The 288,358-nt window shown below is 35.8% G+C and overlaps 7 protein-coding genes, 1 long non-coding RNA gene and 1 pseudogene across 16 annotated transcripts; 1 reads left to right on the top strand and 8 right to left on the bottom strand.

Annotated features, from left to right (window-relative positions):
- Positions 1–10,872: 10,872 nt before the first annotated feature.
- LOC123317867 lies at positions 10,873–12,666 on the bottom strand (annotated as a pseudogene).
- A 20,884-nt stretch (positions 12,667–33,550) lies between these two features.
- On the bottom strand, positions 33,551–40,613 carry LOC123317607. 2 transcript variants are annotated; one of them, XM_044904210.1, is made up of 7 exons: positions 40,501–40,613; positions 40,297–40,448; positions 38,349–38,399; positions 38,236–38,292; positions 37,808–37,864; positions 33,901–33,954; positions 33,551–33,804 (listed from the first exon to the last, which is right to left on the bottom strand). In XM_044904210.1, the coding sequence occupies exons 1-7, from the start codon at positions 40,587–40,589 to the stop codon at positions 33,623–33,625; spliced, it is 642 nt and encodes a 213-aa protein (XP_044760145.1). In that variant the 5' UTR covers positions 40,590–40,613; the 3' UTR covers positions 33,551–33,622. The 2 variants fall into 2 exon arrangements, with proteins under 2 accessions (XP_044760145.1, XP_044760146.1); XM_044904211.1 differs by lacking the exon at positions 37,808–37,864.
- Positions 40,614–76,101: 35,488 nt separating this feature from the next.
- On the bottom strand, positions 76,102–77,116 carry LOC123317551. The gene is made up of 2 exons (XM_044904135.1): positions 76,878–77,116; positions 76,102–76,593 (listed from the first exon to the last, which is right to left on the bottom strand). Exons 1-2 carry the CDS (start codon positions 76,900–76,902, stop codon positions 76,148–76,150), a joined length of 471 nt encoding a protein of 156 aa, XP_044760070.1. The 5' UTR covers positions 76,903–77,116; the 3' UTR covers positions 76,102–76,147.
- Positions 77,117–93,376: 16,260 nt separating this feature from the next.
- LOC123317956 lies at positions 93,377–95,135 on the bottom strand. The gene is made up of 6 exons (XR_006538226.1): positions 95,042–95,135; positions 94,653–94,715; positions 94,548–94,583; positions 93,819–94,087; positions 93,638–93,721; positions 93,377–93,563 (listed from the first exon to the last, which is right to left on the bottom strand). It is a non-coding gene; the product is annotated as an uncharacterized LOC123317956 (long non-coding RNA).
- Positions 95,136–98,063: 2,928 nt separating this feature from the next.
- Positions 98,064–98,852, bottom strand: LOC123317866 (MFS-type transporter clz9-like). Its single transcript, XM_044904476.1, has one exon. The coding sequence runs from the start codon at positions 98,850–98,852 to the stop codon at positions 98,064–98,066; it is 789 nt and encodes a 262-aa protein (XP_044760411.1).
- Positions 98,853–145,067: 46,215 nt separating this feature from the next.
- LOC123317863 lies at positions 145,068–251,665 on the top strand. Its single transcript, XM_044904474.1, has 6 exons — positions 145,068–145,213; positions 250,320–250,469; positions 250,556–250,636; positions 250,776–250,818; positions 251,230–251,340; positions 251,460–251,665. Exons 3-6 carry the CDS (start codon positions 250,607–250,609, stop codon positions 251,663–251,665), a joined length of 390 nt encoding a protein of 129 aa, XP_044760409.1. The 5' UTR covers positions 145,068–145,213; positions 250,320–250,469; positions 250,556–250,606.
- On the bottom strand, positions 147,125–151,817 carry LOC123316291. Of its 8 annotated transcripts, none has more exons than XM_044902293.1 (6): positions 150,391–151,148; positions 148,340–148,777; positions 148,084–148,227; positions 147,807–148,021; positions 147,592–147,751; positions 147,125–147,512 (listed from the first exon to the last, which is right to left on the bottom strand). In XM_044902293.1, the coding sequence occupies exons 2-6, from the start codon at positions 148,749–148,751 to the stop codon at positions 147,304–147,306; spliced, it is 1,140 nt and encodes a 379-aa protein (XP_044758228.1). In that variant the 5' UTR covers positions 148,752–148,777; positions 150,391–151,148; the 3' UTR covers positions 147,125–147,303. The 8 variants fall into 8 exon arrangements, with proteins under 8 accessions (XP_044758228.1, XP_044758227.1, XP_044758229.1 ...); XM_044902292.1 differs by having other exon boundaries at positions 147,125–147,350; positions 147,407–147,512; positions 148,340–151,144; XM_044902294.1 differs by having other exon boundaries at positions 151,006–151,140.
- Positions 152,230–153,367, bottom strand: LOC123316293. The gene is made up of 2 exons (XM_044902297.1): positions 152,778–153,367; positions 152,230–152,557 (listed from the first exon to the last, which is right to left on the bottom strand). Exons 1-2 carry the CDS (start codon positions 153,259–153,261, stop codon positions 152,328–152,330), a joined length of 714 nt encoding a protein of 237 aa, XP_044758232.1. The 5' UTR covers positions 153,262–153,367; the 3' UTR covers positions 152,230–152,327.
- LOC123317864 lies at positions 243,662–246,989 on the bottom strand. Its single transcript, XM_044904475.1, has 9 exons — positions 246,577–246,989; positions 245,824–245,948; positions 245,252–245,509; positions 244,994–245,139; positions 244,657–244,898; positions 244,373–244,563; positions 244,160–244,295; positions 243,933–244,060; positions 243,662–243,778 (listed from the first exon to the last, which is right to left on the bottom strand). Exons 1-9 carry the CDS (start codon positions 246,632–246,634, stop codon positions 243,662–243,664), a joined length of 1,401 nt encoding a protein of 466 aa, XP_044760410.1. The 5' UTR covers positions 246,635–246,989.
- Positions 251,666–288,358: the final 36,693 nt, after the last annotated feature.

Here is a 288,358-nt window from a genome sequence, read left to right as displayed (position 1 = left end):
GGTTGGATTCTCTGTTCATTTCGTTATTGTGGGGGTTTGTCGAATAAATCGCCCTCGGGACTTCTAGTTCCCTTCCATAATTTAAAAATGCCGGTGTAAATCCAGTAGACTCCTGTTTAGCGGTGTTGATGGCAAACGTTAACTCTCCTATCTTTTCATCCCAGGTTCGTTGATCGGCTTCACAAAACTGTGCTATCATGGTCTTCAGGGTACGGTTAGCTCTTTCTACAGGGTTACACTGAGGAGTATACGGTGGTGTGAAACGGTGAGCAATGTTCAGCTCTCGGAGACTGTTCTTGAATAGCCTGCTGTCGAATTGTACTCCATTGTCGGATATTACTAGTTTTGGGCAACCGTATTTCAGTATGACTTGTTCGTAGAGGGCCGAATAAACAGTTTTGGCGGTAGCTTTCCGCAACGGACGACACTCTACCCACTTTGTGAACCGGTCTTGCATTACCACGATGTAGGAGTTTCCCTTTTTTGACCGTGGCAATGGTCCAACTATGTCCGTGGATACCTCTTTGAACGGCGCATCCGCCATTCGGTGTGGTTGCATCTTACCAGGGGTTTTCTGTTGTGAAACTTTGTACTTTTGGCACGATGTGCAGTTCCTCACGTATTTCGCAATGTCTCTAAACATCCCTGGCCAGTAATAATTTCTGGCTATCCGTGCAATCGTCTTGGCAATCCCCATGTGACCTGCTAGTTCTGAGTCGTGGTTTTCCTGCAGTACTTCTGTTCGCTGTTCGGATGGTACACAGAGTTTCCAGGGTTGGCCGGTTCCATCTTCTGTGAAGTCGGATGAGTCCCAGAAATGTCGTAACAGTTTTCCATTTTCAACGGCGTAGTCCGGAAAATTTGCTGGGTCTTTTTCCACCTCCTGTAACTTCTTTTTGTACCATTTGCACTGGGTTGTTTCTATTTCAGCCAGGTATACGGAATCTACGGACGGTAACGATTTAGGTGATTGGTTGTCTGCAGGTGTATTCAAGGATTTTCTCCGGCCCTGCACTTCAACAGCTTCTTGAATTTTCGGTGTTGGTTTGGCAATCAGTCGACCTTCCAGGTAACAGTCCGCGGTACTGAGGTTAATGGAAAAATTGAACCTTCCTAATACGTCCATTCCTAGAATGAGGTCAACTGGTAAATCAGGCACCAACAGAAATTTTACGTCGGTCAAGGAATAATCAGCCAGGTGAACAGCGGTAGTGTAGAGTTTGGGTGTTGTCGTGGGTTGACCATTTGCAACCACCACGAAACCATTCTCAACATGTTGTCCGGTGATTCCCTTGCTTTCACATTGTTTTGCCACTTTCCGACTTACGAAACTCTTCGTGGCTCCAGTGTCAATTAATGCTTTGTAGTGCTTTCCGGCTATCTTAACTTCGACAAGCGGTCGGTTATCATTCCAGGCAGTCGATGTTATGGGAGTCAGTGTGTTGGGAGATATGGTCGACTCCTTCTCCATACCTCCGTCTAGTTTTCCGGACGGCAGGGACAATCTCGTGAGAGAATGTTCTCCCTCTGACATCGAGAACAGAAAATTTTCGGTGGCCTGCGACATTCTCGACGCATGTGGCCATATCCACCACATCGGAAACACTGTGTCTGGAAGGACACTCTCCTCCCTGATGATGATTGGGTCCGGTCAGCGTGGTTATTTTCGGCTCGACGACGGGGTGGCGGTGTTGAATTTCCGGATCTACCTTCGGACCTGTTTCCAGAAATTTGACGGTGTGATTCCTGTTGCTGGACTATTGATTCTCTGGATCTGGGTGGCTTTGGACGGCTTTCCCCCTGCGGAGAAAGTCGTGTTTGGTCGGCTGGTGTCGGCGGGATTGATTTCCTATGATCAGTTGTTTGTACCTGTTCTCCGGTATCCACAGAAAAACTCGCCTGATATCGGTTCAGTTGGCGGGGAGTGTACGTTAAGTGAGGTTCCTCCACGAAACCTGGTTTTGAGGGTGGCCGGGTGTACTGGCTCATCTGCCATTGGACCAGTTCAAAAACTTTTCCTTTACGGAGAAGTTCATCATACGTCTTGGTCTCCTGGAAGGCCAAGGCCTGCTGTAAGGGCGGAATCAACCTCTGTCGGATGAGTCGGATCTGCTCCACTTCGGATGGTTTTGTATAGGTGAGCTTCTGGAATAAGTTTTGCATCCGGGTGACATATAGGAGCAACTTTTCTTCAGGTCCTTGTGTTCGTCTTTTTATTTCCTCTAACAGATTCTCCTCATAGTTGACAGGCAGAAATGCTTCTTTCAGTTGGTTGCTGAAATCCTCCCAGTCCTCGAAAGTACCCCTCCTGGGAATAAACCAATCCCTTGCATCTTTTCGTAGTAATTCATAAACAGATTCAAAAACTTGTTCCAGGGACACTTTACGGGATTCAGCCAGCCTCTCCACTTCTTCAAGAAATCCGGTCACACTTCCAGTGCCATCAAATGAAATGTTCCATTTGTGTACAGGGACAGTCGGTATTGTTGATCGGGACTCCGGTTCTGATCTGGCAGGTGTTGTGATGACTGGTCGGTCAGGATTTATCCAAGGTGCAGGTAAGTGTGGAAAAGACACCCTTCGTGTAGAATCAATCCATCTACCCTGTGTCAGACCCTCAGGTGTTGTTGTTCTACAGTCCTGTGACTGCGTGAGAGGTATCGCTGGTAACTGTCGCAGTAATGCTCTACATGTCTGTCTTGTCTCATTCATGACCTCTTCTAATGTTGAATTCCTTACAGGTGTGCCAGTATGTGAGACATGGGCTACTACAGGAGGATCGACACCATCTCCCAAGTCGATAAGCGATGGCTCTCGGAGCCCTGAAATCCTCTCCGGTTGGATCGGTGACACTCCAGGTGAACTGGGCACCTCCACATCCAAGAGAGACCTCTGATGTCGGTTAGATGGTTGCGGCTGTTCACGATTACTCTTCTGACGCAGCTCCTCCAGCGTTTCCAACGCCTTAGCTGTAGTCGCCTTCATTTGTCCAACTAGTTGTAACTGTGTTGTGTCTGCAGTAACAATAAAGTCCAGCCTTCCTTGTATGTGTATCAATCGGGTGTAAATTCGCGAAAATTCGTTAGCTGCATTCTCATGATTGAAGTTCTGAAGGGATTCCACCAAATCGGTGAGTTTATTTTGGCAAATCTCAATCTCGGAGGCGGGATTCAATGATGTTGGGGGTAATAGAGGTTCATTGGACTGAAGTACTTGTCGTAGTAGACTCCGTTTAGTCATCACAGTGCCCGGTATCGATTGTCCTCTCAGTTGTAATTCGTATGTAAGTTCATCACTGAGTAACCGGTTTACATCCATGTTCGACATATTATTTTCAACTAAGTCCGATTCAGAACGTACCAACACTTCACACTCGGTATGTCTTTCACAATCTGTTTAAGTTCTAAGTCCAACCCGGTGAGTTAATCGTTGGCTAACTTACTCACTCAAGCTCGAAGTGGGTATCGGTGTAACCCCAAAAAAAAAAAACAAAGTCTAAGTCCCGGTGTATCAAAAAAAAAAAAAAGTTCAAGTCCCGGCGCACTAAAATAATTTAAGTCCCGATGTTTCACACTAAAAATTTTACAAGTCCAACGCTACTCGAAAAAAAAATTTCAATCAGTTCCACTAAAGTCCGAAAATATTCGCGAAATACCGCACACACTCGTCAGTCGTTTCGTATAGTCCGGAAAATTTCCCGAAATTCGAACCGCACCAGAACGCACAGGTTAACTTCCAAATAGTTTTTTTCAAGTTCAATATCCAGAAAATAAATCGCAATAATCGAATTTCAGTTTTCAGAAAAATCAGAAATAATTGGTAAGTTTCAACAGTACAGGTCAAAAGAAAATAACAGCAGGTAGACAAGTTAACAATAGGGTAATAGGTGATTCACTATTAAACTGATAGGTAAATAAAACCTATTAAATTTTACCAATTGTGACAATAAATTTTCAATGTTCGGAAATTCACTCACCTTCAATACGAAATTAAAACAGTTCAATTCAATAAATCAGAAATAATAAGAAATCGGAAATAATTTCCACTGATATTAAGGCGCAGCAACAGTTCAGTTTTCAATAACTCAATAAAGTAATCGGCAACAGGAATAATCACAAATTAATTAAATTATTTCCAATAGGTTTCAACAATAGGAAAATTTTCAGAATATAGTCCAATTCAATTCACAGTATAACAGTTCAATACAGAGTGGCAGGTAATAAAACACAGTTCAAGTTTATTTTTCACAGCTCTCGGTTCAAGAAATAGTTACTCACTGTTCTTAGGTTTTACTCACTGTTTCGGGAAATCACTCACTGTCCGGTTAATGTTTCTCACCTCTGTTGTTTCCTACTGGATTTTGCACGGTCCCTGCTCGGGCGCCATTTTTGTAACGTGCGTTTCTCGGAGAAGCCTTAATCTCGAGCGCCAGCTATTCTTTTCAATAGGAAGAATAGCAAACCTACCAGGGTAGCTGCTAGCCAGAGACAGAGCTCGGTGTTGTCTAGGGTAGTAGCGACAACGAAGAAGTCAAAATCGAACTATGTAAACGTTTATTCACAACTTCGGAAACTAATCACATGTCAAAGGGAGATATGTGTGATATAAAATATGAGTGATTCTATCAGTGAAAATACATTCGGGAAATCTTATCCGGTCACGAGCACTTTATGAAATTTATACCGGGTGTAGTGAAAAATTAACGGTTCAATAAAAATGCGCCAACCAGAACTGACGAATGCTAAGGACTTGCTATACGGTATCGGTGTGTAGTTGTATTTCTCCGGGAATGAAACACAATAAGGGCGGATCTGTTCGAGACTTTTATTCGCTGCCCCAAGGGTTAACACGCCATGACTGACAGCGAAGAAAATGTCTATTTTTAGCGCAATTACGGGATTTCACTGACTACTTGCGGTATCTCTTATTCTCTGCCCCAAGGGTTAACACGCCATGACTGACAGAAAAGAAGAGATTTCGGATTTAACACTTATGACGCGGACAGGGGGGTTGACGGAACTTTCCCTTCAGTACCCCAAGGGTTAACACGCCATGACTGATAGCGAAGGGAAAAGTCAGACTCGCGAAACAGGGTAAAGAACGATAAAATACAACAGGAAACGATACAGTACAGCAGTGTCAAAGTTAAAGCAGTAACGGCGTAGGTCTAACAAAGAAACTGGACGGTACAGACGGGGACCTACCTCCTTTGTTTCAAGCACTCGAAACTCAAAGGATTTAAAAAAGAAAAACTAAAAAAATTAATTCTAAGCACTGATGCAAATAACACAAAATGATTATTCTCAACGGCGAAAGTACTACGGAAAATCAACTGAATTTATACTAGAAGTTAGAAACCACGTTAGCACTGAAGTAAAATTCAAAAGTCAGCCGACGAACTGAAGTAACAGTCGAGAAGTCGAAAAGTGACCGTCGCGGGGGGAAAATTTGCTTTTATAGGTATATCCCCTCTCACGGTAAGAATCTGAAAATTCCAGAATGCGACAAGAATGAAAAACGTCGTCAGCTCCGGTTTATCGCATATCAACAGATGAAAAACGTTGAAATCTTCAGCGGCATGTAAGAAAAACGACGTAAAATACAGATAAGCGGTTTTTTACATTTACTCTGCCGGTCGGAATGAACGCACGGGATATTCGAGGATTAAAATATTTTCAAAGACGGAAATTTAAAACGAAAAAATGCACTAAGATGAACTCCAATTTTCCTCAGAAAACTGGGGTTCATTACACATCATTTGGAATGATATTTCATGAAGCAATTCGATTTTCTTGTAAGACATAAATATATCTTACATTTGGCACCCATGCTACGTGATCGCCCAGCACAATTTTCATTTATACACCTCGATGCGAAGCCCTTATCATCTACCTCAGGTAGGTGGTTCATTCCATCAAAACGAATATCGTTAAGGGGTCTTACTTCTGGTCTTGGTCTAGTTGAAGATCTAGGCGTTTGTGACTCGCCATCAGTTACAACAGATGTTCGCCCCCTTTTCTTTGGTCCTGATTTTGATAGTAATATCAATGCTCTCCCCACATAAGCTCCGAAGTGCAGTAAATCCAAAATTTGTTTTATCGGCACCCTGGATATCAATATCTTCGAGATCAGACAAATTATCCATGCATTCTAATAGTTCCTTTTCAGTGAGGGGCTTAAATTTTGACAAACTAATGCATGAAATAAATATAAAAACCTTATCTAAAAATTATATATTATACGTATTTTACAACACTTTACTACTGCAGTGCACAATTGTGTACACAATTTCAAAGTAAATTACGAACGAAAATATCAATCAAATTGTATTTGTTCCACTTTCAATGCAAAATAGGAACTTTCATGAACTATGAATGAAATTTACAACTACATAGGAGCTATCTCACATGCAAAGTAAATTGTCCGTAGTGATCTATGTAACATGCCCTAACCTTTAACCGAAGATGTCTGTGAAGATTCAAGTTCCGTTTATGAATGACCGGTTCAAATGGCCACTCTAGATTACCCCGTCATGCTGAATGCATACCCAAATGTGTACGTTGGGAGCAGATCGATTAAATCATTCTTGGTTAGCGTTACAGCAGGATTCAAAACGCTGTACACATTTGTGTACACAGGTAGCGAAAGGGTTAAGGTGTCTATCCACTACAATTCCCAAAAAAGTAACACTCTCTCTAACCATGACATCATTACCTGAAAAGTTTATTGACAAAGGAAAGTGCAATTTAGATCTTTCACTATAGAAAAATAAACACTGCGTTTTATCAACATTCAAAACAAGATTGTGAGCTCCCAATCAGTCACCCACTGACTTCAGTACACTTTTTGAGTCTTCTATAGCTGTTGCAACACAAGGGGATTCGAGAATGTAGTTGGTATCATCAGCAAACATATTTATATATATTGTGCTTGATTGGAATTCTGGCCTTAGGTAAACCATTAATGTAGATAATGAAAAGTGGAGGTCCTGGGATACTTCCCTGTGGAACGCCCATAGTGATTACTCTCTCGTTCGACTGCAATATTTCACCATCCACTTCCATAACAATTATCTGTCTCCTGGATGATAGGTAACTCTCCATTAGCTTTAACTGATTGTCTCTGATGCCGTAGTCCTCAAGAATTGATAACAATCGTTCATGATCCATACAATCAAAAGCCTTGGTAAGATCCAAGAATAGACCCAAGGGAACCTCACCTTGTTCGAGGGTAACTAAAACTTTCGTTATAAGTTCAAATGTGGCGGTTTCAATATTTATGTTCTTCACAAAGCCATGTTGATGTTTCGAGATAACATTAAATTTTTGAAAAACACTCAGAAGTCTGTTACATAGAATTTTCTCAAAGACCTTAGAAAATGAAGATAAGATGTTGATAGGTCTGTAACTATTTGGCTCTTCAATGGGACCCTTCTTATATATGGGCTTCACAATGGCAATCTTCAGACTATCCAGAAAAATGCCCTCTTTAAACGAACAATTGATTATAAAACATAGGGGTGAAAGAATAATTTCAATCGATACCTTGACAATTTTCATTGGAATTTCATCATAACCAACGGACTGTTTGTTCTTTCAAGATTTCACAGCTGATAGAAGCTCCCTGTGTGAAATCTCAAACATGAAAAAGGATTTGCCCAGTCTGTCATGATCAGTGTCAATATCTTTGTTCAAATTACTTGTGAGTACATGAGGAAAATCAATGAAAAAGTTGTTGAACTCATCTGGCAACAGAGAGCCATCACAATTGCCAGTAATAGTCGCTGAAATCTTGTTTTTAGTAAGGGAATTACTTTATTATTAATATTTTGGCTTTCTTTTATAGTTGAAATTTCTTTGTCGGATACTCGAGACAATTCAACCATTCCTTCAGTATGACTAGGCAAGGAAACTAGTGGTATATCACAATCATTGATATCTTCATTGGTATCAGTACTAGTAAGTGATTCAGCAGAAAATTCATGAGTATAATTATTTTGTTGTTCTTCTGTCTCAATATATTCAACACTATCTTTTTCATTTAGACGAATGACACGGACAGGAATATTATTTTTCCAGAACGATTGTAACTGCTTGATTACAGATAAACGTTGCAAATAGGTAGCATTACAACTTAGAGCGACTAAATCGGTTGAAACATTGGTTTCTTTAAGGATTCTTTTTCTTTTTTCTGCATATGAGACCACAGGCAGTTTTTTGGATATGTCTACGATAATACAGGCTGGACCAAAAGTCCGTTTACTTTTTAAACAATGATAAAAACAAAACTGGATAAATGCTGCAAAATCTGTTTATTTATTATTAAAAAAGACAAGTAGGGATTTTATTTTTTGAATATTACATCATGCATATGTGACCCTTGTCCCTCACGACACTCTTGCAACCTGGAGCGAAAATTTTCTATCACGGCCTTGCAGGTGTTTTCTGAAATGTTTTGGATTTCTTCGCTGATGCGTTCCTTCAATTCTTCAAGAGACGCTGGGTTGGTGTCAAAAACTTTATTTTTAAGGTATCCCCAAAGAAAAAAATCCATTGGGGATAAATCTGGACTACGAGGTGGCCAGTTAACGTCACCTCTTTTTGATATCACTTTTTGACCAAAAACTGCAATCAATTAGTCATTGGAGGTGTGACATGTGGCCCCATCTTGTTAAAACCATGAGCGTTGATTAAAACCATTAAAATTCTGTAGCGCTGGAGTAAAAAAGTTCCGTAGCATGGCTATATACCGCTCTGTGTTCACTGTAACAGCATGTCCTTTTTGATCTTCGTAAAAATATGGACCAATAATCCCTCTTGCTGACAAAGCTGCCCATACAGTAACTTTGGGCGAATGCAGGGGATTTTGATGCTTCAATTTAGGATTAGTGTCACTCCAGTACCTGCAATTTTGCCGTGTCCATTTAAGTGAAAGTGTGCTTCGTCTGAGAAAAAAATGTTGTTAAAGTTGGTGAACTTCTCTAGCATATCCGTAGCAAACTGGAGCCTATGAGCATGATCTTGTGGCTTTAATTCCTGTACCATTTGAATTTTATAAGGATGTAAATGTAAATCTTTGTGGAGAATACGAATTAAAGATGTTCTTGGCACATTTAAGACACTTGACCGCTTTCGAGTAGAGAGGGCAGGCTGTCCGCGAACGTATGTTACAGTCTCTACGTGTTCGGCATCCCTCGAAGTCCTAGATCGGCCGGATCGTGGTTTATCCATTGTCGAACATGTCTCCTCAAATTTGTGTACCCATTTTCTAATCAATTGAATTGATGGAGCTTCATTTTTATGCCGTAAGTTGTAGTGAGCGCAAAATTTTCGTTGCGCTATAGTCGGAGAATCGTTGTTTCGATAGTACTCGCGTACGCAGAACGCACGTTGTTCCCATAGGCTGCTCTCGAGGTACGTACCCCCTCCGCCCCACCCCGCCTTCGCTGCTCGACGTAAGTACTGATTTAAAAGTAAACGGACTTTTGGTCCACCCTGTATTATTTATCATTGTTTTCTCTTGTTGTTGAATCGATGCTTTCATTTTCGAAGTTTTTGAGTAATCTTTGTTTTTTTTGTTTTAAGATTTTGTCCATCGTGGATTTACAATATTGATATCGAACAAAGACAACAATAGTTCTTTTCGAAAAGCAAATATATGCCTGCATGGAAGTAACATACCTTCATAAAAATTACACGTACAAGAGTCCTTCGTTATCTTAAGTATTCCTTCACTTGATATTATTTGTCCTGAATCAGTTGCTACCTCCAGATTTTTAACTTTTTTACTGTATTCTATTTGATTTATTACCATCCTAGCTGGTTCATTTGTTAAAAAATCTATAAATTTTTGTTCGTCACTTGTACTCTCATACGAATTAACACTTCTTTTTTGGAATTGATAGATTGCTTTATAATCTCTTTTAATTTCAAGCGACTGGATAATTACGAAAAGGGACTCAACAAAATCCTCCAAACTACTATTTTTTCTAATGATCTGCTTCAACTTTGAGTTTAAGCTTTCTTATCTATTATTAGTAGTATTTAGGAAAGATCCCCTCAAATATTTCCCATTAATAGACCATTGATCTTTAATATGAAGCCAGTTTTCTCAAAGTAATCATAAACTTTTGTATAACCCGTATCTTTCAAAATTTGGCATAAGTTCTCATACTCGAATTCATTTTTTGAATAAAAAAGCTGTTGTAGGATTTCTAGACATTTTTTTCGCTGCAATAGAGTAATACCCATTTTCTCACATGTTATTTCTCGGCTAAATATTCTCATTACGTGGAAAATGCAGATTATCAAAATTGCATTTGGAAACATGCTACGGATGACATCGCGTTCTAGCAGACCTTATCTGTCATTATACATTTTGTATCAACCCAGGAACTGTTTCTCGATTTGAAAGTGCGGAGGAACCATTCGAAACTTTCCCTGTCTTCTGTCACCAACAAACATATTGCTACAATTTCACTCTGACAATTGCCATCTTCGATGATTATTAAGGGAGGAATTCCAATATTCAGCAGTTTATAAGTCGCATCAATAGCCAAAAATTCCGGAAACGCTTCCATGGTACTTTTCATCTGTGGGGTCTGCATGAATAAACCTTTGAAATTGTCATTACTATCTTTGAAGAAAGCTGTTTCGGCATTTTTTCCTGAAGGAAATCTATACATTTTTCTAAACTATTCCCCTTAACTGCGGTTCTTTGAAGATTTGATAAATCCTTTAGCGTTATATGTTTTCCTGTTATTTGCTGTAAATTTTGCCGCACTAATTTTCTATCTGCTCTGAGACTTAATACAGTAGAACTTCAATTATCCGAATTAATGGGGACCGGGACCCATTCGGATAATCCAATATTCGGATAATCGGATTTTTTTTTAAAAAATTGCCATTGGAGAGAATAAAAGCTACGTTTTGATATTGCACTATTTTTTTATTGAATTAAATGAAAGAAACATGAAATTTTCACATGTTTTAAATATAAATAAAATGTACTTATGTACAAGTTTAGAAATAAAAATCATTGTTTTTTAAACATCTCCGTCAATGTAAGCTGTTTTGCGGTCTTCAACCGTTTTCGGGCAGCCAGGTCACGCATTCGCTTGACGGTGAGCAGTTGCAAGTGGTCACACTCGGGCTGACGCTCCATCCACTTCAAAGCAGTCTCGAGGCCGGCAAATGCTTCACTAGCTGATGGTCCAGCGTCTACTTCAACATCAGCAGAAAGTTCTTCTTCCACTTCCACATCTTCTCTCACACTTACAACAATTTCATCGTCATTGAGAATTTGAAAACCAGGGTCAGACGTGTCACAAGCCATCCACTCTCCTACATCTTCAGCACTTACTTCTGTACAACCAGGAATTTTTACAATCATTTTTCTTATTTCCTCTAGTGACAACGCATCTTCATCATCATCATCCTCTCCATATTCTTGTTTCTCATTTTCTTCAGATTCTTTTTTTTTTGTTCTTCTCAGACGGTAGGCCTTTCAGTTTATTCCACGCACGTCTTAGCGTCACTGCCGTAACCAAACTCCAGGCTTCCGCTACCATGTAACAGCAGTCCTTTAAATTTATTTTGCTATGATTTTCCAAAACCAATTCTTCATCTTCAGCACCTTCGATCAGCAGTTTTCTCAGCAGTTGCCTTCTGTAATGGCGCTTCATTGTTTCAATAACAGACTGGTCCATGGGTTGCAGCAAACTTGTAACATTGGGAGGCAAAAACGTCGTTTTAAACTGCCCATTCTCTCTTTCCAACAGTTCTGCTGTAGGATGAGTGGGTGCGTTATCAACAATTAAAAGCACCTTACTGCCTTCTTTTCCCACCGATTTTTGGTGCTTTTTCACTTCAGGAATAAACACTTCATCATACCATTCGGTAAACAAAGCTGCAGTCATCCAGGCCTTGGGTTGACTTTTGTAGAAGAGTGGAAGTTTTTTTACGTTTTTAAATGCTCTTGGATTTCTTGATTTTCCTATCAAAAGAAGTGGCAGTTTATGATTTCCAGTGGAGTTGGCACAGTTAAGCACTGTAACACGTTCTTTACTGACCTTATGTCTAGGGGCACTAGATTCCCTTTTAGAAGCCAAAGTGGTTTTTGGTAATGCTTTCCAAACAAGGCCAGTTTCATCGGCATTATAAACAAACTCCGGATCATAGGATTCTGATGCAGTTTTAAATTTTTCAATAAAATTTTCAGCAGCTGCAGAGTCTGCTGAAAGCTTCTCACCAGCCAAATCTAACTCGCGTACACCATGCCTGAATTTAAAATTCCTTAGCCAGCCGTTACTAGCCTTAAAAGATGAATAACCAAGCTTTTCTGCTAAGATTTTGGCTTTTTCAGGATTGGACCTGAAATCGGATTTCCCATAGAACGTTGCTGCAAAAACCATTTAAACACGGCATCTTCCAAATTTTTGTTGGTTGCTGTCTTCATTGTTTTCCTGGAGGAACTTCCATCTTCATTTTCAAGCACCGAAACAAAGTTTAAAAGTGTTGACTTACTGTTTTTAATGTCAGAAATTGTTGCTTGTCCAACACCATAAATCTCAGACAACTTCCTACCCGTTACACCTTTATCGAGTTGCTCTATAATTTTCAGTTTGTCCGCTAACGATAGCACAACACGTTTTCTTTTCGAAGCCATGGTATAAAAACAATACAGTATTGTACACGCACAAACAGAAGTAAGCCGTAGCGAAAGAGTACATAGCGTCCTCGAGCAAGGTCAATAGCACACTGGCTAATCAAAACAAACAATGACAGGTGCGCCGTGACTGCAATGCGCCGGAACTTGTCTTAACTTGCCGTTGTGCTTACACACGCGGGGGGAAGTCAGTGTAGGCACAACGGCAAGTTAAGACAAGTCAAGTCAAGACTTGACGCGCATTTGTGATTCGGATAATCGGCGATTCGGATAGTCGGAGTTCGGATAATTGGAGTTCTACTGTAGTTGCTTAGCGGTTTCTTTTGCATCACCAGGCAACTGCCTCTGTTGGGGCAAAAATGAAAAAGTTTCTCTATTCCTCTCGTGATTATGTTTATCATTGAATTTTATTATTTCTAATGAGTCGCCTCTAATATCTGGACTGAATGAAATGAATGCCGGACACAGGTCTTCTTTTTTGAATGTTTTTGTATCTCTTAGCTTCTTACCTTTTGGTCGAAATTGCTGCCCTCCATGAATGCATGAATATTTAAGATAAGAGTATAACAGATCGCTTTTAATAGAACGTTTGGTGTAATTTGATGAAATAAGTTTAGCATCACGTTTCCAAAACTTTGTATATGTACTATTTTCATATTCTTGTATGAAATTTTTTACGTCATTATAAGAGCTGAATTTCTTGCCAATTTCCAACCTACAAATTCATAAGAAATAGCTCAGAGCGTGAATATAAAAGTACAGGCATACTTACGAATACATTTCCTTCCTGAAATTACCACTATTGATTCGAGTAACAATCAATTGTGTGAATATTATTCAGAACTACAAACTGCGTGTGATAAATATTATTCAATTTGCGAACATAACCTCAAAACACTTTTACTAGGTCGGGACTGGACAAGGATCCCGAGTATGGGCAAGACACTTGTTTTGTAATGACGTCATTCGATCTCTCCAGTCGGGACTGGACACGGGTCCCGAGTCGGGACTCTAGTCACAGCCTAAATGAATACATCATCTTCAATTATACCGTTCAAAAATGCGTTTTTGACATCTAACTGTATGAAATACAATTTCAGCTGATTTCCAATTATTAAAAGCAAATGAATGGTTGACATTTTTGCCACGGGTGCATAAACATTTTGATAATTCTCTTCTTGTAAAAAACCTCTCACTACCAGTCTTGCCTTGTATCAGTGTCAGTATCAAAATTTCGCGAGCAGCATAAATGTGAATTCTCACTTGTGTAAAATAATAATGTATTAGAAATTCTCCAAACATTACATAGCTCTCAATAAATTTTATAAAAATATTAGGTATATGATATCTGATATCAATGGAATATGGAACTTCTTTGAAATACGCTGTTTCATTTAAATCCCACATCTACTCGGTCCGTAGACAAAATACGCTCATTTCCAATCGAGCTATGAAGACAGTGCCGCAGATGCCTTCTCTAGCGACCGGGTGACCGACCGTTCGTTCTGTTCATTCAGGTACGGCAGACTACGGCATGCCGAATCTGAATTGTAAACATATCGAAGGAGCGCTAATATCAATGAGTCAAATTGCTTCAAACTTGATTAATTTTTGTTGGAATTTCATTCGGATAACAATTAAAATTAGATAAGCCTCTTATTCAATGTTTTTTCCGCCAATATTCGATAGCTTCAGTTTCACATAACAAATTACAAGAGATCGCTGTTATTTAAAACGAATTTTTATCGTATTTGTTAATTTTTATAAACGTGAGTGCTGAATATATAATACTAATGAAATTCCGACAATTTTTTAAGAACTTTTCAAAGAATAAAGACCAAAACTATGACGAAAGTTGATATTGTTGGCTCAATACTTCGCACGGTGTAGGACATATAGGTCCGGCAGGCAGCGACCCTGCCGACCCTAGAACGCCTCTCTTCGGTAACTCGAAGAATGAGCGTTCGGGATATCTCGATTCTATCGTTTGCGCTCGAGGTGAGTTAATTTCTCGCAATTCTCAATTTCGTTAGAATGCACTTTTGTTTGTTTTTCCAATTTTATTTTATGGATAAGCATTTTTAGAGTATTTTTATTTGTTATATATATTTTCGGTTCTTATTTTCATATTTGTTTCGAAAATATGTTTATTTTTCAAGTAGTATGCAGGGCTAAAATAGTTATTTCTCAATCATTTTTTATTTTCCGGATAATCTTCAGAGATTATTGAAACAGAAACAAAAATTTTGGCGAAACTCCACTATGAAAAACTGAAGCACCGAGTGCAGTACCCCATGGTGATGTGGAAAACTGCATAATACATAGGTATAGAAAATATAAAAATATATATATATATATATATATATATCTGCCGACCCACGATAAATATGCTCCAGCCGCCACTGCCTTGTATCTATTTTTCTTTTCCTTCTCTAAGCTTTTATAAGAAAACACCCACTTTGTGTCCAAAATCTACTCATCTTTAGGAATATCAACTTCTTCCCAGGTTTCATTTTCATATATTGAGTTTAATTCTTTATTCATCGCACCTATCCAAAAATTTTTATCAGGTCGACCTCTAATTTCAAAAATATTTTGTGGTACCTCATCTAAAAATTCTATTGCATTGAATGCCATGTAATGTTCGTAATCTTCATATTTTTTAGGAATTTTTGTTGTTCGCTTATTTGGTCTTTCATTATTATCATCATCGCTCATTTCCCCATTTGTAAAATCATGAAATTCATCTTTACCTTCATTTTGTTCTGTAATTTTTAATTTTTCATCTACATCCAAATCCGAATGCGAGTCCAAATGTACCCGAATATTTTTTTTCTTAAACCAATACTCATTTTCATTAAATTTAACATCCCTTGCTATTATGATTTTTTCTTTGTTTACATTCCAAAGCCTATATCCTGAAGGAGCATATCCTACCATTACACACTCCTCAGTAGTTGGATCAAATTTATCTCTAAATTGTTTTTGAATGTGACTATACGCGGTACATCCGAAAATTTTCAGGTTACTTACATCGGGTTTGTTACCATTCTATATTTCTGCAGGTGTAACATTTATGTTTGCCGCAATACCTCTGTTCATTACATATTTTACTGTTCTAAATGCCTCATGCCAGAATTCTTTAGGCATTCCTGATTCATCTAATATCGCTCTACTTCTTTCAACTAAACTACGAATTTTTCTTTCCGCTTTTCCATTCTGTTGTGGTGTATATGTTGTAGTGAAATCTATTATTATGCCCTTTTCTAAACACAACTTTTTAATATCATTCGAAACATATTCACCACCGTTATCACTTCTGAGTTTTGAAATTTTACATGTGAACTTTGATTCTACCATATTAATATATTCTGAAAATCTTTCAAAACCTTCTGATTTATTTTTCAACATGTACACTGCAGTAAAATTGGAAAAATCATCTATGAATGTTAGAAAATATTTACTGCCATCAATTGCCTGTGGTGTAATGGGGCCACATAAGTCTGTATGTAGGATCTCTAATAATCTCTTACTTTTAGTCCACAGACCGAATGGATAACGAGTCATTTTACCTTTTAAGCCCGTTTGCAACAGCTGAGAATTCTCTAGAAAATTCACTCGAGAATTCATGCGCCGTGAATTATGTACCGTTACACTTTCGGTAGAATTCTCTGTTCAGTTGCATACAAAATGATTTATTCAATGGTAACACTGATATCTTAGCAAATTGAGAAAAATTTCTTATTAAGAAATGAGAGTCATAACCGCTTAAATTGTTGAAGACAACTGGTATCATAAATGATTTTTTATATTGTAAATTACATATCTTATGAGCCTGTCCTCTTATTTCACCCGTGAAATGATCATGATCTATTACAGATTCATCTCCAGCAGTAAATGACCTCTCACATATATGGCACAAATCAGACATTCCATTTTTCGGATATGATTTCATAGGTTTTATGTTCTTTATTTCAATATTCAATTTATTTGCTATCATCTCTAATTCATCATTGAACCATTTCATACAATTTTCACCAGTATAACTGTTATAAAATGATTGAGATGAATCATGATTACATTTTAAGTAATAACCCACACTCATAGGTATATGCTCCTGATACTTAAATGACTTTGAAAATGTAGTTGAAGATGAATTATGTTTCTTCAAATATGATTCAAAATCCGCATAAATTATATATGGAACTTTTTGTTTGTATACATAATTTTTGAATTCAATATGTGAATCAATAGGAAATTTGATCAATGAGGGATCATGTTTCATGCAATATTTCTTATGCTCATTCAAATTGTTTTCAGTGAGGAAATAGTTTAAACACAGGTCACAAATATACTTTTTCTTCGTATTTTTCGAAAGTTTTGAGGAAACAAGGCGAGATAAATTTTTGATTAGCACATAATGATATTTAATGGGTGTATCATCATGATCGTCATAATCAATTTCGCTATTTTCAGGAACGTATTTATCCTGAATGAGAAGTAAGTTGAAATGTCTATCGAAATTTATTTGTGTGGATATACGTGTAGGCACAACCTCGAATTTATTCTTATTCAATTGTAGCGAAAAAATATTCACTGATAAATTATTAATTTTCTCGAATTTATGAATATCTCTAATGCTCATTGGAAATTTTATATCTTGACAACTCAGAACATTTTTGAAATATGGATAAGATTTCACACGATCACAATTTTTCTCTCCAGGATGAAGTCCAGCAACAATACTCCAAGCGAAACAAGCATTATCATAATTTTTGATATTAATACAAGCCTTTCGACGTTTGATCTCATCGGGCAACTCAATATATGAGCTACCATTCCCCATTTCAAATTTATTAATATTAACCTCAAGTGATATAATAGAATGAAGTGCGTAACCGCTGTCTTTTTCTTGAAATTCTTCTAATTTTTTTAAGATTTTATCTAATATGAGCTCTGATAAAAGTCGGTCAAGATCGCAACCAGAATCAACAATGAAATTTTCTGATTTGAAGTATTTGAAATCTAGTATTTCAGAATCTCCAGATTTTTTCATGAACTCACCACAAAAAGTTGTATTCATTTTAATCATATTCAGTTTTTTCAATAGATTTTTCAATCTTCTTTTAATGAGAACAATGGCATCTACGAAAAACTTATTTATTTCAATATGTTTCAGATTTATAATAACTCCAGTTCTGACTCTACCAGTAAAGGTTGATTGAACATCTTCCCACTTTACCCTACGAGAACGTCTATTCCGTAAATCACCCTCCTTTTTAGATGAAACCATTCGTTGTAAAATTGTTTTATATCGTTTCAAATGATTTATGTTAGTTTGAATTTTGAATTTATGACTATGAATATTTGTTTTTTTCATCATCTTGTTGTATAATTTTATGTGATTATTTATAAGAATAATCCATCTGAGCTTACATTTCAAAGATTTAATTTTTTCTAAATACCTGAATGCTCTATGAAAAACTGATATAGAATCATCATTTACCTCCATGGCGACGACTTCTAACAATTTTATTCTTCACTGAATTCGAAATTTGATACAGGATACTTCGTTCCAATATCCTTCACACCTGTGAATTTTAGAAAGATCTTCCCCTCATTCAATTGAGCCAGGCACTCCTTCACAGTATCGGTAGCTCGTTTCGGTAGGAAGACTTTATTTTTCTCCAGCTCTAAGAGTATGGTCTTCCCATAACGAGTTTTCAACAGGCTCGCCTTTAAAATACGAAATTTCTCTCCAAGTGGTAAGTCTCGGAGCTTGATTGTAGATTTCTCTGAATAAAAACATGCTGTATTTACTCTTTCGAAATCCATTTTTCTGGATATCTTGAATTGAGAAGAAAAAAAATTTGTAGAAAAACATTTTAGAATATTTTAAAATTTTACTCACCTAGATCACTATTGCACTAACTTGAGACGAATGATTGAAAACGTCGAATGTTATCTGTTTTTATACCTTCTTCATACCAGAGAAGGAAAAATATCTTCCATTTCCTTTATTTTTATTGTGGGAATAGGACAAATTACAATATGTCAGGTTTTCTTCATCCTGCATTGTAACAAGAAAATTCTTCGGTTGTAAAACGATGCCAGATTCCTGTTTAAATTCTGCCAATGTTTCACTCGGTGGTATGTGATTGTATCGTATATGCGGTGTAGTGTGTCGTAGAAACCAATATCTCCCATTATATCGATATAATCTTCCATTTTCTTGATTCAGAACCACATCCTCATAATCTTTTGGAACATCACAAACATCGGATATTATGACATTTACATTTTCGAAGCAGAAAAATATTTTTCAATTTCCCAATTCGGAACCGCATCCTCATATTCTTGTCGAAACACGAAAACAATTCAATCCACAATGATAACAGAACCGTGAGATTAACATTGATTATTTTTTTCTTTCAATATTCTTATTCAAATCGAACTGATGAAAAACTTAAAACTCATGGACTCAATTAACTGGGGGGCGATACTCTGGAGGCGACACTCTGGGGCCCCCAATATTTTTACATCATTCAGACCCCCCAGTGACATCTCAGGGTTCAGTGTACTCCCAGGCGGCACGTGTAGTCCATGATCGCGTCATCAACGTATCACCAACAATTCAATTTCCTTATCAGCGAGCTGGCGCGGCCGCGTTGATAAGGCGATCGCCTCGTAATTCGGATTATATAAAACTATCCTAGGTTCGAATCCCGTCGACTTCAAGATTCTTTTTTTCCACCCTTTTTTTTTATTACGGCCCCAAAATACAACTACATCTCTGAACCCCCACAATGGAACCCCCTTTCAGGAGACCCAGCGCTCTGCGCCCCACTACTCAGGGCCCCCATATTCATACGATTTCTAATATCTCAAGGTCAAATTTGAGCTTACATTGCTATACTACTTCTCTGCCGTTTTCTTACCAAAATTTGGAAGAGAATTCTCCAGAGAATCCTCGGCTGTTACAAACGGGCTTTACGCACGGTTCGCAAAAATCAACATCATGCAATTTTATACTACTATCAATTCCCTTGACCATGTAACATTTTATTAACTGTTTCAAACCACTAAAAACTACATAAGCATATTTATCTCCTATGCCATTTTAAATAATCAGAATCATATTCCATATATATATATATATATATATATATATATATATATATATATATATATTTATCCAGCATACTATGTTGCGTCCATACATTGTCTTTGGGCCATACACTATCGCGTCCTGAATAATACTGTGTCCGTATACCGGACGCAGCATTGTTTTTCAAAGTTTTCTCTGGTATTTGGAGGGATTCAACGACAGGGGTGGTCGCAAATCGTGAAGGACGTCGAGAGCTATCTTTGGAACAACTATAAATTTCATTCATCTTTGGATAGAAGAGTTATTCTATGTTGAAAAACATATCTCCAGACGCAGTAAAGTGCTTCTCATGAAACCTAAAGTATATTTTTAGTTCACGCAAATTCCGCTTCGGGGGCGCTTCAAATGATGAAAACTGATATACAGTCAATATACATCTTTCGCACGACGCATAATGTTGCGTCCTAAATCTGGCAACTGTGTATACAAGTAAACCAAGTTGTATTTGCACAAGTGAAATGATTTAGCTTCCTAGGCTCCAAGGTCATCCCAAAAGTCTGTTAGGTGAAGAATTGGATTCTGTCTCTAGAGCAATAGCAGGTCCGATTGAAGTGCCCTTATGGTGTTCTTTTAACTAATATTGTCATTATTATTTTTTCGAATGAAAAAAAATTATAACGTGAATTTTATTCCACTTCAATTAGAAATCAAACGATAACACTTTCCAGAGAATTATCGGATTTATAAATTGACATGAAAGGTATCGCTTTATCCGCTTACGCTTATGTCATCTCATTTCACTTGTGAATTAAAATTTTTTTATTCCACTGGATGAATAAACGTCAACTTCCCTTGTTGCTAGAAACAAGTGTATTTGCCTCTCCATTTCCTTTAGTTCCCGAGGAACCAGGAACCTAGCTATAGAGTCACTACGGTCATACAGAGCAGTTTTTGTTGATCGGTCGTCCTGTAGGCCATCTGGCTTTTGTGAATTGGTGTATTCTCCAGATTCTATGTTCTTATGTTGTTATCTACTACTTTCTTCATGGTCTTCAATAGAAACGATGTTGAATTATTTGTTCTTGAAGATTGTGGGTCCCCATTTTGGTGTGAAGGGAACTTTTGTCCTTCTCCATTTTCTGTGTATATGACTCATTCTAAGCAGCTTCTGGTTATGTTCAGAAGATGAAGACGAATCTCTTCTAGGATTTTTCTTTACACTTCTGGTGATCTATATAGATTGAAGGTGTTCATTGCCCACTCCAAACATCGTCTTTTAAATATCCCAATCTTCCTTCTTCTTGGTCTATATTGCTGTATCGATTCTAGTTATGGGTTTACTACCTGTGAAGGTTGTTTTGGGAAAACTGAAGGATCGTTCCTGTTCTCCTTCGGTGAATTATCTGTCTCGCTTATTGAGCGATATTGTGGGGTTGATTACTCCTTTTGCCATGACCTTTTGTATTCTGAGTGCTGTGGGATTAGAAGTGACATTACCACAAAAATTAAAAAGTTCTACAAATTATGTAAACTTTTGTATATATGTAGTGTACCTGTAATATATTAATTAATAAGGACTGTTTGTCAAAGTGTATATCACAGAGATGCGAGATCTGATTGAATTTAGAACAAATCATATTGTACACAGATGACTGAAACAATATATTTGTTCTGGGCGTAGTAAGGTTGAACAAGCGTACGGGTCTAGAACTTGGGCGCCCTATGAAATCCTACTCTAGCCAGTAGATGTGCTATTCAAGGGTCTATGAAGGAACATCAAACAAACAACGCCCTTTCTGACATCAAGCTTAACTGCACCGAATTTATTCAACAAAACAGCATGATCTTACTCGAAAAAACTTCTCTGAACAGCCTCCATTAGTCCGAGAGCTGGCAACGAAATTCGACAATAGTTTTGTACTGGCGCATAATTTAATATGATTTTAGTATTAAGGGTGTACATAAGTCAGCACCCACTCTCAAGGTCAGGTAGTGGAACACGTAGCGGCGACGCGCTTTGATGTAGGTATATGAAATTAAAACACACTCTACAAGTATTTTGTAATGATTGAAAATTGTCACTATTTCATAGAACAGAAAACTTGAAAAAGTGGTCAGATCTCATTTTAGTGAAAAGCGGTTTGTCAGTACACCACATAAGTTGCTGCCTTGACGATGTTGTTTCAAAGGAATTGTATTGGCTGAAAGTGCATTTACTGCTCAAATATCATATATTATTTGTGAATAAAATATTCAGACCACATATCAATAGAAGCAGTCAGCAGTCACCCCAAGGTAAGGATATTAATATTGTAATTTTATATAAATCAAAGAGCGTCGCCGTCAGATGTTCCACTTCCTGACCTTTTAGCGTGGGTGCTGATTCATATACACTATCAAAACTAACTCATATTTAATTATGATCCATTACAAATCTTTTGCCGATTTTCGTCGCCAGCTCTCGGAATATATGTCATTGTGATGTGTACGGCAATCGTATAATGGGTTCCAAGCAATGCATCCAAACTCTAGTTTGCTCGTCGTAAATGTATTGAACAGCAAAATCTTGGTTTCCGGATCAGAAAATATCTGCTATTACGCACGATGAATTCATACATTCTTGGCCTCGTACCAAGTAAATGATTAACATGAGGAGCAAATGTAAAACTTTCATCAAAACAACGTCAAGATCTTTTATCTCCGTTTTTTTGCTCAGGACGCTGCCATCAAGACTATAACTATACAGAAATAGTTCTTTTTCCTGGTGTACGTGGCGACATTGCACTCAAAAATGCTCAATGGTAGTTGATTTCTGCCACACCAAATCAAGAATGAGTCCACAAAGCACGCTGCAGGAAACGCAGTCTTCAATAGAGCCTATATCACCAAAGATTTTAAAATCGTCGGTATGAGCCCATGCACGAATAGGATTAATTAGATGTATCCTCACTTGTTCAAACTTCCGGGAGTGGATAACTGGAGTGGAAGGCCTCTAAAATTCCGTGATCGACTTTTTGTTCCAGATCGTAATGCGAGTGGTTTGGCCAATTAGTTTCGAACTGTTGTAAGTTTTGCTTCAGATGGATCTTAATGGTGGATCAGTTCCTCTTCTGTTATTTTATATTCGATTATCCTATGGTCAGAGATTGATGGTTTGGTCACCATTTCCCAAGCTTTAACACTTCTTCTGGAAGCTGTGTTGACCATTGTCACGTCCAGAACCCCTTTTCTTGCCCTAGTGACAGAACCAGGTGTTGTCCCCACGTTCTTGAAATAGTTCTTCATTCTGCCAGAGTTCTGCAGGCCAGAATAATCTTCAGTTCAGTAACGTTATTAGTTCTCAGATCTAAAAATTCTGCAATCAGAATTACCATTCAAACTTTATACCCTGGGTATGAAGCCCCCTGTTCGAACATTGATCCTTTGTATTTTTCACATTATTTTTGGCAGCGAAGGGAATACGACACAAGAAATTCTTCGAGCTCTTTTTCTGGCAGAACTTTATCCAGCTTTGTACAAATGAGAGCTTTGGTTATTTGTCTATGCCATAAACTTCTCTCAGATGGAAGTAAGGAATTCGCATTGTGTCTCTCTGTATACCCCGATAAAGTATGAATTCTGCAAGCGGACAAGATGTGCATAAGAGTTTTCGTCGATCACGGCTAGCCCTGCAAGATGTTGAGGTGAGCACTTGCATTATATTCTATTATTCTTCTTATACTACCTAGTATTCTAGTATCTAGTATCACTCCATCTTGATGAACAAATCCTTCGTTTCCGACATCAGCTCAGCCGACTCCAGAAAAGCAGCAAGTCATGGTCTTTCAATCTCTTGAAATATATAAAGTATATGTTTACTCATATGATATTCGAATGAAAACTTCAGTTTTGCTTGTCTAATCTGGCTTTCTAATATCTTTTGATCTGCTTGCGTGATAGATTTTTCTACTAGCTTAAGATCGATTCATAAGTCGGATATTAGCTTCTCCAAAGCACTCCAGCTCTTTGACTTTGATTTTATGATGAGCTACTTTTCCCTTGAGTGGGTCTTGACCTCTCAATAATCTTATTCTATTTCCAATATTTGTGTATAATGTTGGTATTGCAAACTTTGAAACCCCTGTCTTCCTGCATTCGAGGAAAGTATATCCTTTGTATCGAAGAGTTACAGTTACAGTGTGTTCGGCGCATCTGTCGAATCCCCCAGACCTGCTACCGCGACCAAAGCGGTCTATTGTGGCACACAAACAAGCTCAAAGAGCTAAACTTCTACCATCTTCCAAAGGGAAGAGGTGATAACAGAGGAGGAGTAGTTCATGAGTTCCCCTAGAACCAGCCTGACTCGAGAATTTCATTCGCCGTCCATTTAACTACCTTGAGAGAGTAGTTGACTCTCCAGACTGCCAAATTGTTCGTAGGATAAACTAACAACTGTGCCGTTAATGCATTCCTAATTTAAGTTATCTCCAGAGCACCACTCTCTCACATTCATTTGTTATTTAAAAAAAACAAAAAAGAAATATATAACGTTTTTAAAATTATTACATAATCACTAAAGCTCTTCTTGACAAAAAGACACTTAAAGAGTGTTTGAAACATTCTGAAATACGATTCCCCAAGTGAGCAGTCCATAAACTAAGGATGAGAACCATCATAAATATAGAGGTGTTTTGAAGGATGAAAGTTGTAATAACTGGAGCCAATGTTATAATACGATCACGTCATCGAGTTAGAATAATCCTACTGTACCAGATTCTAAAACATATGTGGCAACTACGCTGGACGCAACAACATGCTAATGGTGAAAGATTGAATAAAATTCGGACGCAGCATTGTGCTACATATGAAAAAAAAATATACGCCGGACGCACTAATGGTAGGACCATGAAAGGATGCAATAATGTGCGTATATCAACTTCTTTATTAATAAAGATATTTGAGATCTGAAACGACCAAACTACGTAATTTTTTGCGTAGATTAATATACTTCGATCAGATTCCACCTAGATAGCGTATTTCTGGGAGACGCAATAAGGTTGCTTTTTGAAAGGACGCAATAAAGTATGCCAGATGTAAATATATATATATATATATATATATATATATATATATATATATAGATTTGTTCGACCCCATATACAGACCCAAAACGGTATACTCGACCGACTTTTCAGTCCAAAAGTGACGTTGTCAGACCCGGCTCCGGGTCTGGTAACGTTCGACCATAGAATCGTTATAAGGGGGGTTAGGGGATGCTAGGGGTGAATTTTCAGGTGGGTCTGAAAAGTCGGTTATACTCCTTATTATATACAGAAAACTTCAGGGTTTGGCCAGTGCGAGGGCGCTTCGAGCGACATGAACTTGATGTATATAATCCGCATAGTTGACCGACGCATCTAGTCCGAAAATTTGGCAACGCTGCAGTTGAAGAGCTTGAGAATTTATTTTGTCATCTTTTCGATTTATACACCTCAAATGTACTATAAGAAAACTTATACGATCCCGGTATGATGAACAGTCGTCATGAGAAATATTCAATGACAATATTTTGAATTGAATTGAAGTGGTGTTATTGGATTCTTTTCGTATACGAACTATAATAGCACACGTATGGAAACTTATACAAGCCCGATTAAGTGAAGTGAGTCGACCTAATTTCAGGAGCACTGGCACGTTTATGATCCTATGCACAAAAATTGTATTTTCACCACACCCTACTTGACCCTCTGTCGTGTTTACGAATTTACGAATTTCCTGAACATCATTGTAGTTATATTTGGTTGACTTGACAGGAGCTCTTTTCCAGAAATTGTTCAGAAGATCAATATACAAAAGCAATGGAGATTTTTTACTCCTACCACAGTGATAAAAAGGTTTTTTTCAGTATGAAGTCCTTATATTCTTGAAAAACTATTCTTGAAAACTCTATCTCTGGTACAAGTATTCTTCAGCAACTTCATTTTTGTTTGAATCATAGAGATGAAATATTGGAAATTACTCGAGTATCCCGAACTAACAATTGGAAATTTTCAGTTCAGGAGGTGGAAGGGTATTCCTCAGTCAAACTTTCAATTTAATCATTTATAAAAATACACATAAAAATCATTATCAATTCAGAGGACTTTCAGTTACACGATTGGTTTTCGCTTATAGGTACAAGTTAATTTACAGAGTGATGTGATACCTAATATAAGTTTAATATAGATATTTGAATTAGCTTGAGCTGAAATGAACAGATGATATAATATACCAAAATAAATAAAAACACCTAAGAACTGTCTCTCACCAATTTATTCTACAAGAACTACCGGTTTCGGGATGACTAATCGCATCCCATCTTCAGGTTCCAACACCAGAAACGCTGTTATGTGCCTCTGGACTTTAAAAACCTACTGGGATGTCAATAATTCTGGAAAAGACCATAGTGATTTTTCAAATTTTGACATTTAAATTGACATTTTCTGGAACTCATCTATGTCTTGAAATTTTTACTTCTCGTAACTAGTTAATTATTTCGCAACTGTTGCGATAAACTGAAATTAAATACCTTCAGTGACGACTGAGACGATTTAAAAGGAATCTGCGAGGAACGTTTGACTATTGACGGCAGAGGGTAGAGTAGGTTAAAGTTAAAATTAATTTTTTTTTTGGCGAAGATCCTGACTTCATCGGACGTTTATAGTTTTGCAGACGTGTGATAATCTAGTTTGCATACGAAAAGAATTCAATAACACCACTCAGATTCTATTCAAAATATTGTGATAACTTTTTCTTTCAAGGTGTTCCAGACATAAAAATCCAAAAGCGTAAGGTCGGGGCTTCTTGTTGGCCATCTTACCGGACTGAACCATCCAATCCATTGCACCCCAAAATATTGATTTATTTAGTGCCGTACATTCCGGCTATTATGAGCTGGACAGCTATTTATTTGAAACCAGACATTTTCTCCAATATGTCTGTCAAGATGCTTTGGATCAATCGGATCGGGAAATATTACTCGTCCGAAAAGTTCACCTCTCATGACTGCCAACCACACGTTGACCCTCAACCCATGTATGGAAAAGAGAAAACTACCATGCGACCATGGTTTCTCATTTTCAACATGAGTTAAGGGTCAACGTAAGATGGCCACAAAGAGGCTCCGACCTTACGCCTTTGGATTTTTATGCCTGGAACACCTTGAAAGTGAGGATATCCTATAACCTTCGAGTTTATAGGCTTGTCCTCTACTGGAAACAATTATGTAATAAATAAATATAATGGAAGAAGACTAGCAGCAAGAATAAAAGCTTATATGTCATTCGGAAGCAATCTAAATGGGGTATTTTTTGTTGAAAAGAAAACATATCCATAATTAATGATTTTTCATTGATAAAACCATTGAAAAAATAGGCTTAATTTTGTTCACTTCAGAATCGTGATATTCATCCCATCCCCTTATCAAGCCCGCAATAAGAAATTTTTTCGTACACACGAATTCTCATCATGTATCAGATTTATTGCTGTTTCCAGATATGTGGTCAAATTTAATTAGGCTACGAGATAACTGTAGTGTGATTGATACCATTAGAAAAACTTGGAATATTTCGTGAAATCAACAAAAGGTTATATTAAAGAATAACCGATAACATTTCGATTATGTGTTATATGACATTTTTCGTTCCAAATCACTTGTATGATCTCATCATGAAGTTTGGCCCTTTTAAAAGTGGACACGCTGTATAAACCAATAATTAATTAGATTTCAACCTTGACAGTCGAAAATTAATTTTTCAACAGTATTCAATTGCAAAGCGCAGTATACAAGAGTTTCCTCTCCACATGCAGTATGTAGAATGTTTAGAACTTGGAGATAATATTCAACCTTGAATTTTTCAAATTGTATGGCCAATCACAAACCTTTTTTCTATATGAGAATCTGCAGTGATGATGATGCTCAGTTCACTGAATATCATGCGTTTAATACTCCAGAGATCGAATAGTATCATCGTGTGAAACCATAAGAAATACTACCGGGATATTCGAAAGAATACGAAGGACTACGAGACAGAGAGTTGATGCATATATTTTAGCGAGAGGTACTAATTCTGAACATTTATTATAGTTTTGCGTTAGTGTATCTGAAATAAAATGAAAAGTACTGTTGTCAATTATGCTTATTAATCGAAAGAAATTTTGATTTTTTAAATTAAAATATTACGGATATAATTTTCTTCCGGAAATTAGTAATTTAACCTTCACAAAGATTCATAGAACATCTTTATCTCCCGTCATAGACATACAATATCTCAGAATATTCATTCTATGGAACACTTTTACGACGAAATGGAATGAACAGTAATCAGAACTGATTGTAACTTTATATATCTTCCGAGAAAGTATCGACTGTATCGAAACTTTGCAGGCGATTTTTTTCTCCCGAATCGAATATAAATCCATAAGAGAATTTTGGTTTTTGAATATCTATCCCACGAAAACAATTTTTGAAGGAAAATCATAAAGGGTTGTTATGTTCGAGCCTTAATAATGAAGTTATGAGATCTAAAAAATTGTGTGAGTAATAATATATACTTAGTGCTTCATATTATGTATAGTTTATGACTCAGTGTTTTTTAGAACCCGTAAAAAAATCAAAAACTATAAACTCGGCATCGCCTTCCAAAGGCTGTATCTTTGATGGGAGGACCATTTCAAAAAAAATTTATAAGAACTACCCCTGCTTATTTTCATCGAGGAATTATCTCCCTTAGCCCTTCGCATTTGTATAATATTAACTTTCCACAAAATATTTCTCCTGGCATGCCACAGGGCATAAAAATTGGAGAAATACATTTTCAAAGTGAGGAATGGCCTGGACAATACCTATCCAACTTAATGAATTGGTCCAGGAGGCCCAACTGGGAACCATGACCTTATAGATTACCAGATCTGAACCTTCTATACAATTCTTTGTGGGTAAAATTGAAGGAAGTTTATGAGGAGGATATCCAGACGACGAGAAACAAATTGAATGCATTCAATTGAATGATGAATTTTTGTGATCTATTAAGAAACAATGGCAAAATGGATCGGAAGGCTTTATCTCATCGGAGAATTCAACGTGACAGATGTGTACAAACAAACGGTTCTCATTTCGCAAAACTTTCAAAATAATATTAACGGAATTTGAACGTCAGTAATCAATTTTCTCATTTTTATTTGTGTTATTTCATTTCAGTCTTTCGCATTAATAAATGATTGTGCCTATCGAGGAAAGCTATTACGATTATTCTGGTCGTTTTAAAGTTTGTTTTGGAATATTTCACATCTCATACTTATTCATTGACGCGATATTTATAGGAATGAATTAGATTTTTCTGTTTTTCATTTCAATTTTGAAAATACATTAAAGGAGGAATTCTGGGCTTGGCACGGACTTCTTGGAAAGTGAAACAATTATTTTCAATTCGACATACAGGATGATATGATGAAACTGAACACGTTGAATTAGGTGTGATGAGTCTGGCTCTGGAATATTAAAATAATTCATATTTCGCTCTCTAGATCTCTAGATCTCTAGATTTTTGTAAACAGTGTTTCAATAAATTTTGTTGATTTTTGTCTCATTTTTATGATAGTTGGAGTACTTGCACGAATTTCAGGAACCCCCTTGTAGATTTCAGAAGGAAGCTAAAAATTAATTTTTCATATTTTATTACAATCATTTTATGTATACAGCCTCTCAAGGTTATGTTATTAATGGATCAAAATTTGGAAAGAATCTGTTAAAAAGGAATTTGCTTCATGAGAATATTGAGACAATACTTCTTTCTCAACAAACTCACACATATATGAATTTCTACCATAACACCTACTTTTTCGCGTCATTTTATGCATCGAAATTGTCGGCTCCAGTCCCGTCAGACTGGCAACAGCGCCGGGATCGTGAACGTTGGCCATATTTACCGCTGGAGTATATGTGGGATTGTAAAGTTGGTGCAATGTCTCGGGTTTGGAAAATATTATCGATTATGCTACTTTTTTAAATGAAGGAATTCTTTTCCCCTCTAAGTGTGCCTAAGGAGTTATAATTCTCATTAACGTTATTTCATCATATATACTCGAAGAAAACATTCGGATCATGTGGGTCTCAGGTCGCCTTAGAAACGTATCGGGACTGGAAACGTCTATTGGACAAAATATATATATATATATATATATATATATATATATATATATATATATATATATATATATATATATATATATATATATATATATATATATATATATATATATATATATATATATATATATATATATATATATATATATATATATATATTGATAACTAGTACGAAGTGACCTCAAAATCGGAAACAAAAGTAACGCTTTGACTTCATATATAACGTTGTTACCTCCGATTCCGGAGGTCAAGGCAGTACAACATCAGGTACCGTGTGACCTCCAAAAATGGCAACATTGCATTCGAAAGGTCGGCTTCTATCAGAGGAAAGTGAAGTGGCTAACGAACAATAAAAACGTCCTTCTTTTGAATAAATTATCTTTTGTATCCAACTCTTTTTCACGTGACGCCAACAGTATATTTCCGATGGAATTCTCCACGGAGAACAGGGAAAGCATTTTCCCAATTTTTGTTTTCTTTCTTTCTATACAGGTAGTATTGCAACCAATGCAATGCAAATACTCAGTAATTTTCTCTAAATCATGTAATTAATTCTCAATCCAATTTCTTTCCGAAAAACGATTTTTCAGCCACAACTCCCTCGTCAATATTCGATAGTTTTTCCGTTAGCATATTTGGATCGCCCGCAAAAATTTGTATCATATATTGATGCTTCACTCATTAATTCCGCCCAATGTATATGTTTCAAAATCCAGTTACCTACCCGCTTACGTGAAACACACTAGGTACCAATTATGGCAGCTTTTCTCGGAGACATTCTACATGCTTTGTATACTTCTCATAATTTTCAGGTCATAGTTTTCGGAATTTTCTCGATTCAGATAGGAAACTTACAATAGCACTAGCTTAGTAGGTAGCTTTAAATAATTTATGTCGATTGAAAGAAGAAACTACCTATCATCATCATTATTAAATGAAACACTTCCGCTTTGCAAGGTATACAAGGTGTACACAAAAAGGCTGCTAACTTGACGAACTTAAAGTCAAGGCATATATTTTTTTCCATTGTTTCAATCATTAATCAATACACAATGTTTATAAAAGATGCATATTCCTAACTGAAAAAATGCATTTCAGTCCCGAATACGCATAATATTAATTTGCGAAAAAAGAAGTGAATTCATTAGTGATTGAAATGATAAACAAAAATATAGGCATTGCATTCGAAAAAACGAATTTAAATCCATTTAAAGTTGGCCATTTTGTAGACACCTTATATAGCGCCAGTATTTCATTTCAACTGATACTTTGGAGAAAGTAAAGGTTTGGATTTTTCTTTCAATCGAAATAAAATATTTACCGCTAACAAAATTTTACTTGAGAAATCATCTTATAATAGGAATTGAATTGATGTGGTCGATACTTGATGAAAATCAAATCCATAATTGAACTCAAAACAGATTTCAAGCGGGTGGAGCTGTACATAAGTTTAACTTCGCCAACCTGAAGATGCTATTATGATAGCGAAAATCGTATAAACTGTTTTAATATTATCCAATAACAAAGCCACTGCTAGTATAAATTTCGATTCGAAAACTGTTGAACGAAAAAGTATCTAGAAGTATACGAAAACAACCGAGATAGAGAGAATTAAAATTAGAAAAAATGCCAATTTTTGTAGTGCTTCAATTATTACATCAATACATATAAAAGAGAATCGATGTATATTATTTGAATGCATCACGTTTGAACGACTGCACCAAATTGGATAATTCTTTTTTTTTTTGTTGTATTCGTTATTGTCACAACAAGGTTCAGAATGTTCAGAAAAAGTCGAAGGAAAAGAAAAAAGGGCTTTCCTCTCTTCCTTCGACAGATCGAGCTATCATAGAATATATCCTAATTGTCAAATAACAATTTTTGACAATTTCGAGAACTAATTCTCGAACACAATATGTCTGTCCCAAAGTAATATCTTTGGTCTGTCCAGCGGTGGTACCACGGTCGATCGACAACTTATCAATGTTGGATGCGATAAGGCGTTATCGTCAATCTAATTACACCCGATAGTTTTCGTGTTAACAAGATGTTCATGCAGCGGAAAACGATCATCTGCGGTACAAATTTCCACCTACTCAACTTGACGATTGGGGTTTCAAATATAGATTGCAGCGACATGTTGATGACAGTTCGAACTGAAATGTTAATGGAGTCATTGTCATTTTTGAACGGGATTTTGAGATTTGCGTCAAATAAATCCTTTTTTCTCAGTTTATAGTTATTTTTTCTCAATTTAAAAGAATGGTTTTCCAAACTGGATTCGTGTGTTAATTATTATCAATTATAGGTCAATGAATGTATTAGTATTAATATTTATAGCCCGTTTGCCACAGCCGAGAATTCTCTAGAAAATTTACTAGAGAATTCTTTACCGTTACATACGCACTTTCTGTAGAATTCTCTGTTCAGTTGCATACAAAATAATCTCTGCCGTTTCCTTACCAAAATTTGGTAGAGAATTCTCCATAGAATTCTCGGCTGCTACAAACGAGATTATGAAGAAAATTCCGACCATGTTCTGAATCTAATAAAACAGAGTAATATTTTTTGTGTCCGAATTTCTAGGCTTTTTACACGATAATAATTGAAGGAAATTGATTATATGGAGTGCCACAACTACGCCTTCTTCATTATATACGATACCTAAAATTGCAACATTGATGTTAAGAAAACCTGTCCGAGTTAAACTGGAAATCAGAAATAATTTTCTTAATGAATTTTGTGTGAATTTTATCGAAATTAATATGTATATCAACTTCATAGATGGAGAAAGTCGTCTCTGGGGAAAACAGATCGGGTATGGGTTGTCAAATTTTTTTTCATTAGTTCCGCCACCCGTGAGAATCCAGGAAGGGAAGCTAGTATCTTATAAATGTGATGTATTGAAGATGAAACATAATGCTCAATTCCGATATTTGATTTACTTATATGTGTACTTAAGAACTTATCGTGTACATGTTTATTTTCGTGATTGTGAACTTCATTTCAGTAAACTCATGAATTAATTACCTATGAGGAAGGATAGCTTTCAATCACACATCAAGAGCATCAATCACTCACGAAGTAACCCCTAAATTCATACAAAAAAAAACAATATGAATTTAATTAGTAGAAATATTCTATTCCTATTTGAGGAAAGTTATTCAAAACTCTTATCAATAATCAAATCACCCCCAGCATCAAAAGGTCTATCCATATGTGGCACCAAAAGTTGAGTTTATTTTGAAAAAAAATCTACTACCTTATGCACCCCTCTGAGACTATGCGTGACAAATTCCCCAATTATTAGGCTTGAAAATTTTGCTCAATCAAAATTGAATTTGACCTTGTCCAAGAATTTTCCCACAAAATAGTTAATTCTTTTTTAGATATTAATTTTGTAACACATTATTTCAACCTGGAAAATATTCTATTCTATGTTTTTTGAACCAGTCAAATTTCACTTCCCCCTTGACAGTATTCCCTCTAAACAGATATCAATTATCTGAAGATAAATTACATGAATAGACCTTTGGTAAATTTGATTTTGTGGGTAGTGTTTGTTAATTTCGTTGAGGATTTTGAGGATTAATACATTATTCATGAAAAAAATTGTTTCAAATATTTATTGCAGAAATAACATAAATCCTGTCATATTCTTGACCTATGGATACAAGGAGTAATTAATAAACTTTGTTGCTCAATTTAATTAGATGTTGAATTTTGGATTTGATTATTTTTACGCTTCTGTTCAGTCGCCATTTTTCCATAAATTCTTTTATTTCTGCCCCTGATGGATATATATTTTTCTTGATATAGTCACCAAATTCTCGTTTGAGTACTTCAATTTCCTCATCTGTCCAAGCTGAAATATTCGAACGAATGTCAAAACCTTAAATTTTATGAATTTCAAAAAGACGAAACTGATAATTGAAATAATTAGAAGTCAAGAAATGAGCACCTTTCCTGCAAGCAGTACTCCTTAACTCTCCATCATGACTCTTCTCTACATCTCCTATAAATAAAAATAATAAGAATAATAGAATTTTACATTCAATTCAATGTTTCGAAATGAGTATGAATCAAACAGGCTGCCATCTATAAGTCCATAAATATAAATAAAACAAACGAAATTGGACTGGCAGAAATCTTCATTTCAAAGTAAACCACAGAGAACGTGTCACCATCGAAGAAGGAAGAAGAGTAGCGATAGCTCTTATTATAGCTCCTCAGTACCACATACATTGGTCGATGACGACCAAATGAAGCAAGAGACCTTTTGTGAGAGGTCCAATTTTGTTTGTAGACTAGATAATTTCCAACCTGCTTTATGTAATCTGGTATTCATTGAAATCAAATGAAGTGAAGGGCAATTTTGTTCTGAATTAAATACTCCAATAATGCATAATTTTGAAAACATTTTTTGATTATTAAAAAAAGGTATTAGCAAGTCAACTTTGCGAGGTAGTTATATGCTGTCGCGGACTTTTTTGTACAGCTAGCAAAGAGCTACATTTCGGTCATACATTGTATCAGGTTTCTGCAGCGCACGTGAGAAAATATCCAATTATGGCTAATTTTTGTACTTTAATGAAGTTCGAGTAGCTATCTTCAATTGTTTCTAGTGAGAACTATATCCTAAGTCACTCGGGGATAATGTAGAATCGTGAGGGTGAAAGAATTTCTCAAATCGGTCCGGTAGTTTCTGAGTTGATTCGTTTCAAACTTACAAATCTGTCCTTTTTATATTATATTAGTATGGATTAACCATCACATTATCCTGAATAATATTTCAGTGATACGTCGAATGATGTCTCCAAGAGTATATTTCAAATAATTTTAGAGGATTTTAAAACATCCTCTAGTGCAAACGATCACGACTTGGTGTTCATCTGCGAGTCCTGGCTAAATGATGCGTGTGTTTGACGGTGAAGTTGTCGATCCAGCACTGTACTCTATTTTTCGAAGGGATCGATCCACTACATCAAGTACTCGGAGAGACGGAGGTGGTGTGTTCATTGCGGTCAAGAACAAGTTGAGGCCTTATCGAGTCCATGAACTCGAGAGTGACGCCGAGGACGTATGGGTGAAAATCTCAATAAATAATACCAAAATTTTGCTCTGTTGTGTGTATATTCCACCGACTGATTCTAATATTGTCACTATTTTCTGCAAAAAACTCTGTTCTATTATGCACGATCTTAGAGACCACATTGTATTAATTGTGGGAGATTTTAATTTTCCCAATTTAGTGTGGGAGAAGGGTAGCAAGGGCGATTTTAAGGCCATTAATGTTGATAGTAGGAGTGAAAAACTTTTAGATACTTTATGTTTTTTAGAGTTATGTCAATTCAATGCCAATAAAAATAGTAATGGCAAAACACTTGATTTGATATTCTGCAATAGTTATGTAGTGAATAATGTTCAGAAATGTGATTCTCCTGCTGTCTCGGAGGATAAACACCATCCAGCGCTCGAGTTTCTGCTGGAGCTTGAAAATATCAAATCTTTGAAGAAATCGGATGAATACTTTTTCAATTTTAGAAATGCCGATTATGATTTTATCAATCGAACATTGCTTGGAATACCATGGACTGAATTGTTAGATTGCAGTGATGTAGATTCTGATGTCGAGACTTTTTACGGTTTTATTTACGATATTATTGAATTATGTGTTCCAAAGTTCAAAGTAAGAAAAAAATTCCCTTCCTATTTCTCTTATCAATCAATTAAACTCATCAAGCGTAAGAATAAAATACACAAAAGGTGGAAGATTTATAAGAATATAGCGGACGAAGTTGAATATAAAACATTACGGTCCTTATGTAAATATAATATTAAAAAAGATTTTATGAAGTATAAAAATATAGCGGAAAACGAAATTAAAATTGATCCTAGGAGGTTTTTTAAGTTTGTTTCCGTCAAAAGTAAAGTTTCCGGTTTTCCCAACTCTATGTCTTTCAAAAATAAAACAGCAAATGGAGGGCAACAAATAAGCGATTTATTTGCTGAATACTTCGAAAGTGTGTATGCTCATTCACATCTCGACAATCAATCTGGTAATACTGATACTCCTGATGAACTCAACAACTATTTTCTTAGTGGAGTTGAAATCGACGTTGGAGATGTGGAAAAGAGTCTTAATTCGTTAAATGTGAACAAGGGTGCAGGACCCGATTTGATACCCAGTTGTTTTATTCGAAACTGTAGCGAAGCACTTTCTATTCCCCTAACTATAATATATAATAAATCATTAAAAACAGGAGTGTTTCCGAAAAAATGGAAGGAGGCTACCATTGTACCTATTTACAAATCAGGTAAAAAGGATTTTATAAACAATTATAGACCTATCAGTAAACTCTGTATTTTTGGTAAAATATTCGAATCAATCGTGTATCCTCACCTCCTTCATCTAGTTCAAACTCAAATAATTCCCGAACAACATGGATTTTTTAAAGGACGGTCCATTGAGACTAATTTAATTACTTTCACTGAATACCTTCTTGAAAGTTTAGATAAAGGCATTCAGGTCGACGCTGTTTACACTGACTTTAGCAAAGCCTTTGATAAAATAAATATTCAATTTCTGATCACCAGGTTGAGGGAGGTTGGAGTATGCGGTTCCCTTTTACGTTGGTTCATATCCTACTTGAATAAAAGATCTCAATATGTTTCAGTAGAGGGATTCAAATCTCGGTATTTCGCACCGACTTCAGGGGTGCCTCAAGGATCCCACCTGGGCCCACTCTTATTTATTATATATATAAACAATATTATAAGGTATTTCAATACTTGTAAAATACTCCTCTTTGCCGACGATCTCAAAATTTACTTCAGAATCAATGACTATAATGATTGTATAACCCTACAGAGAGAACTATGTAAATTTGAGGAATTCTGCAAAAGGAGCGGACTCATACTGAACTTGAGTAAATGTCAGGTGGTCTCTTTCACAAGAAATAAAAATATTATTCTCTTTCCCTACTCAATTCAAGACGTCGTGCTTGGTCGTTCAACTCATGTGAAAGATCTGGGAGTTGTATTTGATTCTAAGCTCAAATTTGATTTACATATCGACCATGTCACCTCATCCTGTAACGTGTTGCTGGGGTTTATACTGAGACAGAGCCAATGGTTTTCCGACCGAAGAACCGCAGTTATTCTCTACTATAATTACGTTTTCAGTAGACTAAATTTTGCCTCTTGTGTTTGGAGTCCCAAATACGACGTATACATAAACCGTCTCGAGAAAATTCAAAGAAGGTTCCTCCGCACTTTGGGGTACAGATACAACTTGAGTCTGACTCGGGGAGATCCCAGTAACTACTCCACTAGATTGAAGTTTTTTAACATGATAAGCCTCGGTGATCGCAGAGTTGTTGGCGATATTGTTTTTGTCTCTAAATTGTTGAGCAATCGTGTAGACTCTCAAGACATCACTGGGCTGATTAACTTGCATGCGCCAATTCGAAGATGTAGATATCCGGAAACCTTCCATCTACCTTTAACGCACACCAACAGCGCGAAAAATTCCCCTATTTCCAGGATGCTGCGTCACTGCAATCATCTAAAAGATCAAATCGATGTATTTTTCCAGAGTGAAAAAACCTTGAAAAATTCACTTAAAAGGGCTTTTCTATCCCGCTATTGAGTTGCCTCACCCCTAGCTCTACATTTGTTATTTTTCTCTTTTTTTTTTTTCATTGTTCCAATCTTTCACTTATTATTAGGTATATATATTGGGTATTAGTAATAAGGCACTTTTGTTGATTTTTTGTATTATTACTTTGTGAACACTGATTTGGGTATTGGGTTACCTGTTTGTGTTCCTTGTAAATAAATAAATAAATAAATAAATAAATTCATACCTTTCTTATGTTCACTTCGTTTCAATATTATACCGTCTTCCTCCATCTTATCAACTCCTGAAAATGGGAAGCATGAATAAAAAATAGGTGAATTTTGTGGACAGCAATAAAATCAAATGTCATGATTTGAATGCTTTGTTTTAATGGTGAAAATGTACCTATACTTAGAAAGTGCCCAAGAAATAATAAATCTACAGTTTTTCAACTCATTCTTATACGTTCTGTATGCAATATTTTCTATTAATTTGTTATCGACTTATTGGCGCTGATACTTGATGCAAATCCATAACTGAAAGTAACTGAATTATAGGATTTTTATGAATACGAGTCTTCTACCACTAGTGTTTCACATAAAATTGCTTCAGTGGGAATTATATAAATCAGTTTTTTCAGTTCTATATTTCTGATTTGTTTATTATCATACTCACCATCATCACTGTGATTTTTGTTCGTCTTCATTGTTTCTTGTGATTGATTTTTGAAACCTTAAAGAAAAAGGATTAAAGTGGAACACTTTTGATTGAACAAATGAACAACTTACCTCCGCGAAAAGCTGAAGATACCGAAGCATATTTCGTGGTTGAATCAAGCTCTGTGGGTTGACAATTCATTAGAAAATTAATTTTTGAACCTTACATATCGCAGGCTTAAATGACAAAATGCTCAACTCCGGTTCCAAGGCATAGAAGGACTGTTAAAGGTATTTTTTAATACAGGATGATTAACCGCGATGTCCTATTGACTTTTAAAAAAAACTAATCACAATTTTTCACTGAAATTTGCACGTTGGGGTTTTCAACGAAGAACTTTCTCCCCTAAATGTTTTCAGACCTCTCCAGCTTCCAGTTATATCAGAAACATCCTGCTATTTTCTTATACATGGTGTCTGTAAACAAATACGAAGGACTTAGGAAGATGATTCCTCGATGAAAATAAGCAGGATAGTTCCTAAAATTTTTTTCGAAATCGAACTACCTTCCAAGATACAGCCTTTGGAAGGCGATCCCGAGTTGACAGTTTTAATTTACGGGTTCTAAAAAACACTTGGTCCTAAAACTATACATAATATGAAGCACTAAGTAGATGTTAGTCACACAATTTTTTTATATCATTATTGGGGGTTGAAAATTGAAACCCCTTATGATTTTCTTCAAAAATTTTCGTGAGAAAGATTTTCGAAAAATAAAATTTCCTTATGGTTTCCCATTCAAAAAAAGTCTGCTGCAAATTTTCGATAATGTCGATACTTTTCTCGGAATAAATAAAAACTTACAAGCAGTTTTGATCACTGTTCATTTCATTTCATCGTATAAGTGTTCCATAGCATAGAATGACTACCTAACGCTAAAATACATCTTGTTATTTTAAACCCCTAATAATAAAGTTATGAGATCTAAAAAAATTGTGTAAGTAACATCTATTTAGCCCTTCATATTATATATATATATATATATATATATATATATATTTTTAGAACCCTTTAAAAAAATTAAAAACTATCAATTCGCCATCGCCTTCCAAAGGCTGTATCTTGAAAGGGAGGTCGACTTCGAAAAAACTTATTGGAACTACCCCTCCTTATTTTCATCAAGGAATTATCTCCCTTCGCATTTGTTTACAGGCACCCTGTATACCCAGTATATTATTAAATCATATGATAAGACGATTTGATCTAGACATTGCCATACAAGTTATTGGGATTCTCACTGAAGAAACAATCAAGATAATGGACACGCACTTTTTCGAATATTTCTGTCTATGAGGTTTTTGTCAAAAAAATCTCCAACATTTTCAAGTTGCGAATAAGTTGTATCATAATATTGTTTGCTCTTTAAACCGAAAATGTACAGAGTGTTCATAATGAGATCATCAAGTTGGAGGAATCAAATGGATCAAAATTGCATTCGAAATGCAACCTTTTTTATTTTTCATTCCTTCAGACGATTCTACTTAAAAAAATGGAAGTTACCCAAGAGAACCCTATCATTAAAATGAAAACTTCAAAGTTATCAAGGAATAACTTGAAATAAGACAATTTCAAACTGCTGGACTTCTGGAAACCACAGAAAAAATTTTTAGATAGAGGTTTTTCTCAGCCTCGCTCTCTAAGGTGTTAATTATGATTAACATATGCCTGTTTTCACCGACAAACATAAGGCAGACTCAACGTTAAGAAATACTTATTTCTCAATTTCACTTCGAAGTTGCCATATAGAAATCACTTAAATAAGAATAAATTCACATATAGCCTGCCTTATATTAGCCGATGCAAACAGGAAATAAACGTCAGATAGGGCATCGCATCGGGGTAAATTACCCTGAATGATATAATTAATGTCATTTTTATGTAAACTGAGTATCTAGTGAGAAAATGCTGATTGAATCTGCATGATATTTATGATTTTTAGAGGAACTAAAATATTGTGAAGAATTCATCGATTAGTATATAGAAAAAATGCATTTCGTCAACTGAAACAATCATATCAGACCTTCAACCTCGTTCTCCTCAACTAGTTCTGCATCAACATTCAAGTTTATTTCAGACAGGGACTTTCCTTTATACTCTGCTGGAAGAGTACCCTTATCCATCATTAACAGTATTTTAGATACTTTTGCTGTTTGATATATATCCACAGGTAGTCTGGAAAAATTTTGTTTATAGGTTTGGCCTTCAATTAAGCGAATGTACTCACTCGTAAAATTCTTCGTGGGTTTTCTCGGTGTGTCCCATGAAATTTGAAAATTGTTTTTTCTCGTGTTTGGATAGGTTGAGGATCTGCATCACAGTAGCAATATGTTTTCTCAATCGGTTGCTACCACTAGCCTCTGGATGCTTCAAATTCATTTTTTTGGTCAAAGTCCTAAAAGCGACATCTCCTTTGCCCCATTTCACTGTACTGCCAGGTAAAGCAAACACATAATCATTATCAGGAGAAATGTATTTGACCCGACGTTCGAGTAGGAGGTTGATGAATGTTTGAATAATTTGAGGTACTAGTATCACAACTGCTCTTGAACCTTTTCCGCAATTCACTACCCTTTTATATTCTTTGGTCAAGAGTTTTTCTGATTCTGTTAAGAGATTCTTAAAATCAATTGATTCAGTTTTTCGATCGATCCTGTAATCATTTATCTTTAGAAATTGAACATCGCCTATTCTTCTCCTGTTGAATAAAATGAGCAGAGCCAAAGTACAGTGTACTAACGTCTTATAGGTTTGTGCATTATCAGTGTTTTGGTTGAAAGTTAACACACATTCCTCGGCAAGTTTTAAAGTCTCATCCTTGAATATCATAATATCGTCTACCAAGGGGATTAACAATGGCTTATTCCATTTTTTTTCCTGCAAGTCCTTGTTGACTAACGAGGCTAATTCGATAGTCCAACGAGTCTCAATCAATTTGGTGAAATTCCTTATATCTTCTATCCACTCTTTAGTGGAAATACCCGATGGACATCTGAAACCCTCAGACTCTTGCAGTACTAATTGCCGTAATTCATTGCACACGTGTTTTAAAGATGTCCCCAAGTGCATGGCAAGGCTAGGAGTTTTAAATGTTTTTTTAACGGGATCGTATCCTGCGATCTCTCGAACAACACTGAGAGCTGTACCGAATTTCCTCGGCGTCAGTATTTCTTTCAGTGATACATCTTTGTCCCCGGAAATTCTTCGGAAAAAGATGAGAAAACGTGATAGTTCTCTCATTCGGCTGCTGCATGCGTATACCATTCGTTCTCTTCTATGTTTTTTCAGATATGATTCCCCAAAATGCACTATAAGGAGGTCCTTCTTTGCGACGAGAGAAATATCATCAGCCCTCATGAGATCGAATACCTGAAAATATGGTAGGAATAAGCTTTGATTTTCACGAATATGTTAATCATAATGATCTCCGTTTACCTGATGTTTAACATTCAATTTTGAAATGACATTAGTTACATCGACAGCACAAGCAGTTAGTGTTTGGGATGCAGAAGCGTGATGAACTTTTTTGTTCCCTCTTTCAACCATGCAAACCTTCGCATGTCGTCTCAAATATTGTTTAACGAATAAGCCTTTACAATAAGCACAAGGGTAATATGTTTCACTCAAAGCCGGTAGGTTACCTCTCTGCCGCTTCGGTCTTGTAGTACCACTTATATAAAGATTGAAGTTGGTTTCATTTCTGAGTAGCATAAAAGCTTGTCTCCTTTTCTTACTACCTTTCGGGAGGGTCAATATTTTGACTACCTCGGATTCAGAATTATGTTTTCTTACAACATGCCGGGAAAAATTTTTTGTTTGCATATCCTCTTCACAAAACTTGCATCGTATATATTTTGTTGTTCTAGTTTTTTTATCCTGAAATGACAAATTGGTAATGCAAATGTAGCAAATAATATTTAATGAATTACGATGCTCTAATTAATTTATTGATAAACTCCATATTTCTGAAACTTTCGGAAAAAATTCGTGGAAAGTAATCGATTAATTCATTTCAGCAAATTATCCTAATGTTTCTATCAAACATACGAACTTGTTTCCATGAAGATAAAGAAGAAATAATTTATTCAATATAGCAACATCATTTTGGTTCAGGATTAACTCAGTCACATAAAACCTGTGAATGTTAATCTTGACCAATTGCTATCTGTTTCGAACTAACCACCCATCATCATTAGGGTACCAATAGAAAAACCGTTCCAACGAAAGTAGAGTAGATGCTATAACCATAGTTCTTATTTGACCTCATCATAGCAATATAACTCTCACTTCCTTGAAAAAGTCATAAAACTAATGAAACATATGACTGCTAGCACGCGATAGTTAGATTCAATAATCCTTCCAGCGCCTAGGCAAGCAACGAGCTATCTAATTTCCCCTACCAAAATCCCTAGAACAAACATTTGGCCAAAGATTATAGAGTTTAGGTTAGGTCTATGATCTCTGCATGTAGCTGTATCCAAGCATTCAATAATAGAGTCCTTCAGTTATTTTATTGGGATGAAAGTTGTATTGTTGTGCTGAGGTCTAATAAGGCGGAAATCATGGGCAGTACCTACTGTTTTACGATGGAATTGCCTTTCCGTAGTTACTTTTCAGGCGATAGTTTTTGGTGAGTTTGATTCAGATCCTCATATTTGTGTACAGGGTGTCCGGGGAATAACTGTACATGCTCTCACCAGAGATAGAGTTGGACTAGCTGGTTACAGATTGACCATTAAAAATTAATTTCTGGATTTCCATAGAAAGCTACAGGGTGATTTTCCAACTTCATGGAAATACTTAGACCATCATAAAATCCAAACTTATTGACGGATATTATTGAAACTCGGGAGGTTATTGACACATGCTAAGGTCAAGTCAGAAATATATCAATTATTTCATTATTCCAGGGCCGGACTCATTAATCTTCATTTAAAGTGTTCAGGGTAAAAAAAAACACTTTGTATTCCGAATTACAAATGATTGACTCGCTTTTTAGGAAGAAGCTAAATTATGCTTCAATTTTTGGTATCACTCAAAGCTGTCACATCAACAATTATTTTTTTATGAATTTTTGAATTTGAATAAAGTTCGAAAAATTGAATTTTTCACCATGAAGAGAACTGAAAATCTCATGTTTGAATATAAAATGCGAAAGTATTAGTAGAAAATTTACGAAAAAGTTCAGAGCTTTAATAAGCACTGCATTTCTCTGCATTTTTGAGCTTGATCTTTGAATCTAGTTAGATATTTTGTAACATTCTCCCAAACTGAAAATCCTGAAACTCATGATTATTTGAACTTGTCATACCAATTTTATTTATTTATTTATTTATTTACATAAACAGGAACCCCGACAGGATTAACCCAATTATGGGGATTCACTACAATTAAAAAAAACAATATCTCATTACATCGTGACCAAAAAAAACAAACAAAATGAGTTTTCAAAGTTCTAAAACTAAACTATTTATTATAATTTTGAGACAGATACGTCAGTAATTTTTTTTTAAATTCGGATATTGACAAATTGAAAAGGTCAATACTACCTATATGCCAATTATAAAAACGACTTATCCTCAAACAGGTCGAGTTAAAATATAAAGATGTTCTTGCCTGAGGTACAAAAAATAAATCTCTTCTGCGACCACCAAAAAAACGAGTATTGAAATGAACATATTCTATTAATGGAAAACTAAAGTAATTATTCACAATTCTATAAAGAAAAATTTGGTCATAAAAAACCCTTCTATTCTCAAGGCTCATTATATTATATAATTTCAGCCTAGAATCATAGGGGCGGTCTACCTGTCCACGGTCAAAACGATATTGCAAGACCTTGGTGAACTTTCTTTGGACTCTTTCTAACTTATCTATGTATTTGTAATAAAAAGGACTCCAGATCGGTGTTACATATTCTAAGTTACTACGTACAAAGCTGAAGTATAAGGTTTTGACAGATTCCTTATTTTTGAATAGTTTAGATATCCTCAGAATAAAACCAAGCATCTTAAAACTCTTGGAAACTACGTTTTCGACCTGAATTTCAAAAGATAGTTTTGAATCAAGAAACACGCCAAGATCCTTAACACACTGAACCTCCTGTATCATTACCCCCTCGATGAATAGAGGAAATTCTATTATTTGAAAATTTTTAGTGAACCTAATGTGCTTGCACTTATCTACGCTCAATGATAAATATCGTTCAGAGCAGAAGGCAGAGAACCTATCAAGGTCCTCCTGAAATCCAACCACGTCATCCAAGCTTCTGATGGATCTATACATTTTCAGATCGTCCGCATAAATTTCAAAGCTTACATTCAAAAAACAACTTACTACATCATCAATGTACACATTGAAAAGAACCGGACCAATGTGCGATCCCTGAACCACGCCCGATGTTACATTTCGGACCGTGGACGGGACACCGTCAACAACAACAAACTGACTTCTATCCGATAAATATGACTCTATCCACAACAAAAGCCTTCCCGAAACTCCAAAGTCAGACAATATACTGAACAAAGTTTTATGATGGACCCTATCGAAGGCTTTCGCGAAGTCCGTGTAGACCGAATTCACCTGTATACTCCGATCCAAATTCTGCGAGATGAAATTAACGAAATTAATGAATTCATATAGAGGTTTTAACATTGGAAGAAGTGTAACTTTGGTCTATATCATTGTTGTCGAACACCCGGTATACATAAGAATAATTTTGAAATATGCTTCTGTATACCCTATACACATCACCAATTGTTTTTCTTCAAAATACCTTCATTTACTCCGTAAAAGTGAAATCCGCGTCTGGGGTGGCCACCAGGCCAGTATATCAACAAATTTTTATAATCTTATTCACCTTCAGTGACTTTTTTAAGAAAATTAATTATTTATTTTCGACCTGCACAAGATGACTATGTCCTGTTCAGGTAAATAAATTGCAATTTTCGAACTTTATCCAAATTAAGAAATTCATAAAAAAATAATTGTTGATGTGACAACTTTGAGCGATACCAAAAATTGAAGCATAATTTAGCTTCTTTCTAAAAAGCGAATCAATCATTTGTAATTCGAAATACAAAGTGTTTTTTTCACCCTGAATACTTTAAATGAAGATTAATGAGTCCGGAACTGAAATAATGGAATAATTGATATCTTTCTAACTCCATCTTAGCATGTGTCAATAATAACCTCCTAAGTTTCAATAATATCCGTCAATAAGTTTGGATTTTATGATGGTCTAAATATTTCCATGAAGTTGGAAAATCACCCTGTAACTTTCTAGGTAAATCCAGAAATTAATTTTTTATAGTCAATCCGTAATCAGCTAGTCCAACTCTATCTCTGGTATGAGTATGTACAGTTACTCCCCGGACACCCTGTATAGTTATATCGAGAGGTCACTAAATTCATTCATTTTTAAATTATTTATTGCTAACCTGAGATGTTATTTCATGTATTATTATCGCTTATTTACTGATACGGCTAAAACTTACTTTCAACTTTGCAGCTAATGAAGGGAGAATTTCATCATCGTCAATGTCGGATTGAACGGAATCGTTTAATTCACTCGAAGAATTAATAACAAAATCTGGATCCTGAACATTTTCTTCATCGAGGTTGTCGTGAAATGATGGATCTTCTTGAAATAATTTTTTTCGGACGGTTATGATTTCAGGCGCAATTGTTGGTTTCTGAAATATGGATGTATTTTTATTTATTTGTTGTGGATCTCTCTAAAATCTCAGAATTTTCGATAATTTGACTAAGTCCAAACATGGAAAACGAAAAAGTTGAAAAATAGAGTTTGGAACTATCGATCAAAGTGCCAATGAAATTGATGAAACAACTCACTCGATTTTCTCTCTGTGAAGTTTTGCTGATATCATGAACAATAGGGAATTCTTCATCTGTTATTTCATCTTGTGTTATTTCCATATCTACTTCATTATATGAGCAATAGGAATCTGGTTCAGATATCACTGGGGACACTTCGGTATAATTTTTTTTTTCTTCCGAATTCAGGAACTGCTTGTCATTTTCGTCTAAGGTATAATGAGGTTCAACACATTTAATTTTATTGAAATTGTTCAGAGGCACTTCACTTCCAGTGTCAGTTTTTGAGTAGAAGACGTTAGCCGGAGAAATGTCTTTCGACCTACTATTGAAATACTCATTATCATCGACCCAATCCTGAAACAAATTCTCCTTCTTCAAAAATTCAAACACATACCTATATCCTAAATCCTTTACATATATAGCCAGTCGGTGGTCATCAATTTTTCTTTTACGGTTTTCCGTAACTTCATCATTTTCAGTTCGCTCCTCAGCTGCAAAAAATAAAATATTCCCAATAACTCTGATATCTTACACCTTCTAATAATTCATCTTTTACATTATTATTGCAATTTATTTTAGGGAGTTTCTATACTCCCGGAAATTTTCAGTTAAAAAAAATTTTGATCCATGTCATGTAACTATCGCTTCTGGAAATTTGGAGGACTTTTACTGAACTACTGTTTCCTCACCTTCTTGCAGTTTTCTTTGAATTAGGACTTTACCGTTAAAAAAATGTTTCTAATATTTTGCGCCATGATAGAAGTGCTGAAGGACATTGAAAATTTGTAGTAATATAAGGGGTTATCCATTTGCAATATCAGCTATTTGTTGAATAATACTTATTCAGAAAATAATTTCCTGGGGAATGATAGTACAACGAGTAGTACAAGGACCTGATATCTCATGAAATTTATAAAATATTTGGTTCGGCAGAACTAATTTTTCAACGATTTTGAATTATTTCTACGCCAAATTGTAGATAAATTTTTTGGTATTGAAACAAACTCCAGAAAAGTTTTTCAAAAATGTTGATAGGTTAATTATACAGGGGGAAAAAATTTCGGAGGATTTGTAGAGTTTAAGCTGTGTTAATTACAAAAAACATCCTTTTTGCCATCTTTCAGTTTTTATTTCACCTTGATATCTTGATTTGCTTTGATGATACACGTATTCAAATAAAAGCCTGGAATTTTTCCAAGGAAAGAATTTAATTTGCAGTATTATAATATTGAACAGGATTTTAAAATAAAAAAAAACATAATTGGCATTGTTCAATATTTCGTATGCCCACCTCTAGCGGAAATAACGGCGCGGAATCGCAGAGCCATCGAGTTGATATCGAGCTGCGTTTTGCATTCAAGTGTTTCGGGTAGTATAGGACGAAATCGAATGTTTTTTTTCTATCATCCCAGTGATGTTCAATCGGATTCAGATCCGGACTATATGCATACCATTCTAACCGTTAGATATCAACCTCATCCAAATATTGGTTAACAATATTTTTCACATGCGCACATAGCTTCTCTTGCAGCACAGAGTACACCGTGGTCAACGGTTGCGTTTTAAGGGTAACACCGGGTTTACTTTAGCTGTATTCGGGTTCGAATTTCGGCAGTCCGAGAATTGTTCTAGAACTGCGCAGAACTGTTGCGCCCTAGTATCGAATCCTCTGCGCAGTTCTAGAACCATTCTCGTACTGTCCGAAATTCGAACCCGAATACAGCCTTTGTTTCGTTATTTTTGACATCGAGCGTCAAATCAATGAACTACACTACATGCCGTCCTGACACACGAGCGATGTATAGGTCTTGCATTGAGATGAAATCATCTCCAACAAAAAGGGAATAAAAGCTTCCTGAAAACTACCTCTTGATATAGGTACAGGCCCATACCGTAACAGAACCCCCTTGATATTGTTGTTCCTTGAGCTTGACGTGTATACAGGGTGGCCATTTGAAAACGAAACAGACGAGATTACAGACGAAATAAAATTTTTCGATAGAAATGCTCGGACAGGTCGATTTCTGTTTCGAGGGGGACAACTTAAGATGTAGGTTACGGACGCATAGCGCTTCAACCCTTGCTACTACAACCCTCACCCCCAATTTTTGAAAAGGGAAGATGGGGTGAGTGGTACCTCATTTGAGAGGTATTTTTATACTGATTTCAGCATAGTAATTGTTTTTTCATTTTATGCATTAGTTCTCGAAATATTCTTAACTAAGTATTTGAAAATGAAGTGGTGTTTTCATGGCACTTGTAGTGTTTTTTTTGTGGAAAATCGACATTTTGAGCTTCAAAACAACCCTGACTGTGGCTTCCTTCCTCCAATCCACTGACATAGAAATCTTTAATCAAGATGTCGAACAAACAAAGCGTATTACGAAGGAGCTCAATCTTGCTGAAACTCAATCTAAATTATTTTCGATATAATTTGCAGTATTTCCAATAACATGCGGTAACACTTGATCGATAGAAATCTCCAAAAAGTCCAAATACGTACATATCTCTAATCAGATCACCAGGTAAGAAAATCAAATCATTAATGATGCCACAGAAATATTCCAGTCCCAATTCGTGAAACGATTTCCGACTTAATCAACAAAATGAAAACATTATTGAAGCCAACTGAGAAAACACTTCATAATTAAGTCGGAAATCGTTTCACGAATTGGGACTGGAATATTTCTGGGGCATCATTAATGATTTGATTTTCTTACCTGGTAATCTGATTAGAGATATATACGTATTTGGACTTTTGGAGATTTTTATCGATCAAGTGTTACCGCATGTTATTGGAAATACTGCAAATTATATCGAAGATAATTTAGATTGAGTTTCAGCAAGATTGAGCTCCTTCGAAATACGCTTTATTTGTTCGACATCTTGATTAAAGATTTCTATGTCAGTGAATTGGAGGAAGGAAGCCACAGTCATGGTTGTTTTGAAGCTCAAAATGTCGATTTTCCACAAAAAAACACTACAAGTGCCATGGAAACACCACTTCATTTTCAAATACTTAGTTGGGAATATTTCGAGAACTAATGCATAAAATGAAAAAAACAATTACTGTGCTGAAATCAGTATAAAAATACCTTTCAAATGAGGTATCACTCACCCCATCTTCCCTATTCAAAAATTGGGGGTGAGGGTTGTAGTAGCGAGGGTTGAAGCGCTATGCGTCCGTAACCTACATCTTAAGGTGTCCCCCTCGAAACAGAAATCGACCTGTCCGAGCATTTCTATCGAAAAAATTTATTTCGTCTGTAATCTCGTCTGTTTCGTTTTCAAATGACCACCCTGTATAAAATCCAAGGCTTTTATTTGAATACATGTATCTTCAAAAGAAATCAAGATATCAAGGTACAATTAAAACTTAAACATGATGAAAACGATGGTGTTTATGAGAAACTGAGCGTAAAGTCTACAAATTTTCCGCACTCTTTCACAGGGTGTTAAGAAATTGGACTACAGATAATTTTTTTTCACCCTATATCAATAAGCTATCAACATTCTTGGAGAAATTTTCTGGAATTTATCTACAATTTGGCGTGGAAACAATTGAAACCGATGGAAAATTAAGAAAGTTCTTGGAAAGCTAACTTCAACAAAATTTTTGTGGCCCAGTTTTTAGCCGGTGAGTGGTGGGCAAAATTCGTTGTCTACTGAAGGGATCTCGAGAACTATAGCAGCTAGAAGAAAACGGACGATACATTTTCGGGCTTTTTTTTCTTGACTAATCCAAAACTGAAAACAGATCCAGCCTAACGTTCATAGATTTTAAGTTATGAACGAAAATTGAGAAATTGTCATTTTCAATGAAGCTGAATATCTCGCTTGATTGAACTCTTATACGAAATCTGTTGTGACATTCTACAGGACCTTTTTTATGAAGAATTCGAATATGATATTTTTGAATTTTTGGATCTACACATTTTCGAGATACGACAGGGATTTCTGATTCTTCAACTGTAAACTACAGTTCAAAGTTCTTACATCTTTCTGAATTTTTTTCTTGCTGATCTGAAAAATGTATCATATGTCACTATTCACATGAATATAAGATAAGGAAAAAAAATTAATACTTTTTCCTGCTTTTCGATTCAGTGTTGAATTTTCGGTAGGCTGGCGTAACCATACCGACCGTTGAAAATGCATTATAGTTCGTGAACTCCACATAATCCTATGTGAACTCAACTTTCTGTGATAGGATTCACCGACTGTCGAATAATTATTTCTTTTATATATCGATATTGAGATCGATATACTTTAAGAGGGTAAAAGACTTTCGTCTGATTATTAAAGAAAAAAATTAATTCTATTATCGTTTTTCTATTCACGAAAGAAACTTAAAGAGTCATGAAATACCATAGACACCTATGATTATAATCTTTACAAAAGTAAGATGAAGTAAGGTGATGAAAAATAGGTTCTTCTGTCAATGGTAGTGTTCGAATTGTAAACCATCGTTAGATAAGCATGCCAAACATCGCGAGAACAAACGATGACAAAATAATCATCGAAATATTTATTTAGCAATCCGTGATTAGAATCATAGAGGCTCATGTTCACAAAAGATAATGCATATTCAACGGTCGCTATGGTAAGCCAGCCTACTTATAATTCAACAGAGAATCGAAAAGCAGGAAAAAGTATTAAATTTTCTTCTCGTGTAACATATGATAAATTTTTTAAATCAGCAAAAAAAATGCAGCAAGATGAAAGAACTTTCAACTATAGTTTACATTTGAAAAATGAGAAATCCTTTTCGTATCTCGAAAATGACTGGATCGAGAAACTTTTTAATATCATATTCGAATTCCTCCTAAGAAAGTGCCTGTAGAATGTAACTACGGATTTCGAATACGAGTTGAAACAAGCGAGTAATTCAGCTTCATTAAAAATGGAAATTTCTCAATTTTCGTTCATAACTCAAAATCTACGAACGTTATGCTGGATCTGTTTCCAGATTTGGAATAGTCAGGAAAAAGAACACGAGAATGTGTCGTCCGTTTTTTTCTAGCTGCTATAGTTCTCGAGATTCTTTCAGTAGGCAACGAATTTTGCCCACCCTATACATTCCCTTCTGAAACATTTTGGATCTTTCACTTCCAGTCTCTGGAGCAAAAAACCCTAAAAACTTCCAGAAGATGCAGAATCCCCCCAGATTAAATTTCAATGGATATCTGTACAGGGTGGGCAAAATTGGTGATACCTGAATTACAACTTTTTCAACCTAACGAGATAGAGGAAAATGCATGGCACATTACGGTCGTCTTTTTTCGAGAAACTTATAATGCCATCAACTGCATTACACTATCTTCTTTTGTTTTCGAGTTATAGGACAAAATCAAAATTTCAACTTTGGTCATTATCTCTGTTTCTGTTTAAGCTAGGATGTTGAAATGAAATCATTATACAGACACTTTTTTGATAGCAATCGAGTGGCGCACTATGATTTTTTCCAACAGGTATATTTGCTGAGCTATAACATAAAGATGTATTTTTTCTTATGAAAACAGTAGTTTAAAATGACTTCAGAAGACTGAGGGTGATGTATAATATATTTCTGAAACGGTAAAAAAATGACGATTCTTTCTAAGTCATTTTAAACTACTTTTTCCATAAAAAAAAACACAACTTTATGTTATAGCTCAGCAAATAAACCTGTAGGAAAAAATCATAATACGCCACTGGATTGCTATCAAAAAAGTGTCTGTATTGTGTCTTCATTTCAACATCCTAGCACAAACAGAAACGGAGATAACGACCAAAGTTGAAATCGCCCAATTTTAAATTTTGGCCTATAAAGCCCGTTTGCAACAGCCGAGAATTCTCTAGAAAACTTACTCGAGATTTCATGCGCCGTGAATTATTTAGGTACTGTTACATACGCACTTTCGGTAGAATTCTCTGTTCACTCGCATACAAAATAATCTCTGCCGTTTTCTTGCGAGAATTTTGTAGGGAATTCTCGGCTGTTGCAAACGGGCTTAAATCGAAAACAAAAGAAGAGAGAAGAATGTAGTTGATGGCATTATTACTTTCTCGAAAAAAGACGACATGAATGGTACATTCATTTTTCTCTATCTCGTTGGGTTAAAAAGTTGTAGTTCAGGTATCGCCAATTTTGCCCACCCTGTACAGGCTGTCCGAATTAAAGAGTCGCTATACCTTATTGTGGAAACTAACATCTTTTGCTCATTTTAACCTGCTCCACATGATCAACAAGAAAAAAATATAGGTTGCCATTTGAAAGAATTAAGTTTTGATTGCACTTCTATTTAAATTTTTAACTTAAAGTTTTGAAGATCACGTTGCTAAAAATAGAGACGTAGCGTATGATCCAATATGTTGATAATAGCTGGGCAAAATTTGGTTTTGATACATTCATTAGAAAACTTATATCAGCTATTTTAGTGAGCACCAGGATATTCCATTTAAAATGAGAAAGTTGATACGAACAGGGAAAAAACAGAGCACTCTGCATTAATGTGGGTTATGAAAAATAAAAGTTCAATCGATTTCAGACAAGTTTTGTATTCAACTTTTCCTTCTAGCTCTTTCAGTTACCACAATAAGGTATAGGGACATTTTAACTCTGACACCCTGTACATTCCCGTACCATAGGGATAAAGTTTGATTTTATATATTCTACTTACCTATGCTTTTGGCCATTTCTACCATTCTGCGACTCCTAGAAGCCATTTTCCACACTTTTTATCACTAAGTTAACACAAAGTTCAGTGCGCATACTCCGCTTCACGTACGAACTGTATCTGAAGAATTCAGGACGAAATATGATGTCGAGGAATATAATGGACGATGTGCCGTCGTAAAGAGGAAGACACAACGACTAAACGTATCAGGTAATGTATATAAATATAATATATGGATATTTGTTCGATTACGAATATTTGGACTCTATGTACTCAGCAGAAATTTGAGAAAAAAAAAATCAGAAATATTTTTTGAACAATGTTGCCTAACAAATAATATTGAAACAACGGTAATCAACAAACTTTACGTTTTAGAGTCTAATCGGACTCCTTACAAGAATTTAGAATTGAGAATTTTTGTCTGTTTTCCATGATATTTTTTATTCGGAAGTTTTGTTGTCATAATAATAATAATAATGATTCCATTTAATCCTTCTAGACTACTTGTTGTATGGGACAAGTTAGTCTGAAAACTAAGTAACTGAGCCACTAAGGAGTCAGCCAAATATTCTTGAACAGAGTAAAAACCTTTATTTAAAAGAAGGCTTCTGATTTTTTTTGAACATTTTAGAATTCAAGTTCAATACAGAAAATGATTTTCTGATTGGATAATTCTATATATACAAAGGATGCCATTCGAATCTGTAGGTTCTAAGCTTCGGAAGGAAAACGTCTGAGCTCCTTATGTCGTGATCATGATGATCAGATAGCTTCTTCCACTTACACTCATTTCTCTTAGCATATAGCAAACATTTGAAAATGTATATAGGTATACATGGTGAAGTTAAAATTTCTCTTTCAATGAATACAGGCTCACAAGAATCCAGTGGATGGAGGTTGAATATTGCACGTATGACTCGCTTTTATGCTACGAATAACCTTAAGAAATCAGATTAACATCCCCAGAGCAAGATGTTATAAGATAGTTGGCTATAATATACAGAATGTGCAAAATTCGTTGTCTACTGAAGGGATCTCGAGAATTATAGCAACTAGAAGAAAACGGCCGAACGGTCATAGATTTTGAATTATGAACGAAAATTGACAAATTTCAATGAAGGGACGTTTTTATCAGGAATTCGAATATGATATAAAGAAATTTTCCGATCCAGTCATTTTCGAGATACGAACGGGATTTCTGATTTTTCAAACGTAAACTATAGGTGAAAGTTCTTTCATCTTGCTGCAATGTTTTCGCTGATTTAAAAAATGTATCATATGTAGCAACATATGATACATTTTTTCACATGAATGTTACACGAAAAAAAATTCAATACTTTTTCATGCTTTTCGATTCTCTGTTGATTATAAGTAATAATCTCGGTAATAATAATAATATTTATTTATTAGTGTAACTACACTAAAAGCGTACACTACAAATATTTTCCGTCAAAATGATTGCAAGGTTTGTCAAAAGAAATAAAAGCCAATAATACAATCACGATCACAATATCACGACAAAACAGAGACATAGTACAGTTAAGTAGGCTGGGTTACCATAGCAACCGTTGAATATGCATTATATTTTGTGAACCTGAGCCTCTATGATTGAAATCACGAATTTCTGAATAAATATTTCGATGATTACTCTGCCATCGTTTGCTCTCGTGATGTTTGGCATGCTTATCTTACGATGGTTCACAATTCGACAGAAGTACCTATTTTTCATTATAATTATAATTATAGATAGCTATCGTAATTTATTTATAACATTACTGACTCTTAAAGTTCCTTTCATAAATAGAAAAACGATTATTGAATAAATTTTCTTCTTTAATAATCAGACGAAAGTCTTTTACTTCCTTTAAAAGGATATCGATCTCGATATCGATATACAGGGTGTGGCGTACTGAATGGATAATATTGTGCCTGCGGGAAGAGAACCTTATGGCGGTTCAGAAAATTATATTTTATGTTTAGTAAAAGTCCCTTGGTTTTCGAGATATTGGAGATTTTCGAAAATTCGCCACTCGTTTTGCAGGCAAGACTACAAATGAAAGAATCTTTTCAAACTGTTTTCTGGATAGTATTCCTGGATAGATGCGCTATCGGTTAAATATTATTTTTTGGGCGCATAAATAATTCTTCATAAATAAAAGATCGAATTCAAATTTTCCGGTTTGCTTATTTTTTTTCCTAAGTTCAATCCAGCGTGGTGTAAAAAATAATATGGTTACCTGAGTGCCAAAGCAAGAGGAAATATGTCTGTTTCACTGAGATTCTGAAATGGTATAACTCACTCCATTTTCAGCATTAAATACAAAATGAATTTCTGTTACAATGAGTCAAGGCAGAGTTTGATCGTTCCTTTAATTTTTAGCAACTGAAATGAGACTTGCAAGCAGAATAAAGCAGTTATTCCTAAGAAGTTATGAGGCATCTAGTAGAGCTCCTGATGTCCACTTTGAACACTTTTTGTAAAACTCGATTCAATTAAACGATATTTAAAAATTGGTTTTTTCTCTCGTATTCCTTCATTATAAAGCCCTATAGTTATAAAGTTAATAGTTTTCAAGCGAGTTTCAAATAACGAAGTGGATTTTAGCACTTTTGTAACTAAGAGAAAAAGCTAAAAATTATTAATTTCTATTACATTTAGTCAAGACCTTCGTTTTAAAAATGCTGAAATTTAATTCATAACTTGAAATTAACTTGAAAATATTGATTTCACAACGTTGGGGTTCAATAATAAAAGAAAACGAGAAAATATAACAATTTTGAAATATCGTTTCATAAGTTTCACAAATGATGTTTAAATTGGCCACCATGAGTTCTGATACATGCTCTATATCTATATTTTCTAATGAATCGTAGCTTTATTGTATATCAACAATTTTAAAATGAGTATCGTTTCATTGAATTAAATTTCACAAAAGATGCTCTAAGAGGGCACCATGAGCTCAGCTCATGCTCACTTCGTATAGATGATTGCTTGATTCAAGCAAGGCTATTCAGCCTGCATTTTTCATTTTAGCTGCTAAAAATTTTAGAAACAGTGTTTACATTAAAGTAGGCCTCAACTTATTGCAATAGGAATTTATTTTGCATTAAATGCTGAAAATACAGAGAGTTATACAATTTCAGAATCTCAATGAAACGAGCATTTTTTTTTGCATTGGCTCTCAGGTAACCATATTATATTTTACACCGCGCTAGGTTGAACTTATGAAAAAAAAATAAACGAAACAGAAGAGCTGGATCTCTTTTCATGAAGAACTATTCATGCGCCTCAAAAATAATGAAAAACATTCGATAGATCATCTATACTATCCCAAAAACAGTTTGAAGAAATTCCTTCATTTGGAGTCTTGCCTGAAAAACGAGTGGCGAAGGGTGTAAATTCTCTTGAATTTTCGAAAATCTCCAATATCTCGAAAACCAAGGCACTTTTACTAAACGTAAAATTTTTTTTTTGAACCGCCATAGAGTCCTCTACCCGCAGGCTCCATATTAACCATTTATTACGCCACACCCTGTGTAAAAGAAATAATTATTCTTCAGTCGGTGATTCCTATCGCAGAAGGTTCAATTCACTTGGGATTATGTGGAGTTCCACGAACCATAATGCATTTTCAACGGTCGCTATGGTTACGCCAGCCTACTGAAAATTCAACAGTGAATCGAAAAGCAGGAAAAAGTATGGAATTTTTTTTCTTACGTTATATTCATGTGAATAGCGATATATGATACATTTTTGAAATCAGCAAAAAATTGCAGAAAGATGAAAGAACTTTCAACTATAGTTTACATCTGAAAAATCAGAAATCCCTGTCGTATCTCGAAAATGACTGAATGAAATTTTTTATTGATATCATATTCCAATTCCTCACAAAAAAGTGCCTGTATAATATAACAACAGATTTCGAATACGAGTTCAAATAAGCTTCTTTAAAAATGACAATTTCTCAATTTTCGTTCATAACTCAAAATATGTGAACGTTAGGCTGGATATATTTTCAGTTTTGGATTAGTCAAAAAAAGGAGCTAAAGAATGTGTCGTCCGTTTTCTTCTAGCTGCTATAGTTCTCGAGATACCATCAGTAGACAACGAATTTTGCCCACCCTGTACATTCAACAGACAAAAGACAAAAGGCAAAACATTTTTGATCCTGCAGATCGCAAAAAATGGCTATTTAGTCTCTTGCACAACACATCAATATGGGTTGTTCATCTTAAATTTCTGTCCAAATAGAGCCCAAGAAAGTTAGTTGACTCAGATGATTGAGTTATCACCGGCCAAGGTGTGATAGCTCTCAGAATAACTCTCTTCTATTTTCACCATCATAGTTCTGCCATCGAGAAAACTACGCAACCACTCCAAGAAGACACCCCTGAACCCTAAGTTGAAGCAAGTATGAATACAAAGGATAGTGAATCGAAGGCTGAAAATAGATCAAAAAAGAGACCAGCTACGAGTAGATTCCTATCTAAACATTCATACACGGATACGAAAAGCTTCACTGCTGCTGATTGAGTTGATTGGCCGCTTCAGAAACCATGTTGTGCAGAAGCTATAATGTTGAATCTGTTGAGATAACTCATCATTTTATTCGAAAAATTTTTGTTAATACCATGGCAAACACAGTCAGAATGGATATCTATAGGGCGGTAATTCGTTATTTCATATAGGTCGCCATTCTTGAATACAGGAATGACTACTGACTATTGACTTCTTCAGGACATTCGGAAACTTTGTTGGTGTGACATAAACATCAATCAAATGTGCAACTGAACTTGCTTGCCCGAACTCTGCTACGCATTCTTCAGAGAACGGCAGTTTCGTTCGGGCAAGTACCACTTTCCGCACTTGTTTGGAAAATATCTATTTCAGTAGCTACACTATCGATACGGGGTCTGCATTTTGAAGACTCCAATTTTTCAGAATATCATTTCCCTAATGATGTTTGCTTTTTTGAATTTTCGCCGTCTGCTTCACCCCCAGTAAGATGTTCAATATGGAGAAAAATACCCTTATTCGGCAACCGTCCGGGATGAACGCACTTCCCGGAAAGTAGCATTTCTCGGCGTAGTCCGGGAAGTACGTAGTTTCCAAACTAGGCCCAGAAGAATCACGTCATTGTTATGTCATTGCAAATATGAAAATCTTGGTAAGAATGATTTTGATTATTGCAGTTGATCATTACCATAGTAACGAAATAACGGTTGACAGTTCATATGAAATTAGTTGACAAAAGTTTGCAAGTTTTTCATTTCAATTCGCAATAAAATATGAAAGGCAGCAGCGATTTGTTATTTTACACGGTTGCCAAAAAAATATTGTACGCAGCACGGCCGAAAATAGTTTTTTCGGACTCACAGACTTCCAGGACTGACCTACGGCTCGTGATAGAATTTTGTCTATTCGTTCAAAAAACTCTATTTTACGTTTTTCAATCATGAATAATCGAACATCAAATTCTCTAAATGAATTACGTTCTTAAAGTGGCATTTCCAAATATCCGATCAATTCAATATTTGAGATCAAGGGGTTCAAAAATTATAGTCAACATAGCGTTTCAACGCTTCCCTGCCATTCATTAATGGACGTCCATGTCATTAATGAATGGTCGTTAGAATGACTGTCTTGAATTGAAAGAAAAACAAATTATTTTCAATGGTTCCCAAGCAATTTCTCAGAATATGGGAATATCTCTGCTATACAGTGGGTTGAAAAATAGTCAAAAACCTTCTCTCATAAATCTTCTTTGAAAAGTAAAAAAATTGGTTGTATCTGAAAAATTCTCGAATCCTTTTCTCTAGAAAAGTGTCTTTTCCGTAACATGAATTTTATGTTCAATGCGAGGAAGGATCTGTTATTTCGTGTCCTGATCAGTAATCAGCAATATATCTCATTTAAACCCGTTTGCACCGACTTATTTGAGACATGATTAAAGTTAATTCGGTTATTGCTACGGTAACTGCTATAGAAATCAGAGAAATAATCAAGTATTAACGTTAATCTCGCCTTAAATAAGTCGGTGCACGCGGCTGTTAAGTGCATAGTGATATTTCAATATCTTCACACATATCGAATCAAGTTTTAACGGTGGCGGAAAATTGTGCTGAAATTCAATAATACTGATGTTGAAAAATAATTTTCTTGAGTTGGATTTTCATTCTTGTTCGAGTTTGGAAGCAATTTCTCAGAAAAATTTTGGAATTTTCTTCTCAGTACTCTTCTTTTTGTCAACAAGGGTTGATAATGATAGTAGCCTAGATGGTAGATTTGAATAGAACTGACCATAGTTTTATAATACAAAGGCTTTCATTTTGAATATATGAGGATGATGAGATGCAAGATTTGAATCACGAGGAAGCACTGTGTGATAGACTTTTCGTACTCTGGCAGCTCCTTACGGTTGCTCGGGCGCCAGTGGGGCAATCAGTCAAACCCCACGTCTCTCACAGAATCCCCAAAGAATTGGAGAGCCCGGGTAGACTTGAGTATCAGTGGAGAAGGGTATCGATGAAGACTAAGGCGGTAGCGTCTTCTAAGTGTCTGCTTTGCAACGTTCTTTAGGCGTCAGAAAGAGTACTTACCTCTTCTAACTAAACTCTTAGATGAAACTGATTTAATAAATAGACTCTCACTGGCAAAATAATTGGCAACAAAAATAAATGTTCAACTATTTATTTCTATTAAAATAAACTGTACACAAAAGAAAATAGACGATACACTAAATCGTGGACGTCAACGGCTGTGTCTGGTCGGCGCAGGACGGCTGGCAAACTTTCACTTCAGGAAAATGGACGGTTTCGGAAATATACGGAAGTGAGTCAAGTCTCAATTAAACTAAGTGCAAAGAAACATGCACAGTTTCGGAAAAATATTTCAACTAAGGCAAGACACAATTGAATGAAAAGTACGAACGGTTTTAAAAATAATAAACGGAATTCAGTCAGGTCAAAATTTAAAAACACCAGTTCACCGGGGTACGCCCTCTATCTCTGTCTCGGTGGTTTGTCTATGATCCGGTGTCCTTCGGTCTCTCTCTCTCTCTCTCGGTGACCTCAAGCTGGCTGACTGTCAAACAGCGGCCACAGAGTCCGGCGGTGAGGGTATTTGACGGTTATAGAATCCCAACTCTATGCTCGGCGAATCTAACCTATAACTATAATTCAAACGGTTGGAAATCGGAATGAAACGGTCAAATATTCAGGAATCGGAAAAATCAGGGGGGCCCAACGTCCTCCTGGGACCCAAATGCTACCCTACGGTAACGGAAAGCTATATACAGCAGGAAATGGTTAGCTCACATTTTTCAGCCAAGCACAAGTCTAGAGAGAATATTATTCCATAAAGGTGCAATGAAGCGGTAATAATTTCAAATATCACTTGCCTTAGAAATTCCTTTGTGTCTCGTAAGTACGGTTTTCACTTGACAATCACCTCACTCGTTCAACTCTCAACAACGATTCATACTGATCTTGACCTTCAGCGACGGAACTCGAAGAAGTAGGTACCCCGGAAAATTGTCCCCACCATGGGTAACTCAGTCCCCCATTGGATAAACTCAAATTGTTCGGTAAATCAACGGGCTCGGAAAGAGACAGAAACAATTGAAGAGAAGGAAAAACGGAACAAGTTGAAAGACCTTTTTCGAGTCAGAAAAAGTACGGTTCAACGGAAAGAATTCTAAAATATATGAATTCTGAAAACAAGATATATTCGGTCTCCGCTACAAATATGGGACTGGTCGGTGGAAAACAATGACATGAAATCAATCGGTAAATCCCCCCTATGATAATTTAACGGTTTTCTTCCGAAATACTTCGATTGTCAGGTCCTATTAAGAAAGTATCGGTAGAGAAATTTCCTTTCCGTGGCGGGGTAAAATCTGACTCGTCACATCCCCCTCCTTCGTCGGCAAAAAAAAAAATAAAACGAAGTTTTATTTTTTTTTTCAACCCCCCTGGGTATCGTTGCGGTATTTCTAAATGTCGGTTTCAGCCTGTGAAAGCTGCGGGGTTATTGAACTCGGCGTCATTTCATGACCTGATGAACTCAAACGGTAATTAAAAAAAAACTGTCGGTTGGCGTATCCACCATGTCGGTAAGAAGACTTAGCCTTCTCGGATTTTCAAATTGGAAAATTATTCGGTCAGGTTCTTAACGGCATATACCTTTCAATCCCAGGGGATTTCAGGTCCTTTATGTGGATGTGTCTGACAACCTTACCACTGCCATCCTTGATGTCATACACCACAGGAGAGACTATGCCTACAACGGTATACGGTCCGGAGTATTTCGGAGCCAACTTGGCGGCAACTCCTTCTACTGCAGAAGATAAGGAATGCCCCCTTCGGTACACTTGGTCTCCAATCCTATGACGCCAGTCCTTGTGACTTTGCTGGACGAAGGCTCGTGTTAATCTAGTTCGGACAAATTTGAAAGTTTCGGTAAATCGGTTACGGTTATTTACATGGTAAGCAACTTGCGGTTCGGTATCCGGTTCGGTGTGATTCTCTCCCTCCTTGATAGCAATCTCGGTAGAAAATTTGGCGTTCGGTGAACGCATTTCCCTATCAAAGTTCAAGAATGCTCTGGGGTCTTCGGTTGACTCCTGCTTTGGGGAATTCACTTCATCTTCCTTGGAAGCCTGGTACACACCTCTTTGGACAGTTGTTCTCATGGGCCTAAATTCCATCCGTTTGGAGAATCTGTCCTTTTTACAAGGTTCTTCCACCACATAGGAATGATTCCTTGCCGGTTTCTGCTGTGAAACCTTGTATCGGTGACACTTGCTACATTTTCGGACATATTGGGCAATTTCTCGGAACATTCCTGGCCAATAGTAGCTGCGGGCTATGCGAAATTTGGTTTCTGCTATTCCCAAGTGTCCAGCGGTCGGTCGGTCGTGGTTTTCGAGAAGGACTTCTCTTCGGTCATCTTTCGGAACACATAACTTCCAGGGATTTCCCAATTCAGGCTCTGTAAAATCATAGGAATCGCAAAAATGGCGGTATAATTTTCCTGACACAATCCTGTAGTCGGGAAACGCTATAGGATTCGATTTTACATCTGCCAATTTCCTCCTGTACCATGAACAACTTACATTGTCCTCGGTAAGGCATATGGTTCCTTCGGTTGGTAACGGTAGCGGTAACGGTAACGGTAACGGTAACTGATTCTGCTCTTCCTGCGTCATGGGCTTGTCCTTTAGGGACCTGCCATTCAGAAAGCATTCGGCGGTTTGGAGATTGATGGAGAAGTCGTGTGCTCTCAGTACATCCATTCCCAGTACTACACTGATCGGTAAATCTGAAACTAACAACCACGTAGCCTCAATATTTTCGGATCCAACCTGAACCTGTGCTGTGTACATTTCCTTAATCGGGATAGAACTTCCGTTAGCGACGGTGGTGGTAACGTCTCCAACATAATTCGGTGTTATTCCAGCGGCCTTGCAGTGAGCAGCCACTTCACTGCTGATGAAGGACCTGGTTGATCCGGTGTCCAATAGTGCCCGGAACTCCTTGTCTCCTATAAGAACATTAGTTATAGGACGGTTATCAGAAATGATTTTCTTCGGAATAACCGGGGTTCTCGGTAACGGACACTGACAGTCTTTGGACATTATACCCTTCTTACCACATCGAGAGCAGAAAAGTATCGGTTTCGATTTACACTGTACTCGTAGATGGCCCTTACCACCACATCTCCAGCACTGGGTTTCAGTTGGCGGTCGGACGGTATTCTTCGGTTCATCTTGTCTCTTACGTGCTGTAGAGTTTTGGACAAGTTTCGGTTTTTCGGACGGTTCGGACAGTGTGCTGAGGTGCATTCCGATCGGTTGGACGTACGGTGAGGGATTTCGGAAGGTGAGATGCGGTTCGTTGATGAGGCTCTTTTGGAACGGTGGCGAAGCATAGTTAGCAGTTTGCCATTTGACCAATTCAAAAACTTTTCCTTTTCGGAGCAGTTCATCTATGGTTGAAGTCGGTTGGAAGGCCAGGGCGGTTTGCAGTTCTGGCAGTAAACGTCGTCGGATGATATTCACCTGTTCTTCCTCGGTCGGTCGCTTTACGGTCAGCTTCTGAAACAGATTTTGCATTCGAGTTACATACAACAAGAGTCGCTCATCGATTCCTTGAGTGCGTTTCTTGATTTCCTCCAAAAGGATGTCCTCGTAGTCGGGAGGAAGAAAGGCCTCTCGGAGTTGTTCCTTGAAATCGGTCCAGTCGGTGAAGGTGCCTCTCCGGGGAATGTACCAGTCTCTTGCATCCCTACGTAACAGCTCGCATATTGACTCGAATAACTGTTCGTGGCTCACCTTTCTAGCCTCGGCAAGATACTCAGCCTCCTCCAGGAATGAGGTCACACTGGTTGACCCATCGAACGTCAGGTTCCATTTCCACACAGGAACGGTAGGAACGATGGAATGGTCGGTGGTTTTCGGCGGTTTCATCGGCGGGTATTCGGTCGTCAGTTCGGCTTCCTTGGTCGTCGGTACTTCGCTTCTTACTTCTCTCATCCCAGCGGTATCGGTAGGAGATGAGGCAAATGAAACTCTCCTGGTTGATTCGGCAAACTCCCTCGCTAATCGCCTTGACTCAGGGGATGCTATTAGCGGTCTGTTTTCCTCACTGGTTCGGTCGGTTGGCAGTGCTTGTTCAACGGTAAATGGGAGGATGTCGGCGGGCGGTCGGTGGTATGAAGGTTGTTTCTGCAAAAAAGTACGTTCAATTTGTTCGGTTAATAATCTGCAAACTTCTTGTCGGTTTTGCTGCAGCCGGTCATCATGAGTGGTCGGTCGGGATATGTCACAATCTTCTCCCAAGTTCAACAAGTCTGCTTCTCCAACGGTGGTTGAACACGGAATCAGACCTGGACCAAGTCTAGATGCGCAGTCCGGTAATTCCTGGTCCATCAGCGACGGTGTGCCGGCTGACAGGTTCTCTGGAATACCACCTAACCAGTGAGTATTCTCCAGCAATTTCATAGCCATCTTCAGAGAGTGCTCCAGCTCGGTTTTCTTATGAAGCAGACTGACAGCTTCCGGAGATAGACTTCTCAGTCGGCCTTGAACGTGCAGTAGCCGGCTCCTAATGCGCTGCAACTCATTGTCTCTATTATTAAAATCGAACTCACATATCTCTCCCATCAAGTCGAACAACTTGGCACCACAAACCCCAATTTCCTGTGCCTGGTCAATGTCATCTCTTGGTATTAACGGAATTTCGGAATGGATAGCCCTTCTCAGTTGAGCTCTCTTATCCTGAACGGTATGTCCTACGGTGCAGCCTCGTGCCTCTAACTCCCATGAAAGTTCGTCACTTTTCAATCGGTTGACATCCATTTTTACGGTACCAGAAACTCAGAAGAAAGATTTACAATATGTACTATACGGATATATGCCAGAAACAAAGAACGGTTACCAATTTGCCAGTGAGGAGTATTTAGAGAAAACGGTACGGTTACGGTAACAGGAACTACTCACAGAACAGCAGAAGTCCCTGCTCGGGCGCCAGATGTGATAGACTTTTCGTACTCTGGCAGCTCCTTACGGTTGCTCGGGCGCCAGTGGGGCAATCAGTCAAACCCCACGTCTCTCACAGAATCCCCAAAGAATTGGAGAGCCCGGGTAGACTTGAGTATCAGTGGAGAAGGGTATCGATGAAGACTAAGGCGGTAGCGTCTTCTAAGTGTCTGCTTTGCAACGTTCTTTAGGCGTCAGAAAGAGTACTTACCTCTTCTAACTAAACTCTTAGATGAAACTGATTTAATAAATAGACTCTCACTGGCAAAATAATTGGCAACAAAAATAAATGTTCAACTATTTATTTCTATTAAAATAAACTGTACACAAAAGAAAATAGACGATACACTAAATCGTGGACGTCAACGGCTGTGTCTGGTCGGCGCAGGACGGCTGGCAAACTTTCACTTCAGGAAAATGGACGGTTTCGGAAATATACGGAAGTGAGTCAAGTCTCAATTAAACTAAGTGCAAAGAAACATGCACAGTTTCGGAAAAATATTTCAACTAAGGCAAGACACAATTGAATGAAAAGTACGAACGGTTTTAAAAATAATAAACGGAATTCAGTCAGGTCAAAATTTAAAAACACCAGTTCACCGGGGTACGCCCTCTATCTCTGTCTCGGTGGTTTGTCTATGATCCGGTGTCCTTCGGTCTCTCTCTCTCTCTCTCGGTGACCTCAAGCTGGCTGACTGTCAAACAGCGGCCACAGAGTCCGGCGGTGAGGGTATTTGACGGTTATAGAATCCCAACTCTATGCTCGGCGAATCTAACCTATAACTATAATTCAAACGGTTGGAAATCGGAATGAAACGGTCAAATATTCAGGAATCGGAAAAATCAGGGGGGCCCAACGTCCTCCTGGGACCCAAATGCTACCCTACGGTAACGGAAAGCTATATACAGCAGGAAATGGTTAGCTCACATTTTTCAGCCAAGCACAAGTCTAGAGAGAATATTATTCCATAAAGGTGCAATGAAGCGGTAATAATTTCAAATATCACTTGCCTTAGAAATTCCTTTGTGTCTCGTAAGTACGGTTTTCACTTGACAATCACCTCACTCGTTCAACTCTCAACAACGATTCATACTGATCTTGACCTTCAGCGACGGAACTCGAAGAAGTAGGTACCCCGGAAAATTGTCCCCACCATGGGTAACTCAGTCCCCCATTGGATAAACTCAAATTGTTCGGTAAATCAACGGGCTCGGAAAGAGACAGAAACAATTGAAGAGAAGGAAAAACGGAACAAGTTGAAAGACCTTTTTCGAGTCAGAAAAAGTACGGTTCAACGGAAAGAATTCTAAAATATATGAATTCTGAAAACAAGATATATTCGGTCTCCGCTACAAATATGGGACTGGTCGGTGGAAAACAATGACATGAAATCAATCGGTAAATCCCCCCTATGATAATTTAACGGTTTTCTTCCGAAATACTTCGATTGTCAGGTCCTATTAAGAAAGTATCGGTAGAGAAATTTCCTTTCCGTGGCGGGGTAAAATCTGACTCGTCACATCCCCCTCCTTCGTCGGCAAAAAAAAAAATAAAACGAAGTTTTATTTTTTTTTTCAACCCCCCTGGGTATCGTTGCGGTATTTCTAAATGTCGGTTTCAGCCTGTGAAAGCTGCGGGGTTATTGAACTCGGCGTCATTTCATGACCTGATGAACTCAAACGGTAATTAAAAAAAAACTGTCGGTTGGCGTATCCACCATGTCGGTAAGAAGACTTAGCCTTCTCGGATTTTCAAATTGGAAAATTATTCGGTCAGGTTCTTAACGGCATATACCTTTCAATCCCAGGGGATTTCAGGTCCTTTATGTGGATGTGTCTGACAACCTTACCACTGCCATCCTTGATGTCATACACCACAGGAGAGACTATGCCTACAACGGTATACGGTCCGGAGTATTTCGGAGCCAACTTGGCGGCAACTCCTTCTACTGCAGAAGATAAGGAATGCCCCCTTCGGTACACTTGGTCTCCAATCCTATGACGCCAGTCCTTGTGACTTTGCTGGACGAAGGCTCGTGTTAATCTAGTTCGGACAAATTTGAAAGTTTCGGTAAATCGGTTACGGTTATTTACATGGTAAGCAACTTGCGGTTCGGTATCCGGTTCGGTGTGATTCTCTCCCTCCTTGATAGCAATCTCGGTAGAAAATTTGGCGTTCGGTGAACGCATTTCCCTATCAAAGTTCAAGAATGCTCTGGGGTCTTCGGTTGACTCCTGCTTTGGGGAATTCACTTCATCTTCCTTGGAAGCCTGGTACACACCTCTTTGGACAGTTGTTCTCATGGGCCTAAATTCCATCCGTTTGGAGAATCTGTCCTTTTTACAAGGTTCTTCCACCACATAGGAATGATTCCTTGCCGGTTTCTGCTGTGAAACCTTGTATCGGTGACACTTGCTACATTTTCGGACATATTGGGCAATTTCTCGGAACATTCCTGGCCAATAGTAGCTGCGGGCTATGCGAAATTTGGTTTCTGCTATTCCCAAGTGTCCAGCGGTCGGTCGGTCGTGGTTTTCGAGAAGGACTTCTCTTCGGTCATCTTTCGGAACACATAACTTCCAGGGATTTCCCAATTCAGGCTCTGTAAAATCATAGGAATCGCAAAAATGGCGGTATAATTTTCCTGACACAATCCTGTAGTCGGGAAACGCTATAGGATTCGATTTTACATCTGCCAATTTCCTCCTGTACCATGAACAACTTACATTGTCCTCGGTAAGGCATATGGTTCCTTCGGTTGGTAACGGTAGCGGTAACGGTAACGGTAACGGTAACTGATTCTGCTCTTCCTGCGTCATGGGCTTGTCCTTTAGGGACCTGCCATTCAGAAAGCATTCGGCGGTTTGGAGATTGATGGAGAAGTCGTGTGCTCTCAGTACATCCATTCCCAGTACTACACTGATCGGTAAATCTGAAACTAACAACCACGTAGCCTCAATATTTTCGGATCCAACCTGAACCTGTGCTGTGTACATTTCCTTAATCGGGATAGAACTTCCGTTAGCGACGGTGGTGGTAACGTCTCCAACATAATTCGGTGTTATTCCAGCGGCCTTGCAGTGAGCAGCCACTTCACTGCTGATGAAGGACCTGGTTGATCCGGTGTCCAATAGTGCCCGGAACTCCTTGTCTCCTATAAGAACATTAGTTATAGGACGGTTATCAGAAATGATTTTCTTCGGAATAACCGGGGTTCTCGGTAACGGACACTGACAGTCTTTGGACATTATACCCTTCTTACCACATCGAGAGCAGAAAAGTATCGGTTTCGATTTACACTGTACTCGTAGATGGCCCTTACCACCACATCTCCAGCACTGGGTTTCAGTTGGCGGTCGGACGGTATTCTTCGGTTCATCTTGTCTCTTACGTGCTGTAGAGTTTTGGACAAGTTTCGGTTTTTCGGACGGTTCGGACAGTGTGCTGAGGTGCATTCCGATCGGTTGGACGTACGGTGAGGGATTTCGGAAGGTGAGATGCGGTTCGTTGATGAGGCTCTTTTGGAACGGTGGCGAAGCATAGTTAGCAGTTTGCCATTTGACCAATTCAAAAACTTTTCCTTTTCGGAGCAGTTCATCTATGGTTGAAGTCGGTTGGAAGGCCAGGGCGGTTTGCAGTTCTGGCAGTAAACGTCGTCGGATGATATTCACCTGTTCTTCCTCGGTCGGTCGCTTTACGGTCAGCTTCTGAAACAGATTTTGCATTCGAGTTACATACAACAAGAGTCGCTCATCGATTCCTTGAGTGCGTTTCTTGATTTCCTCCAAAAGGATGTCCTCGTAGTCGGGAGGAAGAAAGGCCTCTCGGAGTTGTTCCTTGAAATCGGTCCAGTCGGTGAAGGTGCCTCTCCGGGGAATGTACCAGTCTCTTGCATCCCTACGTAACAGCTCGCATATTGACTCGAATAACTGTTCGTGGCTCACCTTTCTAGCCTCGGCAAGATACTCAGCCTCCTCCAGGAATGAGGTCACACTGGTTGACCCATCGAACGTCAGGTTCCATTTCCACACAGGAACGGTAGGAACGATGGAATGGTCGGTGGTTTTCGGCGGTTTCATCGGCGGGTATTCGGTCGTCAGTTCGGCTTCCTTGGTCGTCGGTACTTCGCTTCTTACTTCTCTCATCCCAGCGGTATCGGTAGGAGATGAGGCAAATGAAACTCTCCTGGTTGATTCGGCAAACTCCCTCGCTAATCGCCTTGACTCAGGGGATGCTATTAGCGGTCTGTTTTCCTCACTGGTTCGGTCGGTTGGCAGTGCTTGTTCAACGGTAAATGGGAGGATGTCGGCGGGCGGTCGGTGGTATGAAGGTTGTTTCTGCAAAAAAGTACGTTCAATTTGTTCGGTTAATAATCTGCAAACTTCTTGTCGGTTTTGCTGCAGCCGGTCATCATGAGTGGTCGGTCGGGATATGTCACAATCTTCTCCCAAGTTCAACAAGTCTGCTTCTCCAACGGTGGTTGAACACGGAATCAGACCTGGACCAAGTCTAGATGCGCAGTCCGGTAATTCCTGGTCCATCAGCGACGGTGTGCCGGCTGACAGGTTCTCTGGAATACCACCTAACCAGTGAGTATTCTCCAGCAATTTCATAGCCATCTTCAGAGAGTGCTCCAGCTCGGTTTTCTTATGAAGCAGACTGACAGCTTCCGGAGATAGACTTCTCAGTCGGCCTTGAACGTGCAGTAGCCGGCTCCTAATGCGCTGCAACTCATTGTCTCTATTATTAAAATCGAACTCACATATCTCTCCCATCAAGTCGAACAACTTGGCACCACAAACCCCAATTTCCTGTGCCTGGTCAATGTCATCTCTTGGTATTAACGGAATTTCGGAATGGATAGCCCTTCTCAGTTGAGCTCTCTTATCCTGAACGGTATGTCCTACGGTGCAGCCTCGTGCCTCTAACTCCCATGAAAGTTCGTCACTTTTCAATCGGTTGACATCCATTTTTACGGTACCAGAAACTCAGAAGAAAGATTTACAATATGTACTATACGGATATATGCCAGAAACAAAGAACGGTTACCAATTTGCCAGTGAGGAGTATTTAGAGAAAACGGTACGGTTACGGTAACAGGAACTACTCACAGAACAGCAGAAGTCCCTGCTCGGGCGCCAGATGTGATAGACTTTTCGTACTCTGGCAGCTCCTTACGGTTGCTCGGGCGCCAGTGGGGCAATCAGTCAAACCCCACGTCTCTCACAGAATCCCCAAAGAATTGGAGAGCCCGGGTAGACTTGAGTATCAGTGGAGAAGGGTATCGATGAAGACTAAGGCGGTAGCGTCTTCTAAGTGTCTGCTTTGCAACGTTCTTTAGGCGTCAGAAAGAGTACTTACCTCTTCTAACTAAACTCTTAGATGAAACTGATTTAATAAATAGACTCTCACTGGCAAAATAATTGGCAACAAAAATAAATGTTCAACTATTTATTTCTATTAAAATAAACTGTACACAAAAGAAAATAGACGATACACTAAATCGTGGACGTCAACGGCTGTGTCTGGTCGGCGCAGGACGGCTGGCAAACTTTCACTTCAGGAAAATGGACGGTTTCGGAAATATACGGAAGTGAGTCAAGTCTCAATTAAACTAAGTGCAAAGAAACATGCACAGTTTCGGAAAAATATTTCAACTAAGGCAAGACACAATTGAATGAAAAGTACGAACGGTTTTAAAAATAATAAACGGAATTCAGTCAGGTCAAAATTTAAAAACACCAGTTCACCGGGGTACGCCCTCTATCTCTGTCTCGGTGGTTTGTCTATGATCCGGTGTCCTTCGGTCTCTCTCTCTCTCTCTCGGTGACCTCAAGCTGGCTGACTGTCAAACAGCGGCCACAGAGTCCGGCGGTGAGGGTATTTGACGGTTATAGAATCCCAACTCTATGCTCGGCGAATCTAACCTATAACTATAATTCAAACGGTTGGAAATCGGAATGAAACGGTCAAATATTCAGGAATCGGAAAAATCAGGGGGGCCCAACGTCCTCCTGGGACCCAAATGCTACCCTACGGTAACGGAAAGCTATATACAGCAGGAAATGGTTAGCTCACATTTTTCAGCCAAGCACAAGTCTAGAGAGAATATTATTCCATAAAGGTGCAATGAAGCGGTAATAATTTCAAATATCACTTGCCTTAGAAATTCCTTTGTGTCTCGTAAGTACGGTTTTCACTTGACAATCACCTCACTCGTTCAACTCTCAACAACGATTCATACTGATCTTGACCTTCAGCGACGGAACTCGAAGAAGTAGGTACCCCGGAAAATTGTCCCCACCATGGGTAACTCAGTCCCCCATTGGATAAACTCAAATTGTTCGGTAAATCAACGGGCTCGGAAAGAGACAGAAACAATTGAAGAGAAGGAAAAACGGAACAAGTTGAAAGACCTTTTTCGAGTCAGAAAAAGTACGGTTCAACGGAAAGAATTCTAAAATATATGAATTCTGAAAACAAGATATATTCGGTCTCCGCTACAAATATGGGACTGGTCGGTGGAAAACAATGACATGAAATCAATCGGTAAATCCCCCCTATGATAATTTAACGGTTTTCTTCCGAAATACTTCGATTGTCAGGTCCTATTAAGAAAGTATCGGTAGAGAAATTTCCTTTTCGTGGCGGGGTAAAATCTGACTCGTCACAACTGTTGAAGAGTCGTGGCATTTTGCTAGCTTGTTCAAATTGATAACGAAAGTGGTAGCCCATCTAGATAAAAGAACCACTTGGGGTTAGTAGGTCTTAGGCTCGGTCTTAGGGTAGACCTTTACTAAAGTAAGAATGCTCAGTTTTCGTGAAAAAAAGCCAGAATGAAGTGGGGAGGGGAATTTCTTCTATGACATAATTTCTGTTATAGAACTTCTTGATTACAGAAGAAATATAGAAAATCTAACAACCTCATCTTGAGAAAAATATGGTAAAAAAAAGAGAATGTCTAGCAGTGTCGAACGAGTTCAGAACCTGGATGTTGAACGACCAACGACCCCGTTATGATTTCGAACAAGCAGATAAGCTTGATCTAACGACAGTATTCTTCTCATTTCGGTCACCTTATTTTTGAATGGAAATTTTTGCCAGTAGTATGTTTTGAAAACAGTTCTGTCAATCAGCTGAACTCAATCGATTGATTTCTGTCTATATACCCATTTCATTTGCTTTGCTATGATAACAAAATATCTATTCAGTTTTAAGCCCTTCCTCTGCCTTCATCTTAGAAGCGATAAAGCGGATGAGATATGTGCAAAAAATATATTTTGATTTTATGTTTCGAAAAGCACTGATGTGAGTCAGGAACTTCTATCTTTTTTTTTAATTCTTCATCAAAGAGGTATAATATTGAAATGATGAGGCTGAGACTTGATGAAAATCCATAGTTGAAATATGGATTGGATTATGTGATTTCCACAACGTTAAGCTGGCTTATCTTCATCCACCTGATGATGCTATAATCAAAGCGAAGCAAGTGTAATGTTTAAAAAATTCAAAATAGTGAAAATCATACAGTACTTCTGATGATTCCAAATATTGCAAACTCGACCCTACTTAGCTAGTTGATTTCGTAAAAATGAAAAGAAATCGTAACATTCTACATTCAAACCTCCTCGTTTCAGATGCACGAATTCCTATGCACCTGACCTTCCGCAGGAATAGAGCAGCTGCAAGTAAACAAACTATAAATCCAGTGCCCTCATATTTTTGAACTGAATATATCCCACACAATAAATCAACGTTGTGTCCTCCACAAACTGGCAACATCGTTGGAGGTAACAACTGTATATTTATCGATAATGGGCTGCTCTATCTACGGAAGGCACAACGTCTTCTCCATTTCAAGGGATTTTATTTGCGAAAAATGTTTTCCCCTCTCTAGGTATTCTGCTTCTGAAGATTCCCCTCATAATATATATACAAAAAATTTTATGTACCGACCCTTCCTTGACCCGGAGGTCAGGTCGCCTGTTCAACTTAACGGAGGTCACTTCGTACCCGATATCAATATATATATATATGTATATGTATGTATATATATTTCGCCGACGGGTGTCCGCGTGGTAGACGTATAAAATCAATCCTGGATACGTATACGTCTCCTTCTCATATTTTATATAAGTCTGATACTCGTATTTCATATACGTCTTTTAGACTACCTAAGTAATTCAGAAATAACGTTGAAAACCAGTCGCCTATAAACGTTTACAACTCATATACAGGGTCTTTCACGAGGAACCTCACCCATATTTATACAGGAAACTTCTGAACGTATTTTTATGAAATTCAGCACTTATAAGTATTTCACGATGCTGATGAAATCTAAAATATTTTCAAGGCATGAGCACCTCCGGTTTTTCCGGAAATGACGTCAACTTCCGTTTTTCAAATTAGAACACCATTTTTTTATTGCAGAAATAGATTCCTTAGAAAATTTCAAATTTTTTTAATGTAACATTTTTCAGTTTTGGTTGGAAAATTCTCTCTGAGCGGGAAAATTCGAAAAAAAAATAGAAAATAGAGCTCCGCTGAAACAAGAATAACTTCGAGGTTTTTGGATGGAAAATTTTCATTTTTGGGATTTTTCAAGATGTAAGATTGATGTATCCACTTTAAAAATCGAAATCGCGATTCATGATACAGGGGGTGAAAAAATCGCTTTCGAAGTTAGGGATGACAAAATCGTGAAAAATCAATTTTTTCAAATTAAAACCCCATTTTTTTATGGCAGATATTGAATCTACGTTAAAAAATAATGTGAGTGTATGCATCACACCCTTGCCCTAAAGTGGATATTTTCTGAGTTATTCACAAAAAACTGTTTTTCGTCTTGAATTTTCAGCTATTTCTTTTCCCTTCACGCCAAAAAGATGAAATTTTCAGGAACTGTTATTTGAACCCTGCTGTAGATTTTTCACCCCTTCTTGAAACCGACTTCAAGTTACTATCAGGAGAACCATGGCAAACTCTCGCAGTTATAACTGGAGAAGATGCTCAAAGTTTTGACCGTTAATTTCTAGACATTTATTTATACGTCTCAGGAATGCTTCGTGCGTTGCTCTTCTTATTTCATCGGGAGAAGAGATCTGCAAAAGTGTTTAAAGTTTTTGCATATGGTTCATAAGGAATTATTTATTCATCACTGGAGAGAAAACCGATGGCCGATTACTTGAAATAAAGAGCTTTCCGATACAAATTCAAATCAAAATTCGCCATCTATTTAGGAACAACCTGTAACTTTTTTCTCTTGCATATGAGGGTAGTAAAATCTAAAATATGGTTTAAGTAACAGTTCCTGAAAATTTCATCTTTTTGGCGTGAAGGGAAAAGAAATAGCTGAAAATTCAAGACGAAAAACAGTTTTTTGTGAATAACTCAGAAAATATCAATTTTAGGGCAAGGGTGTGATGCATACACTCACATTATTTTTTAACGTAGGTTCAATATCTGCCATAAAAAAATGGGGTTCTGATTGGAAAAAATTGATTTTTCACGATTTTGTCATCCCTAACTTTCAAAGCGATTTTTTCACCCCCTCATCATGAATCGCGATTTCGATTTTTAAAGTGGATACATCAATCTTACATCTTGAAAAATCCCAAAAATGAAAATTTTCCATCCAAAAACCTCGGAAGTTATTCTTGTTTCAGCGGAGCTCTATTTTCGATTTTTTTTCGAATTATCGTTCTTATAGACATCGGTTCTGGTTTATCAGTAGGTTTATAATGAGGGTTAGGTTTGAAAACGTTAGGTGTGGTTTACCGAATACTCGTTCATTATTAAAGAATTTTGGCTGCGTTGAATTCTGAGCAGGTTGTATACTTACAGGTTGACTTGGGAAATTTTGAATCGGATTATGACTGATATGAGGGCGTGTATTTTGTCTAGAAAAATTGGGGTTTGGAATGGAATGATAAGAGGTATAGTTAATCTTTTCTTTACCCTTATGAGTATTCTGTAAGTAAGAATTGAAATTAGGACTGAAGCTTAACTGCTGTCTTTTTATCTCTCGATTTTCCAACATTTTGCAGGTATCATCAAAGTTTCTTTCATTATTATCCAATAGAATTCTCACATTTTCATCAACATTATTATAAATTACTCTTTGACCAATTTTTTCCGAAATGTTTCTATGAATTACAAGTTCGTTATTGTTGAAACCTTGCATTTGTAATCCTTAAATAGATTAATTATGCCTGATCAGCAGTTGGCGGTCAGTGCTTCTTCATTTACGGGATGTGCCGGATCGGCTTACATATTAATATATATTAGGTTTTTTACCTGACCAAACCTCAAAAGGAGTTTTATCTTTCAAAACACTAGATTGCGACCTATTCAAAATATATGCTGCTGTCAAAACTGCATCTTCCCAGAATTCTTTACCCATACCTGAATTCATCTTCATGGCTCGTGCTAAATTCATTACTGTTTGATTTAATCTTTCAGCTACTCCATTCAACTGCATAAGTAATATTATTTCTCTCAATAGTCATCAATCCATTATAATAGATAATTTTGAAACCCGACTTTTCTATCATTGAAATAGACAACAAATTTACCCTTAAATATGGAATAAACATGACATCTTTCAAGGTTATTTTATAATTTTTACAATCAACAACAGAAATAACTTCTATATTGCCCTCACTCAGTGCTTTCGTTGATTTCCCCTTTTCTGCAAGTTGTATAATCTTAGGATTATTGTAAATTGTTTTACTTACAAATACATCATCATTGTTAGTATAATGATGGGTTGTCTCTGAGTCAGCATAACATTCTGAACTCTTCTGGGTTGGCCCACAGCAGAACGCTACCTCCACAGCTCCTTCTTCGCTTCCTTGTCGATACTTCTCCCTTCTTTCAAATTTGTGTAATTGCTTGACTTCCTTCCACCATCATTATTACTTCTACATTGAGCTGCTTTGTGTCCGAACTTCTTACATAAGTAGCACTTAAGTCCACATACGTTTTGGGTATGACCTTTTTACATTTGAAGCATCTTAACATTTTCTTCTTAGTTGTGAAGGCTGCTGTAACATTGTGACTGGATTGTGCGTTGTTGATGTTAAATTCTAAAAGTCTATTCTTTACAAATTCCATTTTGAGCTTGTCTTCTGACATGGTTCTTATGGCTGTAACTACATTTTCATACTCCTTCGGCATAGAGATTAATAGGAAACAAGCCATGTCGGATTCATCGAAATTACTTCCTAAACTCTTTAGCTCTCTAAATATTTTATCTATTTTAGCAAAATGGTCTTGAATTGAATGCTTCATTTCGTATTTCAACTTCATTAATTCTTCCAATAAATAGAATTTCTTAGGAAAAATGCTCTCTAATTTTAATAGCATCTCTCCAGCATTATTCAGGTCTTTGACGTATTCAAGATGAGAGTCTGCAATGCTTTGAACAATTATCATTACGGCCTTATTATTCTTCTTCACCCAATCGTCCCCTGGAGTCCCACTCGGTTGTGTCACGCATCCAATACTTCCATTGCTTTCAAAACTGCGTTCACACGAAATTTCCAATTGTCAAAGCCTGTACCATTGAACGGAACGATTCCATTTATTTTTAGTTAACGATGATCGGCCTTCCGATTGATTAAACATAGCATCAGATGAATTGAAACATTTGGCACATTTGAAGCATATACTCGTATATCCAGAACCTTCATCCATTGCAGTAAATTACTACAAAGACACAAAAAACAAATAGTTGAATAACCTGGTTAAGTGGCTCTAATAATACCAATCGATAAGCATGTCCAGCTTGATAGAACACCTATACAAATTTGCTGAATAATATACAAATCTCACTTAGATTAAACAATCTTGTATAAACGGTATTTTTATATCACTTTTCGTGTATAAACTATATAAACTCCATTGGATCAAATACCAAATATGATGTGATTCATAGGAATATTTTGCGTCCAACATGTGGTAAGCTTTAAAACAGAAATCTACAGCATCAAGAACTGACACTGTGTTATAAAGATTGTTATTTATAACAACATAAGCAGATGTTACATTGCTTAAGCTCTGGCCTACAATAATTAAATAAGGTTGTACTGTCAAACCTCGTTGGTACATAAATTCTTTGTTAGCTCTTTCTATATCTCCTGGGACTTTGACATGCAAAAAAATTCCATCCCTAGATTCGGTTATTGACGGTTTCCATTGCTTATTACCAGAAACTTTTGTTCGGCCTCTAGGAGGCACCAATGAAGGTATCAGATAAAGTGAGATGGTATGCTTCGAGTCTACAATCAAGGAGGAAAATATTAGATGCAAATTTTTTGTGAGTTAAATTCAGTAACTAATCATTCCAATAGATAGTAGACCCAAGAAGTAATAGAACAATGCATTCTATAAAACTGTATGAAGCCTGTGTTGATTTTTTCCCCTTGAAATAGATTTTCAAAATTAGTGACTGATATTTTCAGATGAGTTGAAAAAATTTAATGTAGAAAAAAATTATTGTTTTGTCTCCTAACAGTTTCTAAGAAGTATTTGCATACCAACATATAATTTTCGTATTACTTACCAGATGTTATGTTATCCTCTAACATTCGAAGAATACTCTCATCTGCAGCTGACAAATTTGGCTTTCGGGCCTCGAGGATTCTATTGAAAAATTCATCAAATTTTCCCTGGATATTTATATTTGTACCATATGATTTCGCAAAATCATATGACACCTAGTGGAAAGGAATTTGCATTTCAATATTTTGGAAGAAGATAAAAATAAAAAAAGCACGTCAAAATTATCTGAAATAATGGGGATATAAATATGGAAATCATTATAATTTTCTTCTGAGCTCTGAAGGTAAAAAAATCAAAATTCTAGTGTTTAGTTTAAAAATGGAGTTTTAAACAACTGGCAATGCAATTTATTTTTGTTGCATATATTCCTTTTCTCAAAAATTATTGTTATTAATTTAAGAAGACACAAGAAGTTTTTAGGTGATTTGAAGGTGTATGAGAACTGAAATAGGAAGTTTACAATTCATACTAATTCATAAGGATATTGGAAACTCTTAAAAATGATTTGAAACCTATTAATTCCATTTCTTAATAATAAATTTTTTAGGGTTTTCACTCCCAATCTCTGAAACAAAATTTATTGAAGAAGTAACTGTCATCCGGTAATTTCAAAATTAAATGAATCAATGTTTCTATGCAGTCTCTGTTTCTGTGTATTGACAATTAATGTCAAACAAAAGCCACAATTCAGAAGATTTTCGAAACTAGATTTTTCGTCTGATGAAGGAGTCTGATATAGACTCCGAAACGTTACCACTTAAAATTATAATTTCAACGTTATTTATTTTCAGTTCATTGTCAGGCAACAATTTTTTCTAGTTAATTTGCTCCTGAAAAATTAGTGCAAGAATTTACGCAGGAGCAAATCGTCGATTTCATTTTTGATTGATTTTGTTTCAGAGATTGGGAATGAAAACCCTAAAAAGTTTATTAAGAAATGCAGAATCCTCCCAGAATAAATTTCAATCGATATTAATTTCATGATGAACCTTTTCTGATATCAGAACTGAAAATTCTAAATGTAATAAACTAATAACTCAAAATTTTTCGATGAGTTCACTAATTTTTAAATATACATATATACCATCATCATCATTGCTGTATCCCGTTGCTGGTAATGAATCTACAAAAAGACAAAAAAAAAGGGAAGAAAAAAAAAGGGGGTCGAACAGACTTATAATTTTTCAGGGCTAATTGCGACCTACATATCCTACCACACTCCGGGCATGGATAGTCACCAACCAGATCTGGCCGCCGCTGTATCCTTCTCGAGTCTCCACTATAACTGTGTACCAATGACCTCCACTGTGACCTGTCTAACGCTAGTTGTTCCCAGTTATGATTAGGGATTAGGGATTGATGTAGTGTATCCTTAAACCGCTTATCCTGGCCTCCTGGTTTCCGGGCTCCCTCAGAGAATTCGCCATTTAGAGCTATTTTGAGGAGTCTTGTGTCTTGCATCCTCAGAATATGGCCTCTCCATCTGAGTCGGGCCCTCGTCACTTGAGTCTCAATTGTTGTACAACACGCGCGCTGCAAGACTTCTGCATTCGAAACTTTGTGGAACCATCTGATGTGCATTATTTGTCTTAGATGACGTTGTTCCGTTTGTTCAAGCATATATACACTACCTACGCGTCAAAATTATGGACCAAATTCATTTTATCTCAGTTCATAGGATTTGAAAGTTGTGCACGAACAAAACTGTGATGGTCGACTTTCGTTAGGTGACAAATTTCATCAAGTACCATCGTCCCAATGTAAATGAGTCATGACAAAGTGCACATTCTGAAACCTCTTTGAAGTAATTTAAAAAAAAATTTTTTTGAAAATTTCTGCACGCCTGTAAAAAAGATACAAAGACCTTGCCAAAAAAAGACCACATGACACATTTTCCTTATTCATAAAATTTAGAGGGTTGATGGAGATAGCACAGGGTGCAACAAAAATCCTTCAAAAATGCATAAAAATCCTTCAAAAATGCATAAAAATTTGGTAAAAGTGATATAAAAATTGACCTGTTTCAGGATTTTGTTGCCAAATATTTTTCTTCTGAGAAAATGAATTTGTTTCATAATTTTGACGCACACAGTATCAACAGAAGCAGAAGCAGAAGCATCAACACTATGTTAAATAATACAATCATCAATTTTTTTTTATAACCAGCTCAACTGATAACTGAGTTTTTAGAATTGGCCACTCTGAGAAGAAGTCCTCAATCGTTTTATCTTTATGCTGTGCTATTTTTCTTATTGGAAATGAAGTACTCCAATGCCTGAGGATATCTTCTCTTGCTTCTTCTTCTTGAGGGATACTGTTCTGTACTAGCCAGAATTGAGTATTTTTGGCTGCTTGAGTAGGTTCTGAATTCACAAAAGCTTATACAAAACATTTAAGTCATAATATTCACCTTCGACTAACTGTTCAGAATCTTCCTCCTCCTTCCTCTCAAACTGGAGGGCTCTTCTCAGGGCAGTCAATTTATTCCTGTGCTTATCAACTAATTTGCCACGAGCAACTTGAGGTTTATTATGTTCAGACCTCCGTTTCGATACTGGGCTGATAAAGTATGTGGTTTTTCTCTCTGAGGCAGGAAAAAGCATCACAATTTTGTTGGCAAGTATCGATAAACCCTCATTATTCAATTTGACTGCTCTGTTGAAGGAAGAAGTCACAATAATTTCACAAATATTGTTCCTATCTTTATTATCCAACCAAGTCTTTTGGTCATATTTGCTAAGAATTGCTCTACCGATGATATCCTTTGACAGTATTTTTTTAAGATCTAAATTGTGAACTTTCTCCGCAGAACAGTAACTAAGAAAGGAAGAATTTATTCCACAGTTTTTGTTGCTAAGTTCAGTTACTGTTGATGCAGAGTCAGTACCGTCATGGATTGATGTTGATGTTGATTTTCTTCGGAGCAAGTGAGTCTTCAATATGAATGATGATGAGACCTATGGTATGGATTAAATTTCTTTTCACAGGTGTATAGGTCTATGATTTGTTTACAAAACCAACTTTTTAGAAAAAAGATCAACTAGTTTCGACTTTATTTCATAGTCTTCATCAGGGCTCTGAAATAGAACAACACGAGCTACAATGAATTCGGAGGATAATGATAATGATTACAATAATAAACATTATAGAAACACTCAAGAAAAAAAAAAATTCTACACAAACAATAAATCAAACAAGTGAGGAACAGGCTCGAAAATTTCAACTTACATTTTCAATTTGTGTGGTTCTGTTGTCAACTATTGAAATTCTGGAAATTATAACAACTGCTTGCATGGAGGATGTTTAAAAGACTGAGATTAACATATTGAATTTTCGGAATATGCGTGGATCATGAATTATGATGACTGTCAGCGCACCTGGGATTGAACCACTAAAAACTCCTGATTTTTCTAATTAAATAATGGTACGCAGTATTTAAATTTTCTATGTCGCTTTGTTTATTTATGGAATTTACGTCTTGTTTTCTCGATATCATCTCATCCACTAACCTTTTCTTTAAATTTGTTTGCCTACCTAATATTTCCACTGGATTATGATCGTAATTAAAGGAATGAAGAAAATTTTTCACATGCTTCGCCAATGCTGTATTATTTTTTTTTTTTTTTTTTGTTCTTTAAGGGATTGAGAATGTTAAGTGAGTCTCTTCTGTGTTCAGAAATTCTATCTTTAAGGTAGCGACCAGTTTGTCCAAAATATGTGGCTGGACAATCATTACAGGAAATTTTATATATGACGTTACTTAATAATTCTTTGAGTGTTGCACTTTTAGTTTTTGTGAAAACTTTTCTTGAAGTATTATCGGATTTGAATGCGATATTTATGTTTAATTTTGTGAGAACGTTTTTGATTTCTCTCCTAAATTTTCGACGTAAGTCATCTTGAAATATTTTTGGTTTTCTTTCTCTTCTTGCAATCTGTTGTGTTCAGGTTCTCTTTGGTTCAAAATTTTTTTAATAAATTTAGTAGGGTAGTTATTGTTTTCCATAATTGTTTTTATTTTATTGATGTTTTCTTCGTGAAACTCACCGTCCGAAAGTTTGAGAGCTCTATGTTTTAGATTGTTAATGATGTTATTTCATGAAAAATTATTAATAATATCAAATTATATAAAAAAAAGAAAATCAACATCATTAACAATCTAAAACATAGAGCTCTCAAATTTTCGGACCGTGAGTTTCACGAAGAAAACATCAATAAAATAAAAACAATTATGGAAAACAATAACTAGCCCACTAAATTTATTAAAAAAAAATTTTAATCAACAATCACAATAGACTCGTGGTGCAAAATTCATCTGCGTGTGTGATGACCATTACCGCTTGTTGAATTATAATATATTTTATATTACAGGATTCATACTGACTCATGATTTTTATACCGATTACATTAATATATATTACTAGCCGGTAGCCCTTTACTAAGGAAATAAAAAGAAATACATAATTAGAAATGTAATTCAAATTATTTCACCAATGATCAAATTGTATGATTGTTGGAATTGAAAGTTCGAAATAGTAGGTATTTGTTACCTATTAAGTATTAACAAATCATAATTTCACCCTACAAGATTCCTAGTCTGAAAAAAACTATTTGTTCATCTTTAAGATTCGAAATGAATCATCTATGAATATTGAAATATTATCACTTACATAGCAAAGTAATAAAATAAATACACCAGAAAAGTATGCAAATATCATTACCATTGAAGAAGAATGGCAATGCTGCACGAGTTTGCGTCGTTCTGCAAACCAGAACATAAAAATAGCTTTTATGTTCTAAAGTTCATATAATACGATATGTACTATTATTGGTGTCACTTGATCACCTGATTGTTGTGAAGTTTTGAGAAAAAAGTGAAAAATCTTGAATATCATCATATAACTGATATAAGCTTATTCCTTTGGTATGCATGTGAATGGTATATGAATATGACTAATATTTCTTTGATCCAAAGAATTACTCAGCTTGGCCAAATGAAAAGGCGTATTGAATCAAACAACAAATAAACTCTGCCTGATCATTTATGCGTACCACTCACAAAGTAATAATTTATTTGGAAACGATATGCGATAGTTTGAAGACGTCATATGACTCTTTTCTTTCAAAGAAATTATCATTCTAATTAAGATCTTCGGAAGTTCAAAATTTCAAAATCCAAGTGAATTGAATCGTTTCATATCTTCCAAATTTTCAGAACCGTTTTAAAGAAAAGTAATTCTCACTTCAAAGAACGTTAGATTTTATCAATCCAACAGAAGTTATTTTAATCGAAATTAATTTTTGTTGGATGAAGAGAATAAAAACCAAAGAATATAAAAATCTAGATTCAAGAAAATGGTTTTCTCTGTGTAGCATAGAGCTTGCGACTGCCACATGCGTATATTGTAACGATAACAACTAATTGCCCATTGTCCTGTCGGGCCTGCGTAGATCCTCTGCCTACGTAAGCATGGCACCAACGTTGCCAGTCTTTTAAAATTGTAGTAGATCTTGAACATTCTCATAAATCTGTTAGGCTAGTTCGAATTAGAACTAGTAGCCTACAATTATTATATCAAGTGAATATTAATTGAATGGGGCAGAGGGTGTGGATATTTTTCACAGAGATTTTTTGGGATTTTATAATAAAATCTATTCTCACTGTTTCTATATTGATTTATTTTTGTATATTTTTACAGACAACTGTCAACTCTATTTTAAGGTTATATGTTAACAATTTGACACGATCATAGAGTAACATTGAGTTTTATATAGGCATAAGGCCTACATTCAACACTCCCCCTTAAAACACAATGTTTCATTCAGTAAAAAAAATATAACAAAAAAAAAGGATATATGATTCAACGTGGATTCTGTTTCAAAATAATATTCCTGAATTTCTCAAATTTATGTTTAGGTAGAGCCTTGGTGAGGATATCTGCTGTCTGTTCATCTGTTGAGCAATATTCTATTTCAAATAAACCATCTCTAAATTGCTCACTCACATGGTGGTATCTAACATCTATATGTTTGCTCCTTCTCATCAGTTGTCCTGATTTTATCATCTGTATTGCACTCTGATTGTCTATATAATTATGATTTTCGATCCGCAAACTCTGTTTTTAAAAAGAATTTTATTCTTTCAATTATAAATCACAATTTTGAAAAACTAAATGACTTTATAATTGGACAGAGCGGAAAGGAGTTACAAACAGAATGAATTCTAAAATGGAACTAACTAGAATGTGTCTCTTTTCACATGGAAACCTTGGATTCTAGAAGAATCCGAGTCATCACTTTCTTCTCGCACTAACACTTTCCGCGAAGACGAAGCTGGCGTCAGCGTTCCAGTACGAGGAGCATCTCGTAATACTGTCCCCCTTAAGAGATAACGTCTCTGTTATCTGCTGGGTGGCCTTGGGTGATGTCTTCCATTTCTACGTGTATGATTTTCCTTGGACTGTAGATTAACTCGGAGATCCTTGTTTTGTTCTTTATAACGAAGATGATTCAAGGAATTGTGAAACAGCACAATATCACACTTGTAGACTGTTGAATGACCTGAGTTATTGGATGTAGGTACATGGGCTGGTCTGAAAGTTTTTCTGCTTCTTGAAGGATTGAAGTTGGTTCTTTCAGATGCCTCAGGTGAAATTCAATTTTGTGGGTGGAGTTCAATGAAATTTTCGAAATGTTTTTGGCAGTTATTTCGAAAATAGGAACTGTGTCATCGTAGATGGATTCTTCAATAATAATTCGGCAGGTGGAACTTAGAAGGTTGATTCCCTGGATTGATTTCCTGAATAGAATTCCATGGCAGTCTTCTAGTACTGTTTTGTTCTTTTTGAAGAGGGTCAGGAGCTGGTGATTCTTCAGCGGGTGGATGATGTTGAAGTCGTTGTTCACTAGTGTTGTTTGGCATCGACCTGGGGTTGACAGAATGCATGCTTCCTTGGTAGGCTGTTGAAGGCAAAGCACCATCTAACTTCCCAATGTTGATTTGCATATTTCATTGGTCCAATATTCCTCGTTGTTGATTTTGATGGAATACGTCCTTGGCGGGATCACAGCAATATCTTGGGTATTGGGTACAGGGTAGATTCGGGAATATGAAGCAATTACTCGTTTGAGAATTGGGATTTTGAGAAGGAATGTGATAGTTTCCTCCGTTCCAATGACAGACATTTTTGCATATTCGATTATTTTGAAAAGATGAACATGATCAATTGGTGATAGTTGCTGTGTCTTATAAATTTTTTCAAGATATGTCCCGATGGAATAAAGTTCTTCAACTTTAATGACTTCTAAATTTGGAATTTCTCTCATTGCAAAACTTATAGTCCTTTCTAGCATTAATAAAGTGTTCAAGAGTGCTTGGGACTGAAGCATTTGGTATTCTACAATGATTCGAAATCCTTCGGTAGATTCAATATTCTGGAATAATGCTTTAGTATGAATAATATTTTCGTTTAGCAGAGCCAAATCTTCTGAATATCTTTTTGACAAATGATTAGCAAAAGAAGTTAATTTATTTATCCTTTCGATTTCGGAAGATTTGCTGTTGTGAAGGCTTTCTAAATTTTCGTTAATAGTTTTCAGATCATCATCGTCTAGGTTACCTGTAATGAATTTAATACCTTTTCCGATGAAATTAGCCAAACCTCTTCTAACTTTTCTATTGACAAATTTTCGTAAGATTTGTTCGATTTGATCCAAATTCAAACTCAATTGGTGAAAAAGTCGACGGGGTAATTCATCGAATGTTTGGTCTTTCTGAAGGTCATTAGAATTATCGTTCAACTGATCGAAATTGTCTTGCAAATTGGTAATATTTATGAAGAAAAGAAAATTATGGTAATGATCAAGAATTTTGGCATGACTCAAAGGTTCTTCAAAGTATCCATTACTTTTTATTTCGTGGACCTGAAGGGCCTGGTTTGTTTGGGTCTGAATCAGGAGGATCAGCAGTATCCTGAAAAGAACAAACGTTTTTTCTTAGTTTTTTGACTTTTTGTATGTGCGCTGTTGTTTCTCTTGATTTTGTAGTTAGACCACTTATTTTGTTTTGTTGTTGCTGTTCAACAATAATTTTTTCGAAGGGTGGATCCGTTTGTCTCGGTCTGTTTCGTTCGACGTAAACTTCTGCTTGCTCTAAATTTGGAGGGTCATTTCGCTTTTCGTTCAGCTTGTTTAATGTTTTCTGAGCTTTGTTTTTATTTCGTTCGTAAATATGGTCAAAAAATGGCAAAATTTCCTGTTTTCGTTTTTCGTTATACTGCTCATAAATAGTCATATTCAAATCAAATTCTGGTAATTTGTCGTATGGACCATAAAGTAAATGAAAAGGTGAATAACCAGTCGCTGAATGTATCGATTGATTGTAAATTAATGTTGCTGTAATCATGAGATTAGCTGGATTTTCATTTGGGTTTTTCAATTTGAGAATTCTGAGTTTTTCCAAAATTGTTGAATGGAATCGTTCAATTGGAGAATTTGAGCTCGGATTGTTCACTGTTGTAAAATGTAGATTGAATTTGTTCAATTTACAATACTCTGTGAAAGTCTTGTTCTGAAATTCTCGTCCTTCGTCACAAACAATCTTTTGTGGAATATTGTGATGTGAAAAATAATGACGTAATTTATTGAGAATTGTTAAAGCAGTGCCGTCTTTTAAAAGGTATGATTGCGCGTATTTTGAAAATAAATCAATTATTGTTAAAAACTTCGAATTTTGAAAAGAAAATGTATCAATGTGGATTACTTCGAAAGGTCGCTTAGCTAGGAGGGGACCTGAAAATTTCAATTTATAAGGGTTTCTCTCGTATTTTTATTTAAGGCATAATTCGCATTTATTTATGATTTCTGTGATTTTATTCCTCATTTTTGGCCAATAGTATTTTTTCTATGGTTGAATAATTTTTTTCGGCTGAATTTAGGGTTCTTGAATAATAGGCAACTGGGCGGTTGTCTTGTGATAATACACTTCCAATTGCAACATTTGAAGCATCTGTTGTTAATTTAAATGTTTTTTCAAAATCTGGATAAGCTAATATCGGAGCATTTGTCAATAATTCTTTACATAATTGAAAAGCATTTACATAGTCGGGATCATCAATTTTAATTTTCGCTCCTTCCTTAAGGCATTTGGTCATGGGAGAAACTATGTGAGCAAAATTTTGAATGAATCGTCTGTAATAACCTATTAATCCTAAAAATGATTTGATTTCCTTCACTGTGCGTGGAATAGGGTACTTTTCAACAGCTTTCAGTTTAGAGGGATTCGGAGATATTCCGTCAGGAGTTATTAAGTGTCCTAAGAATTCGACATTTTTACTCAAAAATTCACATTTGTCAAGTTCAATTTTGAGGTTGAATTCTCTAATTTTTTCAAAAATTGATTTCAAATGGCAAATATGTTCTTGTAACGATTTTGAAAATACGACAATGTCATCCATGTAAACGAAACAAAACTTATGAAGATATTCTTTAAGTACATTGTCCATTACGCGTTGAAATGTACTGGGTCCATTTTTCAATCCGTAGGGCATACGAAGATATTCGTAGTGACCATTATTCACGGTGAATGCAGTTTTTTCTATTGATTCCTCGTCCATTTCGATTTGGTGAAAGGCTTTTGCCATATCGAGTGTCGAAAAATAGCAACTTTTTCCTAAATTATCCAAAATTTCTTCTATTCGCGGGAGCGGATATTTATCCTCAATGGTTTTTTCATTTAAACGGCGATAATCAATGACCATACGATATTTCTTTTGGCCGGAAGCATCTTTCTTTTTGTCTACAATCCAAACTGGAGCACTGTAGGGTGAAATAGATGGACGAATGATATTATCATCTAAAAGTTTTTGAATTTGTTCTTGAATAATCTTTTTCATGCTGTGAGGGTGTCTGAAAGATTTAACGTAAACGGGTTCTTCATCTTTCGTTCTTATTTTATGCTTGACAGTATTGCTAAAAGAGAGATCGCAGTTTTCGTTATAGAAAATATTTTTGAATTTACTACAAAGTTTCAAAATTTCTCATTTCTCGTTTTTCTTCAGAATTCATGTGTTGCGTACGAATATTTTTTGAAAGTTTTAATTTAGAATTTTCAATTTGAGGAGCACATATTTCTGTTTCAGATATTGTTTTCACGGGTATTCTTTCCGAAAAGTTAATCTCTAAATTCCCGTTAATTGATTCTGAAATAGGAATTAGGCAAATACCATTTTTGGCTCGTGCTATACATTCTGGTGTTGAGAATTTTTTAAAATTAATTTCGGGTAGTAAAACGTCACCATTTTCTAGGGATACTGGAATTTTTACAAATGTTCTTGCTATAGTTTTATTTGGTTTGAGTTTATTCGTGGAGTACTCGAGGTTAAAAGGTATTTTCAAATTTTTCATTTCCAAAATGTGGTTTTGATAGTCAATCTTTGCACCTAATTTTTGCAAATCGGATGTTCCTAATAAAGCATCGAAATTTTTATGCCAGTCGACAACATGTAAATGAATATTGTCGAGGATTCCTAATTCGTAAAACAGTGGAATATTGATGTTATCATCAGCGTTAATTGTATTTCCTAATCCGGACACACTGAATTTTTCTTTGAACAAAAATTGGAGAAATTTCTCAAATGCTGGTTTTCTATTAATGACTGAATTTGTGGCACCCGAGTCTATTAAAATTTTCAAATTTATTTTTGGAAGATAAATGTAAGGAAGTTTTGATTTTATTTTCAAGGAATTGAGTTCTAAGTTCCTGGGGTTTCTGGAGGAGCTTCTTGAAAATTTTCATCCATTTCGTAATAATAATTCTCATCTTCTTCGGAAAAATTCATAACATTTTCTTCAGAATGTTCGGGTTCGTAAGATTCAGCTTCATGATCGATTACATCATCGGGTTTGAATTGTACGTTGAATAATTGTTTTTGTGGGAATTTCGAATTTCTGGTAGATATCGACATAGGCGTCGGTTTTGTATTTCTGGTCGAAATTGACATTGGTGTCGGTTCTGGATTCGATTTATAGATACTTGACCCTGGTTTAGTACCAAAAACTTCTTGATTTGTGAAAAATTTCTGATTATTTCTCAAAGGTTGATTATTTGGAAAAACAATGTTTGGTAAGTTTTGATTAGAGTTGCTATTGGAAAATCTTGTTGGTAAATTTTGATTGAAAGTGTTATTGAAAAATCTTGTTGGTAAATTTTGATTGAAACTGTTATTAGAAAATCTAGGTAAATGATCATTATAATTTTGATTCTGTTTGAAATGAGGTTGTGCCAAAGGCTTCTTGGTTTCTTGGGATTTACGAAGAAATTCGGAATATTCCCATTCTTGTTTCCTGTTGTCATAAAATTTACATTTATTGATGCATTCTTCTAAACTCTTCAACTCGAAATTGCTTACATAGGATCTATAAGGTTCGAGTAATCCTGCTTGGAATGTTTTTAGTGACAATTTCTCTGCTTCGCATTTTTTATAAGTTAATAGATTTTGGTCTTGTATATTCAAAGAGAGGTGTTGTAAGAGATCACTCAGAGTTTTTGAAATTCGGCAATAATAATCTAAATAATTTTCTTGTCTTTTTTGGACGCATTGTGAAACCGCAGCAATTAATAGTTCTTCGTTCCTTTGATCTCCGTATCTCTGAAGGAGAGCACGTCTGATCGAAGGCCAATCCGTCGCATTTTGGAAAGAGATGAAGTCTCGTGCTTCATTTAAGATTTTCGAACGGATCGAAAAATTCAAGCAAAATTCGAGATCGGTTGTTAGTCTGCCACGTAAATGTAAGACTAAATTATCTACCTCGTTTATGAAAATTGATAAATTTTTACCCGGTGAAAATTCTGGAATAGAATTAAGTAATAATTGGATGTCTTGTCTAGACATAGGGTCGGCTACTGTTGGGAGTGTTGGGGTGTTAGAAGAGTTTTGATTCATTTCGTTATTGAAATTTCTAGTAGGATACGGCCGAAATCGATTATTCCTAAGTAAGCGTTCTTGAATATTATGAGAATTCAAAGATTCTAAAATTTCTGGCTCTTCAGCAATTATCTCTAATTGATGAGATGAGTCTGTCATCGAAATAAAGAATACTGGTGATATAGGAAATGTGGTGGAAAATAGGACTTACACCAAGATTTGCATCCTAGGGTGGAACGTCCTTCCTTCTGGTCGAAGTGGGTTGGTGAAGTTTGGAATTTCGCACTAAGAGTTAAAACTCAACGGGGTTCCTCGAACAGTTTGTGTTCACTAGTGGAAACTATTTTCAGTTAGTTCGTTTCTTGAAAAAACCGAAAACCGTTTCGAAATCCTGTTCGCAGCGCCAATTATGATTTTCGATCCGCAAACTCTGTTTTTAAAAAGAATTTTATTCTTTCAATTATAAATCACAATTTTGAAAAACTAAATGACTTTATAATTGGACAGAGCGGAAAGGAGTTACAAACAGAATGAATTCTAAAATGGAACTAACTAGAATGTGTCTCTTTTCACATGGAAACCTTGGATTCTGGAAGAATCCGAGTCATCACTTTCTTCTCGCACTAACACTTTCCGCGAAGACGAAGCTGGCGTCAGCGTTCCAGTACGAGGAGCATCTCGTAGTAATATGTAGAGTTATCCTTGCTTTCCTTGTTGTGATTTCTTTTATTTGTGTCTTGAGAAATTCAATTTCTTTGATGCATTCAGCTGCAGATATGTATTCTGCCTCTGTGGATGATGTGGCTATAATACTCTGCTTTCTCGATAACCAGTTGATTGGAGCATCATTATATAGGATGATATATCCAGTGGTGCTTTTTCTGTCATTCAGGTCTCCTGTATAGTCTGAGTCACAGTAAACTTTCAGTTCAATTACATCTTTTCCATCATTCTTTTTCTTGTAGTATATGCCGTAATCTTTTGTTCCTTGAAGGTACCGCAATGTTCTTTTTATATTTTTATAGTCTTTATTCATTGGGTCTTCAGTAAATCGACTTTCATAATTAATAGCAAATGCTAGATCAGGTCTTGTTTTACATGAAAGATATAATAGACTTCCTATGGCTTTTCTATAGGGAAATAAAGGTTTTTCTATTTCATCTTGTGTATCTCCTGATTTCCCATCTGGTACAAGAGGAGTTTTCATTACTTTGCATTCAGACATATCAAATTTTTCTGGAATTTTCTTCGCATACTGTTCTTGATGTAAGAATATTCCATCTTTTGTTTTAATAATTTGTATTCCCAAATAAATATTAGGATCTTCTACGATAGACATTTCAGAATTGTTTATCAACTTCTTCAGAATATTCTCGATTTTGCTCAGATTATCTCCCATTATAATTCCATCATCAACATGAATTGCCATGTACATTTCTCCCTGGTCTCCTCTAAATATACATTGATCTGTTTTAAGTTGTATTAGCCCTTCACCTTTAAGAAAATCGGTTAATGTTTTATTCCATCTTGAAGAAGCTTGTTTTAGTCCATATAGAGCTTTATTCAAGAGACAGATTTTACCTGCATCTTCACAGCCTTCAGGTATCTTCATGTAGATTTCCTGTTCGAGTTCTCCATACAGGAATGCAGTCTTTACATCAAAAACCCTTACATGGAAATTTTTTCTGCTGCCATAGCCAACAAAAGCCTAAGAGAGCTGATGTCAACTACAGAACTAAATAACCCAGTAAACACAAATTGATCTCAGAGATATTACTGATACTCACATCCCAGTTTCAAATCTCATCTGCGAGTCAAATTGTTACTCATATTATTATCTCCAGAACTTCTATTTCGGACCCTTTTGGTCATTTTCTACTTCACATTCTGACACGAAAAGAAACTCGAAGTTACCTGAATGCGAGTCTCATTTTACGTCAAAATTTGAGTCCCATTGAGGTAACATAGTGAACACATTGGGAAGTTTGGAGAAGCATTCATCATTTGATAATGTGAAGTGATTTCAGACTCTTCGAACGCATCATATTCTGATGCCAGAGGCGCCCTGAGAGAATTATATTGTACCTCCCAGGAATGTTACATATACCTCCAATTTTAATGCATCATGGACCTACATCACATGTAGGTCCATGAGAATATTTTGTGAGAAGATTCATAGGCTTCAAATTTTCGTCACATAAACCAAACAGACGACTCGCAAAAAAACTCAATTTTTTAAGAAAAAGAATCACATTGTGATTGATGTAATTTCTCACTGGCAATCGCAGATTTTTTTCTTATTGGAAGTAATCTACTCCAAAATTTAAATTCTTCTTTTGAATATTCATGTTATTCAATCTGCTACAAGTTGTTAGCACAACAAGGTTAACAAATATATTTTTCATTTGGAAAAATCGAAATTTAATGTATAAAATTAATAGAATGATTTTCACTTCGTTGAGTTCTTCAACCCCTAAACAAAGAGTCACAGAACACACCTCTTGACTTACTTTATGCAAAGAGTGAAGTGGTTACTATTTGCCCTAAACGTGTTTTACGAATAGTGAAACATAAAGTAAGTCAAGTATGGGTCTGTTCTGTGTAGTGAAACACATGAGTTCCCTTCAGAATTCAACGTCAAACGTCACCCGGCGCGCTCTTAATGGTTCGACTGTTGATCGAAGTATTGACAAGTCAAAGATTATAGAGTTAGGTTAACTAACTCTATAATCTTTGTTGTAAAGTATTTGTCTCTGCTTCAATCAACGCGGTTCGATCACCAATCGAACAACCGCGTCAGACGTCGGATGCACACCGGACAATGATTTTGAACGCTACCATGTAGTGGTTAAAAAAATTTACGGAGTGAAAAATGAAAAATCGCGTTATTCATTTTTAAGTTCAATTAGGGAAGAAAGAATATGAGATGGTAAAGTTCACAACTTTCTTCATATTCTCTGCTCACCTTAATTTCCAGATTATTATTAGAGAGTGGGTTTCGGCATTAGTTACAGAAAGAATGGAATGGTATGGAAAAAAAACATTATTTAACTTTTGATCACTTATTTTATTATAGAATTCAGTAATTCAGGGGGCCAAGGATCTGGCCAACGGTGCTTCCCGCTCCTTCCTTTGCTTCGCATGGCGAAGCCAGTCTCTTGTTAGGATCTCGAATTCCTTTAGAGTTGTGGGGTATTCCACACAAATTGCATCTGAAAAATGAACAGATTAAATGTTTTTTTCACATAACGGAAAGCGACTGTTTCACAAAATGGGGTGCAAGTTTTCAGAGAAAGAAACTTGAAGTCATCTCGATAAACAACTGAAGATTTTGGTAGAGCAGAGAATAACTATTTTCTGGCTAATATCAAAGAACATTAAATCACATATGTATTATGTTCGACATCTATACGAAATATACGATCATATAAATTAATTTCAAAGATATCTTCCAAAAAAAGTGGTGATTGTGTAACAGATTTAGATGAACACTATTGCATAGATGTCGACTGAAATTCAATCTAGGATGATTTTGCATTTTCTGAAACTTTTTAGGGTTTTCACTCCCAACCTCTGGAACAAAATCAATAAAAAAATTGAAATAAACGATTTGCTCCTGCGTAAATTCTTGCACTAATTTGTCAGGAGCAAATCAAGTAGAAAAAAATTGTTTCCTGACAATGAACTGAAAAGAAGAACTTTAAAATTATAATTATATATAGTAACGTTTCGGAGTCTATATCAGACTCCTTCATCAGATGAAAATCAATGATATAGATATTGACTATCCGTTACTGTATATAATTATAATTTCAATTTTTTTTTTCAGTTCATTGTCAGGCAACAATTTTCTCTACTTGATTGGCTCCTGACAAATTAGTGCAAGAATTTACGCAGGAGCAAATCGTTCATTTCAAATTTTTTATTGATTTTGTTCCAGAGATTGGGAGTGAAAACCCTAACTATTGCATAGGTTTTTTAACGAATCATTCAATGAGTTCAGAGTTCGAAGAACAGTTGTTCAATGGATCTTCCAGTATTACTTGTCATATCATAAATAAAACAAATGTCATTTCTGCACATATTGGCTTTATGCAGTTCAGTTGAATTCAGAAATGCTGAAATACTGCATGAACAACAAAAAAGTCATCTTACAATTGTTCTCTGTTTCATCAACATCTGATTGAACTTATACTCTTACAAATCGTTTTTGGCCTTCAAAGTTTCCTGAATTCATTGAAGATTATGGATAAATTGAAGAGTTTCTTACCATATAAACATTGTAGGAGTAACATACTCTCCACCTTATAATTGTTCTTGAATCCCTTCCAAGAACACTGCATGGCAAGGGAATTTGTGAAGACCCTTGCCATCACCCTCGAATGAAAGTCCTTCGCAGTCAACCCTCCTATAGATTTGAAGTATTGGGTCTGAAAAACAAATAATTCTTTAGAAAAGGAACTGAAAAAAACATCCTGATAACCTAAAGTGTATTTTTGATAAAGTGAATTAATATATCCAAGAAAAAAAATTATTGTGCATTCTCTCAAGATAAAAACTCACCACTTTCTTTTTCTCCTCCTCATCTTCTAGTCTTGCCTCAAATTCCTTAAGTTTTTCCAGAGATGTAAACGGAAATTCATTCCTCAAACCGGTGTGATTCAGCACTTCATTTTTTCCTCGCTGTAACTTTATCTCTTCTATTTCTAGGAGAATCCTTCCAACAAGCTCAGTCAACCTATCAATCTTTCTTTCTAGGTTCCCTAGAAGTGAATTTTATAATATTATAACTCATTTTGTTGTTCCCTGTATTTTTCTCTTCAAGAAATATTTTTACCATTGTTTTCAACTCTAGTCTCTCTAGTCTGAACCTCTTGATTGATAATCGACGAGGGTCGATCAGGTATTTTGTATCGATTTTCTATAAAAATAAACAATCATGAACAGCACTTGTAGATATCCTTCATTTCGTAACTGGAAATGAACAGACTGTGAAATATTCAATGTATATAACTTACCAGTGGTAGGTGGCTCATGTTGGTTGACACCTGTTTGTTTTGGCCATGATGGGTGTCGTAAGATCTCTATAAAATACAATCAATTTATAAACTAGGGGTTCCTCTCAACATTTAAAGTTATTTTTTATTCTGCGTAAAAATGCACAAATGCATTCTGTTAAAAAGAAACTCGAGTGTGCCATTGTGTTCGATAGCAACTGTCCCTGTCATGCAGGGAGGGCTGTAGAAATTGGAAGATGTTTGAGCAGGCCATAACCGAGTTACGTTCTCTGAAAAGCAAAATATTTGTGATTAAGAGATATATAGGTCTTAAGATTATTCACGCTATTAGGTAATTTAGAAGTATAATATTATCATTAGAGATTAGGGTATTTAGATATAATAGACCATTTCCATGTTTCAAATAAAATTATCATATTGTGTTCCATTTTGAGAAGACCTGGCCTATGTGGTTAAAAATTATTGCAATAACAAACTATTTGCCCTGTGTTTGAAAAAGGTGTTTTCTACAGAATATACATTTCTGATAGAAACATTTAAATTATATCTTATCATACATTCCTAATGGATTCAATAATGAACTCAATACAATTAGCTCCAATAAAATTTAACATATCCAAACTGATAACCCAACCGAAACTATCTTTATTAACTGTATGTAATTCTCTCAATGGAACACCATTCCATTTTACTATTTCAAAATATATCAGATGCAGTTACAAACTTTACCTGGTTGTGGCATCCCGATCTCCTGTAGTCTATAATCTGAAAAAAATACATCGATTGTAGAAAAGGCTGAAGAACTTTTTTTGTCTTCTAGCAAAAAACTATTACCTGAATCTGCTGATGATTGATCAGCTTCCTCCATTGGTGGAGACGCACATTTAGAATAATGACCTTTAAAAAATTTTTGAGTGAATAATAGGTTCATGAAACAACAAATTTCCTTGTACTTATTTGGAAAGTAAATAAATTTTATTCAGACTCGTAGAAAATAGTCAAATTCTGGTAAAAATAGGGTTTGAATACTTCTACTATCCAAACATATATCTCATCAGCGACTGTTAGATAATTTTGACCAAATCATAGTATGATTGAACTGAAATCCAGCTTTACTGAAATTTAGAGTCTATTTTATAAAAAAAAATCATTTTTGCTGTAATATACTCAATATTCATTAATGATTTGAAGTTTGCTTGATGATCACAAAGAAACCTATTTACCTATCAGGTGCTTCGAAAAAATTATTTTTCTTAGGCCTCTGCCTTTTTCATCTTCTGATGAGGATTCCCTAATTCAGCGCCTTCTAGCATCTGCAAGACTATCTGAAATACATAAAAATGTAAATACAAAATGAAATTTTAATACTCCAATATTTTTTATTGTAAATGGCAAAAATCTACCCTAACAAATACGACAGCCTTTCATAATATATGTACATAATTGAAATAATTTTTGATAGCATTGCTGAATTTTTTCAAGGCTTCACATCACTTGAACAAGCGAATTCATTTTTATTAAAATGAAAATATTTGTGTACGCTCTTTTGGAAAGAATATCAGTAACTTACCACAAATTCGATCACACCTGATAGGACATAATTTCCATGAACTTGATGGTGGTGTTCCGTTTATTATATGATACGAGATGTTTGATGGAAGCCACATACACATCGTATTATTATTCCTTAGCCAAGAAATGGGCACTTCTTGGACAACTTCTGAATCGCCCTGGCATTCATCCACAAAGCAGACAACTGCATACGACATTTTCCTAGAAAAAATTTGAAAGCAGCAGAATGATTTGTATGTCTCAGATCAGCCCGACAACACAATCCCCAAGATTATGATTCGATTTCAGATTCTTTTAAGCCTTGTCTGATGATATTTCGACAAAATTCATTTCCACAGAACATGAATATTGAAAAATTCATTATGATTGAAAATTCAAATTGAATGAAACATATTATATGAATTCCTAATATTTATAGATAATTTTAGTTTTAGTTTTTAATAATTGAAGGAGAAACTGAATTACATGATTTTTACAGGTGTAAAGAAAATATCGAATAAGTAGAATTATACAGGGTGGTTCATAACTATTGGGACATAGGCTAAGGGCAGATTGTTCGGACCAAAATACGGCGATAGGACCAAATATACCTATATATATATATATATATATATATTGAATTTTTTTTTCGTTTTTTGTATGGAGGCTTTACCCTCCATAGTTTTTTGCTGATAATTTCACTGTATTTTCATCCGTTCTTAAGAAAAACACAGTTGAACAATTCAGAGCATCGGAAGGGGATTTGAAGTAACGATTCATTTATTTTATTTATTTATTTCGACGATAAAACAATGTAACATAAAAAGAATAAACATGAATTAAATGTTCTACGTAGCCTCCTCCGACTTCTATGCCTTTTCTAATTCTTTTAATAAAGGACTTTCGAACTTCGAAGAAAATATTATTCTGTCCCCTTATAGAAAATTCAACTTTAACGCCCTCTATCTTTCTCCACAGCAATATTTTATTGAGGTATATTAGGTCCTATCGCCATATTTTGGTCCAAAGAATCCAGGGCCGTAGCGAAGAGCTTTTCCGAGGGGGGGGAATTCAATTTTGGCGCCCCTCTTTAAAAAAAATTCACAGGATATCGAAAAAAACAAGAATATGGAAAAGGTGTATTACGATATGTAATACAAATATGTACCTACAGTTTTTTAAAGAGTTAATTATAAATGAACATGAGTATAAATGAAAATACCTCACAAATATTTTAAGTAACAAGTGTAATAATAAATCTGTGATTAATTAAACTAATCTACGAAACAAGAAAATATTCTCATGAATATTGCTATTCAAATCACACTTTAATTCTTCGTTCTTTTAATTTTAATAGGCTCCAAGAAGTCACTATTGACTCAAGAGAAAGAGTTGCTGCGATTTTTTTTTCGCATTTCAGTAGAAGCAAATCGTTCAGACGCTGATCAGACATTGTTGTTCTGAGAACATTTTTTACTAACTTAAGTTGACTAAACGTTCTCTCGTTAGTACTGGTACCATAACCAGCGGTTACGACAAATCTTAAAATGTAATGGGCCAGTTTTAACATTTTATATTTCGTTGCCAATACACCAGCTACTTCAGTTAATGATTTACATGATTCGCAATCAGAAAATAAAATCATGAGTTCGGTAAGTAATGCTTGTGGGACTGGCCTATCTAGCTTTGGCGGAATCATATTGATCAATGCTTCTAAGTACTCCAGTTTCAAATTTTGTGATTTCAGCGGAAAATGGAAAACTTTAAATATTGGATCTAACGTTTCTATTACTGATATCACGTTCAATGATAAATTATTAATGAGCGTGTCTAATACTTGTTTGAACTCTTTTCTATAAAATGTATATAAACCTAAAATTGTCTCATTTTCATTTCTGCTATCGTATTTTTGGGGTCCTAATCGACGCCGATGAAATTTTTTAAAGTCTTCTTCAACATTGATGTCGAATTATTCAGCAAACTGCTTTGCGCTGACGATCAAATCATCGATAGATGAGCTATTTTCATTCATTGTTTTCAAAATTTGAATGTGTTATTCTAATATAATTACAATCGATCACATTTATTTCGGGAGTCTCGATAGATTCAATTAAATTTTTTAGTTTGAACATCACATTTTTCATGAAATAAAGGGTTACAATGAAGTCAAAATTCGAAATTTTCTTTCTCAATCCTGAACTTTTTGTTCTAGAGGTGCTGTCAAAGTCAGTATTTTCGGCAATTTCTTCGAGGAGTTGAACTATCTCTTCGTAGGAAATATTGACGGTCTTTATGCTTTCGGCTCTAGCAACCCAGCGTGTTCTAGACAAATTTCTGAGTTTCAAAGAGTTTTCAATTTTATGTTATGTTTATTTCATTCATGTATCCATCACATTTGCGGCTTTTTCCGTCTCAATTTTCCTTTTCTGCGCCCTTTTTCTGAATTCCGCTCCAGACGGTTTGAGCTTTTTTTGGCAGGGATCCATAATACGATAAAATGCTTTTAAATGGTTAAACTCATGTGTTCACACCGCTGACCGCTCTGACAACGAGACTTTACAATGCCGCCACTGTAGTTCTCATGAATCGATTAGATGGCGGGGCACGCAGTTTGTTATGATTTCGCGCCTGCGCGGCCTATTTGGCGCCCTTTCGAATGTGCTCCGGGGGGGGGACGCTCCCCCCCTCCCCCCCCTATAGCGACGGCCCTGCCGTTGAATAGAATTTTTCAAAAGGCGCAAAGCATGTGACGTCTAAAGGTTGAAGTCTGTTACTACAATGCGGTGGCAAAGTAATGATCGTCACCCCATTATTTTTTGCCATGTCGATAGCTTCGATCGACATATGGCTGGCGTGGTTATCCATGATTAGAACTGTAGGGTTGTCTTTAGATGATAAGCTATACTTGATAAAATGTTCCATTACCCTTGGAAATAGATCTGCACTCATCCATCCGCTAGGTGAAGCTAAACCCAATGTACCAGGAACAGCATTCATTAGCATATGATCCCGAAATTTTACACGTGGAATTACCATGGCTGGTGGAATCGAATTTCCTGATGCACTAATAATGCAAGTAGTAGTTACTAAAATTCCACGTTCAGCAGATGCTGCATTGGAAACGGTCCTTGCACCTTTCTGGGCGATGACTTTTACAGATTTGCTTGGAACTGTGCTAGTGGCCGTTTCATCCAGATTGAATATTCGAGAGCCAGTGAGTTGATCACCAAATCTATTTAAAACTTCTTCCAGGTTGTGGAAGAATAACTCCACATTTGGTCTAGTAAAAGATGTCATTCTTGACAACGAGCAGTTCTCTGGTTGTCTTATGCTCAAAGTTCCATTTCTCTTAAAAAATCCTCGCATCCAATCTAAACCAGCCGATTTATTTTTATGCCAGCTTTCTGGCACTTTTATTCCATTAAGCGTAGCCATTTCATAAGCCAGCTCACGGGTGTTTCTTGTAGTTTTTCCGTAACACATTTTCGCACAGGTTTTCAAATATTCAGCAAGTATGGACTCTTGATCTTTCGTAAACACAAGGCGGGTCTGATAGTGTGGCTTGCAATTAATAATTTCCTGATTCTTTCCGAGGGCTCTCTGTTTCTTAACGTAACTGAAAATATTCAAGATTTATTAATTTTACCACATCGTAGTCAATAACAATTAATTACCGGCTTAGTGTCACATGATCCATTCTATATCGGATGGCAGCAGGTCTAATTTTCACGTCATCGGTTATTACTGCTTTTACGGCACTTTGCATATCCTCGTGACAAAATGGCTGTGTTTTCCTGATGCGATTCCTCATGATTATAGCCCTAGTTACAAAATTTAACATCAAATTCCAACCAGAACAGATATCGGGGCAGGATGAAACGTTTCAATCTGCCCCATTTGTTTAGTTTCATCGTACCCCACCCACGTTTTTTTAGAAATTTTTCAACAAGATGCAAAACCAAATGAGCAAAATAAAAGTCCTTATATCTTATGATGAAGATTAATAGATGCTAAATACTTACCAACATCAAAATAAATCATGAAAACCAACACGAAAGTAACACAGCCTTATAAAGAGAATAATGAAATTTTACTTTACGTGATCCAAAACACACACGTACTCGTCACTCAACAGCCAAACACGAACTGACTTTTTAAGTAAGGTTAACTGGTGGTATGTTAGAATTGGGTAGAAGCGCCACTAATTGAATGACTCTAAAAGCGGAAAATTCAAAATGTTTCAACCAGCCCTCTGTTTCAACCTACCCCACTTTACCCTAAGTTGTACAAAAATGGGTATAATCGTCAATTATCGTCATGTAATGGTTGTATCCATCATATGTAGGAGGATCTATTTGTCCACTCAAATCTGTATGTATTATTTCTAAAGGTCTTTTTGCTCCCTCTCTAACAGTTGAAAATGGCTTTCTGTTTAATTTGACTTTAGCCATAGACATATTAAAAACGTGGACACGGCGTAGAGAGAGAGGGGGTGCGGCCGAAATAAGATTGAGCTAGTATGGGCAAAACATTCGTTTGCACTTTGTATTTATCGAAAATTTCAGAATTTTCCCATCAATTTTAGATCAACTTTGAATGTCGTATCCTTTTTCTATTATGAAAGTAATAATGGTGTCCTCGTAGAGTGCAATTAATAGTACGAAATGAGTGGAAAAGACAGATAAAGTGAAATTTCACAGGTATAGTAACTTCGAATGTATTAATCGATTTATTAGGTATATCATAGTTGAATTATTCATTTCAAATCAATGAATGTATGTCAATTCTTTTCTCATCTAGATAAAATAATACTCAAGAAGCACTTGAGATTAGAAGAGAAAATAAATGCCCAAAATGCGAGCTTTTCCATTGGGACAAAATATAAATATCCTTCAATGAAATATTTTTTCAGATATTGAACCAATAAGAAATCAGAATATTGTGTTGGCTAAAAATGTGCTCAATTCTTTTTATTCAAATCAATTTATTCACAAACTTTTCATGAACTCATCTGTTGTATTTTCGGAGGAATAGTTGCCGAAAGCAAAAATTGTGCTCTTTAGTTCTAATTGGATCATTAAACGCAATCTAAATGATACTAATATTCGTTTAATTTTTTTTATTCGATTATAGGTACATACTTGTTTTTATCTCTAACGGGCGCCAATATAGCTCGGAAATCAATACCTAAATTAAAAGAATTATGTTTATAATAAATCATCGAAATATTTCTAAGCAAATTTCATTTCTAATTTCCCCTATATAAAAAAAAATCAAAATAAATCGTATGCGCTTAGCGCTAAGGCGTTCTAAGTAACGTTTTCTTGCCCATACTAGTTCCATCTCATGTTGGCCGCACTCGTGGCTATTGAAACTCACTGGAAGGAGGTCTATGTCTCCAGCCCCCCCCAAATTTGAATATTTCACTTTTTTTGACGCTAAAGTTTTGTACTAGTTTTGTACCGAAATGTACCGTTAGAAAAAAGTTTTGTACCCCTAATTAAAGTGACGAAAATACGGTTTTCAGTTTGGGGGGGCCGTAGACATGCTCACCCCCCACTTTTGAAATTGCAATTTTTTTGTATTTCAAAGTTTTGTACTAGTTTTGTACCGAAATGTACCGTCAAGAAAAAGTTTTGTACCCCAAGATTAAGGGGTCTTAGGAGGGTTTGAAATTGGGGGGGTTGGAGACATGTTCTCGAAATAATGGGATTTCTGTTTTCGAAACAAGCTTAAACATGAGTACTAGTTCTGTATCGAAATGTACCGTTGAGAAAAAGTTTTGTACCCTAATTAAAATGAAGAAAATACAGTTTTCTGCTTGGGGGTACTGTAGACATGCTCAACCCTCACTTTTGAAAATGCAATTTTTTTTTATTTCAAAGTTTTGTACTAGTTTTGTACCGAAATGTACCGTCAAGAAAAAGTTTTGTACCCCAAGATTAAGGGGTCTTAGGAGGGTTTGAAATTGGGGGGGTTGGAGACATGTTTTCGAAATAATGGGATTTCTGTTTTCGAAACAAGCTAAAACATGAGTACTAGTTCTGTATCGAAATGTACCGTTGAGAAAAAGTATTGTACCCTAATTAAAATGAAGAAAATACAGTTTTCTGCTTGGGGGTACTGTAGACATGCTCAACCCTCACTTTTGAAAATGCAATTTTTTTTTTATTTCAAAGTTTTGTACTAGTTTTGTACCGAAATGTACCGTCAAGAAAAAGTTTTGTACCCCAAGATTAAGGGGTCTTAGGAGGGTTTGAAATTGGGGGGGTTGGAGACATGTTTTCGAAATAATGGGATTTCTGTTTTCGAAACAAGCTAAAACATGAGTACTAGTTCTGTATCGAAATGTACCGTTGAGAAAAAGTTTTGTACCCTAATTAAAATGAAGAAAATACAGTTTTCTGCTTGGGGGTACTGTAGACAAACAGAAAACTGTATTTTCTTCATTTTAATTAGGGTACAAAACTTTTTCTCAACGGTACATTTCGGTACAAAACTAGTACTCATGTTTTAGCTTGTTTCGAAAACAGAAATCCCATTATTTCGAAAACATGTCTCCAACCCCCCCAATTTCAAACCCTCCTAAGACTCCTTAATCTTGGGGTACAAAACTTTTTCTTGACGCTACATTTCGGTACAAAACTAGTACAAAACTTTGAAATACAAAAAAATTGCAATTTCAAAAGTGGGGGGTGAGCATGTCTACGGCCCCCCCAAACTGAAAACCGTATTTTCGTCACTTTAATTAGGGGTACAAAACTTTTTTCTAACGGTACATTTCGGTACAAAACTAGTACAAAACTTTAGCGTCAAAAAAAGTGAAATATTCAAATTTGGGGGGGCTGGAGACATGGACGTACTGGAAGGGCGCGTCCATGTGTTTTATAGGTCTATGACTTTAGCACATGATTCACAGAATTTGTTTGGAGAGCATAATTCTTGAGGTAGACCATTGCAGATTCTTGTTATTTTCGAGGTGTGGTCAGAGCTAGGATGACCTAATTTACGATGCCACTCTTGTTTTTCTTGTTCAGATAGGAAGGAGGATTCACTCTGCGGTTTTATTTTCAACTCGTATAAACCATTTTTGGACTTTTCTCCCTCTAAAATAGTAACTTCATTTTTTAGGACTTTTACACTTGTCTTTGTAAACAGAACATCACAGTTACTTTCTGTTATTGCATGAACGGATATGAGATTTCTGCTAAGATCTGGAACATATGACACATCTTTTAAAATACAGTTTTCTCCTTCGTACTCACCTGAAGCAACTATTTTCATTGAACTTCCTTATTTGGCAATTCTGACAGTTCCTTCATATTTCCTTAAATTTGTCAGTAGGTTTCTTTTGTTACACATATGTCCGGTACATGCACTATCTACCACCATCACCAGATCCTTATTTTCTTCAGTAATGTGTATTTCAGCTTCTTGAGGTTGGTTTGTCTTCCTTGTGTCCATCTCTTCTGTGGAGTCATCTTCACATGTATAAAAGGAGATTTTGTCATTACTGTTGTCTTTGCCATAATTCTTTTTGTTGAATTTTCCACCAGGTTTGAAAAAACAGTTTTCTTCCTTATGATTAGTTTTTTTGCATATCGTACAGGGTTTATTTTTGTCTTCTTCAGGATAATTTTGCTTGGACTCGTGTTTATTCTTGAGGAAACAGTCTTCTTCTTTATGGTTTGTTTTTTTGCATATAGGACAAGGTTTGAAATTCTTCTTGTTCTTCTTGAAAGTAGTTTTGAAGGCAACTCTTTCATCGTTGTTGTTTTTCAGTCTTGATTCTTCTCTGATAAGTCTTCCGATTAAATTCTCTATAGTTTTTTCTTCTTCTCTTGTGGAATCCCATGCTGTAGTAAAATGGTTGATTTCCTCTGGTAAAATAGACAATATTTTTGGAATGAGCATGTTATCTGTGATTTGTATTACGCAGAGTAGAGGAAAAATGAAACACCGTCTTCGTCTACTGCTATGGCTCGACTAACTTTATTCTAGAAACTACCACAGTACTACAGCAATTATATATGCAACCGGTAATACACATGTAGTTCACATGACTATTCATAGATGGAGCTACTTATACATTTTGGGCACAAACTCACACTCCCACTTGCACAAAATTAGTGAATTAACATTGTTTTGTAACTCCTAGTTTTTCCAAAAATACATAATGCTTTTTACAATTAACACCTTTTGTCAACATGTCAGCAGGCATATCAGCTGTCTTCAAATATCTTAAATCAATAGATCCATTCAACAAAGTGTCTCTAATGAAGTGATGTCTAACATCAATATGTTTGGATCTCTTATGATGTAATGGATTAATAGCCAATTTCTGAGCGCTTTGATTGTCATTATATAATACAATTGCGATCTTACTATCCTTGGTTAAATGACAAATCAGATTCCGAAGGTATATTGCTTCCTTCGAAGCCTCAGATATTGCCATGTATTCGGCCTCTGAACTACTTAAAGCAACAGTCTTTTGTTTTCGACTTTCCCATGAAATTACTGAACCTGATTATTTAAAAACAAAACCTGTATAAGATTTACGATCCAATTTGTCACTTGCCCAATCAGAGTCAACAAATCCCAATAAAGCATTGTTATCTTCAGTAAATTTCAGTCCATAAGATTTGGTACACTTCAAATATCTCAAAATACGTTTCAAATATTCCCAATGAGTTCTACCAAAACATGTATTAAATTGAGACATATAACTGACTGAATAAGCAATGTCTGGCCTGGTCAACATGGCCAGATACATTAAACCTCCAAGCAACTGTTGGTAAGGATAATTTCCATTACATGAATTATCCCTATCTAATTTAATGATACATTCAATAGGAGTTGTAATTTCTTTACAATCTTGCATGTGAAATTTCTTCAACATATGTTCAATATATTGTTCCTGATCAATAAAAATTTCATTCTTTTTATGATCTATAGAAATTCTCATTCCTAAACAATTTCTTATCTGTCCTAAATCCTTTATCTTAAATTTTTGGCTTAATTCATCTTTAATATTTTCAGTTTCTTTCTCATCGTTAGAAAATATAAAGAAATCGTCTACGTACAAAGCGACAATGGTTCTCAAACTTCCTACAGTCTTGGCAAATAAACAAGGTTCATATGGACATTTTTCATAATTTAACTCATTCAAAACTACTTCAACCTTTGTATACCACACTCTCGAGGATTGTTTTAGACCATATATAGCTTTGTTCAATCTTAAAACTTTAGTCTTAGACACTAAATCATAAAGACCTTCAGGAATTTGCATAAAGACTCTTTCCTGCAGCTCGCCATTCAAGAATGCTGTTGTGACATCTAAGTGATAAATTCTTAACTTCAACTTAACTGATAAAGCAAAAAGCATTCTCAATGTTGAATGGCGCACCACTGGAGAAAACGTTTCTTCAAAATCTACTCCATATCTCTGTGTAAAGCCTTTCGCAACTAACCTTGCTCTATATGTTCATTGTTATCACAATTAATTTTCTTCTTGAAAACCCATTTACATTGAACTATACTTCCTGTGTTCGGGATATCTGTCAATGTCCAAGCGTCATTTTCTTCAAATGACTGTAACTCTATCTGGATAGCCTTCATCCACAGCTTCCCATCAGGTCCTGATATGGCCTCTTGATAGCTCACTGGGTCTTCAGACATATCTGGCATATCAGTTGTACCTGAAAAATAAGTTACAAAATCTATCATTAATTTAGGTTTAGGTCTTCTTTGAGATCTTCTTAATTCTGCTTCACCATCTTCCGGTTGGAGCATTTCTTCTTCTAGAATGTAGTCGCTTCCATCATTGTTGTTCGTATATTCTTCTTCTTCATAACTGCAGCTAGTTGTTGATGAAGTAGTTTCGTCCGTCTCATCTTTTTCTTCTCCCACTGAAACGACCAGCTCTTTCTCCTTGGGTTTCTAAAAGATTACAACATCTCTGCTTGTAGTTACTTCTCTGTTCTTTGGATTGAAAACTCTGTAACCTTTTACGTTTTCGCTGTATCCAACTAGTAAATACTCTACGGTCTTTTTGTCCCACTTTAGCCTTCTTTGTTTTGGAATGTGGACCATCACAGTACTACCAAAACATCTCAAGTTGTTTACATCCGGTTTTCTTCCATACCACCTTTCATATGGTGTTGAATTAATTCCTGCAGCTACACTTCGATTCCTGAGATAGACTGCAGTATTAACTGCTTCAGCCCAAAATTCTTTGCTTAGGTCAGCATCAAAGATCAAGCATTTTGCTTTTTCAACAATAGTTCTATTTAGCCTTTCACACATTCCATTTTGTTCTGGCGTGTAACTATTTGTCTTCTGGTGATGAATGCCACAATTTTTTAGATATTTCTCAAATTCTGTTCCACAAAATTCACCTCCTTGGTCAGATCGAACTGTCTTTATTTTCCTTTCTGTGAAATTCTCAACAAGAACTTTGAACTGCTTGAAGTTTTCATAAACCTCATCCTTAGTTTTTAAGAAATATACAAATGCCATTCTGCTATAGTCATCTTCCAATAACAGGAAATATTTCGACCCACCTATGGACTTTGTTTCCATTGGTCCACAAACGTCCATATGGATAACTTCCAATAAACCATTTGCTCGAGTACCTTCATTTTTAAATGGCAGTCTATGTTGCTTGGCTTCGCAGCACACTTTGCAATCAGCTTTCGTTGAATTTAGTTTATCTTTATATGATAAGCCATCAACTAAATTTTTATCTCTCATTTCATTGAGATACTTAGTATTTAGGTGACCGAAACGACGATGCCATAACTTTCCATCATGGACTGTCAATCCGACTAACTTTAAGTTACTCTTTGTGTTTAAACGGTATACTCCATGTATCTTGTTCGCTGTTGCTATCAGTTCACGATCTGCATTGAATATCTTGCATATATTCTCTTCAAACTTCACAGCAAGTGTCCTTGCTTCTGACATTTGAAACATTTCACGTCATTCCTGACGTTTTGTGCACTTTTCTTCTTTTTCTGTGACTGTTTTTTAACCAAGAATGCACTCGAACTACTTGAACCATCGACATCCATTTCAAGTAACTTCTGTTTTATGCTGTCACTTGTCACTTTCAAACCCGAATGTTCTATGGCCATGATCATTGGCGCGTATCTGTCACTTAAGCCCGCCAATAAAAGTGACCCAATCCATTCCTCATCTATGTTAAATCCGGTTCCTCTAAGCTTGTATGAAATACCGACGACCTGATCTACATATGCCTGCATGGATTCACAATTTTCCAGTCTTGTATTTATGAGACTACGCAACAAACCGATTTTACGTGTATAACCCGAATCATCGTAAAGAGTTTTCAATGCGTTCCATAGTTCAACCGTCGTTTTTGAATCACGCACGTGTACATATAACGAACTGTCTATAGTCAAAATGATTTTTGCTCTCGCTTTAGTATCATCATTTGCCGAAACTTCCGAGATACACTTTTCAAGTCCTTCCAACACTAATACGTTCTGAACCGCAAACGACCAGTCTTCGTAATTTTCACGTCCCTTCAACTTAGGTACGTTTACTAGAAAACTACTCGCCATTTTCCGCCACGAATTTCCTGATGATCGATCACTTTGTTCCTCATAAAAAAAATAAACTACACAGTTACACCACGTTTTTCACCAATTCAAGCTTGGTAATCTGGGCCGATAACCTATTACGCAGAGTAGAGGAAAAATGAAACACCGTCTTCGTCTACTGCTATGGCTCGACAAACTTTATTCTAGAAACTACCACAGTACTACAGCAATTATATATGCAACCGGTAATACACATGTAGTTCACATGACTATTCATAGATGGAGCTACTTATACATTTTGGGCACAAACTCACAATTTGTTCTTTCTGTAATTTATTCAACTCGAAGGCAAGATTTTGCATAGCGCTTATGTTGCTAGCCATATCTTTTGATCTATTATACTTGAAGCTGTAGAATTCTTGGAGCAATTGTTATGCCCTCTGAGAAGAGTCTCTTTTGAATATTGATTTAAACTTTTCATACATTGCATGTGAAGTTTCACGGCATAAAACATGGATTTTAACGTTTTTATCAATGGTTTTCATGATGTAATATTTGGCTTCACTGTCTTTCTGCTTCCACTTGTTCTTACTTTCTTCATTGACACAATTTTCTAGTGTTTCTGTACCATCGACAATGTCGATTAAGTCTTTTGTGGCGAAAAGGATTCTGATCTCGAAGTCCCACATAGCGAAAGACGCTGGGTCTTGAAAAACGGCGAGGTCTTTCACTTCTTCATTTTCCTGAGACATCTTGGAGAGTTTTATGATATATTGTTTTTATTTTTAGAGCTCTGGGCCCATAACCTGTTGTTATGTGGATATTTTTCACAGAGATTTTTTGGGATTTTATAATAAAATCTATTCTCACTGTTTCTATATTGATTTATTTTTGTATATTTTTACAGACAACTGTCAACTCTATTTTTAGGTTATATGTTAAAAATTTGTAACATTGAGTAACATTGAGTTTTATATAGGCATAAGGCCTACATTCAACAGAGGGCTTATTCAGTTTTCCAGATCACAAGTAGACAGCAAAATCTTTGATGGCTGAAGCAAACAGTATGGACAGGACATTATTTCATGTGACAACGCTGTGAAGAGTCGAATCGGGAGAATTAATTGGTTGATGACAATCAATCCGAATGAATAGAACTCCATTTGGCGAGGAAACTATAGAAAAATATGCAAACATGCATTTTTTTAGTTCAATGTATATTTCAATTCGTTTTATGTACTGCACCTATGGTTGTACCCTCTATACTTACAGGAATATCTAGTATGAATGTTATACATATAAATTATTCCTGCCACGACTCAACTATTTATATACAGCTATCATGTATCTGGTGATTTTCATGGAAAAAGATTAAGTTCGATGTGAGATGATTAATTAGCTACCTGGTGGAATCAGTTCAAACAGTTGAAACACTTAAATGAATCGCTTTTTCAACTTCAAAAAACTTGAATTTTTGGAACTACACATATGTAGGTATATAAAACTCAGAAACATCGATATGACAATAATGAATAGAGGACCAGTATTTTTTTTCTCCCTGATAACTAGAAGTAGTGTAGAGTCTACATATGCCTTGTAATAATAGTCATATTTGAACGCTTTGTATTATACTTGTGTATTGATCGATTAGTAGCACAATGGCTCAAACATTCAGAGAATACGAAGAGAACAGCCCAGCAGTGTAGACAACAATATATCGGGGCGTCCTGTATATTAGAATAATATATCCTATTCTGATCGATGGAAAGAGTACAAGAAGATTCTTTTGAATAATATACAATTCTTCTTAATGACTCAAGAAAATACACAGAACAGAGGAAGAAATTTTCCCTTGTACTCGACAGTCATGAGTTTTTCCATAAAAATGGAACATTAAAGAGATTACAGTTCAATCAATATTCATTTCACTTCATTTTGAAATTTGATAAAAATCAATTCAAGTTGCAACCACAAGTCATAAAAGGTTTTACAATGTATATTAAGTTCATATTGATTGAAATAAAGGGTGTCCCAGAATTAACATAAGTTTTGAATTAAATAGAAAACACACTTTTGAGTCTTTTGACTGTAATTGTTTTGTTGAATCATAAGGTACAGACTATAGGGTTATTTATGGAATAACTCATCATGCAAATGGCGTCCACGGCACTCGTTTGTAGAAATGTTCCATGGCTATTCTCCATAAATGTGGCCGAACTTCGTTACTTCAACGTTGAATTACCTTCTTTAATATAAGCGTGGTTGTGGGCTTGTTGACATAGACCTGTGATTTAATAAAAAACCCATAAAAAATCTAATAGTGTTAAATACCACGACCTAATGGGATCACCGAAACGAGAGAGTACTCGAACTGGAAATGTCTAATGCAGTCATTGCTGTATGGCATGTGGCACCGCCTTGTTGGAACCAGATATTGGCCACATCAATACCATCCAATTTCAGCAAACGAACTGTGTTATCATGTCTCAAAATTGAGCACCAGTAACAGTCACTGCTTGCCAGCATCATTTTCAAATGAGTATGTTCCAATTTTGCTTCCAGCCCAAAATGCACATCAAACAGTGACACGTTGTGGATGCATTTGTTTTTCGATCACCACATATGGGTTCTCAGAACCCATATTCGAACCATATTTTGTATGAAATTTTCGAACTGCGTCCGCTGAGCGTTCATTATTTTTGAATTATTTTTCAATAATGAAAACACGCTGTTGTGTCGTGTAGCGCTCCATTTTTACTATACCTAAACTGTTGCCTTTCGAATTGTTTTTCTTTAAGATTTGTCAACACTTAAGTGCATGAATGGCGGCAAATTCAAATCTTGCGTTAATTTTGGGACAGCCTGTTTAATAATGATTGCTTCAGTAGGTACTTTTAATGAAGTAACATTACGTTTATCGAGTTTTCGAGTATTTTCAACAGAAGAGTTCTAAAGTTTCATCAGAGTTCTGAAACTTTTGTGATTAAAGTTGAAATGAAGTTAAAAGAACACAATGTTTACTCTACAACCTCATTTGAAGGTGGACTATACTCCAAACAAGTAATCTACAGCAACTAGCAAAAATTGAGAAATGCAGAAGTATTTGGTTATCCACATTTCATTCATCAATGTATACTGTATAGCTTCAAAACTCGCGTAAACCCCCTTGTGAAATTCATAGCAGGATTACATTTTGGGGTCCAATCTTTGCTAATGCAATATGAAGTTCAAGTTTAACAAAGCGTTCACTCTGCGGATGATATTCAAGAAGAGGAAGAGTTCATTTTAATAGGGCTTAGGCTAAACCAAAAGAGCATTAACTCTTTGACTAAACCAAAAATAAAGAGTATGCACTATTTGGATAAACTAAAGAAGTTTCCTGCAAATCTATGAGCGGAAAATCAAGAAGTTGATTGCGCCATCAAATTTTCCGTGTTGATTTACCGATCAGCGCAAATTGGCTTTCACAAAGCTTTTTCAGTCGTTGATCGGAGAAACAACGCCTTGATCGGGGAATCAACGCCTTGATCGGGCAATCGACAACCTCTGATTTGATTTCCGAATTCTTGGCAATAAACGCTTCATATGGCAGATGATAAATATAATAAAAAGTAAATAAATTATTATAGAACGGAAACAATAGGTCACCCCACATAAAATTCAATAGTGTTGGGACCTCACACCACTATTATCATTAACTTCACTGTTGAATTGTTATTTTGCTCCAAAGTTAAAATTATGATTCGATACACTTTCATCATTATCTATTCATGGCCTAATGTGTAAACTGGCAAATTCGTCAAACCATATTGATAATAAAACCCCTTCAAAAATGTAAGTCTTCTCCTTCTTGTGCATAACCCAATATTTCTGTATTTTATAAACATTCACTTGTTCTTTTTTTAGAGTATATCATCTCAGCAAATGAATAGGTCTTAGAATAACCACCTCCCTTACTTTATATATCCACCACATTTTTCATTTCAACTGAATATTCAGCATGATAGACACTCATTAGTTGAACATAGATCTGAAGCATATTACCTACTGGAAAATGAACGGAAATTAAAAAGATATGTTTTTATTGTTAAAAAAAGCACAACATCAGGCATCCACATTCTTACACCTGCTTTTGTATACATTTTATGTTTTCAAAACAACATTGTAAAATATCCTTTGGAATAACTTGTGATTGAAACGATTACCTAGTGAGTTGATTTTTCATCAGATACTTGAAGTGAAATAAATATCTAGTTGTAGTTCTATGTCTTATGTTATCGCCTAGTAGGGGCCAAACTTATCATTAGTTATTATTATTGAAAATTTCTTCCTGTTCTTCATACGAAGTAAATACCAAGGAAAATTGTGCAGCAACCCAAAATAATCTTCTTTCAATATTTTCGTGCTTGTCCATCTCACAAATCTTCAACTGTTACATTCTTCAATTCACAACATAAATTTCCAATTGCAATTTTGTTTTGTTCTCAGTTTTGTATTCCATTGAGTGTTGGGTTCATTGTTCTGTACGTATTTAGTAAATTTAAGGATTCGCGAATCTAATGCTAAACTCCTTCTGTCAAATTGGTCTTCAATTCATTAGTTATTTTATGTTCTACAATCATATTTGTTTTGCCTCCTACAAGGAATCGCCAGAAAGTTAAGCTTTTAGATACAATTCCTTGTATGGTTTACCTGCCCTCCATATTTTCTTGATACGAATGTTGTACTTACGCATGTATTTGGAAACTTGCATGTGAAAGATGTGACATTTCGTCACACCAAAACGCAAAATACCCGAGGTGCCAAGTGAGGGTATCCACGGCTCACTCAGTGAAGATGGGGTGGGTTCGGTATTCGGAACCGATAGATGAGAGTAGGGCGCCAGATAGATTTTTTCCCCAGTAAATACCCTTATGAACAGTAACAACCTCAAATCAACCAAACGAGTTGTACTGGAAAACGATTTATTTAGGCAGCAAAGAAAATACACGCGCCTACTTGCTCACATAAAAAGAATTACTTAAATTAAAGCAGGCTGTGTAATTCCAAGAAAACCATATCGTTATATATAACCGATAAAATGTGCTTTCCGTTTGAGAAATTGCTTTTTTCAATGTGATTTACTCAATACAAGAAAACATATTTCAGAACAAGAAAACTGAATTTCTCACATAAAAAAATTTGACTTTTTTGAATCAGGGAAACCCAGTTCCTTAAATTAAAAATATTGTTTTTTTTTTCAATCTTGAAATCGATTTTCTCTTATCAAAAGAAATGATTTCTTTGATATGATAAAATTAATTTTCTTGTTCTGAAATATTTCTTTCTCGAATAAAATAAATAATGTTAAAGAAATTGATTTTTTGAAAGAAAAGAATATTTTATTGATTATATATAACAGAATGATCTACTTGTAATTACACAATCTGTTTCGACCAATTTTCTTATTTCAAATCAATCACTTTTCTCAATTCAAGAGATAAATTTTCTTGTTCCAAGAAAGCTAATATTTATGATTGGAGGAAATCAGTTTTCTCAGTACAAGAAAATCAATATTCTTGATATGAGTTAATTATTACTCTCGATGTAAAAAAATGAATTCTCTTGACCCAAAATTTTTGAATTACTCAGGCGAAAATTTTTCGTTCTTGAACTGAGTAATCAATTCACTCATGCGGACTTGACTCTTGAGAAACCGTGTTTTTCTCATATGAAAGAATCGGCCGTTTTGATACGAGAAATCTGAATTTCTTAGTTTAACAATGATCAAATCTCAGAGTTAGCTTTATTTTACTCTCTTGACGAAGTAGTTTCTCTCAAATGGAGAATTTCAAAATTTAAAACTGATGCAATGAAAATATTCAGTTCAAAAAATTTAATATTTTGGTTTGAGTAGGTATACTTATACAATATTTCACTTGAATTGAGTAGCGATGCAAGTAAATCATTTGAATCTTCATTTTCTCGAAAAATATGTGGATTTTTTAAAATTGAACATTTCAAAATTTTTTCATTGCTATATAAATAAAGTGAGAAAATGATGACTCTGGTATCTTTTCATCAGTCTTCAATCTGAGTAAATTCTACAATAAGAATCAGCTCCAACAAAAAAGGTCTTACATTTCTTCGAACTGAATACATTTGAGCACTTGGTTTGAATCTTGGAAATTCTGTTTGAGATGCACTCTTCGAGCTAGTGAGTGATGAAAATGATTATATTCATATATTGATCCATAATGCATAAAAATGCCCACTTGCTCATAAACATCTATGTGAAGAGGTAAGTAGTGAAACAAAATTCATGAAACACAAAATATATTCTTTCTCAATGACGAAATAATAACAATTATATAACGACAACAAATACAAAAAAAATAACAATTATTATCCATTATAATAAACTTAGAAGTGAACTATGCGCAAAAATAAATTTCAAATATTACTGCCGGCATCGGAACAAATCGAGAAGATTCTATAAGGAAACATAATCAAGTTTCGATACTTTGTGGATTATAGTCGTAATTTCAGATTCGAAATCTGCTAATAAATGAAATTCCTTAATATCTGTTTTTTCAACTTGAAATGCCCTTATGTGAGGTTTATAACGGGTCGTTTTCAATAATGTTCCATAAAAGCACAAAAAATGTACTTTGAGTTTATGAACAAGAATATTTTCAATTTCGAAAAACACAGGATCTACTTCATTTCAAACTTCCTACCATTCACTGTATACCACATTGTACAAAAGTAATCGTCCAAATTCAAATTTGAAGGTGTTGAAATAAGATTGCTTAGCTTACATATCGAACCGAAATTGTAGTGATCCTTGTTTTGTATGTGTGTTGTGTGTAGACGACACCAATTTTCTGAATTATTTGTAAAAAACAACAAAAGACAAATATCGAACAATTACGTTTATTCAACGTGATGTTTACATTAGCGTGTATCGCAGACGTAGGGATGGGCGAAAAATATCGATATATCGAAATATCGATATTTTTTAAAAAAATAATCGATAAATATCGTCGATATTTCGAATTCCGATACTATCGACTATCGATATTTTTCCATGTGTCGCACATCGTTGATCTGATGTGTTTAGTGTGTAGTATAACGACCACGACAATGAGTGGTGTTTTGGGTTAACTTCGTAGTTCAATACTTCGTATCTACGCATTGAACTCTATGGGTTCCCATAGAGTTCAATGAATCTACGGTACGGGTAGATCATTGTAACGCTTTGTGACAGTAGTTCTAAACGAAAAGAAAAGGAGGGCACGTGCAATTTGCACTTAAAATAGTAATTGATATTAGTTTTGTATTTTAAATAATAAAAATATTGATAACACTTCCAAATCTGTGCTTCATTACGAATATTTTAATAAAGCTCATGGGTAACCACAAATTTGGTATATATCGTTAAACCGATATATTCAAATAATAAAAATATTGATAACACTTCCAAATCTGTGTTTCATCCCGAATATTCTAATATATCGATATATCGAAATATCGATATTTTTTCACGATATATATCGATACTGTTGAGAAATATCGATACAATATATATCGATATTTTTTTCACGTTTGCCCATCCCTACGCAGACGAATGAATAAAATTGCCGCGCTTCTTGTCGATGCCTGCCGTATCCCCTCCTTTCGGCGAATCGCTCGCATCGATGTCTCGCTTGGATCTTGGATCAGCGGCGTAGAGGGAACGGGTTCTAACATATACCGCCCCCCTTGAAAGCCTCCAGGCTTTTAATAAGGCTATTCTTGATTTGGTAGGACACACAGTTTCACCGCTGGTCGTTTGAAGACACCAGTGGCGGTTTTGATGGTGACGGCTCGGACGATGTTGTCTTTTCCCGGATGGATCTCGATGACTCTACCAATTCTCCATTTTAGAGGAGGAAGCCCATCTTCCTTGCACAGTACGAGAACACCAATCTTCAGCAAATCATTGCAGCGCTCTTTCCATTTCGTACGCTGTTGCAAGCTGGATATGTATTCGCTTTTCCATTTGGTCCAGAATTGTTGCAGAATTTGCTGGCATCTTTGGAATCGTGAGAGACGATTCATTTTCATATCTAGCAGATTGTGGTCAGGTATGGTGTTTAAAGATCCACCAATTAAGAAATGCGCAGGAGTGAGAGGTAATGTATCATTTGGGTCATTAGAAAGAGGATAAAGCGGGCGGGAATTCAAGCAAGATTCTATTTGGCATAATACCGTAGAAAATTCTTCGTAGGTTAATTTTGAATCTCCCATCACCCTGTATAGATGATGCTTCACTGATTTCACACCAGCCTCCCATATACCACCAAAGTGGGGTGCCTTTGCCGGAATGAAGTTCCAGCAGATTCCATCAGAGGTTAAATTGTTTGCAATGATTTCACTATTATGTTTGAAGAAGTTTTTTATTTCATTATTCGCACCTACAAAGGTAGTGCCATTATCCGAAAATAAGATAGCCGATTTTCCACGTCTCGCAAAAAATCTCCTCAAAGCAGCTAAAAAACATTCGGTGGTTAGGTCACTCACAACCTCTAGATGAATTGCCTTAACACTGAGACATACAAAAAGAGCTACATAAGCCTTCGTAGTTTTATAATTTTTTGTTTTTCTGTCTCTGATTGAAAATGGACCTGCATAGTCAATACCAGATGTCGAGAATGGACGCGATGGCGAAACTCGTTCTTTGGGAAGATTGCCCATAAGATATTTTTCGGATTTTGCTTGGAAGCGAAAACATCGTGTACATTCGTGTACGACCTTCCTTACGAGATTTCGACCAGAGATTGGCCAGTATCTTTCTCTTAGAGATGCTAATAATAGCTGTGGACCGGCATGCAATAGGCGAATATGTTCATGTCGAGCTAAAAGAGTCGTGAAATGATTGTTGGCTGGTAGCACGGCTGGGTGTTTTTTGTGGAAGTGGAAGTTCGAATTTTGTATTCTACCACCAACTCTGATGATTTGCTCACTGTCCAAGAATGGGTTCAGACCTGCGAGATTACCTTTGTAATTGACGTCGTGTCCCTTGGAAAGAGCATTATGATCTTGAGGGAAAGCGTGCCTTTGGACAATGCGTATCAATAGATTCGAGGATTCTTGGAGTTCTGAAGGCGTTAAAACACCAAGTTTTCTGGAATTGGGTTCAGTCTTGAGGTTATTTTTAAAACGGACTATCCAGGCGAATGTCCTTTGTAATTTCAAGAAGGATGAAAATCTGCCGATATTTTCCAGGAAGTTGTGATCGATACTGAGAAAAGTTTTGATATGTTTCATTTCGGGAAGATCATTTGGTGTAGGGATTGAAAGTTTATTCATTGGCCAATCGCTGTCCGAGTGGACAAGCCACTTGGGACCATGGAACCAAAGACTGTTATTAATGAGTTTTGTAGGGGTTACTCCTCGTGACAGTAAGTCTGCGGGATTTTCTGCGGTGTTTATGTAATTCCAACAATCGGGATCGGTTAAAATCCTGAATTTGAGCTACTCTGTTGGCAACAAAGGTTTTCAATAAACTCGGAGAAGACCTTATCCACGCTAATACGATTGTGGAGTCGCTCCAATAGTATGTTCTATTGAATGATATTTTGATTGAGTCCTTCACCTTGTTCATGAGATCTGCCAACAGTGTGGCCCCACAAAGTTCCAGTTTGGGTATTGTGGTTTGTTTCAAAGGTGCAACTCTCGTTTTTGCACAAAGAATGTTGCAAGTATAATTGCCGAAAGCATCAATAGAACGAATGAATACACATGCCCCATATGCAGCTTCTGAGGCGTCACAGAAACCGTGTAGTTCTATCGAAGTAGAATCGCTGCATTGAACATGTCGAGGGAATTCAATCTCATTCAGTTTGTTGAGATGTGAACGATAAGATAGCCATTTCGAATGTAGATCCATGGGAATGCTTTCATCCCAAGAGATGTTCAATTTCCACAGTTGTTGCAAGATGATCTTGGCAACAATCGTAGCAGGTGAGAGAAGCCCGAGTGGGTCGAAAATTTGGCAAATGGATGACAGTATTTGACGTTTTGTGATTTTTTCGGTAAAATTATTACTGGAGATAGTATAGGTTAAAACATCAGAGGAAGAGTTCCATAGTAAGCCTAAGGTTTTATTTTGTTCTCTACTGCCGATGGTGAGTAGAAAGTCTTCTTGTGATTGTATTTCTTGAAAGTTTGATACCCATTTTCTCAAGGTAAAACCGTGCTGTTCAAGAAGATTGGATAAAATTCGTTTTATGTAAAGAAGTTCTTCGAGTGAATCGCTTCCAGTAAGTAGATCATCTACATAAAAATCCTGCAGTATGATTGAAGCAATTTTCGGAAATTCAACTTGATGAAGATATGCTACTTCATGTAGGCATCGAATAGACAGGAAAGCTGCACAGGCAGTTCCGTAAGTAGCAGTGTTGAGGGTAAAGGTTGAGATTTTCTCATTTGGATTGAAACGCCAAAGAATTTTTTGGAGAATTGGTTGGCCGTTGCCAAGTGTTATTTGACCAATACTGACAAGTTCCCAGAAGATTTCAGCTCCTATTAGTAAATCAACAGGGGTGGATTCATGGAAATTTGGATCAGCTAAAGTAATATTTTGCGGGAGTTTCACAATATTTTTATTGAATGTGAAGGAAGGCAAATTACCAGCAATATTTGAGAGAACGAAGCATGGTAGTGTTGTTTGATAATCGTTTGTTTTGGAGTGAATGTTCGCAAATGTCGTGTAGTTGATGTTGGACTTGACTTGGTTGATTCCAGAGATAGAGAAATTAATTTTATTCATTTGTAAACCTAGTATTTTGCATATTCTTTCGGATATAAAGTTACTCTGTGATCCAGAGTCGAGCAGAACCTTGCAGTCATGTGGATTACCATGTTTGTCTAAGATTTCGACAAGTGCTGTGGAAAGTAGAACAATGGGTTTCATATAGGTATTCATGGATGTGTTTTGTTGTGAACTAGATGCAGTAGATTGAATTTCAGAATTGGAAGAGCGTTGTGTGGATGCAGATGATGTGGAAGTATTTGCTTTACTGTTAAAGTGAAGAAGAGTGTGGTGAGGTTTGTTGCATTTTCTACAACCAGCAGATCTGCACTCTCTTGTTAAATGCCCCACTCGTAGACAATTTACACACAATCTCAATCGTTTGGCCTCATCCAATCTCGAAGTGGATTCTAATTTCAAGAATTCAGGACAAGCGTAAATTAGGTGATCGTTTTTGCAAAATGAACAGGAATGATTATGAGTGGTCACAAACGACCTGGATGTTTTTACGTTCACATTAGTGTGTTGTTTGTTATGGACCTTATGCTGCATATTTTCATTATTCAACTCAAGCGATTCCAAAAATCTACAGCGACCCTTTAGAAAATCAATGAATTCACTGAGTGACGGTAATTTTGTCGAATTGTTGGATAGCTCCCATTCACGCCTGGAAGCGTGATCTAATTTTGTGGATATTAGGTAAATTATTAATGCATCCCATTTATCAATGGGAAGTTTTAGTGCTTCAAGTGCTCTTAAGTGTTTTTGCAATCCATCTAAAAGTTGTCTAAGCCCTTGATTAGATTCTTTCAAAATGTTAGGCAAATTGAAAAGATGCTTTATGTGATTATTTACTAAAATTTGTTTGTTCTCAAAACGTTCAGTGATGAGTTTCCAGGCAACATCATAGTTATCAGCAGATATTTCTAAGGCTTTGATCGTTTCTGCGGCAGTACCCTTCAAAGAAAGGCGCAGATAATGAAATTTTTGAATGTTTGACAAGGAAGAGTTCTGATCAATTATTGAAATAAAAGTATCCCGAAAAAAAAGCCATTGGTCGTATGCTCCATCAAAGCTAGGTAAATTGAGTGAAGGTAATTTTATGTCGTTGGTAGAAATTTGATTGGAGGTAGACGCCTTAGCTGAATTTTGATCGTTATTTAAATCAAATATGAATTTTGTAGCATTTGCTGTGACTGTATAAAAGAGATTTTCGAAAGTTTCACGTTCTTTAGCGTGTAATGTATCTATGTTATTGTCATATTGTTGATCCGCGATTTCTATTTCCGACTGAGCATTATTGAAATCATGTATCAACTTTTCAGCTGCATTCAACCTGATTTGCAGTTCACAGATATTTATTTGATCGGGTGTGAGCGATTTAATGCTATTGAAGTAAGTCGTGAAACGTGTAAGGGAGCCTTTAATGGCTGTTCTCTTTTGTTTAGGGTTTGACATAGTTAGTTGAGAATTGTAAAGCGATAAATTAAAAATGTGAACAACAAAGAGTCAAATAAAATCTTGCTTGTATTTTCAAAGGATTGGTATAGAAAAGGATTGCGCACTGACCTTTTTTCCAAGAATTTCAACCAGCTGTGTGAACGACTTCTATGGTAGACGTTGTCGAAGCGAAAGTGTATGTAGCTGCCTCCGGTCGAGGGGTTGATCACGTGTCTTGACTGTGAAGATGGACGCAGCGGCTGAACAGGCTCTTACGATGGATCAGGTGCAGGTGTTTTCAACTAATTTCCACTGTTTTCAATGAAAATGTTATCCGGAACGAAGGACCATATGTTTTGTATGTGTGTTGTGTGTAGACGACACCAATTTTCTGAATTATTTGTAAAAAACAACAAAAGACAAATATCGAACAATTACGTTTATTCAACGTGATGTTTACATTAGCGTGTATCGCAGACGAATGAATAAAATTGCCGCGCTTCTTGTCGATGCCTGCCGTATCCCCTCCTTTCGGCGAATCGCTCGCATCGATGTCTCGCTTGGATCTTGGATCAGCGGCGTAGAGGGAACGGGTTCTAACAATCCTCTTAACCAGTCATCGACATCATTCGATAACAATCCCGTAGTTGATTTCGAAAACAAAGGGTGTATGGCAGATTCTTTCTACATTTAATATTATTTGCTAAAGTTTTCTGGTCCAAATGTTTTGCCTCAAGTCTCATACATGATAGAAGACTAACAGGTCCAACTTTCAGAATGATTCTTTTATAATGCACAAGAAAATGATTTTTAGGTTTGAGATTCATATTGAAAAGCTTCAGAAATGAATTATGATGTTCTTCTATCAGGTTATTTAACAAATCTGTAGTTTCTGATGTGACAGAGGTTGAAGTCAAAATAGAAGTTAGGTCATATAGTTTCAAAAAGAATGACCAAACTTCATCATCAGTTGACACCAAATCCCCTACAATGAATCGAAAATTCATGACTAAACAATGCATTTCAGCAGCTGACATGATCAAACATTTCTGGACCAGATGAGATCTTTGAATACCCAGGTGTTATATTTTTTTCAAAATTTTCGTAAGTTGAATACAGTGAAACCTCTCTTGGGCGGACACCATTGGGGCCGTGAAAAAGTGTCCGTCTAACGGAGGCGTCCGTACAAGGGAGGGCTTGACCACGAATGTTTGAAAGGTGAATTGAATAAAACAGAAGATCTGATCGTATATATTATGTAAATATTATAAAAATATAAAATATAAGAAAAAAAATATCTGAAAGAATACAGATTTTCAAGTTGCTGAAAAATAATCAAATAATGATGTCTGTCTTGTATTTGTTCGCGAAACTTGATTTTGGAAATGAAGTTCTAACTCAGACAGCATCTCAACTGCCTTTGAGTCCCCTTTATTCTTGGCGAACCCTTTCAATGTCTTCAAGATGCCATTGGCTTGAGAATAATTCTTTGGAATATCTTCATTTTCGACTGGGTCTTCATCCGATTCACCAGAAGACTGATCCGCTTCGCCAACATTATAGATTGGAAAGTTTTCATCTATTTCTTCTATCATCAAATCAGTATCAATCATGATAAAATCTTCGACTTCTTCATTTCTATAACCTATCGTTCGAGCATTCCTCCACATTTCTTGTAGAACAGCTAGAGGGATATCATCTTCAGCTGAAAAAATAACATTTTCCGTTGTTTCTTTGACAGATTCGTGTCTGAATCGAGCTTTGTGAAAACAATTCCTCACAGTTTCTTCTTTAACTCTCTGCCAGGCAGTTTTAATATGATAAATAGCATCGAGTACGTTTATATTCTTTGTAAGAACTTCAGCCTTGCCAACTGATTCAATTTCAGACAATAATTTGTTCACAACTATTGCTCGATAGAAAGTTTTGAAATTTTTAATGATAACTTGGTCTAATGGTTGGACGACGGACGTACAATTCGGTGGTAAAAAAATAAGTTGGATTTTTGTTAAACATATGTCATTCGGATGGGAGCACGCGTTGTCTAAAAATAACAAAATTTTTCTTCTTTCCATACCCATTTTTCTATCAAAATATTTCAACCACTCCTCCATTATTGTACATGTCATCCAAGCCTTTTCATTGCTCCTCCAAAAAACTGGTAAATCATTCACATTAATGTTGTTGAAAGCTCTTGGTTTTTTAGTCTTCCCAATCACCAACAGTTTTTCCTTAACTCCAGCCAAATTTACGCAATGAAGTATCGTGAGCCTTTCTTTGAACAATTTTCCACCGATGCATTTTTCATGTTTCAAGGTTAGGGTCTTATTTGGCAAGTCGCGAAAAAATAGCCCCGTCTCGTCAGCGTTAAAAATGTTCCAAGGTGAATAATCTTTCAGTAACATTGGCAATTTACTCAAGAAAATTCCTACACTGAGAAAAATGTTTGCTTCTGTCAGATAAAATTTTGATCACCCCATATAAAAAATGTACTTGTATATATCACAAGAACACAGAGTAATAGAGGTGTATAAACGAGTGTACCTGAAGCTTTTCATTTGGGACAAATGGTTTTTATGCTTAAATTTAATCAACTACAATAGACCACTTGATAATTTCCCCTAAATAAAAAGTTTCTCACGCCATATACAGCAGAATAATTATGGCAAATAACTTTTTACTCAAGGAGGATAAACTTTTCACCTACCATAAGTGAAGTGTACACTAACGATAGATAAATTATTCATTTGAAAAGATGAACTTTATTCTTAAGGCAGATAAATTTTTTACCTGTGAAAAATAAATTGTTTTTCTACAACAGATGATGGGTCCACTTGAGCCAGAAAAAATGTTAAGTGGGGCATATAGACTTCTAGCTAATAGAAGATGAACTGTTTACTTGCAGCACATGAATGGTTTATCTACCATAAATGATCTGTTCACTTACACCAGAAAAACTTTTCAAAATAACAAATAAACTTTTTATCTATGGTGCACATCAATTCTGATATATTTAGTGCATACTTCCTCATTGGAATCAGATTTGTTGCAGCCAGAATAGAGATAACAATTTTTTTCCAGAGTTCCTGTTTAGAAACTGCAGCAAATTTGAATCAAATAAAAAGGTTTTCTGTAATACCAGAATGGGTGCGCACCATAATAGTGAATGAATGCTAGGATATTCTTTATATATATTACATATGTATATAAGCGATAATAACTTCAAAATAGTATCAATTGAATGAGAGTCATCTATTTTTTTTATATACCATGTTTAATTAGAGTACCAATCCGTTAATGGTTTATGAAGAGAAAAAAACACGACATAATAAAATAAAAATTTATTAGGACAAAAAATTTCTCTTTACACTGCCTGAGGTAAAAAAAAATATGTTCTACAATAAAGTAAAAATAAGTGTATTTAAGTCATGAAGTATGAGAAAACAGAAAATAAAAATCCTTCACATATGCTTGAATAAATAAATATTTTATTTAAATCAACAAAAATCTCCTTTTAACACAATCCATTAGGCAAAACTGAAATAAAGGTATCCTAAAATATTCTAAAAATCACAGTTCATTAAAAAAGTATCTTATAATAAAAAAACGCTTTTCATAACAGCCTCAAGACATCACATTAAATTCCTATATGTACTACCATATCAATAAATAATCAGTTTCATCATAAAGATTTTGAGCAACTGGATTCAGAAATTAAATTTATGTCCGCAGAATTTGAATATTCATAGCTTGGTCAGCATGTTTTTTCCATTCACTTTTTTCAATATGATATGAGAAGTAAATATAACTTTCTCTAAAAGGATGCACTTTTTTTTGTGGTGAACAGAACTTCGTAAGAAAAAAAATGCCTATTAAATGAGATAGTTTTCACGTCATGATAAATGAAACAAATTTTTTTATTTCTGTTTGTGAGAATGAATACAATTCTGCCAAAAAGAGGAATATCAGTATTTTCTAACAAAATAATATCTCCGTTATGATATGTATAATTTCCTACTGTAATCTTCTCCAATTTGGCACAATTTTGAAAATTTACATGATTCACGCCTGAAGAGATACAAATTTTCTCGAATTCATCAATGAGAGAGGCTGCATCAATATGATCACATTGAAAGGCACCATTGAAAGAAATTAGATTTTCGAATCCTATTCCAGACACAAATCCTGAATTCAAATTCAGCTGATGCTTGATAGCAAGAGATTTTGTAATGTTGACCCTAGATGAGATCACATTAGCAAAATGTTTGAATTCTCGATGCTTACTTTCATATTTAAGGGATGATAAGTTAACTACAGGACCAATTTTTTCCATTATAAATGGATAATGAATCAAAATATGATGTTTAGGCTTAAGATGTAGTTTAAAAAGCTTCATATATAAAGAATGATGCTCAGCTATCTTTTTCTTCAGTAAAGAACACTTTTCGACTGTAACATATTCGGATAAAACAATATTCAAAATCTCTCTAAGCAGTAAATATATCTCCCACAATTCATTTTTCTCAGGAATAGTATCCCCAAACATAACTCCTGCAGTAAGAACCAAAGTTTTCATTTCTGAGCAAGACATTCTAATTTTTTTTCCTTTCAAATGTTCATATGATATCATAGTAGGTTTGTTAATATTGTGATGTCCATAATCGAAATACTTCAAACGGGAATTCAAATCATCAAGCGTTAACAGTTTGTCCACGAAGACAAATCTATAAAAAATTCCAGCTAAATCGAACATGGCCACACCTTCAAAAAAATCATGTGCAATATCTACAACAAAATTTGTCGTGCAATGAAAATACATCACTTCGTTCCATATACATTTCTCTTTTATACCAGTTTCTGACAGATTTTCGAGAGCCAGATCAGTATTATAATTAGATGGGTTCCGAAGTGATTTGTCTAATTGGTGGAGCTGAGATGATGTTTCATCTCTTGATGTCTTACAGAACCTACAGAAATATTTCGCTCTAAATGATTCGGTCATCCCTAACAAAGTCTGTAAGCCCAAGTTGTCACCTTGCAAAAGTGACTCCAAGTTAAGAGAGTGGTAGATTTTATATAAAAGCTCCAAACTTCTCAAACTCGAATCAAGTTTATATTGCATTCCGTAGAAGTGAATGAAAAAATGATTCCCTACCTCTGCCATAAACGGTTGAATTGGTATTTCTAAAGGATCCAACAACTTTGATCTCTTGGAGATGAGATCTTCTATTTCTTCAAAATTCTGAAACAAATGAATGAATTGCATATTGTATGACCAAACTACATTTTGTTCTTACCTCAGCTTGTACAAAAAAGCTTTCCTGTACTTCCTTTCTTGTAGGTCTATATATTCCAGAGTTAGACTTTCCTTTTTTGATGGTTACTGGTGAAAACATGTATGGCAATAGAAAAAGAGCTTTTTTATTTGTATCTTCTATATCTTCTTTGAATGGTGAAACCTTACGTTCTTCACTTTCTTTAATGATTGCCCTACATATTTTTGGGCCCTCTGAATAAACAATATCAATTTTCTCAGGGTATATCCGATTGAAGTCTGCTTCAAACTGAAATTAATAAAATATTTTAATTGTTATATTAACTAACGATTAATAAGAGAAAGATGAGAAGGATAATAAGCAGTGTTTATAAATTTACTTAGTTAAAAACACAAAAAGTTTTAAGGCTAACTCACCAAGGCATAAGGCATTTTTAAACATGGGAATTTTATCGATTTCAAAGCTTGGTTCTTTGAAAAGATTTTGTCTGTAATCAAAAGTTCTTTCCCATGATTCCAAAATTCTAACAAAAGGTTCTACTGCACTCTCCAAGAATATCAAATCATTTTTCAATTCATCTGAATCTTCTCTTTCTCCCTCAACTTCAGATTCAATTTTTTTTGGATCAGACGTCATTCTTAAAAGAGCCCTTACATTTAGGTAACGAGACCATAACTTCCCCCTTGCTGATTGTTTTCTTAATCCATGTTTGGATGAAACATACGGTATGTAATATGTTTCAGTCACTTCATTGGGAAAGAGCTGTACTATTTCTTCGCACACTTTTACAAATGCCTCTCTTTTTATACTGAAACATATATAATGCTTTCTTAGGAACCATAATAATACACAAAAGAAGTAAATTGGGAAATGGCTGTAAACAGTAAACTAATAAATTACCTCTTCCCGGTAGCAAATATCAATTCATTTACTAATATTTTGGAAAGTTTATTTCTATAATCATTGTTTAATTTGGCCCTGTTATACAATAGGACATTTCCTTCTGGTGTTTTCTTGAGAATTGATTCCATATCCTTAAAAATTAGAAGTTTTATAAATAACCCTCACTAACATGAACCCACACTCACCAATGGATAAAAAATGCTAGGAATTTTTGCCATTTTATTAAATGGTTCATCTTCAGTGAGTGAAACTTTTCTCTTCGATGAGTTCTTACTATGATTTAAATTATCTTCTAACTCATCAAACGACTCTAGGAGCACTTTCAATTCTTCATCTGGATTCATTATCAACATAGAATTTGCGGTTTCAGTGGAACACGTGCTCTCAGTCTCTTCGAAATACTAAAATCCAAGATGATTATAAAAAATTTTCATTGTTTGAAGAAACAAATATATTATACCTTATAATTCCTAACAGTTGTTTCAGGACTTTTTTGCAACTTTTTATTTACATGACTTTCAAACTTTTTTTTAAAAATGAGCCTCGGGCCTGCCTTTGGAATCATCACCTTTATAGTATCATCGTCCAATAAGTCGAAACTTTCGTCTGTTATACCCTCTTCTGTAAAAATGAAAATGGGATTACCTCTCTAGACTCTAGAGGCCAATTGAGGAAAAAGAAATGAAAAAAATGCAATGGTTAGTATGAATATAGGTTGTGTGTACCGCCTCAAATATTATTTTTTCCATAATGATTTCCATATGAACTACAGTTTCAATTTCAGCCCTGTATGGAAAATAAATTTTAATTATGAGGTTGTACAACCCTTTATAATGCAAGGTTCGGTAATCTAATGGTTGTGTCTTGTACCTAATCCTCAATTTACGAAAAAACATTGAAATTCAAAAATATGAGGGGGGCTGTAAACTGAATAATTCTAACGGCATTCAGTAATATTGGCGACAAATGCCTTGAAAGATGTTAGATGTCCGACTTATTATCCTCCTATCCTAAATAATACCAGAAAACATACGCACTTACCTCTGAAACTTTCTGAAAGAAAGTCTAACCCCCAGCCAGCGAGTAATTTTTCATACTCCATTTCCATTTATCAGAAATCACGTACTTAAACTCACTAAAAACTGTAACTGCATTGACCAATAAAACTAATGATAATGACCAACAGAGCAGCAGACCACCTAGCACCTAGCGAATGTCGGTTGCAGTGAGATAGCAGGGCAGCAGTTGATAGCAGTTGCAAATTCAAATTTCACGAAGACAGGCACAGACTGGCACTAACCCTAGTCATGCACGGTATTCGGCCACAATCGATCATTTTCGATCGCTTTCGCGAATAAACAGATTTTCTTGTTTTGAATGAATTTATTAATTGACTGAAAATGTTATATATGGATGAAACTTATTTTTTGTGTACCACAAATAATCAATTTATCTATTTTAATAACTTTATTTTTTAATAGTCAAATTACTTGGGGTACGCAAACTTTTCATGTATTGCGAATGAAACGGTCATTTGACTTCGTTCTAACTAAACATTTTATCTGGCTTGACTAAATTTGAATTATTGAGCTACTTAAGGTCCATCATTTACCATAATTGATGTAGTTTGTTCAGATTTTATTCCATTTTTATTTATTGTACGCAAACTGTTTATGTGTTGCAAAGATTCGAATGTTAATTATCCTGTTTATTCAATTCATTTTTCTCAGTGTACGTCTATCGGATTCACGCTTGAGGCTTCCCCTGATATGGATTTAAAAGCGATATTATGCCTTCTACGAAATTTTTCCAACCAACCAGAGGATGCACTAAAGTCTTTATATACTATATTGTTCGCAATCTCTTTCGCTTTCGATGGAATAATCGGCTCTAAAATTTAATAGTTATTTGATCAACTAGGTTATTATTGAAAGCGATTAATGATTGAGATCATTAATCGCTTAATTAATAAACGAGTTGATTACAAGATTTTTCCGTCGACCTCATTTTGAACTGAAATGAGTAATTCTTGATTGAAAAAAAAATTATTTTCCACAATATCTACACAAATTTGACATGTCATACATTTTCTGTGATCAATTCAGAATGTTATTGATATTTATGGTGCCGATTGAACAATTCGACAAAGTCATATAGGGAATATCGATGTGTGACATTCTGATGAGTATTGATTATTGATGACTGATTTATATTGATATCATTCCCTACGATATTTCTTAAGGACTGTGTGGAGCTGGTGGAAGCTGGTGGTGTAGTTACCCTGGAACGATTATCCGATATTTTCAACTTTATTCTGTAATGAGTTTTCTATGTAACCTTCAGCGACAGAAGTGGATTTCCAACCACCAAGTCGTTTGATTGCTGAAAAATCTGCTCCACTGTCAGATAGAATGGATGGAGAAGAACGCCGAAAGCAATGACCAGTGTATAGATGTGGTTGTTGTAATTTGAGGAACTTGGCGATTATTGATGGTAATTTAGAAAATGTATTCATGCCTACTGGCTGTACCGAACATTTATAGTACCTATAAAACACGAAAAACCTTTCGTGTGGTGTATGAAATGGTCTTAAGGATATATATCTCTTGATTAAAGTCAATAGTGTATGCTCATCATTATCCACCACGGTGAATATCCTGTTTGAGTGTGTTTTGGATGATTTCACTGTCACCAAAAATTTCGATCCCATATCTTGGACATCATTTTTCTGCAATCTATGTATACAATTCGTCTTTCCTCAATGCACCCACTACTCCGATAATCAATGCGACCTACAAATCAAATAAAAACAGTTTTATATTACTTGACTACCATTGTCCGCCGGTTATTCATCGAATACTGTTCGGATTCGGTAGTCATCGATTATCTACTCTGTGGTCATAGATCTTATATACATTTGACAGTTCGTTTAGGCGGAGGTATGAGCGGGCAGAGAGGGGAAGTATTCTTCCCTCAACACCCCCTCCCATGCCGACGTGTCTTATAACTTGTACCTTTCTCTTATTATTTTTTTTTTTTCCCTTCGTGTGAGGGGAAAACCCTTTATGGGCGCCCAGAGGGTCCGCACTCTAGGTTGTGTGAGACTCCGAGATCTTGTTTGGCTACTCACTAAAAACCCCTCACACTTTCGACGGAGAAGTTCTTCGTCCGGCCCTTGCAGCGTCCCTTAACAAAAGAGATGAGCTGCAAGTGGCATCTAGAGTTCATGGGACCTGATGATATGCAGTGACCCAAGCAACACCGCCTTCTGCATTCTGTGCGCTAGTATCTCCGCCCAAGATCTGCAGGCCGGAATAATCTTCAATTCTTCCACGTAGTTGGCTCTCATTCCTCCGAGACATCCTATGATTAGTACAACCATCCTGACTTTATGACCTGGGTACATAGTTCCAAGCTCGAAAACAAGATCTTTGTATTTTTGCCTTTTCTGCTCTTCCTTCATCACCATGTTGTTTTCTGCAGGGGATGAGAATTCCACGACGAACAATTCCTTCAGCTCTTTGTCCAAAAGAAGTATGTCTGGCTTTATTGCATTGATCTGCCGCGTTGTTGAGACAGGATAGTTCCAGTATATTCGAGCTTTCTCGTTCTGGACCACCGCTTCAATCTCCAGAGGCACATATGGTAGCACCGGTTCTTTGTCTATCTCATATGCCGCCCTCAGATGGAAGTAGAGAACTCGGAGTGCCGCGTTGTGTCTCTCTATATACCCCGATGGAGCATGGACTCTGCAGGCGGAAAGAATGTGCATAATCGTTTCTTGTTGACTATGGCACGCTCTGCACGTTGTTGGGGTGTCCATTTTCATGATGTTCTTTTTATACCATCTGGTATTTATTACTCCATCCTGACACGCCATCACAAATCCCTCCGTCTCTGACTTAAGGCTAGCCGACTTAAGAAAGGCGAAAGACAATTCTTCCGACAGATCTTGGTCTTTTAAACTCCTGAAAAATATGGAGTGCAGGCTCTTACTCATATGATGTTCGAGTAATGTATTCGACTGATACTTCCGGATCAGTCTTGCTAGCCTTCTTTGGTCCGCTTGAGTGATCGGTGCTCCTGCACGCTCAGGATCTATCGATACGCCGGTTATACCGAGCTTCTCCAAGGCTCTCTGTGCAGCTCGGAATAGGAAGGCTCCGTGGTTCGCGAGTTCATGCTGAGCTACAAACTTCAGAAACGGATCTTCACTTCTTAGGACCCTTACTGCTGTTTCCAATGTTTGTTGATAGTGTTGATATTCCAAACATTGCAATCCTCTACCCCCCTGGCTTCGGGGAAGGTATATCCTCTGAATCGAGCTATTTGGGTGAAGGCTACGATTCATGTTCATCGTTTTTCTTGTTGACGTATCAAGATCGAGGAGTTCGTTCACCGTCCAGTTTACCACCCCGAAAGAGTAGGTAAGTATCGGGATGGCTAGCATATTTGTAGCTGATACTTTGTTCTTTCCTGACAGCTGTGATTTCCAGATGTCTCTCAGCTTCTTCTTGTAGCTGGCTGATAAGGCGTCCTTTATCTGGGTTGTCTCCAGTACTCCCCTCTGTTTCATCCCGAGAAACTTATAAGTTTCTCCCTCTTCCAGACGTCGAAAAGTCATTCCGTCTTCCAGTTGGATATCTTCTCCTGGATCATCAACCCTTCCCCTGCGGAGATGAAAAACAGCACACTTGTTCAAACCAAATGACATTCCCATTGCAGAGGTGTACTCGGAAACGATATTCAATAGTTGCTGTAGTGCGGTCCTGGAGGGAGCGTAGAGTTTCAAGTCGTCCACGTACATAAGATGGGAGATCAGGTGGTTCCTTCTGCCTGGTGGACCGGCCTTGTATCCTATTTTGCTTGCCCTCAGCTCAATTGATAGTGGCATGAGTGTTATGCAGAATAATAACGGGCTTAGCGAATCTCCCTGGAACACTCCTCTTCTGTACCTCACCCATCCCGTATAAACGGTTCGTCCCTCTGCTCGGATGGCAAACTTCGTTTTCCACAACGCAATGATGCTTTCTATCGCATGGATGATGTTAGGGTGGACTTTCAGCATTTTTAATAGCCGTATGATCAGGTCGTGCGGCGAGGTGTCTAATGCTTTCGCGTAGTCTAACCATGATGTATGTAGGTCGCGCTTGTAATGTCTGGCGTCTAGGCATACGCTTTTGTCGATCAGCAAGTTGTCCTTGCATCCTTGCACTCCTTTCTTTGCTCCCCTCTGTTCGTAGATACTGTCCCACACTGGTCCAATAACCCTCAGAATTCGATCTTGAATAACACTTGTGAGTATCTTGTACAGTGTATTGAGGCAAGTGATTGGGCGATAGTTCTTGGGTTGCCCTAAGTCCCCTGATTTTGGTATCAGCACTGTCCTACCCTCCACCAACCATGAAGGAATGGGCTCACGGCGAATCAGCATTCCGCTGAATAATCTTGCCAGGTGTTTATGTGTAGCCGGAAAGCTCTTCCACCAGTAGTTCTGAATACCGTCTGGTCCGGGTGCTGTGAAATCCAGTGGCGGCCCGTGACACTATGAGATGGTGAGGCATATCAGAAAAAAACACGAACCTCAAGGGATCGCCAAAAACGGTTTGCTATAAGCAAAGTTCGCAATAAAGGATAAATGTAAATAGCTATCAGGAATTAACTATTATTTTTATTCTCTGAAAATTGCTTCGTTATACGAACACTACTGTATACAGGGTGTTTTCAAAGGTAAGGCTTTTTTTTTTCGAACTCATCAAATAAGTCGTTTCACCAAAAATTGTCTACATAAAATATCCAAGATGGCTGAGATACAACCCCTAGAAGTTCGACGAAATTTCATTAAATTTCAAGTACGCGACTGTGGAAGATGACTCCGTCATCGCAAAAACGAAACAAAACATATTAACATATGGCTGGACAATGAATGGTTCAGTACCAAGTTCATCAGATTAGATGCATCACAAGTCACTTTTGAGATAATCATAATTGGTATATCGTTCAATTCAGGATGAAAAAAAATAAGAAAATCGAGGCAGTTTCTTGAAAGTGCTATGGTAGTTATGTTGAAAAAGTGCTATGATATTTCCCCATTTCATCTCATTTTTAGGACGATTGTTGGAATGTTCGAACAAGAGATTGTGATGCCCATTGTGAATAATTTAAACCAATTTTATTGGTGAGATTTTGAGTATTCTCTGGAGAATTCTCTACCAAATTTTGGTATGAAAAGAGCAGAGATTATTTTGTATGCAACTGAACAGTGAATTCTACCAAAAGTGCGTATGTAACGGTAAAGAATTCACGGCGCATGAATTCTCGAGTAAATTCTCTAGAGAATTCTCGGCTGTTGCAAACGGGCTAAAGTTACTAAAAAATAATGAGAACAATTCGGCAATCCTAAGTTTCCATTTTCATTACCACGTAAATATCGAACGAGCCAACATCCTAAACGAAAACACATGGTCGAATCAGGAGATAAGTTTTTTCTCACTGCTTTGCGATAATTCACCTAACAAACGGTCTAAGGTGTATAAGGATCTATTTGAGTAATAATTTTCAAATTTTTTTTTTCAACTTTTTCATTTTGAAAGTTTCGGATATTTTATTCTTGGTAAAACGCTTCATTTTAACCACTTCCATTCCGTTGAAAAAAAGCCTCACCTTCGGAAACACCCTGTATACATATCTACACATAGGAAAATAATTCTTTGCCTGATAATTCTTTTAAACTTCACCTATTCTTGGTTATTGGTAGATCCAAGCGCTATCTCCCGCTTCCCGAACAGTGCAGAATAATTGCAGTTTGCCGAGGACATGGAATGTTCGCTGTTCGAGAGTCGAGGCATGCCTCAAAATGATCATTAGAAGCAGAAGCCCCTTTCAAAGGCGTGTGGATATATTCGCGTCGCATCGATGTAGATCACGCGCTAGACAAGGAAGCGCGTAGGCATGCCTCAAACCTCTTACTTCTCAAAGAGGAAGTGGGATGAATATAGAAGAATCGTAAGATTGAGCAGGATTATTATTGAAAACAGAGTGCCGTACGGTATGATGGGAAAATTCGAAAATCGGACTGAAAAGATGATGAAATGGATCAATAAAATATTCGATTAATACGTGTAATCTCCAGCATTTATTTGGTGAGGCACTGCCTCACCTGCCTCATAGGACAAGCCGCCACTGGTGAAATCATTCTTGTTCTTGAGGGCTTGTCTAATATCTTCGGCTGATATTTCAGAAAGTTCGTCGTTCTGCTGTAGGGTTTGATCACACATCTGCTGGAATCTGGGAAGTGCTGGAGTATCCCTGGTTTTGGCTGGTTGTTCGTACAGGCTTTTCCAAAACTCCTCGACGTCCTGAGGTGATCGTGGGTTTTGCACCTCTTGCTGTTGAGGTTGAAATAATTTCGATGGTTCCGCGGTGAAGGTGTTGTTATCTTCGATCCATCTTTTTCTCCTTATCAATTTATTTCGTGCTGCTGCAAGTGATCTTATTTTATCTACAGCTTTCTGCTTCAGTAGATGGACTGTGGGCAAGTTAACGGTACCATGTATAGCACGAAGCTCCTCAATAATCTCCCTCATTCTCTTGCTCGGTTTAGTTTTTCCTTTCATAACATCTATGACACATTGGTACCAAGATGCCTGCTGCCTCATTGATTTTATTTTGATGTCAAGTCGATTTAGCCTTTTCCTATGCTTATTATTGTTATTCGCAGCTGTACTTTTCGGTGGACATAGTAGATAAGCGGCTGCTCTCACTGCAGCCTCCACCTCTTCCAGTGAACAGGTCTCGTTAAGATGATCTTGAATGATGCTATTCAAAACGGCTAGATCTTCAGCCTTGTGTCTTGATTTTATCCGGGTGGGTTTGATCAGTGGGTCTCCAACGGCAGCCTCAAAAGCCTCTTTTGTATTGTCGGTTAACTCTGATGAATCTCTCACTGTCCTTGGCCTTTGTTGCTGTCGGTCTGGAGCATCTGTCACCTGCTCTCCAGCTAGTTTTATCTCTGGAACTTCTCTCACTTGTTCCGTTCTTGGCCTTGCTTCCAGGGCTACAGCTTCACTTCTGTGAGTCATCGCTTGGTGTTGTTGGTCTGGAGCATCTGTCACCTGCTCTTCAGCTCGTTCTATATCTGGAACATCTCTCACATGTTCCGTTATTGGCCTGTTGGAGCGTGTACCAGTCCTGGTTCGACCCGCGATATCACTCAAAAGGGCTACAGCTTGTTCTTGAGTTATGTCAACCGTCAAGCTGATGTTGGCTCAAAGCATCTGTCACCTGCTCCTCAGCTTGTTGTTCCAACCTGGGTCTTTCAATAGGGACGGGTCGATGTTGGCAGCCTGTGGCGGCCATGTTGTTTTAACGTCGTCTTTCTAACCTATATTTTTTTATTCAGTTAGTAATGCCAAATCACCATGGCAAGTTACACGGTTGAGCAACACGTCCAAATGTTAAAAATGTATTACCAAAATGAGTGTTCGTTAGTGCAAACGTTACGTGCATTGCGCCCATTTTACGGCAGACGAGGTGGTCTTTCAAAGTCGACTCTCCAACGTTTGGTGGCCAAATTCGAATCGACCGGTTCAATAAACAATCTGCCAACACCCGTACGTGCAAAGACCGCCAGATCGGCCGAGAACATCGCTGCTGTCCGTGATAGTGTGCAGGAGAACCCGAGGCAGTCAATTCATCGACGTTCACAAGAACTCGGTCTTTCACAAACATCAACGTGGCGCATTTTGCGTCAGGACTTAGGGCTGCACCCGTACAAGATTCAACTCACTCAGGAGCTCAGGAGTTACTGACCATAGGCAACGCCGTTCGTTCGCTGATTGGGCTACAGTGTGTTTGGCAGAGGACCCCAACTTTGGCAGAAAAATCATTTTTTCCGACGAAGCGCATTTCTGGATGAATGGCTATGTGAACAAGCAGAATTGCCGTATATGGGATGACAACAACCCACACGAAGTTCACCAAGTAGCCATGCATCCACAAAAAGTGACCGTATGGTGCGGATTTTGTGCCGGCGGTGTTATTGGTCCGTACTTTTTTGAAAACTATGTTGGTGAGGCCATTACCGTCACAGGCGAACGGTACAGAAGGATGATCACCGATTTCTTTTGGCCCAAATTGGACGATCTGCACTTAGACGACATGTGGTTCCAGCAGGATGGCGCTACGAGCCATACAGCGGATGCCACCATGGATCTTCTGCATGAACGCTTTGAGGGCAAGGTTATCTCTCGCAGAGGTGACGTGAATTGGCCACCGAGATCCTGCGACTTATCACCTTTAGACTTTTTTTTGTGGGGTTTTCTTAAGTCGCAGGTCTATACCAATAAGCCACAATCGACCGATGCCCTTAAAGTCAACATAGCTCAGGCTATCGCTGAAATTCAACCCGAACTATGCGGCAGAGTTGTTGAACATTGGACAACTCGAATTTCTCATACGCAGACACCATTTTATAAGCTGTCCAAATATTTAGCATCAGTTCTCTCAAATGTTATAAACAAAAATCCCTTTTACACCAAGAACTCCTATGAACTTAAACAAGAATTAGATACACTGTACGTTCCAGATGATCAAAAATTATTTTCTATAGATGCTGTGTCCCTATATACAAATATCCCCACACAACTGGTACCACAGATACTGGAGGAAAAATGGCACCTCATAGAAAAATATACAGATCTACCGAAAACTGAATTCATAGAGGCAGTGCAACTTACATTGGGAACTTGCTATTTTCAATACGAAGACGAATTTTACCAACAAATAGATGGTGTAGCTATGGGTAGTCCGGTTGCTGGTGCAGTGGCTCAATTAGTGCTGGAATATTTTGAAGAAAAAATTTTGCTAAATTCATCATATAGAATAACAATCTTCAAGAGGTACGTGGATGATTGTTTAATTATAACAACAGAAGATCAAATTAAAGAAATAATGGAAGTTTTGAATAATCTTAACAACAAACTGAAATTTACTCTAGAAACAGAACTGGACAATAAAATCAACTTTCTGGACATGACCATCATTAGAGAAAATAACAAAATAGAAACTAAAATGTCATTAACTCAGACCGGATACTTGATTATAACTCAGCACATAACATCAAACAGAAAAAAGCAATAGTAACCAATTATATAGATCGAGCAATCAAATTAACTTCACCACGTTATAGACCGGAGATACTAAATCAGATCTCCTCCCTACTTGCCACAAACAATTACCCCCAAGAAATAATAAAGAAAACAATAAAACAACGCACTCATAAATTTTACAACTCACTAAGTTACCAAAATCCAAAAACCGAGCCAATAGTTTACATACCCCTACCATACATCCCAACACTGTCTGAGAAAATAGAAAACATAATAAAGCCATACCCCAATATAAGGATTGCCCACAAACCATTTATACAGGTTAATCAATTATTTTCGAGATTGAAGGCAATAGTCCCGAAAGGTCAAAAATCACATATCATCTACGAGATACCATGCAACCAATGTAATGGAGTGTACATAGGACAAACGGAACAAAATCTGAACAACAGGATAAAAGGACACATATATTCCAAAACTCAAACAGCCCTTTACAAACATACAATAGAAAACAACCACACTTTCAATTTTGAGAATACAAGGATATTAGATAGGGAAACAAATAAAAGAACCAGGGAATTTTTGGAAATGATTTATATAAAACGAAACCCCAACTCTATCAACGACAGAACACATATAAATGGTGTGAACAAAATATACTCAACGATTATAAAGAAGACAGCAGAAAACGACAACGAAAGAAGAAGAGTGATAACGACACCAACTTGACAATTCATTGACTTAGCACCACATTATGTTACAAAATGAAGAATGAGGACACATGCACCACAAGCAGAAGACTTGGAAATTGTTAAAATAAAGGTGACAGATCTCTATCTCGAATAATTGTATATGTAACTGTGTTTTTGATATTTGTTTTTAGATTGAAAAAGGGCCCGAACCCGAAACGTTTTATTATATTTGACTAAATAAATTAGGTTTACAAAATTCCAAACGATCAATTATTTAATACAATATTAAATCAATATGATACTCATCGTTATCTGAAATTCATTATACATTTTCTCGTTTAGGTATACAAGCACAAGTAAGAAATTAATCTGAACTGGCACACTTATTATTAAATTTGAAAACGTGATCAGGATTATCTTCTTCAACTACTTCATTTATGGAAATCATTTCTTGATTGATTCTGAAAGTGAGGTCTAAAATATTTTCCATTTTTCAAAAAGGTAGACCGGCGCACAACAAACTAGGCAAAATGACAGCGAACCCATAGATTTCACTTCTATGATCGACTCGTTCAAATAATAAGTTTCGTATGTTCTGTTGGAGCTGCACTAGATGTGCTCCTTGACAGCACGGAAATAATATTCGAGTGCACTTAGTGCAGAACTAGTTTTACCAATAGAAAACGCTAAAAGGCAGTGGCGTTACGTGGTAAAATTTAGATACTTCCTATCTCTTCGTACTGAAAATTGATATCACAATGATGTCCGAGTCAACTGTCTCAATTGGGATTGGCGACAGTAAGCAACTATCTCACTGCAGTCTTTGGAATGTTTATTTTCCATTCCATGTATCTATGTTCTAAGATATGTATCAAACCTGTGAGCGTGATGACAGTCACCTTTAAAATTTATGGAGAGCGTTTGAGTGACAACCTGTTCTTCTTGCTTTGAAGGTAATACTATGGCGTTCGAAAAAATGCCGTACATACACTTGATTTCATTAATACTTACGCAAAAAATAGCATAGTTACAATCGCAAGAGTTTCATATTTCTATTCATTTGTTGTTATCCACGTGGAACTCGAAATGAGGCATAGGACGGTGAGAATGGGAGACTGCGATTCCAAGATAATAAAACGGAGAATCTCAAAGGTGGTTCACTCGGGCCTATACACTCGCACCGGAACGGCAACGAAAAGGAAAATTAATAACTCGGTCGAAAAAAAGCCTCAAAGCAAAACGAAAAAAAAAATAAATTGAAAACTCGTCCGGTAATAACTACGGCGTAAAATAGTCGGCGACGTGGAAAATTTTTCGGCAGCGTGTCTGGGATTCAAACAATTTCATCAAGTTATAATAATAATAATCTTTATTGATCCTTTGAGACATGTTATTACAGGTATAGGACAAGTCACAATAATATAATGAATACATATAATCAAAAATACATTGAGCAGTTTTCACCGAAATTATAGTTATAATAATCCATAACGGTGTAGAAACATTCCTTCAATACAAAATTTCGAACTATCTTCTTGAATTTATTCCTAGGAAGACTCTGAATGCATTGTGGAAGATGATTAAAAATTTTAATACCCTGATACAGCGGAGACATCTCAAACTTAGTAGTTTTATGAATCGGGAAATATAGTTCATTCTTGTTTTTGGTGTTGTGTGAATGAAAACTAGAAAGCTTTACAATACGTTCCTCACTCTCCTTCATATATACAAGGTATTTAAGTATAAACAAAGATGACAATGTGAGAATACTATTATCTATAAAGAGGGGTCTGCAGGAGGACCGCGGATGACAATTGAACACTAAACGAATTATTCGTTTCTGAATAACAAAAACCTCTATTAACATCTGAAGAATTACCCCAGAGCAGAATGTTGTAAGACAGGTGACTATATACTAGGGAATAGTAGACGTTGATAAGAGATTTTAACGGAATTGAACTCTTAAGTCTACTCAAAGCATAATAGGAACTGAGTTTTTTACAAAGAGCATCAATATGCGAATGCCATTTCAGGAATCTATCAATGTGTATACCCAAAAATTTAACAGTGTCATTAGATGTGATAACTGTATCCATATACCGAACGACAAATGTGTTACCCTCAGAGCTAGATAGACTAAAACGAATGCACTCCGTTTTATTGACATTCATCTTAATTCTATTCGTGTGACACCATTCAACAAAATTTTGTATGATGAGCTCACATAGACATTGTAATTCCTCCAAAGTCTTAGCTGATACCGCAATGGAGGAATCATCGGCGAATAATATTATCCTGATATTTTGACGCACTAACTTATTGGAGGTCAGTAATCTGGTGAAAATCTTCCTCAAGTTTGGCGGAAGGTCGTTGATAAACAAGAGAAACAACAGTGGTCCAAGGACAAAACATTGAGGCACTCCTAATTTCAAATTTCGTTCACTCGAATAAAAATCATCAACTCGGACGGTCGCGATTCTGTTTTCGAGATAACTCCGAATCTAATCGTGAAAGATACCCCTAAATCCCAAGTTATAAAGCTTGTCTAAAATAAACTGATGAGAGAGACTATCGAAAGCTCGCGATAATTCAAAAAACAAAGCTGCAACATACGCGCCTCGATCAAGGTGCTCATAGACAAATTCAACAAAATTCAATGCTCCAGTCTGAGTTGAGCGGCCGGATCTAAAGCCGTGCTGAGCACTTTCAAGAATCTGGAACTTCTCAAGATATTCCATCATTCTATTATATATTATTTTCTCGAATACTTTGGAGAAAGTACTCAGGATGGCAATAGGTCTATAGTTCGAAACATCAGCCATATCATCTTTTTTGAAAACCGGAATAATACAGGCCTTTTTTAGGAGGCAAGGAAATAGTAGTAGTAGTAACAGTCGTTCATTGCAAATATAAGCATATAAGCAATTGGTCATCGACCTGAGGTCCTTCAGCCTATAAATTTACACTTTAATATATAAAAATTTTACAATTATATATTAACATAAAACATTACTTAATTTGTTTATTAGAGTCTCTGTTGGGTGTTTTCTAGTTGAAATGTTTGCATCTTTATGATATTGGGGGATCACTTCTTCTAACTCTGACAATCTAGAATAAAATTTTTTATTTAGCCTATTGATCCTCTCCTTGATTGGCTCAATTCCTGTTGCTGAGAAAAGCAGGTGGTTTGGGGGATTATGCAGAACATTGTTAGGGTGCCTCATTCTAGTGATGGTCCTCAGTGCTGTCGTTTCTGCCACCTCCAGATTTTTGATTGCTGGGGCTTTGCAATTGGCAAACAGTGGATGGGCGTATTCCAGTAAGGGTCGACATATAGTTTTATATATTTTTGTGGCACTCTTTATGTTGATACCCTGTTTCTTATAGGTTAGCTTTGCAAAATATTTCGCTCTAGATATGGTCTTTTTTTTAATTAATTTTGTGTGTCTGTTGAAATTGTACCTGTTATCGATTTGGACTCCCAAGTATTTTATTGATGGGGATGGTGTTACAGTCGTACCATTAATGATTATATGTGGGGATCCTTGAGAAATTATGTGATCGAAGATTATAAGTTGTGATTTGGCTGGGTTAGGTGTTAGTCTCCATTTAAAGAACCATTTGATAATGTCATTTACCAGAAGCTGTAGTGCTTGCATGCAAGTCTCTAGAGATTTTTCGTGAACAATCAACGTTGTGTCGTCCGCAAATTGTAATATGTATTTTTTCTTTGTGGTCTTAGGGTAGATGTCATAACCATAGAATTTGTATAGTGTTGTGGAAAGTGGAGATCCTTGTGGTGTTCCTTGCTCTGGAGAGAAAGATGTTGAAAATGAGTTGTTCATTTTTACCGTCAGCTTTCTGTTTTCCAGAAACTGCTTGCAGAGTTTTATTAAGATAGCAGGGCATTTTATCTTGTTCAGTTTGAAAAGTAGTCCCTTGTGCCACATGCTGTCGAATGCTTTTTGTATGTCCAAACACAATGCTGAAGTTTTCAGTTTGCTGAGAGTAGCATTTTGCACATTTGAAACCAATATTGTTAGTGGGTGGTTTGTTGAATTCCTTTCCTTGAAGCCAAATTGGTAATTGGGAATGTACTTGTTTAAATGTTTTTCCAGTATGGATTTAATTATTTTCTCATAAAGCTTTCCCAGCACGGGCAACAAAGTTATTGGCCTATAATTGGTAACCTTGCTCGAGTCTAAACTCGTTTTGTGTATATTAATTATATGACCTTTTTTCCATATTTCTGGGAATATAGAGTTATTCAGACAGTATTCATAAATACTCATTAGATGTTTGTGTATTTTTTCGTTTAGTGCTTTCACTATGGTCCATGGTATGTTGTCTGGCCCAGGTGCACTATTTTTTGTTTTCTGCAGTATTAGGTAGTAGTCTGCTTCATTTATTTCAATCTTTTCAGCCTCAACTGTATTACTGTTTTTGAAAAATTCCTCATACCAAGCATTCACTTCATCATAAGTATTTCTATCGAAATTACCTTCTTTGTCAAATGTGAATATGTTCTTGTAGTGGCTAGCAAACAAATCAACCTTTTCCTGGTCAGTTTTGTATTCTGTGTTATTTTCTATTAATGTGGGAATTTGTGTGTATTTTTTGTATTTAGTTAGCTTGTTGATTTCATGATAGAAAGTCTTCCCTTTAGATTCATTTATTCTGCCGCAGGCTTCTGTCCACTTGTGCTCCTTATATTGTTGAATCATTTTGTTTACATTTCTATTGAGCTCATTCAGTGATTTTTTGACTTCTGGAAGTTTATTTCTGCAATATTCCCTATATATTTTTCTTTTTTGTTTTATTAGCTTTATAATGTATGGGGGAAGTTCATGAATGTATGGGTGGATCGAGATCATTGGGGTATGCTTTTTGATGGTTTCTGATAGCAAGCTATTGAAAGACTCAACATGGTTTTCGTTTATTGGATTATTTTTATTTATTTCTATGAATTTTTCTAATTCTTTGTTGATCTCATCAATGTTGGATTTTTTATAATTTGATATTTGTTTGCAAGGAAATACACCAGTGGTAACTGATAAGTTAATGATATGTGTAAAATGAGTACTTATCTCATCAATTATCAGTCTCAAAATTCGTGCAGAAACGAAATCGACTCCAGAGCGTTCAGTTTTCTTTAGTAATTTGACATTAACCACCTCCTGTTCAAGAACCGGATACAAGAAGAAAGTAGTATGCAAAATAGGTGAAGTGGTACAAGAGGGGTGTAATGAACCCTTGAAATAATTGCTGAGGGAAGCCTCCGCGATAGTAGTGAAATAATCTACAAAGATTTCTGCAATCGCTTTAGGATCATCATATGAAACGCCATCAGCAGTGAGCGAAATAGACTTATGATCCTTTATTTTCCTACCAGTCATAGTATTCACCATATCCCATACAGTTCTGTTTTTATTTTCTGATATTTCAATTAATTGTTTATTGAATTTATATTTTGTACTCTTAATAAGGGAATGATAAGAGGATTTGGCTTTCTTATATAAATCATAGGTAGCCTGACAATTGAAATTCTTATGCAACCAATAAAGACCATCCAGATTACGTTTAGCGGTAATAACATCAGAAGATATCCACCTTTTATCATGTTGGATCCGACTAGAGCATCTTATGAGTGGACAACAATCCTCAAAAGTGATTTTTATCATATTGAAGAATGCTTCAAAACATTCCTCTATATTTTGGTGCCTGTAAATATTACCAAAATCACACCTTTGAACCGACTCCAGCAAGTTTTCATCACGTTTAGTGGATGGCCACCAGACAGGACCCAAGTATTCTAGGATAGGTCGCACATATGTAGAATAAAGCATGCGAACTGTGCCGACATCACCTCCCGCGAAAGCTTTGTAGATAGCATAGGCAGATCTTTTAGCCTTTGCGCTAACGGAAGAAATATGCTCGGACCACTGCATATCCTTGGTGACCACCAGACCAAGATCACAGTGACTGGACACAACTTTCACAGGCTCACCATCAATATAATACACTGCTCAAGGGTTGTTCTTTCCGAGATGGAGGACGCAGCACTTACCAACATTCATAGGCAGACCCCAATCACTACACCATGAACTAATGGTACCCAGATCACGCTGTAAGCTCGCTGACTCGGTGACGGGAAAGTTGTAGAGTTTCGCGTCGTCGGCAAACATAGAGCATCTAGAGCGCAGCAAACTGGGAAGGTCAGACGTGTACAAGAGAAATAGTATGGGAAAAAATTTCTTTTAGGGGTGGAGCTAAGGCGTCAGCACAGTGTCGCAACAAGGTACCAGATATACCATCACGTCCAGGTGCAGAATCAGTCTTCACGCACCGCAGATACTTTTTGACCATCCTCATCTATTTCGATGTTGGATATACCAGATCCAGTGCGAGGAATTCGTACCTCAGGAGGGGGGCATCAGACTCAATTGTGAATGAAGACGAGAATGCAGTAGCCAAAGAAACTGCTGCCTCAGTCGAATTGGTAGACAGATTACCCGAATCGTTACGGACCAGAGGTACACCGACCCTCCCGGTCATAAATGTTCTCAAGTACTCAAAGAAACTTTTCCTGTTTTTCGAGGAAACCAATCTTTTTCGTAGTTTCTCCTGGCCTGTCGAACAAACTACGAAACATGGTTTGAATAATGACGGTGGCTTCTATAATCTTCATCGGATTTTGTGCGAAGATACCTCTGCCACAGGGATTTCTTTCTCCTAGCCATTTCTAAGAACTTTCTGTCAATCCATGGTCGTACCCTGTTGAACTTACGTGTCTTCGTTGTAGTGCAAGCTGCAATCACGTTATTAATTTCCTCCAGGAAACCCCTCCACATCATCACCACCGCACACTCCAGACCAATCGACAGTGGACAGCATATGAGAAACTTTATTTTAATCAAAAATGATCAAAATGATTGAAGAATAGATCTTCTTCTTTTTCTTTCCCATATTTCAAGCCTGCGGCTTGTATTTTCCAATTATGACTCCTGAGAGATGGATGTCCATGAGTCTCTCCAACGTTTTGGTGGTCTTCCCAACGGTCGGCGTGTTCCCGGTGTTCTGTCTCTCGCAATCTTCGCAATTCTTTCCTCGCCCATTCTTTCCACGTGGGCATTCCATGACCTTCGCCTATTGCGACCCCATCGGACTTTATCCGGAACATCACATTCCCTTCGAATTTCTTCGTTTCTCCTTCTGTCTCGTAATGTGAGGCCTAGGACGTTTCTAAGCACTTTCATCTCGGCAGTTCGTAGTGCGTTCTTCATTAATTTAGTGTCGGCTCTCGTTTTAATCCCATATGATTGGTCTCACGATAGTTTTGTATATTCTGGTTTTGGCTTCCTTACGCATGTGTTTGTTATTCCACACAATGTCTCTAAGAGCACCCGATATCCTTGCCGCCTTATTTGTTTGGTCTCTGATTTCCCTTATTCTGTCCTGATTAGACGAGATCTGTACACCCAAGTATGCAACCGTCATGACTTGCTCAATCGGACGGTCCTCAACTACAAGTTTGCATCTGATAGGTTCCTTTGAGACAACGAGTGACTTCGTTTTTGTGGTAGATATTTCCATGTTAAGTTCTCTTGCCTTTGTGTAGAACTTAAACAGGAGCCTCTGTAGATCGTCTTCGCTCTCAGCCACAATTACTGCATCGTCGGCGTAGCAGATTATCTTTATTTCGCCAGTTGTCAGCTTATACCCTCTTGTTGTTTCCTTCAGTTCTTCTATTATGTCGTCCATTATAAGGTTGAATAGTTGGGGACTTAAGGAATCTCCCTGCCTTATTCCTGTCGGTGTTGGTATTTCTTTTGTGAGACCCTTGTTTGTCATTATCCTAGTGGATGTTTCGTGATTAAGTTCCCTTACAATTTTTACGATATCACCAGAGACATGTTTTTTCTTCATGATGAGTCCAGTTGGACTCGATCAAAAGCCTTTGTCAGGTCTATGAAACACATGTACATGGGCTTGTTGTACTCGATGGACTTTTCTATAAGCTGTCGGACTATATATATTGCGTCCAGAGTTGATCGGTTTTTCCTAAATCCCTGCTGCTCTTCGGAGATTTTCGTGTGTCCTGTATCATATCCGCCAGGATCTTCGTAAGAAGCTTCATAGTTGAATTTAGTAAGATGATTCCTCTGTAATTTTCGGTTTTTTTTCTGTCTCCCTTCTTGAAGATGGGTATTGTTACACTATTTTTCGATTCCTCTGGAACCTTTCCTGTGTCGAGTATTCTGTTGAACAGAATTTCAGATTTCAGTTCCTTACTAAGTTGGGGTCCTCCATACTTAAGAAGTTCATTTGGTATCTCGTCTGGACCTGGGGATTTACAATTTTTCAGTTTTTGGATTGCTTCTTCTACTGCCTGGTTGGTGATCTCGGACGCCCCTATATTTTCCGCAACTTCATCATAGTGATCATCTTCCTGGTCCTCGTGGGCACAGTGCAATCCTTCGAAATATTCTTCCCACGTTTTCTCGTAAATTTGCACAATTTTTGTGTATTCTGCCACCTCTTGTTCCTCAGCACACCCCAGAATAGATATGCCTTGAAAATTCCACAACCAACCACGATTATTTTTTTTTCAACATGGGCTATAGAATTGAGGACCCATATTTTCATAGTGATGTAAAAGAGATGCTAACAATCATGAAACAGTAGGTGAACAAGTTTTATGCTCTTTTAATTTTTTGTGAATATAATATAAAATTAATATTTAAGTTTGTGCATCTATGTGCATTTTTCCTTTTGGCAATATTACCAATGTTTGTTTTCTTCTTAGGGTAATTGGAAATTATAAATTACTAAATGGGTTTTTTTTATTGTTATTTTCGCGCATCTTATGAGATAAAGGTGCGACAGTCTCTTGAGATGGAATTGTGGACATATGTACCAGTATCGCCGCTGACTTAGCCAAGAAAGTGTGTACGATTTATTCCGCTGTTCTCTAAAAATTGCGCTGATCTAAATTTCTCGCTAATGAAACAAATTCAAGTGTGGAGCAATTGGATTTCGCTACTTAACGCTGGCCAGCTCAACCTTCACAGCACTCCATAGAGGTAAGTCGCATCTTTATTGCCGCTTTGTTTTACTTTTTTTCCACCCAAGCAATTTCCAGTTGCCCTACAATTTATTCAAAAACATTACAGTCCGCTAACTCTTCTCGAGCAATCGAGTGGTCCTTCAGAATTCGCATTTTATTTTTGAGTTCGAAATCAGACCACTGAATATTTTTATACAGTAGGTATACAATCTATATTTGGATTCAATAATTTTGAAATTTGCCAAAAGCTCTATCTCTCGTAGAATTCAAATATTTTTCATTTGAAGTCCACATCCTGAATTCCAAAAATGATTTATTAGTAACGATTGGGATTATTAACTATTTAACAAAGAAATACGAGAAAGATTGAAAGTTTGATCGGAGATGAAGAGAGTTCAGTCACGAAAAGTGATAAATGTTGAAAATTTTGTTCAATCTCGTCCTAGTAATTTTTCCTTCCTGAAAGCTAAAGTGTAATTCTACATTCTTTCTCTACTCTTCATTTGAAGAGTATAGAAAAAATAATGGAAATATTTATTTCCATTATTCAAGTAATTTTCAAAATTCAACACATTTCAATGCCCGAATGAAATTTAACATTCACCTTCGCCCCAAAAATCCAAATTTATAATTGAGAACATAATGAAGTAACATAATTTTTTTTTGTTGAGTCATGAATAGCTGCACATGGTCAACTGAACTGATTTTATGATATTTATTGTGAAAATGTTTTTAAAACTCAATTTTTTAAAAATAAAACATATATATTTGTGGAAATTGAAATCCACCTTATTTCGATACTTCCTAACATTGAAATAATGAATTTTTAGTATAGAAACAATGATACAAAAACCCACGTTTCATGTTCGCAATACTCCTCTGCTTCCTTTTCTGCTCCCCTTTGATCCATTGAATGATCGAATGATAAATAAATTCACGTACACAATTGAAATGAAAACAAAACTTAAATAAAATTCTTTGAACTTAACTGTAACTCAGAATATATATAAAACTCAAATAAAATTCTTTAAACTCAACTGTAACTCGAAATATAAATAAAGAATAAAATAAATAAATAATTCTATTCGACGAGGGAGAATTCTGAAGAACTTCCTATTTCGTTAAGGTTTCTAATTTCCTTTTTTTTTTGGAGCTCGAATGTATTCCCAGACGGCACAAACATATTGCATGCATATGTTATGCATATCCCACTGGAATATTGGCATATGCCAGGGATATTCCATATCCTCCAAAATATATGCTATGCACATTCTATGAATATCCAAAGTCACCAAGAAACATATCCCAGGAATATCCGAAAACATATTCATGGCATATATTTTCTTAGATTAAAAATATATGCCAGGAATATCTGCGCTAGCATATGCATAGCAGAAAAAATATTGCTTCGTTTTGGAGATACAGGGTGTGGAAATTGAATTTTTTTGTTTGCTTTTTACAAGTAACTTTTGCCAAAAATGAATTAATATAATACATATACATATATAATAAATTTTTGGCAAAAGTAACTTTTTGAGAGTAATTTTTATCAAAAATTTTGAAAAGCAAACAAAAAATTTCAATTTCAACACCCTCTGTATCTCCAAAACGAAGCATATATATCCGGGCACAAGTTTATAATATGTAGTTTTTTCTTAAAATTGTCTCAGGAATACAAGTCACTTGAATATTTTAACATACTTTTAGGTTACATCCTGGTCTTTTTTTACATGTCCATAAATCAAAGTTTTCTCTATTTTGACATATAGTCCTTGGAAAGCTTATTATTTCTTCTGAGCAAAAAATAGCCAATCAAATAATCATTCTTTTTGAGAACATCAACAATAACTAATAATTTCAGATGGGAAATAAAATGCCTAAGCCACTGTCTTCACTGATTAAATGTCAGTTATTTTGAGAAAAAAGCTATGTGAGAAAAATATTTATTACAAAAATCAGAAACATATTGTTAACAGAACAATATTAATAACAGAAAATAAAAATAATAAAATGCAAAAAAATAATATTATGTAATAGTTGTGAACTCAACTGAACAATATTTAATTTCACATTGAAAAAATATTAATTAGGCATAGCGGTACTATATTAACAATTCTTCAGGCAGGTCATTATTCTGTTGGTTCTCCTTGTCCCTAAAAAGAGCCAATTTAAAAAACAAACCTCATTAATATTAAAACCATTTACTAACCGTCTTCTATTGCACCTCTCAGTTGCTTTTGTCAAAAAAATGGCAAGTCTTTCTTCCACTTGTTTTTCTGTAACGTTTTTTGTAAGCGGGTTTTTCTTACATACTTCTACAAAAAACAACATTAATGTAATATTGATATATCAATATATTCCAACAGAATTGACTACTATAAAGAAAATTTTTACCTTTGATTAAAGAAGCTATGTCTAAAAGCGAAAATTTCTTTTTTCCTTTGCCTCCAACCCAGCTGAACTGCCTTAAAACCTCATCCTCCACTAACTGAGGCATGCATCTTCTGATGATATCTTTGATGTCTGTACCTCCAACATGGATGAGCTTAGAAATCTATAAACAAAATTACTAGTTTTGTCTTTTGGTCATAAAATTAAATAAAAATTACCATAAAATCTCTTGTAGTTTTGTCACCCAGCTTTTTGTCCAATTCCATCAGCTCAATGTAGGACTTTGCTGGAATTTGGACATCTAATAACGCCTCTGCTGGGTTATTATCTTTTATATTCTCTGTTCTAGAATTTAGCAAGGATGTAATTAGTTCTGAATTTTGCATAACCCTGCCATTAATTATATGCAACAGTTTTATAATTTCAGTAGAATCTATAAAAAACAAAGAAACAGTTAAAGTCAAAAATGCATAAATGTAAAAGCGATTTACTGACCTTTACAGGACGAACATTTCTGTATTGCTGTAGAGGCAGTTCTTGAAGTCGACATCAGATTTGAGTCGGTGAATTCCTTTTCCATAATTATATTTCTTTTCACCAGTGCTTCAGAACTTGATGGGCTGGCTTGTAGTGAATGACCTGGAAAAATATATTCTTGGCATAATAAATAAAATTAAAACTATACAAAGAAAATACTCTAGATCTTTTGATATGCAAAAAAAAATATCTGAAAATACTGATTTTATCATACCAGGAGGTGTTGGCAATTTAAATCTTGGTGATCTTCTTGGAGTTTTTTCCAGAGGAGGGGATATTTCATCTTCCGAAGAAACATAACGGGAATTTTTTTTTCTTCGTCTTTTATTTAAAACATCTTCTGAAAATTCGCTCTCTGTATCCAACTCGCTTGTATACTTTGCCTTCCCAGCTTTTTTAGATGCCACACAAAAATTTTCATATACTGAACTGCTCAATACTTCCACTGGCAAGCATTTCCAGCTCTTTGAAGGCTTTTCTTTTGCCCGAATAGCAGCTCTCACCTTGGCCCCAGAGATAGTATCTGGCCACAGACATTTGCAGCCATCAATTAACCAGGAAGCGGGCACTGCTTCCACCATATCATTCTCCTCAGTAAATTTCACAATTTGCCACCCGCCTTCCATTTTAATTATATGGCAAATATGATATCCTGACAAAAGAATAGCATTCTCGTTCATTTCATAATGAATAACAAAAAATAATGCAAATTAGGGAGCAGCAATAAATTTATTTAGACAAATATCCGACTGTATGCAACATTGGAAATACAACAAAGCCATCTTCATGAGGAAGGCGAACATATTTCTGGGAAATTTCTTCAATATTAACTATTACAAATTTTTTACATAAATTTTTCACAAAATGCACATCGAGAATGGAAGAATTGCATGGTGTTTCAAAGAAGTTACATTTTGACTGAAATTTTTTCACAAGAGCTACAGTTAAATTTTTTTTATTAGAAAAACCAAAAACTAGTGATACAGTGCCATCTTTCAATCCACAACAGTTATCCCGCTTGTACCCTGCATTCAAAGTAAAAGTTGGAAGCACTAATTTTAAAAACTGAGGATATGGTAATAAGGGTGATATGTTTTTTTCATGTTGGAGATACCAATTTTCTGACTTACTTGATTTTGAGACAAGAAAACCTTCTGACAATCTTTTCATTATTTGTTCCAACGGTTTATCACCTTTTCTGACTAACCGTTTTAAAATCTGTAGAAAATTTTCACTGGAAAAGTTACTGAATTTGTCTAATGCTCCAAAACGACGAGCACAATCTGTGAGGTGAATTAAATTGTGAAAATTGTGTGACATGTAGTGACGGCCATAAATATTTTGAGTTTGTTGAACAAAATATATAAGTAATTTTTCTGCATAATCATACAGATTTGTCAGAGAAAATGATACCAATATTGTTATACTAACAAAAAGACATTTGAAATGATCATATTTTTCTCTTGTGAGAAAAGGTTTTAAAATTACAACACCCGTGTATAAAAGGAATAATCTAAATTCAGTTGCTTTCCACCTTTTACTTTCTAATAGGCTTCGTGACTTTCTTGGGAATTCAGATGGTACATACACAGCTATCTGTTTTATTAATAAATTCATATTCTTAATTAAACTAGCTGGTAAATTATGTGGTGGTTTCCCAAATATCCAAGTTCCAACAAGGAGTTTTTTAGTCACACCCAGCAAAACTAAGTGCATATAATCTAGTGGCACATCTTCAACCAAATCAATATAATCGATATTTTGAAGTATTGTGAAACCTAGATGATAGTTTTCATCGCTTTGATTTCTAAAAGTTTCATTTGTTCTTTTCATTGAATCAATATCTGGAAAACAAACACGGTCTTCAAGGTATATTCCTTCTTGACAGCACTTAGTGCATGATGAATAGCCACTGTGACTCTTCACCTTCAATAAGTATGATTTGGCTGGGGCATCAAAGAGAAAAAACTTCAACTTAAATGTAACCAACCTGTCTCCTATTTTCAAAGAATTCTTTGATACATTAATTACATCATTTACAAAATCTAGCAAAAATTCATTTGCATCATGGGGTTTCTGAAACCCATGGTATAAACCAATCAAAACAACATTTTGAACTGTTATGTTCAAATTCAAGATCACCCCTAAAATAGGATACACTTGACTACCAGAACTCTTACTCAATGGGAGTCCATCAATATTTACAGCAATTTCAAGATTTTCAGGAGGTATCAGTTTATGCATCCTGAAAAAATCACTCAGTACCTTTTCAATGCCCAGATGACAGTATGTACCAGGGCTCACAACTCTAGTTTTTACTTCACGAACTGTTGATAAGAAAGATCGAGCACTTTTTGGAATACCATCTAAGCCTGGTTGTTTCCTGAGAATAGTCAGTAGCTCCTCAACCGCTTTATGAGTTATTTGATTTTTCACTGCCCACAGCTTAATTTCTTCTTGAAAACTCAGGCTATCACTTTGACTTGGTCCTGGGAGAGAAGCATTTTCCAATACGTTACTTGGTATTGATATCCATTCAGAAGCAATGCTACTACGTTCTGATGTAGGCAAAGCCTCAATTGTTTCATTAGAATAACTATCTAATGTTTTTTCAGCGTTCTGGTCATACACTGACAAATCAGTTATATTGTGCTCTTCAGTAACATTGTTTCGGGAAATCAACAATGTTTGGTGGGTCAACCTTTTCACTTTTCTAATAAAACTTTTTTTCATTGTTGCAAAGCAAAATACGAACTTCAGATGAACAGGTATACTCCTGTAAAGACCTAGGTGAATTCACTTCTATAGAAATCAGACGAATTCACTTCTATTTAACTCAGACGAATTCACATCTTTTTAAATAAGACGAATCTTACTCACCAGAAATGTTTGCTCTTGATTAAAATCGTTGGCAGCTTAAGATTGCAAAAACTAAGAAACGAAAACGTGCTCTAACGTTCACAACTTACTCAAGTTACGCAGACGCAGAGCAAATCGAACTAAAAGAGAAAGTTTTAAAGTTTAACAGGTTAGCTTAGATTATCATAGAAAATTATGAATCATAAAGTGATGCATACCTTTTCTTTTTTTTCATAATTATTGTGGTATATTATAAAAATTTATGTATATATATATAGTTATACCAATTTAATTAGAAAATTTTACTTCTTATTTCATTATTATTAACAATAGTTAATAGACTCAGGCCCGTATTCATAGTTCGCCCTTGAGGGTGAGTGAGAGTTGAGGTCACCTTTACGGCCAGTATTCATAAGGGCGATACAAACTCTCATTCACCCTCAAGGGCGAACTTTGAATACGAGGCTTAACACTTAGAGGGGTTTTCTTTTCACTTTACACTAAATGATACATATATTCCCGTATGACTACAATATCCTAGACAATCTGCAATAGCTTGTCGATTGAGAGGTAGGTTCGCAACACAGATGGTTGCGGGTTCGATTCCCGCTCATGGCCATAGTGAGGTATGCTGCTATACGTCCGGAAGTTGATAAAATAATATTGCAAATTAAATTATCAATATTTTGGTTGCCAAAGCTTTAAAACTCTTTTTTTATCTGAATAGAATAAATAAATGATTCCTATCCGTTTTCATAAAATATGAACGAGGAACTTTCCAAGTTGATCCTTTAAAAAACTGATATGCTATAAATATGCCATGAAAAATATTCATGGAATATATCGATATGTATTTGCCAAAGTGACGTAAGTCACCAAAAACGATTTTGCAGAAAAAACGTGTTTTTAATTTAACCTGGTTAAACTTATTTAAATTGTACAAAATTTTCCAGGGTGATTCTTTGATGTCCACAGTTAATTAAAAAAAAGAATTTTTTAAGTTTTTGTATAGGTTTAGTGGTTATTTGATACTTACGTTACTTTACAGGATCATAAAACTCGAAGTCTTGATGAAAAATGTAACGTAAGTACCCAGATACGTCAGTTTATCGGCAAATTGTAGCACTTAAATTATTATGGAAAGAATTAAAAGTTATCGAAGTCTTGATCAAAAATGTAACGTAAGTACCCAGATACGTCAGCTTAGCGGCAAACTGTAGCACTTAAATTATTATGGAAAGAATTAAAAGTTATCGTTTATTATAAAAAAACACATAAAATAACGTTACAGAAATCAACTGTTAAATTCTTACTAAGTAGTAAAAAATACATATTATTTTTTATTAAGATTCGGAGCTTTCATCCTCCTTGTCATCCTCTGCATCACTCTCTGCTAACTCATCTTGAACAGAAGACTTTGATTTCAGTTTAAAAAATTCATCGTGAAACCTGGCAGGTATGACATTGTTTTTGCAAAGTTTATCCAAATCCCTTCTTTTTAATTCGGATATTGAAAGCAGTTGCTTATAAATTCTTTCAGGTTCAGAAAAGGCCTTTTCTTGTCGTTTTCGACCTTAAACAAAGAAAAACTATAGGATAACCCGCAAATATGTATTAATTTTCTTATTTGTAGTTCATTGACAGTAGTTTGGCTTAAAAATATCTAAAAAAAGTCTGTATTTAATAAAGTCCTAATAACACGGGAATTTCCTATATACCTAAACGCAAAAGCTTATCCAGTGTAAAATTTTCTTTTGTTATTGCATTGAAATGTGTAACATGGGCCAACTTACCACCCTTATTGTAGTTCAACTCAAAACACAAATCGTATTCAGGACTTCTGTCATAGGTATATTTGACTGCGACTTCCGGTGATCCTTTTTGAAAAAAAGCTTGTCTTACACTATTCATTTTTAGCCCTGTTTTTGTAAGGACGAGCTGCTCATCCCCTAGCTTCTTCCAATTTTTGAACTCAAAGTGCTCAAGCTTTATAACTTTATATGGCCTCGGGTTAACTCTGCAATTTCCTATAATGGTGCTCCACTCTGAAGGGGCCCATATAATTCTATTTTTGATGAACCTTTCGATAACTGCGTGTATGGAATCCACAGGCATGTAGGTGTGCCCCGGTAAAAGAAATACAATTTTGATGGTTTTAATATTTTTTGATTTTTGCAAAAATAAGTGAATCATGACCAACATTGCTCTATTTTTATTTTGTCCGGCGCAGCTGTCGCAGTACAAAATAACATGTCTAATATCTCTATCATCTAACATTTTTAGGTAATTGTAAATGATGGTGCATATTTCGTTGCACCCACGATTACCATCGGATTCACCCCACAAAAAGCAGTATCCATCTTGCGATGGCGTTTCGTATATGCTTTCATTGTAAAATGAATATTTTCCAGAGTAGTACAATAACATGTTATCCCCATGGGGAGTATTTAAGACTTTCTGTAAATCAAAGCTGGAACAAACTGAATCTGAGACTTCTTTGACTTTCTTTTGATCTTCTAAAAATAGTTCTTTACTTTCTTCCTTGTCTTTTAAATGTTTGTCGTACTCCTCTTTCGACGTATAGTGTTTTCTTGATATTCTTTATCTTTTCGTACCTCACACAAAGAACACTTATCTTTTTTAGGCAAATGGAACCCAAGGTTAAAATCTTTGTTAAAAACTTTTCTAAACACTTTGAGTGAAACACATTCTTTCTTGCTTCTTCCATTTACCTCCTCATGTTTAATAAAAATCCGGTACAAGAAACTAACATTTCGCAATTCCTGTGGTAAGTATTTTCTGCTACTTTGATTTCGACAATAATGGGATGGTACAGCTGGCAACTGCTTAATAAAATCGTTTATTTTATTGATCATTTCTGAACTTGTTTTGTTGACAGGTTCGTGTTTGCCTCTATGATCACTTTTACATGTATTTTGTACAGCATGTTTCATTGCATATCGCATAACCGTTTGCGAAATATCTAGCGTCTTTAATAAAAACTGCTGGCACACTTCAAGTGTTTTATCGTCCCAATTGATAAAGTACTTATAGGAATTATGTCGTCTGCTATACTCTGCTTCTGTTTTTCTTCGCAATATGTCTACCTTTTTGACACACGACAATAACCAATTTCTTTGCTTTTCATAATTACCAAGGCCCCAATAAAAATCGTGGATGTCATGGCGTGTAATCTCAGTTATTTTAGCAGAGCATTTATGCTGACATTTTTTTTTACAGGGATTCTCTTTTACTGATCTACCTTTGCCAAAATTGTACTCGCACTTTTTAGTTTCTTTTTTGTTGGGTTTTTTTCTTTTCCTCATTCCTGATTTTCCAACTAAAGATATAGCTTCATTCGGATGGCTTGTATCTGAATCCGAATCAGAAGACGGATTAAAATCTGGATCACTATGAAATGAATTTTCGGAATTGAATTTGTTTCCCTTGCCTTTTCCAATTAATATTTTGATTTTATTTTGCTTTTGCAATGCATCACCTTTTTTAGTAAGTTCCAGTGTGTCATCATTCTCCGAAGAAGTCGAATCATAATCTACGAGTTTTGAAAAGACATTACAGTTGTTTGTTTCATGGTATAACTCTATGCGTTTATTGTTAACATAATTAACTAACGGCTGAAAATATTCTTCTAAATCGCTTTCTTGTTCAAATTGAACACCCACTGTCCCATTTGTGCTATCAGTACTACTTATTGGTACGTGTATTTCTTTTTGCATGGTATTGTTAAGATCATTTTCATGAGGACTCAAATTGTTAGAAGGCAATAAAGCTGATTGATCTATTTCGATTACGTCTTCATTTACTAAAGTAGTTTCAATAGTATATTCGTTATTATAGTTCGAGTTATGTAGATCAAAAATATTGTCACTTGAAATAATGGATATCGGCATAGACCCGATTTCTTCCTCAGAATAAACATTATTATTCGATTCATCATTTTGCCTAAGAGCCGCGAAAATTCTTTTTGTTCTTGAACTAACCATAGACATAATCTGAAAGTAAACAAATAATTATGTTTACAATGTTTAATAGCTTCTATAAAAATCAGAATAGAAACATGCAAGCCATTTTTCTCTATCTTTAACCGTCTTGTTAGAAAAATTCCGACTGAGAATTTTACATTTTTTAACTGTTATTTTTTCACAAACGATGTACCGGTCTAAAGTTAAATCGATTTAGATGACATTTCATAAATTTTACACGTTTCACAATTTAGAAAAACAAATGAAATCACTTAAATATTGTTTTAACAGGGTATTACTAAATAAGTGTCCGACATTTTACAGGGTGATGTTTCGTTTCGGGCATCGAAGTTTTATTTTTGGTTAAAAAAATTAGTTCCTAGATCATCTTTACGTGAAAACTGTCTTCTTATTCGAAGTCGCTAGGAGCAACCGTTTTCGAAATGTTTAGATTTTGGAAAAAAGTCCTGCTTTTTGCCATTCAATGTCACATGCATCGATTATTTCAAATTCAAATACCTCGAAAACGGTTGCTTATAGCGACTTCTGATATAGACCTTTTTCACGTAACAGTGATTGAAAAACTCAGACATGTTGGTGGTGCCCCTACAAGTAAGAGCTAAATTAAGATTAAATTCAAATTTCTAATGTCAAAATACCCAAAAAATTACCAATTTTTATCCAGATATCGACATTAAGTATTTAAAAAATTATGCAGAAAAAACAAAATTAAAAATAAAACTTTGACACCCTGTATATTGGAAACGAAGCATTTTAGCTTAAAAATACCCTGTAAAATACCGGACAGCTATTCAGAAACACCCTGTATACAGGATTCATTCCTGTAAATTTCTCACAGGCTTTGAGGTTATGACACAATAATTTGAAATAAAATAAACGAAATTAAATATGAAATCAAGTTTTATACATAATGCTAGTTAACGTTGTGATATTTTTGAATTCTAAGTACAAAAAAAAACGCTTTCCGTTATTTTACTTACCTAAAATCAATAATTTTAGTCGATGGTAGCACGAATCTGTTACTGTCGTAAGCCAAACACTGACTGTGAAAAACGGACGTAAGTCGCAGAAACCGCCCGGGACTTACGTTATTATGGCGGTAAAAAACGATAGCTTACATTACTATGGTGAAATTAGTGTTGAACTTTCGTTTCCATGACGGGTATGATTAAAAGAATTCTGGACATACGTTTTTAAAATAGCTAAAAATTAGGGTTTAGAGTAATTCTAGGCTTACTACACTTTGGCAGTACCTTCTTAACAATAAAAGCTTTACGTTAATGAAGAAACATGATTTTCACCAAAAATGTCACTTACGTTACTTTGGCAAAAATGCATCGATATTTTCATGAATATTCGTCAGATATTCTCTTCGAATATTCTCGGAATATTCAAATTCTTACATTTCAGCTTGATATGCCGTTTGAATATTCCAGTATTATTCAAGGAGAATATCTGACGAATATTCGTGAAAACATATTCGATGAATATTCTTCATGGGTATAAGATAACACAGCATATTCAAGGAATATTCCAGGGATATTGCAATATCTATTGGAAAATGGGATCTTGTAGGCATATTCCAGCAATATTGGGTGCCGTCTGGGTTGTGACGATCTGCACCAGTGGCCTTCTTTCTCTCTCGCTTGTTGAAAATGGTCTGATTATTCCTATTTTTCACATAATTATTCAATAATATGTTCGCAAAAGTTGAGAAAAGCGAATACAAATTTTTTTTTGAATCACGTCCACAACAGCAAGTTTCTGAAAAATCGGAATAATAAAAATCTAATTCGATACTACGTTCTGTTAATTTGCAAAGAATCTGTTTTTGATCCGTAGTAAGTTGAAATTTTGACGCACAATTTTGATCAATTAAAATATATTCAAAAATGGAGCACATGTGAACAAAAATGAACATGACAGGATCAGTGGCAATAGACAAACCGTTTCTCTGTAAATTGTCAAAATATAATATCTACGTAAGTTCCCTTTTCCGCTCTTATTAAAGAAATGCAATCCGCACACGGAAGTTTCTTTGAAATGGAATGAGCTGCATAACCTGAAACATAAATTTTTGAAGATTTATCCATATCACAACTTCGAAGATAATCCGTATCCAGAATATAAAGAAAATCAATGACATCACAATGATTATCTGAGACCTCATCAACATCATCCTCTACGACAAAATTTTCTTTGATGTCCTTTATTGAATAATTTCCATCAGTCCGTTTGAAGATTTTTTTGATTCTTATTTTCTTTTCTGCTCCTGAAATATCATGGAATGACACATTATAATTGCACCCCGACAGAGACCGATATAAGCCAAACCTTTTTTCTAAATTATCTGTACTAAATTAACCACCTAAAATGAATTTCAAATCCCCGTATGTTTTGAATGAATAATCTATTATTTCTATGAAAACTAAAGTAGATTGACGTAAGGCCTGATAAGTTTCGTTTGACAATTTACCATTACAACCCGATAAGTGATGCCATTTATCCAGCCAGAAAATTTTCAAAAGTTCCAATTCATGATCCGTCTCCAAATTTTGTTTATAGAAAGGTGTGCTCCATTCATTTCTCTTCGACATTCCTTTGAAACAAGAATTATTATTTACGATATCCCACCATTTCCTAATAATTTCGGTGAACTGAGCGGTATCATTCATTTCCTTCGACTTCAAAGCAGAAATGGTTGAAGAATGAAAAATGTTGTCGGCTAAAATTACTTTTTGGCGTTCGAATACCGAGGGATAAAGAGATTCATAAGAAATTTTGAATGCTTGCTTGATTAAGGAATTTTTTTCAACATTATAAATATCTATAAAATTTTGAAATTTTGCGTATCTTTTAGTTTGTAGATCTTCAAAGTCCAAAAAAACAAAGGTTTTATCTAAATTTTTCAAATTAAGTCAGTTTTACCAAATATTTTTAAAAATATGAACGAAATCAAACGTCAGAAATATTCGCTTTTGCTCATCTTTTGGATTAGGAATTTTAAAGCAATCCGAGAAGGATCTAAACATTACCCTATTTATGGAATGATTATCGGTAATAACGGCTAAAACTTCGAAACCACAATTTTGTACAAAATCTATAATTTCTCTAGTGATCTGCACCATTTCAGTTCCTTTTATGTTTTGCACCGGTAGCAATTTAACAATTTCTTTTAAATTTCCGAACGAGGAACTGATCATAAATGACAAAACGGTTTTAGCGAATTGGTCAGTAGAATTGACAGCAGAACCTATTATATTTTTCGATCTATAATCTAATCGGGGATTGATATAAATTTCGTCTATTAACAGAACTACAACGCGATCTAAAGTGGATAAAGGGCGAGCTATATTAGAGAGGTAACATTCATTTCCTCCTTCAGAATTCGCGGAAACTTGAAGCCTTGATGAGATACTCTGTAAATATCGTGTAGATGGCAAAACAAAAAAATTTCGCAATAACTGATAACACGAAGGCGATTGAGAATATAAAATAAATGACATTACTATACTACATGATGAATATTTTGGATTTTTACTGATGATTTGCCGCATTTGATCCGCTGCTATTTCCAATTGTCTGAGTTTCTCAAAATTCTCATTCTAGATCAACAACACCCCTATCTTCCGAGCTTACTTCATCAACAAACTTATAACGTGAAAGTAAATTCGAAAGCTGGGACCACCTTGAGAGTTTTGGATCAAAAGGTAGGATCCATTTCAAATCATTATATGCCAACTGAATATTTTTAATGAAAATTTCAACCTGAAGGGTTTCACTGATTATAATTGAAGCATTTACTATTACAGCGAGTATTACAGGTTCTTGAAAATTCAATAAAAAGAGGTATATTTTGTTGTCGAATATTTTCGTTTCCCAACCCGAGATATCCACATTGTTACCGAAATTGATTTTGAGGTCATCGAAATCTTTGATCAAATCAGAATTCCAAAAATTTTCAATCTCGTTATTACTTCGCTCAATAATTTCATTTCTTCTAGACTGGGGATTAGTTCTCTGAATGGGATTTTTCTTTGTTAAATAAGACGGTAAATATGGAAAGATTTTGGGAACTGCATTTTCTTTCAATTGTGGACATCTAATTGGTGACTGTTTTATAGTTCCATCAGCTTGTAAGGTTTTTTCAAATTTCACGATATCGTTAGCGTCAAAATGAATTTCGCAAACCGCGCTGTATTTATCGGGAATGAAATTTTTCCTTGGAATCGCTCTTATCCATGATTGTTTGAGTTCCTCATTTTTGGGAAACGAAAATACACTAACATAATGATTTCCTGAGGATTTATAATTGCTCTTGAAGCTAGGAACACAACATTTATTAGGCATGATTCGAAATGGATCCTGCAAGAAGAAGCTTATAAAAACTTACTCACCAAACGGAAATTCAGTTTCCCTTTAGTCCTCAGACACAATTAACTTCACTATTACACTATTTTTCACTATCACTATTACACTATTTTTCACTATCACTATTACACTATTTTTCACTATCACAACACTAAACACTAAAAACCGACCTAAAAACAACACGACGCGAATGGTCGACAAACTGAATACTTACGACGCGCGACGCAGCACGCGTGCTATTAGAAATTCTAGACCTTCCCCTGTGTTGCCAAACTTGTCTCACTTCACGGGACGAATGTCCCTTTCACCAGCTCAATTTCTTCCTTGCACCATGCGATACGTCTTGATTGCTTTCCTATAAAATAACTTGAATAATTCATCTAGTATGACCAATAATACTTATAATCAACTGAACGTTTGCGAACATCTACTATAAATAGTGAATAACAAAAGAAAACATATTCATTAACCTTTGAAGGGAGCATCTCCTCAAAGTGTTCCAAAAATCAATATAAAATTAGTAAATATTTATGATCTAGCATTGTCTATTGAAATTTATTCAACTGCTTCGAAAAATACTCTGAAATTGGTATGGAAAGATGTCTTTTGGAAGAAAAGTTAGTTATTGAATTTTTTTTGCATGAATATCCCCCTGTACTTAGTAGCGAACAAGTCTTACCTAGAGCATAATTCAGTTCTGACTCAGAAAGCCTATCTTCGTCAATGCTCTGAAAAACTTTCGGAGGTAGATGGTTCATAATCAGATCCTTTTTGTGAATTCGAAGTTGTAGCTCTCGAGTGATCGCACTGACTTCTTCTCTAATTTCGTCGAAATGTTCTGCAGCTACTGTTTCCCCATTGGAGAATAGTGGGGATTTCTTTGTAGACGAAAAATCCTCAAGAAGTGTTGATACCTTCATAATGTCGTATTTTTTCTTGTCAAAATATAATGAACATCATGAATACTATGTGACATGAAATCTGACAGTCTACTTTCTAATCTGGAATCAACGTTAAGTGATGCTGTTTCAGTGGCGGCTCGAGCATATTTATCGTGGGTCGGCAGAGATATATATATATATTTTTTTTTTTTCAAATATTTTCTATACCTATGTATTATGCAGGTTTGCACATCACCATGGGGTACTGCACTGGGTGCGTTAGTTTTTCATAGTGGAGTTTCGCCAAATTTTTGTTTCTGTTTCAATAATCTCTGAAGAATGATTGAGAAATAACTATTTTAGCCCTGCATACCACTTGAAAAATGAACATAATTTCGGAACAAATATGAAAATAAGAACCGAAAATACCACTTGAAAATTGAACATAATTTCGGAACAAATATGAAAATAAGAACCGAAAATATATACAAGGTGCGGCACGGAGGGCGGACGTTTTTCAGATGGGCATAACTTTCCCCCACTGAGGACGAGAGAAGTGGGGAAGGTGCCGTTAGACTCGTGTGTTCCTAGCATTTATGAAAATCCACAACACTTACACGAAAGACCGCTGCACAGCCCAAAAGTTACGGTTTGGTGCGCTGTATCGCAAACTCGCATCATTGGCCCTTACTTCTTCGAAGACGTTAATGGTCGTGCTGTTACCGTGAACTCAGAGCGCTACGTCGAAATGATCAAAACTTCTTTATCCCCGAATTACGACGGCAACGTGTTCCAATCCGACGTGTGTGGTTCCAACAGGATGGGGCGACCGCCCACACAGCCAAAGCGCCTCCAGCACTGCATCACCGATTTCGGCCACCACATGCCTGATGTGATTTTCCACACTTGACTGTCTCAAATGCTTTTTCCTTGAGAATCTGATTCCGTCAATAAATGTGTTTTTGAGTAAAAATTAACGCTTTTATTATTTTTTTAAAACCATCCATCCTCCGTGCTGTATCCATAAAATAAAATTGGAAAAACAAACAAAAGTGGTTTCTAATGAAATTGAGAATTGCGAGAAATTAACATCACCTCGAGCGCAAACGATAGAATCGAGATCAAAGATTATAGAGTTAGGAAGATAGGAAACCGCCTCATATCGCTAGTACTAAAAAGCGTATTCGCTTTGGCCTGTGTTGCACACAATTGACAATCAGGTGGCGCTGAAATCCTGCTCTCAAACTGTTGAATAACAGTTTTCTATTTCATAATTGAAGGGCGCGAATTTCGAATTCTGTTCCTCAATAAAAGGACGCGAAATTCTAATTCTATTCCTTTTATTGAATTAGAGTAGACTTGGTCGAAACCAGAAAAAACATCCTGAGCGACAAAACAACATCTAAACATTGTTGTGAATAAATTAATATTAATGAAATACTTTGTTAGATTTGCTATACTTTTTATTTGAAACATATAGAAAAATTTGACAAAATTGAAGATTTTACATGGTGTATTCAAAGGTCAGGCTTTTTCTCAACGGAAGGTACAATTGGTGAAAATAATTCACCTTTGAAAACATCCTGTACACAAATAATTGAGCTCTGAATATAGGACACAACAGAACATGGTGAAATGTTATATATCAAAGGTGTAATTTCTACACAATACATTTTTTTCCAACAGAATCAGTTGAATTTGTAAGATCATCGGAAATTAATATGAACAAATATTCGATACAACATATCTCAAGAATTCTTTTACGATTAGTTACAAAATTTTCAGAACCACAATTAAAAACAAATTTACATAGGTGTAACCTGTATGTCGGTAAAGATATGTAAGAATAACAAGTCAACTCCAAAATGCAAATAACTTCACTAATAACATGAATTGCATATCAACCTAATAATACATATGTCCAGCTATAAATGATAAAATTCAGTGATAAATTGAAATACGTGTATCTATTCTAATGTATAAAATTGTAGTGTAAGAGCCTAGGAGTACAAGTGCATTTTATTTGGTTTTGAGAAAATCAGATTTAAAGTTAAAAATTATTCCCAAATTCGACCTGTTGGTTTCTCTAGTACTTTGTATTGCTCTGTCTTTTTCACTTGAAGTTTTGGACTTACTCTTTTATACCATCCTCAGCTTGTCTCACCACTTACTCATAGACAATGTGGTGATCGCCAAAGTGCAACTCTTCACATAGACTAATTTCATCGTACATCAGAGAACAAATTTCTTTTTTCTGCTCAGTATTTAGGAGATGCAACCTCGAAGAATCTATAATGACTCTACGTATTCCAGGAGAAACTTTTTTACTGCAGTTCACCAAGTCAATGTCTGGACATACTGAAAATCCTATTCACTTCAGAGTACTGAAAATAAAAATCAATCAATATCAGAGTCACATTGTACGAGTTTGAATACTTACGTTCAGATATTTATGGTAAATTCACAAAACTTATATTCGGAGAATCTTTTGTACTACAGTTTCCACAGTTCCTCACCATACAATAGTTTCCATAAGACATTTTGAGCAAAGATATTTTTCTTTGATTTTGAAGTTTTCACTAAGGAAATACACAAAAAACTCTAATAATAAACGACTAAATAAACGACGAGCGGAAAGAGAATCAAAACAAAACGGCCATGTTTCTTCAAATCTTACAAAAGTCAAATTATGTTTCCCCAAATGGCCGTCGAATAAATATTTTAACCATTCTTGGCATCTTAGTAACACAACAATTGAACCACCAGATGGCGCTACCGCAAGTGTATACGCTTGGTTCCTAACTCTATAATCTTCGATCGAGATATCCCGAACGATCATTCTTCGAGTTACCGAAGAGAGGCATTCTAGGGTCGGCAGGGTCGCTGCCTGCAGGACCTATATGTCCTATACCGTGCGAAGTATTGAGCCAAGAATATCAACTTTCATCATAGTTTTGGTCTTTATTCTTTGAAAAGTTCTCAAAAAATTGTCGGAACTTCATTAGTATTATATATTCAGCACTCACGTTTATAAAAATTAACAAATACGATAAAAATTCGTTTTAAATAACAGCGATGTCTTGTAATTTGTTATGTGACATGAAACTATCGGATATTGGCGAAAAAAACATTAAATAAGAGGCTTATCTAATTTTAATTGTTATCCGAATGAAATTCCAACAAAAATTATTCAAGTTGAAGCAATTTGACTCATTGATATAAGCGCTACTTTGATATGTTTACAATGCAGATTCGGCATGCCGTACCTGAATGAACAGAATGAACGGTTGGTCACTCGGTCGCTAGAGAAGGCATCTGCGGCGCTGTCTTCATTGCTCGATTGGAGATGAGCGTATTTTGTCTACGGACCGAGTAGGGATTTAAATTGAAACAGCGTATTTCAAATAAGTTCCATATTCCATTGATATCAGATATCATATACCTAATATTTTTACAAATTTTCTTGAGAGCTATGTAATGTTTGGAGAATTTCTAATACATTATTATTTTACAGAAGTGAGAATTCACATTTTTGCTGCTCGCGAAATTTTGGGTCGGCACTGCCGACCCTGCCGTCCCTGACGGGCCGCCAGTGTGCTGTTTCTATTGCCAAATGTTGCCTTAGAAGTCTGGTTCTCATCAGTTCACTATTAGGAATTCCAGATTCCTTTGATATTTTTCTTATTAAAGTGCAAGCCTGAAATGTTTTTTGAGAGCGATATTGAGATGGTTCACCGAATATATCTATTGCTTTGATTAACGCCAGCATCTTCTCTGAATTTCAGGATTAAGTTGATCGCTCTGAATCCTAAATCTTTATGCACCAGTAATGTGTTATCGTTGCCCAGCTTTCCGGTTAATTTAATTCTTGCCCATTTTCTGCTCTGTTTTTTGGTGATCCAATCTTCATTCTCAACCTCATTGTCCTCAATTACTTCATAATGTTTGAAGTCATCTATAAGAATTCTTTGGGTTTCCCCTAGACGCTTTCTGTTGAAAATAGCTAGATGAAGCAGGGTGTATTCTTCTAATTTCATCCACTCTCCTTTGCAGAATATTTTTCACAGCCTCATTTTGGATTCTAGGAAATCTCTGAACTGAGCAATCAGTCAAAATTTTTTGACTTTTTATTCCATTTTTATTAATAGTTACATTGAACTCCAAATCGAAAACGGTAAGTTAATTTTTCATCCTCTTTATATTGTCTTTATCAGATTTTTTGATGAATTTCATTTGGACTAGTTTACAAAGTTTCTTCAGCTCCGTTCCTAAGGACATTGTAGTCGCTGGTGCTCGATACAGTCCCGTTTCCTCATTCAGACCTGCTACTTTGTTAATAGCTCCGATAATAAGAGGAACATTCCTTGCATCCAGTAGATCATTCATATTGTTTATTGTAGGATTTATCTCCTTGGCTGCTAATAAGAGCTTTCCAAATGCTCTCAAGTGGGACCTTATTTGAGCGGCATGATGTTCGGACGTATATTTCCTACATGAATAATTCCCATACTGGATGACCGCTTCATCATATCTGATAATGTTCACAACATCATCTTCCCGCATGTAAGGAAAAATCTTTTCTTTCAAGTCCTTTGAAGTCCGGCAGTGAAGCCGGTTCATCATTTTTCTAGCCTCAGGTTGAATAGTTGTTCGACCTTTTTTCTTCCGAAACAGTTCAGGGTCGCAATGCAGTAAATGGTTTCTCAGATTTAATTTACTATAGAAACCTCTACAGTTTGGACAACACACCGCATCACTTTGGCCGTTCCCTGTTCTGCATACTATGGTGGGTTCATTTTCATCTTTTGTGGTATTGTAAAGATAATCACCTTTTTCCCTAAGGTTATCGAGGAGTTTTTGGCGATTTTGTGTTTTTTTAGGCAGGAGGGCTGAATTTCTCACCTCGTTTTTATGTACTGTCAGGTAATGCCTATAAATTTTGAAAACGTGCTTGTGACAAAACAAACAGGAGTGTTTTTTGGGGGGCCTTTTTTCTTTGTTGTACTGAAATTGAAAAAAAAACTACATAAATTTAGTTTACACCACTTACTCGTCCATTATGTTTCTCATTTCATGGTACAGAATAACAATTAGATGCCAACTTCATATTTTTGAGCTACTGGTAGTAGCATAATCATGAATACGAATTTTCCAACAAATAGTAAAAGCATAGGACATTTTAAGTGAATTGGAGGTTGGCTTACCCGATTCATTGATAGAAGATAGGCAAGGGTGGGCTTTGTTTCGATTGGTGGCCACAGATCTGAACCTTTCTTTAGTACATCTGGCGTTCCTCAGGGTAGCCATCTGGGCCCTCTTTTTTTCCTGATTCATATAAACAATATCAAAGGTTGCTTCACACATTTTTGGATACTTCTTTACGCGGACGACTCAAAGATTTTTCGAAGCGTTCGATCATTGGAGAACTGTCAGAAAATTCAAGAGGACCTTGAAAGACTAGCACAATATTGCAAACAGAAAAATTTAGATGGTTGTTTATCTCGACTATACAAATACTAATCTGAAGGTTGATCGGGTATGTAGTCAACTCTATAGTTTTTAGCTCTTTATTGTATTAACCAAGCTTTCGGACAGTGTCTTGTCCTTCTTCGGAGCTACTAGAAAAATTGCAATAATGTTGTAAAAAATACAAAAAAGGTAAGATTAAAATAACTTACAACAATGTGAGACTTAACTATTAATAACAATAAAATTACAATATCCATATAACTCATCAGTTAAAATCTCAAATGAATCCCAAGCCAACATTCTAATTTTAAAAGAAACACATGAAATAATGTCAAAGGTTGAAAAACATAGAACAACAAAAGACACAGACAAGAATGATAATTGAGGCCAAGCAACGTCACAAACTAAGGAAGTGCAAAGGCGTTTTATCATGACAGAATCATCCACTCTCACTCACATTGATCAGTTCGACGATATTACAGTAGATGGAGATTGAAATCTGAGTTTATATTTAAGTTATTCTTATGACTCATGATTTCAACAGCCGAATAGCCTCCAAAAACTCCCTTTTGTCTTTATTTCTTTCAGATCGTAAACACCTAGCATCTGAGAATTTCATAGTATGTCCCGTTTCATTTATGTGTTTTGACCTACCCGATCAACCTTTAGATTAGAATAATTTAGTTCGGAACCCGTCGAAATGTTTTCATATTTCATTCACTAAGAAAATTCGAAAAATTATATATAATTATGATTTTCGATCCGCAAACTCTGTTTTTAAAAAGAATTTTATTCTTTCAATTATAAATCACAATTTTGAAAAACTAAATGACTTTATAATTGGACAGAGCGGAAAGGAGTTACAAACAGAATGAATTCTAAAATGGAACTAACTAGAATGTGTCTCTATTCACATGGAAACCTTGGATTCTGGAAGAATCCGAGTCATCACTTTCTTCTCGCACTAACACTTTCCGCGAAGACGAAGCTGGCGTCAGCGTTCCAGTACGAGGAGCATCTCGTAATACTTTCCCCCTTAAGAGATAACGTCTCTGTAATCTGCTGGGTGGCCTTGGGTGATGTCTTCCATTTCTACGTGTATGATTTTCCTTGGACTGTAGATTAACTCGGAGATCCTTGTTTTGTTCTTTATAACGAAGATGATTCCAAGAATTGTGAAACAGCACAATATCACACTTGTAGACTGGTGAATGACCTGAGTTATTGGATGTAGGTACATGGGCTGGTCTGAAAGTTTTTCTGCTTCTTGAAGGATTGAAGTTGGTTCTTTCAGATGCCTCAGGTGAAATTCAATTTTGTGGGTGGAGTTCAATGAAATTTTCGAAATGTTTTTGGCAGTTATTTCGAAAATCGGAACTGTGTCATCGTAGATGGATTCTTCAATAATAATTCGGCAGGTGGAACTTAGAAGGTTGATTCCCTGGATTGATTTCCTGAATAGAATTCCATGGCAGTCTTCTAGTACTGTTTTGTTCTTTTTGAAGAGGGTCAGGAGCTGGTGATTCTTCAGCGGGTGGATGATGTTGAAGTCGTTGTTCACTAGTGTTGTTTGGCATCGACCTGGGGTTGACAGAATGCATGCTTCCTTGGTAGGCTGTTGAAGGCAAAGCACCATCGAACTTCCCAATGTTGATTTGCATATTTCATTGGTCCAATATTTCTCGTTGTTGATTTTGATGGAATACGTCCTTGGCGGGATCACAGCAATATCTTGGGTATTGGGTACAGGGTAGATTCGGGAATATGAAGCAATTACTCGTTTGAGAATTGGGATTTTGAGAAGGAATGTGATAGTTTCCTCCGTTCCAATTACAGACATTTTTGCATATTCGATTATTTTGAAAAGATGAACATGATCAATTGGTGATAGTTGCTGTGTCTTATAAATTTTTTCAAGATATGTCCCGATGGAATAAAGTTCTTCAACTTTAATGACTTCTAAATTTGGAATTTCTCTCATTGCAAAACTTATAGTCCTTTCTAGCATTAATAAAGTGTTCAAGAGTGCTTGGGACTGAAGCATTTGGTATTCTACAATGATTCGAAATCCTTCGGTAGATTCAATATTCTGGAATAATGCTTTAGTATGAATAATATTTTCGTTTAGCAGAGCCAAATCTTCTGAATATCTTTTTGACAAATGATTAGCAAAAGAAGTTAATTTATTTATCTTTTCGATTTCGGAAGATTTGCTGTTGTGAAGGCTTTCTAAATTTTCGTTAATAGTTTTCAGATCATCATCGTCTAGGTTACCTGTAATGAATTTAATACCTTTTCCGATGAAATTAGCCAAACCTCTTCTAACTTTTCTATTGACAAATTTTCGTAAGATTTGTTCGATTTGATCCAAATTCAAACTCAATTGGTGAAAAAGTCGACGGGGTAATTATCGTTCAACTGATGGAAATTGTCTTGCAAATTGGTAATATTTATGAAGAAAAGAAAATTATGGTAATGATCAAGAATTTTGGCATGACTCAAAGGTTCTTCAAAGTATCCATTACTTTTTATTTCGTGGACCTGAAGGGCCTGGTTTATTTGGGTCTGAATCAGAAGGATCAGCAGTATCCTGAAAAGAACAAACGTTTTTTCTTAGTTTTTTGACTTTTTGTATGTGCGCTGTTGTTTCTCTTGATTTTGTAGTTAGACCACTTATTTTGTTTTGTTGTTGCTGTTCAACAATAATTTTTTCGAAGGGTGGATCCGTTTTTCTCGGTCTGTTTCGTTCGACGTAAACTTCTGCTTGCTCTAAATTTGGAGGGTCATTTCGCTTTTCGTTCAGCTCGTTTAATGTTTTCTGAGCTTTGTTTTTATTTCGTTCGTAAATATGATCAAAAAATGGCAAAATTTCCTGTTTTCGTTTTTCGTTATACTGCTCATAAATAGTCATATTCAAATCAAATTCTGGTAATTTGTCGTATGGACCATAAAGTAAATGAAAAGGTGAATAACCAGTCGCTGAATGTATCGATTGATTATAAATTAATGTTGCTGTAATCATGAGATTAGCTGGATTTTCATTTGGGTTTTTCAATTTGAGAATTCTGAGTTTTTCCAAAATTGTTGAATGGAATCGTTCAATTGGGGAATTTGAGCTCGGATTGTTCACTGTTGTAAAATGTAAATTGATTTTGTTCAATTTACAATACTCTGTGAAAGTCTTGTTCTGAAATTCTCGTCCTTCGTCACAAACAATCTTTTGTGGAATATTGTGATGTGAAAAATAATGACGTAATTTATTGAGAATTGTTAAAGCAGTGCCGTCTTTTAAAAGGTATGATTGCGCGTATTTTGAAAATAAATCAATTATTGTTAAAAACTTCGAATTTTGAAAAGAAAATGTATCAATGTGGATTACTTCGAAAGGTCGCTTAGCTAGGAGGGGACCTGAAAATTTCAATTTATAAGGGTTTCTCTCGTATTTTGATTTAAGGCATAATTCGCATTTATTTATGATTTCTGTGATTTTATTCCTCATTTTTGGCCAATAGTATTTTTTCGATAATTGATTAAATGTTTCTGAAATACCATTATGGTTTTTATCATGATATTCTGAAATGATTTCGACTTGATTCTCTTCACAAGGTACATCTAATAAAAGGGTGTTGCTTATATAAAGTTTCACGGAGTAATTGAAGGATTCTTTGCAAAATCTGATGAAAGGGAGTCGTAATTTATTATCTCTGAAAAATATTCCGTAAGATTCATTCGGTCTAAAAATTTCTTTGATAAAAGTTGAAAAATCATTTTCCATGAAATTTTGTCTTATTGTTATGTTGTAAGTATTTTCCTGAAAATTTTTTGTGAATTTTAAATTGTATTGTTCGCCAATATTTAGAATAATTCTATTCGGATATATATTCACAGAAGATTCCGTGATTGGAATAACTTTTCCATTGTCTTCTTGAGTTGAATGAATGGTGGTATTAGAATCATTATTATTTGCTTCATGTTGATGATTGGGATCATCGTTATTTTGACGATTGTCTGGGGGGTTCAAAATATTTTCAAGTTCTTCATCACTAAGTACCGGAAGATCATTAATATTAGGTAAAATTGAGGAAACTTCTATATTTAGGTCATTTTCTGATAATAAAGAGTCTTCATTTTCTCTGTTATTGATTTCAATTCGCGATAGGGCATCCGCAACTTTATTTTCTTTTCCTTTTTTATGAATTATGTTGAAATCAAATTCATCAAGTTTCAATTTCCATCTTATGAGCCTGGAATTAGGTTCTTTTATTTTATAAAGCCAAACAAGGGGATTATGATCAGTTTCTATTATGAAATTTTGTCCGTAGAGGTATGGTCGAAAATGTTTTGTTGAATCTAAAATTGATAGGAGTTCTTTTTCTATGGTTGAATAATTTTTTTCGGCTGAATTTAGGGTTCTTGAATAATAGGCAACTGGGCGGTTGTCTTGTGATAATACACTTCCAATTGCAACATTTGAAGCATCTGTTGTTAATTTAAATGTTTTTTCAAAATCTTGATAAGCTAATATCGGAGCATTTGTCAATAATTCTTTACATAATTGAAAAGCATTTACATAGTCGGGATCATCAATTTTAATTTTCGCTCCTTTCTTAAGGCATTTGGTCATGGGAGAAACTATGTGAGCAAAATTTTGAATGAATCGTCTGTAATAACCTATTAATCCTAAAAATGATTTGATTTCCTTCACTGTGCGTGGAATAGGGTACTTTTCAACAGCTTTCAGTTTAGAGGGATTCGGAGATATTCCGTCAGGAGTTATTAAGTGTCCTAAGAATTCGACATTTTTACTCAAAAATTCACATTTGTCAAGTTCAATTTTGAGGTTGAATTCTCTAATTTTTTCAAAAATTGATTTCAAATGGCAAATATGTTCTTGTAACGATTTTGAAAATACGACAATGTCATCCATGTAAACGAAACAAAACTTATGAAGATATTCTTTAAGTACATTGTCCATTACGCGTTGAAATGTACTGGGTCCATTTTTCAATCCGTAGGGCATACGAAGATATTCGTAGTGACCATTATTCACGGTGAATGCAGTTTTTTCTATTGATTCCTCGTCCATTTCGATTTGGTGAAAGGCTTTTGCCATATCGAGTGTCGAAAAATAGCAACTTTTTCCTAAATTATCCAAAATTTCTTCTATTCGCGGGAGCGGATATTTATCCTCAATGGTTTTTTCATTTAAACGGCGATAATCAATGACCATACGATATTTCTTTTGGCCGGAAGCATCTTTCTTTTTGTCTACAATCCAAACTGGAGCACTGTAGGGTGAAATAGATGGACGAATGATATTATCATCTAAAAGTTTTTGAATTTGTTCTTGAATAATCTTTTTCATGCTGATGTTATCATCAGCGTTAATTGTATTTCCTAATCCGGACACACTGAATTTTTCTTTGAACAAAAATTGGAAAAATTTCTCAAATGCTGGTTTTCTATTAATGACTGAATTTGTGGCACCCGAGTCTATTAAAATTTTCAAATTTATTTTTGGAAGATAAATGTAAGGAATTTTTGATTTTATTTTCAAGGAATTGAGATCTAAGTTCCTGGGGTTTCTGGAGGAGCTTCTTGAAAATTTTCATCCATTTCGTAATAATAATTCTCATCTTCTTCGGAAAAATTCATAACATTTTCTTCAGAATGTTCGGGTTCGTAAGATTCAGCTTCATGATCGATTACATCATCGGGTTTGAATTGTACGTTGAATAATTGTTTTTGTGGGAATTTCGAATTTCTGGTAGAAATCGACATAGGCGTCGGTTTTGTATTTCTGGTCGAAATTGACATTGGTGTCGGTTCTGGATTCGATTTATAGATACTTGACCCTGGTTTAGTACCAAAAACTTCTTGATTTGTGAAAAATTTCTGATTATTTCTCAAAGGTTGATTATTTGGAAAAACAATGTTTGGTAAGTTTTGATTAGAGTTGCTATTGGAAAATCTTGTTGGTAAATTTTGATTGAAAGCGTTATTGAAAAATCTTGTTGGTAAATTTTGATTGAAACTGTTATTAGAAAATCTAGGTAAATGATCATTATAATTTTGATTCTGTTTGAAATGAGGTTGTGCCAAAGGCTTCTTGGTTTCTTGGGATTTACGAAGAAATTCGGAATATTCCCATTCTTGTTTCCTGTTGTCATAAAATTTACATTTATTGATGCATTCTTCTAAGCTCTTCAACTCGAAATTGCTTACATAGGATCTATAAGGTTCGAGTAATCCTGCTTGGAATGTTTTTAGTGACAATTTCTCTGCTTCGCATTTTTTATAAGTTAATAGATTTTGGTCTTGTATATTCAAAGAGAGGTGTTGTAAGAGTTCACTCAGAGTTTTTGAAATTCGGCAATAATAATCTAAATAATTTTCGTGTCTTTTTTGGACGCATTGTGAAACCGCTGCAATTAATAGTTCTTCGTTCCTTTGATCTCCGTATCTCTGAAGGAGAGCACGTCTGATCGAAGACCAATCCGTCGCATTTTGGAAAGAGATGAAGTCTCGTGCTTCATTTAAGATTTTCGAACGGATCGAAAAATTCAAGCAAAATTCGAGATCGGTTGTTAGTCTGCCACGTAAATGTAAGACTAAATTATCTACCTCGTTTATGAAAATTGATAAATTTTTACCCGGTGAAAATTCTGGAATAGAATTAAGTAATAATTGGATGTCTTGTAGGGTCGGCTACTGTTGGGAGTGTTGGGGTGTTAGAAGAGTTTTGATTCATTTCGTTATTGAAATTTCTAATAGGATACGGCCGAAATCGATTATTCCTAAGTAAGCGTTCTTGAATATTATGAGAATTCTAAGATTCTAAAATTTCTGGCTCTTCAGCAATTATCTCTAATTGATGAGATGAGTCTGTCATCGAAATAAAGAATACTGGTGATATAGGAAATGTGGTGGAAAATAGGACTTACACCAAGATTTGCATCCTAGGGTGGAACGTCCTTCCTTCTGGTCGAAGTGGGCAGGTGAATTTTAAATTTCGCACTAAGAGTTAAAACTCAACGGGGTTCCTCGAACAGTTTGTGTTCACTAGTGGAAACTATTTTCAGTTAGTTCGTTCTTGAAAAAACCGAAAACCGTTGCGAAATCCTGTTCGCAGCGCTAATTATGATTTTCGATCCGCAAACTCTGTTTTTAAAAAGAATTTTATTCTTTCAATTATAAATCACAATTTTGAAAAACTAAATGACTTTATAATTGGACAGAGCGGAAAGGAGTTACAAACAGAATGAATTCTAAAATGGAACTAACTAGAATGTGTCTCTTTTCACGTGGAAACCTTGGATTCTGGAAGAATCCGAGTCATCACTTTCTTCTCGCACTAACACTTTCCGCGAAGACGAAGCTGGCGTCAGCGTTCCAGTACGAGGAGCATCTCGTAATAATATGAATATAAAATCAATAATGAAATGTTGAAATACGTCAATGAAATCGTTGATTTAGGTGTGACGCTTGATGAAAAATGGTCATTCCGACCACACATAAATAAGATGATTAGTGCGTCAAACAAAATGGTGGGATTTATTGACAGAAGTTGCAAAGAATTTAGAGATCCTAGGGTTTCCATCGGTCTGTACTATGGTTTTATTCACAGTAAACTTTCTTTTGCGTCCGCTATCTGGAACCCAATATACGCATTTCACATAAAAAGGGTTCAAAGTGTTCAGAATAAATCCTTTAAATTTCTAGCGTTCAATACTCATACTACCATAGAGATCAGGGATTATACACCTATAAGAAAAAAATTTCACATTTTATCTTCGAAGTATAGTAGGACGGTGCAGGACTCACACTCAGATTGATTCGTCCTTTCTGCTTAGTAGGGTTAATCTGAATGTACCAGGTCATGATCTTCGAGATAAAGCTCTCTTCAATATCGAAGAACAAACAGGACAGCACTCTCCGATGCGGAGATTTCAGGCTACTTTTAACGGTCTTGAATTGGATGGTGGCATAGATATTTTCTCAGACAATTTTGTTAGATTTAAAAAAACTTTGAAACATTTTTTTATACCGAGTTTGTGAAAGAAGTTCTTTTTTTTTCTTCGATTTCGACTAGTTGGTTTGCTAAATGAACTCGAACTTTCAATGTCATTAAGTGGGTTCTTTGTTGGTAATCATTTTACTGTTTTCATCCTAAATGTACAATAAATAAATAAATGAAAATAAATAAATTGGAGTAGGTGAACTAGTCACCCATGCTTCAGTGAATTATATAGGGCATATTGCCTGATTTTTCGTCCTTCAGGGGGATCTAGCATTCTGTTAATGATATTATTACCTCAAACAACCTGATGAACTCACAATTTGACGCTGTCCATATTATTCACCTAAGCAAAGAAAAGGGAAACTCCCAAGTAAAGAGATCTACTTGAAACGCACTTTAGAAAAAGGTGTGATACACGCATATCACAATATTCATCATTCAGAGGAATGATGAACCGAAAACATCGAACTTTTTGGAGGGTCTGATGAAAAATATTACACAATTATTATTCGAGCTATATTGAAATTTTGTGAGCTCGAAAACAATGAGATTTCTTGACAAACAATATTTGATCATGCAAATATCTGCTCAAAATTAATGATAGCTTTTTGTGCAGTGAAATTAGATCCATCAATCTCATTCATTTTACTGACAAATCACTCACCTCTTGGAATACTTCCAGACTTTGTGTTGTTGCTATCCATATTTGTGTCAAGTGTAATATCCTGAAGAATTACAATTTTTGGCTTGATCTTATCCACTTCGCCGAGTTGCGTTTTTTTGGAGACATGCACATGTTGATCAACATCCACATTTTCAGAAAGCTCATGATCTGATTGAAAAATGAAATCATTTTTGAGTGCTTCATCTAGAATATCTTCAGGATTATCCTCAAGGACTTTCGAAATCAATCTGCTCATGTCGATGTCATTATGGTTATTGTTTTCCTCTACGGATTATTATTATTAGTTATACAATGACAATATTTGAATCAAGTTTCGAATTCATTATGTATCAACTACATTTGCAAGCTTTCATTGAAAATTTGAATGAAAAATGATCGAGAATCTCATTCTTGTTGAACCATGTATATATATTCCATTCATTTTCATTTTAGCACTCGGTTGGCCATGAAATAATTTTTTCAACTTTTTGTAACTAGAACGGAGTAAGGTTGGAAGTGCTATTTAGAATTCAGGTTCGCTTATTCAAAAAGTAGTCCCCCTGATATTCTTATATCTACAATATATCAGACGGTGGCTAACATATTGAATGTGAGTGAATTTTTATAATGTTTCATCTGAATCTAAACGATTTATATTTTATCTAAATTTCTCCACAATCACAAAGATTGTATGAAGGATGACAAAAAATTTCCTGCTATCGAGAAACCCAAAAAAGTGGTGGCTTTTGAGAATTTTATTTTAGACAGAGAGAGAAAAAGTTTATTTTAATGGCCATCGACCTGAGGTCCTTCAGCCCATAATTTACAGTGATTACAAATTTGATTAAATGCTATGTTATAACTTATAACTTATTGAATGGATATGTCCATATGATATTTATCAATAAAAAAAATTTCCTCTAGTGCCTCCAATAGGGTTTGTGTGGGGTATTTTCTATTTGTTGTGTGTTCATCTTTGTGGTATAGATCAGCTATAACCGTGCTTTCCTTCAGTCTGGTGTAAAATTTTTTATTCAGTTTATTGAATCTGTTGTTGATTGGTTCAATCTGAGTTCTAGAATCTAACATTGGATTAGGTGGGTTGTGAAGAGCATTGCTGCGATGCCTGATTCTGGAGATGATTCTTAGTGAGGTTGTTTCTGCCACAAGGAGATTTTTCAATGCTGGAGTTCTGCAATTTATTGGGTGCGCATATTCTAGTAGAGGTCGACAGATAGTTTTATAAATTTTGGCGACACTTTTCAAATTAATTCCTTGTTTCCTTTGTATGAGTTTGGCAAAATACTCGGCTCTAGAGATTGCTTTCTTTTTTGCTGTCTTTGTCTGTAGGTTGAAGTTGAGCTTATTATCAATTTGCACTCCCAGATATTTCATTGAGGGTGTTGGTCCAATGTTAACTCCGTTAATACATATATATGGTGATGTTGGGGCTAATCTATGATGAAAAATTATGAAACGGGATTTGTCTGCATTTAGCTTCATTCTCCACAATTGGAACCATAGACAAATCTTGTCAGACAGAAGCTGACTACTCTTGATGCAGTTGGGGACTTCCTTGAGGTGTACCCTGTTCAGGTTGGAAATACCCAGAGATACAAGGCCCGATTTTAACTGTTAGCCTTCTTCCATTCAGAAATTATTAGCATATTCTGATAAGTTGTGGAGGACGTTTTTTTTTTGTGTACATTTTATATAGTAATCCTTTATGCCACATACAAAAACTTTCTGTATATCCAAACTCAGTGCTGTAGTTTTGTAATTCCTCAAGGAGGCGTTCTGCGTGTTAGATACCAAGATTTTTAAGGGGTGTATAGTCGATCTCTTGAATTGAAATGTTGGAATACAGCTTCCTATATGACTTGATAGAGCTTTTTTTATACAATTTTCCCAATACTGGCGGCAGCGTGATAGGCTTATAGATTTCAATTTTATTGTTTCCTTCTTTTGACTTTGGAACATTTATTATGAGACCTGTTTTCCATATTTCTGGAAATAGACAATTATTCATGCAGTACTCAAAGATTTTGATGAGGTGTTTATGTGTTGCTTCACTTAGCTTCTTTACCACCAGCCATGGAACATTATCATTTCCAGGAGAGCTGTTTTTGCTCCTGTGAAGTAGTTCATAATAGTGGGTTTCGTCTATTGTGTAATTACCTCTGGGGTCATTGTAATTATGGAAGAAACGAACATACCAGCCGTTTACATTTTGTAAATTCTCTTGATCAAAGCTGTTATCTTTTTTGAACTTGAACATGTTTTTGTAATAATTTTCAAATACCACGACTTTCTCTTCTTCCGTTTTATATTCTATATTATTTACTACTATAGTTGGTATTTTCTGACGACATTTATACTTATATAATTTATTTACTTCTTTGTAAAATTTTTTCCCTTTTGATTTATTTATTTTATTACATGCATCGATTCATGTACTTTCTCTAAATTGACGTATCATTTGCTGGATGTTCTTATTATATCTGTTTATGTCTCTCTTGAAGTTTACATCTTTATTCAAGCAGTATTCCCTGTATTATTTTCTTTTTTATATAATCAGCTTTATTATGTATGGGGGGAGTTCATGAAGGAAGGGAATTTTATTTTAAGGTGAACGGATGCGAAAAGTTACTACAGGATTTTCGATTAATGTCACCGTAGAATAAGTTTCGGATTATTATTATCATTATTATTTCAAAGTATTAATTCTGAAATTTTTGTTCAAGGGTGAAGTTCCTCTTGCCTTGAAACTTCCTTTAAATATTTTGACTTCCGTTGATGTAACCTGATTTTTTGTTGAAGAATTGAACATTATTTTTATTATCCGTTAAAATTCTTTCGAGAGATAGACATTTCCTACCACTGCATCATATGCATTTCATCTTCGCGTTGAATTTTTTGAAATCTACAACTAATGTAACGTCTTCAACCGGTAGCCAAAGAAGATAACCAACTTTAACTCTCGTCAAGCTACTGCATATTATGTGCCAAGTGCCAATATTTTAATTTTCTTCTATAGCAAACATAAATATGTTTAGAAAATGATCTCTTGTAGATTCCATGCAAATAACTAGGTTTGGCATGCCTTAAGTCAGTTTGTATAAACGTCAATTATGTTCGTCACATATTTTCGACTTTATATTTTCCGGAGTGATTCGACATTGCGATAAAATACGAATTACTGAGACTTTCCCGTAGAACGGACATCATAGCGCTGATTTAGAACCCAAAAATGTTTTGACAAGCGGCATGAGCCCACATTTTCATACGATACAGAGTGAAATGTGTCGAATTTCCATGGCCAACCGAGGTGTCCGTGAAGTTAGCACCCACTTTTTCGAAAATGAAGAAAATTTTTTTTGCATTCGTTAGTAACTCGTTAGTAACTATTTGTAACACCAAAATTTTCGTTTGTACCTTAAAGATACTGGTAGAAAAACACCGCATTCCGCTGGGTGCTAACTTCACGGGCACCCACTGTTCGATTTTTCGCGAAAAATAAAATACACTTGGAAAGTCCATCGTTAGTAACTATTTGTAACACAAAAATTTTCTTTTGTAACCTAACCTATGATGGGAAAATGACACCCCCAAAACGTGAAGTTAGCATCCACATTTTCGAAAATGAAGATAATTTTTTTTGCATTCGTTTGTAACTCGTTAGTAACTATTTGTAACACCAAAATTTTTGTTTGTACCTAAAAGATACTGGTAGAATAACACCGTATTCCGATGAGTGCTAACATCACGGGCACCCACTGTTCAATTTTTCGCGAAAAATAAAGTACAGTTGGGAAGTTCATAATTAGTAACGACTCGTAACACACAAATTTTCGTTTGTAACCTAACCTATGATGGGAAAATGACAACTCCAAAATGCGAATTTAACACCAACTTTTTCGAAAATTAAGAAAATTCGTTCTGCATTCGTTCGTAACTCGTTAGTAACTATTTGTAACACAGAAATTTCCGTTTGTACCTCAAAGATACTGGTAGAAAAACACCGCATTTCTCAGGGTGCTAACTTCAAGGCCATCCACTGTTCGATTTTTCACGAAAAATAAAGTACGGTTGGAAAGTTCATCGTAAGTTACTATTAATTTTTTTTTGCCTTCGTTTGTTACTCGTTAGTACCCTGTTACTAAATGTTCGACACACATAATTTTTCATTAGTAAACTACTCTTCAATTGACAACACCCCTAAAGTGCAAAATTAGCATATATACACATTTTGGAGAATTCTGAATTAGTGTATTGCTTCCGTAAAATGAGTACTTCCTCTGTAACTACATATTTGTGACACAAATTTCTGTTTCTTTTCAAGTATTTTTTCATGGAAATTTTCGTCTGGGGCCCAATGTTTGTGCTCGAAGTAACTCTGTATTTTTATCCATACCCACATATTTCACATCCAATTCATATTGATTTTTATCCGTAATTTCACGGAGCACTCGAAGAATTGTCAGGTAGGAGGAAAAATGAAATGAACGTCTTTATACCCTAGCCTTTCACTATCTCATCAATTTTAGGTTTTTTGAATATAAATTGAATAATATTTCAAGAGAAAGTATATTTTCAAAATAAATTTACATGGTAAAATGTAAAATTTTTCAAATACTATACAATAGTAGGTGGCAGGTAGACGTCAAGTACCACTGTTTTTGGTACAAATATCATTTTTTTGGACATATCATTGTATAACCCCAGCGCTCCATCATTTCTCCGAAAGATAGCAATGTAGTGTCCCAAGCTCGTCCTAGTAAGTGATTTCTGGTAACATACCAAACCCCGTAATATGAACTGATGTTCAGGAAAATTCAAATTCAAAGGCAAATTTTCCAACTTCACATTTTCGGCTTCACTTGTATCAATGAAAATTAGGTGCTGAATTCATTGTCCACTAATATTGCCTTAGAACACATTCTGCAATTAAACTGTCCTTGCAGTGATTCCTGAAGCGTGTTTTCGGGGTTTTTAGGCTTAGTCAGCTGAATGGTTTTATACATTCGTGTGAACGTTTCTTCGTGAGAGCATTCCATGCACTTATGCTTTTCTATCACACTATATAATCCTTGTCCCATTTTTTGTAGAGCAGATATGACATTATCTTGGCAGTCCACTTCAACGATTTGGTGGTTTATCGTCAGCTTTTGTTGTTCGTAGAGTTCACTGAGGAACACAGCTCTTTCCTGATAAAATTGGCTGCCCGATCCTTTGGTAGCTAATGTACTGAGTAGGTTGAATATTTTAAGATCTTCCTTATTTTCATTAATTTCTCGTTGGAAACCCATACCCAGGCAACACAGACTTCTCCGCGAGATCTCTGGGAGGTTATAATGAGGATCTTATGCGAACTCCTATTGCGAGGGCTGGACGATCGCTATGTGTCTTAACTAAGCGACATTCTCACTGGTGTACGCAGGAGAAATCTCAGAGACCTCACATTGCTTTTTATAGGTTTCATCTTATTGCGAGTACCAGAAGATGTCTCAAACTTAACATCAATGAGCAATTCTTATTGCGACTTTCTGAAGTTATCCCGAATATAACCAGAATAATAAATTCTCAATGTGAGTTCCTAAAGTTATCGCGAACGTGACATGAATGAGAAATTCCCAATGCGAGTTCCTCAAGTTATCCGAAACGTTGCCTGAATGAGATATGTATTCTTATTGCGTGTTCTTGAGATTTTACTAAAAATGTGTATTTGCTAACTTCGCATTTTGAGGGTGTCATTTTACCAATATATGTTAGGTTACAAACCTTGTTACAAATAGTTACTAACGATGGACTATATTCTAATAAGTAAGTAAGCACTCAGTGGAATGCGGTGTTTTTCTGGCATTATCTTCGAGGTACAAATGAAAATTTTCGTGTTACAAATAGTTACTAACGAGTTACAAACGAATGCAAAAAAAATGATCTTCATTTTCGAAAATGTGGGTGCTAACTTCGCATTTGGGGGGTGTCATTTTTTCATCATAGGTTAGGTTACAAACGGAAATTTTCGTGTTACAAATAGTTACTAACGAGTTACAAACGAATGCAAAAAAAATTATCTTCATTTTCGAAAATGTGGGTACTAACTTCGCATTTCGGGGGTGTTATTTTTTCATCATAGGTTAGATTACAAACGAAAATTTTCGTGTTACAAATAGTTAGTAACGAGTTACAAACGAATGCAAAAAAAATTATCTTCATTTTCGAAAATGTGGGTGCTAACTTCGCATTTTGAGGGTGTCATTTTCCCGTTATAGGTGAGGTTACAAACAAAAATTTGTGTGTTACGAGTCGTTACTAACGATGAACTTCCCAACTGTACTTTATTTTTCGCAAAATTTTCGTCATTTTCGAAAATGTGGGTGCTAACTTCACATTTTGGGGGTGTCATTTTCCCATCATCGGTTAGGTTACAAACGAAAATTTTTGTGTTACAAATAGTTACTAACGAGTTACAAACGAATGCAAAAAAAATTATCTTCATTTTCGAAAATGTGGATGCTAACTTCACGTTTTGGGGGTGTCATTTTCCCATCATAGGTTAGGTTACAAAAGAAAATTTTTGTGTTACAAATAGTTACTAACGATGGACTTTCCAAGTGTATTTTATTTTTCGCGAAAAATCGAACAGTGGGTGCCCGTGAAGTTAGCACCCAGCGGAATGCGGTGTTTTTCTACCAGTATCTTTAAGGTACAAATGAAAATTTTGGTGTTACAAATAGTTACTAACGAGTTACTAACGAATGCAAAAAAAATTTTCTTCATTTTCGAAAAAGTGGGTGCTAACTTCACGGACACCCAACCGAGTACTAACATAAAAGTGAATGGAGTAGGTATAGAATTCCTATATCTCGAAAATTCAGCGCAGGAGCGTATAAAGAACGTGAAAACTTCTTCAGGTTTAATCAGGAAGTCATAAATTCCTCTAGAATTATATTTTAATCGCTTCCCTCATCCGGTTTCCTGATTTTCATTCTGTTCCAGTCTTGTGTTTTGGATACATGAAATTTTTGTAAGCTGTGTTTCCCTGGTGGCGCGGATCTTTAATATACGATCAAGCAGTGAAATTTTCGAATCTTGTCAACGCGGAATAATGGAGCTATATTTTGAAATTTTTTTGAGATATACAGGGTGACTCAGGAAAATGGTAGGAACCAAACATAACTTTTTTTCTTATGGAACTCACAATTTTTTACTGCATATTCAGAAAACGGGGTGGAAACGAAAGTGAGTTCAATCTCATGTATTGAAAATTTTCTATTCTTAGATTTGAAAATATTGAATAAAACTGCATAATTTGAACTAGAATGAATTTGCTGAAATGAGATTAGGACTGTGTATACTAGAATTATAAAAATAAACACTGCATTATTCATAATTATTCCAAATTTTTCTGGGTGTTCAAATGAGACAACGCATTGACATATTTAAACTATAATTTTGACAAATCGCCTTTTGCATCTTTACGGAATCGGTTGAAAGGCCAATGTATTGCATCTACTATTAATGTACCGTCGTTTTCTATAGGAATGCAGGCCTGGCGCTAGGCCCTCGCCATCATAAAATAAACACCAGTGAATTACTTGTTTTTCATGTTTTAAAGGTTTTTGGTCCCGATGTGTTGAGTTGGGTGTTATGCCCCAGTTTTGCACAGCCTGTGGAGGATGGCACAGCCATTTGTCGAAGAAAGTATCGAACGCGGAAAGAAGTGTTTAGGTTGTAGATTACTTGTGTTTCGTGTCGTAACTTGTTCTTGAGAATTGTTCGATGTACTTGTGATATTATTAATGGATCAATGGCAGTTTCCACATATGTGATTCAAATTTCAACAGTTATCATGAAATGGAAGGAGAGTAGATAGGTCCTACACGAGTCCTACATGATTCATTACTCTTCTTATTCTGATACAACAGACTTCTTTAGTCTATAAATCGAAGCAAGCACCCAACTCACGCAGTTTTTTGTTGTTAATTGTTAGTTCAGTACGAACAATGATTTTCAGTAACTGTGTTTCCTCTGAAAGGTAATAGCAGAAGTGCATTCAGCACAATTACAAAAAAAAGTTGAGAACGATAATCATATTAAAATGGAGTCGATTTCCGCCTTTTGCCGCTTCTGAACATTGAGTAAAGAGTAAAAAATGATTTTTTTTAATGTAGGTAATCACTCGCGTGATGAAAGAAGCGTTGGATTATTCTGAAATTTAAATGTTTTGGGCTTATGAAAAATTTATAAGTTTGAAAGCTCGTTTGAAAGTTAGTAATAAGCTCAGTAATAAGAGAATATGAGTTATTCTGATGTATTTTTAAAGAGCTTATTTTAATTTGATAACTATTGAGAGGGTCCTTATTAGTCTGGGTTGAAGAGACTCAATTTAACAAAATGCCGACGTTTCGATGTATTTAAAATCGTCTTTAGGGCTATTGTCGTTGTTCGAGTTAAATTCCGTAGTATGCCTGTGATCATATCCTTCAATTATTTATTACTGAAGTGGGAAGAACTGTTAGGGACACCCTTTGTATTCAGTGGTGATAATTTTTAATATTTGTTGTAAATTCAATATTATACAGTCAAAATATTTGAGGTATTAATCAACAGAATTGATTAATTTGATGTTTTCATTCTGTTCTTGTTATGTTGTTAGTATGCAGGATGTTTGGTGCATGGACTGACAGGATTTTTTGGGGGGTTGGGGGAGTAATGACTTTGAAAGTTGTCATTTTTCATAACATTCACACAGATTTCCGACTTTGAAAGATCAGAAGTTTTTTATTTTATTTTAATTATATCAAATGATTATCTAATTAGAATACAAACATGAGTTATTTTGTAGTATTACAAAACAAACCAAAAAGTTATGACGGTAGGGATGGGCGAAAAATATCGATATATCGAAATATCGATATTTTTAAAAAAAATTATCGATAAATATCGTCGATATTTCGAATTCCGATACCATCGACTAACGATATTTATTTCGAAGTATCAAATTTCGATATTTTTCCATGTGTCGCACATCGTTGATCTGATATGTTTAGTGTGTAGTATAACGACCACGACAATGAGTGGTGTATTGGGTTAACTTAAGTTCAATCCTTCTTATCTACGCATTGAACTCTATAGGTTCCCATAGAGTTCCCATATGGGTTCCCATAGAGTTCAATATAGCTACGGCACGGCCGTCTAAAGACGGGGTTTAGAAGGCCGTGTCTACGGTACGGGTAGATCATTGTTAAGCTTTGTGACAGTAGTTCTAAACGAAAAGAAAAGGAGTGCACGTGCAATTTGCACTTAAAATAGTAATTAATATCAGTTTTGTATTTTAAATAATAAAAATATTGATAACACTTCCAAATCTGCTTCATTCCGAATATTTTAATAAAGTTCTTGGGTAACCACAAATTTGGTATATATCGTTGAACCGATATATTCAAATACTAAAAATATTGATAACAGTTCCAAATCTGTGTTTCAACCCGAATATTCTAATATATCGATATATCGAAATATCAATATTTTTTCACGATATATATCGATACTGTCGAGAAATATCGATACAATATATATCGATATTTTTTTCACGTTTGCCCATCCCTATATGACGGTTTGAAGACAAGATTCTGGGTAATTTAAAAAAAAAACTGGAAAATAACATATCTTAACTACCGTGACACTGAGGACATAGGATCTATCGGAAAAAATTCTCATATTACCTCCCTAAACTCCCAAAAAATCCTGTCGGTTCATGCACCAAACACAGTGATAGTGATATGATTGTTTAGGCTATTTTCATAATATATTATTGATGTATTTATAACCAATGTTTCGGTACACATCCTCTTCCGTTTTCGGGGTGAAATGCTTCGCAAAAAGCAGAAAGTAACTTTCCGAAAAAATACAATTTTCCTAAAAGTCAATTCCACATCACTAATATACCTATTATAAAAAAATCCCCAACATTTCACTTGAGTACCATTAAGAAGAACATCCCGTCAGTAGGATAGGATGTTGAATAATCATGAAGTATTCATTATTCATTTCTTTTATTCGAGAAAAAGTTAAACCTCATCTTTCGAGTTTTTTTAAGTTTCACCTAAACGAAGTCTTATTTTCACTATGTTTTCTGAATCTGCAGTAAAATGGAGGGTTTTTCATAAGAAAAATCCAGAATCTTTGTAGTATCATATTTCAATTGTTTTTTTTTTCACATTCCGATTTCCATTCTGCTGCAGCGTTGAGTTTAAGAGATATAGAAAATTTTATATACATAAATGTATCGGGAAAACAATTCAAACTCAACATTGAGAAATGATAGTGAAATATAGAAAACATGACAAGACTAATACATCCGAAATCTCTGTTTGTCGACAGATAAAACATTCCATTCTGTTAGTAGAAAGGAAAATCCTATTGTCGTTTCCATCATATTGGATTAAAACAGAAGTTTATAAACTTCAGTTTATAAACCTGTCTCCGGAAGCTTAGGATGTGGGAGTGTTTTTCACCAGGTAATCCAGCTTTTAAGAATGAGATAGGTGAAGCAAGTTGGAATCCTAGGTTTTTCATGACATCTGCAACGAGTTCATGAGGTATGCAAGGTGATATGTTCGATATAATTAGTCTCTTGGTTGGTGGGACCAATCTGTGTATGCCTAGGTTAATGCCATTAACTATAACTGAAGGATGTGCATGAATTAGATCGTCAACTATTTTTACGTCAGCCAGGTATATACAGATTCTGTTATTGGATATTCTAGAAGCGAAGCATATGTTGCTGGGTTGAACAAGTTCACAAATTGCCTGAACGTAATCATGAAACTTGAGGCTATCTTCAGCGTGGAGAACTATGGCTTGATCACGTTTCGGGAAGCTTACTTTCGGAATTGATTTGGCGGCAGAAACATACGAATTTTTCTGAGAGGTTGTCCTGATTGATTGGACAATGGGGTGTTAGTTGGTACTGTAGAGTATGACATTTTTGTTTTTATTTTTTTTTTTCACGTCCTTGTACTCAAAGACAAAAGTATTATTCCCTTTTAAAGTCAAATTCGAAAGTTTTGGTTGGCGATGGACAAGGATACACCATAGTGTATTATGGGTTGCCTATACGCCACACGGCTCAGCGGATGTTATCGTGCGTAAGTCGGTGAAAAAAGGGATTGTTTACTCACTAATCAAGCCGGAGATATCAAAAGAAGTAAAAACTTCCAGGTGATGGATCGAAGTCACCTTTAATTGTGTTATTTCTCGGTATCACACTCGTAAAAAGTTTCCACTTTCACTTGCTCTGGAGTCTGGATTGCAAAAATCAATTAGTAAACTAAGAACGATGTGTACACTGAGAGCGCAAACTCGCGAGATCAAATCCACCTGGTCTTTTAATAGTTTTAAAATGAAATGTTTGTTAGGGTGACATTTGTAGTCGCTTCGTAAATACTATTTTTTGATTTTATTTCACTATCGTCATGCCAAATACCACTCGAGATGAAATTTCGCCACCTGAAATTTCTCAAATAAGATATGAAAGTTTATTGTTATTCATCAATTTGCCCATGATATTTCCAGCAAAATATTTGATTATGTTACAAATATCATTCGCGATTATGGAGAGTAGAGAGAAGGAGAACGATCGACGTACTAAAAATGTGTCCCCGAAAACGGAAAACGAAGGATAGGTGTCGCTGCGATTTCAGCGGGTATCGATAAGGAGTGGGGATTTGAGCGTCAATTTGAAATGAACAGCCTTCATTTTATTTTAGGTTATGTGTCATCGTGGTTTTTCTGATGATTTTTCAAATACCTTTCTTCAAATCTATATTAAATATGAGTTCTCTGACTTATATGCAATAAAATACGAAATCAATGAATTTCAAAAGAAATCTTTGATCAAAAAAATTGTACCTACTTTTGTTTATCATTGTTTATTGAAAGCAGCTATGTTAGTTGGTTTACCGTAATCTTCAAAATTATATAAATCTGTAGTGAGGAGTACTACACATCCAGGCAACAAAAGGTAGCAATCTCAAATTTATCACTTAAATATTAGAGTAGATTCTGTTTCCAATACTCAGCTGAGAACCGATATAAACCATATATTATGTTATGCCAACAAAATTCTTCAAGAATATTCACTTCCCAGCGAGCACAAAAACATCTCAGAGATGTTAAAAGTAAGAGATTTCGAGACATTGAACATCCACTGCGATGTTCTGTTTATACATGAATAGAACTTTTATAGAACAGCCAATGTCCGCCGCAGGCGGCTATTATATGGATGTCCCTGGGATGTCACAAAAAGAACTACTCAGAAGTTTTTTTGATAGCCTTTTCATGTACACAATAGAACATTTCTAAAGCGCTTTGCGCACACGAAATCGCTGTTTGTAAGACTTTATATGAAATTCTTTTGTGAGGCCTTTTTTCTTTCATTTGAATGTTTGAGGATACCACATTCAATTTTAAATGAACTACAAAGTTTTTAAATGAAATACAGAATACTATATAAGAATAAAAATATTTTAATGATACTTCAACAGGTACAAAAGGAAAAGAAATCACATTTCACATAAAAAATTGAACAACAAAAAACAATTGATAAATATTATACTACAGAAAGGGAAAATAAACAAAAAAATATATCACATTCAATAAAACAAACATTAATAACCAAAAAGAAATATCACATTTAACATAAAAAAAACAGAAATAATAGAAAACAAACTGATTATAATTTTAGATGTACCGAAAGGGAAAATGAAGAAAAAATTATGAAAAATTTATTTTCCCTTCATTTTATCGTCCCTCCTCCTCTGCCTAATATGCCTAAACCAATCTTTGGCATAGAGTTCGACTACTTTCCTAGTAATTTGGAATTTTTTATGGATCACATCTACAAAATAAAAACAATTCAAACAATTAATTCACAAAATATATAAAGGTTAAGATGATTTTTTCCAATTAAAATAACAGAGAAAATAGCTGCATGAAAGGATCTGGAAGATTTGAGTTGTATAGCTCCTGACCAGGTTGATTTGCGAAACGATTTCATTTATTTCATTATTTGTACTGGTATTTAAAGATACAATACAACAATTTAAAGGAGTTTTCAAAAACAAGAACTTTTCTTTCTGGGACAATTTGAATTATTTTGTGATACACAAGTGATGAATGATTATTATCATCATCGGAAGAGTAATCTTACAAAATATTCTGGGAATTATCAACGGCAGAAATAGATTATCGAAATATGTTGAAATCCTCGATGATATGGCTTTAAACTTTTAAAAGTTATTTCTTGAATACTTATAATAACCTTCCATATACCATTCGATTATTCCAACCAAAATACAATGATCTCTTATACCTAGTCCCAAATACACAAATAATATTAACCACGCAGCGTGGATTCTTTTGAGGTTATATGTATGTTTCTGGACATTATACTATACATTCAATTCATGTAATACTTACTTATTAATTGTATTTGGTTACTATGAAGAGATCGATCCTAAATTCACAATCAAAACCAACACAGAAGTAGTTAATATTATACAAATCACCAATCAACTTTCAACTCCGAACAGTCCACAGTCCAAACTACGAAGAAAGTGGAAATGGCGGCAAAATGAAATAGGTGAATTGTATATTGTTTATTTGGAATAAACCTGCCAAGGCAAACTATGCGACGCCAAGAGAAGATATCCACACGTTTACATTATTTTCAACACGACAGTACCTCTCAGTAGGTAGACGAAGAAATGCCACAGATCGCACAGATCAGAACAAATAGAGATTTCCAATAGCCTTTGGAGACCTCTTTGGGAAGTGCATATAACGTTTCAAAGAAACATCCTCATGCCAACATTTTCGAAACATCCCAAAACATCCCAGGGATGTTTGTGCTCGCTGGGTTCTGAACCATGTCGTTTTATTGGTTAGATATTCTTATTCAGAAGAGTCAACTTCTCACGAGGGATGACAATTTCGATTATAATGAATCCATCATCTTTTTGATTGACACACAAATTGATTCTTGAGAAAAGGTTATTTTTCCAATTTTCTCTCAAAAATGCTCTCGGAAATTTTATCTCTTCTCCTTTTCTTTCCGATGCCAAAACACTCTAACACTAGCGCACGCTTCAACATTTCACCATGATCATATTTATGTTGTTCTCTTATCAAAAATCGAAAATAATAATATTCCTATCATCCGTCACCAGGGAAACAGTTCACTGAGCTAACTACAATTTGTTTGAATCAAAATTTCGCACTCTCGTGATTGCCAGCGCGAGTTATATTTATTAAGGCAGGAAAAGCGTTTTTAAAAAGCTATATTTCGTACAATACGTTTATACAGTGAAAGTTATGTCAGAACTGATTCAATGATGATAAAATTATAATTATTTATAACCTCGGTACACTTTCTTAGTTCTTGGAAAATGAGACGATGCTGAGATTGCACTTCCTGCGATCTTCCAATGAAGTTCATCGTTCTCGGATATATAACTCCTCCATCCTCAGAAAGCTGTCTACGTAGTGAAGAATGGAACTGCTCTAGCTTGGGATTCTTCTCTCTCTGGTTGATTTCGTGGAACTGCTCGTGGTTGGAATTCTTCTGTTTCTGTTTGATTTCTTGGAACCCTGGATCTTAGCCACAACTTAATTTTCCTCGATCCAAAATAGGAGATAATTATGAAGAATAGCAAATAAATGATAATTATCAGGACTTCATGCAATGATTTGGTATTTTTTTGCTTTTCCATTTCCTCTTGTTTCTTCTTCAATTTGTGTATTTGGTCCAATGAAAAATCCTCAAGTTTTATTTTGAATGCAGTTAGGGTTGTTGCATTCAACTCGGCAGAAATTTGAGGAAGGTACATTGGTTCTCCTTCCAAGATTTCCTTGTCGTTGTAGAATTTTTCTTGAGAGTTTTCGAAATGACATCCTTTTGGTACATTTAGCAGGAAGTTTCCCTTCAATGTGCTGACGTCGGTTCTTCTGCATACTGTGCGAATTTTCATCCCAGTTGGAGCTAACATGATGAATCTTCCATTACCAATCTTCTGGACAACGTTCTTGCTAGTTTCCACAGGGTGATTTTGGCAGGAACCAGTGGATTTTTGGAGTTGCAGTAGCTGGAACAGGCAATCTTCTACTTCTGACCCATTATTAAGTTTGTCGCCTTCGCAGTAATATAGTGGGTGTAAATCAATACAAGGCGAAGAGGCGTATTGATACCATTTTTCATTGCTTGTCAGATAGGTATTTTTGGGAATAATAATAGTGTTGTTTATAGTTGGGATTGAAAATAAATGGTAATGAGAAAAAGGTTCGGGGTGTACAATAGGAAAATGAAGAACGAAAACAATTCTGAATTCAACAAAATATGCATCTACTTTTATCAATTCATAAAATCTGTGATATTCTCTCTCGTCGACGAATATCAGATTACTTGAACCATATAAATTTTTTGTTTTATTGATAATTGAATATAATTCGGAAAATTTAATAATGCTATGATGCAATATTCCGAGTCTGGAAAAACTAATGGCGTTTTCAATTTCATCGATTAATTCTATAATAATATTGATAGATATTCCGATTTGGTCCATGAGATTTTTAATCTGAATATACATATAAAAGTTATCACTTAATTGATTAAATTTTCCTGAAATTCCTTCAAGTTGGGAAGCAATTGTTTTTTGATTATTTCTGAGGACAGAAATAGTTTTATTGAAATTTTCGATTACTTCACCGGTTAATGAAATACCTGCATTTAAATTGAACATAATATCCTTCTGATTATTTTGAAGTTCTTTTAATGCCGATTCATAATGTAATGCGTCATTTGCATCTAAATTACCAGTAATACTTTTTATTATGGTTCCCAATCCATCAATAATTCCTCTTTTTGATCTTCCCATTGGTATCAAACTTTTCAATTTTTGTTTTGCTGAGCTTAATTGATATTCATAAAACTTTTTATGATTTTCCAATTCTGTACGAAACACGGAGCTTGAAGTATTTAAAATAGTACTAGATACTGTCTTATAATGAAATTCTAAATATCTTAACTGTGTGGAGATGGGTTGAAGGTCATAGTAATGTATGAAACTGTGAAATTTGCTTCTAACTTTCGCTTTCCCTAGGAGAATTGGAAGGACTCCCGGATTGTCCTTCAGGTTTATTATTTGAATGTCCTGTGCTGTCACCAGAATCATTAGGATTAGCCTGAAAAAGTTTCTTAGATTTAGTTTTAGGTTTTTTGAGGTTTTGTTTGTGCAAAATTTTCTTATCACTATCTATCTTAATTTTCTGATTACGTAGTACTTTCTCTTTTGAAAATTTTGGAGAAAGCTTATTTCTCATGTTGGATTTAATTTTTCTGTACGCGATAGTACCAGGTTTATACGTTAAAGGATCATGTCTATTTTGATTTTGCTTTTCTATGATGTTCTGCTTCCTCTCCCCCATCAGTTCATTCAGTCTTTTGTAAATTTCTCTAGTTTTTTGTTTATGGTTCTCTACATAGTTATTAATAATGGCTTTGTTTACATCTATATTGAGGGGATCCTTACTATTCAAATGGCCGTTAATTATGTTCTCTTTACTCTAGAAACAGTTTCAGAAATTCCTCTGTGGTTTGTTTTTCCCTCATGCATATTTTTAACAATTCTAACCTGCTCGTCTTTTTCTTCCACGTCTTCTAAGATTTCATTGCACTTCAATAATTTGAAAGCGGATTGTTTAAATGTTTTTCTGAGAATTTCGCATATTTCTTCATAATAATTATCTTTTGTGAAATACAAAGCGTAAAGAATATTAGGTCTTAAGTATGTTTTGAAAAAGTCAATAATTTCCCTTTTTAAATCGTTAGTAGATATTTGAACAAAAATTCTTTGTTTGCTCGAAAAAATTTTTTTTATTCTAACCTCCGCCGGGGAATGAAAAACAAATTCAAAAACTATTTGATTGTCAAAAATATTTAAAATTTTCTCAGAAATGGGGACTTCTTGAATTGGATTTTCGTGATTGGAATGTATAGTATTACCATCCGATTCATACTGATTTTCAATATTCTTGGAATTGATTAAATCGTCTTGAGATAAGTAATAAATGTTAATATTTATGGTGGAATTTGCAAAAATATAGTTGATCATGCTGAATATTTTTCTCCATTCTAGTCCATCCAAGCCACACGAAATTTTTGGTAATGCTAAGGATTTAACATTGTCTTTTTGACACAATTCTTTGAGATTGGAAAGTGATTCGAATACTGCTTCATATCGTGGTTTATGGTAATAAAATTCCTTAGTTATTAAGTAATAAATTTTTCTTTTGTTGTGCGAAATTTTAGCCACTTCTCCAGTTCTTTTATTCTGAGATTTGAGTTCTTGAACTTTACCGAATTTTTCTTTGAAATCAAGTGCAATACCTTTATTCATATAAAAATCTTCAGATACACAATGAGCAAGGGAGTCGGATTCCGGAGCATCAAATAAATTGCCAATTTTTTCGGTCACAGTTGAACAATAATATATTTCATTTGCATTAAAAAGCTTCTCAAATTTCTCGAATGATATCTCCTCAACGTCTGCTTCTTCCAAATTAACAATCATCGACTCGTTATCGTTATTCGTATTTTTCTCGGAAAATTCTTTATTAAATTTCTCCATATAATCAAAAAAATCTTTGTTGTGAATCTCGACTCTCGATAGAGCATCTGCATTTGTGTTAGAACTACCTTTTTTGTAAACAATTTCGAAATCAAATTCCTCGAGTTTTAATCTCCATCTTAAAAGCTTACTATTAGGCTCCTTAAGTGACATAAGCCATTGTAATGGTTTATGATCTGTTACGATTTTAAATTTTCTGCCAAAAATGTAAGGTCTAAAGTACTTAGTTGCCCAAACGATAGAGAGTAATTCCTTTTCAATTGTACTGTAATTTTGCTCATTATCATTGAGAGTTCTTGATGCATATGCGACAGGCTTATCGTTGCCAATTTTTCCTTGTGATAGGACTGCACCAATGGCAAAATTACTAGCGTCTGTAGTTATAATAAATTCTTTTGAAAAGTCCGGATATTGAAGAATAGGTTCGTTCATTAATAAATTTTTACAGTATTCAAAACAGTTGATAAACGATGTGGTGTGCTCGATTTTTGCACCTTTTTTTAAACAGGCTGTTAAAGGTTTGGTAATTCTCGCGAAGTCACGGATAAATTTTCTATAATATCCTAATAACACTAAAAATCCTTTAATTTCTTTTGTTGTTTTAGGTATTGGGTAATTTTTGATAGCTTGAATTTTGTCTGGATTTGGTTTGACTCCATCTGTTGTTACAATATGCCCCAAATAAGCTACTTCCTTTTTTAGAAATTCTGATTTATCTAACTGAATTTTGAAATTGGCCTCTCTGAGCCTTTTGAAAACTTTTGAAAGATTAACAATATGTTCTTGTAATGATGTTGAAAAGACAATTATGTCATCTAGATAGACTAAACAATTCTCAAGTCCTCTGAGTACGTTATCCATTACCCTTTGAAAGGTAGAACCCGCATTTTTTAATCCGAATGGCATACGTAGAAATTCGTAGTGGCCATTCTCTACATTGAAAGCTGTTTTAGGAATATCAGCAGGATCCATCTCTATTTGGTGAAATCCGCTAGCTAAATCTAGTGTTGTAAAATATTGACATTTGCCGATTTTACATCATTTATATTAGGTATAGGATATTTATCGTCAATAGTCTTCTCATTGAGTTTTCGGAAATCTATGACAACTCTCCATTTTTGTTTACCAGATGCATCAGCTTTTTTTGGTACTACCCAAATCGGCGATGACCAAGGTGACTGGCTGGGTCTGATAATACCTTGTTCTAACATAGAATTTATTTGATTTTTAACTTCCTCTTTATGAATAAAAGGATATCTATAAGATTTTGTGTAGACAGGGATATCGTCTTTAGTTTTAATAGAGTGTTTTATCTGATTTGAAAAAGAAAGGGGTTGATTCTCTAACTTAAAGATATCTGGATATTTTCGACATAATTTTAAAATATGAAATTTTTCCTCTTCATTCATATGATTGGTTCTAATTAATTCTTCTACGTTTATATATTCTGAATTATTATTAGTTTCCATTTGAAAGATTTCGAAATTATTCTGTATAGAAATTGATTCAATCGGTTTATTTAAAATGAGGATAACATCTTCGTTGCTTTCATTACAAATTTCTACGTTTGCTAGGCCATTTTTAGAACAAGTTACAATCTCAGAAATTTCACAAGATTGAATAATTTGTTTCGGTATTATCACGTCACCAGACAGGTGTTTGATTGGAATTTTAGCAATGATTCTAGAATTCGCATCAATTTTAATTTTGAATGGAGCTTTATTTGCTGATTCTTGATATTTTATTGGCATTGTAGAAAAAGGAGTGTTGAGCTTAGAACTATGAAAATCAAGAGACGCATCCAATAGTTTTAGATTATCTAATCCAATTAAACCGTCATAAATATTATGAAACTTGAATAGATAGAATTTGAAATTTTCATTATGTCTATTAAACTCAGCAAATATAGGAATATTGGCACAAAATTGATGATGAGAGGTTTGATGGACTGTTGAGACAGTGAATGGTTCTTTGAATATGAAATTTGAATAATATTTTTTAGCTAAATCTGGATTAATAAAAGATTTTGTTGATCCTGTATCGATTAGTAATTTAAGAGGGGGATTTTTAATTTCAATATAAGGTAATTCGCGTTTATCATTAGAAACATGAAATTCTATTATGTGCTGTGGGTCTGAAATTGAACGTTCCGAAAATTTTGTTCGTAATCTTCAGCAATTTCGTCATTTTTGAATTCTTCATTAGAGCTGTGAGGATTATTATGATATTCGGTATTAAAAAGCTCTTCACTTAAAATTAGGTTTCTGAGGAAAGGATTGATTTTGCCTGTTTGTAAAATATCTATTATTTGTTGAGGTATTCATTGGTTGAGTTCTCTGTTTAGTATGATTAGTAGATATACTCATTGGAGTAGGTGCAGGCTGTTGCTGCTTTCCGAAAACTTGAGCGTTACTGAAAAATTTCGGCTCTTTATAACTTATATTTCTTTGAATAGTAATGGGTCTGCTAGGAAATTGCTGATTCGTAACGAAATTTTGTCGTTCGATGGGTACCATTGTGGAAAAGTTTTGACGAAATTTTGAAAAATTATTTGAATTATTTTTGTGATTACTATAATTCATGAATTTTCTGGAATTATTGATTACCGTTTGATTAGATTTTTGGCAATGTTTTATATTGTCTTCTTCAATTATGAATTGTAGTGCTTGAGATAAAGAATTAGGCCTCATAGCCCTAATAATAGGACCCAAAGGATCTCTTAAACCGGCTAAAAAGGTTTTTAAAGCTTGTTTTTGGAAAAAATCTCTTTTACTTGCTCTAAATCCAACTTCACATTTCAAATCAATATAATTACAAATTGTATTTAATAATGTAATTACTTTTTCATAGAAGTCATGAGGAGATTCTCCGAAATTTTGCCTCAGATTAACTAGATCCTGATTAAGACAATTCTCATCTCGTTGATCACCGAAATGTAATAAAAGTGAATTTTTTATGTCGTTCCAATTACTGGTAGCTCCATGAATTGCGACAACTTCTTCCGCTTTGCCGTGAAGCTTATTCAAAATACCATTCAATATCAACACATTTTGGAAGTTATTTTGATTTTCAACATCAAAATAGTGATTTAAAATTGCTTCCGAAGCTTGAATGAACCTATGTAATTTATTCGGATTCCCATCGAAATCGGGAATGATGCTTAAATTTTTGATATCAAAGTTTTCAGGTGCGTTAGGCATATTCAAAATTTTATTATTACTATTAAGTGAAAGATTATTAAATAATTCTAATAAATCTGTCTCTAATTCAGAATTGGTTTCCGCTACAGAATCAATACTAGGATTAGAGGAGTCTGACATCAATGAATAAAAATACGCTCACCACCTTGTTATGATTATCCACAACTGCATAATCTTCTTCCTCCTAGATGGATTTTTGACTGTAACTGCTGTGGGTAGGTTCTCGTTTCACCAAAAAGAGGGTAAAACTCTTAAAGTTTTTCACAATGAAAACTCCGTGAAACTCCGTCGACTGCGCCAGTTATATTTATTAAGGCAGGAAAAGCGTTTTTAAAAAGCTATATTTCGTACAATACAGTGAAAGTTATGTCAGAACTGATTCAATGATGATAAAATTATAATTTATAACCTCGGTACACTTTCTTAGTTCTTGGGAAATGAGACGATGCTGAGATTGCACTTCCTGCGATCTTCCAATGAAGTTCATCGTTCTCGGATATATAACTCGCGCCTGTTGGCAAAAGCATTAACTACTCTATTGGTACATATTTTAGGGGACAAAAAATCTGTGGTCTCAAAGCAGCGATCGTTCTCCTTCTCTATACTCTCCATATTCGCGATATTGCCAAGTGACATTCATAGATAACCTATAGATATGCAACTCTTTAAAAAATTATGGTTCCTCATATCGCGTCCATTGACACTGTCAAAGAGTCCATCAAAAAAAAGTAAGGCGGAAGCAGTTTGTGACGCCGAGGGATCTAAATAAGTTCGAGATGTTGGCAGTTTCTCTTTACATGACTCGGCTAAGAGATTCATAACTGAATACAGTGACCGGCTGAAAACTTGTGCTGCATTCTTTTCCTTCATTTTTTTTATTTTATGGGGCAAGACATGTTCGTCAGTCAGCTTAGAGATTGAACTGTAAATATTGACTGCATCAATTTCATAGACGTCAACAATATGTTTCCAGGAAGCAACTTTTTGAACACCATCTTGACAGAAGTGTAAGTCTTTTGTCAAGAGGGCATTTCGAATACCACTGCATTTTTCAAGCTAGAAAAAATTTGACAGTTGATGCCACAATCAAAGGGAATTCCATTCAGTACATTTAATAGTGTTCTTCTCGAGGGCAAACTGAAAATTTTGGACCAATATCTATATCCCTTTCCACTCTGCTTATAAACTGAAAGTGCAAAAATTTTGTCTTCGATAGTGAAACGACGACCTCTCCCCCGCAATCTTTGATTTCTTACTTGAGACAAAAAGAAATTTTGAGTTGTTCTGTTCAACTTCTCCAGATTCTCCAGATATTTTGAAACCTGAAGAGCTTTTATCTTGGATTTCATACTTTGATGTTTAGCGCAGGCCTGTTTTTCCTTCCTGCGGAAATATTTCAGTTGCTTCTTCAGGGAGGCAGTTTGAAAACAGGTTTTTCTTTTTCTTTTTACCATTTTTGCCAAACTATTGGTTCAAAGTCTGAAAAATGATCTTGATGAATGATTTTATATAAAGAATAAACAGAACAAGAAAGTAGTTAATTTAGTATATAGCAACAATAAGAACCTCTTGTATTTCTGCTGGTACTAGGAAGCTCTTCAGATGTAGGAATATCCTCAATAAGATTGGTTCCTGTTCCAATCCGCACCTCACTTAATTCCAGTTCCGAGACTAAAAATATAAAACATTAGTAATGAATATCACCCAATAATGAATATCACCCATGAGAGGCTTTCAAATTTTGAAATGACAGAAAATATAAAAACCTTCTGTATGTCTGCTGGGACCTGCCAATTCGTTCCCAATAACATCCCTGGTATATACCTTCTTGGAACTTGAACCTTTAGTTCAGGTACCTCGTTCAATAAATAGATGGTTTTCATGGAATCTGTATTCAATGGAAAATATTTAAAAAAATCAGCTCTGTTGAATTATATTTACATGCCTTGCATTTTCCTGGACGAGTCTGCGTTAGATTCAATTGGTGAATATAAAAACAAATCGTCATTTTGACGACTATTCACGTACTCTGAAAATAAATCTTCTAATTGAAAAAGAATTATAACAGTGTAGGAAGAGAAAATCTTTTCAATTTTCCATCTGTGCCTATGCAATCTGCATGAAAATGCTTCCTACAAATACTTGCACTTGATGCATGACGCAAATTTGCTAGGTCTGGATTTCCAATTCTCTCAATCCAAATTTTTTGAGCGTCCTTGATTTCTGTTATTCTATAGCTAGGAATTAAATAAGTGACGCCATGTTCAGATGAATGGTTTTATTGCATTTACTAATTACGTGGATTCAATAATATATTTAACTTACCATTTATCATCTTTATTGTAGCATTAAGGAACACAACAATATTTCGAAGGCATTCTCAATAACCAAAAAGCTAACAAAATCAAAAATTTTCAAATTTGAAATTCGACAAACTTTGACTTGCGCAAAACGATTTGCCAAATGTTATCTATAGACCAATGAAACATAGTTTATATTCTTCTTCTTTAGTCATATTGGCTGGTTATTCGACAAAGTGACATCAAAACTTATTACTATGAAGAAACCTACCTTTCGAAACCTATTAGTAACTATCAAAGTGGGACATACTCTATAGATGTCAGCATTTCTGTGCGAACCAACATTATTACCCCCCTGGTGACATTCATGTCACTTTTCGAAATTTCTCCGGAAAAAATCTCTTGTCGTATTATGTATGACTATACCATAAGTTGAATTACATAGAATGGTATTATAGAGAATAAACCTGGATCTTACTCGATCTCTTTCGTTTCTGAATCTTCATAGGCTTCTACTTAACTGTCACTGGGCTCTTTATATTCAATTTCACCACCTGCCTCCTCCTCCTCCAGTAACCCGGATACCCTCAAAATGCGTGAAGGAACAGGTGCCTTTATATGTTTCCATGAATCTTTTCGCTGTGACCCATGAAATTTGCCCAGTCCTTTACCTCACGTTCTTCCAAATTGAATCTTATACATGTAGTCACAATATGCCTTCTTAGGTTGGTCTTAATCTTTGAGGGTGATCAGCTCCACAAAGAATGGCATGTTTTCTAATAATATTAGATGACCTCATATATTTAGTGTTAGTGACGCCGGGCAGAGCGAAAACATATGGATTGCTCTTGGAAAATTTTCAATGCTCCTGTATTTTAATAGTAGCTCAACACATTTCACTTGTTTCTTATCCAAACTAACAGAAACAGTGCGCTTTCATTTCCTTCTAATGAGAAAACACCACATAACTCTCAGACCCTTCTGTATTTTCTTATTGTTCTTTTCCGTTGCCATCGTTGGTATGAATTCACACACCTCGTAGCGTTTTGAGTCTTCAATCAGAATTCGCTCAAGTTCTCCAGGTCTACGGCGGTTGAAGACCTGAATACTTCGTAATGCAAATTTTGACGACGAAATTTGTATTTTAGTCGATTATATGAAATTTCTAAATTTTTTCGTAAATAAATATAGAATTTCCTGACATCATCAGAAGGTACTGGGCAGATCGATTTTTTCCTCCTCCTCATCTGCACCTGCGATTAAGTCACAGTTCTGGTGACATTGATCTCAACCTTTTGAGAAAACACCAACAAGAAATTTTTCGCATTTTTCCTCTTTACATCATCGTGTTTGATGATGCATTAATTAATTTGTTTTGTGAGATACTTTAGTAAAGTGCATAATAATGAGGCCACCCCTATGGATTTTTAAAATTACCTGTTTCAGCATCTGCTCCTAAACAACTTTTATTAACTCAAGGCAATTGAAATGATCGAAAACATCAGACAAATTATTTTTATTATTCCCCTTTAAGGCTTTTGAAAACCTTCCAATCACTCTCAAACGCTGTCGTATCATCTCGAAGTAGCGTTCATGTCTGTATTTCTCGCACGTTTTTTTTGCGTATAAAATGACTAATTCATCGTTTTTTATGGAACGAACGATATGGTCGTTCCTTAAAGGTGGAGAGAATTTTCTCCCACCATTTTGTTCGCTGTACTACGTAACCTAGACTCGATTTTTCTCCCATTCAGCATCGCACACCGTGTTTTTCTGCTCGCAATTCCAGTGCAAGCTCTGCAATATACACGTAGACTGATTTCAGAATAAAATTCTTTGCATTTCATGCATGGGAGAAAGTCTGTTTCTCTCTTTACTTTAGAAGAGTTCGGTCTACTCGAGACTATTAAATCACCAAAGTTCAAACATATTTTTGTATTATATCGAAAATTTCCTTTTATTCTCTTAGAACTGATGATTTCTCTTTTCTCTTCACATCTTTTCGCTAATAAAGAAAATTTTCTTACGGCACCCTCATTCTTATGAACACTTTCAAGGTGCCATGCAAGTTTGGTGAGTTTTTTGTGACAAAATAGGCAGAAATATTTTCTCCACCTCCCCTCGTTTTCGATACGGAAACGATAAGATTCTCTTTTTCAATAACTTCATTTGTGCTATTAATGGTTTTTTCCAATATTTCATGTGATGAAGAAATCCTTCGCTGCGAATAGTTTCCTCGTTAATCTTCTGAAGCACTCTGAACTGTATCACTTTCAGTTTCTTTTTCCGGTTGGAATATAGGGTCAGCATCTGAATATGGATCTGTCGGAAAAAATCCTTTACTAGAAACATTGTCTTTGATGAGTACTTAATTCATATCAGAATGAATTTTTTTCAAAACCATTAAGTTTCTCTCCTGACATTGGGATAAAATTGTCCAATGACTAACTTTTGTAGTCAGAAATCGTGTGTGGAAGGAAACAGATATATTTACTCCATTTGATGATTTCATTTTAGAGGGTGTTTGAAACTTTATATTATATTATTATATATTATATATATATATATATATATATATATATATATATATATATATATATATATATATTAATATATAGGTTGCCTTTAAAAACTAGCTGCAAATACCTGTAATTGATTTCTGTATAATTGATTAGCTGATATGATAATTTGCAACTAGATGTTTATTTTATATATTTTGGGTTATTTCGAAGGAAATGATGTGAAAAATAGAAAAAAAAAATGGTTGTAAGTTCTCAGTCAGCCACAACGTAATAGTTGCCAGGTATAAGCAGATATATTATTTATTTCTTTATTTGAATAAATTACATCCAACAGGCACATGCCCAAACACAGGTGTAAGTAATATACAAAATTATCATAAACTGAATGAAATCGCTGCGCGCTGTCGACAGAAAAAAAAATTAAACTAATATCAATTTGCTATCAGACAATACAATTGCCTCCTAAACTCACCAATGGACAGAAAAAAACATCTTCTGAAGGGGCATATTGTTGAAGCTTCTAACACATCGATATAACAGGACTGTGGAAATGGTTCTGCGAACTCGGGACACTAAATCTGAACGTTTAATTCTCGGTTTAATAAGATATTGAGGCAAGTCGATGCGCTTTGAAATCAAGGAGAAAAAGAAGTGATGCTGTGTCAATACTCTTGCTGATCAATTTATATGCAAAAGTAGCATCAGCAATTTCCCTTCTTTTCCTCAAACTCGTGAAATTAAACTCGCTCAGCAAAGAGTGATGGTTGGGATGAACCATTGCCGGCTCCTTTTATTCCATATCAGTAGCGATGTATTTATACATCATACCCGCTACTGATATGGAATAAAAGGAGCCGGCAATTCATAGCATTTCGTTGACAATTGAGTTTTGTTGCTCTGACGAGGTCAAATAAGACCGAAACCATGGTCAGCATCTACTCTTTGTCGACGAAATGAAAATTCTGGTAATACTTCAAGCGATGGTAGTTTGTTAGTTCGATTTAGATCGTAGCATTCGTTGATTTAATTATCTGCGGATGTTATGCATCTGAATTAATTCGTTTATTATTTACCTGCCTTACTGTGAAGGCGCGATCCATTTCTTATTTTACATGTCCGCGGCAGATCGGTTACTGCCATGATCCGAACCTTTCCGCGCTTTTTCCCTTGCTTAATTATCGTAATATACGATATCTGCAATATGGGAATAAAGCATATGGATGCATACTGCTATCTTCGCTCTGAGAGTTAGGAAATTGAATTGGGTTGGTTCCCGTTTCTCTGTCAGATGTCGGTACGATGTATTTATACATCATACCCGCTACTGATATGGAATAAAAGGAGCCGGCAATTCATAGCATTTCGTTGACAATTGAGTTTTGTTGCTCTGACGAGGTCAAATAAGACCGAAACCATGGTCAGCATCTACTCTTTGTCGACGAAATGAAAATTCTGGTAATACTTCGAGCGATGGTAGTTTGTTAGTTCGATTTAGATCGTAGCATTCGTTGATTTAATTATCTGCGGATGTTATGCATCTGAATTAATTCGTTTACTATTTACCTGCCTTACTGTGAAGGCGCGATCCATTTCTTATTGTTAAACTTATATGTTTTTTGACTACACTAGCAGGAACAGTTTCAGTACCAAAGCTTAGCTTATTTTTAAGTTTTCCGGCTGCCTCGAGTATCTGTTCGCCCGTTATCTCCTGAATGTGCAGATATTCAGAGGGATCCATCAAATGATCTTCCCGATCATCGGCACCGATGTCCGATTCCTCATCTCCTGAGCTCTCATATACACTATTGAAATGATCCGCAAAAGCATCGACAATTGCTTTAGGGGTATCCCAATAAACACAGATACGTGGAAGTAACGTTGAGTTCTTCAAGTAACGCTACGTTGAGAAACCGGCAAAATGTCGTTAGGAAATACGTTTCGTTCTAGTGGTACAGTAACGTAGCGGTCATTCTTTTTGGAATGGAAATTCTACGAGAATATAACGTTGCCATTCGATTGAAATAACGTTGCAACAATACGAAATTCAAATGTTGATTCTAAAATAAATATTTATTTTTTTCTGCCCAGCATCCACTAGTCTTGTAATAGTTCCCATTAGCCAACATTATATCTTTTCCCACACTAAATTCATCGAGACAACCGCAAACATCCATCACCGCCGGGATTCGAACCTGCTACCTCTGGCGTCCTACCCTACATCGCTGCTAACGACACCACTGCACCCTATAGTTTTTATTGTAGTAGTAGTGAATATTCCATTAGCTTAAGGCTACAAAGTTCATAACATTATATTTACAATATATCTACATCAACAGTCATCCGCTCAATACATATTCTTTATTACCATTACCAGTCTCTTGAATTGATTTAAGTTATAAGCAGATCTCATAACTAATGGTAACTGGTAGAACATACTCAATCCATTATAAAAAAGTGATCGCTATTGCTCTTACAATGCCAAATACAGGACAGTCATTTTTTTTTTCGATATATACTACTTGGCAAGACAAGGAAACGTTCTGTAATAATGGCTACAAGAAGGGGATGTTGCTTTTAATAGAATATACTTTGAGAAAACACCACATATCCACGTTTCATATTCGTGACTGCAGTAACGAGTTGTTGAATGATTTCGTATACAACGTTGATGTAATGTTATTTATTTCCTATTGAATATACGTTGAGGAAGTACGCTAAAGAAACGTTACATATTGGTGACTACAGTAACGAGTTGTTGAATGATTTCGTATACAACGTTGATGTAATGTTATTTATTTCCTATTGAATATACGTGGAGGAAGTACGCTAAAGAAACGTTACATATTGGTGACTACAGTAACGAGTTGTTGAATGGTATCGTATTCAACGTCAATTCAATGTTTCTCACTTCCTATTGAATACACGTTGAGGGTGCACTAAAATGACAACGTTTCATGTTAGTGGATTTAGTAACCAGCTTGATCATAAACGTTGATTATATGTGAAATCAACCTATGGTGGAATTTAGGTTTCGAAATAACGTTACAAAATTCAACGAGTAACCTTGAATCAACGCCCCCCACCACATATAAACGTATAATACACGTGTGTGTGTTTATTGGGATTGAATCTTTTATCACCATTAAACAGTACTCCAGGAATGCTGGTTTTATTATTTTAAGAATTCAAATATGATCAAAAATCCAGAATCCTTCGGATATGTCACCAAACTATCTTCGGATTTCTTTATGAATTCAGAGTATGCAGAATATATATCCCTTTTGTTATAGTGTAGGTATGCTGTTTAGGAACACCTATATGTATTTGTGTATATGTTTTAACATATTGCGATTTCCATCTTCGGGCGATTGCGTTCCTGTACATATGTAGATAAAAACCATTGTAGAATTTGACGTCGATAAATAAAGTGCTTCCGCAAAGATTCCCGAGTTTTCAATATATCTCTTGCATATTCAAGAGTTATAACAGTGGCGACGAGGTTTTTCAATTGTTTCGACGTGAGTGAAAAAGTGAAATGACGGAGTCTGAAGAAAAGTTCACTGTTGGACATCTCAGAGAATTCGACGCCATCAACAATGACTGGTCAATTTTCAAGCCCAGGTTATCGAATTTCTTCGAAGCAAATAAAATTACGGATGGGGCAAGAAAAAGAGCCATTTTTCTGAACCTGCTGTCTGAACATTCATACAGGCTCATATTTAGCTTATGTATGCCAGCTGCTCCAGAATCAAAATCCTATAACGAACTGTTAGAACTTTTCAATTTACACTTCGGACAACAACAATCAATTTTTGCCGCAAGAAGTGAGTTCTACAGTTCTCATCAGTATCCTGAGGAATCTATAAAAGAATGGGCTGTTCGAATTAGAAGTCTGGCAGCCAATTGCAAGTTCAAACAAGAATTAAATATATGTCTACGTGATCGTTTCATCATGGGTTTGCCAAAAGGACCAATCAAGGACAGATTATTCGAAGAAGATGGTGATATCAGTTTCGAGGACGCCATAAGGATAGCCAGTAATAAGGAGGCAGCCATGTTGAAAACCGATGTGCAACGTTCAAATGTGAAGACCGAACCTTTGCAGTATGTGCGCAATCTCCCCAAGGTACGTCAGAGCAACACGTCACAGAATAGAAAAGGACCGACGCAGCCTAAGTCTCCATCTCTGTCAAGTCCAAAGAAGAGCACAGCAGCCTGCGCAGTGTGTGGTAGAAGAAATCACACAACACAGAATTGCAGATTCAAAGAGTACAGCTGTCACAAGTGTCATAGGAAAGGACATCTAGCACCGATGTGTCGGGAAAGTAAACAGGTATCCGATTCGAAAAATAGATATGAACATAATTTCATTGAGTCTGATTTTTCTTTATTCAATATCGGTAAAACTAGTGCTGATGAACCCATAATGTTGAATTTAAAAATAAATAATAATATAATTGATTTTCAAGTGGATACTGGAGCAAGTGTTTCAGTAATTTCTGAGAAATTTCACAGAGAAAATTTTAATAATTATAAACTTCTAGACACTCAACAAAAATTTTCTTCTTACATAGGAGAGTGTTTTCCAGCTGTTGGATTCATAATAGTAAAGGTTGAAGAAGTCAATTTCCGAAGAATTTCACCAAAAAGTATTAAATTGTATATCATCAAAAATGGAGGGCCTTCCCTTCTAGGAAGAGATTTTCTTCGAATTTTTGAATTTGGTTTATCTTCCATTAATTTTTGCGAGAATATTGATCGGGTTGATGATCTGAAGTCAAAATTCAAAAAATTATTTGAGCCTGGTATTGGAACTTTCAATAAAGGTAAAATTCAATTAAAACTTAAGCATGAAAAAGTATCACCCAAGTTTGTAAAAGCTCGTTCTGTTCCTTACGCACTCAAAGTTAAGGTAGAGAATGAGTTGAAACGATTAAGTGAATTGGGAATAATAACTCCGGTCGAATATTCTGAGTGGGCTACTCCTGTGGTACCGATTTTAAAAAAGAATAACACCGTGAGATTGTGTGGAGATTTTAAAATAACTCTCAATCCGGTTTTAGAATCCGATACGTATCCTTTACCGAAACCAGAAGAATTTTTCAATAAATTGGGGGGCGGTAAAAGATTTTCCAAGCTTGATTTAAGTTTTGCCTATCAGCAATTTCTGTTGGAAGAAAATTCGGTTCCTTTAGTAACTATCAATACTCATCTCGGTTTATTTCGATATAATCGATTACCTTTTGGTATTAAAAGCGCACCGTCCTTGTTTCAACGAACCATGGAAAGTTTATTGTCGGGTATACCAGGTGTCGCAATTTTTCTTGACGACATTTTAATCACCGGTGAGACCGAGGAAATTCATTTAAATAGACTGTATCGGGTTCTAGCCAAATTGCAGGAATCAGGGTTAAGAATTTCGGCGGAAAAGTGTAAGTTTTTCGAAGAATCGGTGGAGTATTTAGGTTACAGAATAGATGCGGAAGGGTTGCATCAAAGTGATGCGAAAATTGAAGCCATACGCTCAGCACCTATTCCTGAGAACGTTACTCAATTAAAATCCTTTCTGGGACTCATCAATTATTATGGTAAGTTTATACGAGATTTGGCTACACATTTAGCTCCTCTGTACAAGGGCGGCTCGTCAGAGGAGGCAAGGGAGGCTAAGCCTCCTCATAAAGCTTAGAGCTAAAATACATTCACTTCGGGCATGTCCTCATTTTCAGAAAGTAATTTCTATATAAATTTTCCGAACACCTGAACTAGATATTCAGATAAAAATTAGTTCATTTTTCGGTCCTCCGCTCATAAAAATCCAGCATAACAATCATACAATCCACCGGCCGCGTACGCGTCCGCCGCGTCGAATGTGAATATTTCCTAGTACTGCCTATTCGGACGGAGGCTGTTGGGCCTGCTGCCTCCGTTGATAGTGTAACTCGCGCATACGTTCTCTGGACTCACATAATAGCCCAACAAGAATTCAGCTTACTTACTGTACCATATTCGCCCGTAAAATGTACCAGAGGAGGCTCAGCTCCCCTGTTCTCCATTGATTCTTTCGTGCCGTCTTCGACTATATTCGCATTCGCTTGATCTCTGACGGTATAGTAGGGGCGTTGTCCGGCGGTAGCTGTTATGATTTCAATTTTCAATTTGAATGTAACGACTTCGTGGAGAACTGGAACTTCGGGAAATTTGTGATATATTCTTGTTAAGATAGGTTGTTTTGTTAGGGCGTTAGGGGTAAGTACTGATACGGATCAAAAAATAAAATGGAATTGAATATTGAGAATTAACTGTACACGTTGTTAAAACCTTTACAAGACCTCCACCAAATTTAATTACACTGAGGTCTACCGAAAATCGTCAGAATAGAAGTTTCAGTGTTATTTGGTACGATAAATGTGATTGGTTAACTGGATCGATCAAACGGGAAAAATTATTTTGCTGGCCATATTTACTATTTTCTCATCAAACAGAATATACTTCATGGTTCAAAACGGGGTTTTCAGATTTGAAAAATTTACCGCGATCTATCGAAAGGCATAACAAGTCAAAGGAGCATATAGCATCCTCTTGCATTCAAAATTAATCTTAGAACTGACAACTTTTCATTATGTTGAAGAAGTATACTTTATTGACTGATAAGAGTTTGTTCCAACACTCCTCGAAAACTATTAGCCTCCTCAGCTCTCATGACCACGAGCCGCCACTGCCTCTGTATAATTTATTGAAAAAATCGGTGAAATGGATTTGGACGGAAGATTGTAAACGTGCATTTGATTACGTGAAATCAAAATTAGCGTCAGATGATGTCTTGGTACCATTCCGACCAGATTTGCCGATCAAATTGATAACTGACGCATCCCAGTATGGTATTGGAGCGTTAATTTCTCATATTTTTCCTGACGGTAATGAAAAACCAATAGCTTTTGCATCGAGGACATTGAATTCGAGCGAGAGAACATATTCTCAAATAGAAAAAGAAGGACTTTCCATTATTTCCGGAATAAATAAATTTAATGATTATTTATACGGTAATGATTTCGTTTTAGAAACTGATCATCGACCACTTATTTTTTCACCGAATAAAGCAATTCCACAGTTTTCTGCGAATCGGTTACGTCGATGGGCGGTTATTTTGTCAAATTATAACTACACAATTAAATACGTTAAATCGGAGAAAAATCAAGCCGACGGTTTATCACGGTTACCCATACGAGAAAATGATGAACACATGTTTGATATTGATTCTGAGTTCGATTATGTTAATTTCATTGAGGAAGCAGCCGAGTTATCAATCGAATTTAAAGATGTGCATGATGCCACGGAAAATGATAAATTCATACAAAAAATTATTAGTTTTGTTCGAAATAATTCTTGGCCTTCATATTGTTACAACTCGAATAAATTCAAACCATATGTCCGAAAACGTTTTGAATTATCGGTATATTCGAATTGTTTGTTTTGGAATAATCGAATTTTCATTCCTACGAAATTAAGAAAAATATGTTTACAGAGTTTACATCGTACACATCTTGGTACTTCAAAAATGAAAGGCATCGCTAGATCGTATTTCTGGTGGCAAAGAATGGATTCTGAAATTGAAAAAATTACACAAAATTGTAAAACTTGTAGTTTATCCAGCGTTAATCCTTCAAAAGCGGAATTAGCCACTTGGCCATGGCCTGAAAAACCGTGGTCAAAATTGCACATTGATTTTTGTGGACCGTTCCGGAATTCATATTTCCTTATACTAGTTGATGCTCATTCGAAATGGCTAGAGGCATATCCGATGAACAAAATAACTTCACAAGCAACTATAAGGGTATTGAGAGAAATTTTTTCGCGTTTCGGTCTTCCAAAAACAATCGTGTCGGACCAGGGAACGCAGTTCGAGTCACAGGAATTCGAAGATTTTATTAGAAAAAATAATATTGAGCATTTAACCGGTTCTGCTTATCATCCTCAATCTAATGGCGAGGCTGAAGCTGGTGTCAAGATAATTAAAAACGGGTTAAAAAAATGTTTGATGGATAATATCACGCAAGATATAAATTTTTTGCTGGCTAATTTCCTATTCGATTATCGGAACACGCTGCATTTTTCCACAGGTGTAACACCCTCCGAAGTTCTTTTCCGGCATAAGGTTAGAACTCGATTCAGTTCGTTATTACCTGATAATGATATTTTAAAAAAGAATGTGGGGAAAAGTCAAGATAGACAAAAATCACATTTTCACGGGAGGAGAAGAGAATCGTTTCAAGTAAATGATAGCGTTTTGATCAAAGTTTACAGGGCGAACAAGGAATTTTGGGAACCGGGAACCATAATGGGCAAACGCGGTAAAAGGATATATGATGTGAAAATACAAAACGGTGGGTTGATTACAAAACGTCATCTTGATCAAATTAAAAGATTTCATAACTTTTCAATACCAGTTTCAAATTTTGAAGAGGGAACATCAGCAGATGTTATCCCCCAAGCCACGACTTCAGGTTATGCTACGAGACCAAAGCGAAATAGAAAAATACCTGATAGATTCGGATATTGAGTCTTTAATCAAGTTTCTTTTTTTATGGAATAATTGAGTAAATATAACTCGTTTTTTTTTCCTGGTTTAATATTGAAATTAAAATTTCTGTTAGTCATTTAGGGGAGAGGTGTTATAGTGTAGGTATGCTGTTTAGGAACACCTATATGTATTTGTGTATATGTTTTAACATATTGCGATTTCCATCTTCAGGCGATTGCGTTCCTGTACATATGTAGATAAAAACCATTGTAGAATTTGACGTCGATAAATAAAGTGCTTCCGCAAAGATTCCCGAGTTTTCAATATATCTCTTGCATATTCAAGAGTTATAACAACCCGTCTCATAGTTCTGAAACGTTCAAGATGAAATAAGGATCTTCTTTTATTATACATTCGACGGTAATAAGTTTTTCGGTTTATATTAATGATTAAATGTTTTGTGTAGGTACCAGGATGGATATTTGCGGCCAGTACGAGTTTTGAGCGGATAGCACTTTGAGAATATACCCTGAATTTTCGCATTAAACTGTTCACAAGCTATATCACTACTAGAAGTTGCAGTCAAAAAGCCGCAATCCGTTTTCTCAAGTAGTTCCTGAAATTTTTTGTTGTCAAGCTTGCGGAAATTCAAACGTTCAACAAGAGAGAAAAATTTCATCTCAGATCGGTTCTCAAGTTCACAACAAGACTCGGGTGATGCGAGTCAATTCCGATCAACGCGCAACGGTTCAAAGTCCTGTACTACCTCGCATTTCAGATTTTTAGGTGCAAGCACCAAATCCAGCAGCCTGCCATTACTGTTTTAAATGAAATTCTTTTGGTCGAAATTACAGAACCTTACAAATGATTTATATCTCAGTACTAAATTAGATGACTCATTAGTTTCATAAAAGTTATGCAATTCAGCAATATTGAAATCACCCAAAACAACTGTTCTGTCGACGTGACTGAAGCGTTGTAAAAATTCAAATGTACAATAACAGTAAATGAATTGAAAAATTTGCCGAAACAAGAAACTTATAACAAATAACATCAACAGATTGCAGAGGACATTCAACGCCGCAGAGTTCCGATATACAGGGTGGCCATTTGGAAACGAAACAGACGAGATTACAGACGAAATGAATTTTTTCGATAGAAATGCTCGGACAGGTCGATTTCTGTTTCGAGGGGAACAACTTAAGATGCAGGTTACGGACGCATAGCGCTTCAACCCTTGCTACTACAACCCTCATCCCCAATTTTTGAATAGGGAAGATGGGGTGAGTGATATCTCATTTGAAAGGTATTTTTATACTGATTTCAGCACAGTAATTGTTTTTTCATCTCATGCATTAGTTCTCGAAATATTCTTAACTAAGTATTTGAAAATGAAGTGGTTTTCATGGCAGTGTTTTTTTTTGTGAAAAATCGACATTTTGAGCTTCAAAACAACCATGACTGTGGCTTCCTTCCTCCAATCCACTGACATAGAAATCTTTAATCAAGATGTCGAACAAACAAAGCGTATTGCGAAGGAGATCAATCTTACTGAAAGTTGAAACTACCAAATTATCGAACCATATTGCAAATTCTTGTTTGGGTTTCATTTTAAAATAGGAAGCAAAACTTTTTTCTAGGATATTTTTCACGTTTCTGCCCGTTTCGGCAAAGTTTTTGTTGATTAATGTCGACAAAATCTTCATCATATGAACGCAGCACTAACTGATATGGGGTATATTAGCGCAGGAATTTTCATCACCCACAATGTAGTAATAACTATGGTTGATGTAGGTTATGAGCGGCATCTCATGACAAGCATACAGTGAGAAATTTTTTTTTACTGCTAATCAAATATTTAATAACTGCAGAAAAAATGTTGTATACTATGTATAATTTTGTATATCCAACAATTTTCTGGAACACAAATGTGTTTTATCATTTCATCAGATGTTTTGTGTTGTATATTCGTTATCAGCATATGCATTTATTGATATACAGGCTGGGCTTCTCAAAACGAAACAGACGAGATAACGGGCGCAATAAATTTATTTCGAAAAAATGCTCGGACACGTCGATTTTTACTTCGAGGGGGACAACTTTTAAGGTCAAACTCACAACTTTATCGCTTCAACCCTTAGTGTTAGAACACCAACCCCTAAATTTTGAATAAGAAAGATAGGGTGAGTGATACCTCATTTGATATATATATATATATATATATATATATATATATATATATATATATATATACAGGGTGTGGCGTAATGAATGGATAATATTTAGCCTGGGGGTAGAGGACTCTATGGCGGTTCAGAAAAATATATTTTACGTTCAGTAAAAGTGCCTTGGTTTTCGAGATATTGGAGATTTTCGAAAATTCAAGAGAATTACACCCTTCGCCACTCGTTTTGCAGGCAAGACTCCAAATGAAGGAATTTTTTCAAACTGTTTTTTGGATAGTATTCCTGGATAGATGATCTATCGAATGTAATTCATTATTTTTCAGGCGCATGAATAGTTCTTCATGAAAAAAAGATCTAACTCAACTTTTCCGTTTTGCTAATTTTTTTTCATAAGTTCAACCTAGCGCGGTGTGAAAAATAATATGGTTACTTGAGAGCCAATGCAAGAAAAAACATGCCAGTTTCATTGAGATTCCGAAATGGTATAACTCTCTGTATTCTCAGCATTTAATACAAAATAAATTCCTATTGCAATCAGTTGAGGCCCAGTGTAATGTAAACAGTGTTTCTAAAATTTTTATCAGCTAAAATGAGAAATGCAAGCAGAATGAAGCAATCGTCTATAAGAAGGTATAGAGCATTTACTGAAGCTCATGGTGGCCTCTTAGAGAATATTTTGTGATATTTAATTCAATGAAACGATACTCATTTTAAAATTGTTGATATCAATACAATAAAGCTATGATTCATTAGAAAGTGTATACTATAGAGCATGTATCAAAACTCATGGTGGCCAATTTAAGCATCATTTGTGATTTGGGAAACTTTATTCAATGAAACGATATTTTAAAATTGTTATTTTTTCTCGTCTTCTTTTATTAATGAACCCCAACGTTGTGAAATCAATATTTTCAAGTTGATTTCAAGTTATGCATTAAATTTCAGCATTTTTGTAATAAGGGTCTTGACTCAATGTAATAAAAATTACCTAATTTTCAGCTTTTTTTCTTAATTACAAAAGTGCTAAAATTCACTTCGTTACTTGAAATTCGCTTAACAACTATTAACTTTATAACTATAGGGCTTAAAAATGAAAGAATACGAGGGAAGAAAACCAATTTTAAAATATTGTTTAATTGAATCGATATTCACAAAAAGTATTCAAAGTGTGCATCAGGAGCTGTACTAGATGCTCTACATCCTCATATGAATAATTGCTTTATTCTGCTTGCAAGTCTCATTTCAGTTGCTTAAAATTAAAGAAAAAGGCTCACGTCAAACTCTGCCTTGACTCATTGTAATAGAAATTTATTTTGTATTTAATGCTGAAAAAAGAGTGAGTTATACCATTTCAGAATCTCAGTGAAACAGGCATGTTTTCTCTTGCTTTGGCACTCAGGTAACCATATTATTTTTCACACCACGCTGGGTTGAACTTAGGAAAAAAAATTAGCAAAACGGAAAATTTGAGTTAATTCTTTTATTTATGAAAAACTATTCATGCGCCTCAAAAATAATAATATACATTCGATAGCGCATCTATCCAGGAATACTATCCAAAAAACAGTTTGAAAAAAATTCCTTCATTTGGAGTCTTGCCTGCAAAAAGAGTGGCGAAGGGTGTGATTTTCTTGAATTTTCGAAAATCTCGAATATCTCGAAAACCAAGGCACTTTTACTAAACGTGAAATATATTTTTCTGAACCGCCATAGAGCCTTCTACCTGCAGGCTCCATATTATCCATTCATTACGCCACACCCTGTATATATATATAGGGTGTTTACAGCTGACGCTGTCTTCCCTCTCTCAACCGGTTTCTCCACTCATCTCTATCATTCCAATATCCATCCTCTAGACGTCTCCTCGTCATTGCGCTATCCACTTAATCTCTGAATGATCTTCGCGGTCTTCCCCGTCTCCGTCTCCCTAAAGGACTCCATTCTGTTATTCGGGATATCCATCTATCCGGTGGAGCTCATCTCACGTGCCCATACCATTCCAGTCGTTTTTCCTCAATAAAGGTAAGTATGTCGTCCTCCACCGACATCCTTCTTCTGATCTCTTGGTTCGGTATTCAGTCTAGTCTGGTCTTTTTTGGACACCTCCTCCGGAATTCCATTTCTGTGGCTAGAATTTTTCCCTGTTCTCTCTTGTTCATCACCCAGTTTTCTGACCCATATGTCATAATACTCCTGACTATGGTGTTGAATATCCTTTTTTTTGTTGTCTTCGTAATTTGGTCATCCCACAATATGCCGTTAAGTTGCCGAATGCACGTCCTGGTTTGTCCCAACCTTTTTTTGATCTCCTCTATATTGTCAACATTAGACAACGAAATACTTTCTTCAACAATTAAGGTGAAAATGGTTTATTCTTTTTCAGAAAGAATTGAAATTATTTGTTTATTTTTCAAGGATAACGAATGCGGAAATCGTACAACAGATTTATTCAATCGATTGCACCCAAAAAAGCACATCTGCAGAAAGTTCGTAAAAAAATTTCATGAAACTGGATCAGTGGCCAATAAGATGAAAAATCCCAACCGTGAAAACCGTGTAAGAAATGAAGATGATGTTAGTGAAATTCTAGGACAAGTTACGGCTGATACGACATTGAGCACGAGAAAACTGGACGGTATCACAAATACTAGTAGAACGGTTATTCGAAAAATTTTGAAGAGTAACAAATTTTACCCTTATAAAATTCATCGGATACATAAATTGAATTAAGACGATTATGATCGACGCCAAGAATTTTGTGAGAATATGGCTGATCGTATAGCGGCCGATGGAAATTTTCTTTTCAACATCTGTACCTTTTTCGTCAACTCAACTGTTAACCGCCAAAATTGTCGATATTGGTCAGATGGGAATCCAAGGATTTCTCATGAAGTCCATACTCAAACACCAGAAAAATTGAATGTATGGATTGGTATTTATGGTGATCGTGTTATTGGGCCAATCTTTATCGACTGGCCATGATACAACGTTGTGTATAACCGTTATACTTTTTTTGTATTGTTACCATCATAACACTTGAAAGCCAGCCATAAGTTGTATAAGTTACACTTCAATTCTGTATAATGTTTATTCCAAATTCACAGAACGAAAAATGTACATAAATGTAATAAAAACATCATTACTATAATGTATTATTGTATTTGGACATTAATTTTCAACCAATGTTCGAGATCATTGAAATGATGTAATGTTATAGATCGTCTAATGTTCAACACATTATATCAATCCATCAGGGGCATTCATTTAGACACCAGAATACATTAGTGGTATACATATTAATGACCAAAGACATCAATTTAATTCCATGAGTATATCGAACAATCAACAGCAGTCACAATATTAGTGACTGTAGAACATTGAACCAAATCATATAATTCATTATATCAATGTTGTTCGTACATCGACAAATCTATTGTAGTCATTGTATTAGCGAGTTCACAACATTTATTCAATAACCTGAACATTAAGATAATGAACACGTCAACATTACCCAACCAATTCGACGCATTGATTCAATGCTCGAATACATTATTATGATGCCAACGAGCAGCAATCTGAAACTATGCTATACAGGATGGGTTATTTCAAATTGAACCTCCTTGAATTATTTTTTTTAATTCGAAAAAATGTTGAATTAAAAACTTTGTTGAAATGGCATCAATTATGGTAACTAACATTGAGTTAACATTTTTTGTTTCAATATTTTCCAAGTATCCCTATTATTCTACAATATTCTGCTAAGCTTTCTTTGAACGATTAATACTAATGAGTTAGCAGTAGCATACTTATTTGTTTGAATGGTTGAATTGATAATGATAGAATAGAATAGGATAGAATAGAATAGTTTTTATTAATCCATTCAGACACAATACAGTGTATAGGACAAGTCAAAATATACATAACATGGAGAGGAATTGAAATTACAAATCAATGAATGCATTCATCATTAAGATATTCATTAATACTATAATAACATTTACTTAAAAGTAAAGATTTTATTTTCTTACCAAAAGCAGACAACTTCAGTGATTTAATTGAATCGGGAAGATGATTATACAAAATAATACTCTTATATTTAGCAGATGTCTCATATTTCGTTGTTCTATGTTTAGGTACAATAAAAGTTCTAGTATTCCTTGTATCATAGTTGTGGGCGCCGGAAAGCTTAGGAGTATACGTCTCATTCTTTTTAATGTATAAGAGACATTTGTATAAATATATACAAGGAGCTGTTAAAATCTCATGTTTTACAAATACAGTCTTACAAGATGTTAGTGGACTGAGACGGAATATCATTCGAATGATGCGTTTCTGTGCTACAAATACCCTCATAAGATCCCCAGAGCAACCCCAGATCAGGACATTATATGCCATGTGGCTAAAAACCAAGCTGTAGTAAACATTCAGGACAGCAGCAAGAGGAAGAGAATCCCTAATACGACGAATTGCATAATATGAAGAACTAAGCTTCCTGCTGACATGTGATATCTGCTCGAACCATCTCAGACACTCATCAATATAAATACCCAGAAACTTTGTAGACTCTTCAGAAATCAAGTTATAATGACCGTGTTTTAGAACTAAATTATTTCCTTTCTTCAAACCAAATTTTACTACCTTTGTCTTATCTAAATTCAGAACAAGTGCATTCAGCTTACACCAATTGGCGAAAGACACCAAAAGTGTTTGACATAACTCTGTGAGTTCATCCAGATTCTCAGCTGTTACAATAAACGAGGTGTCATCTACAAATATAATAATTTTAGTCTTTATATGGTGTGGGAGGTCATTTATAAAGAGAATGAATAGAAGAGGACCTAAAACTGATCCCTGAGGAACACCGAGATCCACAACACACTCTTCAGAGAAAACGTCCATAACTCTCACATGCAATCGTCTGTCTGACACATAATGTTTAATCCAATCCAGGAACACTCCCCGAAATCCAAGATTGTACAATTTGCTCACTAAAAAATGAGGTGAAATGGTATCGAATGCACGTGTAAGATCAAAAAATAATCCCGCAACATTCAATCCCCCATCCAACGAAAACTGAATCGTGTGTACAAAATCCAGAACAGCAGACTCAGTTGATCGTCCTTCTCTAAAACCGTATTGACTGTCAGTAATTAAGTTGAAAGTGTTCAGAAATTTCATCATCCTATCCAAAACTATTCTCTCGAAAATTTTAGAGAATACACTCAACAACGAAATAGGTCGATAGTTGGAAACATTCGTGGGATCATTCTTCTTGAGAACTGGCAAGACAGTGGCATTCTTTAGTACACTCGGAAAAATACCAGAACAGACAGAATCATTTATAAAATGGGCAAAATGATCTACTATATGCTCAGAAATTAATTTCAATATTTTGGCAGATATAAAGTCTACACCAGTACATTTCTTATTCTTTAAGGCATTAATCGCATCTTTAACTTCACTACCATCTACTGGGTGGAAAAAAAAAGTTTTATGATGTAAAGGGCCGGCTGTACACATACCAACTTCATTATTACCATATGCTTGCTCCAGTGTTCTTTTAGCCACAGATGAAAAATAACGAGCAAATTCATTAGCCACTAAAATGGGTTCAGAACAACAAACACCATCCGTGTTCAGAATAATTTTGTTGTTTTTATTAGAGCTCCTTCCAGTCTCACGATTTACAATTTTCCAAACTGTTTTGATCTTATTGTCAGAACATTCTAAGAGGTCTTGATGATATGCCAATTTTGAGGATTCAATGAGTAACTTATATTTTGCTTTGTATATTCTATAAATTTCTGATAATTCAACTGACTTCAAATTAACCTGGAGCCAAAATAATTCTTTCAATTCAATACCTGCTCTCTTTATTTCATCTGTGATCCAACCTTTAGAATTTACTGATACTATATTTCTACTTTCCAATGGGCAATGTTCATCTATTAATATTTTGATTACGTTAATGAAAAATTCAAAGCTATTTATTTCTGTTGAAGGCTGATACAATTCAACAAATGAGGTTTTAGAAATTGCATCAACAAGGCTATCTAAATTGGCATCTGACATATTTCTACATAACATTTTTTTCGAGCCTTCCACAGGCAGAGACCCAGTTTGATCGAAATAATAATCCAGCATGAAAGCCAAATGATCCCCAAAATGAGGAGCATAAACATTTGTTTTACAATAATCTAGATCACAATTTGAGACAATATAATCCACCTTCTTAGACGTTGTTCTACCAGATCTGTCAGTAATTATGCGAGTAGGGCAATTAGATGTAATTTTCAGATTGAAACAAATTAAAAGATCATCCAATAGTTGCTTTGATCTGACGTTTTCAGTTAAGTAGTCGATATTTAAGTCTCCACATAGATGTCATTCTGCTTTTCACAGTGTTGCAGAACAAAGGACATTTTTTCAAGAAATATTTCAATGTTACCTGAAGGTGGTCTGTAAACACTTATAATTGTGAAGTAGATGTGATCAATTTTAAACCTGACTGCACAGCACTCACATTCCATTTCCTCAGACATTCTCGATACTTTTAGATCCTTCACTTCCAATCCAACCCTGGTAAACAGAACTGTACCTCCATGTTCACGATTGGGACGACAATAGCTTGCTGCCCGAACATATCCTGGTAGTTCCACAACACCCAAACTTTCCGCACTACACCAATGTTCCGCAACACTTAAAACATCCGGATTTTTTTCATCCAACAGAACCGAAATTCTATCTAGTTTGTTCATGATAGACTGAACATTCAACTGAAGAATCCTTAACCTTGTAAAATCAATGGCTTGGGATTTTTTTTTTCTGTTGTTGTAAAAATAATGGACACTAGCTCGGTTTGGCCAATTAGATTGGATACCTACTTTATCGTATTCCTCATCAGGTATCAATACCTTAAATGATGAGTAACTCTCCGGGTAACGTGAATGTAACAATTCACACTTGACATCAGAGAAATTAGTTGAAAGGAATGCTTGAAGATCCTCAGCACTAGTACCAGGTTTCAAGTTAGATACATGTAAGGCCTTGAACTTAACAACACCTTCAATATTTGTAGTTCCAGAATAATTTCCAACCACCAGCGCTTTTCGTTTTTTCATCTTTGGTTTTCGATTAGAAACTAACTGCCAACTGTCTCCGTCATTTGAGATCACATTGAGATTGCCTCTAATATCGGCCGTTGCATTATTTTCTGTATCATTGTTTTGTGTATCAGCCACTATATTATGTGATTTATGTGAACTAAGTTGTTTATTTACATTCACATTCGGAGCGGGTACGCCAACTGATGATCCTACTGTCGGAATGGTAATCTCTAAGCGTGGAACATTTAATATTCCCGCTTTCTTGCGAGCGCCTGTTGCAGTATCGCTAGATGCAATCCCAGATTTCGAGTTCTCTGTATTAATGTTTACATTCTTATCAGCTCGATCTTTTTTTAGTTCGGTAATTATGGAATCTTTCAACGATAATTCCCGTTCTAGAACTGTGATTTTTTCTCTTAACAACAGGGCGTTTTCAGAAAGTACTTTGTTTCTGCCCTCCATTTCAGAAATTATCTTCATTAATAGATCTTGAGTTGATGATTCCTTACTCACTTTTATATCATTGATTGTAACTTCACGTCCATGTAGAGGAAATGATAAGTTATCCTCGATTATATTTTCGCAGGATGGTGAAATGGAGAATTCACTTTCACAACATTTTCCAATTCTACCAGCACATCCAGGATGGTAAACTTTGGTACATTTCATGCACGGAATACTACTTTTCGCAATACTCCTTTTACATTGGGCGCATTTACCGATATTCGCAGGTGCAGTATCTGCCATGACTTCTTTACTCGCCGAAGTCTAACACAAGAATGGAACAAAATAATTTCTATTAATTTGAATAGTAGAGAAGTGGGATAAGTGCATATTCGAAAACTTCAATAAAAAATATATTTTCTAGAACCAGAAAAATTTAATCTGTTTTCTTGAGATATTCACATATCGCGACCTTAATACTAGAATTGGGTAACTTGAAATCAGCAATATTTCAGGAGAAGCGTTTAAAGATTCCGAAGGAGAAAAAGTGTTGAACAAAAAAGAACATTTTCATTGATCAGAATCATTATCACTGATATCTGTATCGGAACCTGAAGGCTGATGTTCAGATTTAGTTCTTTTATAAGGTAGATTTTCGTAGTAGTATTTATACTCCGTAGAAATTGCTGGAGGATTTGTTCTGAATAGAGACAAGAGGTCATCATATTTGTCCTTTTTGATAGGAAGCTTGTCTATGTATAAAGGCCGCAGAGTAGCCGATGTGAGCAATGGAGTAGTCTCTGTTTTTCTATTACAATTCAGAGATCTGAATTCATCATCGAAGTTCTCTTTGAATCTGAGAATGTAAGGTCTGGATTTTGAAAAGCTCATCCAGCACATTATTTGCCACCCTACCGGTTTGTTATTTCCATCTCTACCCCTGAAGATCAGGGGTAAAGATGGCATGATTTTTCCAATTCAATAAGGAGCTATTCTGTATTTCGTGGACAATAAAGGGCTTATCGCCCTTTCGTCGAGCACATTTGGCAATTGTTTTCCAGTCTTGAGGCCAGTTTGCCCTACCAACTCTCTTAAACTCTGTCGATATAGCTGAGTGCATAGAGTCACACTCCATCCCACTATGTCCAACTACAAGGAACATAAGGACTATTTCTTCAAGATGTGAAATATATTGAACAGCGGTTAAACACCTACCTGCCATAAACTTGTTCAAGTTTTGACCTCCGCATCTATCGCTAAAGAATAAGATTTTTTCAACTGAATCTGGCAAAGACTTGAAGTAAAAAGACGCGATGCAATTTCACAACTATCGCGTTTTCCATCTACCTATGTCCACATAAAACAGTGGCCTGCTTTAAAAACTGTATTGTAAACGGTAAAGTTAAATACCTTACCGCTGTTTATAAAAAAGTGCTTTGTTTGTGGGATCATTTGGCACAAGAAGTACTTGCTACAGGTCAAAATTGCAACTGACAATTTTTCCACGGGAATCATCAGCTCGTTGTTTGCTCAACCGTTTTTCTTGACGAGCCCTATCCTTGGCTGCGATATTGGGCGAATATTGAGACTCTAAGGCAACTTTATCGCTGGACGGACAGTTGAAGGCTCGGTTGAAGGTCATACATAAACGACATTGGTCCTTACGTGGGCGATAAAAACCCAAGTTATATTCCTCCGATAATATGTTCCTATACATTGCAGAACGTAATGCTGGTGACTGTGAGAGGCAAGCATGAAGGCCCACTCCCACTAAGCAGCCTAATGCAAACCGCTCTCAAGATTATCGAAAAGTGGTGCGAGGAGGAGGGACTAACTGTCAATCCCTCGAAGACAACACTGACTCCGTTCACAAGAAAAAGGAGACCGACTTCGGAGAGCTGGTCCTGAATGGCCAGTCCCTGAAGTTCTCCAGTGAGTGCAAATATCTAGGTGTCATCCTGGACGGCCAACTCAACTATAGAAAACACATCTATAAGACTCTTTTCAGAGTCACGGCATCGATGTGGGCTTGCAAATGACTCTTTGGAAAGACTTGCGGGGCATGAAACCGAAAATGGTACTGTGGCTATACACAGCTGTGGTACGCCCAATTGTCACCTATGTGTCACCTATGTGTCTCTAGCATAGTGAACAAAAACCGAAGAGGTCAGGTCACCACACGCAGCCGGCTGCAAAAACTGCAAAGGCTGGCCTGTGTTGGTGCTACAGGAGCAATGCATACATCTCCTACAGCAGCGCTTGAGGCCATACTTGATCTGCCTCCCCCACACTTACATGCAAGGAAATGTAGCTTGCTAGAAGCGATAAGAATATCCCTTGACGTGAATCTCCTACCCCGGAAACTGGGTTGGACATATGAGGATATTGAATCAACGATCGAACGAGAATCGAGAATAAATTTCAAGTTAGACGACGATAATGAAGATTTGGAAGAACTGGTTGAAGAAAATGATGAAGAAATGGATGAATTACCAGCGGCTGCTGAAATAGACAAACCAACATCGCCAAATGAAATCAGGGAAATAATTAGAAGTTTGAAGAAGAGGAAAGCTCCCGGAAGCGATAAAATAACGAATGTTATGCCGCTCTAACAAATATCGCGAATAGAATTATGAGGAGAGAACACTACCCAGAAAAATGGAAAACAGCGGAAGTCATAGTGTTCAATAAACCATTCAAAGAGAAGAAGTTCCACAAAACTACAGATCAATAAGTCTACTGTCGGCGTTAGGAAAAGTAGTAGAAAGAATTATAGCCACGAGGCTAAATGAGGAAACCGAAAATCTGAAACTAATACCACCAGAATAGTTCGGATTCAGAAGAGAGCATTCAACAGAACAACAATTATCAAGGCTCACAGAATACATTACAGAGGGATTCCAAAATAAACAAGCTACATGTCTTGTTTTACTAGACGTCGCCAGAGCATTCGACAGAGTATGGCATGAAGGATTAATATATAAGATGAGATGTGCTGGATATTCGATCAAAATATGCATGTTGATCCGGAATTATCTCAAAAATAGAAGATTTTACGTGAAAGTGGAAGGAGAATGCTCCACAACAAGAGATATAGAGGCTGGAGTACCCCAAGGATCATTACTTGGGCCACTTCTGTACGACATATACATTCACGATATTCCGAAGAACCCAAGAACCATGCTAACCTTATATACTGACGACACAGCAACTCGACACCGCAACCCAGAAGTAATAGAACGAGTTCTACAAGAAACGATTGACGAAACAAAGGACAGGTGCACAAAGTGGAAAATCAAACTCAATGGACAAAAGAGCCAAGCAATATTACTACAGAAGAGAAGACTGCGACCCACAACGAATCTAGAAGTTGACGGCGAAGAAATCGACTGGAAAAATGAAGCCAAATATTCAGGAATTACGCTTGACTTACTTGGACAGGTCATATCAAACAAGCAATCGACAGAACGAAAGCAGCGATGAATAGACGCTACCCTCTGATAGGAAGAAGAAGCCATATGTCGAAAGAGACAAAATTGAAGATAATCAAAGCCGTTGCTAGGCCTCAACTGACTTATGGATCAGTTACCTGGGGTTTCGCGGCAAAGAGCCATATCAAAAGAATTCAGGCCACTGAAAACAAGCTGCTACGATGTGCAATAAATGCACCTTGGTTTGTCAGGAATAGACAGATTTATAGGGACCTAAAATGGGGAACCATAACAGAATTCATGAACAGAAGAGCAAAGAAACTATTCGAAACATCGAAAAACCATCCGAATCAAGAACTCAGGAGACTAATGGACTACGACCCAGAGGAAGACAAAAGGAGAATGCGAATTTACCAAAGGAGACCAAGAGATCAATTTAAAAAAGATTAAAATAACAACAGAAACTTATTGGAAAATTCAATAAAGTAATGAGGATAAATTCAGACGCATACCACCCGACGATATGAATATCGACAAGTGTTACGATCTGAATTGAGCTAGCCAGTTTGTCATCGTCAAGGCCTCCAAATGGAGTACGCTCCACCGAAGAAAAGCAGATGCTGACCATGGTTTCGGCCTCATTTGGCCTCATCAGAGCAACATAGCATTTTTCCACGGTGGAGAACGTTTGGAATTGATGGAACTTTATTCAATGTTGTTATGTTCTAGTGGGTATTATTTATTTACCCACAGCGCCATCCAACATGAAACGGTATCCGATTCAATCCCCCCCAGATAGAAACCAAGACGAAGACAATAGCATATGTCCCATATTTGGAGGCCTTGACGATGACAAACTGGCTAGCTCAATTCAGATCGTAACACTTGTCGATATTCATATCGTCGGGTGGTATGCGTCTGAATTTATCCTCATTATTTTATTCATTGCCTCCCTGTTTAGGCGTGATCACTTTCTTCATTCAATAAAGTGTTAATCCAATTTGTTCTTATTTTACATCGAGGATTTATTCCATCTAAGCCCTGAAACCAGCATCGTGAGCTTTGCGGATGACACGGTGATTTCTTTCGAAGCACCGACATGGGACTTAGTGAAAAAGAAAGCTGAAATTGGTTTTACTCGAATTCTGAAACTTTTTGAAATAAAAAAATTACTGTCAACACGGATAAAACAAAGTTCATGGCGTCCACAAGTCTCAAACCCAACAGGCCACAGTTTGATACACTTTCAGTCAAATTGAATAAATCTTCATTCAGTATTGAAGCTACTGAAACCATTAAATATCTAGGAATAAAGATTGACTGTCATTTGAGATGGGATCACCATTCGTACTTTGTAAACTGAGAATCCTACTTGACAAATTCAAGTTTCTCAGAGAACTGTGTGAAATAGAAGAACTAAAGAAGATCTTTATAGGAATAGCAGAACCACACCTTAACTACGGTGTTCTTGCTTGGGGAGGATGGGCAAACAACTCGAAGTTATGCAAAAATGGATATTGAAGATCATCTACAGGAAACCCATCACTTATCCTACGAATGAACTATTCAAAATTGTGGATGTGTACAAAATATAAGAAACAGACAAAAACTTGGATAAAGAGTCGAGCTAGATCGTTTCGGGAAAACTTTTGTAACAGAAGTCATTTCACTTAAGTTTGTTGGGAGTGCATAATTTTCTGCTTCATATTGTACACGGGAATACATTTTATTTGTGAATTATTTTTATTTGATGTACCTACTGCCCACGCACAAGTTCTACTTTTGTGGGAAACCGATGTTTATTTACCTAAAATTCCGCATACGTGTAAAAAAAGATTACTATATATTCATACTTGAATAAACATTATTATTATTATTAATAGAGGATACACACATAAATCCCAGCACGATAGTGTGCGAGAAGAAAACCGACTAAGAGATGAACGGTTTATAGGCAAATGCCTGGAACCAAAATTCAACAAGCAGTTAAGGGTTTTTAGTGGGTCTCGAGCTCAGGAGAGTGAGAAATCCCACACTAGTTCCCCCTCAGGAGAGGGTGGTTCGTCTGACTTGCAGATATTCCCCCTGCTACACAAAAAAAAATTCGGGGCAGTGATCTTTCGATTCAATGAGTTTCGGTCGACCGATCCCTACTCGAACTTCTCAATGTGCTTTCTTACCGTTCCAGTCTTTCTGTGTCGTATTTTATGAGTGTGAAAACAGCAACGGTTTCTTACGGGTGCACCGTAACTCATGATCATGTATGAAAATATTTCAGTGCTTTCTGTGATTTCGTAAATTCGGTGACTATCGGCCGTTTTCAATAATCCTATCTATCCATTGTTTCAGTTACTGAAGATAGAAAATGCATGTGATTTCGTTTCTATGACCTATCTGCAGATATATTTTAGAATGGTTACCAATGGTTACTAATCGTCAGTAAGTGAAACGATGGATAGATAGGTTTATTGAAAACGGTCGTATATAATGAATAATGGACAATATTGGGTTCATTCGGTATTCGCATCTGAGATCTGAGCGATTTTCTGTCACATGACTCTAGAGCAGATGGATTGAAGGGGAATTAAAAAACGTTCTAGATCTAACAGATTTTACAAACCTAACCTTAAATAATTAGAGACTTATTTGCTTGTTTCTCCTTCGGTTGTTTGTTTGTTTGATGTATTTTTTTATCAATATTTAGGGTTCAGCGGATTAATAACCCATCAACAAGGAATGGAGACTGCTCTGAAGGCCATAGTGGCAATAATAATTCATGGCCACCAAAAGGTTGTTTGATAGTAATGACGAAGAGAAAAAATCAAATAAATAAAACTGAAAATTTTTCTGAAGTTTATTCCTAATTTTCCTGATAGGCAGTTTCAACAACACTTCAGAATGTATTCATCAACTTCTGATTCCTACTTTTTTAATTTCTGATGGTTACAGAAGCTAATAATGTAGGATGTGGTCACTCAGAGATCTCGCTCGAGAAACAGCTCCTCATTACCCTTTGGTGTCTAGCTAATAATGAATGTTATCGGTGAATAACATCTAGTTTTTTAACCATGTTGTGGTCATTGCTTAAAGAACTTTATCATTATAAACTGACAAATGTCTGTCAATTTTCCTCAATTATAACAAAACGATCCAGAGCAGTAAGATATATCATACGTAAATACCGATTTTGAACAATGTATGAAATTCGAGTGTCAGGCCGTAGGAAGGACACGTCTCGTTCATAGTTCGCATCGGTCCAATGGTGACTGTGTGATGTTTTCGCCTGAAAACAGAAAAGCTTTTCAGTAGTAGTCGTCCATTTTGACGGATATGTAAGGGGGAAAGGAGGGTTATAGGGGTTTTTGGAAGATGGGGAGGAATTGGTAGGGGAGAGAGTGGGGGCTATGTGGTTTCAAATTTTGTAACCTCGTTTTGATAATGTTTTTGGTCAGCTCGCTCGCCTGACACTGTTTTTCGTAAAAGTTGGAGGAAACGTGGTCGAAAAATTCCCTGACCGTAGGCAGGTCCGTCTCCTCATGAAGTTCCGTGATTCTCGAGTAGAGAGGTTCATCCGTTACGATACGGATGACTTTATTCTGGAAATTTTGCAACGGTCTCATGGGAGACGGTCTAAGATGACAAAAGGCAGGTGCCGCGTAGGATATAAGGGGTCTGATGACTGACGTACCTATATATTAGTCTTTTGTTTCGGATTGTCAATTTGGATTTTTTGCACAGTAGAGGAAATAGGTTTTTCTTTGCCAAGTAGGCTTTGCTGAGTGAGGATTTGATGTGTTTGTGAAAGTTTAACCTACTGTCGAGTTCGACTCCTAAGTATTTGACATTGTTTTTTGGTGTGATTTGGGTGAGGGGGGTTTGGATTATTTTATCGTTGACTCGTCTGCTGAATACTATTTGTTCGGTTTTATTCTCGTTGAGTTTTATTTTCCATTTGTCGAAATATTTCTGTAGGATTTCAAAATGGTTTTTTATCTCGGTGTTAGCCAGTTCAGCGCAGCTTGAGTGTGCATAGATAGCAGTATCATCTGCGAAGAGGGCTAGTTTTGTTGTAGCATATTTTGGAATGTCTTGGACGTAAATATTGAATAATCTAGGTCCAAGTAACGATCCCTGTATTACTCCTGCTCGGATGTTTTTCGAGTTCGAAAAGGCATTACCAACTTTCACTTTAAAGTCTCTGTTGGTCAGATAAGAGTAGATTAATTTGATAAGGAAGTCGGGAAAACCTAGGCGTATCATTTTGTATATGAGGCCTTCGAACCACACCTTGTCGAATGCTTTTTCGATGTCGAGGAGTAGCATTACGGTGTGGTTCAGTTCATTATAGTTATTGATGATATCGGTTACCACCCTGCATATTTGGTGGGTGGCGCTATGTTTTTCTTTAAATCCGAACTGCTCGGGGTCGGATATTTTCACCCTTTTGGTGGCGATTTTTATTTTGGCCAGTAATACCTTTTCGACGATCTTGCTGAGGTTAGACAACAAACTTATCGGTCAATCGGTTTATAGTTTAACGGGGAGGTTCGACTCTTACCCGCTTTCGGGATGGGGGCTACAACTGCCGATTTCCAAACGGTTGGCCAGTGTTGTAGCGTGATGATCGCGTTAGTGATATAATTAAGTTGTACAATGGCCTTCCTCGATAGATTTTTGATGAGTCTGTTGTCCACCTCGTCAAGACCGGGAGCCTTTCTGTTGGGGATTTGTCGGATTATATTATGTATTTCGGTTGGATTGGTGAGGTAGGGAAGACTTGGCTCGTGGGGGCGAAAGTTGGACAAGAATGAATGAACCGATTGGTGTGTTTCTTTGATCCTCATCGAGGGTTTGGGGGATGTTGTGGGCGGATTCGAACGCTTCAGAGAGGATTTCAGCTTTTTCCGCTTCAGAAGAGTATGTGTTTGTATTGTCTTTTAGTTCAGGGATGGGTTTGAACTTGCTGGTGTATTGCTTGGTCGTTCTCCATAGAGAATTGTCTTGGGGGTTTAGTTTGGATAGTTTTTCCTCCCATAGAATGTTTCTGTGTTGGACGAGTTCGACTTCAATCTCCTTGTTGAGATGTTTGAGGAGGGTTTGGTCTGGGGCGCAAGCCTGTTTGTTTGCCATCTTTTGCGGGTTTTGTTACGGAATTTTATGGGGCCGATGATGTGGGGGGCAGTTTGTCGAGTCTTTCTTTGACTGGGGATTTGTGAGTGGTTGTTCCCGGGCGAATTGGATAGCGTTCGTGAGTTTAGTTATTTCCTCCTCGATGAGGTCTGGTGATGTTATGTTGTTGTTGATGGTGATACGGGAAGCTAGGATACTTCTAAACGTTTTCCAATCGGTTGTGGTGTAGTTGAATACCAGTTTTTTTGTGAAGCAGTCCGACTGGTCGAGCTCTATGCTGAAGATGACTGGGTTGTGATCGGAATGGAGTTGAAAACTTGAGTGGAGGCCTGATACGTTGTTTACACCTTTGGAGAGGGCCAAGTCTATTGTGGATGGGGTGGAGTTGTTGGAGGGGTAGTGTGTGGCTCGGTCCGGTACATGTATGCTTATGTTTGCGTTATTTTCGAGATAACTCTTGAGAGTAAGACCGTTAGTATTCCGCGTGAGACAATTCCAAAATTCATGTCTGCAGTTAAAGTCCCCGACAACGAGGGTGTTATTTTGCCGAAGGAGGCAGTTTGTTGTTATTCTGTTGCTAGGGCTGTTGTAGATAACAGTGATTTTTAGGTTGCCGGGGAGGTTTATTGATAGGTTCTCTACTGTGCAATTGGTTCTAGGGAGTCTTGTGTACTTGATATTATTCCTTATAACTAGAGCGACACCTCCGTAACCGGTGTCATTCGAGCGATCTTCCCTTTCAACATTATACCCTCTGATATAAAATTTATCCGATGCTTTCAATCTGGTTTCGTTTAGCAACAAAATTTCGATTTTGTTGCAAAGGATGATATCTCGAGGTGTTTACGGAGCACACCATTGGAATTCCACTGAGCGCGTTTGAGCCTAGACATAGTTTCTGGCGTTTTTGAAATAATTAAACATTAGACGCAGTCTCTCCGTCGGGTTCTTGCTATTTCTAAGGTTTTCATTGAGGGTTAGTATTGACTCAAGAAACTTGCCTAGGTCGACGTATGAGCCGAGTTTCTCAAACTCGCTCTCTATTGTCATAAATTTATCGAAGTTATTGCTATTGCTACTACTGTTACTTAGCTTTTCTGTTTTCCTGTTTGTGTCTGGTGGGGCTTCCTTTCGTGGCCTTTCAGGGCTCTGTGTTTTGGTGGCTTCCGCGGCTCCTCTCCTCCCAGACGTTGATGGTTGGTTTCGGAGCTTCCCTGTACTGGATCGTTGGGGTTGTTGGAGGCTGGCTCAGCGCTATGTTCATGTGTTTCTTTTCTACGGCCACGATGTACGCTGGGCAGTTGATATTATTTGCCGGGTGGTCCCCCTGGCAGTTAGCGCATTTTGCAGGGAGGTCCCTTGGTTTTGTGCACTCTTTGGTGCTGTGCCTCTCTGCACATTTAAGGCACCTGACCTCCCTGTAGCAATTGGAGGTTGCGTGGCTCCAGTTCTGACATCTATGACATTGGATTATTTCTTTGTTGTTGCTGTATCTGTCCCATCTAATTGCTGTGAACAGCACTGATTTAACGGTAGCGCTGAGTTGCCTCACGGTGACAGAGTTGTCCGTGATGACCATATATATCGGTGATCTTGTGCCTTTCAGTCTGTGCACTTCTTTGACTGGAATGTTATGCTCCTGTACTAGCTCTTCTTTGATATCCTCTTCTTCGGGTTCGGTTTCGAGCCCTCTTATCGTGAAGGCTCGATTCTTCTCATTTTTATTAGTGTAGGTGTAAAACTCCTGTTTGCACCCTTTAAAGTATTCTACTAGTTTTTGCTGGTCGGCTTGGTCGTCGCAGTAAATATTGGATGTATTTTTGCTGTATCTGATCAAAAATTTCCCCTGTATAATTTTCCTAATGGTTATGGTGATAGTTTGGTGCTTTTTGAAGATCCCCTGAATCACTATTGGTGGGGGTCTTTTGGGTTTTCTTATTACATAGTAATTTTTCGAAGTTAAGTTGAGGGTGGCTCGATAAAATTCAAAAGCAGCTTTGTCACGTAAGGGGAGTTGCTTTTATATGTTATATTTGATACAAACAATTGATAATTATGAATGGAATCGATTGTCGGGCCGTAGGAACGCTAGAAATGAACTTTGAAAATGTCTACAGGTGACATAAAGCGAGACATGAAGGTATGTCGATAAATTTCAAAAACAGCTTTGTCACGTGACAGATTTGCTTTTATATGTTATATTTGATACAAACAATTGATAATTATGAATGGAATTGATTGTCGGGCCGTAGGAACGCTAGAAATGAACTTTCTACAGGTGACATAAAGGTATGTCGATAAAATGCAAAAACAGCTTTGTCACATGATGAGACTACTTCGAATATGTTAAAAATCATTGAAACAATTGATAATTATGAATGGATTGTCGGGCCGTAAGAACGCTAGAAATGAACTTTGAAAATTTCTACAGGTAACATAAAGCGAGACATAAAGGTAGGTATGTCGTATGTTTTTGTTGAATATACAAGTATATACAAACATAAAAATTGCTACTGATTATAAAACATCAAATTTCTATCAACTTTCAAAATTATAAAATAATAAATCATGGCTATACATATACAGATCATTTGAATCAGTCTTCTCTGAAGTAATAAATATAAAATTAACAGGTTGGGAGAAGAATTTCACCATAACTGCACTGTAGAAACGAGTGTAGAAATGAGAAACAGGAGATATCAGTTTTTCATAACCCTCATAACAGAGTGATCCCCAATTAGACGTTCATGGAAAACTAATCACAATTTTGTGCTTTATATTTGCATATTTTCGGCAGAAAACTTTCTCCCTAAAATATTTTCAGACCTATGTAAATTCCGGTTATAACGGAAACAGCCTACTACTTTCTCATTTCAATAAATGTAGTACACCCAGTATACCTTTGCATGGTTAAAGGTCAGATTAATTTGATGACAATTTCAACAAACTCAACGGTTTATGTCGAGATTTTTATGAAAAAATTAAAAAATGGTGATAACAATTTTTTGAATATTTCTGCTAGGGAGGTTTTATTCAGGAAAGTTTTCACCATTTTCAATTCTGCCATTATATAGTATTTCAACACGATAGGCTGTTCGGACCGGAAATGTACAGAGTGTTTATAAAAGAATGATCAAGATGAACAAATCAAATTAATCCAAACTCTAGATTTTCAAATTACAACCTATCCTTTTTCAATTCCATCAAGTCTGCGTAAAAGGGAGGGGGTTACTTAAATAAATCCTATACCTAAAATGAAAACTTTCAGAGCTATCAAGGAAAAACTACACTGGTTGGATAGTTTGTCCTTGATAATTCTGAAAGTTTCCATTTTAGGTATAGGATTAATTTATGTATATATTGGTAAGGGGTATGACGGGGAGATGTTCAGTGAAAGGCTAGATTTTACTCTCCTTTTTTTATTCTTCGTCTACGTTTCGGCCGCACTAATACGGGATTAACGTTACCATACAAGGATTAATTTATGTTACTCTCCTCTTTTTTCAATGGAAAATATAAGTTTTGTTATTACAAATTTTCAGCACAAAATTATTAGTTCTCCATAAACGTCTTATAGGCCATCGCGGTGAAACAGTCTGTTTAGTTTTTCATCAATACATTCCAAAATATTGAAAGGCAAATGATCGAATATACAAATTCTTCTTTCTTCATATTCATCACGGACTAGAAATTCTTTCTTATATTCTAAAATATCATTTTTGTTTGACAAATTGTTTCAGAAACGGTGCATCTTCGACGTTGAAAACACTGGCAATTTTGTTCACGCAAATCTCGGGCAACTTATGGCCAACAATGACACTGATAGCTTCCCGTATGACGTCCTCCTGATCTCTCATTTCTTCAGCTTTGTTATATACTTCTCTCAAATCCACCGCGTAAAAAGAATCTCTAAGAAATGACGATGACAGAAATCCTACAACTATATGTTCGTTTCGAAGAAATTGGACCACTTTCTCTTGGTCGCTGATTAAAATATGATAACAAGTGACATATGAGAATTCTGTTAGTGTTTTCTCTTTCAACTTGTTCAAAAATATCTCGTATTGTCTGAATCTTCTTCTGAGTTGTGGAGTGGTTTCAATTATTTCCATAATAGTATCCGATAGTACACCTCGGTGTTTTTTAATAACAGCATGTTTTAGCAACATTGTTAAAATATTAAACTGGGAGTGTTTTAACGCTACATCCATTGGAGTGTGACCACGTGCATCCGTAAATCCGATATCAGCATCATTCCTAAGAAAGAGTTGAACTAAAATTACTGACCCTCTTAGTACTGCTATGTGGAGGGCAGTTTCTAGTATCATATTTCTCGCATTTAAATTCGTTCCTTTTTTGATGAAGGCTTTTGCCAGTTCATTAGTTCAAGTTTTTCGGGTTGACTGAAACTGTTCAGCGCTATGCTGTGCAGGCAACTATTTCCGTAAATATTAACGCAGTTAACATCAAAATTGAACTCCAGAAGATCCATGATATTTTGTATATCACATTCGTGGGAATTTAACAAGCATTGCAGTAATGTCGATCCTTCCTCCTCGGTTCCGTTGATGTTCACATTATATTTTTTAAGTTCCTCCAGGCAAGCAACTGCATTCATAGTGAACATCAGCATGTGTATAGGCCTGAGTCCATCTATACCTGGCCTTTCTGTGTCACCGCTATGTTCCAAAAGATGTCCTAATATGTTGGCATGTCCTAATGCTGAAGCTATGTGCACAGTTGTAAAAGAATTGCAGTTTATGGAATTCACTATAGCCCCCTTTCCCAGGAGGCGAAGAACTTCACTTTCATCTCCACTAGTCACAGCAGCATGCAGGGCAATATTTAATCTTATTTGCGTGGGAAAATCTCGCACAAATTCATCCTGTAACAAAATTCCGAGAATTTATAGAAAAGCAAAACAAAATCGAAAAAAAAAAAGGTAATTTTTCTAGTAATTCTTCATTTTTTATACCAGTCATATCAGCGTCTAAACTAAAGGGTACCTTTTCTGCACTCAAAAGTTTGGAAGAAAACCACTTTTCTCTAATAGCCGAGACAAACTAAAAACGCGATATCTTCAACCAGGAGTGTTTGAAGTGCGACAGTTTCTCTATGTCTCATTTCTTCAAATTTCTCTTAACTGGTTGTGTTTCAATGATTGGTCTGTTCAATTCGATGGTTATTTCAATGGTGTCATGTTCTGTTCCAAGATTCAGGGTGGGTAATTATTGCAGTGATGTTATTCTTCAGATTTCGTGTGTAAAGCACTCGATCTGGAGTTGTATCGGGATTATTGGCCATTCTGAACGTCAGAGGAGTGGTTGTCATTTCAAAAGAAGAGTTATTTACGAAGTCTTTCAACTGCATGGCTTTTCTGCAATTGACATTAAAGTCTCCGACGATGAGCGCATATTTGTATAAAGAGGCTTTGTTAAAAAGAGTTTGTTCAATGAGAGAATTTGGATGTATGTATACCAAGAAGATATGTGGTTTGTCTTCCTGAAAAGGGATAGAGAAATGTGTGACTTCGTTCAGAGGGTTGTTCACTGTAGGAGGATTTTCCTTTCTCATTTTCAAACCTGGATGAACCTGAATTAGACTACCTCCTCGGGTGTTTGTGTTTACAATATTCCCATTCCGCTGTATGATATTCCAATTTCTGTATTTTGTGTTGCTTTCGTCATTAGTTTTCGTTTCAACAAATAAGGCACAATTAATCTCATTTCTTTCGATTGTGTTGTTTATCAAAAGTTTCCTTGGAGTGTAGCTGTTGAGATTGGTGTACATTATGTTAAGTGTAGACGTGAATTTGAACATTATTGGTTCCATGGATTAGTTGGGTTGGAGAAGATGTCGTTGGATTTTCTAGGTCAAACATCAATAGGTAGAGTCGATTTCCCGAGAAATGTGCTATTGTGTCAACAGAATATTGGCCGATGAATCTTTTCCTCAGCTTTGCAATCAGCTGCTCCCTAAATGCTATTATTCTTGTTTAGTTTGTAAATATATGTATCTATAATCATATCATGAACTGTTATCGGCGAATGTAGCTTGTTGTTTTTGGTTATCGCGGTTTCAATATCTACAGATTTCTTATTTAGAGGCTTGATCTGATTATTCGGTATTCCTTCGATGGGTTTAATAGGTCTGCGTGGGCATTTGAGGGACCACGCTGCATGTTCTTCAGATCCACATGTTGCACACTTTGGTGGAAGCTGACTGCTACACTTGGTGTGATGGTGGGGGCCATTACATTTAGTGCATTTTATGGAATTATTGCAGTGTTCACGAGTGTGAGCAAAAGAGTGACATCGGACACATGGTTGTGGAATTGGTGCTGGCGGATTACTTGGATAAACTGGGTAGTGTTTGTGTTTGTAAAACAGTCCTTCACTAAGTAATTTCTCAGAGGATTTTAAACATAATGATCCTGATCATTAGGGTAGGGTTGTTTGTTGCTCTGGAAACTATACGCCTGCAGTAACGATGGTCCATCTGTATTTGTTTAATTTAAGGTATTAACTGATGTTATCGTCAGAAATATCTTGTTCTACCGAGCCCACTACCACGCTATAGGAGGGAGGGTCTGTGTTCCGTAGAACTTGAGGAGGGTGTAGTGTGTGATGGCTGGGTTTCTTTGTAGTTTTTAATTTTCTTCTCTTCGACCCATTTATTGAGAGTTCTCTTCATGATCGTTTTGCTTGTATTTGTTTTCAGTAGAAATCCCTGCTTTGTTGCTAAAATTATATCCTCGATTCCTGGGTGTTCTTTCTCCCATAAGTCAGATAGATCGTTGCGTAATAAGTTATCAGAGGTTTGTATGTAGAAGGTTATATAGAAGGTTATACTGTTCGTTTGCGATCTCTCTCATTTTAGCAGAATAATTTCTTTTGATTGCAGTGTATGTGGAAATGTCTTTATCAGTGGAGTTCTTTTTATTCTGTCGTATTTGTGAGGAATTCCCTTGATGCTTATCTGGGAGTTCCCTTCATATGTTTGATAGGTTCTTATCGCGTCGATATTGGGTTCATAATCGCATCGGACTATTTTTTGTTGATTTTCTTCATTGAATGGCGGTAATTTTTTGTTGGGACCTGATTGTGTGGGAGAGATTGGATCTCTGTTTCTTTTTCGTTCACGGCGAACTTTTTTCCATTCTCCATTGTCTACAATTTCCATCTCACTGTACTCTCCATCACTTGAAGAATTCATGTTTAAATTTTGCGTAATTCACTTCTAATCAACTTCCGAATATCACTCGAGAGCGCTTAACAACCGTTCGCAACGGATGCACACACGGGAATGAAAATTAAATCGAGAGCTGCTTCATTGTTCTGAGATTTCATAACTTCATTCAAATTTTCATTTTTGCATAGGTCCAAAAATCGCCTCTTGTCAATCACAGTTTTAGCGCGTTGCTTACATAAGTAACCAACGCGATAAAACAGTGTTATAAAACACTGTTATTGTTTATGGCAAAAAAAAATTGGATAATGATCAGTAATATTATGCTTATGCATTAATTTACCAGCTGTTGAATGTAGTATTCCCTTGACAAAAACATGATCAATACAAGATCCCTCTGTAGAGTTTTTATTTGGGTGAGTACAGGAATTGACCATGGACTGTTATCCGTTTTGCAAAAATTGATAAAAGTAGTCTTCAGTCTTCATATTAAATTCCATAAGATCTAAATTAATATCACCAATAATGACATGATTTTCAACCGTTTTATTGCTAACTATGAATTGATTTAAGTCATGAATGAACCCATACTCTTCATAATCATGACAGCGATATAGACCAGTAATTAATTTACTGAATTGTCTACTTCATTGATAAAAATGAACAAATTTGGACGTAAGGAAAATTCGGGCATTGAACTTATAACTGGATGTCTTGTCTAGACGTCGAGTCAACTATTTATTCGCGGTGAGAAGAATAAAACAACTTCTTGGGGATAGAGAGGCACTACTCACTTACTACGCCCAGTTTCACAGTTCAGCAATATATGGCATCGTCGTTGGGGTTCGTCGTCGGAGGCTTGCAGAATTGTCAGAAAAAAAAGCATTGAGGCTTATAGCTGGGGAGAAACGAACGACTAGTTGTCGACAACTTTTTGTGAAATATCATGTACCTACTCACAAATACCATGTACCTACTCACAATCTTATGATGTTATATTTTGGAATGCCTCTTTTTCGTTCATTCGAATAATCGACGTTTTCAAAAACATTCAGATATCCACTACCATTGCACCAGGAATCGTGTAAAATGTTTTGACTCCTTTGACCAAGTACTCCTTCAAAGAGTTGGTCATTCAGGTTCTTAGTATCAATCAGTTGTGATGGTTTATAGCTTTGTTCTAATGTGTTTTGTGTTGAAAATTCTGTTTTATCGCTTTTTTATTTTTTGTATGAATTTTTGTATCTCTCTTTACGCAATATATTAATGTTGATTTGTTCACTGACTTTTAAATTGTTTTATAATTGAATATTTGTATTCGTTAGACAATAATAAATCATTATTATTATTAAAGCTGTCACGGAACTGAGCAGAAACAGTGAAAGACATGGTATGCAAGTGTCCAGAGCTGGCTGTCCTAAGGGAAACCAGTGCTGGATACTCACGAGGTAATGCAAAGGCCCCTAAGGATGTGTCGATTTTATCTACACCACTGACAATCTCCTTGGATTCTTGTAAATGAGTAGGGTAGAGAATACAAAAGATCTACATGGTCGAAGTTCCCGAAAGTCTAACCGAGCCACATAACGACCCCTGTTCAAATAATAATAGTAATGAGGGCCTTCTTTTGACTTGATTCTCTCGAATATGCTACCTACGAAGAAGAGGTCCTATGGAGTGACCTGCCGGAACACCTGACCTGAACCCTTTGGACTCCTTGTGAGGCCATCTTAAGTCCAAGATTTTTGTGACTCGGCCTGAAATAAGGACGAACTACGCCAAAGAATTGTAAATGAGTGTCTTCAAATAACCATGTTAGAGACGGTTTTTGGTCAAGATGGTATTATTGTATGGAAGTCATGGAGGAACAGGAAATGCTAGAACAACCTTCTTACCAGATTTCCAATATATCCAAGATTTGCCAGATCCCTAAACCTTTCAGCACCTACTAGAATGATACATCGTTTCAACCTGATGCCTGCCTGCTACCTACTCTGTTATCCTATTCTCTCCAAGGCAAGAAAATCTTCGTAGGTAAATTGAAAACATTCAAATATCCCACTGAAGATGTGAGACAACTGCACTCGATATATTCCTAGTAACCCAATGAACGGGAAATACTAAAACCACCTGCTCACCAGATTTCCAATATATCCAGGATTTGCCAGTTGGTTTTGAATCTGAGATTGAGTAATTTAACATTGTTTTTTAGTCTTATATTCCGGAGTGTGTTTTTCACTGAAATAGATATTTTGAATGTGTTCTTTTATTTCACAAAACCTATCACTATTTCAGTATCTTTGAAATGAGGGAAAAATTAAGATCAGAGTAACATTTTACTTGGTAAATTTCAAAACAGACAGTTAAAATCGGTATAAATGAAAGAAACAAAATGTTACTTTCCTTATCAGTCCTTCGTATCTGGAGTAAGTATACATCATAGTGTGAAGAGTATATGGAGAATTAGATAGAAGGAAATCTGGATGATGTGATATTAGATATCAGGAAAAGAAGTCAAATTTCTGGGTCTTCTAAATATTCTTCATTGAAGTCATCCTAGCTTTTGTTCAGTCTCTGAACTTCTTCAGGGACTAAGAATAAATACATACAATATTTTAATTAATGGACATTGTCCCTGAAGAAGTCCAGAAACTAAACGAAAGCTAGAATGACTTCAATAAAGAATATTTAGAAATAATTTGACCTCTTTTTCCTGATATGTAATATCACAGAATATGGAAAATATTCACAATGTATTATCAAAGTTCTTTTTCGGTTTCACGAATGAAATAAACATTTCGTAGATTCAACCTATAGTTTATATTTAATAAATTCAACACAATGAATTAACATACGATATGATTCTCATTGTTTTAATAGGCAATTGTGAAATATTTCTTCTTTGCAAAGCTTATTATATCAGCAGTTCACTGTTTTACCAAATAATTTCATGGCTATTCATTAATGCACCTGTCCATTTATTATCCACTTTCTGAAACCAGAGTTTGAGGAGAATCTCTTGTTTGTATAATAGTTATTTTCCTATCAAGTGCGGAAAGTGATACTTTACGCAAGAGTTAGGAACAGTATTTTTTCTACAAGCGCTTGAAATATATAAATATATCCATTTCACGAAACAGATCATATCTCATTTGATTAATTCATATATAATGACAGACGTAATTCTGCATGTCATTACTATGGGTTTCTCATCGTTGACGTTCTATGCATAGAAACATGATAGAATTTAATTTACTCTATAATATTTGCGTGCGGGAAAAACCCCTGCTAATCCATTCCCGCACGCAAATGCGTGCGGGAAAGAAATAGCAGGCGTTTTTCCCGCACGTTTTGGGAAAGTGACTCTTTGCAACTTGGAATGCGTGCGGGAAAAAGGTTGAACGCGCACGCTTGTAGAAAAAATAATATTTGCTTGTACTTAGTCTCTCGTAATCTATATTATATATTGGAGTCGGGAAAAACCCATGCGAATTTCAAAACAGACACTTCGAATCAGTGTGAATAAAACTTATCCATCAAGAAACAAAATGCTACATTCCCTATTAGTCCTTCGTATATAGAGTAAGTATACATCATAGTATGAGGAGAATATTTGGAATATTTGATAATACATCTTATTCGCATTATGAATCAAATGAACATCTTGAAAATTCAACCTACAGTTTATATTTAATTATTTCAATACAATGACTTGACATATGGTATGATTCTCATTGCTGTATTAGGCAATTTTGAAATATTTCTTATCCGCAAAGCTTATATCAACAGTTCACTGTTTTTCCCAATAATTTTATTGATTTCATGGGTATCTGTTATTCCATCTGTCCTTTTATTATCCACTTTCTGAAACCATAGTTTGAGGAGAATCTCTTGAATGGCTGGTTCGTAAATTATACTCATTGTTTGTACTTAGTCTCTTGTAATCTATATCATTTATTCGAGTCAAGAAAAATCAGCATTAAATGTGATAGGTCTTTGAATTTTCTGATTGCCAACTGCACTTTTCGCCTCAATCAGTAGAATTTATATGTTAAGATGACATTATAACTAATCGTCATCACATTCTCATTTAATTCGAAAATCTTGGTACATTTGAGAAGTGAGGTTCTCTTGCCCTACACTCCTCTCTTATAAACAAATACAGAATATTGCATTCAACATTACCTGAAAACAAAGGTTGCATTTGATTGAACTTAGTACAATGAGAAAATGATATTCATTTTATACAATTTATGGATACCTACTTTTATTATATATAGAAAATATATTCAGCTTGATCAGTGAATGTACCCTAGAGAACACTTTCTGCATTTCATCATATTATCATTGGTCCTACTTGATTCGTCAAAATGATTATTCAAATTGATTTCATTTCTGAGGAAAGTCGAAAAATTTCCAGACTAAAGGTTATGTAAACAATCAACCATTTTGGTACTGCAGAATTAAATGCCTAAATGTGCATATTCTCTGTCAAATTTCATAAATGATAAGACAAAGATGAAAGAGTTCCAGTTCCGAGTGGTTCCGAATCGTTCCGACCAATCTGGCCAATCAGGAGAAAGTGGGCGTCATTTTGGTCGAGTGACTCTTCGATGCAGAGAACTTTCTATTGAATAGACTTTCGATCGAAAGACTTTTCGGTAGACCGATACACGGAAAAAAATATTGTACTTAATATACGAGATTCATATTCTGATTAACTGAATTTCATATACTCGGCGTGACAGAAGAACGCACATCTAATCTTATATGATGGCAGTCTCCTATTTGGAACGCGCATCCGATCATGAAACTAGTCCACTTTCATATATTCGTAAATAGTCAGGTCTGCAGGATATGATGACTTTGGCATATTGTGCTACAACCATCTTACACTAACGTAGGATCCTCGGCATATAATAATGGGAATCCAGGCAGATTAATCATATAACCACGATTTTTAGTACTAGTTATTCACGCTTTCGAACCTAGTAATATTTGCATTTATAGGTCACAATCTAGTCATATTGCACTAATGATTTAGTCATATGAATTTAGAAACCTCATTATATAGACCTGGTCATCTTTTCCTATTATTTTAAGTCTAGTAAAATATAAAATTAGCTTTCTTGTCATATGAGTGGATTTCTCGTTTATCACACTGATGTTGATCTATGTTATTCATATCAGTATGAGCCAGGGAACTGAAAAAGAATTTTTTCGATTCATTTTGGTCAGTTCTACCTGGTTCATCCAGATGATTCAGATTAAATCAATATCCAGCAGATGAATAAGGAATGTCACATCATTAGAATATGTACATATATGATGAAAATAAAAAAAATCGGTTGAAGTTTCAGGAAATTTATTCATCTTTCCAAAATACATAATAAAAATAAAATTTTATGCTTACAACAGAATAAAAATAAATAAAACTTCCTTTAAAAATCTTTACATAACAATAAAAATAGCAATATCGAAAAAAATGCTAAAAGCTTCAATAACACAAAGGGTCAGGTTATCCAAATAGATATAGCTGTTGAACTCTTAATCACAAGAAAAAACGGAGATGTATTTATTGCCATCACTATGATTGAAAATTGTTATTGGTTTATGGAAATGTAATTCAGAATGTAACAACAATATTATTTTACTTGATTCACTTATTCTAAAGCTACTATAATGTTCATGAAATGAAGTCTCCAATTCAACAGTGATGAAACATATTTCATTCTTATTATTCACAAGAATCTTTTGAATCATTACAAATGATGGTTTAGGATTTCGAGAAATCTGTATTACTTGATTAATCTTATAATTTGTGCTATGAAAAACTACTTTATTTGAGATGGCAGCTTCAGTGAAATTTTTCATTATTTCTGGTCGAACACAGTCTGGAAATTGTTTAACTAAGTCATCAATATTACCATAAGAACATTTTTCAGGATAATTCACTTTATCATTAAACCCCAGTCCATTCAAAAATATATCTGTCAATTGAAGCTGGTGTTTCAAAGTTAAAGTTTTAGTTATATTCTTTCTTGAGGATACAACATTTGCAGCTAATTTGCTTTGTCTATGTTTTGATTCAAAACGGAAAGAAGATAAATAATCAACAGGACCTATAGTTTGCAAAATTCTTGGATAGTGAATGAGATGATGATGCTTGGGCTTTAGATTTTCACCAAATAACTTGATATATTGTTCATGGTGATGAGAAATATACATTCGCAATTGAAAACAATCAGATGTAATTATAGTTTTAGACAAAATAATAGATAATAGTTTTCTCAGAAGAATGAATAATGACCAATATTCATTATTTTCCGGAATATAATGACCAATTAATAAGCCAAAATACAATAAGAATGTTTTACATTCAGAAGCGCTCATTTTAATTGTTTTCTTTTTTATGTGATCCATAGAGAAGAGACTGGGTTTATTAGATAAATTAGGACCAAAATCACAAGACTGAATTTCACAATTCAATATGTCTACACTAAAGTAATTCTCAATACAAATGAATTGATGCAAAAGAAGTGTTATATCAAAGAGAACAACACCTTCAAATAAATCATGTAATATATCGACTGCTAAGTTTTCTGTGACGCAAAAAGATTTTATATTACTCCACACAGATGGAGACTTTATTCCGCTTAACGACACATCACACACTTTCAAATCTTCTGTATAATTTTGTTCATTCCTAAGAAGAGATACCTTTTCTTTTGTTAAATACTTCATTTCTGATTTAGGGCACTTACAAAATCTACAACAATAATTGGCAGAAAAACTTTCAGTGAATCCTAACATTGTATGAATCCCCAAGTTATCACCTAAAACAAAAGGCATTGCAAAGTATAGTTTAATTTTTCGTCCTGCATCATTTATTTCAATTCCTTCATTTTCTAAATTTTGTATTTGTTCAATGAGTTTACACAAAACTTTATTAGGTCCGTATGATTTAAGATAATTGGAATGGAAAAGCAAAGCTATGAATATATTGTCCAATGATTCTCGATAAGCTGGTGGAATTGTAGGTAAAAAATAGTAAATAGCGCCAAGCTTATGAACAGTGGCATGCGATCCTAAAGGATTACAAACTTCATAATCATCGTGATAAAATACTATAGGAAGAACATATTTATCATCCCCCAAGGGAAAGTTTTTAATTTTGTTTTGCCAAAAAGGAGTTTGAATAAAATGAATTATTTTATGTGTTGACACATTGGAATCAAGATATTTCATATAAGATAAAGTGTTATGTAAAACATCTGGTAGTTGAAAAAAATTCTTTAAAACATCACTAATGGGGACTAAATGCGCTACATGTTTCATTTTTTCGTTTTTTAGTTTACTGTCCTGGACATCCTCTGCAATAACAATTTCCAAAGGGTTAATAAGGAATTTGGACCTTTCCAAACATTTCAAACGGCGATAATCTGAATTAGTATCATGAAAAATATTCAGTACAGAGTTGAACATAAGATTTATTCCTTCGATATGAACTGAGGAAAAATTATATTTATTAGCCAAACTAAGCATCTCATGATGAATCAATTGAAGTGGTTCATCATACAAGATTCTAGTATTATCTATAATTGTCTGAACATCTTTTCTATTGAATGTTTTATTCCCATATAATCTGCAGTAATAGGTCTTCAATGTATCTAATAAGTTTTGAAATTCTTGATGAATATAATTCCAGTCAGTGGTTTCATTTTGTTTCTGACTTTCTATATTAGAATTTTCAATAGCTTCATGATCTACTGTAATTCCGTGGTGAGTTTTTATAATTTCAGATTCTTCACTGTTACAACTGGAGACTACGATTTCATGTGTTTTCAAATGTTTTCTGAACGAATTTATGTTTGAAAAATTCCTTGAACAGTTATGTTCAATGCATTGATATTTGCTATACTCAGAACAGTTATGAAGAAGTTTAAGATGTGTAGTTAAGTATTTGATGTTACTGAAATTTTTATGACAGAAAGAACAAGTCGGCATTCTGAGTTCAAGAGATATATCTATTTACAATAATTGACTTGAATGTGTAAGATGTCTAAATCATCTAATTCATGTGTATAAGTATGGTTTTAAATCCGATATTAGTGATGACGCAGAGCTGTTTCGACACTTAACATCAAATATAATAGATTCAATGAAATACCATAAATGTTGTGATTCAATAGGGTATTTGATATTCAATGAATGAAAAGATTTGTACAAAATATCGAGTGCTCGAAACAAAGATTCAAAATTATATGTTACTTCACCTACATACACCCGATACTCTGTTGGCAAAGTCAGGGGTCCGACGATGAGACCAAAGGGCTGGAGAGTAGAGTGTGCCCACGAAAGTTTCTGCTGCCTACGTTGTATTATTTCTGGCAGGCAGAGCCGGAGCGAGGGCGTGGCGAGAGAGGCGGTCGCCACGGGCGCTAGCGATCTGGGGGCGCAAAATAAAAATAATAAAAAAACAGTATTCTCTTCAATTGAATATTTTTCATTTAATATCTAACACAAAACATAATATTATAAAAATATGCCAAACACATTATACATATGTGTGTGAATTAAATCAATGTGAACGTAAACGAACACTATACAGGTGGAATTGTAAACAACGTCCGCAGTCCACAGCATGGACTGGAGAATAATAATCAAATACTTAATAATAATAAATTATTAAGATATAGTCCACACCATCAGTCTGAAAACAGAATGCGTCTCCACAGCCTTCTAAAGAACGTCTCTATTGACGGCTGTGGCGTCGCATAACAACGCGATAACAAAGGCCATGTCGAGATCTACTTACAAAAAAACTATCGGAGACCGATTGAGGCGCAAAACCTTAGCCGATTGGGGGTATTTCCTTCAGAACATAGACCACAATAGCTCCTGGAGAACTGGAGAGCTGGTAAATTATCACAGATAGAGGTTACAGAAGAGAAAAAGAGAAGAAAAATAAAATAGCCTGGAGGAGAAGCTGATGATGAAACATTTTAATTTTGACTAGAAGAATAAGCTGAAAAAGGACCTCATTCAAGTATTGAACTATATTTCAGTGCAACTCGAAGAAAGATTCAGTGTTTTGCCAGAAGTTTCTGAAGACAGCTTTCTCGAGGGAATATGTTTGCAAGGGTTTCTACTTGGCGAATTAAACAAGAAAGCATTGAAGTATAGTCCCGATTCAGATCCATACAAATTTATGTCCACTCAAAATATTCTTGACTTTATCAGTAACTACAGCTGCCACAGCTACATATTAACGTTCTTTCAACAAATTGAAATTAGTGAAAACCTATTTAAGGTCTTTAACTGGACAGGAAAAGCTGACTTATTTAGCATAGCAGTCCCATCAATAGCAAAGAAAAAGAATCACGACATCATTGATATTCTTGCAGAAACCAAAGCAAGAAAAGTCAAATTATAGTTCATTTTGAATGAATGTTATTGTTATTTCGTATCCCTTTTATTTTGATTTTATTTGTATTGATTTCTTTAAAATAGGAATGATTTTTCCCAGCAAAAAAAGCTAGGTATTCGATTATGAAAGATAAATACAAATCAACATAGAAAAGAGAATTTCTTGGGGGCGCATTAGGAGAATTCGCCACAGGCGCCAGAATCCTAGTTCCGGCTCTGCTGGCAGGTCTTCTATTTTCTGAAACAAAAAACATTATTGCTAAAACTTTCACATACCAACAAAAACTCAATTAGTTTTATCATATTATAGGTGAATATAACTGCTCGAATGTTTGATGGGAATTATTATACTTGTGAACACAATACGTGACTGAAATACATAGTTAACTTACTTCAACATGAAAAAAAAAACTTTCTTGTATTTCAGACCTGCTGGGTCTCCAATTGAACCCTTTCGCTCTTTTCAATGTAACTGGGGGTATAAGAAAGGGCAGTGTTAGTAAAGCCACAATCGATGGATCTGGAAATAATTTAGAAATTAAGTGTGGCAATAATCTTTTAAACACCATAATACTGAAATGCTTATGCAAGTAGCCTTAGGTGTATAGAAAATACTCACCAACATCAGCAGAGTGCTCTACTGCTTTTATTTTTCTATGTTCTGATTCTTTCAGTATTGCATTTGATAAAGAAGGCCACTTCAAGTACACATTATTAGAATTTTCAGGGAATTTTTCGCTAAACTCAGAGTCGATCTAAAGAAAACATTTTTTCCAATTAGTCACAACATGGGCAGAATATTATATCATCCTTTTGAAAGAAAGGAACTTACCAGTTCTGATCCGATATCAGTCTTCAGTGCAGGTACTTCATCGAAAATTTCTTCTATCGTGAGATTTTTGAAATGAGTTTTCCTAAATTTTAAAGTAGCTTTCCACAATTCTATAACTCTCGTTTTTGGTTCCAAAACTGTATGCAGTAATTGGTAGTTTTTGGTATCTTCGGAATGATCTATTAATATTTCTGCAAAACAAAAGAAAGAATAAATGACTTTTCTGTTTTGTAGAATCGAAAAATTCCTAAATTGGAAGGATTTAAGCATTCAATTATATTTACCATTTCCATTGGTGTCTTCTTGGAAAAGAATCTTTTTAGATGTGCTTGTTGTCTTTTCTGTAATTCTTAATAAATTTCTTACGTTATGGTACCTAGACCATAAGCGTCCCTTGGGTCCCTTTTTTGGACTAGTTGCAGATTTTTTCTTATAGGGAATATAATATGTTTCCTTCTGCTCATTCGGAAATAATTTTATTATTTCTGCTGATGCTTCCTCAAACATCCACGGGTGTTTGGCTACACTGAAATGAATAACCACATTAATTTTGACTTTGAACTCCCTCATAATCCCTTGCAAAAAGAAATAAACAAATCTAAATAAGAAAAAAATACTCACTCATCCACATGTTCTATCTGCAAAAATCTATTGATTATCTCTTTGCATAATTTTTTTCTTGGGAGACTATTTCGGTATCCTAAATTTGTTCTGAATGAAAGAACAAATCTTCCATCTATAGAAGATTTCAAAAAACTTTCCAAGCCCTAAAAATTCGACAAATTTCATTATTTTCGGAATGGTAAGTATTTCTTCAAGGTACAACAATATAAAAATGATTTAAAATTTTGTTCTGTTCAAGCCTAATGTATGACTTACTTCGGGAAAAAGTAACTCCCTCTTTCTCTTTATTCCTTCTAAATTTAAATTCCGGTTGGGAAGATCCGGTGAACTTCCTTTACTTTCGGGTTTCTTGCTCAGTGATGATTCAATTAATGGTGCTTGTTCTAATGAGATATTTTCATTTAAAATGGACTCTAATTCTGATCCCAAAGAAAAAGAATAAGTTTCACAGTCAGTGTCAGTAGATTCTATTGATTCAAATATTGGAGTCCCTTCAATACTGGAAGATGTGTACTAAAATATAATGTTTTATCAATCATAATCATTTAGCAAAAAAAAATGTTGATAGATCGATGGGTTAACTGCTGAGGAATTATGGTGTACGTACAGGAGTGTGGGATTCCAAGGGATCCCTATGGAATTCTGGTGAGATTATGGTATACAAATTTCAGTCAGCTGTTTACCCCTTGTGAAAGATTAAATTTGATGATTATAATATTAGCACATAACTGATAGCCGAGCTGATAACTTTGGAAATTAACAAGAATTTTGCAACATGTCAGCGGAAAATGCCAAATAATTTAGAAAAGCTACTTCATGTCACTCACACTTTCATTTCCTACATGAAGAGCGAGTGCTCTTTGAAATTTAAGACGAGGTCCGATCTTCGGAATTGAAATTTTCAAAGTGTCTGCGTCGAGCAATTTAACTGACTCTTCATCGATTCCCTCATCTGGAAATAAAATCATTACATCAGCCGATAAATTAGGCGGGGCTGTTTTTGGTGAATTGTTTTTTCGTACTTATTTTATGGGTACCATTAGATCGATCATAATCATCGAATAGCATCAAAATATATCAAATTATTCCTACATCCCCCGATCCTAATGTACCTAGATGTTTGATATAAAATCTCAAATTAAAAAGTCTGATAAAATCATCATGATACATTCAGATGTGTACTGAGATAAATTGAATGTTATAATTCATTATTTTAGTCGAAATTATTTATTATATTCCCTCGTCAATGAACCCAAAAAATCTTTAGATTTCAGCATGATATAGGTATAGATTTTACGATATTACACCTGCAAAATAAACATGCATGTTGATTTTGCAGGTGTAATTCTGTACATTGATAATATGATTTTTATTGGTATGCTTAAAAAACAATTATTCCATATTCGACGCCACTTTATCAGACATGTGAAGAAAATTTGTACAATGAATAATTGATGTGGTTGGTCTTCAGAGCAATAAACATGTACAGAATGAATTCATGACGTAAATTTACAAATCTCGAATAGGTGACGAACTTATGTACCGAATTAGCATAAACAATAAAGCAAATGTTCACTTACCTAGAAACCTCTGTAGATATTCTTCTTCTAGATTTAATTTTTTTAGGAAGGCTTCCATTTGAAAAAATCACTGCTGGTCTATTTTTAATAAAAGACTGCTCACTGCTCACAAATGGAAGTAGAAATATGGAAATTGAATTAATATTAACAATAACGTGCAAGACGAACAACTATAATAAAGTGCAAGAGGCCGAGTCCAAGTGCGAGTGCGAATTACGAGTTTGTACTTGCAAAATACGCGGCGATGTTTCGTGCATCGCGTGTTGTCGGGCAGATACGACGCTGATCGAGAATTCTAGAAGGAAGCAGAAGGAAGGAAGTCTGTTCTTGAAGAACGGATGGTCACATACATCAGATGAGAATATTCCATTTATACGACGGGAATACGAGGGAGGTGTGAAATTGTATAGAGCGACTGATAAGATGGTTTTTTCGGTCAATAGTCTAGAAATCTGTCATTGGAGAACGATTTCCAGTAAGATTAATTTTTTCATTCGTATCTGAAAGGGTTTCTACGTCAATGTAACATTAAAGAGATAATATATGAAATTCATGTAAATGGTATATGCTGCACATTTGTACGACCGTCGTTCTGGATCATTTTTTTCCGTGTACTTACTCGAATCCTCGATTACGTGCTCAAGCTCTCTGGCACGAATTAGATAATTCACCTAAAGTAAATTCTGATAATGTAATGCAACTTAGAAAATTGCTTGATACATTTTCCGAAAACGGCATTGAAACAATTGAAATTTCTTACCGAAAGTTGGGATTTTTTACTATTCATGATGCTACCTACTTAAACGTTTAGATCATGCCATTATAACTCGATTTGAATTGGAAAACCCAACTACGGACATACCTAAATTTGAAGAATTGCGGTAACTTTTTTACGTCGTCATTGTTCAACTCTGGAGACTCTCAGGTCTTCTCCGACCTTGAATCAAAATAAATATAATTTGAATGATAACCATAAAGTTACAAAATCTCATGCAACTTATAACAATTCTCAGTCTAGAACTACGAAAACATCGGCATTCCTGGTCAGCAGATCAGATCCTAGAATTTGTTTATATTGCAAAGAAACTCATTCAATTTACCGTTGTAATGCTTTTATTTCGAAATCACCCTCCGAGAAATATAATTTTTGCCGTTCGTCGCATCTTTGTTCTAATTGTTTGAGAACTTTGCACGATGTTCGCTTTTGCAATTCTCCCTATAAATGTAAAAAATGAAGCTGAATAACTCGCTCAGTTGAACTCGTATTCGAAATCTGTTGTTACATTCTACAAGCACTTTTTTATAAGGAAGACGAATATGATATTATCAAATTTTTTGATACAGCCATTTTCGAGATACGACAGGGATTTCTGATTTTTCAAATGTTAACTATAGTTGAAAGTTCTCTCATCTTGCTGCAATTTTTTCGCTGATTTCAAAAATGTATCATATGTCGCTATTCACATGAATGTTACACGAGAAAAAAATTCAATATTTTTTCCTACTTTACGATTCTCTGTTGAGAGAATCTGGTTCTGGCTTACCATAGCAACCGTTAAATATGCATTATATTTTGTGAACCTGAGCCATGATTGGAATCACGGATTGCTTATCTTACGATGGTTCACAATTCGAATACTACCGTTCACAGAAGTACCTATTTTTTATCATCTTACTTTTGTGAAAATTAAAATTATAGATAGCTATCGTATTTTATTTATATAACTTAATCTTTAAGTTTCTTTCATAAATAGAAAAACGATAATTGAATAAATTTTCTTCTTTAATAATCAGACGTAACTCTTTTACTCTCTTTTAAAGGATATCGATATATGAAAGTAATAATTATTTGTCAGTCGGTGATTTCTATCACAGCAGGTTGAGTTCACATAAGATAATGTGGAGTTCACGAACCATAATGCATTTTCAACGGTCGCTATGGTTACGACAGCCTACTGAAAATTCAAAAGTGAATCGATAAGTAGGAAAAAGTATTGAATTTTTTTCTTATGTTATATTCATGTGAATAGCGACATAAGATACATTTTTGAAATCAGCAAAAAAATTGCAGCAAGATTAAAGAACTTCCAACTATAGTTTACATTTGTAAAATCCGAAATACCTGTCGTATCTCGAAAATGCCTGGATCAAAAAATGTACTAATATCATATTCGAATTTCTCATAAAAAAGTGCCTGTAGAATGTAACAACGTTTTTCGAATACGAGTTCAAACAAGCGAGTTAGTTATTCAGGTTAATTGAAAATGAAAATTTCTCAATTTTCGTTCATAACTCAAAATCTATGAACGTTAGGCTGGATCTGGTTTCAGTTTTGGATTCATCAAGAAAAAAGAGCTAGAGAATGTGTCGTCCGTTTTCTTCAAGCTGCTATAGTTCTCGAGATCCCTTCAGTAGACAATGAATTTTGCCTACCCTGTACAGGGTGTTTCATCATAAACCGGACAAACATATATGGTCGGTAAATGACATCGGGAGAATCATTTTTGCCTTATGACATAAACCCCGTTTTCGACGCATGAGCGGGATACAGGGTGTTCAACGTCGTATGTGAGCAATATTCTAATGAGTGTGGTCAGTTATGTATAAATGTTTCAAAGTAACGGTTTCTGGTCACATCTGAGTATTTTTGAGTGCTCAATTCAAAAAAGACGAAGAACTTAATATGTATTTTTCAAAATGGCTAAAAACCTTCAAAGTTCGTGATTTTTTTTTTTCGGTTTCCGAATTGAATTTCATTTTCTGAATGAAGATAATTTTCAAATTTTCGAACATTTTCTGTGAAGAAATTTTTTCATAAATCGAACACAACTGCTTTTTTACATGTCTACAGCGAAAACACTCATTTGAATACTGCTCAAATACCACGTTGAACACCATCTCGCTTCTGCTTCGAAAACGGGTTATATGTCATAAGGCAAAAGTGATTCTCCAGGTGTCATTTACCCACCATATATGTTTGTCCAGTTTATGATGAAACACCATGTATAGTTTAGTTGCACCGTCTGGTAATCCAGCAAAAAAATTGGTTTAGCCATTTGAAAAAAGTTATTTGTGCAACCAGTTGGAAAAAACAATATTTTTCGAAATGTTTCTGCGCAACGAGCGAAGAGAGTTGTGCAAAAGAACGCGAAATACGAAAAATAGTGTTTCCCATCGTGTTTCACACAATATATGTTTTATTTGCGAATAGGATTATGAAATCAAATTAAACGTACCAAAAACGTCTTTAAAAGCATCTCTAGGAGATTTTTTCTAAATCGTCTAGTGACGGAAATTATGCAACTTTTTACTACGTTACTATGAAAGCAAGTATCGTTTCATCATCAGTTGCAAAATATTTTAATTTGCGTAACAGGTTGCGAAAAGTAAAACGTTTCAAAACGTCGATGAGTTTTAAAAAGTGTCACTTCATATGTCAAAATGAGAAAAAATATATGACGTCACTTTGAATTAATGTACAATTTTATGCCATAAGATGGTTAATAAAAAACTGAAATTGACATGTCGGAGCGTTTCGCTTGAAATAACGCAGATATTAATTTTATTCTTGCTTTATCCACACACTATACACAACCTCTGGAATGAGCTATAATGATGAAAGACTAGAGGCCTCTCTGTTTTCGTGTAAGCAGTAAAATTCAAGAAGCTGAAAAATCAAGAATACTGTTTTATACCCACAAACTTCATGGCTTATTGAGAGGAAATTAAACTGAATGTTTCAGGCACAGAAATACAAGCTTCTCCTTCAGAAAGAAGAGACAGTTCAGAAGGAACCACATTACCAGATGATCATGTTACTATTGTTACTGATCAGAACTCTGAAGTATCGAGAAAAGAGGATGCTGATGAGCAAAAGAATTCAGCAATTACTGGTAAGATACAAATATATTTTCATAGTGGAATTATGAATAAGGCTTACATTGCTCTGAATTCTTACTCTACTTCTATCTTTTTCTAGAAATATCTGGTTCAGATGAGAATAGGAATGGTCAAGTAGCCGAATCTTCAGATGATTCATTTGACAATTCATCATTCACTGGTATGATATTATTTATTGTTCTTATCGTAAATCTTTGAATAAGGAATACTTAGCCGAGTTTCTAATTAGTGGAGCGAACTTTATGTTTCAGAAACAGAAGTGTATGGAAAAAAAAGTCCTGAAATTACTGGTTTTTCAGACGATTCAGTCGAAGATCCAAACTTTGAATTCGCCATTTTCTGGTAAGATATGATTATTTTTCAATGAGAATCTTTGAGCAATGGTGTTATTGAATAAGTGTGGAAGTGCTGAAATTTAAAGGGGTCCTTCATGTGAATTTAAGCTCTTAGACCCAGTCATAAGAAGTTACATGCTGTCAAAAATGGAAAAAATATTCATAGGAAGCCTTTTTTAGGAGAACATGCCTCAAAATGCCATTCCTTCAACTGCCCAGCACTTTCAATTAAAACATATATTTTTTCATTTTTGAGAGCATGCAAATTTACATGAACAGGCTCAGAAGCTTTAGTTTACATAAAATTTCTCCTTCAATACAAGATCACCACCTTGAAACGTTCGGCACGTATTCGATAACACCCTGTTCATTGTTCTATTCTGAATTTGTACAAAGTTAACATGACTTCATGTTTCAGAGGTTGAACTGTTGATTTCACGTTCAACAATTACAGAAGAGGATCCGAAGCCCCAGCAAACGGGATACACTAGTTCAACACAAGAAGTAGAGGAATCCCAAGCATTACCTGGTAAAATACGGTTTGATGTTATAATGTCCATTCAAGAATGATTGACATCCCAGTAAGCCAGTTTAATATCTGGTCACAAAAGATCTTCGTAAAATAATTAACAAAACTTTATGTTTCAGAGATTGAAATGCTGTTTTCACGTTCAACAATTACAGAAGATAATCCAAAGTCCCAGCAAACTGGATGTACTGATGATTCAATGATCAGCATGAATACTGGTCCAACAAAAGTGATAGAAGATGCCCAAACATTACCTGGTAAAATGAATTTTATATTAAGGCATATAAAATTTAACCTCTTTTTGTTGTTTGAAGCTCACTTCTAACAGCCGAAAATTCTCTCAAGAATTATCTACAGGATTTAGGCAAGAAAACGGCAGAAATCATTTTGTATGCAATTTAACTCTTTTAGTCTTAGTGGTTTCACTATGAAACCACCTCTAATAATATATATGCCATGCGTCCCTATGGTTACATCTCAAAACAGTTGCAACAGTGGTAAGTGGCTTCCTCTCGGATTGGGTTGCAATAGTTCTGCAGCGTGTGAAGTTGGTCTTTGCTTAGGTGACAAAAAAAAACTGTTTTCTTGCCTTCCACAAGAAATAATAATATTACTTGTATTATTAGTTGAGTCCTGGTCGTTACATGTAGAAACCACCATTTAAAAAAATTGCAAATAGATATTCAATGATATATATTGAATTTCATGTATTCTCGACCTCAAAATATAAGTTTATTTTGAATGAAATTTTTTAATTTGGGCCTGAAAAGGGTTAATAGTGAATTGTATGTACTGAAAGTACATATGTAACTGCAGATAATTCATGGTGTATGAGAACATTTTCGGCTTTTGCAAACGGGCTTAAGATTCTGATTCATAAAAATTGTGAATAAAAAGTATAAAAGTGACGTAAGAAAGAGGGTAGAGACCTTTCTATTATCCCTTATCAACTCTAACTTTGCTAGTTGAATCAAAAATTAATCATGCAGGAAAATTTGGTTGCATATTACAATTATTTCTAAGAAACTGATTTGTAAAAACTTTTTATCATGTAATATCTAACTATATTAACGGTGTCACTAAAAGTTTTTCTCTTATAGTATTAACACTTCCACAAAACATTCAATTGAAACTTGGTATAAATATTATAACTGATAGTTCACACCGAGTGACACGCCAATTTCGATAGCAAATCTACAGGGTGATATTTTTTCTGGAACACTGTCCCCTGTTTTCTGTTTTCCTCCAGCATGTTAATCCATTGATTTCACGAATGAATACATCCAAGTATTCCATTTTCTGTACCTTCATTTCTTGTACGGATTCTTCCGCTTGTGCTCTGCCACAAATATCTGGTTTGTCTGAATCATCTTGCTTTCCACTCTTTTTAAGATGTGTTCAAATTATGTGATTCCTTTAATAACAAATTTGTATTACCCATAAGGACTTGAATTTGATCTTCTAAATAATGCTCATGAAAGAATAACCTTCTTGGAATGGGAGGTAGTTCATATAATTCTATCCAATTTCACAAGCCAATCTCCTCGTTGAGGCTCCAGAAATTTGCAAATTAACGAATTTTGCCTGTAACTCGGATTTAATAAATTACGACGTTCAGTATGCCTTGTCTCTTTCTAGCTTCAATTACTCTTACGAAGAATTCAGCTCTTTTTGCTCAATGTCCAGCTATTTTTTATGCGGAATCGAATGGTAGTACTCTCAATAGCTATAATTTTTTTAAATGTTCGTTAAATGCTCTCAATTATGACATTTGTGTTATTGTTCACTGTAATTCTGAATTAATTCGAATGTTTTCCTCAACAGAACCCAACAAATTGGGATTTTGAGGCAATTCATTGGGAGAAATGTGAATCATTGATAAATTTTGGCTAAAAATTGAAGTGAATCATTTTAAGGTTAGGTTTGGTTAAGACACTGAAAAAAAATTTCATACATGAAAATATAATTTTTGATAGTTCTACGAATAGATTTTTCATCTTGTTCTGCATCCAGAAAAAAATCTGGCGTACCTACGAACAATGTCGAATTCGATACCGCACTTTACAAAAATTAAAAAAATTCATAACTGCCGAACTATGAGTTTTCTATTCCTTATAAAGAATTATATCTATAAAAAAATAATCATTGAATTCTAAGATGTCGCATTAATCGAAATTTTACCCTTGAATTAAATTAAACCTCTAAAACTTACATTTTTGTCAATAAATTGACATGGAAGTACAAATATAGAATCAACTGAAGAACTGGTCCTTAATGTAATAACTTCATGCATTCTTAGGAACATTCAAAATATCATAGTTTTTGAACCATAAATAACTTTCTGCAGATTGAGTACAATACCATTCGATTCCTTATTAAGAATTCAAGTCTGATGGGACATCAGTCGCACTCAAGCCCACGTTTTCTCGAAATTCTTGAAGAGCTTACAATCTATGATAAGCATGGGCAAAGTACGGCCCGCTAGCCAGGTAATAATAATAATAATAATAATAATAATGTTTATTTGACGAAACTTACAGAAACAAAAAAAAAAAAAACAAAAGAATATACACAAAAAATTCAAATATGTCATTCCCTCCCCAATATGCCAAATAAACAAAAAGATTTTCCCACTAAGGCTTTGCCTGAGCGTGGGACCAATCTTCTCCAAATAATACCGCCATGCCAGCTCATCCAACCAGAATCAAAATCCCACCGACATCACCCCAGAAATAAAGCACCGTCACTCATCCTATCAAGCAGCTAACAAGGTCTCTTGATCGCTCCCTGAGGAAAGTTCTTGTCCGCATAAGAAACAGTCTTCTTGTATTAGAATTTTTTACATCACATGGTAAAAAATTGAATAATCTATTTCCTAGATATTCAAACGATCGACGGCCCACAGTGCTGGAGAAGAAGGCTGTTCTGGTTTTATGCTGTGCAACACACCTGGTCTCATAGTTATGTTCTACATAATCCAATTGTAACCTTTCTCTATATTTTGCCGTTACACATCTCAGAAAAAATAGTTGCCTTATATCCAGAACATCTGCCTCCCTAAAGAGTCTGTCCGAAGGATAATCTCTCGGCCTTCCCATTATTAACTTCAGCAACCTTTTCTGCATTCTCTCCAATCTCACAATATAGCATTTTGCAGCCGACCCCCACAACAAGTTTCCGTAAGTTAGTCTACCTTCAACCAAAGCATGTATATCATTTTCATCCTTGGAGAATTCAGAACTCGTTTCAGAAACCTAAATTTCTGTAGTAATCCTCTTAGAGCTGATATCATTCTCTCTATATGTAAATTCCATCTCATATGTGAGTCTATTATGATACCAAGGTATTTTACCTGATGGCTCTTCAATATCTCAATAACTGCACCATCCTTACATATGCTCAGTTTCTCAAAATTGGGGATATTTGTAGCATAGCAGCTGAATGTCAAAAAGCATGTCTTACTGAAGTTAACCGTCAAAAATCTGGCACTGAATGCATCTATCAAGCACCTTAAATCTACTTCTACTTTCCTTTTCAATTTATCCCATGTTTCATCCTCATAAAAGACCACAGTGTCATCTGCAAAGCTAGAAATTATACCTGCCGTGTCAATATCAAGTATACAATTCATGTAAAGAATAAACAGAATGGGACCCAGCACTGTACCCTGCGGAACACCATATTCGACAATTCTCCTACCACTACGGTTAGAACCCACCTGCACATACTGTTCTCTTCCTTTCAAATAACTAGTCAGTAAATCCCCCACAATTCCTCGTAAACCCATATCCGACAAAACCTGCAACAATTGCCCGTGATGCACCGTGTCAAAGGCCTTTGTAAGGTCCAAGAACACTGCCATTGACTTTTTACCTCCCTCAAGACTTCGATATATTCTGGAAGTCAAAAACACCGCAGCATCCTGTGTAGACAAACCCTTCCTGAAACCAAACTGTCTTGGAGAAATCAGCTGGTTCTTTTCCATATATTTCTCTAGACGATTTTTCAACAATTTTTCAAAAACTTTCGCTAGTGAGCTTATCAACGTGATAGGTCTATAGTTTGATAATATATTTTTCTCTCCACTTTTATACAGCGGCTTTATAATGCCTTCTTTAAATGCCCTAGGTACTTCACCCAACTGAAATATCTTGTTTATCAAGTGTGTTAGGGGGGCAGATATTTGCTCTGATGTCATCTTCAAGACCTCCGACTTCACTCCATCCATTCCCGGAGCTTTTCCGTCCCTCAATGATCTGACTGCAACACCAACTTCCCACTCAGTTGCTGGTGTGAGGAAGAATGAGTCCCTCAGATATTTTCTTTTTATTGATGTTCTCATGGGTTTCCGCACAGCCTCTGCCAGATTCTTACCGATAGAAGCAAAGAAGTCATTAAATTCATTTGCAATATCAGACTTCTCAGTCACCAAGTCACCGTTGGACCCTATAATCTCGTTGATCTCACATCTTCTGTTATAGTTTTCATTCATAGACTTTATAGTTTTCCAGACCGATGTACTATCATATCCACAGTTGTCAAATTTATTCTTAAAATAATTCTCCTTTGCTACTTTTATCAATTGGTGAAGTCTATTCCTATAATATGTGTATTCCCTTCTTAATTCCATATTCTTTTGGTCCACCCTATATGCTCGAAATAATTTGTTCCTCCTTGCAATTGAAGTCACAAGTCCCGCAGTGATCCAAGCCTTTCTCCCTACACTACTATTCTTCATTTTGACCTTTTTGGTAGCCCTTTCAATTTCTTCCTTTATGGTGTCAACAAAGTAATCAGTAGACTCATTCACATCAATTATCTGATAAAATTTACTCCAATCAAATTCACCCAGACATTTGCTCACTTGCTTATAATCAATAAAATACTTGTACCTAGGTTGGCTGCTGCCACTTTTATTGTTTTGATGTTCGAAAGGCACCCCCAATATGGTGGCGAAGTGGTCAGTCACATTGAGTTTGACAGTATAAGACCTACAGTTCAAGTTATTGTTTTTACCTTTCAAGAAGATATGATCTAAGCATGTAACACTTTCAGGCCTTGTGATTGTGGTAATCATAGCCTCAAAGCCATTTTCATACAAGAGATCAAGATATCGAGACGCAATAACACTTTGATTCAATATATCTATATTAATGTCTCCAACGATTACGTGGAAAGAGGTGGTGAATGAAGATATTCTATTGAAATACAGAAAAAAATCATCTACAAAGTCAACATCAATCAATTCATGCGACCTGTATATAGCAGTTATCACTAATGTATGTCCTCTTTCTACAATTTTTATTTCTATTGCTTTACATCTCCCAATGTCTACAACCTCGTAAGTATATCTCATACAACTCTTGATGAAAACCACAACACCATAGGTCCGGCCCTAGTGAAAGTCTAATCCGGCCCGCGTCAAGATTTTGAAATAATCACCAGTATTTTTGTTTTCTAAGTTTGACCGCCTTATACACCTAATACCTAGTTGTTTCAAAGCGTAAGTTGCGTCCTGTTTATTATCATCTTAAAATGTTGAAGATTTTACATCGAAGACGACAAATTATCTGGAAGCGTATTAGGAGGAAGAAAGACTGACAAATAAAAGTCCACCAATTTTTTATTCAGATTGCGTAGAGTTGTGCTCGAGGCTCAGCCTTAGTAATGCGTGTGCATCTGTCAGCGGCTGGCATTATTTCTTGTAATTGCGCAGATAATCAACTTTGATAGTTAATGAGAAAGACGAAATTTTCGTGTCTGCTCCAAATTCTTTATTAAAACACATTCATGTGTTGTCGCTCGATGCGAACGGTACATCTGTAGGTTACTGCTGATTTAAAGTTCGTAATTTGTGATTGTTTACTTCGGAAAGTAATTGTCAAGTTGGTGAAAAGCTATTCATAAGTATCTGAATCATCAGGTGTTTCTGAAAAATCGAAGATGACTTCTGTTTGTGGAGTTTGTAAAACAGTAGTAAACAGTATAACACCAAGTATCCAATGCGCTGGTTCTTGTGCGAATTTTTATCACGCCAAATGTGTAAATATATCTCCTGATAAGTTGCATATTTTGAACGGATCGGAGGATGTATATTGGATGTGCACAACCTGTCGAGGTCGTTTGAATTCTTCTACAGGTGGTCCCGATGTCGATGTTCTGAAATTTATGCGTGAAATAAAAGCTGAACTCATAAGCATTCAAAATAACATGGAAGACTTTAAGAAGTCCGTTGGGTTTTGCTCGGACAAGGTGACTGATTTTGAAGCAGCTATGAAGACTTTTAGTAATCAAATGAAATCTATGGATTCACTGAAAAAAGAAAATAAAGATCTGCAAGAATCAGTTCGATTATTGAATAAAAAAGTAGCAGATTAAGAACAGTCTGCCAGAGCTTACAACATCGAGATTCATGGATATCCAGAGGAGAAGAATGAGAATATTTATTCCATAGTCGATTCTATACATGAAACACTAAATATCAGTCAAGATGGCTGAAAGTGAAGGAGAGTTGTCCGATCGCTCTGTTAAAACTAACAAAGAAATTAACAGAAGTGAAGTAATTTGTGCCCAGTGTAACAGGAAAGTGGTTGATTTTGTGACGTGCATAAAGTGTATGAAACAATTTCATCCTGGATGTATGACATTTTCGTCCAACAAGAAATCGGCGTTGTGTATGCATGAGGCAGCAAAACTCGCTTCTAATGATCAACAAATAGAAATGCTCATGATCAAAGTGCGAAATGAATTTCTAGAAAAGCTTATCATTGAGGTACAAAGTAAAAATGAAATTCTATTACAGAATAATCAGTTACTGTTGGAGAAAATCAAGGCTATTGATATGAATAATCTAGATAAGGAAAAAGAAATGAACAAACGTCAACAAGGTACAAAAAATTCAAATATAAATAAACTTCATAAAGCAGACGGTTCGCAGGCGCAAACCGCAAATCAAGCCGTCTATGTGAGAAACGTCAATCAAGAACGTCAGAATACAGTACCCAGAACGTTCAGTTCTGTGGTTCATAATAATGAAAATAAAATAACCTCAAACCCTACCGATGTCAATCCGCAATTAGTTGATAATAAACAAATGGAATCAACAACAACTGGGAACTCAAACAACACACAGGAATGGATTGAAGTGAAAGCAAGGAAGAACATTATGAATCGTAGAAGGGGGACTATTTGTAGTGGCTCAGCAACTGAAAATGCACTGTTCTCGGGAGTTCCACCTAAGAAATGGATTTATCTTGGTCGAGTTGTTGGTGCGGATGTAGAAGAGGAAACAATCAAAAATTTTGTGAGCAGTTCTTTAAAATCACATAATGTGGAAGTAAAAAAACTCGTCTCGAAAGGAAAAAATTCTGCGTTTAGTATTGGGGTACCAACAGGAAAATATGAACAAGTAATGGACAAGAACTTCTGGCCAGAGGGTGTATTGATACGTGATTTCAATTTTCGAGGTTTTTTTCAGAGAGGTCAGAATATATTGAAGCCACCAATCTTGATTCAGTGAAAGCAAATGAAGCTTGCAAGCAAACATTTTGTTTCTTGCATCAAAATTTACGATCCATAGGCTCTGCCTTTAGCAGAATTCAGTACACTGTTGATGAACATTTTGTTGACTTCTTAGCTGTGACAGAACATTGGAGGGATGAAGGACAATTGAAACATTTTAATATCCCAGGTTATAATCTGGCTTCCAGCTTTTGTAGAAATGATGGTGAACATGGAGGTAGTGCATTATTTTTTAGAGCTGATATTCCATTCAAGACTAGACTTGATATCAACAACCACAGTGTTCCATTCATTATCGAATGTTGTGCGGCTCAGGTACGTCTGAATGAGAGAAATATAGTTATGATATGTATTTATAGACCTGATTCCTCGACCTCAAATTTTAATGTTTTTTTGGAAAAACTTTCACAGATATTATCTCTTTGCTTGAAAGAAAAAAATGATCTCATCCTTGCAGGCGATTTTAACATTAATTTATTGTTAGATACATCAGCAACTAGAATGTTTAAATCCTTGATAGAGAGTTTTGGATATCTTATAACCATTAATGAACCAACTCGAATTTCTAGAACATCTGCTACATGCATTGATAATATTGTGACCAACATAGTAGGTACTGCTCGGGTGATTGAGGAACATATATCTGATCACTCTGCCCAAAAATTTGTCTTCTCTGGAAACAAACACAAGAATAAAACAGTTGAGAAAAAGCAAATTAGAATCTTCAATCAGGACAACAAAAAGAAGTTCATAGAATATATGTCAGACCAAGTTTGGACTGACATAGCTGATGACTCACATGCAGATGCGAATTCACTGTGGGAATCCTTCTTTGTGAAGTTTAATAATGTGTTTTCTTCCTGCTTTCCCATAAAAACAGTCCGTTTCATTAACAAAATCAACCATAAAGAGACAACTAACAACATCAAAGATCATAAAAAATTACTTGATTACCTATTTATTTTATCTAGATCATCTGATCATTATCTATCAGCATATAAAGAAATGAAATATAGATATGACTCTTTAATAAAAAGTGAAAGAATAAAACTTAACCGAAATACAATCGAAAAATCAAGTAATAAATCAAAAGCAGTATGGAAAATTGTGAATGAATCATTGGGGAAAAAGTGGAGGCATTCGAGCCCAATTGAAGATGAAAAGGAACCGCAAAAATTGGTGGATGATTTTAACAGTTTTTTTGTTAATGTTCACTCAACATTCAACGTAGATGATGGATCTGACAGGAGTGATTGTAGTTCAATACCATGTAATGAGAAATCCTTTTTCCTTTTTGACATCACTGAAGAGGAAATCATTCATACAGTAAAAAAGATGAAAAATTCCATATCATCAGGATGGGACGACGTTCCCCAAGATATATTAAAAGAAACTATACACCTCATTGCTGAGCCCTTGGCTAAAATAATGAATAGATCTTTTAAAGATGGCGTTTTTTCAGAGGCCTTAAAAATAGCAGTAATAAAACCAATATTTAAAAAAGGAGATTTAAAAGAACCAGGAAGCTATCGGCCGATCAGTATTTTATCTAGCTTCGCAAAAATTTTCGAAAAGGTTCTGAGCGGAAGACTTTTGAATTTCTTCAAAAAATTCAAGATTCTTTCTCCGAGTCAGCATGGATATATCCAAGGAAAAGGAACCGAGACGGCTATATTTGAATTATATAACTCTCTTTTAGCAGCACTGGATGGGAAAAAATTACCAATTGGGTTATTTTTAGATTTATCCAAAGCGTTTGATTGTGTGGACAAAGAGATATTGCTCGAAAAATTGCGGAGATATGGAATTAGAGACAATCAACTGAAACTCATAAGAAGCTATCTGAGTAATAGGCCTCAAAGTGTCAAAATGGTAGTGAATAACTGTGAATATCAGTCTAAACAGAAAGTAAGCAACACTGGTGTGCCTCAGGGTAGTATTCTGGGTCCATTGCTATTCCTGATTTACATTAATGATCTTCCATCATTCCTGTACAATAAAATTATCGAGGCAATTATTGTAGAACTGATATCATTTGCAGATGATACTAATATAATCTTGAGATCTCCCAATTTTGGACTAACGATAGAAATGGTACAGAAAATCTTAGATGAGATAAACAATTGGTGCAAGAACAATCGCTTAGTGCTGAATATAGCGAAGACTGAATGTGTAGTATTCAGTACAGATAGATCTTCTGCCGTTATCCCACAGCATATTAATGAACAGGTTGTGGTGTCCACCTCTACCAAATTCCTGGGCGTTTTTCTTGATGATCACCTGAAATGGAACTGTCATATTGACCAACTAACAAGGAAGCTGAACTCAGTCATATATTTAACATTTGTACTCAAGAGTAGAGTGGATCATCATACACTGAAGACTGTATATTTCTCTAATTTTCAATCATTGTTGTCCTACGGCATAATTTTTTGGGGGGGAAGCTCACTATCTGAACAAGTGTTTTTAAGACAAAAATCGATGTTGAGAACTGTATTAGGACTAAAATTTAGGGAGTCATGTAGGGGACATTTCAGGGAACAAAATATTTTAACACTGTGTGGTCTATATGTATATAGGGTACTAATTTTCATGAAACTTCATCCACAATATTTTGAGAGATATAAAAATGTTAATCAAACCAGAAGAAAAGAACCATTTTTTTATCCTTATCATTCTTTAGCGATGACGGAGTGTTCTCCTCTGTATTTGGGGATAAAATTGTTCAATGCTCTTCCTTATGAATTAAAAACTTTGTGCAATGTAAAGATCTTCAAGAGGAGTTTGTATAAATTTATTGTTGAAGGTGAACTCTATACACTGTCAGAATTTTTTGAATTGTGTAGAAGGTAAATAGTTTTGATTTTGACGGATTTCAATTTTATTGTGTTGTACAATAATTCTTGAATTAAATATATATTCTATTCTATTCTATTCTATTCTATTCTATCCCACTCTCAAGGGATGTTGTTGAATCAGCCCATAGGGTCAAGTCCTTTGAGTCTGGTAAGCCGAGAAATATCGTCATAAAATATGTTTCTCTCAAATCTAGAAATAGTGTACTGGCAGCGGCGAAAGCTAGAAGGAATTCTTCTAATGCAGCCCTAATAATCAATGAGATCCCTAACGCGAGAATTTACATCAACGAACATCTAACCCCAGAAAATAAGATACTTTTCAAAAAGGTGAGGGAGACTGCCCGACAGAGAGATTATAAATATGTTTGGATCAGAAATGGCAGTATTTTGGTCCGAAAAGATGATGATTCCTCCGTGAAGCAGATAAGCAGTGAGGGTCAGATTGTGTCCATGTAGTTTTCAGCTCTTATGCTGACTCGAGACATTTTAAGTTTTCATTTTCGAACACTCGACTGTGTTTTACCAGAATGTGCGGGGATTGAAATCGAAGTTGAATGTGTTTAAACGAGGTGTTGCATGCAATGCGAACGATGTGTTTTGTGTCAGTGAAACTTGGTTGAATCAAAGCGTATCGGATTCCGAGTTGTTCAGCGATGATTACCAAGTCTATAGAAGGGATCGTGCAAGTTCATATTCTCGAAGAGGTGAGGGCGGTAGAGTTTTAATTGCAGTAAGACGAGGTATTCAGTCTTATCAGAAACTGGAGTGGGAGAGTGAAGCAGAGGATATCTGGGTTACCAGGGAACGTGAGCTGGGTTTAGACCGTCGTGAGACAGGTTAGTTTTACCCTACTGATGACTCGTCGTTGCGATAGTAATCCTGCTCAGTACGAGAGGAACCGCAGGTTCGGACATTTGGTTCACGCACTCGCTCGGGCGGGCGGTGGTGCGAAGCTACCATCCGTGGGATTATGCCTGAACGCCTCTAAGGCCGTATCCTGTCTAGTCAAAGGTGGCAACGATACCTTTTTGAGCTTCTATGAGTCGAAAGGCTCAAAACAATGTGACTTTACTAGGCATCAGACGTGTTCGTCTGGTGTCGCACGAGCCAAGGTTGCCGTTTGGGGCCGATGGTCGGCGGCGGGATCGATTCTTGCCACGTTCGACCTGGCCCCTTGACGGTCGATCATGGGTCAACTATTTCGATGTTGAAGCTTTGAATTGTCTGTAGACGACTTACGTACCTGGCAGGGTGTTGTACTCGGTAGAGCAGTTTCCACGCTGCGATCTGTTAATACTCAGCCCTTAGCTTGGGGATTCGTCTTGTCGATTAGACGAGACCCCGGTGGTATAGAGACCGCGACCGATAAGAAATATCGCAGCTCCGTCCGAAGACGTAACACTTCGCGTTCGGAGCGGGTATGACTTTCGGCCGTCTCGTCGTTCGAATACTTCGGTATCGAAGACGACGATCGTTCTCGCGACGGTCCTCCTTTTACGGTCTTTGAAGCCGTAAATTCGGGGATCGCACGAGGGCGCATAGTAAAGTTTTAATTACCGAAGAAAGATTCAAAACGTATTTGTTTTCTATTTTATCAACCAACTTGGCATCGAAAAATACTAGAATGCATATATAACATACTTACATTTCATAGTAGAAATTGAAAAACCGTCTAAGGTCTGGCATATATGAGCGACATTATTACGGGAGAAGGTTCCCGATGCTGGCAGGCAAACAGCATCGTTAACAAACGATGATGGAAATATTTCACCCGCAATACATAAAATATAACGATTTTCAGATGGGGTGATGTTAACTTGCAAGGCGTAAGTCCGAGAAAGACGTGCTGAAACGTTTTCTCTCGAAGATCAAACTTAACGCTGCCTGGCCAACAGCGTATGATATTGGGAAGAAGCGGTCTCCCGAATATCGAAGGCGAAAATGAATTCGCAAACGGTGAGAGTGCAAAGTGCTCGACACGCGAAAATTCTGAAAATTATCGATGTTGCTCGCATAAAGCATCGTACACAGAGCTGTTGAGACTCAGTCTCCCGAATATAAAAATTCATAAAATCAAATTGAAAGAGGGCAAATGATAGCGTAGGATGAGATCACGATAGCGCGATCCGATTATCGAGTCCTTCGAGTCTCGGAGTGGTGCGATATAACGCACTGCACCGTTGTACTTGAAGGACCGGTACGTGGATCGGACGGCCGGATGATCACGATAGTTTTAACTTTAAAGGCGGACCTTCCGGTGAATAACGTGTTGAACCGTTTTCCAACTTTAAACGCGGCCGTTACGGCGGATAACGTGTTGGATCTTTTTCTTTCATGAAAATAAACGAATAGAGGGCAAATGATAGCGTAGGATGAGATCACGATAGAGCGATCCGATTATCGAGTCCTTCGAGTCTCGGAGCGGTGCGAATCAACGTACTGCACCGTTGTGCTTGAAGGACCGGTACGTGGATCGGACGGCCGGATGATCACGATAGTTTTAACTTCAAAGGCGGACCTTCCGGTGAATAACGTGTTGAACCGTTTTCCGACTTTAAACGCGGCCGTTAAGGCGGATAACGTGTTGAATCGTTTTCTTTTGATGACGCGCGAAAAACGATTCAGCACGTTATCCGCCTGAAGAGCCGCGTTTGAAAACGAAAAAGATTCAACACGTTATTCACTGGAAGAGCCGCGTTTAGAAACGAAAAGGATTCAACACGTTATTCACTGGAAGAGCCGCGTTTGAAACTGAAAACGATTCAACACGTTATTCGGCGGAAGGCACGCGTTTATTCATCAGAACGACTCTCAACACGTTGCCCGACGTCGAAGTCTGAACGATGATTCGACGCGTTGTCCGACGTCAAAGTGTAAAAAAACGATTCAACACGTTGTCGGAAGTCGAGGTGCGAAAAAACGATTCAACACGTTGTAGGGCTTCATAGTATGAAAAGATTATTCATCGGGTTATCGCACTTCAGATCGAAGCCCCACGTACATAGATGTAAATACGAGCGGGTAAACGGCGGTAGTAGAATTCGCTCACTTAATATAGGCGATGTAAATACGAGCGGGTGAACGGCGGTAGTAGAATTCACTCTTTTACGGCCGTTCTCGATAAATATTGGACGCAATAGCTAAACAAGGACTATGTGCGAGACTGGCATCCCCATATGACGATGACGCGGAAGTCGATATATATGTGATATTATACGAAACCAGCTTATCTTCGTGTTGTTATTTTTTTTATGAGCCTTCTTTTATGATCTTCACAGATTGCAATATTTGTTCACATGGAAAGAACACACAAACCCATCGTTTACGGCCATACCACGCTGACAATGCCAGTTCTCGTCAGAACACTGAAGCCAGTCTACTTCCAGACGCCGAGCTGTGAAGACGTACGACCGGACGCTCCGCAAGAGCACAGACCGATTGAATCCCACGCCTAAGTGTTAAACGAAATAACGCGCTGTTCGCCCAGAGCAAGTGCTAGTGTTAAGTGAGAGTGAAGATAGTGACTTTAAAAACAATAAAAACAGTGAAATTGAACACAGTGTCAGTGCCAGTGCCGCGAAAAATGGAGTCCCAAGAGGGCTCCGTATACAGCGACGACGAGGGCAAATCAAGCCGAAGCGTCAAAAGGTCCCGAATTAGTGACACGGAAGACCCGTCCTTCACACACCCGACCACCAAGAGAGTTACCAAAAAAAAGGCACCACACCAAGTTATTATCAAAAATAGGTATGAAAACCTAAATCAGAACGAGGAAGAAAGCAACGCGGGTACACAGGACCGCGTACAAGCAAATAGAAAAAGGAAACCACCGCCGATAGTTGTCCTGGGAGTTTTCTCAAAACACGAGAGAACCGCGGAAAAGCTAAAGAACAGAACAGCAGGAAATCTCGCCATCAGGTATGGACATAATACTTCCACGATATATTGCGATAAAGTCGAAGATAGCAAAATAATTATGGAATACTTCAAAGAAATTGGGCAACAGTTCCACACCTATACGCCCAAAACTGAAAAGACACATGCATTCACCCTAAGAGGAATGGCAAATGAACCGGAGATCAAACTAATTCAAGACGAACTCCAAAAAGTCCACAATATCCCAGTCAAAAACATTTATAGAATGAAAGGGACGCAAAAGCCAGTATTCCTGGTAATCACTGACAACACGGTATTCCTGAAAAACCTAACATCGAAAGTAAAAGTACTCAATCTCACGGTAGTTAGATGGGATAGGTACAACTCACGACGGGAGATAATACAATGCCACAGGTGTCAGGATTATGGACACGCGACCGCAAACTGCTACAGAAACGCACAGTGCTTAAAATGCGCAAAGAATCACTTGACAAGGGAATGCACAAAGGAAGCAAACACACCGGCCACATGCGCTAATTGCAAAGGAAGTCACCCGGCGAACAATAAATCATGCCCCGTGTACCAGGAAGCTATCGAGAAAAAACAAAGGGCAAACCTCATAAATCGTGTCAATCAAAACCCGAGGAAATTCACCGAGGCCCCCATCCCAGCCACAAACGTATGGGAAGAAAGGAAAAAAGCGCGGGAAAGACAGGAAATACCCCGAGAAGAGAAATCCCGAGAAACCCCACGTAATAAAACAAACGCAGATAACCCACTAAACCTCATCGGGGAAGAATTCGCAAGAATGTTCGAGAACCTAGACATAGGCAAACTCATAGAAACGATTGTCAATAAAGTAATTCAAACTGTGTTTGAATCACTACTCACGAACCGTAACAATGGAAAGTGAACTCAAACTTGCTGGTACCATACCACCAAATGATAACTTAGCACTTAATTATTTCGTTGAAAAGCTTCAATTTCTCTCCAATATATTTTTCGATGATACTGTATTAATTTGTGGCGACTTCAATATGCCAAATATTACATGGGAGTTCAAACCCCATAATTCGTATTTAATACCTAAAGGAGTTGAATCCAGGTTTAATCGATTGTCAGATATAGTGAATTTTTGTAATTTTAAGCAGTTCAACTCATTCACCAATGTTAATAACAGAATTTTGGATTTAATTTTTGACAACAAGTTATTGAAAGGGTCATTAAATCGGCTGATCATTTAGTCCCAGAAGATCCCCATCATGTTGGGGTGTAGACAGCAGTGTAGAACTGCTGTTGAACTTTTTTAATGTTAAGATCCTTCATTCCAGATTGACTTATGCTTACAATTTCAAAGGGGCTAATTATAATAATATCAATACTGAATTGGAAAAAATTAATTGGTCCTCACTTTTTTCAAACGGTGAAGTTGGTGATTGTATCGGTTTATTTTACTCTAAAATATATAATATCATTGAGAAACATGTACCTAAAAAAAAAATTAATAATAATTTTCCTCAATATTATACACCTGGCACAATAAAACTTATAAAGGATAAAAATAGGGCTCATAAAAAGTGGAAGATATCTTCTAGTGAATTGGACTATAAAGTTTTCTCGTATTTAACACGAAGATGTAAATTGAGTATAAAGAATGACTATGAAAAAACTTAGAGACCATAGAAAATTTGATACCTCATGATACAACAAGATTCTGGCAGCTTGTTTCTCTGAAAGATCGTAGTAGTAAGATTCCTTATTTGGTGAGTTTTGATGGTAAAACTGCTGAGGGCGATGGTGTGGCAGATCTGTTTGCCGAATATTTTCGTGGCGTTTTTCAGCCTTGTCCTGATGGAATTCCTTCAGTTTTTATCAGGAGATGTTCAAAAAATCTATGCGTTCCACTATGCTCCCTGTTCAATTCATCTCTAAAGGAGTGCATATTTCCTGATCAATGGAAAGTTTCTTATGTGGCCCCTATTCCTAAACTGTGAGATCGAAGTAAAGTAGAAAATTATCGACCCATTTGTAAGTTGAATATTTTCGGTAAAATTATGGAGAAAATAGTGAACGATGTATTGATCGGGTTCCTTAAGTCTTTCATAATTGACCAACATCATGGCTTTTTTCCCAAAAGATCTACTGAGTCAAACCTTGTTCTTTATGCCGAGTATATACTATCTGCTATGGATGAGCGTGTCCAGGTCGACTCCGTGTACACCGACTTCAGCAAAGCATTTGATAAAGTGGATCACAATATATTAATGTTGAAGCTGTCAGAGGCCGGTGTGCACGGGGATCTGCTTCGGTGGCTGTCCTCCTACATCAGCGGTAGGGTTTTGATCACTTATGTGAATGGTTATAAATCTAAGCCTTATATAGCAACTTCAGGTGTACCTCAGGGATCCCATCTGGGACCTATCTTATTCTTAATCTTTCTGAATGACGTGAGGACCTGTTTCAAATTTTGTCAATTTTTGGCTTACGCCGATGATTTTAAGATTTTTGCGAGAGTTCGGACTTTTGACGATTGTCTTGCTTTCCAGAATGATCTTGATGAATTTTTCGTTTATTGCAAAACAAATAGATTGCAGTTGAACTTGGACAAATGTTCCTTCATCAACTTCACCCGTAATTTCGATATAGTGGATTACAACTATAACTTTGGGGGTAAATTGCTCCATAAAAAAAGGAGATAAGGGACCTTGGTGTCATATTTGATAGCAAAATGACCTTCGCACCTCATGTTGAGTCCCTTGTCGCCAAGGGCAATCGTATGCTTGGGTTTGTTTTAAGAACTTGTCGACAATTCTCCTCTGTGAGTGCCCTAAAGGCTCTCTATTTCGCTTACCGTTTATGGCAGATTGAATTATGCATCAACTGTGTGGAGTCCCCAGTATGAGGTATATAAGCATCGTTTGGAGGTCATTCAGAATAATTTTTTAAGATATTTGGACTACAGAGTTGAGGGTTCTCGTGACAACTTGGCGAGCACTGGGGGCTTGAGGAGTAAATTTGGCCTTCTCTCACTGGATAGTCGTAGAAAGCAATCCGATATGATTTTCTTATTCAAGGTGTTGAGGGGCTTGGTCGATTCCCCAGACTTGTTGTATCTGATGAGAATTCATATACCATCTAGACGGCTGAGGAATAACTCTACTTTTGATTTGACTCGAAATAGAACAAATTTGAGAAATAATTCACCGATTAATAGAATGCTTGCACTTTTTAATAAAAGATTCAACAACCTCGATATCTTCCACCTCACACTGAATGCATTTAGAAGAGAAACTTATAGAATTAGTTCGCATAATTTGTAACCAATATTTCCGCATATTCTGAATTTTGAAATTAAAAGAAAAAAGATAAATAAAAAAAAAATAAAAAAAAGAAAAACAAAAAAAAGGGTTGAGAGAATAATTGGTTTTCCGGAGTATTTTGTGGGTTTCTTATTGTTAAATAGATAAATGTAGTTTAATTTTCATCTGTGTCCTACTTGATTGTACTTTTTTTGTAATTTATGGACACCAATTTGGATTTTATACCTGTAGATGTCCTATTTGGCAAATAAATCAATAAATACATAAATGATCTCTTTGACTTTCCATCGGTGGGTGATTTCGTGAGTTTTGCTGACGACACTGCCCTTCTTTACCAAGATACATCCTGCAGCGACCTGATAAAGAAAACACAAATTATTAACTTTTTTAACTGTAAATTACTCACCATAAATGTTGAGAAAACTAAATTTGTTGCTTTCACCAGCCTTACCCGGTATATACCCCAGATGACCAAATTACATATCTTACCCACCCACAGTACACCTATAGAAATAACATCCACAGATTCTGTGAAATATTTGGGAGTATATATCGATAATAAACTTCAGTGGAAAGGGCAAGCCGATAAAATTGTGAAAAAGTTGAGGTCCCTAATTCCTAAATTCAAATTATTTAGAACTTTTTGTACTACTGAACAAATGAAAATTTTGTATTATGCTCTTGTTCAGTCTCACTTGACATACGGCAATCTAGCATGGGGAGGATTGATGAATGTGCATTCAAATAAAATCGAGACAAAACAGAGATGGATATTGAAAATAATATACTCCAAACCATTCAGATATCCTTCCGATTTGCTATATAAAGAAAGTGGGATATATGATCTAAGACAATTATATTATCAGTCACTCTTAATAAATCATCACAGTCAAATGTATAAACATAAACAGATAAATCATGAACATAACACCCGATATAAATTGTATTCTACGGTAATACCTAGAATAAATAAAACAATAGGACATATTTCTGGGGCCCCTTGTTTTTAATAGTTTTCCAGTAAATATAAAAAAAATTATTATGCCAACAATATTCAAGAAGCAATTACGAAAATATATTGATTCAACCCCTAGGCTTCTTGTGCATTCTCGGATAGATTTAAAAAATAACAATCTTCATTGATAAATGCTTAGTAGATACGATTTTGTGCAAATTTACTGTCGTTGTTGTATGATGTATGTGTGATCTCGAAATTTTCATAAAGATTAGAATTGAATTAACTTGTCCATATATTGCAAAATCCACTAGTGGATATCCATGTGGATTAATATTGTTTGTTCAGAATTTGAGCAGAAAATTTATATTGACTTGTTTTTTGTATTTTTTTAAATTCTCTGAATAAATATTATTATTATGACTTTAGCCTTGCGGCTTCCACACTCCTCTCCAGAGGAAAATTCACTTATCCCAGGTATCTCAGATATCAAAAGGATTAAGCTCTGTTGGAGCCCTTCCCAGGTTTTCGGGCTCGTGTTGGTGGTCGAATTCGGGTCGCTCCTCGGCTCCCTGCTGTAGGTTGGATTCCTGCTCCACCCGCACTTCCTGTCAGAGCAGACGGTGTTCCTCTGAATTTCCCAAGGCCTGTAGATGATATGACAATAGGTATGGTCTTGACATCTTTCAGCTTCCACTGTCTCCTGGTTTGCTCCTCGAGATCTCTGTACTTTGAAATTTTTTCAGTGTGCCTACCTAGAAGATTGTTATTATTTGGAATCGCCACATCGATGAATAGTGCTCTGTCCTCATCCTTATTGAGCAATATGAGGTCTGGTCTATTGTGGGTTATTTTCCGGTCTGTGAGAACCGTGCGATCCCAGTATAGCTTGTTTCCAATACAGCATCCGGATGGTAATTGTAATAAGGAAACTTTTTCGAACTTAGAAGTTGGTGTTTTAGTGCCAATTCTTGGTGAAGAATCTTGGCAACGGCATCATGTCTATTTTTGTACTCCGTGCCCGCAAACTTCTGACATCCCCCGGTGATGTGTTCTGACATCCCCCGGTGATGTGCTGGATACTTTCATGTGTCGCACAGCCATAACGACAGCTATCATCCGCCACTGAGGCATCCTTGGCGATATATTTCATGTAGTTCCTTGTTGGAATCACCTGATCCTGGATGGCGAGCATGAAGCCCTCTGTCTCAGGAAACAACCTTCCGGAAGTCAACCAGTAGTTCGACGCAGATATGTCGACGTAATCATGGTTGACCTCGTTCTTCAAAAGTTTCTGAGAAAATAAATATGTCGTCTATAAAATTCACCGCAAAACTGGAGAGTTTGTACTTTCTTATGATATTGCTCAATATCCTTTGGAAAATGGCTGGGGCAGTCCTTAATCCGAATGTCCTTGTATCTGTTCGAATATTTTGTTATCGAATTGGAAAAAATTTTGTTTCAGACATAAATCTTTTTTTATAAGCCAAAGTTATTGGGGCTGCAAATGGGCTAAAAGATTCCTCAATCAAATTCTTCTCTAATAATTTTGATACCTGATTTTCTATTGCTCTCCTATCTTCTGCTGTGCATCTATATGGACGCTTGTAACAGTATTTGTCCACCATCAAGTCAATATGAGCTTCATAATGTCTCACAGTACCGACGTCATATTTATCTTTCGCAAAGACTTGTTTGAATTTTTTCTATCAATTATCAATTTCTGACTGTTCATATAAATCTAATTGGATTATCACTATTTCAAACTCATCGGTGTTTATATGCTCATTGAAATTGATTTCATAGAAATTGTTCGAATGCTTTATTTCATCTTCATTTTGTTCACCCATTATCAGGAATTTCATCATTTTAATTATACACTATCTTTTGTTCTGAATTACAACACTGTATGATCTTTGAGTCTTCATTTTGCATTAATTTAAAAAGTTTGATACAATCCAAGCCAATTGAAAAATCATAATTGAAACTTTTATTTTCTACCACAAATATATTCATTAGTCTTTCTTTGTTGTGAATTTTAATTTTAAGTGTAGCCATACCTTTCTTCTCAGCATTAATAGTTTTCAAGTTTACTATTTCTGTATCATTTATAATTTCCTTTGACTCAATTTTTAATGATTTTGCATTAATTAATGATACATTGGAACCTGAGTCGTAAATTCCACAAACTTCTAAAGTATTATTTAATATAGTACCTTGACCTTTATTAATGGTGCCACCTCTAGTTTTTTGGATTTTTATCATTTAATTCTATTTCTAAGGAAGTGATATTTACAGTTCTTGAAGCAGATTTTTTATATTTTATCTGAACCAGCGATTTTCCTCAAGATGGTAACGTATCCCTTTGTTCTCACTAACACATATTCAACATGGTTTGTTTATTTTACTTTGTTTGTTTTTTTTTCCAGAATTCAATAATCCATTTTTTGTCATACCTATTATTCCTTACAATTTGTTCAAGCTTTCCTATTTCATTGTAGAGATCTTTAGTTCCTTTCAAATTTTCTCTATCAATTTTATCAGAAACATAATTAGGTAATCCAAATGCTATAAGTTCTATAAGAGTCCCAGTATCAATTGATACGAGAAGCTAGGGTCAGTACGGTCCACCTCTTCAGAGTCCCGCATGCAGAGGTGAGGGGTTAATACAATGGAGTTTCCCCCGATGCTCCAAGATTGAAACCAGTAGAGACTTCTATCTAGCCACGCATCCTTCGACCTGGTTCCCTGTCTTGGGTTTAGAATTTTTGATGAGGTTGTTTCCTCTTGGTCTAGGTGTTTAAACCAAGACCCCCCCACTCCATTGGCCTGCGAGATATGACCACAGACAGACAAGAAGCGTTAGTATAACAGGATGGTCCCGAGGTTAGCTCGAGATCCCATCTGACATCGTAGTCCTGGTGCCACTCCTTGGCCACGGCACTACAGCCGGGACAGGAGAAGTTGGTCCGCGGCAAGGTATTTAAAAGGCTGCCAGTTGAATTTTTAGGCATAACGAGCCAATTTTATTTCCCTGCTGGCCTCCTCCTCATATAAAATCATCGTTAGATGCCGTTCGCCTATCCGCCACCTGGAGACGCGCCGGGCTGGTGCTTCACCTCTCACACTATACGAGCATACTAGGGATGGTTCGTTCAATTTCGAGGAACCAGATCGATCTAGATCAATTGCTGTGAAGACCCGGTTCAAAAGACCCGTTCAATTGACCCATTGGTTCTTTTAGTCAGTTGGGTTTTGGGTTTTGATCTAAACATTGCTCATGGTTCCACTGCGGATCCGTAGTCCCGACTCGATCAGTTCACTGTTCTGTTAGGAAGTTCAGTTCAGTTTATTTTAGTTGAATTGTTTTGTGGTCCATAACATTTTTTATCGGTTCATTATAATGATTCATTCGGAATGAGGTTCTGAGTTACTGAATAATAATAATACTGAATAATAGGCTGAAAATAGTTAGTTGAGGTCTAATTCGTGAGAAAGCCGAGAAAAATATTGACCCCCGAGTAGAAAAAATTCAAAAACCAAATGTCTTTCGGAAGAAAATGGATATCGGACGATTCGAATTTGAGACGTCAATTATTGTTTTTATTTAATTCGAACTTCGTAATATCTCGTCTCATTAATTTCGTCAAAAACTGAAAACTGAATTTTTTTAAATTCTGGATCTCCAAAACGAAGCAAGATAATGTTATTGGTGTGAATCCAAATATTTTCCTCAAATTAATCTGAAAGCAAGTTGTAAAATTGTCGAATCACTTATAATTTTCTTTTCACCAAAATAACAGTAAAAACAGAAATATAAACTTTAATTTCTACTGATTCATGAAAAGAAACGTTATGCATATAAAATGTTTTAATAAAATAATTTTGTATACATAATATGGTGTATAACAAAATAAGAAAAATATCACAAAGAAAATATCACAAAAATCATCAATAAAGAATAAGGTATTTTTTAATGCAAAATTCACTCATTCACATCAAATTGTAGTTGAGGAAAATGAGCTGGGCCGCTTTTTCAGGCTTACGCCTACTGCGATGATCGTTAATTGTATTTCCTGATTTCGAAAAATTCCATTTTGCATAATCGTCTTTCCATTAAAATAAAAAGTCGAGGGTACAATTGTTTTCTTTCTTTCCACCATTTTAAAGGATTTTCGCTTCACTTTTGAAGAGGTTCACTCAAAAATTGTCCGTTTCTATGATGGCAGCTGTTGAGGAACTACGGAATTCTAAATGTTCCTTTGCCTTTTCGTCAAAACAGCTCCAAACCATTGACGTGCTGGAACTTTCACTTTCGGCGTGTTCTGGAGGAAGGCTTTCCTCGTTGTGGTCAATGTTGAAGGTGGCTATTTTCTGGCGAATAAATTCCAGCGTCGCTTGGAATCTTGATTCATTAGTGAACCCATACGTTTTGAATCTTTGATCTAGGAAAGTCGCCTGCGTCGTTAATTCGTTGAAATCTACATCTTCAAATCTCTCACCAATTCCATTTTGTAGACTTTTCAGTAGATCATTTTTTCTGCTATGTTATTTGCTTCAGAGTTTTGAATTTTTTGAACATGCTCTGACATCACCTTAACGAAGAGAATCATTTTCAAGAAGGTGACATACTTCTCAGCACCTACTTCTTTTGTTATTTCGTAAATTTTCAACGAATGTTCGATGAGTCTCCATTCATTTAATTCAATCTTATTTATGTCTGGATTTCCTATAGCAAGAGTTCTGATAACAGCATCTTTGATTTTATAGATCCTTTCCAGTATTTCGAATGCATCTTGTTGGGCAGTCTTGCTTCAATTTCAGCTCAGGCAAATTCATTTGGATCTGCATTTCGCGTAGTCGTGATAGTGCAGAACTACTTCTTTTGAAATATTCCACAATGAAACTGACCAATCTCAAAAAAAAAAATTCAGATGCGCCCAAAAGGGTGCATTTCCAAAACAAGTTCCTAGTTCCTAAATCTATCATTCTTCCTTTAACGGGGAGCCGATGATTCATTTGCGAAATGCAAGTAATATGAGTTCATTTTATTACTACTACCATATGTTTCTTTTGGGTCAGTCTGAAACCCGTGTAACTATTCAGGTCACTGGGTCATGACGAGACGGAATTATGAATCATTCTTTCGATTCCAGAGATCTTCAGACATTGAACTCTAAAAGAACTTTTCTTTTAGAGTTCAATGTTTTCGGATCATTCCATATCGATTTTGTGGGTCGCATGGAGCCATTTGGCTCATTCGACCCAGTTGAACGAACGGATCATTTTTCGGGTGAAGAACTGAACGAACCATTGGTTCTAACGAACCGGTTCTCTTGATTCGTTCGTTCGTGAACGACAACATCCCTAGAGCATACACACTCGTACGTGCAACCCCGTTGGTTGGCATTATCTCTAAGTCAATTTCTAACGTTATAATAATAAATACCAAGCACATTGTGTTCGTTCTATTCATTGAAATAAAATATGATACAGTTTCAATTCGATGATGATTACATTCATTTATTAGAAACAATCAAATCTCTTTATCATGTAACTGAAGTTTCTTTATGTATGATATAATGGCCAGATGAAAGTGAGCGGCAAAGTTAATTTTCTATTAGTTTGACAAATCCAACATTTTTTCTTCTCCTACTTAGAGCACGATCAGTTGATATTGAAAACTTTTTATTTACAATACTTCCTATTTTTCTATTTTCAAAATATTCGTTTTATGTTCTATGTATTATCATTCTTTTGTTTCGGAATGGGTCACTTGAAATTAGTAAATGGGTCACTCGGTGACCCGCGGGTCATAGGTCAGGTATTACCTGACCTTTGTCAGTTTAAATTACGATATTCATAATGCTTACGTTTTGGTGTTGCAGGAGAGGGCGAAGCCCCCTCGCCCTTATCCTCAATAGGATGGTCCGCCTTGAAGACCTCCCTACTCTGGAGGAGCTTCTTTCCTCCTTCAGTTTCTGAAATGTTCACATCAATAAATTATTTTCGTCTTGAAAAAATTATTTTTATAATTTTCATTCTTATCCATTACAATATATAAAGATATTTCCATAAGTTTATTTCACTTCTTCAGTGTAGCATTATCAAGTAACAAAGTCGAATGTTAACTATAGGCACGATATGTAGGTAGAAATAATTGTATTTTACAAGTACCTACATATGTCGTTAAATATAATATACATATATTTATGTGTAATATGAAGGGTTTTGTGTAGTTACATTTAATATTGATGAAAGCCATGCTCTGCAGCAGCACGTTTGCTGCAGAGCAGAAAAGCAGAAAAGCTTTGAAGAACAAACATTCAAGTGGATATGATGAAATATCTTACCACATTATCAAGCAAACAGCTGAAGAAATAACAGGACACATAACTCACATCATTAACAACTCACTGAGACATGGCATTTTTCCTGATAAACTGAAAATAGCAATAATGAAACCAATTCATAAGAAAGGTGAAATAAATGATTTTAACAACTACAGACCGATTAGCATCTTACCCAGTTTTTCGAAGATCATGGAAATGGTTTACTGTCAACAATTAATGGAATATTTCATAGAAAATAATATTCTCAGAGAAAATCAGCATGGCTATGTAAAAGGAAAATCTATAAAAACAGCAATCTACCAATTTATCAACAAAGTAGTGGAGGCTTTTGAAAACAAAGAGTTAGCTATGGGTTTGTTTCTGGACCTTACGAAGGCATATGATTGTTTGGATAGTGAAATATTCTTTAGAAAGCTGGAGAGTTATGGAATTCGAGGACCAGCGCTGGATTGGGTCAAGTCATATTTATCGTTCAGGCAACAAATGGTAGAAATGGAAATGAATGGTGAAATCATAAGATCACAGCTAGAAGAACTAATCATAGGAATACCACAAGGAAGCATTGCAGGACCATTACTATTTATATTATATCTTAATGATTTCAAACTAAATGCAGATATTAAGGAACATACAGTGACTGTTGTTAATTATGCAGATGATACGAACTTACTTTTGATTGAAAAACTGTATACGCTTCTGAAAAGTTTGTGTGAACTTACATTAGAGAAGACGAAAGAATGGTTCGAGAACAAAAATCTACTCCTCAATGAAGGAAAAACTAAATGCATACTTTTTTCACCTACCAATTCATGAATTGAAGAAAATAATACGATAACACTGAGCCAAGTAAAATACGACATCGTTGAATCAACCAAATTTTTAGGAATTTAAATTGATAAGAATCTCAACTGGAAGGAACACATAAATTATTTATATGAAAAAACATCTACAGAAATTTATGGTTTCAGAGTAATGGCCAGATATATCTGCAGTAATTACCTGAAGACAGTCTACCATGCAATGATAGAAGCAAGACTAAGGTTTGGCATTGTATTTTATGGATCGGGAAATATAAAACAACTTTTTGTTCTACAGAAAAAAGCAATAAGAATACTCAATAACATCAAGTATAATGAATCTTGCAGAGGTTATTTCAAGAAATCTGGAATATTGACAATAAATGCACTCTATATACAAGAATGTGTACTTTTCATCAAGAACAACAAATCTCTATTCGAGAAGCATGAAAACAAAAGATATGTCTACCACACAAGAAATGATAATTTTATCTATCTGAAGCACAACCTAACAACAACTCAGAAGCAAACAGAATACAGATGTTTGAAATTGCAGGCCCGGATCTAGGGGGGGGGGCAAGCGGGGCGCTTGCCCCGGGCGTCAGCTTAAGGGGGCGCCAAAATCAGCCAGAGGTTGAAATTTTTTTTTTAGTTTCTCGGAAAAAATTAATTTCCTAGAGCTAAAATCGAAACTGTAGAATGGAAACATGATAAACCATCACTATGCCAAACATCTTCAAAATCAATGAGGGATCAATTAACTGTATATGTATTATTCAGTTATCTAGGAATGACCGGGCCACTTGGGTGAAATAGCTTAAAAGATGGGATATGTCTACAATGTGTCGCAATCATAGAGCCAGTAATTTCTTTGCCTGGGGAATTACCGACTCATCTCCATTTCAACTGGAACTAAGGGCCAAAATTTCCGATTTTTCATGGACCATAACTTAAAAACTAATCTTTTCAGCAAAATTCTGTTCACATATTCATAATCTACGCCCTCGATTTAGTAAATACAACAATATTGGTGGAAATCGTAGAGATCGAAAATTTTCCATACTGTATGGATTTTTTCAGAAATATTTTTGGTCTCCGACCGATCAAAACCAAATTCGTACTGTACACTAATAAGAGGGCGTAGAACACGAATATGCAAACAGATATTTTTTAAAAATTAAGTTTTCAAGTTATGGTCGATGAAAAATCGGAAATTTTTGACCTTCGCGAAAAAAATTATAAAATCTAAACTGGTAGCGGTAGATGAATGAAGTGTGGTTTTTTCTATTCGCAAAGAACCAATCTATCACAAAAAAATCAGCATATGACTAGTGCTTTTTTTCTGGCTGCTACACCTCCTCAAAGTTGACCACTTTCTTCGAAATTTTGCACTTAAAGTGATTTATTTCTCAAAATACCGATCCTACAAAAAATCAAATTGCATATTCGTGATCTACGACCTCGAATTAATAAGTAAAATGACCCGGGTCGATGTATGTCGCTGAAAAAATTAATTTTCGTTCGGAATAATTTCGTTCGTGAAGCGCGGGTAAAAACGATAGGTGGGCGAGAGTTGCAAACGACATTCTTGTAAAAACAAACTTTTTTATTTTTCGAACGATTTCAACCCGAGTCATTTTTTTCTACAGATTCGTGGTCGAAGATTACGAATAAGCAATTAGATTTTCCCTAAGATGAGTACTTTGGGAAAAAAATAACTTTTAATGGAACAACGGGAAAAAATAAGAGTTATTTTTTTCCTGAAGTACTCATTTTACGAAAAATCAAATTGCATATTCGTAATCAACGACCTCGATTTAGTGAAAAAAATATCTCGGGTTGAAATCGCGATAACGAATATGCAATTATATGTTTCTTTCTTGAGAACCTTAGAGGGGGGGGGCGCCCATCATGAATTTTTGCCCCGGTCAGAAAAAATCGTATATCCGTGCCTGCTGAAATTGTATAATTCGCTGCCAAATAATATCAAATCAGTTGCAAATATAACTGGTTTTAAAAAGAAATCATTTAAATATCTCCTTGACTTGGAGCCATACTCTTTAGAAGAATATATTCCTAATCTTTAGGAGAAACTATTTTTTTTTGTTTTTTTGACACTATTCTTTTCATTTTCATAGCTTAGTTTTGTGAAGATGATAAGGAGTAAAGATAATTATTTATTTATTTATTTATTATGGAGTATGGTTGGCCAGTCTAGTCTGAAGTTGGTCGCCATGTGTATTGAAAAAGTCCATGCAAGTCTCAGCGGAACTTGTTTTCTAAAGGAAACAAGGTATTTGAAAAAAATGAAGCTGACCATGCAGGAATAAACAAAATTGGTATAGCAGTTTTCCAATTACCCCTTTGGCTGGCCACTTTGACTTCTCCAGAGAAATGCCTGTCACAAACAAAATATAATTTGCGTATTTGTTCATTGCCTTTTCCTTCTCAGAAACTTCTCTATTTAGAATAAATTTTGTCTTCTAACTGCAACACTATAAGAGTTGTTTCAACACTCCATCCATCTGTCAGGGTGAGGTAAATATAATTCATTCCTGAATTTCACCAGAGGATAATCGTCTTTGAATTCAGTAACAACTCCTCTCGCCTCATTCATTCCCAGACCTTTTGAAATATTTATAAAATTAGGATATACAGTCGAGTTCGCTTCTAACGATAGGGAAAAAATAAATCTATTGTTATATGCGAACGCTCGTTTTAAAAGAAACTATAGAAGCTCCGTATTTACGAAGATGCTCGAATACAGCTATAAAGATTGAGCTCGGAACGTCCGACTGATTAAGATTATTTATTCACACTTACTAACACTAATAACTAACTATTTCACCTCTGTTTATTTCCATTTTTACTTATTAGTGTTTGTGACTTTCATAAGTGATTTTATTCTTTATTGAAAATTGGAACTGGTGGAACTGCAGCATGAATTGGCGAACAGGTCAAGTTATTTTCAGTATCTTTTTAACTTTCAGTTAATTGCCATAACCGTGTGCTTTTTTTATCTCTTCGTGATTTTAATTTATCTTTTCCTGTGGTTTGAGAGGAGACCATATTCATTGAATGATTATCTTGGTTCCAAGTTGTCAGCATATTTTTTATGCCATTTTCAACTTTTTCATTCCACCAACATGTATGAAATCAAAATGCTTCAATATCCAATTATATACATAAGATGATAAATTGAGTTTCTTGAAGCGAAAACACAAATTGATTGATCTGAAAACAATGATCTTTTATTATTTACAAGTTCCAGCAAGTTCTGTGGAATTAACAAACCTGAAAACAATGAATCGACAATTAAATGCCTATGCTTCACTATCTTCTTCAATAAACTTCTCAATCAATTGATATTTTAGGAAATTAACAATTCACAAACTTCAAATTGAAAGTTAATGTGAAAATCAAATTATTTCTCATGGCTATCCAGTGATGTCAGGTGCACAAGCTTACATATACAGGCTGGTCCATCCATAACTTTCCACCCCAAATTTTGAGCTTTGAGATGGAATAACGAAAAAACTCTCAGACGGGTCAAATTTTGTTGAAAGGGGGGTATTCAAATGAGTTTGATATCACTACCCATCTAGCCGCAACCCTTAACAGCTCTCATTCTTGAATAGGAAAATGGGGTCGAGCAGCACCTTGTTGGAAAGGCAATTCAATTTCCTGCATGAGTGTATTTTTTCTTTCATCGCTTCATTATTATACAGGGTGACTTAGTATTCCATCAATAACTTTCACCCACCGAATTTGGATCTTTGAGATGGAAAAACGCTCGGACGGGTCAAAAAATGAATTCGATATCACTACCCCTCTAACCACTACCACTTAGAGCAATTATTTTTGAAGAGGGGTAATAGGTCGAGTAGCTTTGTTGAAAAGCTAATTTGCTGTTAGGGTAGCGGCTAGATGGGTAGTGATATCGAATTCATTTTTTGACCCGTCCGAGCATTTTTTCCATCTCAAAGATCCAAATTCGGTGTGTGAAAGTTATTGATGGAATACTGACTCACTCTGTATAATAATGAAGCGTTATGAAAAAAAAATACACTCATGTAGAAAATTCAATTGCCTTTCCAACAAGGTGCTGCTCGATCCCTTTTCCCTGTTCAAAAATGAGAGCTGTTAAGGGTTGCGGCTAGAGGGGTAGTGATATCAAACTCATTTGAAAACCCTTATTCGTCCCCTTTTCAACAAAATTTTACCTGTCTGAGCGTTTTTTCGTTATTTCATCCCAAAGCTCAAAATTCGGGGTGGAAAGTTATGGATGGGCCAGCCTGTATGTACCTATATCGTGCTTTTCGACTGCTTCTGCATTTTCTATTTCTTCTATGAATTGTTTATACCTTTGGTTGTCAATAAATGTGCTCTTTTTAGTATTTGATGCTCTTCTTTTATTACGCAAATTTGAATAAAATCTTTCTTCTCATCAGAGACGCTCGTTGATCGGCAGCATATTAATGAATTCGAAACGGACGTATGCTTATCGAATTCCATCGAGCGATTTATTTACAATACTTTTCAATTCTCAAAATATTCATTTTATATTTATATATTATAATCTTTTTGAAGTGGGTCAATTGAAATTGGTAAATGGGTCACTCGGTGACCTTCGCGTCATAGGTTGCCGACCACTGTTCTAGGTACTACCTGAAGTTTGTCAGTTTAAATTACGATATTCATAATGCTCACGTTTTGGCGTTGCAGGAGAGGCCGCAGCCCCCCTCGCCCTTATCCATAATAGGATGGTCCGCCTTGCAGACCTTCCTACTCGGGAGGAGCTTTTTTTCCCCCTTCAGTTTCTGAAATGTTCACATCAATAAATTATTTTCGTCTGAAAAAATTATTTTTATAATTTTCATTCTTATCCATTACAATATATAAAGATAATTCCGTAAGTTTATTTTACTTCTTCAGTGTAGCATTATCAAGAAACAAAGTCGAATGTTAACTTCAGGCACGATATGTAGAAATAATTCTATTTTACAAGTATGTCAATAAATATAATATACATATATTTATGTGTAATATGGAGGGTTTTGTGTAGTTACATTTAATATTGATAAAAGCCATGCTCTGCAGGAGCATGTTTGGATAAATTTTATTTCTGGTTGAGGTTTTTAGGTCTAGTTATTGGTGGCCAAATATTATTCTGGAGACGAGGGTATACAACTTGTCACTTGTTTATTTATTCAGTTATTTATTTGACATTGGGAACACAAACAGGTCAATGACCCATAAACAGTATCCACAAATTACAAAGATGAAAATAAAAATCAGCGAAAAAAATATCCTCCCCACCAAATCAACCAAAGACAACAAAAAAAAAATCACTGCATCAAAAAATGTTTCTTCAGTTGAAGCTTGATGTTAGCACAATGAAATACATCGATAATTCGTAGCTCATTGCAGGCTCGGAACATTCTAATCAACGGAGAGTTTTTAGATGCATTTGTCCTTCTAAATGGTATATGGAAAATTTCAAAAGATCTTAAATTAACATTTGGAACATTAATGTTTACCTCCCGCAATAAATCCGGTACCTGCAACTCACCACTTACAATTTTCCTCAACAAAACTACATCGCCTATGCAGCGTCTATTTTCAAGCGAAATCAAGTTGAAATGTTTTCTGGCCATATGATAAAAATTGACATTATCTCCTGAAACAGAAAATTTACCTCTAAAACTTAAATATTTCAGCAAATTATTTTGTATTCTTTCGATTCGTTCTATGTAAATCCTATATTGCGGGTTCCAAACAACCGAAGCGAAATTTAGTCGGCTAAAAACGTAGGCATAGTAAATACTGAGAACCGGCTTGATACCTCTAAAAACCCCACACCCCCCAAACAGAAATCCTAACATTCTACTGGCGGAATTGACAATACTGTCGATATGAAATGAGAAAGTTAACTTTCCATCCAGAATTACGCCCAAATCCCTGATGTGATCAACTCTCTCCAATGTCGCCTGATCAATACTATATTGAAAACGAATAGGGGCTTTATTACGTGTGAATGTAATTGTTTTACATTCAGAAATATTCAAAAATAAATTGTGCAAGCGACAAAATTCCGAGAACCTGTCCAGTTCCCCTCGTATGATCATACAATCCTCTATAGATCTGACAACGTAGAAAATTTTCAAATCGTCCGCATAGAGAAGCACTCTACATCTATGAAAAACGGAAATAATATTATTGATATATATCGAGAAAAATAAAGGTCCGAGATGAGAGCCTTGTCGCACACCAGATGGACATGTGAACTCAGCCGACCTACTTCCATCCACAGAAACGAATTGCACTCTATCAGTCAGATAGGATTCGCACCAGTGCAAAAGACTACCTTCCACACCGATCTCAGAAAGACGACGACTGAGAATTCTATGTGAAATTTTATCAAATGCCTTACTGAAGTCGGTGTAAACAGCGTCAACCTGCCGCTCATCCATTGCCCCCTCCAAAACGTTCATGAATAACAAAAGTCTCTATGGACTTTCTCTTCAAAAACCCGTGCTGTTCTGGGATTATCTGATTTTTCACTAAATTGTATAGATGAGCATAAACAAGTTTTTCAAGGAGTTTGGAAAAGACGCATAATTTGCTTATGGGGCGGTAATTTTCAATAATAGATCTATCGCCACCCTTGAAAATTGGGACAACCGATGCAATCCTCCAGCGCCGGGGGAATCTGCCCGTGCGGAGGGAGAGATTGAAAATATGTTCAAGTGGAAGGCATAAAGCAGGACAATTACGTACGAAGTATGATGGAATACCGACAGATCCGGCACCCTTACTTTGATTAAGGGACCTTTTTCTATTTCCTTAGCAGTTATGACAATGTTTGAAAGGTAAGCAGGAGAATCAGCCACAGTAGAGTCAATACTGTTGGGTGAATTTAATGGATCAACAAAAACACTACTGAAATACCGAGCAAAACTGTTACAGATGTCTACTTAATGTTGTTTTGGTGATCATTTATAATATGCCATATTATGGAGTATGGTTGGCCAGCCAAGTCTGAAATTGGTCGCCATGTGTATTGGAAAAGTCCATGCAAGTCTCAGCGGCACTTGCTTTCCAAAGGAAACACGCTTCAAGAGATAAATAAGTATATATGTATGTATATATCGGTGTCACAACGTCCTCTGACGTCTTCCGATGCCTACTCTCCAAGCTTCCCTATCCATCCACAGATCTTCATCGAATTCTCGTTCCCTCATCTCTCCATCAACTTCCTCTCCCAGCTGTTTCTAGGGCGTCCTCTTTTTCTTCTTCCTTGCGGTGTCCAATCAAGGATCTGTTTTGGCAGGCGTTGGTCCTCCATTCTTCGCGCATGTCCATACCATCTGAGTTGATTGATCTTGATGTCTTGTGTTATTGTATGAGTAACCCCCATAATTTCCCTTATTCTGTTGATCGTGAATCTCTCCATCCTTGATCTTCCAGCTGCACCTCTCCAGAAATCCATTTCTGTTGCTTCGAGGGTTCTTTCTGCTGACGCTTTCAATTGTCATACCTCACTTCCATATGTAACAATACTTTTTATTATTGTATTGTATATCCTGTGCTTGTTCGACTTTGATATGTGTTGGTCCCATATTAGGCTGTTCAATCGCGTGATAGCTCTTCTTCCCAGTGTATTCCTCTTCCTGATAGCTTGGTCTAATCTACCATCATCTGAGATTTCTAAACCTAAATACTTATAATTGTCGCAGTATTTTATCTGTTGTCCATTATTCAATATGAGATCTTGCCGGGTACCTCCGATGTTCATGTTTCTTGTCTTCTTCATGTTGACTTCCAAACCCCATTTCTTATATTCTTCAATTAATTTGCGAGCCATGTACTCCATGTCATCATAATCTTGCGCTACGACTATCTGGTCGTCAGCAAAGCAGAGTGTAAACAAGTTGATATTTGCTAAAGGAATACCCATGTTTCTGCCTTTTTGTTTCCAGATTTTTAACGCAATCAGGACTGCCCTCATCCATCCCTTAAAGCTCTCATCTGGCAGGCACCTCAAATCTTCAGTCTGTTGTACTACTTTATTCCATTGTACAGCTGTGTGTTTTGCGTCCTCCTCAATCTATGCTTAGGTGCCAACAAATTTTCACGATTCCTGGTGTAATGGTAGTGGATATCTGAATGTTTTTGAAAACATCGTTTATTCGAATGAACGAAAAAGAGGCATTCCAAAATATAACAGCATAATATTGTAAGTAGGTACATGGTATTTCACAAAAAGTTATCGACAACTAGTCGTTCGTTTCTCCCCAGCTATAAGCCTCAATGCGTGTTTTTGTTTTATGACAATAATAATAATAATAACAGCCTTTTATTTCATAATCACCTTACATACATAGTGTACACAAGTGAAAAGAAACAACGTCAAAACAAAACAATAGGTCTATCTACAATTCAAAAAATCTTCCAAATTGTAGGGCTCCGAATTTATAAGATATTTAAATAATTCCTTTTTGAATGTTTTTATATTATTCAAAGTTTTTATTCTGATTGGTAGTGAATTATGAATCTTTATGCATCTATATTCCATCTGTCTCTGAGAAGTTGTCAATCTATACCTTGGGAAGATGTAATCTATATTCCTCGTTTCATAGAGAGCTTTCTTATTTTCATATTTCTTGAAGTGTTCTCTATTACCCATAACAAACAGTACACTGGACATATATAGCATATATTGTCAATATCCTCATCTTCTTGAATATGCTTCTGCCTGTTTCATTATATCCCATGTTGTTAATAATTCGGACACTTTTTTTCTGTAATATAAATAGCGGTTTTATGTATCCTGCCCCATATAATGTAATTCCAAATTTTATTTTTGCCTCTATCATCGCATGGTATATCATCTTTAGATATTTGTTGTTGATATATCTGGACATCACCCTCAGACCATAAATTGAAGGCGTTATTTTCTCACGAAGGTAATTTATGTGGTCATTCCATTTCAGATTTTTATTAATAAATATTCCTAAAAACTTTGTTGAATCGACAAATGTATATTGTTCTTGATTTAAGTCCATGCTCTCCCTTTCTTCAATACTTGATGGTGTGAAGAGTATCAATTTAGTTTTCTCTTTGTTCAACAATAAATTGTTGTTTTTGAACCATTTGTTTATCTGATCCATAGTAATTTCGCCCAATCTTTCAATTTCCGAATACGATCTACCAGCAATAAGTATGTTTTTATCATCCGCATAATTAACAGTAGTTATCCTCTTTTCTTCTGCCTCTGTTATTTCTTCACTCCCAGGCTCTGTGTCTGTTTCATAATGCAATCATTCATATAAATCATGAAGAATAATAGACCAGCGATGCTTCCTTGTGGTATGCCCAGAAGAAGCATCTCTATTCCAGATCTTATTGTCTCTCCATCTATTTGAAACTCCACCATTTGTAGTAAGATTTTACCCACTGAAGCACTGGGCCTCTTATACCATAAAGTTCCAACTTTTTGATTAGCTTGTCACTGTCTAAACAGTCATAGGCCTTAGTTAAATCCAGGAATATTCCCATAGCTAGTTTCTTGTTTTCGAAAGCTTCCACTATTCTGGTAATAAATTCATAGGTTGCAGTCTTTATAGATCTTCCCTTCAAATATCCATGTTGATTTTCTTTTTATATATTGTTTTCTATAAAGTATTCCATCATTTGCCTACAGTAAGCCATTTCTATTATTTTTGAGAAGCTCGGTAAAATGCTGATATGTCTATAATTGTTATAGTCCTATACATCACCCTTTCTATAGACAGGTTTGTCAATTGCCTTCTTGAGACTGTCTGGAAAGAGTTGTTGATAATGTATGTTGAAGGTACAATTATTTCTTTTGCTGTTTGTTTAATGATATAATTCGATACTTCATCATAACCATATGTATGTTTGTTCTTTAATTCTTTTATTATTTCTTTCGTTTCTGCACTAGTGATCTTTTTTACGCGAAGTGACTTATTCTGTTCCTCTATTTTGTTTACACTATCTGTTCCCGCAATGTTTCTGGTTAAAGTTACTCCAGCTCCAGTTGTTTATCTCATTTGCAGTTTTCTGAGGATAATCAGTTATTATCTCTTTCCTATTCGATTTTTTCAAACCATTTATTACTAGAAATATTGTTTTATTTCTGTTGTCTAATTTTTCAATCAATGCTTCGTAATTTTTCGATTTTTGTCTAGCTGATAATTGGTCATATTTTATTTTTGTTTGTTTATATCTTTCTTTGAAAGTTTCATCATGAATACTTAGGAGCAATATGTCTAATTTATTTTCGATTTCTTCAATATTTGGATCCTTGTTATGTCTTTTTTTCTTTCTATTTGTAATTTTTTTCTTCTTTGGAAGAGCTCTGTTGGATGTTGTAAGTGTATAGAGTGAAATAAATTGTCCATTTACTTCGTTTTGTGGTAATTCGAAGCAAGTCTTGTTTATTTAGTGATTGTTTCAAATCTTGGATGTTTTTTTGTGAGAATACTCGGTGATCTACAAATTTATCTTTGCTTTTCTTCATTTGAACACTTATTTTTTGAGCTGTATGATCTGATATATGTGTCTGTATAACAGAAGAATCATATGCTCTTTCAATACTAGTGAGGATAGTCAATGCAGTTAGCCGTTTTCGGTGTTATTCTAGTCGGCTGGTAAATAGTCTGCTGCATATTATATGTTTCAAGCATGCTCATAAATTCCCTTCTTCTGTTTGAATCTTCAAGGAGGTCTAAGTTGAAATCCCCGATCAGAGTGATATTGATATTTTCAGTGAAAAGTTTTTGTAACAGTGGTTCCAATGCTTCTGTTAAAAGTCCTATATTGCCATTGTTGTATATTGCTATGCAAACCAATTAATCACCATCAAGGTTGTACTCTACACCGACACACTCGAAAATTTTCTTTTCTGAAAGTCTTTTTATATCTTTCCTTTCTTTGACCTGTGTATTCTTTTTTACATAGATGGCAACCCCGCCATGTTCCTATTTGTTCCTACAGAAAAAAGTTTTCAATGCAAAAATTGCATTATACTTTAATTATTCTTCCGTTTTTCAATGCTCAGTTATACATAAAATTTTGACATCTTCATGTTCCGACAGAAGATCTTCTACATACTCTCTAGCATTCCCTATTGAGCGTGCATTTTGGTGTAATATACTAAATTTTTCATATTTTCCTATGGACTGTAGGTTCTGGTGGGGTAAATTCATCATCATTATAGAGGAACTAATTGTTTTTTTGGAAGTTACTTCATTTTTCTTCACATAAAATTTTGTGGAGAATTCTGCTGGTTAAGAGTGTTGAATTTAGCAAA

This window comes from Coccinella septempunctata, chromosome 7 (assembly GCF_907165205.1).
Source record: "Coccinella septempunctata chromosome 7, icCocSept1.1, whole genome shotgun sequence".
Taxonomy (NCBI): Eukaryota; Metazoa; Arthropoda; class Insecta; order Coleoptera; family Coccinellidae; genus Coccinella; species Coccinella septempunctata.
This window is presented reverse-complemented; position numbering and strand designations above follow the sequence as displayed.

Bases quoted from the DNA above. Each gene is read 5' to 3' on its own strand.
- LOC123317864 (XM_044904475.1), bottom strand. From the start codon at position 246,634: ATGGAAGCCTTCCTAAAAAAATTAAATCTAGAAGAAGAATATCTACAG. The intron at 245,510-245,823 runs GTGAGTGACATG...ATTATATTTTAG, and splicing joins TTCATGTAGGAAATGAAAGT to TACACATCTTCCAGTATTGA. The intron at 244,564-244,656 runs GTAAATATAATT...TTTGTTTTGCAG, and splicing joins AGAAGACACCAATGGAAATG to AAATATTAATAGATCATTCC.
- LOC123317551 (XM_044904135.1), bottom strand. From the start codon at position 76,902: ATGTTAGAGGATAACATAACATCTG. The intron at 76,594-76,877 runs GTAAGTAATACG...CCTTGATTGTAG, and splicing joins AGAGGATAACATAACATCTG to ACTCGAAGCATACCATCTCA.
- LOC123317866 (XM_044904476.1), bottom strand. From the start codon at position 98,852: ATGTGTTACGGAAAAACTACAAGAAACACCCGTGAGCTGGCTTATGAA.
- LOC123316293 (XM_044902297.1), bottom strand. From the start codon at position 153,261: ATGTTAGATGATAGAGATATTAGACATGTTATTTTGTACTGCGACAGC. The intron at 152,558-152,777 runs GTAAGTTGGCCC...TCTTTGTTTAAG, and splicing joins GTTGAACTACAATAAGGGTG to GTCGAAAACGACAAGAAAAG.
- LOC123317607 (XM_044904210.1), bottom strand. From the start codon at position 40,589: ATGCAGATCCTCAACCTATCCAAACACGAGAAAAAACAATTTTCAAAT. The intron at 38,293-38,348 runs GTAAGTTGTTCA...TTTTTCTTTAAG, and splicing joins ATCTTCAGCTTTTCGCGGAG to GTTTCAAAAATCAATCACAA. The intron at 37,865-38,235 runs GTGAGTATGATA...TCCCATTTTCAG, and splicing joins CAAAAATCACAGTGATGATG to GAGTTGATAAGATGGAGGAA.
- LOC123316291 (XM_044902290.1), bottom strand. From the start codon at position 150,858: ATGAAAAAAAGTTTTATTAGAAAAGTGAAAAGGTTGACCCACCAAACA.
- LOC123317863 (XM_044904474.1), top strand. From the start codon at position 250,607: ATGATTCATTTGACAATTCATCATTCACTG. The intron at 250,637-250,775 runs GTATGATATTAT...CTGGTTTTTCAG, and splicing joins TGACAATTCATCATTCACTG to ACGATTCAGTCGAAGATCCA. The intron at 250,819-251,229 runs GTAAGATATGAT...TTCATGTTTCAG, and splicing joins TTTGAATTCGCCATTTTCTG to AGGTTGAACTGTTGATTTCA.